Below are 288358 nucleotides of genomic sequence, written 5' to 3'. Positions count from 1 at the left end.
TCCCTCCCAACTCCAGGACCTGTAAGCACTTGGAGTCCCCCTTAACCCGAACATCTTTTGGTTACCAGACTTTGGGCAAGTCGGCTAACCTCTCTCCGTTCAGTTTCTTCATCTGCAAAACCACACCAAGGTGGGCCCTGCCCACCTCCCCGGGGTGGCTGGGAGAACCAAATGACACAGTGCACGTAAGTAAGTCGCTCAAGACCCACAGAAACTATTCCTGTAATTTCCCTCTATCAGAGCAAATGGGAATGGAAGGAGGTTTTGACTCTCTGGAATTGTGGGTGCTCCCTGAAGCTAGCAGCAGGCTTAGAGGAAAGCAGGACAGGGTTTTTATTGAAGAAAATGTTCTGACTGCCAAGATCATCAGACGTGAGGACCCTTTACTGAAAGGCTTCAGGACACAGCTTGACGCCAGACCGTCTCCTCATGTCTGGAAAGCAAGGACTCAAATCAGATGACTCCAACTTCTCTTTTAGGTCTCCATGGAAGAGCTAGACCGGGAAGACAGCTGCACGGATGACAGCCCTTCGGACTTAAACTGGACCATTTCCGATCTCTAAAGGCTTCCTCGAATCTGGGGGTGGCTTCTTGGAAGATGCTTCTAGAGCGTTAGTGCATAGCAGTGAGCTCCCAAGCAATAGATTGGGAGGATGGGCAGAATTCTGAGTGAACGCAGTGTAGAAGGAATATACAGGAGTCATTCAGTAGTTTCCAAGAAGGAGAGCTGAGTGAACAGGGATGGCTACTTTGAGAAAAGCCTTGTTTTTATAGGAAGTTCCATGTCATAGTTTCTCGAAAGGTCTAAGTTTGGGGGCGTCCAATGGGGTCCATAATAAGAAATCAAAGGGGTGGCTGGGTGGCTCAGTCCGTTGTGGGTCTGACTTCAGCTCAGCTCGTGATCTCAGGGTCCTGGGATCAAGCCCCCCATCGGGCTCCCTGCTCAGAGGGCAGTCTGCCTCTCCCTCTGCCCCTCCCCACTGTTCATGCTCTCTCTCTCTCAAATAAATAAATAAAATCTTTTTAAAAAAAAAATAAGAAGAAAGAAATTAAAGAGTGGTCAAGGTAAACCACTAAGCCAGACAGCAGTTGGATGTGGGCACCTGCAGAGGTCTGGGGGGCTCAGCCTTGGATCAGACCGTGTCAAGCCCATGGCACACAGCAGACACACATCACCTAGAAGCAGACAGATAGCAGGAGCTATTCCTAGAAGAGCTGCCGAGTGACAGGCCCGTGTACACACAAGCGCACGCTCCCACTCACACCAGATCTGATTGCTTAAGCTTGCCATCTCTGGATTGAGAGGATGAATAATAGATCTGCAGACCAGTGTGTTTCCCCAGACATGTCACAGGAAGGAAGGTCTGCAGGCTCCCTGTGAACCCTGGGCAGAGGGGGATTTCAGAAGGAAGCTTTCTGAAAAGCTCAGATCCCCATGGCTGTGATGTTGGATGTAGGAGGGGAAGTGAGGACTGACGGACCACACTGCAGAGAGCAGTGGGAAAGATGAGCCTAGGGAAAACCTGCGTACCTTGGGGGTTTGTGGCATGGCAAGGCACGAGAAATTCCTAGAGCTTCCTCCTGCTGCTGGTTCTGGGAAAAGCCACCAAGGCCTTCCTCCTTGAGTCAAGGATAAGACCACGATGGAACTCCTTCATGTCGTGAACTACTTTGTGGCCTTCATGTGTTTCAACCTCTCTGTAAGCCTCTTTGATCCTCTGCGAAGGAGGAAAAACACGGAGGAGTCTTCCCCATTTCACAGCGACAGAAACCCAGGCTCGCTGAAGTCGGAGGGCATCTCCACAGCCACACCGAGGAAAGACAAAACTGCCGCGGTCTCCTTCTCAGGGCCGCAGGTCTTCGCGGTCAGAGAATCTTCAACTCCCGTTAGCCAAAAAGAGCAAAATATTCCCACTGGGATACATTGTGTCTCCTCCATCCCCGGCACACGTGGAACATGGGCCCAGGTTCCCAGAATAAAATACACACGTACACACAGAGACAACACACACGTGAACAAACACAGGAAAGACGCTTCACAGCTCCAGGCAGTGCACACCAAGGATGGCCATGCACACTCACAGGTTGTTTTTTTTTTTAAAGCAAGAGTGTTCAGTGGGATGAGATTGGTAAAGAAAGGCTCACAGAGAAGGCGGCACGGCAGGACTCTGCTGGATGGAAGGGGACATTGTTCGAGGGGCGGCGGGCGGGGACGGGGATTGGTCCGGCCACTGTGGGTCCCTAAAGTCATGAGGTAAGGAGGCAAAGGAGTTGTGAGAGAACAGGGTATCAGGGTGTCTTCTGACCACAGGTTGAGAGCCCTCTTGCTTGGGCCGGAGACCTTGGGCAGAAAATCTTTGGGCCAGAAGGCTGCAGACATTTGGGACTATGAATGGGGAGCTCAGATGGCTGGATTCCGTTCTGAGCGTTCCAAACGACTTAAGGAATGCATTCTGTTCTCTGGCAGGCCGGGGTTGAAGGGAATGATGTGTGTAAAGAGTTAACTCGGGGGACGCATGGGTGGCTCAGTTGGTTAAGCAGCTGCCTTTGGCTCAGGTCATGATCCCAGCATCCTGGGATCGAGTCCCACATTGGGCTCCTTGCTCCGCAGGGAGCCTGCTTCTCCCTCTGATTCTGCCTTCCACTCTGTCTGCTTGTGCTCGCTCTCTCTTTGACAAATAAATAAATAAAATCTTTAAAAAAAAAAAAAAAAGAGTTAACTCGGTTGTTTTTAGAACCGTAATGTCAGTAAACCTTCTGGTGGCCTTTAGCTTGGCTGGAGGGGAAGTACAGGGGACCAAGGGTGGGGTCGATGTGAAGCACCCCTCACACCATTTCTGCAACCCCAGACCTCAGCTGCATTACCCCAGCGCCTCAACCCCAACTTTCCTGCCACGGTGGCCTCTACAGAACAATCTCTGGCTCTGTGTGGTCTCCTACGAGCACCCCAGGCCCTCCTCCTCATCCCCACTTTACTCAGAAGCCCTCTGACTTTACTTGAAATGAAACAGAAGCCCCAGCTGCGGTTATAGTGACCAGAAGCTCCCATGTCCTACTCTCCACCATCATCTACCCCCACCCCCGCCTAGGGGCCCTGCCCCTTTCATCCCTGGCACTCCCCCCACCCCTGACCCTACCCCCACCCCTGCAGGAAGGGCTTGTTGAGGATACTAGCTCTTCCTCCCCTTGCATCACCCTTTGGATGTTCAAAGTCATTTCAGGAGGCCCCAAAGGGAAAGGGAAATTGTGGTGGCATCGACAGTCATAGCTGTGCTGACATTAGTGGCCATGGTGGTTGTTGGAACGGTGGCATCGTGACAGAGCCCGCATCCTGGAGGCAGTGCATGGTCAGGTGAGCGTCATCGAGTAGCTCTATGTGCCAGGCACCATGACAAGCATTTGTCCCATTTTCCTCGCACATCCAGGAGATGGCTGTTCTTTTGACAGATATGATAGGGCTTCCTTGGTGGGAGCAACTGTAGGGTTCTGGATGCCGATGACAGAGCTATAATGACAACAGTCAGCCAGTGACATCCCACTGAGGGTGTCCTGTTACCCCTCTCCTTCCCCATCCCCAGGCCCAAGCCCCAGCAGCACCGTGCCCCCTCCCCCACAGAGGATCCTCACAGCTCCCTGGTCAGGTTCATGTTTGTTCACTGCCCTGCGCGTAGCTTTCAGCTTCTCTACAGATGTTTCAGTCACTTTTGTGGAACCTGGAACAAAATCTTTGGAGACACTCACTGTGTAAGTGTGGCTTTGATGTAGCCTACAACACAACTGGGTTATTCCATATAAATAAGACCCACTTCGGTTCAGGTTTTTGGGAGCTGGAGTCCTACACAATTTACAAAAGATAGTTTCTTTTTTTACTTGAAGTGTAATTGACATACAAGAGTATATTAGTTTCATGCTCACCACACAGGGCATCAACATTTGTATATGCTGAGAAATGGTCACCACAATAAATCTCATTCCCATGTGTAACCATAAAGGTTAATACAATATTATTGACCGTATGCCCCATGCCGTGTGTTATGTATATATTTGAATTACTTATTTTATAACTGGAAGTTTGTACATTTTCACCCCCTTCACCTGTTTCACCTGCCTCCCCATCCCCCATCATTGGCAACCACCAGTCTGTTCTCTGTATCTACAAGCTTGGGTCTAGGGGGGGGGGTGTTTTTGTTTGTATTCCACGTATAAGTGAGATGGTAAGGGTCTATCTCTGACTTCTTTCATTTGGCATAATGTCCTCAAGATCCATCCGTGTTGTCACAAATGGTGAGATTTCATCTTTTAAAGCCCAAATGTATATTTTCTTCATCCGTTCATCCATTCATCAATGGACACTGAACACTTGGGTTGTTTCCTTATCTTGGCTATTTAATGCCTCAGTGAATGTCAGGATGCAGATATCTTTTCAAGTCAGTTCCATTTTCTTCAGATAAATACCCAGAAACAGAATTGCTGGATCATATGCTAGTCCTATTTTTAGTTTTTTGAGGAACCTCCATACTGTTCTGCAGAGTAGCTGCGCCAGTTTGCATTCCCACCAACAGTACAGGGCGTTTCTTTTCCTCCACATCCTTGCCAACACTTGTTATATCTTGTCTTTTTGATACTAGCTATTCTGACAGGTGTTGAGGTACGAGCTCATGGTGGTCCTGATTTGCATTTCCTTGACAATGAGTGATGTGGAGTATCTTTTCATGTGCTCCCTTTCCATGAAAGGAGGATTCCATTCTCTTGCACTTGACCAGCTGTAGGCAACATTCAAAATAGACAAAATGATCTCAGGTCACCTTCTATCACACTGTACTCCCTCTCGCTAGGACCTCTCTCTGGGAGGTGTCTGTCCACTTTCCCCTCTGAGGGGACCCTCATTTGGCATCCCAGTCCTCTATTGAAACCCCTGACTTCTGCCTTGCTTGACCAAGAGCTCCCAGATGACCTGTTCACCTTCCTCCCTGTTCCCAGATCACCACCCCCTCCAGCCCTACAAAGAACTCGGCCTCTGGGTCAGCACACCTAAGAGGTTCTTGCCTTCTTCTTATTATTATTCTTTTTTTTAAATAGCTTCTTCCCTGCTTCTCTAAATCTGATCCACCCCCTTGCTTTTTCTCCTTTTCCCTGTGGGATACCGCCAAGGGGCTGAAGGACTCCACTCATTGCTTCAAAGCCTGTGGCAGATGGCACCCCCAGGGCTGAAGCAGCACTCTGACAGGCTTCACTGTGCTCGGCCAGGGGCATCCAGCACTGCATGGTCACATCCATCAAGAAGGTCTGTTACCTGAGACTCATGGCAAGAGCCAATGAACACTTCCCCCCACTCCCAGCCATGGCCCGCCTCACAGCAGATACCAGAATGACACAGACATTTTACTGCAAGGTGCAAATAATTTCTTGAGAACATGAAAGCCCTCTTGAAAGAGATGTGAAGAGATCTCTAGGGCTTTCCAGTAATATTCTTTCCTCCCAGAGACAGTCAATGTGAAAATCCACTTCCTGAAGGTGATCACCTCCCTCCCACGCCCCCGCCGCCCCCTACCGCCCCAGGCCTCGCTCTTGAGGAAAAGGCAGCATCACGTCCTCCCCGCCAAGCGGAGGCCCCTCTGCTTTCCACTGCTCTCAGCAGCCCTGACTCACAATGAAACTGCAACCTCAAGAACGCTGGGGGCCAGGATTGCGAGAAGGAAATACAGGTGAACACACGCAAAAGCTGCCCGAGAAGATTTTGTTTCTCTTACAGAGCGTTGCTTCCATGCCTGGGTAGAAGCTATGAACCGGAAGAAGGGGCCTGGCATCCAGCGGACCTAGTGGATGTGGCAGCGAGGCATCAGAAGTCCATGTTGCCAACAAGTTCCTGTCAGGAAGGACACGGAGGGGCGGGAGGAGTACCCTCAATTCTCGGATGTTAGGTTTGGAAAACACCTTAGAGAAACAACTCTGTCAGGGTCCCACTTATCGATACAAGGGATGAAAAAGGACGGGTCTAGGATGTCACGGTGGAGGACCAGGGTGGAGGCGGTTCTCCTGGACACTGGAGCCAGAGCTCTCTTCACTGGGCTTGACATTTCTGTACTGTCCTCAGAACACGAAGGTGGAGAATCTGTCCTGTTCGGAGGCATCCGGTCCACAAAGAGAGGTACCACGCTCTAGCCGCCGAGCATCCCCATAGAAAAACACCAACCACCACAACCCGGAAGACCCGCGGCGAGTTAGACGCTGGAAACTCTCGAAGCGCTTGCGCACATACACCATTCCCTTCAGTCCTACCAGCCCCTACAGTGCCGGCCTCCTGAGCCCCTATAGACACTGCCGCATAGGGAAGCGCAGCCACCTGCCTGAGGGCACACCGATATGGGACAGAGATGGGAGGCAAATTTTGTCTGACTCTAAGACCCACACTAAACCAACCACACTGTACTGCAGAAAACCAGCCCGCAGGCAGGGCGCGTCATGTGGTTTGCAGTAACCGACCACTTGGACCCACGGGTGGGGGGCGTGGCAAGGGGGGGTGTTCTGCTTCCAAAGATCCAGACTTTGCTGTCAGAAGAGATACATGACAGCATATACCTTGTAGGAGAGGCGTGGGTGCGCAATCCCCAGCCATCCCCGGAATCTTGAAACGTATCAATTACTTGATCCCAATTTATATCCAATTCCCTGCTTGAGACTCCTGACATTACTCCTCCAAACAGTCTGAGATCACCCCATAGCCAAGGCACGAACAAATTCTCCTTAATTTTTTGAAAGAACAATATTTTTTCAAAGTACTGATAAATTGCAAAAGCATTGATACATTGAAAGTATCAGAACCTTGTGGGACTTCCTTAAATACATTTTCTGTTTAGTGATATGTTATTTAGGACTATTTTTGAAGGTTGAGGCATCTTAGGGCCTTGTGAGTTCTTAGTCTAGCTCCATAAAAAAGAAAAAAATTCTGCTTCTGCTCATTCTACAAAGAGTCTCCCACAGTCAGGACAGCTAGGGATCAAGTTTTAATTTGAACCCACCATGTCTGACCCAGTTCCTAAAAGGGTGCCCACCTTGCCAAAGTGATTGCTAAACTAGGCAGATCAGTGAGAGCGCACTGACTGTGTGTGCCACTAAGTTTGCAGGGAGTGAAGAGAGAGTGGAGAACAAATTGTATTGTTTTGATTGGATAAATCCTGGCCATCAGACTGGAAAACATCTGTCGTTATTTTCAGGTTGTTCTGAAAACTGAGAAAGCACAAGCTAACCAAAGAGAAAGCAGAGAGAGCAAGAAAGAGAGAAAAGAATTAAAAGTGGAAATGGAAAGTGGAACCCCACATAAGGCTGCAGTGAATTCCCTCTACTAGCCTTGTGCCCCCTGACCGCACCCAGCCCCTATGACCTGGTCCGACGCCCAGGGCCCCCTTGGAGAAGGGGATTTACGGTAATCGGTAGAGCACTGCAAATCAGCGCCAAAACTCCCATGGGTTCTGACTTGAAACCACAAACACTGCGTGTGAAGCCTTTCAGCTTCCATGACATACGGTGATGCTCGCAGAAGCAGAGCTGCTGTGCTGAAGGACCATGCTGGCTATTTGGAAACTCTGAATAAGGAAGAAAGCCGTGAAGCTGTGGGCTTCTCCCTTCTCCATCCAGGCCCCTTTCCTGCTGGTATCTTCCCCACGCCTTCCTCTGAGACCAATCTTTGACCACCCTTTTCCCATTCATCCTCACTCAGAGATATTTGTTAAACACTCAAGCCAGTGGTTCTGAAAGGGTGCTCCAAGGACTCCTGAGCGGTCCTCCTCTTTCCAACTATACATCTATGGGAGGCTGGATTTTCTTCATACACTTCAAACTAAACAACAGATTGTAATAGATTCAATGTAGAAACAGATATAAGAATATGAGCTCTTCTATTAAACTGGATATTTGAAAAGATTTGGCATAAATGTCAAACAAGGACACTCTGCTCACCAAATGTGTTCTGATTTGGAAAAGGGAGTTATTTCTCACAAAAAGATGTTAACATGTGATTTTTGTTGTTACTTTAAAAGTCATACAGAGATCTTTTTAATATCTCAGTTTTCATTACTAATACAATAAAGATTAATGGATGGAATTCACCTAAGTAAAAGCTGTTTAGGATCTTCAACCATTTTGAAGAATGTAAAGGGGTTCTGAATGCAAACAGCTTGAGAACAGCTGACTTAGGGGACCTAGAGCACTCTCTTACTCCCTTCCGGAAAGAGTTTATGACCTAAGACTTCATGTAAATGACCCAGTCACAGCAGAAGTGGCATAAAACTGAGATGAAGGAAGCATTTGGCTCTCCACACATGTAATACAGATGTGCATCTAAAGAATACACGGAAATATGTGGAGTGTGGTTGAGGATTTAGAGTCAGGGAATGTTTTGGAGATAAAAATCAGAATAGGAAAGATGAAGGGAAATACTCAGTTCTCTGCTCTCTTGAATCAGGATTCTGCAGAAAGATGGTGCTTGAGGGTTCCTTGGTGAGAGGACATGCCAAACTATGCCTTTTAATACTACTGCAGTCATGTCTCTGAGATAAAATACAGTAAAAACCCCCTTCTGTCTGCAGATATTCTAAAGCTTTAAGTATTTCCCTAGGACAAAAATATCTAACCAACCCTTACCCCCATCGCCACTTCCCAAACACAGAGCCACATACCTCACAAGTACACTATAGATTCACAATTGTTTTATAAATGGAAACTTCCACAACTTTCAACTCCTCACCATTGCAATTCCACACACTGCTCGCATCTTAGCGCCCTCTAGTTGTTGGTGCCGGTCATAAGAATTCAGAGTGCTTTAATACTCCTCTGAGTCAAGGAATTAGGTGTTGATTTGAGAAGAATAACGCAAAGAAAATAGACTTCAGATTACATCTTTGCCATTAGCTATTTCTTGTGCCTGGGAAAATCAGTTTCTCCTCTGGGCCTCAGTTTGTCCAACTATAAAATGAGAGGTAAGGATTACATAACAGTTAAGTTCTCTCTTCTCCTGATACCCTATGACAGAGGATATTTTAAATACTCCAAGAACCATGAGGGACTTGGTTCGCACTTCCTTGAAGAGTGTTGACTGACACTGAGATTGATTAAAAAAAAAAAAATTAAATGGGAACAGGCATATAGTTTGTGAGGGGTGCTCTTTCCCCAGGTGAATTCATTCTCTACTTTCCATGGGATGGAAGACAAATGCAGCCAGTTATAGCCACAAAAAGTTTAGGAAGCACATACTCAGTCACTCGGTCAACAAATATTTAGCCAGGACCTTGGATGTGCCCAGAATCGTGCTAAGTATTAGGCAAACAATGATGATCAAAACCAGAGAGGGCCCTGCCCTGTGGAGGACAGTCTAATGGCAAGCCTGGAGCTCAATCAAATGGCCACAAAGCCACATGTATAATTATAATCGGGCACAAGTACTATAAAAGAAAGGAGCAAGGTGTCGTGAGAAGATATACCCGGAAGATCCAACTGGGAATAAGGAAAAGCTCATTTGAGAAAGTAACATCTGAGCTGAGAACTGAAGGATGATGAGAAGGGGAAGAACAATCCAGAAAGTGGAAACTACATGTGCAAAGGCCCTGTAGTAAGAGAGAAAGCATGGATTATTTGAAAACAAAAAAATGAAAAGAGGAAAGCCAATGAGGCTAGGGGCAGAGGGAAGTGGGGAGTGTAGAAAGTGGAGACAGAAGAGGGGTCAGATGAGCAAGGAGTTGTGGACAGTATGAAGGATAGGGGTCTTTATTTACCAAGAAAGAAAGTGGGAAACCATAGGCAGGTTCAAACAGGAGAACCGTGATCAGATTGTTGTTTGCAAATAATCACGCAGCCTGCAAAGTGCAGAACAGTTTGGAAAATAGATATTAGAAAATCAATTAGGCCTTAATTTTAGAGCCCAGGAGAGATGAGATGGTAGTTTGAATCAGACAGTTGTTGCTGATGGTGATGGAATTGGAGAAAAGTAAGTAGATTAGGAAGATGTTTGCAAAGAAAAATCAGGAGCACCCTGGGGATGCCTGGGTGGCTCAGCCAGTTAAGGGTCTGCCTTCAGCTCAAATCACGATCCCGGAGCCTCGGGATGGAGCCCGGGATCAAGCCCATGCTGGACTCCCTGCTCAGTGAGCAGTCTGCCTCTCCCTCTTCCTCTGCTTCTCCCCCAGCGTATGCTCTCTCTCTCTCTCTCTCTCTCACTCTGTCAAATAAATATAATCTTTCAAAAAATGAAGAAGAAAGAAAAGTCAGGAGCACCCGGTAATAGATGGGTCATGGTTGGCAAGGGAGAGGGAGGAACCAGAAAGCTATTTTCAGGTTTCTGTCTTATATGTTGGTTAGATGGTCACATCATTTACTGCATTGGGGAACACTAGGTGAAGGTGAGACCAGAGAATGGAGATGACTTCAGCCTCCTCTACAAAACCAACTGCATAAACTGGAGGCCCAGTACAAAATGAAAATGTGGGGCCACTTGTTTAACAATTACTAAGCATCTCAAGGCCAGAACAGCTGAGCAAGAGCCCTTCAAAGTGTGGGACCCTGTGCGACTACACAGCTATTCCACACCAGGACTGATAATAACAACGCTAGTACTATATTAACCACACTAGTTGTTCTAGAGAGTCATGCAGACAGCAGAAACAGCTGTGTCCTCTGGGTGGAAAAGGCTCCAACACCTGGTGTGTCCTGGCCCGTGTGGATGCCCAATTTCTCATGTGAGAAATCACAGATCACAGTGTCTGTCCCCTAAGGAAAATCCAAATTGCTTGATTTGGTGCCCCAGTTGCACAAAGGGGAATTCCACATTGGCTGTCCAAAGATCAGCCCTTCCGCTGTGGTTTGCAGCGTCTGCCGGCCACGATCCTAGGACGGGCGCCCAATCCAGTTTGCATAACCCTGGCTTGATTTGCCCCAGGGGTGGCCCCTCCTTGGGCTCTTTGAAACTTCTAATCCACCTGGCCCATATTTTGAAGCAGTCCAGCCACAACGCCAAAGTCAGAGAAGCCCAGAGGCAGACAGGGCCCTAGAGCCCTGTGCCCACCCAGCCGCACTTGGGATTGTGCTGCCAGACCCCATGCGGCTGACCAGGCCTGTTGCGGCATAGCGGCTGAGGAAGCTTCTGTCCAAGATGCTAAGGAAGGTTATTCAAGGGAATACTAGAAATTTCAAGCTGGGGAAAACATTGTAGATACTTGATGTCCCAAGTAAGAAGAAATGAAACTCCTGTTATCAGCCCTAAAATAACAACTTGCTAATGAGTGAGCAGAAGCCCAACCCCAAGGGAATTCTCCATCAGGACTGTCATTCCCCTGGCTCAGTTGGGCGCCATTCCACCTTTTCTACCCGTATCACTGACCTGCCTGCTCCCTCCTGAGAGGCCCTTGTTGCCAGGCAAGGTAGCTGAACCCTGAGTGTAGCAAGCCCCCATGCCTTAGCCTTCCATTTGCAGTTCCAGTGGAGCTCCACAGGACTGTTCCTCCCTCTTGGGTCTGAACTGTGGATCTGGGCAATGACACCAGGAAGACTGCCATTTTGCTGAGCATGAGGGTAGTTGGAAGTTTCCTAATGAGTTCTTAGGCCCTTAGATGGGACCCTCAAAATGTATTTACACAGCACACACACACTGTCTCTCTCTCACTCTCTCTCTCTCTCTCTCTCTCTCTCACACACACACACACACACACACACACACACACAACTGGCAGTGTTTATCTGCCTGGACCCCTCTGCATCTAAAGTAGCAAAACTCACGGAGGGGAGCTTTCTGGAAAGATTGTTAGGATCTCCTGGATTGACATGTCTTTGGAATTTGCCCGAGTCCCTTCTCCCTGGCATCTTGCAACAACGGAGAAGCAAACAGGAAGGCAAGAAAAAGCAGGTTCTAGATGACACGAGTGCTCTGCTTGACATGAGCCTCGGGCTGCCTGTCTCTGACTTCATGTTTAGCGAAAGCAAAAAATATAATCCTTTTCTTTTTTAAGGTATGATTAATCAGATTTTTTTTTTATTTGCTGCTGAATATAGAAATTTGGGAATATTCTGCAGCAGAGGTGGAAAGGAGGAGGTATTTCCTCTCCCACAACATTCCTCTGATTCCCCAGAGAGTCCTTACTGGAATAAGTCATTTAGGTTGAATGTAATGATAATTTCTTAGACCCTGCTATGCATCTGAACTTGAGGGAAAATTGGACTCGGGCAATTTGCCTTCATGGAGCTCACAGTGATCAGTGGCATTTGAGTCCTCTTGAAATCCGCAGAACCAAACGGCACCCAGACTGACACTCGATCGTCCATGGATACCCACTCTCTCACTTCCTCCCCTACAAGGGCTCTTCCCTTGTACAAAAACCCAAACTCAAACTTCCTATAACGTGCAGACTATTGACATTTATGCCTCAGACGGGACTATGAGTTTGAGACTTTTCCCAATGGATCGTAATGACTTTTCAAATGAACTTGAGAAATAAAACGATGCCTATTTTTCTTATTCTTGTTTTGTCAATATAATAGCAGATGCTCCTAACTTTTCCCAAAATCGTCATCCCTGTCTTCTTCTATCAGCTTGATGTCAATCCTATATGTTGACAGGAAAGATAGTGGTATCCCCCTTTGTTACTTAAGGAGTTCCATCAGAAAATTTGCTATGATTATCTTTGATCCTTTAGATTCTGAAATTTTGAAATGAGAGAGGACAGTGATTTCAAATCAGTAGGGGAAAAGATCAGTTATTCAACAAATGGCTTGAGGTAATTGCCTACATGTTCCAAAACACAGAAGTCAGAGTCCATACCTAACCCTACCTAATGGCTTATGGATTAAAGAAAGAAATGGCTTTTGCCCACCTCCTCTCTCCCTGCCATCTTGCACACGTGTCTATGTGTACGAGTATTTGTGCGTTTATGCACAGATCTCAAATTATAAGAAGAAAGTGTGAAAGATGCTGGTCTGCCTTCCTAGGTTGCTTCCCTATCCTTCTGAGTGCCTGCCTGTGCCCAGACCAGCCTCCTTCAGGTTACGTCCTCCAGCCCTGGTACATGCTCATCATGTACTCTGCTATGCCCATCCCAGCATGAAAAGAGAAAGCTGGGTAGCTGGCACCTTCTTCCACGGACCAAACTCTGTGCTTGGCACCAGGTACATGAAGGATAAGAAAATAACATCCTACTTCAGGGGCTCCAGCTGACAGGGGGAGGCAAGTTGTGTCCATAGATGACAACAATATCAGATTGTGGGTTTGGTAGTGGAGGCAAGTACAGGGCATGATGGCAGAGAAAGACAGGGGTCTGTGCTGCCTGGTCAGGGAGAAGGACCCAGAACCTTGCCTGTGGTTTGATACCTCTGGCCTGACTCTTTCATGTGGAGTCTGCACCCAGAAAACCCAACTCAGATAGGCGATCAGCTTTATGAGCTAAAGCAAGCACAGCCCAGGAAACCCAGGAGACAAGGGGGAAAGAGAAGGGTAGAAGGAATGGAAACTTCAGCTCTTTTCTCTGCTTCCTGGCAGCAAAATCCAGTCCTTCCAAGCCCGGGGTAAATCAGCAAGAGCAAATATTTCTGCCTTAGCTCCACTCTTGTTTCTAAAAGATTCTTTTCTTCCTTCGTGATCCTTAGGTTTTTGCATGACACTCCCCAAAGTACTGGAAGGGGAGGCCACAGTCCCCCAATCCTGACCCACAAGGTACACCCACAGGTTGGGGCTGTGACCTGTCATTTCTTGCCCCCACTCCCCCCAGACTCACTCCAGACCATCCAGGCCCCAGTATGTCTGCCCCATTTGCACTGGCACAGTGACCTTCTCCAATGGGGCAGGCTTAGGACCTAGGGCCATCTAAGGTATCCCAGTGCTGATGCGGGAGGACAACAAAATAACAGAAACACTAGAGATAATCCTATATCTGGGTCCACTTGATACTTCCTCAAGCCCCTCCCAGGTGAAGCCCAAAGGACCCTGGCAGGCAAGAGGGCAGGACTGTTGCCCTCTTGGGACAGATAAACTGTAGACAAAGGGAGGTCAAGTGACTTTCCCTGGGTTTAAAGACTGACAGAGCCAGGACAGAGACCAGGTCACTGCTTTTCCTAGTTACTGTCTTCACTGGGGAGGTAGGAAAAACCGCTATAGAAGGAGAAGGTCAAGGCACATCAAGGGACCCCCAGGGACTTTCCAGATATCTGAAGAGGTGATTTCACTCCCCCTGTCCTCTCCTTATTGGAAGTAGAGCACTATCTGGTTCCCGGACCCACCCACATTCAAACACACACACACCCATGTGTGCAAGTCCAAGACTTCTTCGGAAAGAAGGAAGGGGCAGGTAAGAGAAAAGAAAGGAGCCTTCTGTCCAGCCTTCATGGAATTCTGCTTTAATTTCCTTGTTATTCCTATTTCCTTCATACCCCATCTTTCAAGCACAAGTGTCCAACCACAGAAGTTCACAACTTAAAGAAATCATAAAGACTCTGCAATCCAACCTTACCATTCCACACACTTGGGACAGCGTGGAGGAGAAGATGGACTAAGGAGCATGACCGTGGTGTCTGGTAGGCCTGGGTGAAAAGTCTGACTCTCTCAGAGAAAGAGTCAGGTGGGCAGGTGGGCAGGTGACGTAAAGTTTACTCGCTATAAAATGGAGGTGATAAGGGTCACAGGGACGGGCAGGTGCCGAGCTATCAAAAGTGTGGATTACTCTTGCTAACTTCCCCCAAGTACTGGGACAGCTGAGGAGGTAAAGACATAGCTGCGAGAGTTGAAGCGATCTCAGGGCTGGAGAAGGAGCCTGGGAGCACGTCTTGTGTCCTTGCTTGTCCTGCAAGAAGCTGACCTCTGCATGAGGACATCTTGGAACATAAGATGAAAGAGCCGGAGGGATCTCTGGGCTAAATAGCCCACCCCGGGTTCTTATTTGAGGAAGGCTCTGAGGCTCTCCACAATTCAGCAAGGGAAAGCCTTGGGTGTTGAACCCAGGTTGGGGAGGGGATCCGATTATTTCTCAACTCCAGTGCATTCTGGAATGGCCAATTTGTCCACGTCACTGTGACCTAGGAACACGCGAATGGAACCCACAACTGTGGGCCCCTGTGCACAGAACAGCTGTTCACCCAGGAAACCAACATGTTTTTTGTTTAAAAGCTGGAAAGTTATTTTAAAACAAAGAGAGGTAGCTCATCCTAAAATAGCTGTAATGCAAAAGTTCATTGTTCAACAATCCCTTTTGCTTACAATGCAAAAAATTAACAACTTTTAGAAGTTCAACTAATGCAAAGTTGGAGAGGTCTAGGGGAAGGGAGGGGCTTTAATCAGAAGAAAACGTTTGCCAGGAAATCTGTGACTCTGTGGCTTTTTATGAATGGGGAGGCCTCACCGCACCCACATATAAAAGGGGGACCAGTAGGTGAAGGTCTACACACCAGGGGCTTGCTCTTGCAACACCAAACCACAAGACCGGCTCTTGGAAGACAGAGCTTCACCATGCCCAGCCCAGCGCTGCTGTGTTGCCTGGTCCTGCTGGCCGGGGTAGGAGCCAGCCGCCACCAGAGTGCCCTGTCTGAGGACAACTGCACCCACTTCCCAGCCAGCCTGCCCCACATGCTCCGAGAGCTCCGAGCAGCCTTCGGCAGGGTGAAGACTTTCTTTGTGAGTATGATGCCTTCCTGTCCTTCCTTGCTGGGATTGCCTCCACTAGGCATGGTGCTAGAGCTCTAAGAACCCTCCTCCGTCTTGTTCGCCTCCATCCCTAGCATCCATCTCCCTCAAACAAAAATTCTTTAAGAGTCCCAGGTCAAACCAGAGGTTCAGTGAGTTCACCTAAGCCCAGGGACGCAGCAAAGGTGCAGAAAAAGCCACCTTACAGGTCACTGCACTAGGAATCCTATGCTTAGCAACTTTTAATGAAGATTCCACCAGAGCTCAGTAGGCTGGTAGAAATCCCAAAGGGTCTGACTGAAGATGAAGATGTGTTCCCATCCCCTGTCGCAGGGAAACATAAGTGGCTTCAGCAGAGCAGGCTTCTGGAACCTGGAAGCCTGCTGGCTGGGGGAGGCGCCATGCAGGGGTGGAGGAAGCCTGCTTTAGGAGATGGTTCCCATTCCAGACAGCTTTCAGAACTGCAGCTGGAGGTCCGCAGCAGGGAGAAAGAAAAGCAAGGACCCCTGAAGACTGGGTGGGCATGGGTGGACCCTTCGAACCTGATTCATGTCTGCAAAAAGGAAACCAGGACCGGGTCAAGCTTCTGCCATGGCTTCAAAGCCTTGCAGAATTTTTTAAAAATCACTTGATCCTGAGGAAAAGGACCTGATTGAACTGAGGGTTCCAGCACTACTGAATGTCCTGTTTTGCAATTCTCCTTTCTGTTTTGGGTCCAGGCTGTTCTGATTAAAAGTCAGAAGCTCTATAAATAAGAGGGCATCAGAAAGACATTTCCTCAAACGTCAGGTTCATTCTCCTTTTGTTCTTCTTGCAGCAAATGAAGGACAAGCTGGGCAGCATATTGTTGACTGGGTCCTTGCTGGAGGACTTTAAGGTGAGAGCCCAAGGGGGTGTGTGGGAGGAGAGGGTGCAGCCTGACTCAGAGAAGAGTGGCCGCTGGGACCAGGGTCTGCTTCCTTTGCTTTGAAAAGGAGAAGTGGAAAGATCTTAACTCAGCACATAGCCAAAGGGCTGTCCTGGGGTGGGGGAGGGGGAGGTGGCTGGTTAAGAAAGGTCCCTGGGGACAAAGCTGTCCTCTCAAGCTAGGGCAGCAGCTCTTCCTCCCAGTCACCGCCCCTCCCCCTCCCGCCCCTGCCCTTAGGGTTACCTGGGTTGCCAAGCCCTGTCGGAGATGATCCAGTTTTACTTGGAGGAGGTGATGCCCCAGGCCGAGAACCACGACCCAGAAGTCAAGGAGCACGTGAACTCGCTGGGGGAAAAGCTGAAGACCCTGCGGCTGAGGCTGCGGCGCTGTGTGAGTCCGCACAGGTCTTTCCCTGGCGCTCTCGGGCGCCCTTCCTGAAACTCACGCACACCCAGAGGGACAGACAGACTGGCAGGAGCGCTCTCGGGAAAGCGCTCGAGTTCCATCTCGTGCTCATTTCTCTCTGAGCAAGGAGTGGGGGAGGCTGCTGGCATTTACATGTTTGCGAACAGCTTTCCTGTTATTTGTGAGTCATTTGTGGGTTATTAACTACTCCCGTCTCTCTTTATGAAAGGGGCCCGGAGCTTCCGTCTGGGCTCCCTCGTCCCTTTTGGACCTAGACCCCGGGGCCCAGCAAAATGGGCCAGGAGATAGGGTCCCTCGGAGAAGAAACCCCCTTACCTCTTATCCTCTACCTTTTGAAAGCAGAGCTCTGACGTGGGGCCCAACAGACTGACAGGACTTCCCTAAGCACTTTGGAAGGGCTCCAGGGAGCTACTCGCCCCCAAGCGAGTGTCTCTAAATAATTCCCCAGGATAAAAATGTTCTCCAACTGAAATGAGCCCCTCGCCGCGCGTTTCCTCTGTTTTGTCGCCCAGGGTCGGGGAGTCAGTCAGTTGGTCTCTATCTGTAGGATAGGACTAGGCAAAGGTTTCAGTACACGGCTGAGACTGTGTCTCTACTCCTCGGGGACTTAGAAATGGTCCCTGTGGCTGGAACTGAAGATGAGGGACAGGACAGGGAGGCAGGGAAGGACAGAACGGCTGGCTCAGCACGTGTCAGCACTGTGGCGTCCAGAGAGGAAGCACCAAGCTCCTCTGGGTTTTCATGCAAGCTTTGCAAATGTCTCCGGGTGGCTCCTGGAGAAGCACTTTTTTTTTTTTCCTAAAGATTTTATTTATTTATTTGACAGAGAGAGATCACAAGTAGGCAGAGAGGCAGGCAGAGGGAGAGGAGGAAGCAGGCTCCCTGCTGAGCAGAGAGCTGGATGCGGGACTCGATCCCAAGACCCTGAGATCATGACCTGAGCCGAAAGCAGCAGCTTAACCCACTGAGCCACCTAGGCACCCCCTGGAGAAGCACTTTTCATTCCCCAGGACTGTTTCTCCTCTGTCTAGTGGGCCAGGGGGAGGTGGAGCTCCGTTCTCCCAAAGGAGCTACAGGGCTTAGGTATCCAAGATGAGTCTGGCCGCTTCTTCATGCTACCGGCTCATCCCCCAAGTGCTGTGGACACAGGAGCTGGGATCCAGGAGCATTAACACTTTCTCTTTCCCTCCACAGCATCGATTTCTGCCCTGTGAGAATAAGAGCAAGGCGGTGGAGCAGGTGAAAAGCGCCTTCAGTAAGGTACGTGGACGGTGGCAGAAGGGGCTTGGAGACCGTGACCTCTACCCGCTCCCCAAGCTGGCAGGTGCTAAGCAGGCCCCGTCCTTCTCTTGAAGGGGGTGTGGGAACCCAACAGATGGTGTGACCTCCTCAGCCAGTGGGGAGCTGCTGTCTTGATTATATTTGTTTTCTGTGAAGTGTCTTCGGGGGTTTCTAAATGACTGTTCCCCGCCTTTGCAGGCCTGTGGGTTGAGCCAGTCAGCCAGCCTGTGAATGCAGTGAGCTAGATGCTGGGGAGAGTGACAAAGGAAACAGAAAGTAGCTTGTTGGGAATCTAGACTAAAGCCACACGTGCAGGAAGCCAACACGTGAACGTGCACACACAAACACACCCAGGGGTTCAGCCGGAACTCCCCAAAGCTCTGAGTAGGAAATTCTCGTTAATCTCGAGTCGGTCCTATACTCCCTTTCCAGCTGCCGCTCACACCTGCCAAGGTGCCTCACAATGTCAACTCTCAGATCACATGGGGTTTCGCACTTCAGCTGTCCGTGAACTCCTCAACCCCACTTCCCAGAAGCCATGTGGTCTCTGTCCTCTTTGTGGGAGGGTTCCAGTCTCGGGGGACATAGCCCCCTGACGGTAGGCCAGAGGAGCAGGGCAGGGCCTATTCAATCCATTGGTGGGAGGACATAAACTTTATAAAAGGGGTCCCTTTTCTCCTCTTACCAACTTGCTTTCGAAACGGTTCCTCTAATGTCTTCTCTCCAGATTCTGAATAAGAGTCATGTGAGTGCATGACTTTTAAAATTGTTAAGGCATCATTTTGTAGACTCTTCCTCTTGCTACTTGCCAGCCAGGCTTTAGACCCATGTGTAGCCTTTCCCAAGGCCCCGGGCATGCCCTCAGCATCCTAGGGTCTGTCCTTCACCTCCCGACCCAAGAGAGCAAGTGTGGCACCTGGGCCCCAAAGTCATACCCATCCAAGCCGGGAACCCATTTACTCACACAGATGGGGCTTTCACTAAACATTTCTTATCTTTCTACACAGCTCCAAGAGAGAGGTGTCTACAAAGCCATGAGTGAGTTTGACATCTTCATCAACTACATAGAAACCTACATGACCATGAGGATGAAGATCTGAAAACATCCAGGATAAGGACTCTTCTCAACTCTAGGACATAAGTTGGAGATCTGAAAATCCCATCCGGGATGTAGGAGAGCTGAACAACTCCTTGGAGAACCCTGTCGTATTTATTACCTCTGATACCTCAAATCCCATTATATTTATTTACTGAGCTTCTCTGTGAACTATTTAGAAAGAAGCCCAATATTGTAATCTTTTTCAATATTTATTTTTTTTTACCTGTGTGTAAGCTGTTTCCATAGGGTGATACCCTGTGGTACTTGAGTATTTTAAGAGAAACTGTAAGTTATATAAGGAAAAAAATATTTCTTGGGGAGACTAGTGAAGCTTCCATTTCAAGCTGACCATACTGGATAGCTGTTGAGCTATTTCCCTGACCTCCCTATAATTTCTCTTGTCCCTGGGCCTGGGGCACCTAGAGTGTTATAAAGACTCTTACCCTCTTAGGAAGAGAAACTAGGGAGGCCCTTTGATAATTAATATTCCAGTGGCTCAGAGGAATTCCCTTGACCTCATTCCCCAACCACTTCATTCTTGAAAGCTGTGGCCTGCTTGTTATTTATAACAACCTAAAGTTGGTTCTAATAGAACTCAGTTTTAACTAGAAGCCATTCAATTCCTCTGGGAATGTTACATTGTTTGTCTGTTTTCATAGCAGATTTTAATTTTTAATAAATAAAGAATCATTAAAATCATATTATGGTGTCAGTTGACTTCTGTTTGACTAAAAATTACTCCCTCAGGGATGCCTGGGTGGCTCAGTCAGTTAAGCGTCTGCTTTCAGCTCAGCGCATGATGCCAGGGTCTGGGGTTCGAGTCCCACATCAGACTCTTTGCTCAGCACAGAATCTGTTTCTTCCTCTGCCCCTCCCCCTGCTCATGTGCTCTCTCTCTCTCTCTCTCTAACAAATAAATAAAATCTTTAATAAATAAAAAAATAAAATAAAGTAATTCCTTCAATATTTTCAAGATAGGAGGGAGTAGATAAATGAATTCTGCATTCCAGAGAAAACAAGCCAGCTACCTTCTCCCAAAGAAGAAGTAAGTTCCAAATTTGATCAGGAAAAAAGCCTATTTTCCCTTCAAAAGCCAATAGCAAAAACTGCCATGATCTTCCTATAAACTCTGTCCTTTAAGAAATTATCCTTAAGCTCTTGAAGAGAATGCTGATTTTCAAGACTAAGGACAAGATTCTATAGATACCAAAACTGGAAAGATAGGCAGATGATTTTTTAGGTGTTTTTTGTCTTTGTTTTCTTGTGTGTGGGGGAGAGGGGAGAATGTTATTTGTTTGCTTGTTTTGTTCCGTATCGCTTGGTTTTGTTTCTTCAAGCCCCAAAGGTCTGGGTGAATACTAATCTATCTGGGTTGTCATGAAAATTCAGATAAAGAGCTAACATGACTCCTGGCACTAAGAGATGGCCCCCACACATACATTTGGTTGTTACTGGTCTGCAAAACCTACCAAATCCTCCTTGAGTTGAGATTAGAGGCCCACCCAAAAGAGTAGAATATAAGCAGATCAGCCCACTTGATAGACTACCCAAGGATTCTAAGCACGGCCATCCTTTCTGTTCCCTCCTTCAGCCACCGACGAATGTGAGATTGGCTTCTGATTGCGGTCTGTTGGGAGGGGCATGGTGGCGGGGGAAGCCCTACTCAAAGCCCCGTGACTTGGAGAAGAGAGAGAGAAACAATAGTCTGAGTAAACACTGATCACCCTCACAGTCTGCCTAAGCAGTCCTGGTCTGGGGGAGGATAGGGGCTAACTGGCTGTGGTCAGTTTTTCAGTAAGACCTGACTCACTTCAGTTAAAGTAACCATAGGAAGGAAGTGGGAAGCTTCAGAGTTGAAATTCTGAGATGAAAGGTTAAGGTTAAGAATGGAGGCTAACAGAAAACCAAGAGAGAGGAGAGAGGCTCTCTACACCAGGGCTGTCTGTCTACACTGAACTGGAGAAGCTGTGAGGTTTAGGCAGTCAGGGCTCTCTGGTGGGCAAGGTGCACCAACTTAAGGTTGAGGCTGGCACCTCATGTGAGGGAAGTGGGCATCTGAAACCAAGACACAGCAACTCACCTAGAGAAGCCACACAGCTGGTGAGATGTTGACAACAGTCACAATTACTCGAGCACTTAGTTTGAGCCAGTCAGGGCTGGTTATGTGCGTATCAGGCATGCCATGTGGGATTATTATTGTGATCTCCTGTGAGAGGAAACAGGTGCTCAGACATGCTGGTATGGCCTGGCCACAGGGGTTGTATGGAGAATGGAGAACTGAAAAAAGTATAAAATGTCTTTCCCTTTGTATTAATTACCTATTGATGTCTTTATTTATATATATTTTTTTTAATTTTTTATTTTTTATAAACATATATTTTTATCCCCAGGGGTACAGGTCTGTGAATTGCCAGGTTTACACACTTCACAGCACTCACCAAAGCACATACCCTCCCCAATGTCCATAACCCCACCCCCCTTCTCCTGACCCCCCTCCCCCCAGCAACCCTCAGTTTGTTTTGTGAGATTAAGAGTCACTTATGAGGAAGTGGTGATGCAACATGGGGGCTTAAGTGGGTAGGAGAAGAATAAATGAAACCAGATGGGATTGGGAGGGAGATCTATTGATGTCTTTAAAATTTAGCAGCTGGATACTGAGCTTAAAACAACACACGTATTTGTCTTTTCTTGTTGGTTGGGAATCTGAGAGAGAAAACTAGGGGTTCTGGTTCAGGATCTCTGAGGAGGTTGTGGGCAAAATGACAGCCAAGTCATCTGACGCCTGTTTGTGGTTGAGCAAATCCCATCCAAGATGGCACGTTTACATGGTTGTTGGCAGGTGGTCTTTGTTCCTTGCTACATGGGCCTTCCTCTAGGTCTTCTTGAATATCTTCACTGCATAGGGGCTGTCTTCCCCAGAGCCAGTGATATGAGAGACAGCAAGGAGGAAGTCACAGTGTCTTTTCGACCTAATCTCAGAAATCTCACACCACACTTCTGGCACATTCTCTTTGTTAGAAGTGAGTTGGTGAGTATAGCCCATATTGAAGGGGAGATAAATTAGAGTTCACCTTTTGAAGGGAGGAGTCTCAAAGAATTTGTGGACACGTTTCAAAAAATAAAAATTTTGTGGACAATTTCTAAATTCAAAGAATTTAGAAAAAAATAGCTCACGTGTGCTTGAATGGCACATCAGGCTCCTGGGTGGATGGCGGTAAGGAGATGAGGCGGGTAAGCATCAGGGTGCATGGAGAGGCCATCATGATGGACACTACCCTCTTCCAGTCCTCTCCCCTGTGGACTCAGTCTAATATATTTAGCTCTATGAGCCTCAGTTTCTCGTCTGGAAAACTAGCAGAAACTTTTTTCCCAGGTGTTATCTACTGAATATTTGTTCCCTCAAAATTCATATGTTGAAGTCCTAACCCTTACTGTGATGATATTTGGAGATGGGGCCTTTGGGAGGAAATTCGGGTTGGATGAAGTCATGAGTGTGGGGCCATCATGATAGGATTAGTGCCTTTATAAGAAGAGACACCAAAGAGCACGCTCTCTCTCTCTTTTTTCCACATCTGCACAATAAAAAGATCTTATTATACACATGCAGAAAGATGGCAGTTGTTACAAGCCAAGAGAAGAGGCCTCGGGATGAAACCTACCATGTTGGCACCTTAAATCTTGGACTTCCAGCCTCCAGAACTATGAGAAATAATTTTTTTAAAGATTTTATTTATTCATTTGATAGACAGAGATTACAAGTAGGCAGAGAGGAAGGCAGAGAGAGAGGAAGGGAAGCAGGCTCCCTGCTGAGCAGAGTCCGATGTGGGGCTTGAGCCCAGGACTCTGGGATCATGACCTGAGCCAAAGGCAGAGGCTTTAACCCACTGAGCCACCCAGGTGCCCCTAAATTTCTTTTTTTAAGCCATACAATTTATGGTATTTTGTCATGGCAGCCTGAGCTTACTAACAGGCCAGACTTGATATAAGGGTCCAATAGAATGTCAGGTATGAAGGTACCTATGTGTTTTGGATTGGAAATATAGAGACGAGGTTTAGATGGAATGGACTGACTGATTGATTGACTGACTGGCTGATTTTTGGCAACAAGACTTTATTCTGTAATAAGATCAACCATCTCATCTCCCATGTCCCTCTTTTCCTCGCGCCAGAGTTTGGATAGCAGTGAAGAATGAGAATCTCTGTTTGCGGTCCCAGCTGCTGAGGTGAGGAGGGTAGGACCGGTGAGAGAAGCTCCCGAAGTCTGTGATGATGTAGTCACCCTACCCAGCCACTAACAGAAATCAGACAGATCGAAAGGTTCAGGAAGACACCATCTGGAAGGAAGGGGGTGATACCAGAGATGTAAAGAAAGACAAAAGAGAATTGGCTTGAGAGCAGAAGCTACGCACTCGACAGCATGTTAACCCCTCAAAACGCTTATCGGGTGGATTTGATTGTGGAACGTGAGGACCAGCTTTGGACCTGGGGTGATTTAGGGAGAAGCAGCCATACCATCCAAGGAAATAGGAGCTGGATCATAAGAACAAACGCTCAGAATTTAAAATGGCAGAATGATCTTTGAACTTTCGTAAGTTGCAGAAGTTGCTGCAGAATGAACCAGTCAACTCACCTTGGAGTGGTTAGTGGGTCCAGGTGACATGCGTGTTCCATTATTTGCTCCTCCTTTTATACACTAACTCACTTGGTGACTTTGGAAATTTCATTTACCCTGTCTGAGCCTTAGTTTTTTCGAGAATAAAACAAAGCATTATGTCTGGGTCCGTGGTTTTCAACTGGGACCACTAGATGCATGCACATTCTGAAAGCACTCCTCATGGAGAGGCTGTCTTTGAACAATTTCCAAAACTTGAACAAGCCTAATGAAATTGTACATTTGCCAACCTCACCTTTCCTAAGTCTGCGCAGGCTCACTAAAAAGCAGTTCCAGGCACTTGACTAGAGTGATAGCCACTTTGTATGGAAAGACAGGTCGCCTCATGCTGGCCAGAAGCTCTGTTTGGAGTCATCTATTATATCTTTGACTAATAAAAAAAGAAAATGGGGTTATTTCTTGATTTTTTTTAACCAGATGAAATATTTTAAAATAGAGAGTCTCTGGGGAAAAATAATAGCTGCAGTCCTTTGTGGTCAAAAGCTTCAAAACCACTAAATGAGATGACCTCGAAGTGCCCTGTGAGCCCATACTTCCTAATTCCAGCATCTGATTCCTCCAGTCAGCCAGGCCTATTCCCACTTGAGCCCTCTTCTGGGACACATTCCTATCCACAGAGTCTGCACTGGTAATTTTCCAGACGGATTCCCAGTTGTTGGGAACTTCAACAGCCCCTCATCCCAGCAGGGTTGCCCCTCGGCTCCAAGCTGCGTGACCTTCAGACAACGCCTACCTCAGTGTCCTCTGTAACATGGAGAGAATAATCGTTCCTTCAAGGTGTTGTTTTCATAAGAAATAAAGGCATGGATACATGTAAAGCACAGAGGAAAGGCTTAGTAAAAGCGGCTCTTCCCTTGGACATTTGGAAAATGCTCACATGAGACCAGATGGTAAGATCGGTGCTAACACCATAAAAAACAGCTGGACACACTTTGTGTGCCCATCACTAAAAGTGAACCTTTCCTCATCCTATTTTCTGCCTCTGGACCCATCATTTCTGGATAGAAAGAGAAAATGGGCCAACCCTACTTGGGAAGGACACAAAGGAAATGACATTCTTTGAGTGCCTGAAGAAAATACATGGCTTGATGACATAATATATATATTTATGAATTATATAAATATGCATTATAGCCATGAGTGTTACATTAGTTCACTGAGCAGAGACTTAACAGAGGTCCCTAAGTATCACCCAGAGCAATAATAGTTACACATACTGTTAAGTAAATACTACGTTAACTATGTAGGAAGTTTTTATTGATTACAACACTGGATTTTATTCATACATGCTCATTATCTATCATTGCTACTTACCTGTTAGCAACCTAAAAAGTGAGACAGTTTAACATATTGCTTCTTCCCTTACCATTATTCAAGAAAAAAAATACATTTTTTTCCCAAAGTCAAGAAGTTGTTGTATAATAAACCCCAGAGTTCATCCAATATGCAACCCAGAATCTCATGCCTATTTGAAGAAGTCTTTCTGGATTATTTAGAGCGAGCAGATGTCCCCAGCAGAACCCTATCATACCTCTACCAGAGCCAAATTAGAAACTAAGACTAGTATGCAGCATAAATAACTAGTCATATGTCCTCTCAGAATAATCTCTATATTCATATCTAACAAGGGGGAGACTCAAATCCAAACAGAGGGAAATTAGCTTCTCCCTGGCCTCTGCCCGAAATCAGAGTTTTTATGAGATGCACATTTATTCATCCAGAACCTATTATGATCTAGGTACTATGTTGGGTGCTGGGGAGAAAACAGTGAATAAAGCAGACATAACACCTGCCCTCATGGGTTTAACAGCTAAATCCATAGAGGCAAAAAAAGTTAACTACACAATATTATTATAATTGTGAAATTACTAAATGAGAAGTGGGAAGTTTTAATGGAACAACAATTAACCCGGACTCTGAGGTGGGGGTGGGGGGGCCTTCCACAAGAAGGTGACGTTCAGGGGCCCACGGGTGGCTCAGTGGGTTAAAGCCTCTGCCTTCAGCTCAGGTCATGTTCCCAGGGTCCTGGTATCGAGTCTGCATCAGGCTCTCTGCTCAGCAGGTAGGAGCCTGCTTCCCCCTCTCTCTCTGCCTGCCTCTCTGCCTACTTGTGATCTCTGTCTATCAAATAAATAAATAAAATCTTAAAAAAAAAAAAGGTGATGTTCAGCCAGGTTTGAAGGATGAGTGGGAGTTGGCCAAATGAAGAGGGAGATTATAAGAACCTTTGGCAGAAAGAGCCACATATTTAAAGACCTCTTAGAACGGCAAAGCCTGAGGGGAGTAGATCTCTGAATCAAGAGTAGATCTATGCTGGTACTCAACATAACTGGACTCCGGGCCCTCTTCAGGACCCTCTGGCTTCTCCATCTCCTCTCCTATCCTGAATATCTGAAGTAGGAAGGGAGTTAAACTGTTTAAGGAAGTAAAAGATAACACACAGCAAGTGAGACATATTATACATGAGGGAGAGAGGTTTAACATGGACTGGAAGAAATGGGCAGAGGCAAAAAGTTTAGACTTTAAGGGCAAAGAAAAACAACGGAAGGCTACTAAGAAGAAAAATAGACATCTTCTGAATGAGACCCTAGAGGGTCCATTTGGTTTTAATTCAGATAAGAGGAAATTGTAGTACAGACTAAGGTGGTAATAAATGGGAATTGAGAGAAGTGTAAATTTTCAAATATTCAGCAACTACTTAGATGAGTGTGGTGACAGCAGTTGATGGCCCCAAAGCCCTCTGATCTGGCCTGAACAACTGGGTAGAGAAGAAGACGGTTTGGGAGGGAAGGTGATGCATTCTACACTGGCCCCACTCTGTTGGAGGTGCCTCCAAGTCTTGGAGTGAGTTTTTCTAGAATGGTTAGCTGGACATAGAGATGTAGTCTGAAGATAAATACATGGGTGTCCTTGCCATAGAGATGATGACTGTAATCGTGGGAGTGGAGAAAATCACCAAGAATAAGAGGGTTGAATGAGAAAAGAGCCCAGAACCAAGCTCTGGAGAACCCAGATATTTATAAGTCAGAACAAGAGAACCTGACAACGGAACTTGTAAAGGATGGCCTGAGTGGTAGAAAGAAATACCAGGAGAGAGTGGCATCCCTGAGAACAAGGAAAGCCACCATTTCAAGAAAGAGGGAATAGTCAACTAAGTCAAACTATTGGGAGGTCAAGTAAGATCAAGACAAAGAAGCTTCTACGGGATATAACAAGTGGGGGCACTGGTGACTTGATCAAGAAGAGTGCGAGTGGGGGACAAGAGAAGAGTGCAGGGGAGTGCCAGGGGAGTGGAGATTGGTGGGATTGCACAGTAAATGAGAAGTGGATGACAAGTGGGGATAACAGGACATTGGGCCAGCAGAGGAGAAAAAGAAGTTGAAGATAGATGAATGAGATAGAACTGATGAAGGCAGTTTCCTCAGAAGTCAGGTAGGGGGTAGGATGCAGGTAGAGGAGAGGATGACCTTTGAAATGAGGAGGAACACCTTCATTGAATAATAACAGGAAGGAAGTAGGGACAGTGGGTACAAAAGCAAGTTGGTTTGAAGATTTGTTCACAGGAAGTTGAGGTCGTTTCATCAGATGGTTTCTATTTTCTCTGAAAAGAGTGAATAAGAAAGAGAGAATGCAAGAAGGTTTGAGGAGAGAAACAAAGATTTGAAATGATACTTGCAGATATGTGGAAAGAAAATGACTCTAAAGAAACATTGCAGACTTCCAGGCAGTGTTGAGCCCAGTTGAGGTAGATAATCATGAATTATTGCACCCTTTTCCCCAGGATTCCCCTGGCAGCCTGGAGTGAACACGTAGTAAGCTGAATTGGTTTTGACCCATAAATATAACAAAAGAACAAGGGGGAGAGGAAGTTGAGAGTATAAATAAGAGCCTGACTGGAAAGATGGAACCAGGATTCAACATTGAATAATGATGGAAGTGCAGAAAAGAGCTCAATAAAAAGGGATAGTGTTGATAAGCCAGCGGACTGGAGGTTCTGATTTAGTCAGGGACCAGTTGTGGTGGTAAGAGCTGAATCAGAAGGGAGCAGGTGGGGGACCAGACAGGGAAAAGACTGAATGAAGAGATTTTGGAGGTGAGCAGTTTTGAGGGATGATAAATTCCAGGCTATAACCATTGGAGCCAATGGCTGAGTAAAGGCACAGATCATGGAATTGAAAAGCCACATTTTCAAGAAGTGGCTTGAAGGCAATGAAGGCAATGAAGTCCATCAGGCTTGTAGCAGTAGAAGGAAAGCCAGTGGAAGGCAGTGTAAAAAAGACTATGAGGTAAGTGCTCAAATAATTTGTGTATCAAAGGGAGAGGTAGATGTTTGAGCATCCCGGAGCTTCTGGTAGATTCTAATTCCCAGATATGTCAAGTTCTTGAAATTTTATACACTTAACAATTTGTCATTTTAAATTTCCTAAATCTTAGAGGAGTACAGATCTAAATTTCTTGGAAAGTTCCCTAATATGGACTGCTTGGAATTTCATAATAAATAGAAGGATCTATATAGTTGTAAATAGATCTTAAAAAGACTGAAGTCATTTTTACGTCAGGAAAACAACAAATGTCCAAGCATTAACCACACGCAACCCTAGAGTCACTCAAATCAAGAAGTTTATGATTTTTGCCAAGATGAATCATCATCTGCTGACACACACAAATGGTAACCTCCAGCAAATTTCCAAACAGATATTTCCTATGATATGCAGGTTCTTTATCCCCTGCGTGTCTTCTACTCCACATATCCCACTAATCCGCTGTTGTGCTTTCTGCGGTTTCAGTTACAAATGGCCAACCGTGGTGCCAGAACCAATGATCCTCCTTCTGACATATTGTCAGGAGGTCAGTAGCTGCCGAGCCCCCATCACAAGGCCCATGTTGTTCCTCTCACTTCACCTCGTCACAGCAGCATTTCATCATCTCACCTCATCACAAGAACAGTACAATAAGCTATTTTGAGAGAGACCACATCCATATAACTTTTATCACAGTATATTGTTATGTTTCATTTTATTATTAGTTATTGTTGTTTATCTTTTACTAAATGCAATTTATAATTTACATTTCTCAGGGTGCCTGGGTGGCTCAGTCGGTTAAGGGTCCAACTTTTGATTTCACTTCAAGTAATGGTCTCAGGGTCCTGAGATTGAGCCCCACAGGGGGCTCCACACTCAGCTGGGAGTCTGCTTGAGGATTCTCTACCTCTCTCTGCTGCTCCCCCTGCTCCAGGCCCTCTCTCTCTCAAATGAAAAATATTAGTCTTTTTAAAAATACACTTTTTCATATAGATCTTTATAGATAGATAGATAGATAGATAGATAGATATAGATAGATATAGATATAGATATAGATATAGATATAGATATAGATATATAGATACAGATACAGATACAGATATAGATATAGATATAGATATAGATATAGATATAGATATAGATATATCTGGCCAAGGTATATCTATCTAGATATCTAGATATATATGAAAAAACATAGGGTATATAGGGCTCAGTACTATCCACAGTTTCAGGTACTCACTGGGAGTCTCAGAAAGTAACCCCTGTAGATAAGGGGTGACCACTGCATTACTGTTGTCCTCAATCTCTTTGTTACTAAGCAGGAGGACAGAAAATCACCATCGAGAAAGTGTTACACCAAGTATAACAGACATCTGTTGGTGACAGTAGAGGTCCCCGGGGAAACAGCAGTGCCACCTAACTTTTTTCTGTGAAATTATAATTGAGCTGCCTCAATAATTATAATGAGTAATTCTCTCATCTTCCTCTCAGCTGAGGCATCCAAGCATCAAGTATCCTAAGTTGCCGTCTAGGGAGAAGGACGGGGGAGGAAAATCATCTAAATCAGTGCCTCTCGGTGTGACCTAAAGACCAGTGCTGGTCCACAAACTGTTCCAAGTCTGTGGCAAGAGCAGCACAAAAAGAAGTTTAAAACACTTTATAGCAATCTGATAGAGAATTTTTTTTGTTAGATCGAATGATTGAAAATAGTTTTTATACAAAGGGCTTGTATTCTGTATATTTTTACTTTTTTTTCCATTTTATTTTCCTAGTAATTATTTTTATTATATTTTATGAAAATGTGGATCCACAATGGATTGAAATTCTTTTTTTTTTTTTAATTTGGTTTATTTATTTGACACAGAGAGAGACACAGCCAGAAAGGGAACACAAGCAGGGGGAAGAACAGAAGAGGGAGGAGCAGGCTTCCCACTGGGCATGGAGCACGATGTGGGGCTCGATCCCAGGACCCTGGGATCATGACCTAAGCTAAAGGCAGATGCTTAACTGACTGAACCACCCAGGTGCCCCTGGAATTCCTTTTTTTTTTTTTTTTTTTTTTTATCTGGTCCTTCACCAAATATAGTTTGAGAAATACAGGTTTAAATTACACTCCCAGTCCTTATTCCCAGGCTCATGGAAGAAAGAGGTGGTGAGATACCTCTGGTAGAAACCATAGCCTTAGACCTACCTGATTTCAAATCCCCACTCTACCACTTACTGTTGACCTTGTCTAAGTGACTAAATTTCAATTCCTCCTAAAAAAAAGTAGAGATAACAGTCCTTGAGTTGCAGATTTGAGATGAGGATTACAGGAGATACCATGTTACTGGCCCAGCACAATTCCAGGCCCATAATGAGGACTATGAGTTGTGTTAAAGATCATTTGGTTGAACCCACAACCTACTGTTTCAGTGAGACTCTCAGGCCCCACTGATGAACCAACCACAGGTACCCTAGCACAGGCAACATGTCCTGACAAGGACCCCTGCTCGGGCAAGTCAGGTGGGATGGGCCAGGTCCTCTCTCCCCCATCTCTATCATACCTAAGGAATTTAGGATCCACTTTTGGCTGCCATTCTGCCCTTCTCTCATGAGAAAGAATCCTGATTTTCTTCAGATATCCCACATCCATGCCCCTCAGGGGAGCTTGGCCCCTCCCAAGGTAATTCCATTTCCCCATCTAGCAACTGATTTAGGAATGGGTTTGAGTTGTAACTGCACCTTTGAGATTAACAAGAGGTTGGCTGATGGGCTACCCAGAAATACTCTTCTTATTCTTAAAACCCAAGGAAACTGGGTATTTTTTCTGCCTCTGGATGTCCTCCACATTTGAATCCTGGCATTCCTGCAGACTTCTTGAGATTATGGGGGACTCAGCCTCAGGATGAATCAACAAATGGAAAATAATAAGTAGAATAATAGAAAGAAGAGAGTCCTTGATAACTTTGTCAAACCCATGAGTTAACTGATCTGAGGTGAGAACTATTTTAGAATTTCCAATATATAAGATAATTTTCCTTTTGACTAAGTCACTGTACATTGGGTTTCAGGTTACTTGCAGCCAAAAGTATGTACAAAAATATGCCTGAGCCCTTGGCCATAAACAGTCAAACAACTTTAATCCTGGGGTTTCCCCTACTCCCTTCCTCCTTTCGAGTGGCTAAGTCATGTCTGACTCATCCATTGAACCCCAAATATTTGCGGGAGCTCAGGATAGTGAAGGAGTTCATATCCTTTCACCACAGGACATGACTCCTGAGTTTCGACCAATTTTCAGGCCAGCCCCCATGCTACCTTCCTCATTGGTTTCATCTAAGGAAACCAGAGCTCTATAGAGCCGCATGCGTGCTGATGCACTGAGTGAAATGTGTGAGGAACACTTGCTTATGCATCCGGGCCACATCTGCCTTCCTCACAAGGCTCTATTCTCACCCCCTTCTCCTGAGGTGGACTTTCCTTTGCATCTTCTACTTCCCTTTTCAAATGTGTCCTCTCCTATGAGCCTCTCCATCATGGTGGGAGACCAGAGAAACGGTTATCTCCACCCAATGACCAAACCACTGGCCCACACATTTAGACAATGAATGATATTCTGGAAGGTTCTACTTTCTAATCATTTCCTATGAGCTTGACATTCTTATCAGGCTCAAATTTGCTTTGTTCTAACTTGCCTTCAGTTGTTTTGGTTATACTTTCTGGGATAGAAAAAATATGTTCCAATTTCATATAGATAGCCCTTCAAATATTGAAAGCAGCTATTATATCTATTCTAAGTCTTAATTTCTTCAAGCCAGCTACCTTCAGTTATTTAAATTATCATTTAAAATGTGTGGTTTCCAGGGATGCCTGGGTGGCTCAGTTGGTTAAGCGCCTGCCTTCACTTCAGCTCATGACCTTGGGGTCTGGGGATTAAGCCCCACATAGAGCTCTTTGCTCACCAGGGAGCCTGCTTCTCCCTCTGTGGGCTGCTCCCCCTGCTGCTGCTTTCTCTCTCTTCTCTCTCAGATGAATAAATAAACAAAATCTTTTTAAAACTAAAATAAGATGTATGGTTTCCAGAATCTTTTCCATTCCTGCACTTTTTTCATTATATGCGCTTATTAAGAGAGTCATTTCTCTCTTAAATTTCACTTATTAACTCAATATCGATTGTGTTCCTATTGTGTGCCAGGTGTACAACAGAGAATCAGATCTGGGGCTTGCAGCCCCATAAAGGAGACAACTAACCCCATGACAGTGAGGAACAAAAGGTTCCTGTTCACTGCATTGTGCAACTTCAGGGGCATTCTTCACACTCCATGTGCTACAAATGCTGCCCCTTGGAGTTGTGCAATGTGGTAAACTGGTAATGATAGGAGCAAGCACACTGGGTCAGGAGAGGCCTCCCTAGATGAAAAGAACATTTAAACTGAGACCTAACATATGAATAGCCATAAAATAGGCAAAGAGAGAAAGAACAGTGTGCTGGACTGAGGGAACAGCAGGCATAAAAATGTGGAAGAGAGGGGAGAGGGTATGAGAGTAAGAAGAGGGAATGGAGAGAATGTGGCATGAGAAGTAAACAGAGGTCAGGCCACCCAGTTTCTATCAGGCCATATTAGGGAGGTTGACTCATATCCTAAAGAGGGTGGGAATCCATCAAAGGGTTTCTTTCCTTTTCTTTTCTTTTCTCTTCTCTTCTTTTCTTTTTTTATTTTTTATTTTTATTTTTTATTTTTTTATTTATTTTATTTTTTTATTTGTTTCAGGGGTACAGGTCTGTAAGTCATCAGACTTACACAACACACAGGACTCACCACAACCCATACCCTCCTCAATATCCATCACCCAGCCATCCCATACCCCTACCCTCTTCTTTGAAGGGTTTTAAGCAGGGAAATAGCATGATTGTATTTGCATTCTGGCTGCTGTGTGCTAGCGGAGGATAAGACCAGAGACTGGAAGACCAATTCAGAATCTGTAGGAGCGGTCTAGGCCAACATAAAATAAAACAAAATACAACAACAACAACAACAAAATCAGACAGTGACTTGCACAAGGGAAGCAGCAGTGGAAATAAAAAGAAAATTATATAGACATATTTGTGTAGTAGTTCACATATAGTGTCCATTAGATGCGATGGTTGCCTGGACAAGGAGAGTGAGGCAAGGGATAAATCCAGAATATTAGACGAGTGGGCAGACGGTGAGGCTATGGGCTGAAACTGGACCCTGGATGGGCCCCGGGATGTTAGCAAAGGAGGGAGATGAAGAGCCCAGCGTTGGGCGTCTCCAGCTGTGTCACTCGGAGCTACCTAAGTGGGGATGGTTAATTGGATTTCAGGAGACGCCCCCAGCAGATTCTGGACTCATCGCTATATAAATGGTAACTGAAGTCACGAGAAAGGACACCAACTCACTCATTAAAAAAATATGGAGAAGAGAAGGTTTGAAACATGGAGGAATACGGTCATTTAATGGGTGAGTTGAGGAAGAGAGATCTCTGCCAAGGAGAACAAGGAGAAACTGCCAGAAAAATAAAAGGGAACACAGTGTGGTGCATGGAAGCCAAGGAGAGCTAGGGGAGGCAGGTGCTGCTGAGAATCCTCTAGAAGGGCTCCCCAGGCAAGTTAGTACAACTCACGCACCTTGCCCAGGATCACTCATCATGATACAGCCTCACCAACACCATGCGGAAGCTCGAGCAGCAGTGGTACCACACTGCTGGCCATACTGGGTGCTGCATGTTGAATTGTCTCTCGAAAGGTATGGAGTCCTAACTCTCCAGTATCTGCAAATGTGATCCTATTTGAAAACAGAGTCTTTGGAAATGTAATCTCATTAAGGTGAGATTCTACTGGAATAGGGTAGGCCCTAATCCAGGGACAAGGGTCCTTCTAACAAAAGGGAACTTTGGATACAAGGGCACAGACACGCAGGGAAGATGGCCGTGTGAAGGCAGAGGCAGAATTATAGCCACACTGCCACAGACCAACGAACAGCAAAGATGGCTGATGACAACCAGGAACAAGTAGAAGCCAAGCAGATGCTTCCCTTAAAGTCTTCAGAATGAGCATGGTATTATTGACAACTTGATTTTGGATTTCTAGCCTCTGAACGATGAGGGAATCTATTTCCACTGTTTTAAGCCCCCCAGTTTAGGGTGGTTTTTTACAGCAATTCTAGGAAACTAATACTCAGGGCCCAGCTAAAATTCTGAGTCCTTTTGACTTTAATAATTATCAAGTTACTTCACTCTCATTCTGTGTTGTACACTGAAGTTTTTAGAAATTAAATGCATGACTCATGCTTATTTCTGTCTGCTTTACTCTTAGATATTTGGAACAATTAATCTAGCTTCCGATAAACTTGGCTTCAATACCTTTGTCCAGGTTGATAGAACATTAAATGTGATGGGTCGAGGCCATAGCACTGTAGATTTCAGTTAAGGTCCTCCTTCTCCTAGCCAGAAATAATAGACAGTTACATCTTATCCACAGATCGATCACATGAAACTTTCTCAGATGCCTCCATGAAATCAAGACACACCAAATCTACCCGATATCTGAATCCGCCAGTGCAGCGATCATACAAAACAATTAGCTCGTTTAGATTAGAAAGACCTCTTCACTTAAGGCAGGCACTGCACAAACACTTCAGTTAATTTTCTTTTTCTTTTAAGATTTTTTTATTTTTATTTAACAGAGAGAGATCACAAGTAGGCAGAGAGGCAGGCAGAGAAAGAGGGGGAAGCCCTCTCCCTGCTGAGCAGAGAGCCCAATATGGAACTTGATCCCAGGACCCTGAGATCATGACCTGAGCCGAAGTCAGAGGCTTTAATCCACTGAGCCACCCAGGCGCCCCTTCAGGTAATTTTCTTGAGTGAAGTTGAATTTCTCTACCGTGAGCAATCTGGCCCACTGACTGTGCTACTTGTTCTGTTCTTGCCTCTGCCTTCAGAATCAAGGCACTTTGTCTCCAGGCATGACTTTAACAGTCCTCTAAAATCCAATTCTGCACCCCCATTGACAGACTCTGCCTGACGCAGGTGTCTCCTTAAACTGAGTCCTGACAAGTGGCTTCCAGAGCTTTGAGGGTGGGACCCAAACAGTGAATCTTGACTGGATCCTAGCAACTATCGCTTTCTTTTCTACTTGCTCACAAATCATGGGTTTCATAATCTGCTATTCTTTCCACTCCTAAGGTAAAGAGGAGTAGTGGGGAGCCTTGCACAGAGAAACTAAGGTGAGAACAATACTGAGAAAAGAAAGATGCACACATTTCAGGGTCAGCATGTGTCACAGAGGCCGAAGCTTTGTAAGTAGCAGACAGGACAAATGCAACTCCATGTTTATTGCCAGAAACCAAAGCTTGGGGTGAAATCTTGAATGCCTAGAAAGGAGGAAGGGTGGGGAAGTTCCTGACCTACATCTCCGTGGACTTTGGTGACCCCATGACTGGAATATGTTTATCTCATGGCTGATTTTGCTGTATTGGGTTCTTTCTTTCCTCCCCTTCTCCTTTTGTTTCATAACACATGATAACACTCTTCCCGCTCCTCTGTTTTCCATGGAAAAATACTAAGAATGAAGAAAAATCATTAATATTATGAAACAACGAAGTAATCCATCATTCTAGAATCATGACATCTTTATTCCTATATTCTAAATCAAATGGCCAGATAAAGAGTTGGCATCTTCTCTTGAGCCAGAATCTTCTCTTGAACCATCTTCTCCTTCTCTTTGGAGAGGGAGAGTGGGTGGGGAGGTGAGAGGGACAAGGAGAGAGGAAGAATCTTAAGCATCTTTTTTTTTTTTTTAAGATTTTTTTTGAAGACTTTATTTATTTATTTGACAGACAGAGATCACAAGTAGGCAGAGAGGCAGGCAGAGAAAGAGGGGGAAGCCCTCTCCTTGCTGAGCAGAGAGCCCAATATGGGACTTGATCCCAGGACCCTGGGATCATGACCTGAGCCGAAAGCAGAGGCTTTAACCCACTGAGCCACCCAAGCGCCCGAATCTTAAGCATCTTAAGCAGGGTCCACACCCAGCATGGACCCTGATTGGGCTCAATCTCACGACCCTGAGATCGTGACCCAAAATCATGAGTTGGATGCTTAACTGACTGAGCCACCCAGGTGCCTCCAATCTTTTTTTTTTTTTTTTTTTTTTAAGATTTCCCCAAATCTACTTAGGATATTGGAATTAGACAGCTTTATCATTGGGTATATTAGTTAAAATGACACTAGCTGCTGTAACAGATAAATCCTGAAATCTCAGTGGCTTTACAGAAGTTTATTTCTCGCTCACGGAAAGAATGGGTATGGAGGGACAACAGTGAGGTACAGGAGGCAAGAAGTCTGTCCCACTGTCCTTCGTGCTGAAGGAGGTTCTGTGTTATCATCACTCCTGAGACAGGATGGTTCCCCCTCACAACAAAGTGTGGCTTGGACATCAAGACTAATGATGCCACATGGGTGTATGCGCGCGCGCACACACACACACACACACACACACACACACACCCCACACCAGGAAGGCATGGAAAGGTTTATTACTCACATAGTGAGGCTTTCCTGGGAGGAGGAGGGTTGGTTCCAAAAATGGCTTATGAGAAAGCAGAGAGGGGCTACTGCCTTGGGGTTCGTTGGGTGATGGAGCTTGGGCACAGGCTGAGGCTTTCAACCTGTGGTTTGAACTTCCAGCCACTGCTGAAGTGGGGGAGCACTTAAGCTTTCGTGTCAGTGTTGAGGGGCAGAAAGAGAAAAGAGACTAGTGGGCTTGAAAGCTGGTAAGCAAACGTCAAAAATGGAGTCAAACTCTATTACACCTTGTTGCCTTCCACACGTGGCTTCCATTGTTGTCCTGGATGCAGCCAGAAGACAAGGGAAGGGGAAAAGGACTGTAGGTTTTAACACGTTCTTATAGATTTTAGTAGGTTTAAAAGGTTTGAAGAGGTCAGGCCAAGGAATGGTGGACATATCCTTTCTGCCACATTCTACTGATAAGACCCAGTCACAGAAGAGCCGGAAGTGTGACCCTGGCTGGATGGCCACTTCCCAGCAACAATGATGGCAATTGAAAGACCCTTTAGTGTATGGCTTGCATTTTCTGCCATAGTGGAACATGGGAAGCAATGGATCTAGGTTTGTGGGGCCCAAAGCCTCAATAATTTAAAGGCTGTCAGAAAAAATAAATTAGAGTTTACAGATCCCAAATGAGAAAAGTAGTTCGTGCACGTCAGGACTCAGAAGCTGAAGCTGCACCAGTTTCACTGTGTAAAGTTCTCTCGTTGCAAGTCATTCTGGAATGATTGCAAGGAGGCCATGACTTGCCCCTCTCCAGGGTCATCCTGAGGAGTGGAAAGGAAGGAGCGTGGTTTCTGGCCTAGGGCTGTGGTTACAGTGTTACACAGCTACCAACTCCTTCCCAGGAGGGGGTGCACCCCTCCACTGGTGACTCCAGCCACGGAGTTCAGAGAACTCCAGTCCAGAGCCTGGGAGAAGAATGCAAATGGGCCATGAAAACCAAGGAAAAGAATCCTGTTCAAAATTTGCTGTTAGTGAAAACTGATAAAATGTTACTTCTGGGTGACCACAATACCTTATGAAATTTCATCCCCTTGCATTTTGCTCTATATGCAGCTAATCAGTGGTTTGGGGCAGGGATACCTTTTTTTTTCTTTCTTTCCCCAAGATTTATTTATTTATTTGTGAGGGGGCAGGGAGAAGGGAGGGAGAGAGGGAGAGCATGAACAGGGGGAGGGGCAGAGGGAGAGAGAGAATCTTAGGCAGGCTCCACACCCAGCACAGAGCCCAGGGCAGGGTCAAGCTAAAATCAGGAGTCAGACGCACAACCGACTGAGCCACCCAAGTGCACCTAGAGCAGGCATACTATTTTAGCAAAAGATTTATAGGGGTGAAACATAAAAAAAATATGATTTGGTGTTCCATGATTGAACAAGTTTGAGAAATAGCCTTGTTCCTTGGCAGGCCTCCAGCCTGGAGATTCCAATTCAGAGATGGCCCTCGAACGTCCCTCACTCAGCCTGCTTTCTGGTTCGTCTGGGTGTGGGCATGGGCTAGAAACCAGAGAATAGCTAGGACCCAGTAAGAATCCTGACGTACCACTTCCCTTAAGGCCCCGTGAGTGAGAGACATGCCACCCACACCCATGAGAAGACTGGGGCCCAGCACTACACTCAAAGCTTTTCCCTACAGGCTGGTCACACAAGAGCTCAGCCGCACTGTGTAAGAGCTCTTGGGGCCATGCACACCTCTCCTTACTTTCTCATTTTTCTTTTCTTCTTTCTTTGATTTTCTCACATTTTTATTCAGCTCTGTTGTACCACGTTGAAAACAATTTCGGAAGCTTCTCTTTGGGGAAAAGTGGCCAAAAATAAAACACGAAACAGAAATAAAGAGTAAAGTGAAATAGCAAAAATTTGTTTTGATGAGGTCATCGCCAAGTCTAGACAGATGCTGGGTCACTAGAAGGACTTCTCAGGGCATCCTGTAGTCTTCCCTTCTCCCACCCACTCAGCCTTAGTTCCAGAAGCTCCTCCGTGTGTCGGCTTTCCGACAGGTGCTTGGGGCAGGGCCTCCCTGGGCTCGCCCTCCTCCAAGGGCACCGTGCCATCAGCTTGCCCCTCGGGGCTGCACACGGGCGCGGGCAATGTGTCTGGCGCAGGCCCTGCTCCGCCGGCTGGGACACTAGGCTGAGGAATGAGGTGGGTTGGAATGGTTAGTGCGGTTACTGCCACAGGACCCGCTGAGGGTAGATCAAGAGGAAATGGGTTGAAACAGCAACAGGAGGGATTGGGGTTTAACAGAGGGAAGGCTTCCTCTTTATCAGGGAAGGCGCCCCTGGCTCAGGTGACAGGAGAATTCCGAGCATCAGGGTGTCCATTCATGTCCTTCAGGAGGCCTTCCCCGGCTCTCAGACAACAGACTGGGGACGCTCCTGACCCAGAGCACGTGCCGCCCGTGTCGGCCACGCCCCCTGGCGCTTACTCATTCCGTGGCTGAGGCTGCTCTGCACAAAACCCTCAAGTCAGGGAGGCGGGGCTCAGTCTCGTGCTTCTTCCTCCTCTGTGAGCCGCTAGGGAGGCTGCGAGGCTCCAGCAGGCCAGGCATGGGGTGGGGATTGGGGGGAGCAGTGAACCAAACAGACACAAAACCTTGCCCTCGTGGACCTTGGATTCCACTCATGATAAGTAAGCTATACAGATTCTTAGACGTGATCAGCTCTTCGTGGGGAAAACATTAAGGAGGGTCACTTTGGGGATGTACATTATATTTCGGTAAAAACAATTTTTAAAAATAAAGCCTTGGGGGGAGGAGAGAGTGCCCAGAGTGAGGAGTCAGGGATAGGAGGAGAGAAGAGGGCAGTTTGAAGAAGAGCCGTAGGCATCGGTGACACGTGAACAAAGAGGAAATGCATGGTGCCCCCATCTGCAGGGGTCATGTTCCACCTTGGGGACTTGGGGGCGGGGAGGGACAGAGCCTATGCTGTGCGCTTCCAGTCCTTCCGGTCCGTGAATGCTGTTGGCCTCTAAATGTGGCCTGAGTTGCTTTCACTGCCTCTTTGCCTCTGGGAAGTGGTCCAACAGGCTCTATGAAGGTCTTGTACCGCAAGTGTTTGTTCACTAGGTACGTAAGCTGCGCCTCAGTTTACAAATCTATAAAATGGGGATAATGATACCACTACCCTATAGGGTTGTTGGAGGTCAGAGTTCAAAAGAAAACAGGTGGGACGATCATCAAGGGGACCAGGAGTCTCCAAACAGGGACGGGCGGTGTCTTCACTGGGCTTACGGCACTGGGTACTAGGAACCGGGCTGAGGGTTTACCACTGATTAGTTGTTTAATTCTCCCCAAAATGTAATGAGAAAGATGCTCTCCTGTCACGACCCACTAGCAGGAGACGGAGGCTTACAGAAGTTAGAGACCTCCAGCCAGCCCGGGGAAGAGGCAGAACGTGGTATGGAGCTGTCAGAGTCCAGGGTTCCTGCCTGCTCCACACCACGTGCCTGACCTGCCTCACCTAACCAGGCTATCTCCGCACACGTGAGCAGGGAGAACCACGTTCTGAAACCCAAGCTAGAGATAACAGCTCTCACGTTTCCTCCCAATCAGCCCTGATCTCTGCGGCCTCCTGTGCGGGGATATAACCCAGTTTTCTTTGCCAAATTCTTCTAAGAGAAGAGAGAAATACTGCTGAAATCGGGGCCTGATTAATTTTGACAACTGTGGGAGGGGAGGAAAGGGACACATTCTTAGAACCGAGGCGAGATTGGGCTGGCGGGCCCCACACTCAGCACATTCTAGATGCCATGGGCTTGGGGGTTTTGAGAGAAATCCTGTGAGTCACCCTAGCTTCCCATAGCCCCTGTTTTACTTGAAGGCATGCTGTCTTCCCATCATTCTCCCCTGGCCCCCCAACTCTGCTGGGCACTGACGCCCCCGTGCCGCACCCAGCACCACGTGAGTGGGGGTCCTCTCTGCTGGGCTCCCGAGCCATGAACCCAGTGGCTGGAACATGCCGGCAGCAGACACTGCGGTGGCCCCCTCTCTCAACCGAGGTCACACAGCATTCATCACCTCCACTCTCCTTTTTACTGCCATCAGTCCGCTCACACTGATAGAGTAACAGGATCCTACCTGTGATAAAGGACAGTGATGAGCGCTGACCATGTGCTAGGCAGCGTGCTCAAGCTTTTCCCTTTTCAGCCGTTCCTTGCAACAACTAGGAGGGAAGCAATACCATCGTTCACCTGGGTGCTCTGAAAAGCAGATGCCAAAACGGGATTGGGGAAATGTCTTTCTGAGAGAAAAGAGGGAGAGAGGCTGGTCGGTGGAGGGAGCCATCAGACTCCGTGGCACCCCATGGAGGAGTGAAAGAGAGAAGGTTGGGCACGAGTGTCCTGTACTACAGGACAGTCTGAAGAAGCTTCCACAGAGTAGCCAGGGAATCCTCAAACCCAAAACAGCCATCCCTGGAGACCTGCTGCCCCCGGGATCTGGTGTCCTTGGCCTTCCTACCCTGCCCAGTGGTTGCCTGGGGGCAGTCGGAGGGAAACATGGCATCAGTGCAGAAGCTACAGTGGATATCAGAGAACAGCCCCCGGGACCCTAGGATGCTGCTGCTGTAATTGGGGGTCTAGGAAGCACTTTCTCATAGTTAATATTTATAATTCTAAATATTGTTAATAATTTTTGCGGGGGGTCCCTGGGGGACACAGGTGGCTGAGCCCATAACTCTTGATTTTGGCTCAGATGGTGATCTCAGGGTCCTGGGATCGAGCCTCACATCGGGCTCCCCCCAGCCCACTTATGTCCCTCTCCCACTGCCCCCCGTCACTTGCACACAGGCACTTCCGCTCACTCTCTCCCTGAAACAAATCAATCTTAAAAGAAACTTTTGGGGAGTGCCACAATTATTACCCCCATGTACTAGTTGATAAACTGAAGCTCTGTAAAAAGTCACCTGCACAGACGTCCAGCGGCCCTGCAGAGCTCTCTCCTGCGGTGTGCACCTGGGCTATCGACCACATCGCAAGTCCGATTCCTCAGACTCCACACTCAGTAGAGGGCTGGGTACGCAATCAGTGTCCCATTGGGGTTTTGGGGTAACGTGATTGAGACCCCGCAGAGTAAGAAAAATGCCTGCAAGTTGCCTGTGTCCCCCATAACTCCTAGAACCCCGAGCCAGAGTCGCCTCTTTCAGCACCTGCCTTTCTTTCACGGTCTCCCCAGCCAGCGGGGAGCCCTCCCTCGTAAGCTCCCAGGGCACTCTGGGCCTTCTCACAGCACCTGCCAGTCGGCCTTAGGTCAAAGTCATTTGCACAATGTCATCCCCTTGGTGTTCCCACCAGGGGCGTCGCTGTCTGGGAAGCAGACCCAGGAACATGCTCAAGATCAAACAGCAGCAGAAAGCTGAGCAAGGCTGACCCTCAAACTTGTCTTTGAGCCATTCTGCCTACACACCCAAAATATATGCAAATAACTGTAATTGGGTGAGCAGAGCCACTGATACGGGGAGAAGCCGAAGTAATCCCCCTTGCCCTTCCACATCTGATTCTTCCAGTCGCCCACAGTGCTGCCCTGGGTAGGCCTCTGTGTTTTGGGAAGTTCTTTTGTCCCTCTATTCTCAGCTGACTTATTCTATCCCCAGACTGCCCCACTGCTGACAGTAAATCCACTCACAGACCTGTCATTCAGAAAGGCATTCATTCATACATTGATACTGTCTTTCTGGGAGTGCACACGAAAACATAAAGTGCACACAAGCCTTTTTATCTAACTTCCACTTTCTAGGAACCTGTCCTGCAAGAACCTGTCCTGTACATGTGCCCAGAGATATTGTTCAAGATGGTGGCAACATTAAATAAAAAAAAAAAAAAAAAAAAAAAATTAAAGTAAAAAAAAAAAAAGGAAACAAAATATCCATAGAAAGCAGAGAGTTAAATAAATTCTGGTGCATCAATGCCATGGAATAACCTGCAGCTGTTAAGAATAAGGTGGTTCTGGGGCACCTGGCTGGCTAAATGAGGAGAGTTTGTGACTCTTTATTATAGGGTTTTGAGTTTGAGCCCCACATTGGGTGTAGAGGATACTAAAAACAAACAAACAAAAAACCTTTAAAATACGGGGGGAAAAATTGATAGTTGAGTTCAGTCATGGACACTCACTAAGATATATTGAGTTTAAAAATGCAAGCTGCAGGGCGCCTGAGTGGCTCAGTGGGTTAAGCCTCTACCTTCAGCTCAGGTCATGATCTCAGGGTCCTGGGATGGAGCCCCACATGGGGAATCTCTGCTCAGCGGGGAGCCTGCTTCCCCTACTCTCTCTCTCTCTCTCTGCCTCTCTACTTGTGATCTCTGTCAAATAAATAAACAAAATCTTAAAAAAAAAAAAAAAAAAAAAGCAAGCTGCGTGTTGGTTAACGGGTACAGAAAAGTTCTGGAAATGGGTTGTGCAATGATGTGACTCTACTTCACACTGTTCAGCTCCACACTCAGGAATGGTTAAGATGGTAAAGTTTATGGTATGGGTGCTTCACCACAACTTTTATAGAAAAGCAAGTTGTCAAACCGTATGCCTAGTGATCGCACTTGTACTTGTTATAACCCTCAAAGAATTTTCTCACCTGTGTTCATAAGCAAATACATGTGTGGATAAAGTAATAGAAATGTTTGGAAGGCTGGATAAAATCAAAATCACACCAGGCTATTAAACAAATTTATTCCTGGAGAGGGAGCTGGCATGGGTGGGTGAGGAGAGAGACGTTGTAAAGAATTTGCACATGTCACCCTCAATGTGTGCACAATGATGTGTGGATGGTTTCTTTGCTGTTTGAATTACTGAAATTACTTGTGTTCTTTGTTTAGAAAACATTCACCCTCCAACAGATACTGAGCACTACAAGCGCTCAGTGACCCTTTTTAGAACTTGGAATAAGTGAGTCAGACTGGCTTTCTCATCTCTTTCTCTTCCTTGCAGGGTGGCTCAGAAGATGGCCTGACCCCGTCCCCTTCCCTTCTGCCTTCGTCCCCACCGCAGGTGGCTGTGGGTGCAGTGAGCAGGGTCAGAGTCTCACTATGAGGACAGTTCCTTAGAAAGGGTTTCTGACCAGAAAAAGAGACAGCTGAGTGCCAGAAAACCATAGGACTGTCTAGGTCTTACTGAAAATATGAGGTCTCCCTGGACCGCAGGCTCTAGGCACAGCTAACCAAGGTCTGGGGCTCAGACTGAGATGTGATGGTGGTTTCTTTGAAAAGTAAACCTCTGACTGATGAATTTGGAACCACAGGTCTCCAATCAGAGGGTAAAGACTGGGAGAACTCAGCTCATTGTGAAACTTGAGGCCTCATGGCCCCAGGAGCCTCTGGCTATTTGAGGATCAAGATGCCATGGGTGCCTGGACAGATAAAGAGCAGAAGGGACAGCGATCACATTTCACTTGGGCTCAGACAGCAGGGGCCTGAGCTGTCCACCAGTTTTGGACTTGGGCCACCGAGGCCAGGGACTCATTTGCATAACCTTTGTAGGTACTTTGCGTCTCTGGGCCCCAACCACGCTACACTCCTAGGATCAGAAAGGTTAAGACCAGCATTTGGTCACACGGGTCATAAGGGACAGAACAAAACCCAAGGAGGGAGGAGAAGGCTCATGAAGGGAGGGGCCTAGCAAAGGGGAAAAGCCAGTCCCAAAATTTCACTTGCAAATCCTGCAGCAGTGTCCCATGGAGTAGGAAACTTCACTGTCCTGTAGAGCAAGAAAGTTATGCAAACAGATGCATTTGCATGGCAGCCCTGGCCCCTAAAAATGACTTACCACACACAGGTTCCAGGCCTCTCAGTAGCCGATCACCCCTCAAGACCTCACAGCGGCAACTTCCTGGCCCCAGGCTCTGGGTAGTAATCCCCCTTACCCCACCCAGAGCAATAATGATGCCTCCAGCCCCCGGCCCCCGCCAGAGGGTGCATGGACATTCCAAGAGAAGCCTAGGTTTGAGATGTTTAAGTACAATGAGATATAAGAAATGAAAAGTGTGGAAGCTCAAGTACATTAAAAATTGTATCTGTCACGGGGGAGCTCTCAGGGGCCCTCATTTCCTATACTGACTGGCGGGGTGAGGTCCCGCGGTGAGGAGGTGAGAACAGCGGGCAGAGCTATGGTGTCTCAGTGACATCCCGGGGTGGGGAGCCGGGGGCACGGGAACCCTGGGCAAGCATTCAGCCCACTTTCCAAGAGCCCCTCAGCTACATGTAACATTATCCTGTGCCATAATGACTTGTAAAATGCATAACTGAATCTAAGCTTAAGGTTTGTTTAAAAATTAATGAATTGAAGATTAGAGGGGAAATCCCAGTCAGGCTCTGTTTCCAAATTTTGGTTTTGACGGGGAAGCAAATGCAGTTGAACGAGAGGAATGCAGGTTGGAGGGGCTAGAAAGAGAACAGAGGCAGAAAAACACCGAGGACGCCCCACTGAGGGGAGTAAATCATTTCCGTTGGAGGAACTGATGGAGGTCAAAGGTCAAGAAGCAAGGTGGTGGGGGTGGGGGTTGTGCAGACAGCAGTTCAGACAGAAGGGGGAACCTAGATTCAAGAGACAGAAGACAGGGGCACCTGGGTGGCTCAGTGGGTTAAGCCTCTGCCTTCAGCTCAGGTCATGATCACAGGGTCCTGGGATGGAGCCCCGCATCAGGCTCTCTGCTCAGCTGGGAGCCTGCTTCCCGCTCTCTCTCTGCCTGCCTCTCTGCCTACTTGTGATCTCTCTCTCTGTCAAATAAATAAATAAAATATTTTTAAAAAGAGAGAGAGACGGGAGACAGGAGTGGAACTCTGATGGAAGCATCTCCACCCTGTCGTTTCTCATTGTCTACTGTAAAGAATCTGCCTTGGGGGGCTCTTGGGGGGGCGCTCAGGGGGCTCTGCCAGGAGAGCTCCACTGTATGCACCAGCACCCGCTATTTCAGAAGTGCTGATTCTCCCTGCTTCCTGTTCTGTCACTGTCCACCGGCTCCTCTACACTGAACCCCATGAGGGCTAAACCCACGTCCAATTCATCCATGTCTCCCCCAAAGCCCTGAGCACTGGGTCTGACACCGAGTCAGTGCTGAAGCAGAATGTGGCTTTGAACTTTTGCCAGGGGCTGACTTCCTGGAGAAGTCCAAGAGCGGGTGAGCCAAAGAGGCCAAAGCACTGATCTCCTTCGCAGGGTGGCCTGTAGCTTGGGGGAGGGGCACCCTGGCTCACCCAGGAATAGTGCCCCCCGCTTCTCAAAGTCCTGGCATGGCCACATTTCATCTTCACACACCTGGATGGGGGTTAGCACGGATATTACGACGGCACGGACGTGAGGGCCTTGTCCAGAGGGCGAGGATCCAGGATGTGCTCTGTGTCCTCACTCATCCCTCCAGGATCAAAACCTTTAGGGTGCTCCAAGGCTGCCCCGGGCCACCTGGGCTCGGAGGACACAGCCTTCACTGTCTGGAGCAGTTCTGAACGCTGAGATTCAGACCATGGAGTAGGTGTGCAGGCCTGTGGAGGCAGAGGAGGGAAGAGACGAGGCCTCTGAAGGTTGCACACTGACCAGGAACTGGGTCTTACGCTTCGTTTTTCCCAAAGCGTAGTACATATTAGTAAGTGCCTGGGTATTCAGTGATTCGGGATTTGGGGTGGTTTCTTCACACTGGCCTAGTGCAGGGAGAGGAGAGTAGATGAATTTGCCAAGAGGCCCCCCAGAGCTGGAGCCTGGTGTCCCCGCCAAAGAGGAGCTACTTCCAAACCTGGCCAGACTCCCTCTGGGGTGGCATAGCCCCTAAATGTGGATGTCAAGGTACAAAGCTGGGGAGGGGCTGTATTCCTGGGGCCCCAGGGCGCAGAGACTGCCCCCCAAGGCTGCTCCCACGCAGGCTCCGGCCCACCTGAGGAGTGGACAGCAGGTCTGTTTATGTTTCCCGGGGTGGGTAGGACAGCCACTTTCCCCAGCCTCACCAACCCCATCCTCCTCCACCAAGTAACTGAATTTCCTTCACACCCTGGGCAGGCACTACCCACCTGCCCACTCGTCATTCACAGCCCCTCACAGGCGCTTCCTGTCTCCAACCAAGTCAAAGGAAAACCCCAAATTTACTGCTACTGTTTACCAAACCAACTGCCTCCTCAGCCCGAAGCACAAAGACAGGCCCTCCAAGGGAGGGCCGGACGGACGCACCCTGGACCACAGGGCCTGCTCCAAACCTAGGGTGCCCTGTGCCCTCTGGATGGTGGGACTTATAAAGGCCACCCAGCCCCTTAGAAAGGGGGTCAAAGCCATGACCTCACTGAATTCCTCACAGTAGCCACAGGGTGCAGGAACGTCCCCTCCATTCCATAAGGAAACAATTCGACTCAGTTGAGGAGAATCCAATCTGTCTCACTCTTGGCCCCCCCAACCCCTTCCTTACCAAGTACCCTTTGGCGTGTGTGTGTGTGTGTGTGTTTGTTTCCAAGTACCTCCACACTTGGAACCTGGAGCTCCAGGCGAGATTCACCTCTGCTTGGTTGTGAGACCTTGGAAGGGTCCTCTAACCTTCGTGAGGCTGCATTTCCACGTCAGTACATTGGAGATGTTAAGTCCTTAAGCTCTTTTCCCATCTTATGCCACTGAAGGGCGTTCAGGAATCACACTCCGTTGCCATGAAAGCCAGCATTTGCCTTTAGGTCCCGGTTCCCTTTCCCATCCCACCTGGGAATTTAGTGGATGGAGGTTAAGTGATGGAATCACAGAGCCAGCCATGAGGGCTCGGGGAATGGGGAGGAGTACAAACGCATGGCAAGACCCCAGGCGCCAACTGGGTCCCTTGTGGCCGCTCACCGCAGCCATCTTCCTGAACACCAGCTCCGGGCCAGACTGTCCCAGGCCACAAGTGTCTAGAGCCAGGCCGACCCAGACCCAGGAGGCGGCCAGCAACTGTCCGTGCGTGAGGCGAGAGGATGAGAGGCTGCACCAAAGGCCTGTGGCAGAGCAGGTGCCCCGCGGATGCCCACACCTGGATCCCTGGAGCAAGGCACACGGTCCCTTGGTCCCTCACGTGGCAAAAGGAACTGCTGATGGGATTAAGGTTAAGAGCCTCGTGATGGGGAGATTATCCTGGATTATCTTCGGAGGCTCAACCTAATCACCCAAGTCCTTGCAAGTGGAGAGACCTAGCTTCTGGCTGGGTCAGAGATGTGACCACAGGAGCATGAGAGACCCGTGATGGCGGCTGGCTTTGAAGATGGAGGAAGAGGGTCACAAGCCAAGGAATGCAGACTTTTGAAGCTGGAAAAGGCAAGGCAATGGAATCTTCTAGAGCCTCCAGAAAGGAATGCAACTCTGCTGAGATCTTGATTGTAACCCAGTGAGACCTTATCAGACCTCTGACCTGTGGGATTATCTTACATTTGTGCTGCTGGACGCCACGGGCTGTTAGGGCAGCAATAGAAATACGGCCTCCCACGACAGTGGACCCGGACGATGCCCTTCTGCCCCCTCACCCTGGCCCCCCTCCTACCAGCCCTTGCTCTATCCTCCTCCAAGTTTGTCCCTTCTCACACCTGTGTAAGTGCAGACAACGCAACTGGATTTCCCGGGGAGCAAAACCTCAGGCGGTTTATCTGAGCATCTCATTCTACATGGGTGAATGGAGTCTCGAGCTAGGACCCGAACTTGACAACCCACACAGGGTTGTAACAGGGAAGTCGGGAAGTCGGAGCCACCAGGGGTCACCCTGCCTGTGCCCCCCGGCCTGAGCAGGGGACCTGTGATACTGCTGACGACGGAGGGGATGAGCAGGCCTCTCCTGCAGGCAGGCCAGCTATGAGGAGAGAGAACACCCCAGACCTTTGGATCCTGAGTTCCAGTCCAAACCAATTAGCTGTGTGACCTCCAGTACACCCCTCTGCCCTCAGTCAGCCCCCTCACTCATGAAGTAGGGGTACACACTCTGCCTTGCCTTTCTCCTAGTCAGCTCTGAGGCCCAGGGAGAAAATGTGAACTTCCGCCTCCGCCGAGTGTACTACTCGTCCATCTGACCGAAAGGAAGAGCAGTGGGGTCAGTAGAACAATGTTTACCTTGGGCCCTACTGCAAACCAATCCATTGTGTGATCCCAAACATCCTACCTCTGGGCCTTGCTCTTTTCATCTATGAATGGGGGAGAACGGGTCACGTGGACACTGAGGACTCTTCCAGATCAAGGCAGAATATTTCGGTTTAAGCCTAACCCCTTGCGCCCCCTCCTGGAACTTTCAGGAACTACACCACCCAGCTCCCCTGGTCTCTTCTAGGACTTGAACCCAGAAACCCACGCCAGCAGGTCCCCTCAGGCTGAGAAGGCCAGTGCCTGGCTGTGGCTAAACAGGTCAAAGAATCATGTGCTGAGAAGCCGCCTGGCTCCCGATTCAGTATTTGACAAAAAAGCACGGGCTCCCCACCCCTTGTTGCCACCCTATGTGGCTCCAAAGGAGAGCGGCATTCCTGCCCCTACCCCAGACAAGTCCCAGCCAGACCCTGCGCAGGACAGGCACTCCCTCACCTGGGAGGCCCTGCCATCTTCTGCCCTCCCAGGACACCCAGCTGCTGCCCTCCCAACATACAAAACCATCCTCCACCGATGTGAGATGCAGAGGAGACATGGCGGGGTGGAAAGGCTGAGTCCCATGAAGGAAGAGCAAGAAAACCTTTCAACTATTAAATCTGTTTAGTAAAGACAATTTCGCTCATACAAAACAACAACAGTTTACAACAATCTGAGTGCTGGGCACACCATCAGAGACAGGGAGGCACTGTGGGCACTCGGAGCCCCTCCCCCACACCCAGAGAAGATCCTGGCTGTCCCTCCGGCAACCCATCCCAAGGGAGAGGAGGGCTGTAGTATTAGTGCCACCCCCAGCCCTGTAAAGACCCTGGCACGGAGAACTTCTCCGTGTGTTGTTCATAGTAGGGGAGGGGGAGGGGGAGGGAGGGGGAGGGCCCTCCCCGCCCCCGCCCCCCTCACTGGCCTGGACATGCAAAACTGAGTTGTCTGGGGTGGAGGTGAACAGGCTAATGGGGAAGGGGCAGAGTCGGGACATCTTTGGCGTGAAGACTCCCCCACCCACCCACTAGGCCACAGTGAAAATCTGCAGGACCACACGCGTGGTGTTGCCTTTGCCCACAACGGGGAGCGGGCCAGTGCCCCCAGAGCCCTGGAGAGACTGCGAAATGCAGAAGCTCCCTGTGTCAATTCTGAAGGGCCTGGGCTCCCCTGCATGAGCGGAGAGAAGGCCTGGTGGGAGTGGCTAAAAACGGAGGAAAAATCAACAAGAACCAGTTAATAATGGCAGGAGGAAGGAGGGAGGCTGCTCAGTGGATAAGCGCCTCAGAGGACTAGGACCAGCACTGAATGGGCAGTAGGGGGCTGGGGTGGGGATGGTCCAGTCTTCCTGATCGCTGGGCCAGTGCCTAAGTCACTCCTCTCTGCCTCCCAGAACCAGCCAGTTGCAGGCACGGGGGCCCGGCTGGGAATCTGGGCAGGCTTCTCAGGCACTTTGGCAGACCCGATATGGGCACGGCAGGCCCCAGGGTGGGTAAGGTTCTTGAGCCACAGCAGGGCCCCTCTCTCTGCAGCCCTGCCTGCCCCAGGCCCGTCAAATGCACAGTCCCAGACACAGGTGCGGGCACACATGCACACACAGACGCAAATGCACACACGCGCGATCACACTCGCCTGTCCGTCTAGCACACTGGTGACATCTGAGGGCTCCGGCAGAGGTGGGTGGCATCCTGGCCCCGGCCCCCCGCGGGGCCTGGAGGTCCCAGAATGCCTCGGCCAGCAGCGGCCTCGGGCTGTCGTGGGGAAAGAGAGAGCAGGTGTGACCACACAGGGACAGTCCCTAAAACAGTTTCCACAAATACCCTTGAACCAAGGCTGAACCCTTACACATCCACAGAGGAAGAGGTCTGGGTAAGAGGAGGCAGAGTGGGGAAAGAACAATAAAAGGTTTCATAAAAATTCTAAGTCAAATCACTGATAAAATTTCAAAATGAGCATAGGGTCAGGACATCCCGCTCCCGTCTCCCCTCGTGGCCGCCAGCCTCCGGCCTCCCAGCCGCTCCCTCTCCGAGGCAGCCGCAACCAAAGGTGGGTCGCGGCTCCTGACGGGGTTCCGGGATCCACGCCGCCAAGAAGGAGGCGAGGTGGAAGTGGACAGTTCTGTGTCTCTTCGCTTAAAAAATATATTCAGGTCGAGAGTTATTGCTTGTCCTCCATTGGAGCGGGATGGGCTCAGAGGCTCAGTGAGCGAGGGCCGCAGCCTCCAGGGCCCGAGCTTTCTTCCGCCTCTTCAGAAGGAGAGGATTGGATGCATCTTCAATCTTCTTTATCTTGATCTGCTCGTAGTCGACACGCATTGTGGCCAAGGCACTGGTCATCTCCTCCTGGGAAGGGGAAGGGTTCCACCAAGGGGAAGACGGGGGAGACGAGACACAGGAAGGGCAGGGTAAGGGCGACAGGGGGTCGAAGCCAGGAGAGAACAGGCTGGTCAGTGGGTCCAGAGCTGACAGCAGGGCCCCCCAGTGACCCCACTGGAAGCAGAAAGAGTACTGGATTGGGAGTCAGGGGACATGGGTTCTGGTCCACCACAGCTGTGACCTTGAGTCAGTCACCCCCCATCTCGGACTCAGTCTCCTCATCTGCAAAATGGGATGGTACCAGACCGCCTTCCAGGTTCCTCTGGAGAGCCAGTGGGCCGTGCGCTTATAAGGAATGGCCAAGGCTGCGTTCACACCGAGCACAGTCCCCAGCCCTGCCTGGGCAGGGAAGTGGCTCGCAGCCACTGCTCTTGCAATAGACCCCCTCTCCCCCCAGAGCAGCCAGTGCTTCCCTCACCTTGACGTCTTCCCACCGCTCCTTGTCCTCCTTCAGGACCCGGCTGGTGTGCAGTGGGGTTTGAGGGACCTTTGTTGATTGCTGGGGGTGCAGTGTAGGGGGAGAAAAGGAGGTCACGTGAAAGCCTGGCATGGAGCAGAGTCATGGCTGGACCCTCCCCCCAAGGGATAGTTTCCACGGACCCAGGTCTCTGCGGCCCAGCAGGCTCACCATGATCCAGGGGTGGTTCATAAACTCCGTGATGGTCATTCTCTGAGTGGGCTCTGTTTTCAGCAGGTTCCGGATAAGCATCTTCACTGCGGGGGTGGGACAGGGAGACAGAGCTCAGGGGCCATACTCTCCCCTCTGCTTCTTCCCCAAGTTTTCAGGGAAAAACCAGATGTGGGGGCGGGGGGTGGCCGCAGGGAGGCAGAGAGCCCAAGGAGCTAGCCCCGAGCCAGGCCCTCCGCACAGACAGCACGTGCCCAGCAGGGAGGGACACACGTACAGACCCACGCTGCGGGCTGGACGGCCACGGGCACGCGCACACACCGGCGCAGGTGGGGCCCTTACCTTCCTCTGACACCTCTGACCACTCTGGGTTGGGAAACTCATACTGGCCCATTCGGATGCGAGTCTTCATGCCCGGAGAGATGGCAAGACCGTGGTTGGAATAGAAGGGGGGATAGCCACACAGCCTGGACCGAGGAGCAGAAGAGGGGGGACAGTGCTGGAGTTATTAGGGGCCTCCCGCCAGGAACAGAGTGGGAAACGGGCTGGGAAACAGGCTTCCGGTAAAGGTCACAGAGAAACTACAACTCGTGGGGGTTTCAGGCACGATACATGAAGTGAGTAACAGGGCCCAGAAATCCAACACACCAAGGATCTAAACCACACATTTTCCTGTCTGTTAGCTAGTTTATACCCATCGCTTAGCTACAGAATCCAATGAACACTGTGAGAAGGGGACATGCAGGGCATTCCCAGGGAATACCCCGTCCAGAAGGGGATGCGAACCTTGGCTTCTTCCTCTTGTCACAGAGAGGTACAGCCTCTTTCCGCACCCTGCCCCAGCCCCGCCCGCCCCTGACACGCTCTCGGGATGTCCCCCTGCCCCAGCCCTGCCTCCCCCCAGGCCATCCCTGACACACTCACAAGATATACATGATGACACCCAAGGACCACATGTCACAGGACTTGTCGTACTTCTCAGGACCCAGCACTTCTGGAGCTGCAAACCAAAGGTCAGCGTGGGTGGGTCCGGCCCTTGAACACTGTGATACACCCGAGCTTCTCTTGGATCACGCTCTCCATCCCAACCCTTCATCCCATTGTGATGGTACTGTAGCTGGGGGCTGTGGGGCAGGGCAAGAGAGGGACAGCCATAACCTAGTGCTGGGCTTGGATCGGGGAGAACAGAAGATCCTCCCCCAGAAGGAACCCTGGGGCTGGAGTCTGAAGATGAAACAATTCCTGAACTGAAGAGCTTTTCCAACCCATGCTGCCCATTTAATCGGACACAGGAGTTTATTCTGTGCCAGTCAGCTGGGGCTCCAGAACCCCACCTGCGCCCCCGGACTCCACTGGGAATCTGAGCGCAATGACAGCTCTTCTTGGGGAAATTACAGGCGTGCACAAAATCCTGTCTATAATCTAAGATTAATCTCCCACAACGCCTTGATCCCAGCTTAACTCTGACGAGCCCTACTTCTGGGCAGGTCACATCCGCACCAGCTCCAGGAAGGGTCAGAAAACACGACAGGCCCCGTGGCCCGAGAGCTGGAGAGCGCGCCTGGGAACAGCTGTGGGGAGAGACCAGGCCTCCCCGCACTTACCCACATAGTACGGCGTATAACAAGGAGTGGTCAAAGAGTTGTGGCTGGTGGTTTCCTTGGCAAAGCCAAAATCTGTGAGTTTCAGGATGGCATTGGGCCTTTTGGAGGTGTATAGGAGATTCTCAGGCTACAGGGAGAGAGACAGACAGACAGCAATTCTGCTGAGCCTGGGAGGAGCCATGAGGATCAGAAGGTAAGGATTCCTGCCTTCCCTCATTCTTCCAACCATCATCTGCCCCCCTCGATGGGCACACCATAAGGAGCACCCCTGCCTTCTGGAGCTGACAGAGTCCTTGGAGACAAGAGACAAACACAGAGAACCACGAGTGAACACCACAGGGACATGGAAACCAAAGGCGTGACTGCGTGGGACCGACGAAGGACCACAGCGCTGGGCGTGCCACAGACACTTTGGCTACTGGGTCTGGGGGTGTGGCCAGAGAGGGCAGAGAATGGCACCCTGTGCTACTCCGCCCTCAGGAGCCAGGCGGCCAGGACACAGGGTCACCGCGGCCCCACAGCCGGGGGCCCCCCCACCACACCTCGGTTGGGGGGACGGGGCAGCAGTGAACCCCGGGGTACCTTGACATCCCGATGCGCAATGTTGATCGAGTGCAAGTACTGGATGGCCTCACCGATGCTCTTCATGATTTCTGACGCTTCTGGAGCCGTGAGGCAGGAGAAAGAAAGGCACAAGAGGCACCGTTCGGTTTGATGACTCACTGCACTCCGCCCCTCGCATGCAGCCGCGGGCTCCCTACTTCCCCCACCCGCCCCAGCAACGGAGAAACAAGGCACCGTCCTGTCTTAGCGGGGGACGGCACGCCTGGCAGTGGGCCTTGGCATCTCTGGCAGACAGCAGGCCCCAGAGCCCCCTTCCCACAGCCCCGCCTGCCACAGCCTGTCCCCACAACAGACCCTTTCTACCTCTTTCTGTGAACGCTTGGTCTCCTCGGTCCTGGATTCGGCTAAAGAGTTCTCCACCGTCCAAACTGAAACACAGCCACAGTCAGATCTGACGGGTTCAACACCCCACCAGCCCTCTCCATTCCCCGCTAAAAAAATGGAACATCACATTTCAAGTTCTGGAGTGCAGACCTGGGCAGTCCCCAGAGGGCGAGGGGCCTGAGTGGGCAGTGGGGACAGGCTGGGCAAGGAGAACAGGCCGGGCTGCTTACCACTCCATGACGATCAGCAGGCACTTCCTGCCCGCGTACAAGTTCTCGTAGACATCCACGATCCGCACAATGTGTGGGCACTGCGAGGCCCGCCAATGCAGCTCCACCTCCCGGCGGGCCTTGGGGCAGTCCTGAAGCATCTGCAAGCCAAAAGGCCTCCTTGGTAAGTGCACCATTTCTGCAGGTGGACAGCCGGCTGCCGCCCAGCATGGGTCTGTTCCAAGGTCTTGGCCCTGGTGCCCACTAACCTCTCCACTAGGGAACCATAAGCTCCATGCTACCACTGGCCTCTACCAGCTCCCTTGGCATTTCCTCTGGCCTCTCCTTACCCTTCCTGACTTAGAGTTTTGCAGCTCCCTTCTCTGCTCTAAAAGAAACCTTAAGATGACTCCCATGGGGCCTTGACAGCTTTACTGAAATCAGCCCTTGGACCATTCTGAATAGGGGGGCCCTTCCTAGCTAGGGGTGTAGAACAGAAGGCAGACAGCTGTTGGGGACTGGGAGACAGAGGCTAAAGGAGGCATTGAGGAGAAAGACACTGAGGAAAATGAATACCATTACAGAAAGGAGCCTAGAGAAAGGAGAGACTCAGAATCAGTAAGAAAAGGTACTTCCAAGATCCATCAAAGTCCACACACCAAATCCAGAGCAATGTGCTTTCTGCCTCTGTGATTTACGTCATTCATCCAGCTGGCAGCCTGATGGGATCTGAAAGCTGCTTATTAGGTTTTCCACCTTGAGCAAGTTCTTGAACTCACGAGCCTCATTCCTGTGCCTTCTTCCATGGACCAGGGGTCAGGGGCAATTGGAACCTGGATCCTTCACCTGGGTCCCTCACCAGCCTCTGGGGCTGAATCTTGACAAATTCAAGCCAGGTCCATGAATTCCTTTACTCAATGACTAACGTGGGAACAAGCCTGAGATCCAACACCGTTCAAGAACTTTGTAACAAATCTGCTAGAGGCCTCTTAAAGGGAGCACAAGGCAGCTGGAGCATCTTTCCCCCACCTGGCACCTGGAACTCCGGCAGTCACTTTAGCGCCATAAGGGAGACCAGGAGATTTGGCAGCTACCTGGGTCCTTGCTGACACCCACGAGCATCACTCAGGATTTGTTTTTGGCAAGACAATCATCTTTCCTTACTACTTAAACTGCTTTTAGCAGAGTTTTTTTTATTGCTCAGAGCCAAAGGCTGGACAGCCAAAGGTATATCCCTGTGTAAAATAGGGGATAGATCTATTGCAAGGATTAAATGAAACTTAATTCTGCAAAGCACCTAGCAGGGTGCCTGGCAGATGCCCAACAACCGGAGCTGTCACTTCCCTCACAGACTGTCTGCTTGAAGGCACAGCTCCAATGCCAGAAAAATTCAGACAAAGACCCTGAGAGACTTAGCATCTCTGTGAGCCATCAAGTTTAGCCCTACATGGCCCTACACAGCTGGGGAATGTGGCAGGAAATTCGGTCAGAAAGATCAGATGGCCAGGATGGAGCCAGACAGAGGGCACCGAAAGGCAAATACAGGAATTTCCAACAATAAAACTAGAATTAATCATGCTGCAGTCCGTGATATACTAGGCCCTTTCTAACTGTGCAACAGTCATCTTATGGGATGAGGAAACTGAGGCTCAGAGAAATAGTGTGTCCAGGGCTAAGTTCCTGGGGAAAGGCAAAGCCAGGGTTGAAATCTAAGCCTGGTGGATTCCAAAGCCCAGGCCTTTTCCATGACACTACAAAGCTTTACGAAAAGGGGTGCAGGCCAAGACTTGGGCCAAGACTTGTCAATTTCAGACAGCCAACTGCAGACTGGCCTTGCAGAGGTGATCCCCAAACAGGTGCCCTAGTTCTGTCTCCCCGGGAGCAAGCAGGAGGCAACGTCCCCATGGGGTTACACTGCCACCTAGTGGCCACATGGGGGCACTGCACAACTTTGGAGTTACACCACCAATTTTATTATGGACCAGGAAATAAGTTTATTTTCCTTTCTCGTGCTCTAAGAAACGCAGAACGAGGCACTGGCCAATTTCATTTGCATGTAATTCAACTCAGCAGACATTTATTGGGTCCCACATTGTCCTGGATGCCAAGACAAAATAGAAGAGTCCCAATCTGAGAATGCCAGGGTACTAGAGGAGGTAGATACTGAAAATACTTATAACCTGGTGAGATAATGTGCTATATGACTGATAAGTTCAAAGGGTTCAGAAGCAAGAGTTTCTGAACCACCACAGAAGAAAGCCGCCACATAAGAAAGATCTCTTTCGCCCCCTACAGGTACATCGATCATGATGAATTCAGGAGAGGAAGATTTAGGCAGAGGCAACCTGAGGTCACAGATTTACAATGGGGGAATCCGGCAGGGGTCTGGAATTTGTCACTATCTCCAGTGACCTTGGAGAGGTCATTACCCTCCTAAGCCTGTTTTGCATCTATAAGTTGGGGGGCGGGGTAATACCTACCTGGCCCCCTTCCTCACAGAGCCATTTTAAGCATCTAATGAAAGAGTACCTCTGAGTGCTTTGTGATTGGGGAGGTACTCATCACTAAAAGCCAGCAGCACGACTGCCATAGCACAGGACCATCACCTCTGAGCTGAGGCTGGAGCCCACTGAGAAGCCGGCACAAGTCGCCAGCAAGACTGTAGGCTGGGCTTATAAATGCAGCCCAGGGACCACAGCCTGGGTAGTCGCTCTAAGGTCTGACCGGCCAGAGCTGTGCTAAGTGAGGACATCCCAAGGCCCAAACCCAAGGGCCCCTTGGTCCCTCACGAACTCAGAGCTCACACTCCAACTTCTGATCTTTCTGCCTTAGACACGTTAGACCGTGTGGCAAAGGAGAATTTGCAGTCACAAGGCCTGGGTTCACATCCCACCTCCAGACTTAAACACAATTCTTCACCTGCCAGATGAGCCAGAGGGCCTCAGCACAACACACCTGGTCTTGGGAACCATGTACACCTCACTTCCCAGCTCTGTGCTTCCCAGCCTGGGTCAGGTAAGCCAACCTTCCTTTCTGAAAAGGGTTTCCTCATTTGTGAAACAGGATTAGATTTCATGAAATCAATAAGTTGGAAAGAGTAGTATTTTTGAATTCTAAAAGAAACATAATAATTTCCCATGAAGACTGGTGCTTGGCATCTAGGTACGTGTTTATCAGAAATCCCTGAACGGATATGAAGATCAGCTCAAGCCATGAAAGCAAGACCTTCAACTGCATCAGGCAGGCAAGCTGACTGATGTCACGGGGGAAGGCCTGAAGTGCCAAAAAGGCTTTGTAGACAGCTGTGGGGTACAGAAGGCCTGGAGGGAGCATATCAAGAATGTGCTAATCTGGAGTACAGAGCTAAGTAAAGAACCGCAATGGGCAGTGGGGAGTGGGGGAGGTGCCTGAGTTCCAAGCCAGAGGAGAAGGGGAACGAAACAGGATTCCTGAGGTGCTGTCGGGGCCACCAGAAGGTTCAACCAGAAGCCAACAGAGTCACCTAGGAAAGGTAGGAAGGGCTCACCTCTATGGCATGGACAAAGACAGTGGAGGCCAAACGGCCCAGGTCTATAGATCTCAGGGACCCAGACTGGAAGGAAGGAAGGAAAGGAGGGTCTTCCCACTGAGAAGCCACATGCCCTTAGACACAAAAAGCCTAGTAGGGTTCATGAAATATTCTGAAATATTCATGAAATATTCCACACAAAGCATGGAACAGATACTGTGACTTGTCTCCATCCCCTGTAGCTCACATCGGAAATTCTCTTGCACTGTAGAAAAGGTTAATTGTTGTATGTGCTGACTTGCAATGCAAGAGGCAAGACCACCTACCAAGTGTGGCAAGGGCCAGGGACCAGGCCACAGAACCACTGCCTGGGGAGGAACCTCCAGGATGACAATGGCAGTGAGGGAGACGGGGGAGCTCTCTCAGAAAACTGTTCCACGCCTCAATTTGCCGGCAACGGAAGGGAAGAGGAATGGGGCCCCCACTTTTGGTTCCTTATGGCCCCATTATCCCCACCACCAGCACCACATCTTCCACCATGGGGCCGCAGGAAAAGACTTGGTAGTCAGCATCCTAAACCCAGCTGAGCCAGAGAAATGGGAAGCAAGAGACCAGGGCCTGAAGCATGGCTCAGCAGCAACAACGAAAGGAGCACTGGGTGGGAAGGAATACGCTCCAGGCCCCATGAGATCATTCCTTTCACAAGCTCTCACTTTGCCCGGTGTGTGACCTTGTGGAAGTCTCTCACCCCTCTGTGCCTCAGCTTCCTATCTGGTTAGATAGGATAACAGTGCTTGCCTACACTAAACGAGGCACATCATTCAATAGAAGCACATCATGGGAATTACTAAGAGCAGCACAGGGCATGGAGTGAGAGCGCGTCAGTGTCTGCCCCCACTTCCCCACCGTGCTACTGCAGAGTCCACGGGGTGGGGAGCTGGGGTCCTGCTCATGCACACCTCATTTCAGGGGTTATGAATAGCTCCAGGCTCGGGGCAGAGGGGAAGCCAGAATACTGGAAAGGAGGCAGTCTCTGGTGCCCTAGCCCTGAGCTCTCCCTCTGCCTCTGAACACATCACAAACTGGACAGCTGGGGGCAGGGTGCACTCGCCATGGAGTGAAGGAAGCCGGTCCTTCCCGACACTGCCTGGGAGCCAAGAGTGATGGGAAAGTCTGAGTCAGGCGCTGGGTGTGCTGCCGGTGTGTGGTGTGTGGTTAAAGCAGACCTCTAGGGCGCTGGCGGCAGGAGGTCAGAGCAAAGGTCCGGTGTGTCCTGCCCCGGCCCCCAGCCCTCCCCGCTCTTCTGCTCCCCACCCCCCCACACCCTGAGCCCAGCCCTGCTCTGCAGGGTGGAGGGAAAGAGGAGGAGGATGTGGGCAGGAGGGCTGCTGCTGTGAGTCCCCCCGACTGCTCCAGCACAGCAGGATCCACGGGAGCAGGAGAAAGGGAGCCCCTCCTGGTAAGCTCTGTGCTGAGTGGGTGCTGGTGCTAAGTACTCTGCACCGAGAACCCCCACGCCCACCCTGGAGGGAGCATCCTGCTTTACAGATGACCAAGACTCGGGCTCAGAGAAGCTAAGCAATTAATTTGAAGCCTTCCAGTAGCTGCCAGGGGCAGGGCTGGAATTCGGTGCCTGTCCTCACTGCTCCCGAGGCTCCTTTTCCACCACCCACGGTAAGGCCAAGGCACAGGCACAGAATCTGCCATGACTATCCGTGATATCAATGCCAAAAACAAGAGCTGAAAGTACAAACCCTTTGATCCTGAAATTCCGCTTCTAGAATCTACCGTGAGCTTCTCTTCTAGATGGAGCTGACGGTAGGCACTTCCCAGCCCTGAGTCAGCTGCACCAGCCAGAAACCGGAGGCTCAACAGTAAGCAGTCGAGATTGCCTTCTTTAAAAGTGCACTTATCTACACAATCCAAAATCACGGAAGCGATGTTTGTACAGAACGTCGAACAGGGCATGGATTCCCGTGCCTGTCAGTTTCTGGGTCACGGCCGGCCGCGGTCAGTGGCGGCACTCACTCTGTTGTTTTCTTGGCAGCAAAAATCCCAATCTTAGTTTCCTTACATTGACTCATCAGAAAGTGTCTGATAGTAAGTGAAAAAGCCAATTTACAAAGCCTTATTGTGCAGAGCACAGCTCCCTATAAACAGATACCCACCTGGGCAGGCGGGTGTAAAAGGAAGGGCGTTGGTACTCAGTAAAATGCTAATCGGAATTCTATCTGAAAAGCAGGATGACAGTGACTTCCTTTTTTCTTCCTTAGATCTTTATTTTCTAGGTGATTTACAATTAGCATTTGTACTTTCTAAAGAGGCAAAGAAAGAAGCTCGGCTCTCCAAATGTACATCAGAGGCTGTCATCCACACGGCCAGGCCCACGGCTGGGGAGCAGAAGCTTGGGCTTCTCTCTGCCAGGCAGCTCGGGCTGGCAGGTGCAGGCTGCTCTGCGGACAGAGCGGACACGGAGAACTAGAGCACAACGTGTTCCCTCGTCCTCAGTCCTCTCCCGCTCGCCTCTGCCCTGACTTTACCCTCGGCTCCCCAGCCAGCGGGCCTCGGCGTCAGCTCAAGCATCTTTACACCTCTCCTCTCTGCCTGATGCTGGGCACCTGGACCTCACGGCCCTGAACTGGCGAAAAAGGGAAGTGTGAGGAGGTCACGAGGACGGGGGACCAGGACACACTGTCCCTACATCATGTGATCTCTGTCTGAGCCCTTCAAAGCCCCCATCCCTGGATCTGAAGCCAGGGAAGGAAACAGGGAAGAGACACACAGCACGGGGCTCACCCTCGCGGAATGCCGTCACTCAGGCGACATGGGGGACCCAGCACGCGCCACACACTGTTTTGGAGAGTGCTGGCACAGAACAGAGAGCACAGCAAGCATGGGCTGTGCCCCCATGGAACTTCCATGTGAATGCAGGATACAAAATGAAAAAGTAAAAAAAGAATTTCTTTTTTAAGTTCTACCTTATGATCTGCGTGTAAAGGAACTAACAAGGGTGCTGCCAGAAACCAGCAGTGGCGGTGAGGGAGACGCTCCCTCAGCCCCCCAAATTACAGAGAGCGGCCTCCAGCCGGGAGACACGGTCACTTGCCTCCTTACATCTATCTCAGCTCAGGAACATAAGAGATGACAAACGGATAACTCTTGGTTGAAATTATTTTACTCTACACCTAGGGGAGGGATGGGGAATGTCCCCTTGTAGAATTGCTGCAAAGCTCAGTGAGGAGCTACTGCCGGTCCTACCCTAGAAGATGATCTACGCAGAAATCTAACAGCGGAGTTCGTAGGTTACTAAAGTAAAAGATACACAGAAGTACCGCATTGGGGTCCCCAGCTGGTGCACACAATCCCAAATGTTTGGCTAGAGGTAAAAGTGGTTCTCTATTTACTACCGGCTTAGGTTACTGCGAAGGGGAAAAACCCCTACCCACAACAAAGCTTAAACCTACAGTGGGGAGTCCAGTCCTAAAAGCCTTGAGACAACCACACCACTGCCCAAAGACTAGCTGGATCTTCCTGCGGTTCCCACCATCTCTCTCCAGAACCTTCTCTGGGGCAGCCACAACCAACCAAGGTTCAACAAAAAGGCAAGAAGCTTAAAAGCCACACCATAAATGACAATTTAAAAAAAATATTTGCAACACATAATGGATAAAAGGCTAACTTAACTCTGGCAAATCAATTGTAAAAGATTAACAATCCAATATAAAAATGGTCAAAGAATAAGAACAGGCAGTTCAAAGAGAAAGGAACACAGATGGCCGAACGATTCTTGATGCAAGTCATTAAGAGAGAAATGCTTATGAAAACAATGATAGTAATTTCACCAGAATGGCAAAAATGTTTTAATGTTTGACCAAAAACAAAACAAAATAAAACTCTTGGGTTTCTGCCAAGACTTGAGAAGAAAGGGCACTCTCACAGACGCTCGCCAGGGACATGACCGAGTACGTTGTTTGAGGAATTTGGCCATATCTGTCAAAATTGTAAATGTCTGAACCCTGCACGAAGTCATTGCCCAGCTAGGAAATCAACCTACAAAAATGTTCCTAAAGTATTTTAATAGCCCCAAGCTGGAAAGGACCTACGGCCACCCCTCTGGAGCTGTGACAATGGTAGAGGATTTGGGGTGCGGGTGGAGAGGGAGAGAGGCAGGGCCGCAGCGGGCAGAGGGGGCCTGTAAATGGGAGAGCAGACAAAGGACAGGTGACCCTCTGGCTCGGTCATCACCATCCTAGTCTGCTTAGCGGACCTTTGTTGGCGTTACTTAATTAACTTTTAAAGTACATATTCCTAAAGGCAAGAAGCAAACACACCAAAAGGTTAATTAATGGTTCAGTGTAAATGGTGGTGAAATAGGTAATACAGATGTTTTCTTCTTTGGCGTGTTCTTTTAAATTTTGAAAAATAAAAAAACGTACTGAACAGAGTAGAAAACATGATACCGTTTAGGTGGTTCTGTGTCTTAAGGCAGAGAGGACAAGGTATATGGGCTTGTAGATGTTTGCAATTTTTCTGTATTTACCACCCCCCCCCCAACATTAAGAGTGTTGACCACCAGGGAGTAGGTTCTAGAGAGAAACTTGCGGGGTCTTTTTGTTTCCCCCCCTTTTCATTTCCACTTGGTATCTTCCTGTGCTATTGGGATCTTACCATCTACGTATGTTTCTTTTTAAAAATTAAGCCGAGGGGTTTAGAGTCTAGGATGTAGAAGGGCCCCAGTTCTCACCTGGCCCCTGACCTGAGACAGGGGATCCCACCCTGGCCATGGGAGGAAGCAGGACCTCATAGAACTCTAAGGATGGGGGCTACCAGCTGATGGAAAGGCCTCACATCGTCCCCAAGAAGACACCAAAATATGACAAAGACCAGACCGGGGCCCCAAACCACCAATGCTAACCACTTCTGACTTACATGGAAAGGAAGGCTGTGCACAGTGGGGGTGTCAAGTATTCTGCAGTCTTACATAGGAAACCAAAAGACTGGGGGACACAGATATGTCTCTTTCTTCCAGCAGATGATGAAGACTTTGAAAGAGAAAGAGGAATTTTCACATACAGCCACCGACCATCTGTCAGGTGCACTTTAGGTTTAGAAAATACGTGACACTTAAGCCTCCTCACAGCCCCATGGAAGAGGGGCCGTTGCTGACCCCATTTGCAGGGGTGGCACCTGAGGCCCAGTGACACGACCTGCCCAAGGACACACGGCCAGTCACTGCCCGCATGGAGAGGCAGACCCAGATAACAACTGTAACTTCCAGGTTCTTTTCTTCACTACAAAAGGGGCTTTGACAAACCAACCTTGAGCGGCTCCTATTAGTTTCCTATTGCCCTGGCTCCTGCCCACTGGTTCACAGCTCTGTCCCCGCTTATCTCTGCGTCGGTCTGGCCCCGCACAGAGCTTGTTGCAGAAGAAACCTAACATACGCTTACCGACTGAACGGCAGGCTGCGCATCAGAACAACCCTACAGCCTGTGGCTCACACCAGGGTACACGGCTTCTTTCCTGGGGACACATGGGAGACAGTGGTAGGGAGGAAACACGCGCAACTCTACCAGCTGGCTTGAACACAAAATCTTCAGAAAGAAAACACGCCATATTCTTTGAGGTATCTAGGTACAACTTTAAAGGATCCCGAGATGGACAAATTATCAAAAGAAATTAAGATGAGGGCCCCCGGGCGGCTCAGTTGGTTGAGCACTGGACTCTTCACTCTGGTTCAGATAGTGATCTCAGGGTGGTGAGATCGAGTCCCACATGGTGGGCTCTGTCCTCAGCACCCTCTGCTTGAAATCCTCTTCCTCGGACCCCCCCCTGGCTCACAGGTGCATGTATGCAAACACTCACATTCTCTCTCCCTCTCAAGTAAGTGAATAAATCTTAAAAGAAAAAAAGAAAAAAAGAGGCGTGCCTGGGTGGTTCAGTCGGTTAAGCATCTGCCTTCGGCTCAGGGTTCTGGGATCCAGCCCAGGGTCGGGCTCTCTGCTCAGCGGGGAATCTGCTCCTTCCTCAGTCCCTCCCCCTGCTGACGTCTGCTTTCTCTCTCTCTCATCTCTCTCTCAAATGAATAAATAAAAATCTTTACAAGAAAGAAGGAAGGGAAGGAAGAGGAGAAGAAAGAGAGAAATTAAGATAGAAGGAGGTCAGCAACTTTGCTTCCGGCCCACGCGGCCCCACAGCTTGACCCTGTACAAATGACAAAGCAAATTCAAATTCTTAATAGAAATGGTCAATGCCATGTCATCATCATTACTCCAATTTAGCGGGATGAGATTCATGGCATATATGCCTTCATCAATGGGTCTAATGGGAGGTGGCGAGAACTGAGAGACAGACAAAGCGGAAAAAGAGAAGGATCCTACAAACTGTGAGGGCAGAACATGTGCGCGCGTGCGCACACACACACACACACACACACACCACCCCTGACAACAACTCCACCATTCCACACGCCCAAGACGGGAGGACAGCAGAGCGTGGAGAAAAAGCAAAAGAACCAGGAGTGAAGTAATTGGTGTGGTCACCTAGGAGGGAATAGATGATAGAAGATAGATGAGCCACTCCTCCCTACAGTTAGCAGAAATGGTCCAGATGCAAGACAGAGCTCACGTCACCCAACATGAACACGAGGACATCTGACAGACATGCAAGATTTTTTTTTCCTTTTTTCCTGCTAAGACCATGTCACTTGATAAATTCTTGTCATGCTTTTCTAAAGAGTTTACCTATCACAAAGCCAGAGATGTGAGGAAGGGAAACACTGCTTGAACTCAGTTCTAACCAGGAAGCAAAGTCTAGTAAAATTACACAGGAAAAACAAAACACCTGTAGTTACCAGAAACAACAGCAACAAGGATACCACATTGGGAGGAAGTAACCTTGTATTTTGGAGTTCAAAGGAGGGATGAAGAAAAACCAGGGGACAAAAGCAATTGTTCACCCTGGAGAAAAACCAGTATTTAGACGTTGACACAACAGAACAGTAGCAGCAGAGATCCCACAGGGGAAGGCATTTTGCAAAATGAGGTCTGGTCTCTCTCAAGCAGATTCTGAGCATGTAAAGCACAATAATCCCTGAAAAAGAAAGCAGCGGGGAGAGGCATGGACAGTTAGGTCTACAGTGCAGGGAGCCCTGATGAGCTCAGACAATGAAGACAAGACAGACCCCGAGAGTGGCGTGAGTTCATTAAACAGAGCAGGCAGGGCTTGTGGAAATACAAGAACTACTCGAGGCTGTCTGCACCCTACACGCAAAGCCATGAGAAAAATCAGGGAGGGCGAGGCCCCTTTGTGGGGGCTGAGGCTCGAAGCTACAGAAATGACAATACAGGAAAGTTCATCTCCAGTATGTTCCATCCTTGTTATCAAGGAGGAAGTTCTTCAGATTGTAATAAGCTACATATCTACACACACTGAAGGGAAACCTCAAATGGAAGCTGGACCAAGAACCAACTAATAAGCCCCCAAGGATGAAGGAGTTACGTGAGTCGTAGAAGACTCAGATCCCAGGATGCAGAAAGCACCTGTGGGTAATCACACAGGAGGAGGAGTCAGCAGGGCCCTGCTTTTCGGCAGCATCCGGCCCCCAGCACCCACCTGCTCCAGGCGCCAGACTGAGCACTTGTAGGAGCTGACAGACTAGTCAAGGAAACAGATTTAAGGAGAAAGACACAATACGTAAACAGAATGGTTGTTAGAAGGACTGCTTAACTTCACCTCTGTCTCTGGCAAAGCTTAGAACAGATCACGACTCGCACCGTCACTGCCCAGCCTGGGTTCCCTGAGAAGCCACGGCACGTCCAAGCTCAATACCTTTTTCAGCAGAGTTACTAAATTATAGACCAAGGAATGCCAGATGAAAGAGGCCTTGGCTTCTACAGAGTCTAGGGACAGTCCCTTGCTGGACCTTTAGCATGACAAAGAAAGGAAGGGTGAGACCACAGAGCTCTGCCACAGTATTTGTGACTGTTACCGAGGACCGATAATGACGTGTTATTTAATGGATCTGGGGTGGGCAGAACACGCATCAGACTGAACTCAACGACCCCTCTGACTTGCTCCTTCTTCGGCCTCAGTAAATGACCATGACATCACATCCAGCCAGGCCCCAGAGGTAATACTTGAAGTAGCCATCCTCACCCCCTCCCCCGCCCCCACAGAACCAATCCGATTTTGTCTTGAAAGATCTCCAAAAACACTCGTCTTCTCTTGCAGTCTTGCTGCCACTTGCTTGGTTCCCGTTTGTCTTGTGCACCTTCTTTTTTTTTTTTTTTTTAAAGATTTTTTTTATTTATTTGTCAGAGAGAGAGAGGGAGAGAGCGAGCACAGGCAGACAGAATGGCAGGCAGAGGCAGAGGGAGAAGCAGGCTCCCTGCTGAGCAAGGAGCCAGATGCGGGACTCGATCCCAGGACGCTGGGATCATGACCTGAGCCGAAGGCAGCTGCTTAACCAACTGAGCCACCCAGGCGTCCCTCTTGTGCACCTTCTGACTGGTTTCTAGACGGTAGACTTTATCTGTTCCCACACATCCCATGCCAAGCCCTGAAAGGCGACTGAGAGCAGGACATGGCCTTCCTTAAAGATGTTCACTGGTGAAGAGGACTAAGCCCAAACTCCTCAGCCCGGTCTTTCCTGGCTCCCACACGTTATCTCGGCTCCCGATCCCCACACATTCCCCTGCTCGAGCTCCACTGACCTCACTGCCCTCACACACGTCATGCCTCCACATCCGTATCCCTCGAGCACCAACGCAGTGTCATCCACTCTGTGTAGCCCCCCTGATGACCTCCAGGCTAGGTCAGCGCCTCCTTCCTCTCTGTTCTCACAAGACTCTGGTTAAACTCCTACTTCTACACTCACTGGTGTGATTTACAAGACCATTCCTCCCCCTGTTGTATAGACCATGTGCCTCCTAGAGGCTGAGGCCGTATCTTATTCAGTTGGTTTTTTTGTTTTTTTGTATAGTTGACACAGAGGGTTCCCTTAGATCTTGTTCAACTGTAATTTCAGACCCTTGGCCCCATACACAGCATTATGGTCGCACTCAACAAACACCTGCTTGTGGACTAAGCCAAGAGAGCACATCCAGCAACTAATTAAGAAAGGCTGCCTGGAGGGGTGCCTGAGTGGCTCAGTGGGTTAAGTCTCTGCCTTTGGCTCAGGTCATGATCTCAGGGTCCTGGGATCAAGCCCCGCATCAGGCTCTCTGCTTGGCAGGGAGCCTGCTTCCCTTCCTCTCTCTCTGCCTGCTTCTCTGCCTACTTGTGATCTCTCTCTCTGTGTCAAATAAATAAAAAATCTAGAAGGAAGGAAGGAAGGAAAGAAAGAAAGAAAGAAAGAGAGAGAGAGAAAGAGAAAGAGAAAAAGAAAAAGAAAGGCTGCCTGGGGCTTTGCCGAGTATTCTACCAGCGGGCTGGCTGAAGACAAAGACTGGACAGCAAGCTCACCAGATCTGCAGATGACCCAAAGCTGGACATGTGCTAGGTAGCACGTTTCTAAAAGATAAGAGCAGATGAAAATATGGGCCAACACAAAATACTATGTTCAAAAAACGCAGCTACCACAGCACATGATAAAACAGACCTTTCTCTGATTAGATGCGTGTACCACGAGGAGCGAGGACAAAGGCCCCGAAACCGGGCTGCCCGAGGAGACCCTGGTTCCCGCACGGACGAGCCGTGGCCCCGGGGGTCTCCTAACCTTCCTCAGTGGCCTTCAGTGTAATACAGAGATAATAACAGTATCCGCCTCGTAGGGTTGTTGGTTGGGTAACAAGAATAACAATTCGTTTGCCTCGCTCGGTAAACTCTATTACTTTGTGCTGCTGCTGCTGCCATGGTTTGGAAGAGCTACTTCTAAGAAAGGAGAGGAGAAGCTGGTTAAAGCAAGGAACTAGAACTGAACGGTCCCCATTACAAATGACAGCTCCAAGCTCAGGCCCTGCCTGAACGTAGGCAGTCATTTCACTTTCCTTTTTGTTGTTTGTTTGTTTGTTTTGGGTTTTGTTTATTTTTTTTTTAAGATTTTGTTTTTAAGTAACCTCTACCCTCCACGTGGGGCTCGAACTCACAACCCCGAGATGAACAGTCGCACGCTCTTTTGACGGAGCCAGTGATCTGGTTCTTTCCTTTTCTCCCCTGTCTTCATCCATTCAATGGAGCTAGTGATGGTATCTGCCAGAGACCGCCACTTCAGTGTTCTTCCACGCGGAGGAGAAACAAAACAGCTAGAGAGAAACTAAATGTCCACTAACAGAAAAGTAGTCAAACAAATGATGGTTCACCCATATTGATACATAAAATACAATTACCACAAAGAATGAGGTGGATCTAGATATACTAAGATCAGAAGTTCTCCAAAAAAGATCTTCTTCCATGAAAAAAGCAAAATCTGTGAGAATAGATACATGCAGTCTGATGCTATTTTTGTAAAATGTCTTGAAAAAAAAAAACAAGATAAAAAGCAGAAGAAGTACGTGTATGTGTATTTACTCACACTTCTCTAAGTACAGACAGACTTGCTTTGCACAGTAATACAGAACCACACAAATGACCATGCAAAGCAATCTTAATCATCAATGGAAAAAACTTAAGATTATTCCATGACCTTCAGGAATTTTTGTCAAAAAAATTCAGTTACAAATGAATAGAGAAATGGAAAAAATAGTAAAACTTGTGTTTAAGTACACCATAATAAGAAATACTAGACACTGAGAATGAGTGAGCTATTTCGTTGTGAAAATATCCCGAGGAGTTGGGACAGCGCCTGCCCTCTCGCTGTTGGGCACACGCCATGGAGGGAGCACCTTTTCAGTGCCCCTGCAACCTGTCATACTCTGTTAGAAGTCTGGGACAGTTTAACATTTTATCCTTTGTGCTTTCAATGTTGCAAAATACCTCCAAGAGTGACTTCGATGTGAGGTTTTTTCCCCTGTGTCACTTCCTCTGGAACTTCTTCATCCTTTCGTCACCATCGCTCATGTCAGTAAGTTGGGCCTCCAGCGTTCCTCCCACTTCTTCTGTGGAGTCTTGAATGGTGGCAGTGTGGACATTCCCACAGTCAGCTAGTAATTCCCTCACTCCGTTACGTTCAGTGGCAACTCCACGTCCGGCATTACCACTTTTCAATTCTTTGTGAAAATTTCATCTTTGTGGGTCAATTCCCTCTTTTGATTATCCATGTCTGTAAGATGTCACATGAGTTTATCCCTAGGGGACAGGGGGGCAACACAACTGCACACTTTCCTCTCTGTGTGCGAACCCAACAACAGATGGGCGGTAAGTGACCACCACTGACAGACTCTGAAAGAAGGGATGTGACTGGTCACTGATCATAAAAAACATCTGTTATGTACATAGTGATCTGTGGGCTGGGGAGCTCGTAGCAAAGTTTGGACTCTGCAACTACTCAGAGTTAATACACCACGGCAAGGCGTGTACTGGGGGACTGGTGTTCTTCAGCTAAACCGTGCTAAGTGAAATCCATGCATCCTGGAACTGCGAAAAACGAAGACTGTCCTCCACAAAGGATATAATATGGAAATACACATACTGAAGAATAACACTGGTTACCCTTCCGGAAGAGCTCCATTATTGAAACTTTTGTCAATGACTAAATTCTCTGCCTTGAGAATGGGCTCAACCTGAGATGATTTTCCCCCTCAGGGGACACCTGAAAATACCTGGAGACATTTTTGATTGTTGCAGCTTGGGGAGAGTGAGCAAGGGCAGGACTGCAAGTGGGTAGAAGCGGGGGGTGTTGCTAATTCCTGGGAAGCATCAGACAATCCCCGTCTCCCCCGCCCCAGCAGAAAACTGCCTGGTCCGAAATGTCAACAGTACCAAAGCTGACAAACCCTGTTTTAACCTGATAGCTCTTATTAAGATATTTTTAGTGATACCTTTCTCAGAAGATTGTGGCAAAGAGTAAATGGGACGGTGCCAAGCAGAAAGTACATGGTGAATGCTATTAATATCAAAGGATCTAGATGACTTCGGATGGACTATCTCAATACCACCTGAGATTTGTGGTATTCCCTTACAAACATTCACCCATCTGGCTCCAATGCCAAGATGTGACTGCTAAGAAGTGAACATTGAAAAAAAAAAGTGAACGTCGCGTCAGCTCATGGGTGGATCTAGTACCTGGATCTAGACAGGGGTCCAGATCTAAGCACACTCTCCACTCTCCCCCTCACAGACTACATCTAGAATCCAGTGCTCACCTCTGGGCAACACATTTGAAAAAGAGGATTAAACTTCCAGAGGGTGATGACCAGGACATGAAACGTCTGAGAATCATGTCAGCTGAGGAGCAGGTGATTAAACTGACTTCTTCAGCTGAAGAAGAGAAACCCTGACAGAGCGGCTGAAGGACAAGACGGGATGGCGATCCTAAAATTCCATAGGACTGTCGCACAGAAGAGGCAGAAATTACTAAGGAGCAGTCTCATGAGAGTAGAGGCCTCAGGGGCACCTGGCGGGCTCAGTCGGTTAAGCCTCTGCCTTCGGCTCAGGTCATGATCCCAGGGTCCTGGGATGGAGCCCCGCATCGGGCTCTCTGCTCAGCAGGAAGTCTGCTTCTCCCTCTGCCCTGCGTGTGCTCTCTCTCCATCTCACCCTCTCAAATAAATCAATCAATAAATAGCTAAATAAAATCTTTGGGCAGGGGGAAGAAGAGTAGAGGCCTGTAAGGTACTAAGCTCTCCATCCTTGGAAACACTTCATGAGACACTATCAGGTGGGCTCTCGGGGAATTCTGACACTAAGAGAGCCATCTAGACAGCAATAAGGCACATTCCACTACTCCCAAACTTAAGTGCGGAACACAATGAGAGGGCAGGGCAGAGTCCAGAACAAGAAGTAACAACAGCCTCCTTTGACCCAGCAATCCCACTCCTAGGTATTGACCCAAGAGAAATCAAAACATTATGTCCACAAAAAGACTTGTGCAAGAACGTTCATAATCTTTATTCCTCAGAGCCCCAAAACTGGAAACACTCCAAATGTCCAGCAACAGGAGAATGGATAGGCAAATTATATGATATCCATACAAGGGAGTCCTACTGGTATAAAAAGAAACAAGCTACCCACACAGGTAGCCATGTGGATGAAACTTACATAAAAATGTTCATAACAGAGCGCCTGGGTGGCTCAGTGGTTAAGCCGCTGCCTTCGGCTCAGTTCATGATCTCGGGGTCCTGGGATGGAGCCCTGCATAGGGCTCTCTGCTCAGCAGGGAGCCTGCTTCCTCCTCTCTCTCTGCCTGCCTGTGATCTCTCTCTGTCAAATAAATAAATAAAATCTTTAAAAAAAAAATGTTCATACTAATAATTTCATTTCTGATGTTCCACAACAGGCAAAACTAGACTACGATGAAGGACCACCAGAACTGTGACTGTTAAGGAAGGATCCAAAGGAACTTAGTAAACATTTTTAAATGTTTGTCCTAGATCTTTTTTTTTTTTTAAGAGGTGGGGGAGGGGCAGATGGAGAGAGAATCTTAAGCTTGCTCCAACTCAGGAGCTCCAACTCAGGTCCCTGAGATCAGGACCTGAGCCGAAATCAAGAGTTAGTCACTTAACCAACTGAGCCACCCAGGAGCCCCATGTTTGTTCTCTACCTTGACGGAGGTTTGGAATTCACAGATGGAAGCATTTATCAAAACTCATCAAATTATATATTTAAATTTTGAGCATTTCACTGTTACACAAATCTCACAACTAAAATAAATAAATAAATAAATGTGTGAACAAACACCAAGCTCTAATTAATACCTACATATGCGGAAATGTTGAAGGTGTAGCGTACTGATGTCTACAACTTGCTATAAAATGCACCCCTGAAAAAGGCTGATAAATGGGCAAGAGAGGGAGAGATGGAGAAAGGCCTGAGAAAGCGATCGGAGTGGAATGCTCATGGTGGAACCTGGGGGGCTGGGGAGATGGGCGTTCGTTCACCGGACAATTCTTTCACGTTGGTTGCGTATCTACAGTGTTTCATAACAAAGAGTGGGGGAGGAGGGCAGGAAGTTAGAGCCAGGAGGGATCCCAAGGGAAAAAGAGGCGCTGGAGGGGCGGGGGGGGGGGGTTGTCAAGGGAAAGAAGAGGAACTGTTCTGGCCAACACCGGGTCCTCTCAAGTGCAGAATTGCAAAAGGCCCGCTGACCTGGGGACAGGCAATCATAGCCAAGATGGAACACATGTGAGATTGGTACTCAGACCTCTGCTGTCGCAAGTCCTTGTTCCCATGAGACCAGTTCCATCATGATCTGACGCTCTGGTCCCAGACAAGTCCTTGCCCTTCGCTGGCCGCTGTACCTGCCCCTGGACACTAAAGGGACCAGTTTGGAAGACAGTTAATGTGCTTTCCTGCTCTGGCAGCCTACTACTCATCGCATCTGCGCAAACCACGTTTCTAGACAGGAGCCAAAGAACACAGAGACGCGATGGCAGCTTCCACATGCTCTGGTCAGTGTCCTATAGGCCAAAGGTAGGGAGCTGGCTATCGTATCAGTATGTTCCCAAAGAAGGAGACTGGGTATAACCAGCTCTCAACTGTAGGCATGTGGATTAGCCACTCTGTCGGTTAGCCACGACAAACACTGAATCAAAGAGAGCACCCCGCCCCCCAACACACACCAGGTTTCTGGGACACAGAACATCACAGGAACCCTAGAGAATTAAGGAGATGCATTTGCTAGAGGGGGAAAAAAAAAGTCAGTATTTGAAAAAATCCAATTTCAATAATTTTAATATTATCTACTCTACTATCCTTCCCCTATTCCCAAGGGCATGGATGATTCACACCTGATACATACAAGACTGTCAGATTTTCTGCAGCATGTTTTCTCTCCTCTGTGCCTCTCTACCCACCTCAAGGACAAACACCCTGGAGTTTGCCAAGGGATAGAAGGATATGGCAGAAAGCTGACTGACCTGGTTCTAGCCCCAATTCTACAATTAACTGCGGAGTACTTACCTGTAGACGAGGCTCTTTTCCTCTGCCTTCTCTTATGAAATCTAAGACACACCCAGCCTCCCTGAGGTCTCAGGTTTCTGTAACTCTGTGTTCTTTGACATGATTCTCTCTTCCTAGGTGCATAACACAACCTTAAAATTTGTTTAATTTGTATATATTCCAAAGCCCTTCTGCGCATGAGGTCATGAGGTCACCTTTGAATCCATAATCCGGGGGAGTCAGCGTGCCCCTCATTTCAGGCACGTGGAAGCTAGGGTGCAGAGGGTTTGAGATATTTGCCAAGGCTCCCCTGCTGGTTGGGGACACAGGGAGGGCTACAACCCAGGGCCCTGAGTAGCCCAAGCAGACTTCCCGAAAAAGCACAGAGGGCCTGGGAGCCCCTCCCAGATTTCAGTACCTATAACCAGCCCCCTCTTTCTCGGCCTTGCCCACTCTGGTTTCCCTGGAAACCAGAGTCTAGTGCTTCTGGGCTCAGATCTTAAAGGGGAGGGTACATGTGTTTCTCAATCCAAAGACTGTTACCTCACAAACCAAAAAACAACTTCTGGCAGGACTTCCTTCCCGCCTTTCTCCTTGGGGTGGGGGTAGGGGAGGAATGGAAGAGCAGCCTGCCTAGAGACTGAGACTCGGAAATGGGAGCCAAGAGCCTGGAGGAAGTCTCTGGAGTGCCTGGGGGTGGGGGAAATCCCTCTCCCCCCTCAGAATAACTGTGGCCAATCACCTAGGGGAAGACTGGGGTCCTCATTATGCAGGACAACAGGACACCCTGTCTAGGTCCAGATGTGCCACAACTGTAAGTGGGTCCATGACAGGAGTGGAGACCCAGAAAGGAAGCCTAGGACCTGCGGGAAAGAGGAAGGCGAGGCCGTGGTGTCATCCTCTCCACCTCCATGCCCAAGACACATCATGCGACCGCCATGACGTCTGACCAGGTGAAGAAGGGACACACAAGAAGGGAGAATGGGGAGAGATCACAGGAATGGGGACTCAGACACTGCCCTGCCCTTTAGCCCTGAGGGGACAGCAGGTCAATGGCTTGGTCCCTGATGACCAGGACATCTGAAGTTCCTTCTGAACAAGTAAAGCCCCACCCTGGGGTAAGAAAGAATTTCCATAATGACCAATTTGTCTAGTGTGGCCTAAATGCATTCCCAGCAGTGGTGATGCATCCCCAGCTGATGGGGGAAGGAGGGAGTCATTCCCTACTCCTCTCCTACCACCCAGTCCTCCACTACCCTTACCCAACACCCACCTCCAGCTAGCTCAGAGGTTCCTGGCAAGGGCTCCCTCCCTGGGGATGGGAGCGAGTCCACGGGGGTCAGAGCTGCTGGTCCCTCCGGAGACACTGGAGCCTGGGAGTCTGCAAACACAACCCCAGTTGGCAGCAGCCACAAATGCTCCTGTTTCCCAAACCAAAGCCTGGCCCACCCAGACTTCCTGTGCAGGGGAACGGAGGGACAGCATCTGCCCTTTCTCCACTAACAAGAAGGACTGGGCTTGCTCCTCCCCCATCTGAAGGACTCTGAGCCTCTGTGGCTGTGACTGAGGGAAGGCAAGATATGGCCAGAGGAGCTGGGACATAAGGGGACACCTCATCCTAGTTCCTAAGGACAGACTAACTCCTCCGCCTTTGGGAGGAGGTCAAAGAGGAAAAGCTTAAGCTTAAAAAAATGTGTATTAATACATACGTCCATATAAACAGATAGGGAAATTCCGAGCCTGCCTTAATTACACAGACGTCGACCTGCAGCGGACATGTATGATCTCCAGGAAGATGACTGATTCCTACTCCCATTTTTTCCCAGTTGTCAATTTCCTCAGAAATCCTTTTCCTCCTAGCAAAGCTGCACAGGAAGGGCACTGAGGTCTGCTGGCCTCAGGAATTCCCTGGATCTGGGTTCGTTCCAGTGAGGAGCCAGGTAAGGCCTCCCAGACCTTCCTGAAGGAGCCAGCCATGCGCTCACCAGACATTCACACCCACCTCCTGTCACCAGGGGCCTAAAAGCAATTCTAGCTGGGACTCTTGACTTCTAAAGCACGGCAAACTTTACTAAACCCACGTCAAAATTCTGAATCCGTCCTTAAATTTAAACCAAAATGGCTTCATCTCCATCCCGCTGGGTACTGGACAGCTAAGTGCCTTTCCACCCTGGTCCGCCGTCCGGATGCCTTGTGGTTGGTGAAGGGGAGAAAATGGCCTGCCCACCTGCTTCCTCCCAGCTACCACCTCTAGGGTCAACACGCGCTCCCCCAGGGGACAAGGAGAACTCGGAGATAAGAGAGCTAAATCTTGTTCCCCTCCACTTCCAGGATTAGCAAGCAGCTGCCTCAGGATCACCAGCCCCTCCCTGCGCTCCGGAGGGACTCGCAGCAGCCTGGGCCTCAAGCAGGGGTGTCTGTTCACTGCTCCTTCACCCCCCACGCTGCAAACTGCCACTTCCCAGGCATGACAGATGTAGCTGCTATTCAGCATGTTCGGGCCAGGACAAAAGCCTTCTCCAGAAGCACAAAGCCAGCAGGGAGGCAGACAGAGCCAACTTCAATAGCAGCCACCTGCCGGGGGCCCTTCTCTGCCACACCCTACCCCCCACCGCCAGCACACACACACACACACACACATGCATGCACATATGTACACACACACACATACACACACCTCTCAAAGTGGTGTTGACCTAGAGTCAGGTGAATTTTTCTCAAATCACTGGGCAGCTCTCCCAGAGCAGGGAGACTGTACTGCCATTGCTCAAACAGTAGTCTGTAAGAACGTTCATAAGTAATAAGTAAAAAAGGGATCCTAGAAATGTCAGCAGCACTAGGGTTTACAAAGTCAAATAGATTCTTCTACCACAGAACTTCTCAGAGCCTTTAAAATGTTAATGTACATGCAGTGTTTCCCAGATTTATCTTCTCATAGAGCATCCCAGGATCGGCATTACCACCACCAAAGCAGTCCAGCACTGTCTGGTGCTTGGAGGATTGGGTGGCTCTTTCCTCCACATTCCCCCGTGACCCCCGAATGTAGCTCTCCTACCACTTGGAGGACTGTAAGAAAAATTTTTGCATCCATGTTTTCCCTTCAGTAAACTTCCAGTGAACAGACGGGTGAACAGATGAATGAGCAAACACACACTTGTGGAATCTTAACCATTCAGTTCAACTGGAGAAGTTTCTACAAGAACCATTAGAACTTGATTGGAGGGACCGAAGCTCTGCACAGGCCAAGCCAACACTGGCTGTAATCGTCGATGCTTATGTCACTGATGTCAACCAGTGGGTTTCATTCTTTTATCAAGTTTCCTCCTAAACCACCCCAAGTGTTTTGTGTTTGACTCTATGGGCAACATACACACCTGTGGTCAGTGAGAGGTCACCACAGTGTCACACATGGGCTGGGAGAGCTCAACCACCAAATACCACTAATCTCAACAGAGACTGAAAGGGATGGCAGGCAAGGGTTCTCACCCAACTCTCTTCCCACCATGGGCTAGATGCCAATGGAGAAGCCACAATGAGTGACAGACATTCAGACATGACATAAATCATGTAAACATTTCCCAGAGAGTCTAATATTTTTGTATTCAAACTATATACAGGGGTGCCTGGGTGGCTCAGTGGGTTAAAGCCTCTGCCTTCGGCTCAAGTCATGATCTCGGGGTCCTGGGATCGAGCCCCACATCAGGCTCCCTGGGAGCCTGCTTCCCCCACTCCTCTGCCTACTGTGATCTCTGTCTGTCAAATAAATAAATAACATCTTTTAAAAAACCACTATATACATATATATATATACATATGTATAGCTCGGATTGTCTCTGGATCTGATAGCAGTCTCTCCCAAACCCACTCCCTGAAAACGACGTTTGTCAGACAGCCCGCACCCCGGATGAGTTTGTGATAAAGACCCTCCGCGGGCTCTCTGGTTTCCCGAGGTGGGCTCTCTGCTTCACTCACGAGGAAGCAGACTGTGAAAGAGCGTCTCCCACTGACCTCAGCTGCTGCTGGGAGCCCCTGTCCTGGTGACAGGATGCAGGACACTCTCAAGGCCACCACCACCACCCCCCAACACACAGGAAGCCTCTGCCTCTTGAGCAGTTGCCTAGGTGCTGAAGCCACGGTCTGTTCCTGGTACACACATTTCTTAGAACAGTGGAGCTGGGGATTGTGGTTAGTATTTGGGCAGCAACAAGAGGCTGGGGAATTCCTCCTGCCCTGGTTCTGACCGAGGAAGAGGAGAGACCCGAATGTCAGCTCTTCCTCTCAACCCTAGATGAGAGCCCACCAGCGGGACTGAACCGTCTCTATCACTGGAGACAAAGCGTGCTTCTTCGCCTGAGAGAAGGCCCCCAGTTTAGTCCTACACAGTTTTTCCAAATTGCTCTTCTTGCCTACTGGGCAAAATAAGTCTAATCTATACAGACTGGGAATGAAAGGGAACACAGTCGGCCGCTCCTGAAGAAGCCCCCCGCGATTCCCCAGGCAGTCAGTCCTAGGCCCCGCAGCAGAGAGCAGAAACAGAACATTACCTTTCCAGCCCCCAATCCAGGCCGCGTCCCTCGGGAACCCCTTTGGGTTAGACAGAGCCCTTTGGTTCCACTCATGACTCCATTTATCTTACCTGAGCAGGCTTCTGTTTGGATGTAGCGATTTCTGAAACAGACACTTTAATTCTTGATTTCAGAAACTTTTATTGTTTAAGTATCAGTTTTGCCTCCAGGCAGCCAAAGCTCCATGCCCTGCTTGTTAATTATCAGCTGCTAAACAGCACTTTTCTCCCAGGAGCTGCTGGGGCCCCCACCACGGAGAGAAAGCGGTGCTGGGCGCTAGGAGAGGGGCTGTGGCTCCCCCGTGGCAGGTGCATCAGAACCCAAAAGACACACAGACAAGGAAATGGGCCCACGTCTGTGGGCACACACGACCCCTCAGCTAAGGACCTGGCACTGTGCTTTGCATGGAGGATTCCAAATACACGAGACACAGTCCCTGTGCTCAAGGAGCTGAGTCTAGCAGGGAAAGACCCACGAGTGGCTACCAAATTCGTAGCAGACTTACTGCGAGTGTGAACTGGTGGCGGGAAGAAAGTTTCTCCACCTGGAATTGGGACTGGGGAGCAGGTACAATGTGAGCTTCGAAGGCGAGCTAGAGCTCTACCAGGACATGAAAGGACAGACAAAAGGGAGGCCAGGCCCAACAGAAGATCTGGGAGCGTAAGAATGCACTCAGAGTGGGAAGCAGTCATTTCTGAAAGGGTGAGTGTATGTGTGTGAGGGGTGGGGGTGGGAAGGAAAGTCAAAGCCAGCTTGTTTGAGTATCATGTTAGGAGTCTCAGCATTACCCTGGAGGCAAGGGGAGGGTGCCCCTGAAGGTCTCCAAACAGAAGAGAGGTTTGTGGTCCTATCTGCCTGGCAATGCTGGCCAAGTGTCTCAATGCCTCTGAAGGAAAACAGATCAGTGCCTTCAAAGAGCAAGTGTTAGCCGTGCAGGAAAACAGGGACTCTTTCCTGGGGGGTGGTAGGCAGAGAGGCGGACGGTACATGTGGTCCATACCAACCCCCGGACTCTCCACAGACAGGGTCCACTGCGACGTGGACCTTTCCTCTACCTCTGAGCAAGGCCTGATGATGAATCGGAAGGATGCTGCAGTGAAGTCTCATCTCTGCGTCTCCCTCGAGCCCTTGGCAGATCAAGTACCCTGAAAACGTGCCATGACGCTGGGCCACAGGCTGTGTTCAAATATCTGCAGAAGACTGAGTACGGGAGATGGCACTGATGCATTCTGTTAGGCTCCAGAAAGGGCAACAAGCATTAGGGACTATTACAAGCTCAGGGAACCAAACTTTGAACTCAATAAACACAGAACTTTAACAACTTTTTTTTAACAAGCAATTTTTTTTTTTAATGGTAAGGTCTTCTTGAAAAGCGGTGAGCTCCCCCATCACTGGAGGAACTGAGAGCATCAGTTCAATACATCAGTGGTGGCCAAGCCCACATGATCATTAGAGAGAACGCACATTCCCGAATGCCAGCTCTGCAGTCTCGGACTCAATGAGCTACAAAGAGTGGGGCCCAGGAATCTGCATTTCAAATGTTACCCAGAGGTGATTCTGATAATTGACTTAGTTTGGGAGCCCCTGGGTAGTTGACCATTTGCGGGGATGTAGTCCTAAACAAGACAAACTAAATACTATTTAAGGTCCCCTTTTAAATTATTACCTTCTCTTTTCCCTCTTACCTGGGCCTTAAAACCTCTCCTTGTGCGTTTCCACAAATCCCTTGCCAGCTCAGATAATTCTTTACCAGGGCGTAGAACAATGACCTCAGAGGCCAGCACTGTCTGAGAGAAGGCTCTGTGGTGACAGAATGTTCTCTATCTGTGCTACCCAGTACAGTAGCCACTAGCTATAGAGACTACTGAACCTCTGAAACATGGCTAGTGCTACAGAGGAATTACTTTTTAATTGTATTTATTTAATTTAAATAGCCGCATGTGGCTAGGGGCTCTGCTATTGGCCAGAGCAGTGTCCTGTGGAAAGAGGGCTTCCGTATTCACTGTGGGATCCAGGTAAGCAAGCAAACTCCCTTCACCACCACCTCCCAGAGCCCACTTCCAGCCTGCAGCACCCTACTTGAGGACAGGGAGATTGAATTCAAAGAAAACAGCAGGAAAGGAGGAGCTCTATGTCAGCTGTACCAAAGACAACAGGTAGAGAGAACAAAGAGCCCAAACTAAAAGGCTCACCCCTAAGGCCTCTGCCCTTCTCTGCCCCCGAAAGCAATGAACAGCAACAGCACTGGTGTCCCAGCAGCCACCGCCCACCCCAGGCGGTGGGGCATTTCCCAGCTTCCTGAGAGCAAGCAGACCTCACTCTCAGGGATGACTTGGAACATCCCTTGGTTGACTAAAGCTGGAGTCCCAAAGGTTTGTAGGGCTGTTTTGGGGTGTAGAAATGTAAGAAAGAGAAAATGAATCACACAGAAAGAAAGAAAAGAAACACAACCCCAAACCCACTACTTTTCCAGACCTCAAAATTTTTCATCAGGAAAATCCATCATCTGCACACTTTCAAACATAACTGGATTCCTGCCCAGGTACAGTACAAAGGCCAAATTCAAACCTGACTGAGAACTCCAGATTAACACGGTGGCCTTCAGCCTTGATCCCCGCCTCCCACATTTCAGGCCCTTTTGCCCAGCATCTGCTTAGACACACGCTCTGAATCTACCACAAAGTGTGGTTACCTGAGCCGGGAAGTATTGCCTCAACCTTCTGGAATACCAAACGACCACAGACCAGTGCGGCAGCAGGAGAGGCCGGGCGGGTATCAGGAACCATCTGGCCTATTTAAACAGCTCTCACTGTCAAGGACAGGCCACCAAGCATCCCTCCAAGTAGCCAGCCTGATGCAGAGACGCAGTCCCTCAGAGGAAAGGACACTGACAGGGAAGAACGGGGGAGAAGGGATGAAAGCAAGATGGGCTACAAAATGCGTGGTGAGGGGGGAGTGAGGCGATGACCTTCTTCAAAGACTAGATACTGTTTCTGAAGTTTACTGGAAGATGGTTTTCCCCTTCTATAAAAAGAAAAAAAAAAAAAAAAGAAAGAAAGAAAGAAAGAAAAGAAAGGAAAGATCATGTTGCAACTTCCTTCACCACAGTACCGGCTCAGGAAAAAAAACCCAGACCTTGCTTCACTTAACCAGCTGCACTAACCGTCACCTCCATCCTGAGCCCTGAGTGCTGAGGCCTTGAGAGGCGGGAATCAAAGATGGCCAGAGCCTAGGGTCACACAGCCACCCCATCACCCTGCGAACCGCCTGCCCACACCTCCACCTGAGCAGCTGAACACAGGGCAGGATGAGATTCTTCAGAGCAAGACAGAAGTCCTGTGAGGGCCCAGAGGCCGACCAAAGTAGGCTCTGCCACAGGGTCAGCGTGGCCACCTCTTTTTATCACCCCTTTCCTCCCTGGCTCTGCTGGATGCTTGGCCAACTCCCAACCCCAAGCATTTCCTATTACAAGAAAGATCCCTGGAGGGAGATCCTCTCTCTCCCCGCAGCCGAACAGGAGACAGGAGTACCCAGTGCAATTCCTTAACAACCCACGCCCACTGGCCAAACTTTAATCTGCGTCCTCCCCTGGGTGTGTCCCAGGTGTGATTCCAGAATATGTCCTCTGCCTAGGCCAGGCAAAAGTGTCCCCGTCCCCTAACCCCTTCCATCCTGAGGAGCCCATCCCCTGTTTCCATGTCCTCTGGGGCCACCCTATTGCCCTGACCCCACCACTTACGCACCAGAACCTCCCTGAACCTCTTTCTCTATATGGAAACCCCAACATCAGACCACGTGGCCTCCTTGTGTCAGAAATTGTCAAATGGGAATATGTGTAAAAGGGCACAATCCAGATAGTGGGGTGCAGTCTTTTCATTCCTTACACACACACACACACACACACACACACACGCACACGTTCCCTGCCCTTCTGAATGGAAGGTTCCCAAAGGCAGTGCCCATTCCTTATCCTTGTAGCAATTTGCACAAAGTAAGTATCCCATAAATATTTGATGATACAACATAAATTGCCAGAGCAACTAAGTACTAAATTATAATGGATTCATGGAGGAACTACTGGAGAGGCAGTAGCACAAGCTGAATGAAGCCCAGGTTTTAGAGTAAGACACTCCCATCATTAGCAAGCCCAGGGCCTGGCACTTAACCCGCTGCCCCTCTGCCCTCCCAGCATTTCCAAGGTGCACTCCAACACCACCTTCCCAGTAAAGCCTTCCCTGAGCCACACACACATTCCCAGCATTCCTGGGCCTCCTGCCTCCTTTCTTTCTGCCACCATCTCTATCACCATCTGACAGGCGGTATCGTTTAATTGATTGCATTTTGTCAGTCTCCCCTTGCTAAAATGCAAGCTCCATGCAGACAAGATTTTGTTTTTGTTTTTGTTTCTTTGGTACACTTAATGTATCCCTGGGGCCTATAATAATTTATAGCAGTTAGCAGACACTCAGTAAATCATTGCTAATGAATGCATTGTTCTGCACATGTGACCACATTTCCTCTTCTGTAAAATGTAAGTATTCTGTAAATATTTTTACTTTGCTGTATTATTTTAGGGTTTAGTAAGATTAGTAAAAACCCAACACAATGCCTGACACAAATTATCTGCTCAATAAAGACTTGTTATTAATCTGGGAAACCTTGACAGTGTTGCTAAACCTTCAACAGTGATTCAGCTGTAGCATTCAGCTACAGAAGACTGAAGACTGTTTATGTATCAAAGCCAATCTGCTGTTCCCATCTATCCTTAGGGAGGCTGCAAAAGTCATTCTCAGCACTGCTAATTAATTTTCTTGAGTGGTAAGCTGCTTCGGGTCTCAGAGGGATAGAAGGCACCCTAAGGCAAATCCTGCTTAGAAAGGCAGGAGTCTAGTCTAAGCTGCTAGAAAGAATCAGCCCTCATTGTTCCAAATTCCTCTCATCTCATATAGCAGAGGTATTAAAGGGGTCTAAACCCAAAGGGATGACCCTGACTAGTCTCCCATTCGAGGCTAATCCTGCCATCTGGGCCTCCTGATGGCCCGTCAGCAGGAAAGACAGGAGGCAGGCATGGGAGAGAATACATGTTTATAAACAGTGGTTGAATGGCTGAGTGAATAAAAAACTACCACAGCCCGGGGAAGGCTGATGGAAGGCTGATGGACCACTGGCCTACACAAAGTGAGGGCAGAGAGGAATGGTCAATCCCCACTACCTGGAACGTGGGCTGCCCTCCCTCTTCCCAGTGTGGGGCTGTGTACCCAGCAGTGGGGTGACAGAAAGCCCTTTGTGAAGTGCAGGAGTCCTCTGAGATCAAGTCTGAGACCAAGCCGGAGCCCTGCAATTCACAAAGGAGCAAACGGAGTGAGGCCCAGACATGTTCTCAGACCTTCTGAGGGCCACACAAGCCGGTCTCTCGGACACCAGTCCTGGTCTGTGTCTCCTTCAAACCTGTGGCATGGAGTTAAGTTGCCCCACGAGATTCAAACCTCTGACCTCAGACCTGGCAACCTGGTACTCGACACTGGTCTTCTTGCAACACACAGGAGCAAGGCCAGCTGTCACATCACCTTGGACTGCATGTGTGTGTCTCGGCTTTGTCTGGCGCTAACCAGAAGATGCCAAGAGCTGGAAGAGAGGTGGTCAGTTCCACATCTGTCCCTCCCCCAGTTAAAATTCTCTGAGAGGCAGAAGGGTCATCCCTGTAGTGAAGCAGGAAAAGAAGGGGCTCTGGAACAGGGAGGAGACAGAGAAGAGGCATCAATGGGAAACTGTGGTCAGGATCCTTACAAGAATGAGAAATCCGTTAGCAGAAACAGAAGGTGTCAGCTTGAGTCAGCAGATCCGAATGTGTGGAGGGAAGAAATGCCCAGAAGACTGTTCCGCTATGAATGGCTTTTTAGCAGGCTGGAGGGAAGAACAGGGACAGACACTTTGGGGGCCTTTACTGTAGCCCTGGCTCAGTCTCAGAGAGCCCAGCCCCCAGGACTGTGCCATGCCCAGAGCCCTCCCCCCACTCACCCGAGGATCACCATTGGGACCTTATGTTTATGCAGGCAGCTCCCACTATTATTCAATTACCACACTTTTATTAGGCAGCTAGGTATAATGCGCAATGCCAAAATACTCCATGACTTTTTTTAAAGGAGGAAATAAGAGAATACAAAAAATAATGACATGAGTCTTCATGAACTTACAATGCAGCATTAGAAGGGTCCCTTGAACATGGGCAAACAGACTGAAAACAGAGGGAAGGGAAGAGTGTCTTGGCAGGTCTGACAGGGCAGGGTAGGGGAGAGCCACTTCTGGTGTGAAAGCTTTCATGAAAGTGGCAGCATTTGTACAGGGTGGAGTGGGGAGATACAGACAGGGGTGGGGCAGGGAGGCAAGGAAGATACAGATGGACAGATGGCATACATACCATGCATGGGCAAGGTGACGGGGTGGGGGGGGGGCAGTGCAGGGTTCTATTCAGGAAACAACAAACGTAAGCCACTTAAGCTGAAATGCAGCAGGTATTCAGGAAAAAAAAATAAAAATAAATAAAACCGGAAACCAAATTGGCGTCAGATCAGGGAAGGATCTGGAAATCTCCTGTATTCTATAGCCAAAGTGAACCCACTGAAGGGTTTGAGCTGGAGAGCTGTATAATCAGAGCTGGGCTTCAGACAAAGTAACCCCCCATGCGCTCCAAGACACTGAGGGGCCAAGACCTTCGTTCCCCAGTTGAGGTCCTCAGAGGGAGTTGTGTGTCCCTCCTGGCCCCTACCCCATCCCCCTGCTCTCCATTCCTTCTATATCAAACTCTAGTTTATGTTCTTTTTAAAAATCTAAGGCAAGGTAACCAAAACAAGTCCTTGAAACCAGAAGGGTCCAGACACAGGCGAAGGAGCGCTCATACACTTGTCCTCCCCACTAGGAGCCCAAGTGACTAGCACCTGCCAGGGGAGGGGAACACGAAGGTATGAAGTCCCGGAGAATCCCACAGGCTCCCGGGGAAAGGCTGTGATGCTTGGGAGCCTGGCAGTCAGAGGGAGTAACAAAACTTCAGCGTTTCTATAAACTAAACGTTCACAACGCAGGCGACCGTACACACTCATTCTGCCCTGGTATCCTTCTACCTTTCAGAGATCTGGGAGCCTGTGAGGACAGAGGCATTGCGAAGGGCACAAGATGACCCCTGCTACCGTCGCCAGCACAGGAGAGCCAACAGGGTGCTCCAAGTACCAAGGCCCATGTGGCCTCTCCACCAGTCCACCTGCATTCCTAGGATGCTCTACGTTCCACACGTGTGGCCTCCAAGGCCCAGGGCTCCCGCTCTACTTCCCTGCCCCCCGCAGGCCCCTGAGCTCCGCGGAAGTCGGGCCTGTCAAGCAATCCACAGATTCTCCACTTAGAGAGGCTTCCCTTGCCCAGTTCCGCTGACGCCGGGCCTGTGGAATCTACAAGCCTTCCTCTAAGAATGACAGAAGTCAGAGAGGGAGGCCCGGGACAGAGAAGCGGGAGGGTACGGTTACTCCAAGGACAGGGGCTCCTTCTGTCAGAGTTAAAAATAAACTCTTAGCAATTTACACCCAACTCCTCCCTCCAGAAGCCAATGGGCCTTGGCAGATAAATCTCTCCCTGCAGAGAAAATGAGGCCCCAGAGGGCCAGATGGGAGAAAGCAGCCCATACAGACATGGTCCGGTATGTGACTCTAGTTGAAGCCAGAGGTCCCCAAAGACCCACCTTGGCTCCTATAACTCTTCCTCACCTCCTCTCCCAAACATCCCCAAGTTCAGAAAAAAGACACAAAACCCTTGTTTGCATGGTTAGTACCACACCTGCCGAGGATTAGGTGAATCAGGAAGAAGAGAATGCCAAAGTCAAGCTAAAAGAAGTGCTTGCCCACTATTGCTCAGTTCTGCAACTACCTGAGCCTCCTCCCCTCGCCTGCACAGGACCCCCCGGCAGTAAGGGAAGAGGCTGCCTCAATGGGCTTCCGTGGGCTCAGATCAGCAGTAACCCTGCCTCCACCGTCAGGAGAGAGGAGAGACCCCTGTTCTCTGTGACATAGTGCAGGTGGCAAAGCTGGAAGGCCAGAGGGGCCCTGGCCTGACCCAGGAAGGAGGCCCTGAGGGTCAGGGCTCAGTGAGCCCTGGAAGCCAGCAGGATGAGGTCACACCCCTGCGCGTAACCTGAAGCCCCACACTGCAGAGGTGGAGAATTAGCGGGGCAACAGGGCAGGAGGCCCAGGGCAGGGAGGCGGCTCAGCCACAGGGCAGTCGGGGTGAGGGCCACGGACAGCCTCATGCGGGGCTCTCCTACTCACCCCCACACCCCTTCTGGCAGGGGGGGCCTGCTGGCCAGAGCAGCTTGGAGGAAGCCCAGGCAAAAATCTCATTGACTCCAATGAACTTGGGCGCCCTCCCCCTAAGCCTTCCCCTGATGGAGAAGCAAGGCAGCTCCACGGAGCCTTGGCACGCACTGCCCTCTTCTCACACAGCTGGGGCTAGGCAGGGGCTTGGGGGCAACTTGCTTTCCTGAGTGAGAGGAGTGGGACAAGCTACCTGGAGAAGCACCAGCCATGGCTCACTCCCAGCCACAGGAGAAGGGGGCAGCCAGGGAGACCAGGCGCAAGGAGAGAGATGCAGGTCTGCGGCGTGGCAGTTAGACCCGGGGCCGACGGCAGGGCTGGGTGGTGAGGGGAGACTGCAGCAGTAGTGAGCTTATTTTTAACTGTTGGTACAGAGGGGCTGAGTAGCAGTTCTAGGCCCTGGGCGGGAGGCCAGGTTGCAAATGTCCCGTGTGTGGGCTGGGAGCCCAGTGACACTACGGATCATCACAATGGCCACGAGGTGACTGACGCCATCACCTGCGGCAGAGGGGTGGGAGGCAAGGTTCCCAGAGGAGCAGGACAGCGGAGGAGCCGGCAGGGGCTTGTCAGCAGGTCCCCTTTCCCTTTGCTTTAGGTTCAAAAGACTCAATGGAGACGAGTGTAGCAGAGAAGGCATCAACAGCACAGGCCCCCGTGTTCCCCTCATGTTCTCTGAGACAGAAAAAGCCACACAGTTTCCGTCTTTAGCCACCACGCCTCACCTTCCAGATAAGTGCTGCATGGACACTGGCCACGGAGATGCCTGGGATGTCCCTCAAGAGTAAGATGCCCTTTCATATGACCCTTCTAGGCAGCTCAGGTTCCTAGCAGAATAAACACAGAGCTTGGCCGGTCTTAGAGGGGAGCAAGAGTTACAGATAGGGTTTGACCTTGGGGCCACGTCCCAGGCTCTCCCCCGGCCAGATAGCACACAGAGATGTTTACTGGATCAGAGAATAAAGATCCCAACACTGCACCACCAGAGGCTGTGTCCAACCTTATTCTGCTTTCCACTCTGTGTCTTCTTCGTCCAATCACGTATGATGGCCTGGCACCCAGGACCCCACACTCCAAATCTTCAGGGATGAAACTACTGCTCAGCACTAAGTGAGCAGGAAGAAGAGGAAAGAGAACAGCCAGCACCAGGTATCCATCTCTCCTCTTGCTTCTTTGGACTTCTGATATCCAGTCTTACACTGTCTTGGGGTGGGGTGGGGGGTGGTACTTGGATGTAAATCCTAATTTCCTCATCAGCTTTGGGAACAGTCCCCACCTCTCACCTCCGCACAGCTCCCAGCCCACACCGTATCTCTGGGTGAATGAGAAGACCCCTGTCTGGAGGAGCCCAGCCACAAGCCAACACAAAGCCTGCCTGGTGGACAACAGGTTAGGTCACAGCCCTCACCAGCCCCCTCGGCCAGGTGCCCCTGTGCCTGCACCGCCAATCACAGCGGCCATGTTTGGCCCCACACCTCAAATGGGAAACAAGTCTCTGATGGAGAACATAAAGAATTCCTCATCTCCACCGTGAGACACAACTATACTAAGATTCCTCTGACTTCAAGGGAAGACTAGATCCCCACGCCACCCCCACTCCCGAGGTACACAGCCCATCCTCTCTGCTGAGGCGCTAGCTGGAACACTCTCCCAGTCTTCACACGAGAGAGGGAGCAGCTGGTCAATGATGATTATTAATTAACTGGACACAGCCACCTCAGAGCCTAGCATCAAGCTTATCAAAAGGGCATCCACGCCGGCACAGGCGCTGCTGATGGTCAGACACGGGGAGGTCAGCAAGTCACCCTGCCGGCTCTCAGCCTCTTGCCCCCGGCACAGCCTTCCACCACCCCCCAATGCCAGTGCTCAGGAGTAATTTGTAGCCTGACCTCTGACGCATGCACCAAAGCCTGGAAAACCTAACTGACCTACTTAAGGTCACATGACCAGTTAGCAGGACACATAGACTGGGCCCCTTTTTTTGCTTTCTTCTCTTCTCTAGCACTTAACCAATAATTAAAAACTCATCTCTAAAAATTTGTATCCAAAGATATATCTTAAAATGCAAAATATCAGTATCCCTCTAATGATGAGAAAAGGTACAAAATTTGGGTTACATACTTGGTGTACATCAAGCTGCCCAGTGGCATGGTCCCTTCTCTTTACCAATGTCCCCATTTATGAGGTGACCTATATAGAAAAAGCCTAGTGACCAGTTAGTTGAGCTGAGAGTTGCACTGCAAGGGCCATCCCTCTAGCAACCAAAAAAACCAAAGGAACCCAGATGAAGAGGAGGTCCCAGGGAACTGCGTCCCTGATTAAGACACAGGGTAAGACCCTGGACATAGCGCTGACCCTTTCCTGACTGGCCTAACCACCCGCTCTGGTAAGATGGAAGCAGTCAAGAAAGATGACCAGGGAGTATCAACAGCTCTAAGGTGCAAAGGGATATGGTTGTCTTTACCACCCGAGCTTATATCAGTACCAAGAGCAACCGCAGCCCCTTCAAACACAAAGAACAACTCTGCCCGGCGTACCCACCTCCCTCCTAGAACACTGAAGCTCCTGGAAGGGTGCAGTCCAGGAAAGAGGGAAAAAGAGAACCCACGTGGCCCTTGGAAGGGCCTGAATCAGGACCTCAGACCACCAGGGACAGTCCTGAATCACAACACCGGAGGGCCTCGGGACTCATGGGAGGACTCCAGTGGGATGCCAATGCCCTGTCCTTCCCCACAGTGGGTGACGCTCCTCCTGGCACAGCCTCCATACATCCCTGGGATTTGCGGGTGACAGGAACTTTAGCCCCTCCTCCCACCCCAGGATCTGGCCGAGGATTAAGTCTGCAGTCCCAAAGCTTGGCTCCTCCAAGCCTCTCCCTGAGTCGCTACACCTGCTTCTCAAGTAGACTTGCCAACTGAAGATGGGTCAAGTCCTCCAGTCCCAACCAGTCAAAACCTCTTAATCATGGGCACCAACACCTTCTTCCTCCCGAAAAGGAGCTTCTTCATTTCCCAGGCACCCACCAATACCTGGTCCTGAGGCCTGGGGCTGCTTTTCTCCTCCCTTCTGTCAGTCCCTGATCCCAGATCTTAGCTGGAGATTATTTTCAAGCTCCATCAAAGCCCACAATTCACAAGTGAAAAAGGACCATGATCTGACCCAACTTAATCCTGCCTCAGTGGACGCCAAGAGTCTGACTGCAGTAAATAGGGGCCAAGGCCCCATGAGAAGGAGGGGGGTCTCTGAAACTAGAAACTTAGGACCTCCACGGTCCAAACCTCAATGATCTGTCAGCCTTCTGCCTGTGAGTTTACTTCATGCCCCTCAAATATTGTAACAACCACTTTTAATATAAAGCTAGGTTAAGGGCACCTGGGTGGCTCAGTGGGTTAAGCCTCTGCTTTTGGCTCAGGTTATGATCTCAGGGCCCTGGGATCGAGTCCTGAGTCGGGCTCTCTGCTCCACAGGGAGCCTGCTTCCCCCTCTCTCTTTGCCTCTCTGCCTACTTGTGAGCTCTCTGTCAAATAAATAAATAAAATCCTTTTAAAAATAAATAAATAAGTAAATAAAGCTAGGTTAGGTTCAATTCTGGGTCACCAACCCTACTTGGTCCTTGCCCACCTGATCTCCAGTTCTTCCCTCAGGGCCAGCATCACCAGCCACTCCTACAGACCTGCTCATACTTCAGAGGCCCAGCAATGAACTGTCCCTGGTTTCTAGAGTCCTCAGAGATTTCCCTTCCAAAACTCTTCTAGCCCCAACCACAGGATTTCACCTCTAGACCAGCACAATGCAGCAGAACTTTCTAATAGGAGGAGTATATGCTTCTGTGCTATCCAGTTCAGCAGCCAGTAGCCACATGTAGCCACTGGAGACTTGAAAGGTGGCTAGCTGATTTTCTATTTATTTTTTTTTAAGATTTTATTTATTTATTTGACAGAGAGAGATTACAAGTAGGCAGAGAGGCAGGCAGAGAGAGAAGAGGAAGCAGGCTCCCTGCAGAGCAGAGAGCCTGATGCAGGGCTCGATTCCAGGACCCTGGGATCATGACCTGAGCCGAAGGCAAAGGCTTTAACCCACTGAGCCACCAAGGGGTCCCTGATTTTCAACTTAATTTAGATTAATTAACATTAGTTTAAATAGCCATGCAAGGGTATTGGCTGCCATACAGGACAACACACACTGCATCTGTTAATGCCTTCTCCGAATCCGTTTCTTGACCCCTCAAGTTTTAAGGCACTTTATGTGACCAAGCATATAGCAGGATGCTCAGTGAACTGTTAACAACCTATAAGCAAAGGAGATATAAGAAGCTAATTTGGGGCACCTGGGTGGCTCAGTCAGTTTAAGTGTCCGACTTGATTTCAGCTCAGGTCACAATCTCAGAGCCGTGAGATCAAGCCCTACCTTGGACTCTGTGCTGGGTCTGGAACCTGATGGAGATTCTCTGTCTCCACCTCTGCCATTTGCCCCACCTCATGTTCTCTTCTTCTTCTTCTTTTTTTTCTTTTAAAGATTTTAGTTAGTTGACAGACAAGAGATCACAAGTAGGCAGAGAGGCAGGCAGAGAGAGGAGGAAACAGGCTCCCCACTGAGCAGAGAGCCTGATGTGGGACTCGATCCCAGGACCCCGGGATCATGACCTGAGCTGAAGGCAGAGGCTTTAACCCACTGAGCCACCCAGGCACCCCTCTCTTTTTCTTTAAAAGAGGCCATTTTAGTGAGTGAAACCTTCCTCACCATGCGATTTCATCTAGCAAACCCCATCTGGGAACAGGGCCCTCACATAGCCGTGCTACCCAGCGTGCTACCCAGGAGGTATCCGAGCATGAGGTGTGCCGGTGGGATGCTGCCTGTCCTTCGCGGCTGTGGGAGCTCCGTGCCTCCCTGTGTGTCCGGAACAAGCACATGAGGTTCCGATTATCTCCCCTTCAGAACACCAGAGGAAGCCCCACCACAGTGACACACAGTGACCTGGGGAGGGAGAACCACTGGAGAAAGGAAAGGAGAAGACATCACAGGACCTTGTTTTCTCTCTAATCCACGCAATGGAAAGATAAACAGAGGTAAGCTATGACAACATTCTATATTTTGTAAAGCAACAGCACCCTTCAACTAATCAGAGTCATGCAGCAGAGAGGGACAACAGTGCCAGCTTTAATTAAATTTGTTCAGCTAATACCCAAGAGTCACCATGACACAGTGAAGCAGGAAGCAGCTGAGGAACCCCAGGGGGCATACAACCAATTATTACACAAGTGGGTTGAGACTAGGTGTCCTTACCAAAGAAACAGTTAATATGGTTCCTACGTTCTTCTACAAAAAATAATAAGATTTCTTTCAAACACTCCCTAAAAGGTGTGGAGGTGGCATATATATATATATATATATATATATATATATATATTTTTTTTTTTTTTTTATTTTTTTTTTTTTTTTTTTAAAGCTGGTTACCTGATTTAAAACTCATGAAGCTGCTGAGTTGGTACATAAGCTGCCCCTCCAACTTCGGGGGTTACTGCTGGGGACGCAATAAATACCCACCCGGCACCCCTTTGCCCAACAGCCCAACAATAAATACCGAACAGTCAAGGGGGTCAGAGAGCAGCTCCTGAGGCCTGAGGAGCTCTGGAGCAGCAGCCAACCCCAGGTCTGGGCCTGTGGACGCCACTGCAGTTATGAAGTGGGAAGGGGCCTGAGACAGGGCGTCGGGCGTCCCAAGTTCTAATCCTGCCTCGGCCAAGTGCATGGCTCTATGACCTCAAGTGATTTCTGCTCTGGGTCCTGGTTTTTTCATCTGCAAGACAAGGGGGTTAGATGAGATGACCTCTGAAGTCCCTTCCGGCGCTGAGCAAGTGCGAGTATGGCTCAGAACGTAGCAACAGCAGCCAGGAGAGATGGCGAGGTGAGGTCACGGCACCCACTAAAAGCCCTGATATGTTAGCTCTGTGAGGTGGAGGTAGAAAAGCAGCAGCACAAGATGGGACTTTTTGGTTTTTTTTAAAGTACTGATTTCCCTCAAGAGGGCTAAGAGGTCACCAGACCTCTTAACCACAACCTCCCATCCACTCTCGGAGCCGTGAAGCAGCAGAGATCAGAACCCCATCCGAGACCGTGCCCCAGTCCTCCTACAGCTCCTGTCTCAAATCCCCAGGAACGACCTAACACACGTAGAGTAAAGGTCTGATCCCTTTTTCCTCAGTCACTTTCCCAATGGGGCAACCCATCCTAGCCCACAACATCCAGCCCCCTTGTTTTATAATCAAAACACTCCTGGTTTTGAAAACCATTCCACTGCTCAGCACCTAAGGTTAAGTTCATCAAGATTCAAGATCTAGAAATCTCTTTGGTGTATGTCTCAAACAGGATTCTTTGGACCAGATTCCCCCCACAAGCTGTAATTATGTCTTAGCCAATATTTGGATATGGAAGTGCTGTCGACACTGCTGTCGGTCTCGGAATGCCTCATACCTTCTTTCTTCCACTATTATTAAGTTTTTACACAAAGATGTGTGGGAATCTGCAATTTAACAGTTGAGTCAACTTATAAGATCTGGGTGCAGACTGCCTGTCAAAACAGACTGACTTCAATCTTCACCCACTTCTAACCTGAGAAAGATGAATTATGAGTGCTATTTAAAACACTGCCAGATTTTTCCTTTCAAAACTATTTACAGGAGGGGAATATCCAAATCTCTGTCCTATTCATAACAAGAACAGAAATCTAAATTACAACAGAAATCTAAATTACAACAGAAATCTGAATTGCCACTCTTAAACATTTTAGCGTGTGGTTTTCTGTGTCATTATATAGAATAAAAAGAAGTGGAGAGCTTTTGTTCTGAAGTCTTTATACAATATTTCAGCTATCCAAGGGAATGAACAGCCTTCGTCCCCAAACTGCTGATGGGTGAAGGCAGATGGCCTCTCAGAGGGATAGAAAACTCTCCCAGAAAGAACGGCTGTCACGTCCTCACCGGTACAGGTTAACTGTGGTCAGAGTCTTCACTCAACTCTACTCCCCAAGGTCAGAGCCACAGTTAAACCACCACTCCTCCTCCCGGTCCCCGCTTATGACTATGGAAAAAGTGGTCTAAGGCACAACCACCAAAAAGTCCACAGCAACAGCTTAGAGTAAAAGCCGAACAATCTGACAGTGCTGGGGCTAGCTGAAAGCTCTCCCCACCCAAGGAGGATGCAAGCATCAAGGAAATAATTTTAGAGGCCTTAAAATCTGGAAATCGGATCTGCTTGCTCTCTGCAACTGCAAAGTGCCAGAGTTTTATTACATTTTATTATATATTCCAACAGTTCCACCCATCACACCTATCTGAGTTTTGTATTAATAGCTGAAATACAGCTGGTTGGGGATGGGGGGGGCAGCCAGGGGGAGGAGAAAAATATAACACAGGAAGTATTTTTCTCCTCCTCCAATCATTAAGACGCCCCAGGGGAAACAGGCCTGTTTGTGTCACCTTTAGAGATGTGGTTTGATCTGAAACCTGTCTGAGGGGAAAACCTTTTTAGTGACCCTGAACACTGGCTCACACAGCACTGGGGACCCACCCATCTCAGCAGACCTCCAAGTCCATTCTGTTTAACTTCTGAAATAGGTATTCTCTCTTAAATCCTCATCCCCACCCCACCCCCAACCACCACACCCCCTTAAAAAAAAAAAAAAGAAAAAAGAAAAAAGAGGTTGGGTTTCCTCAGCTCAAGGATAACGCTCCCTCCTACTGTCCACCAATCGCCTATGTCCAGGGCTCAAGCGGCCATCCCCGATTTGCGGCATCAGCACCCGGCCCAGCCGCGGTTTAGAGACCGGGTTCACAATGATCAATGGAGCTATGGAAACAGCAGACATCGCGCCGGAGCCTGCTGGCCTCCCATCTGGAGCCTCACAGGCACTGAAGGTAGGAGGAGAGCCTGCTCTCGGATCAAAACAGTCCCTCCCCCGCGCCCGGGGGGCGGTGTCCCCGCGGAATCTCCAGCCTGGCACCTCCCGGGCCGGCGCGCCCCAAGGCGGCACGGCCGCGCTCGGGAGGCCCAGGGAAGTGAAATCACACATTCCGGCTCCCAAATAAGGAGCGAGGCTAAATAAACCTCAGCGATCCGACTTCTCCAAACTAACCGACCAACCAGCTCAATGAGTAATGGGCCTTTTGTGCCCGCAGAAAGAAAGAAAGGAGGGACGAGAGGATGGGGAACCACAACCCCCGAAAATCACTTCCTTGAGCCGGGGTGAAATTAGCAGAAGTGGTCCCGAAGCCAACCGTTGCGCCTCGGCTGGATCCCGCTCAAACCCCAAAATGGCAGAGTCCTCACGAGTCCTTTCGGGTCCCGCCACTCACACCCGGAGGTGACCGGAAACTCGGTCGGGCGCCGTGGTCCTCGCGGACCTGACCTTCCCCGCGGCCCGCCGGCCCCTTGCCGCGCACTTGGCTCCGCTCGGGCGCCGGGCCCGGCAGCGGAGCCGCCGCCACTCCTCGGCGACCGGGTCGGACTGACACGGGGTCCGGGGAGGGTCGGCGCGATCGCGCCCGGCGACTGTACGCTCCGGCCGCTCCGGAGCGCGGGGGCGGGGGTCGTCCCCGGGAGCCCCCCCCCCGTGCCCCTCCTCCCCTCCCCCGGCCCCCGAACTTACTTTTAGGGCGAATTTCTCCTGGGTCCTCTTATTGAAGATCTGCAAAACTTTCCCGTTGATGCCCAGTCCCAGGACCTGGGTGGTGACCTTGTAGTCGTCGATGATGGCGTTCTTCTTGATCTGCAGGCTCGACTTGACATGGAACTGGGGAAACTGCTGCGGGGGCAGCGGCGGCGGCTGGGCCGGGGGGTGAGGCTGGGCCGGGGCGGGGGGCTGCGGCGGCGGCGGCGGCGGCGGGTTGGGGAACAGCACCGGCGGGGTCTGGCCTTGGGAGTTGGACAGCATGGTGCCCGGAGACGCGGGAGCAGAGGGGGTAGGGCCCGCGGCTGCCCCCTCCTCCGGCTCCGGACGGGGTCCCCGCCACCCCCCGCCCGGCTGCGAAGTTTGCTCCGGGCTGGAGCCGGCTTCCCCGCCCCGGCCCGGCTCCAGGCTCGGCGGGTCGCGGGGCTCCGTGGGTCCCGCCGTGCGCCGCTGCCGCCCACCAGCCCTCCTCCCTCCCTCCCACCCTCCCCCCGGGGGCCTGGCGCTCGGGGGACCGCGGGACGGCGGGGGCCCGGCCCGGGGGGGAAGCGGCCGCGCGACAGTGTACCCAGCCCGGGGGCCGGCGGCCGCGTCACAGCTTCGTCTGCGTCCGGGGCCGATCCTTAAAGGGGAGGGTCGGAGAGGCTGGGCTTGGGGAGGCGGGGCGGGGCCGGGGAGGTGTGGGCGTGGGGGAGGGGCTGGCCTTAAAGGGGAGGACGCGAGGCATCCGGAGTGCGGAGGGCGGGGGCTGCGGGCTTGGGGCTGGGGGTGCTGAAGGGCAGGGAATGGGGGCTGAGAAAGCCAAGTTCGTAACGGATCCGGGCCGCGCAAAGGGAAGAGGGAGGTGTATGAAAGTGGCTGTATAATTCAGATGGAAGAGCCACTTTCTTCCAATTGTGCGTGTCTTTTAGACCGCAGCCGCCAATTGGGAGACGGGGTGTATTTTGAAGGCGAGGGGTAGCTGACTAGTGTTAGCCACTGGAGATCTCGGGGTGAGCAGGAGTGACCGAAAATTACCGAATTACCGAGGGCCTTCGTCCTCAACATGGGTGTGAGGCAAATATTAAATATTTTCCAGACCATTTTCCTCTGAGTGTTGCACTTTTCTCATACATTTGTTTTTCAGTTAAAGATTTATCACTGTGTAACTATGAAGAATGTAGCAATTATAACTTTGAACTTTTTTTCACGTAAATGAGCTTTAAAAAAAAGTAAAATGAAATGAAATAAAAAGGAAACTGAGTGGGAAAAGGCTAGACTGACCTTCAGACTTCCTGTGTGATCCTGACCCAGCCATTTCTCCTCTCCCTCAGTGGGAAGAATAGCAGTACCTTTCCACCAGGTGTGGAGAGAATTAGATAAGACAACGCAACAAAAAGGAAGGTCTGGGAGCTAGGTTCTGATCTGCAGCGTGGAGGAGTTAGTCCCTGAACTGGCACCATTAGGAGAAATGGGTATTTTTTTTTTAAGATTTTATTTATTTATTTGACAGACAGACATCACTAGTAGGTAGAGAGGCAGGCAGAGGTGGGGGGAGCAGGCTCCCTGCTGAGCACAGAGCCTGATGTGGGGCTTTATCCCAGGACCCTGAGATCATGACCTGAGCCGAAGGCTTTAGCTCACTGAGCCACCCAGGTGCCCCAGAAGTGGGTATTTTTAAGAAGTCGAGCTCTAGTCCAGATTAGCCCTATACCTCTGAGGAAGATACCAAGGATCTAGCTGGGCCTATAGCAGCCCAGGGCAGGTGACTGGGGACCCTCTGAATAGAGGCTGCTGTTGGGTGTGGGGGTGATCATCAAACACAAGCCTGCTGACCTCTTCCCGGCTCTGACTGGTAGAACAGTTGAGAAATAAGACAAAGGAACCAGACAGGTGAAGACAAAACTTCAGTGTGATTACTGATAACCCAAAATTTAAAATGGGGCTTGAGCTATGGCCACATGTGGTTCCTAATGTGTCCCCCAACACTCCAGAAGGAGTGAGAGGTGGAGCAAAAGGCAGGAGTTACCCTTCCAGAACAGTACAATTCTTTCCAGGCTGAGCAGCAGAGTTCATTTCATGGGGCTGGAAAGGAGACAAAGATAATTGGCTCTTTCGAAGCAGAGTGAATTTAGGGGACGAACTAACTGTGTACAAGGTGCCGTGCCCAGCCTCACAGGGGTAAGTGGTGTTAATTGATAGGGAAGAAAACAGGCAGGTATAATAAAACAATGTGGCGAAAGCGGCATAGACGCGGGTTGGGAGCTGGAGGTGGAGGGATTCGCCTCCCAGCTGCAGCAGCTGAGGGCAGATGTGGTTAGAGTCCCCCCCCCACCCCACCCCCCGACTCTTCAAAAACACAGAGACCACCTCAGGCCACAGAGTTTGGAGACCGCCTTCCCCTCTCAGGTCACCAAGGCACACATGGAAGATACCCAGGGACTGAGAGAGGGACAGAGGCAAGCATGGGGAAGTAGAAAGCTCCAGCTGCTCAGGCTCTTTCTCTGCTGATGAGAGGTTCCTGGTCTGGGGCTGCTCCCAGCTCTGAGTTGGTCTTTTTCTGTCCACAGAAGAGTGTCACTGGGGGCTTCCCAGTGCTTGGCATTGAGTTTTCACCTGCTTCTCTCCACATGGCTAGAAAGAAGATAAGCTCTTCACCCTTTCGGAGATAGAAAGGCACAGGGGAAAGAGAACAGAGTTTTAGAGACAAGTGACCTGAGTTCAAATCCATCCTCAAGTTGGATTACCATGAGTAAGCCGTTTAACCTCTCTTTGTATCTGAACAAATGAGAAAAACAATAACCTTGACTTTCAAGGCTGAGTGAGAATTTAATGAGCTCCTATTTAAGAGAACCCTTCATAAACTATAAATTATCAGGAAATATTATTATTATTATTATATTATATATTATGATATAATATATATTATATATAATATATTATATAATATTATCATTATTATATTATATATTATATATCCAATATTATTATTATTATCATTAAAGCATGGCTGGCTGGCTCCTCTGTTCTGTCCCCCTGCTTGGGGATCTATCCCTGATATCACAACTACCTTCCTAACTAGCTAGGACTCTGGGGAGATGCTGAAGCCCAGTGACCCAGGAATAACAAGCAACTGAAACCGCCGCTGGGGATCCCTCACTCAGTTACATGGGCCGTGCAGGCCTCAGGGCACACAAGGACTCCAAGGGCAGGTTCGTGTGCATGTGCATAGAAGTTACATAAGCTGCATACAAAACGCACACCTACATGAACACAAACCCATCAGCACAAGGTGCCTGGCATGGAGCACATGCATAATGGATGCATAGGAACCGCAGTGAGCGGGGATAAAGGGGGAAGCACTCGGCAAGAGATCCAGTCGTAAGTTCCCTTCCAGGCCAACTACTCATAACCTCACATAACCTGGAACCTCACATTCCCTTCCAGGCCAACTACTCATAACCTCTGGAGTCCCTTCCCCCGCTCAGTTCCTTCTCTCTCATCTGTGAAAAGCGACAACACATTTGTCCTGCCGACCTCATATAGCTACTATAAGAATAAAATAAATTATTTTCCCCTAGGACACAGAAGTCCGTAGTCCTATACGTACAATGCCACGCTCTCAATGATGTGTAAGGAACTTCCTAAGCAGTTTTTATGGATGTGTAGAAGCACTTTGAAAATTAGAAGTCTACGCAAATAAAAAGTATTATTTTTGTCTAGTATTGACATGCAGACACATAAGCCATATAATACTGTACCCACAAAGCCAATGAAAAGACCTCACGTGCATAGAGTCAGATTAATTTTAATCCTTGATTCACGACACAGCTTCATTATTGGTCCAGGTACCTCTACTTTGCTTTGGCTATCAGTTATTTTTAATAATGCAAGAGGCACCTATGAATCCCCTGCCCAAAATAAAGACTAGAGCTTTGACATGAAATAACTATGTGGTTCCTCCATCTCCACCCCAACCTACCTCTGTTTTCCCAGCCAAAAATAACCATTATCTTGAATCCTGTGTCCACCGTTCCCTTACTTTCCTTTTGCATTGTTTTATTTCATAAGGTATAGGTGTCTGACCTTCATAAAAGATGAAGCTGATAGGGTCTTAGAAGGGAGATGGATAAGAGTGACATTGTTAATGAGACAAGGTTAGAAGAAAGAGATCTGGTGATGGTTTCGAAGTACTCCCTCCATTCTCCTGGGGATGATGAAAATGATGATGGAGTGATATGGTGCTCAGTCTGTGCTCGGCCCTCCATTGGCCTCATCTCATTTAAATCTCACGAAGATCTGCGGCAGACTGCTAGTTATGTGGACCAATACCCATTTCCCCCTCTTTGATAGTAAAGAACTTCCATTATTTAGTTAAGCACATGACTGCCCTGAGGAAAAAATTACATTTCCAGCCTCCATTACAACTGGTTGTCAGACTAAGGTCCAGCCAATCACTTATAAATGGAAGGGGTCAAAGGGAAGGGGTAGGTCCTCCTCCTTCTCTTCCTCTTTTCTCTTCCCCAGTGGCTGGAATGAACACTTTAAGGGCTGTAGCTTGAGGAGCCATCTTGAATCATGAAGTAGAGGCCATAGGTTGAGGATAACAGAACACAAGGATAAAAGCAGCCTATGTCCTGGAGAGCACACATTCATCATATCATCCCTAAGCCACTGACCGACTTTTACATGAAGAGTAGTAAATGTCCTTCTTTTTTTTTTTTTAAAGATTTTATTTATTTGACAGAGAGAGATCACAAGTAGGCATAGAGGCAGGCAGAGAGAAAGGAGGAAGCAGGCTCCCTGCTGAGCAGAGAGCCCGACGCGGGACTCGATCCCAGGACCCCGAGATCACGACCTGAGCCGAAGGCAGCGGCTTAACCCACTGAGCCACCCAGGTGCCCAGTAAATGTCCTTCTTGTAACAGTAACGGATATATTAGGTTTTCGATCATTCACAACCAAACTTAACTATTAGTTATCCCAACTATTATACAGCCCTAGGGACTATGTACTGTTAGTCTAATTTATTTGTTTTATAGGAGAGGAAACTGAGTCCTAGAGAAATTAAGTAACTTTCCTAGGGTCACAGAGTTCACAAAGGACAGAAGCCAGGTCTTTCTGATCTGAAGTCCATGGTCATGCCCCTCAGTCTAAACCCTGAGCAAATTTATACCCACACATCCTTCTTGTTTTCAGAAATACAGAATCTGCCATTTCTGGGCAGGAATGGCCCAAAGAGTTATGGGCTACACTTTAGATAAACTTTAAATCTCCCACGTCTCAGTTTCCTTCGACCTTCTAGTATAGATCTGTGTTGCATAGCTGGGCTCTGTTATGGGATAAACCTTGACTCCATGACAATCTCTCTTCTTTGAGGTTCCCCCATCCTGCCTTCATAGCACTAGGGAGTAAGTGGCTCCTGTTTTACCATGATGTGGGATTCTGAATGGATGACAGAGGATAAGAATCTACAGAGGTGGATTTCTTGGAAATGTGCAGATGGCATGCTGCAGATGAGACAACATTCGTAGGCTGCGAGATACGCGTATGCACACAGATAAACCAGACCTTGGATCTAACCGGTATGGCAAAAAGCAGAATATCACAGAAGGAAGCATGATTCACAGGAAAAGATCTGTCCACTCAGAACTCACCCTTGAGAAGAAAAAAAGCTTGGGGCCTAGAGAGAGATAAGCAGTCTTCATGCCATAAGCTACTAATTCTTTGATAAAATGAGAAAGACTTCAACGTGAGGATAACATATGCGTAAGAGTCATTAGTGGCAAAAATTTCTGAAATCTCTGAATGTGCTAAGAGCCGATCCACGGAAAGAAATTCTACCTGAAGCAACAATGCCGTATTGAGGGCTTCCCAGAGGGGAAGAATGCTCTGCTACCCTATCCCCCAGTGCCCTTGCCTGTACCCCCAACGTTTGACAGTTCCATGCTACAGCAGGGAGCACCTACAGTGGAGGGGAAGAATGGGAATGGAAATAGAAAGAAGGAAGTATCCGAAGGGGGATGGAAACTTAGCCTCTGTGCCTCAACAGACAGAACATGGTCCAGAGGGACTACAAATGGGGCTAATTAGGACTACACGATACCTAATTATAACTCTGCAGCTTGGTATGGGAAATGAAAGGAAAAGAAGTAAATTTTCTGCCACATTCAAGACAGTCCAAGGCTGTTGTCTCTGTTTTAAAAACGTTGCCCCTCCAGTCTAACCTGCACTGGGCATGTCAGTTGCAAAGCCAATGCTTGTTCCGCCGGGGGGACTGAAATGGGGAAGGGAGAGAGGAAAACAGGATTTGCCATCCAGGAACACAACCAGTGTGTGTCCACCCAAAAGGTCATTTCAGCTTTGCCTGGTGATCCCGTGTCCCCAGATTTCTTCCCCCTCCCTCCCTCCCTGAAGATAAATAAACGGAAGGGGGAGGAAGGGAAAGGTGCAGAAGAGGTGTGTGCACGTGTGTGCACACGCAGAATGGGTAGTGATTTCGTGAAGGCATGATGATCCCAGCTTCACATGAGAACATAATTTTCAGGCGGCAGAGCATGGGGGAAACAAATTCTGAGTCCAAATCCCACCTCTACCACTTCCCACTTACCATATTCACTACACCTCAGCACTCAGGTTCTACAGTGAAAGGGGCCATGGTTCCCTAAATTAAATACTCGGGCAACATTTTGAACTGTTACTGGTGCATAGGGATCAGCCTTTATAAATGTGAGCTGTGATACTGCCGTAAATATTCTCGTGCCAATTATCCCCTTCAGTCCTCTCAACAAGGCTGTAAGTAGTATAATTTTTGCTATTTTGATCGCCAGAAACACTGACAGTCAAAACGTTAAGTAACAGGCCAGAGCCGTCACACTAGAGTGGGAAGAGCCAGACCTCAGACTCGTGCTGTTCCCACATATGGGCAGAGTCTGTGTTCCTAAACGTTCTTGTAAGTGGTCCAGCTACCTGACACCTGCCAGGTCACTCAGAAAGCCCTCCCAGCCTGTGTGCATGGCTTAGGAGAAAGAAACACACTCCACAACCTGCAGTTTACTCTCATTCCCAAAGACTATCCCTCTAAGCCAGGTAAAGTCGATGAATAAAGTCATGGAAGCCTGGAGGAGTTGGGGCTCTTAGCAGGTATAAGCTTTTGAAGAAGGACCTAAATACACGGGCTGTGTTTGATATTGATACTATGTTTTGTTTCGGTTTTGCTCCCTTCCTGACAGAAGTAGGAGCTCATTCCCCCCACACCCTGCCCCCACATATCTTGTTAGGTTGTGAAAGTTGTAATACTATAGAGATGAAAAGAACCTATGGCAATCACCTCATTGGTCTCCTTCCTCCAAAGACCACAAATACAACATCATAGAGGTAGGTAGGTGTGTGACTCTAAAAACTTGATACTCTCAGAACTTCCAGGGCCTCGTGGTAACATTGAGAACAAGTATTTCCTTTTGTGTGACCCACATAGCACATGCGGCAGGCAAGTCCCCATCATTCTTGGATGCTCTCTTACTGGGGCCGGCAAGGGGTCTCCCCACAGCCCCGGGGAGACAGCTGGAGGCCCCCTCCAGGGAAGCAGCAGGTACAGGGAAAGCTGGGATATGTTGCAAGAGATGAGTTGGCACGCGGTCCAGCCTGAGACCTGCCTGCAGGTGCCCCCACCGTCAACTTTATGCCCCCCCATATCAATAAACATGGATGGGGTACCAAGTTACTGTGCTGGGCATGGGAATGACCAGAGGCCCCTGACAGGCCTTGAGCCCCTTGAGAAATTATATATATATGAATATAAATATAAATATAAAATAAATATAAATATATTTTATATATATATACACGCACAAGCATGGTGATGGTTATGTACGCCATAACACAAAATGCATATTTTTAACCATTTTTAAGTGTACAGTTCAGAGGTATTAGGCACATTCACATTGTGCAACCATCCTCACCACCCATCTCCAGAGATTTCTGCCTTCCCATAAAACAATATACCCATTAGACAATAATTCCCAGCTCCCACCCGCCTCTCGGCCCCTGACAACCACCGTTCTACTTTCTGTCTTTATAGACTTGACTGCTCTGGGGAAGTCATACAAGTGGAATCAAACAGTCTTTGTTCTCTTGGGACTGGCTTATTTCCCTGAGCGTAATGTCTTCGAGGTTCATCCATGCGGTAGGCTGTGGGAGAATTTCCTTCGCTGAAGACTGTGGTGTAGGTCTACACCTCCGTACATACTTACCACCTTCTGTTTCTCCCTTCGTTCCATACTTTGGCCTTTGTGAATAACACTGCTGTGACCAGGTGTGTCCTAATGTCTGTGGAGCCGCTGCTTTCCATTCTTCGGGGTCTAGTCCCAGACGTGGAGTTGCTGGATCCTATGATGATTCTGTTTCATTCTTTTTAAGAACTGCTTCCTGCGCTGTTTCCACGGCAGCGGCATCTTTCCACATCCCCACCAGCACGGTCCTGGGGCTTTATTTCTCTCCAGGTAACCAGCGCTCCTTACTTTCTAGGGTTTGAGCGTTCGGTTTTGGTGTCGGTAACAGCCATCCTAACAGGTGCACCCTGGAGACGGTATAAAGTGTCGTTCTCCTGAGCTCATGAAAAGGACAGATTCATCCAGAAAGTCCTCACTGAACATGTGACATTTGACTTAGGCATCTAAAGATAGACAAGAACTCTTTCTGGGCAGAGGAGGAAAACCACATAGAAGAAAGAGGGACCCCTCTGAATGACAGAATGGAAAGAAACAAGAAATCACGTGGCCCATTTAGAAGCAGCAGGTGGCCGGGGCGCCTGGGTGGCTTAGTCTGTTAAGCATCTGACTCTTGATTTCCTCTCAGGTCTTGATCTCAGGGTCCTGAGTTCAAGCCCCATGAGTCCAAGCCCAGTGTGGAGTCTACTTAAGAAAAGGAAAGGAAAGAAAAGAAAAAGAAAAAGAAAAAAGCACAGCAGGTGGCCAACATGGGCTGGAATATGCGTACAGGAAAGTGTCAAGATGTGAGATGGGAGACAGATAAAAAGGTTAGGAATTCCACGAAGGCTTTGGACTTGGGGCAATAGGGAACCGTGTTAATGTATGTGAAAGTGCTATGCACATTTCAACACATGATATGAATGTAAGGATAGAGAACAAAAAGGAGAGAAATGTTTGTTTGTTTTTAAGATTTTATTTATTTGACAGAGAGAGACACAGTGAGAGAGGAAACACAAGCAGGGGGAGTGGGAGAGGGAGAAGCAGGCCTCCCGCTGAGCAGGAAGCCTGGACAGGGGTGGGAGGGGCAGGGGGATTGGGGATGAGGGTGGTGTACCAAGGTAAAAGCGGGACAAATGGCCCAATGGCCTGCCCCCTTGACCTTCCCAGGTGGCGGGGGGGGGGAGGGGGGGGGCGGGGGGGGGAAGGGGGAGGCTCCTCCTGTCCATTAGATGGGAGAGTCATGGCCTTCCAGGCCTGGAGGGATCACAGGAGGGCAGCAGGCACGTGACTCTCTCCTCCCGGGCCAGGGCACTCAGCAATGCCTTTCCTTCCAGTGCAACATTCCAAGTCATTCAGACACTCGGAAAATCTCAAAGCTAAGCAGCCACCTGTCTCTGACAGTCCCTTCTAAGCCTGGAGTCAGACTCCGATCAGGTCCCCCTGATGCCATTGTCTGACTCCGCATCCCTACCACCCCTTCTGCCACGGGGGGAGGCTCGAGGGACTCATCTCTATAACTCGACCTACGGGAGATTCACAAACTCAGTTTGTTTTGTTTTGTTTGTTTGTTTTTAAATTTCAGAACCTTTAATACATTCACATGGAACAAAATGCAAAAGCCCAAAAGGATATATATTAAACTGCTCCCTCCCATCCTAAGCCCTCAGCTACCCAGTTGTCTGTCCCCGTTTCCCGTGTAGCCCTTCTGGAGGTATTGAAGCCAGTCCAACCTTCTACCTAGGAACTAGCAGGGACTGTGTTTGGCCTCAATCCTGGCACAGCAGATCCCAAACTCCACAGTCACACCGTTCAGAGGAAAAGTGCTCGTCCAGCCACACCATCTGAAGTCAGAAGGCCCTGGCCCGCTTGTGGGCCAAGCCCAACCTCCACGACAACATTTATTCTCAGGTTCCTGGGATCAAGACATCCACCAGGACTGTGAGGCTTCTCCTGGTGTCAGTGAGGGACGAGCACAATTCTTCATGCAGGGGCCGGGGATGGGGGTGAGGGGGGACAGGGAATGACACCCAAGGGTGGAAAGTGGGTACAGGAGTAGGGGAGAGGGAGGGACAAATCGTGACTAAGGAGAGACAGGGACAGGTGCTCCCTGGATGTGGGTGTGACCAGGACACCAGAACCTCAGTCTGCAGAGCCATTGGATGTGAAGGTCCCTGTAATTCAGAGTAGGACTGCTAAGAAGGGCGTGTGAGCAGCCATCCCCGGGGCCTTCCCGAGACAGGTCAGGGCCAACCAGAGGTGTTTCTTTGCATCACACAGCTGCCTTACTGGGCCACAGAGCTCCTGCCCTCCTCACTCCCCAGGAATCTGGTTCTTGTTTACCATAAAGAAGTGTGGTTATTACAGAGCCTAGTGGCCCTCCTCCAGCTTCCCCAAAGTGTGTGGAGGAGCCCAGGGCCTGGGAAGGGAGAACTGCTGAGTAGAAAGACCAGCAGACTTCCTGTGGGGCTGCCCCTCCCAGGGCTCCCTCATCAGGACCCATCAGAAGAACCAGGCAGGACCCTGGGAGCCTTCCTTGGCTGAGACATCTGGGACCTACCCTCTGCAAAGTTGGAAAAGAAAGAGCAGGGAAGCAGAAGAAGTCAATGAAAGCAAACAGACAAGGCAGAGGGTCAAAGACCCAGGAAGAATCAGGGTCAATGTGATACCATCTATCATGTGTTCTACACTGTGCTAAAAAATAACAGAATCCTGGGGAGGAAGTGAAGCCTCAGGGGCGATTTAAGTTCTGCAAACGTTCCATCCCTAGTGACTTGCCCAGGGCATGTCACAGAATATGACATTGGTATTTTTTCTGGATGGATGGAATGGAAGGTGGCAGACAGTGCAAAGAGAAAGACAGAATCATGATAAAGGCTCCCATTTACTGAGTGCTAGTTATGCTCTTGATGGGGTTCTAAGTGCTTTCCTTGTGTTAATTCAATCAATTCCCACAAGTCTGGAAGGTGGGTATTACTAATACCCTTCCAGGGGCCTCGACGAGGAAATCGAGGTCCAGTGAATTTTAGTGACTTAAAGGAAGGACTGGAGTGGGGGTTTGAACACAGGAAACCAGGACCCGACACTGTCTTTTTGGGTCCCCTAGATGGAAAGGGACCCCCCAGAGTCACACAACTGTCACAGCTTAGGGTATAGAGCTCTATCCTAGAGTTTTCTTCTTCTATCAATTACCCTGCTGTGACCTCACTGCCGTCCCTAACCCTGGGTGGGCTCTACTGGGTCTTTATTAAATCTTCATGAGACTAAGAGGGTTAATGGTTTTCCCAAACCCAAATTCCAACAGTCTATTCATTTGGCTCAAGATCTTGTACAAAAGCCATAAAAAGACATGGGCCCGAGGAGAAGCACAAGAGCCCAGCATCCAGCTCTCGCTGGTCTGTTTCTGCTGCGTCTCCTCGACGCATTTTCCTCATCTGTCTCCTCTGCAGTTTTCAGAACATTGTCCAAATGAGAAGGTATTTCTGAAACACCCACTTGGTTCATTTCCTCCCCACATAGCTGTCTGCGCTCTTCTCCCTAGGAAGTTGCGCTAACAAGGTAGTAGGAAAATCAGGTCATTTACACTATTTTTCAGAGTTTCCAGAGCCCGTGGTGCTGCAAGTGGAAATGTCAGCGTGGGATAATTACATTAGCCCGGATGCCCTCGTTTCTGACTACCCTTTATCCACAATCGATTACTGAAGAAGACAAAGGGCGTGAATAATCAGCCAAGCAGATGGAGGGTCAGGTGGCCAGGCCAGAAGAGAAAGTGGGTAAGAGGGAAGAAAGGCCTCTGGCCCAGAGAGGGTCTGTGCGGGGGTGGGGGTGGGGTGGGGGGGGTGGAAGGGACTGGGACGAAACAGGCTGCAGGGAAAGGTGGAGGGCTCCTACCTGGCCTCAGCAGGCTAGGTGTATACAGAGGCACCAAATAATCGCTGGACTTGTCCTTGAACGTGTGCTGACAGCCTTGGGAAGCTCTCTCTAGGAAATGAGGAAGGAGGTAGTAAGAAAGGCCCCTGAGGAGATCAGCCTGAAGGAGGAAGCTTGAGCATTAGAATAAGTTTGAAAGATCCAGAGTCCTAGATCTTTAGAGACAATCCTTGTAACACACACACACACACACACACACACACACACACAGAGACTGTGGGCCTGACGGAGGCCCACAGTTTTCTTCATCTGGCTTCTTCTATGCCTTTAGGTCTGGTGGAGAGAATGCGGCCAGGCATTTCTCATTGGACATTTTAGTCAGTTTCACTTCCTGTGTCTCATACTGAAAGCATAATAATCATCATAATGATAATAATAATTCTGCAGACTTGCCTCTGCCTCCTATTTATCTAGGGCCTGCCAGAAGTGTGTATGTAAGTGGGGGAGGGAGAGTACAGCTTATCTGTTCCATCAATCAACCACTGGGAGTGGAGACAGGCATGGGGGTGAGGGTGGGGGATAGTAATTAGCAATGGAAATTATTAAATTCTTTTTTTTTTTTCCCCAGAAAGAGGAATCTAAGTGTTGCTCCCCAAATGGCTATTCTCACCATAGAGACATTTTAAATCTCTTCTCCCAAGGTCCTCCAAAAATAAATCCTCCAGAAAACTTTCCATTTTTCAATGTGCCCCAGTTAAGGAAATCCTTGTGTACTGAGGCCCAGAGTGTTTAAGCTGACCTCTACAGTCACACAGCAAGCAGGTCAGCAGGAAAGATAGGACAAGCCAGGCTTCTTCTGCATTAAGAGCTATCATCAAGAAGGGAATTTCCAGCTCTACAGGGAACTTGCAAAGTTGTTAGGAAAAACCACAACTATTTCAGCTAAGGAAAAAATGTGCTGTCCCCACAGGCTTGAAGTCCTAGAACAATAAGAGAGAGTGTGCTCTTACTGAGAACGTGTCGGGAACATCTGCGATTAGGAGGGGTAGGAGGAACAGCTTTCAGACTTTGGTCAGGAAAAGCATTCCTGGAATAAAGGTGTTGGGCCAGTGTTTTAATTTTTTACCTCGTCAAGAGCTGTACTCTAAGGACAAAGGTTGAACACTTCACAGGCTCTTCGGACTCAGATGGGAGTGGAGGGAATGAGGGAGGGAGCCATTATCTTGATGACCACAGTGACATAGTCTTCCTTTAGATCCTCCCCTTGCCCTGGGGATCTGAAGAGAGAGGGAGGGAGGCAGGAAGCCAGTGGTTCAAGAGTCATTTTTATAAGAACAACAAAAAAAGCAGGTAAAGGGAAAAAGAACAAGAGAACCCCTAATTAATTGAATTTTCAAAATCACCTCCTAGAGGGTACCCGGGTGGCTCAGTCAGTTAAGCGTCTCTGCCTTTGGCTTGGGTAGTGATCCCAGGGTCCTAAGATCCCTGCTTAGCAGCTCATGCTCTCTCTCTCTCTCTCTCTCAAATTAAAAAAAAAAAAAATTTTTTTTTTTTTAAGATTTTTATTTATTTATTTGACAGACAGAGATCACAAGTAGTCAGAGAGGCAGGCAGAGGGAGAGAGGAGGAAGCAGGCTCCCTTGCTGAGCAGAGAGCCCGATGCGGGGCTCGATCCCAGGACCCTGAGACCATGACCTGAGCCAAAGGCAGAGGCTTTAACCCACTGAGCCACCCAGGGGCCCCTAAATTAAAAAAATCTTAAAAAAAAAAAAATCACCTGGAGTGTGGATGGTTTATTTGGTTAAGTATCTGACTTTGGCTCAGGTCATGATCTCGGGGTCCTGGGGTGGAGCCCCGAGTTGGGCTCCATGATCAGTGGGGAGTCTGCTTCTCCCTCTCTCCCTTTCCCCTTCTCTCTCGGCCTCTTCCCCACCCCCATCCCCATGCCCACTTGTACACATACTCTCTCTCAAATACATAAAGTCTTTTTTAAAAATCCCCTTCCTGCTCAGACACCAGCAAAGACACACATGCCACACAGACAGTCTGAAGCATTAGTTACATTGAAGGTAAGAGGAGGTGATGTCACACATCCATTTATCATAATATTTATTGTTGTTGGATCCCCCCACCCCCACCGGCCCCGGGGACAGTCATCGGCCTGGGACTGGATGGTGAGTGACAGGTTAAAAATGTGAAAATGAAAAGTTAATTGTGACCCTGTACGTGATCGACCTCAGGCTGTCCGGTGTCACATCAGCGCAGAGAGGGAATTATAATAATATCCAGCACTTACATAGCAAGCGAGACGTGCCACACTCTGCTCTAAATCATTCACGTACGTTTGCTTGCTTATGTAACACTTGGCAGCAACGCTGTGAACCAGGCGATGGCTATTGTGACGTCACTATTCCTGTACATTTTGACCCTGGCTGTCTGGGCATCTCAGAGTGTGTAGAAGGCCCATGTTCTATAGCCCCTAACCACCGCCCCTCTTCCCAGTCACAAATACCATCGGCATTGGCTCAGGCCAGGCCACATGACCTACAGGACCCAGTGCAAAATGCAAATGCAGGGCTCCTTGTTCAGAACTTAATTAGGATTTTTCAGAAGAGCAGCCGCAGAGTGTTAGACCCAGCACAGGCTCCTCTGAGCCCAGGACCCCAAGCCACTGCGTGGGTCATGCACCCATGGACCCTCCCCGGTCCTGGCGCACAGGTGTGCTGCTGTCTTCTGTGATCCTACCCCGGGGGGGGGGGGGGGGGGGGGGGAGCCCGACTCTGGAAACAAGCCGAGGGAAAAGGAAACACGTCCTGCCCCCAAATGCAATGGGGGTCTGTGTATGACTTTGTTGAAGAAAATATCTACAACGGACAGATTTGGTTTTCGCACAGGATCTAGAGGATTTTTAAGGCCTCTGCTAGCACTGCACTAGGAGATCCGTCCTGCTTGCCCCTCTCCTCAGTCCCGCATCAAACAGGTTGGCAGTTTTCGCTGACTGAATCCCAGCAAGGCCTCCTGGATCCTGCCCCGCTTTTCCTTCTCCCTGGCTACCAGCCTGGTTTTCGCTCAGCTGGAATATTCCTTCGCTGCTAACAAGATCCCTTTCCTTCAAGCACCATTGTTCCCGGTCCTCTGCTTGTTACAGTTGGGGCTTTCTTCGTTCCGTTGTAGGACTTCCCGGAGGATGGACATTCCTCCAGGGTGGGTGCTCCTGTCCTAGAGAGCTGTGCCTTCCTCAGGAGCCCAGAGAAGAGCAGTCTGAGCCTTCTGGAGGTTCGTCCCCTGCCTCTTCTGCCCACACATCTCATTTCCCATCAGGCCCATGGTCCAGAACACAGCTCGGCCTCTCCACACCCTCAGGAGAGCGCAGATCTTTCCACAGGAAAGCAGGACATCCAAAGTCTTATCTTCTAGTACAATCAAAATGTGGCCAATTAGAAGGATTAGGAAGACCCGCCTCCCAGCTGGATCCTAAGGAGCAGTTAACCAGGAGGAGAAGCTAATGGGTGGTTTTGTTCTGTTCTGGTTTTTGTCTTTGTTTTTGTTTTTGCTTGAAACTGTACATGAAGACTTGTTTGGCCTGGTTTCAACCAGAAAGACAGAGAGACCTGACTTCCTTAATTTCATTACGCATCACAAAGTAACTGCAGCTTAGGATGGTTTTAAAGAGCGATGGCTTTCACTGCTACTTTAGGGAGGAAGCTCTAATCAAAGATGCTTTACTGCTCTATTTATAAAGTCTTACTGGTTCCCTGATCTCATTTAAAGACCAACGTAAATTACCCTGGGACCGGAATGTGGCACCCCACCCCCTCATGTCCGTGGGGACGCATTCAGCTGGGAAGGTAACCAGCAACAGCTTCATCTATAATAAGATAATAGTAACTTAATAAGACTGAGGGAAATGGTTTCAGGTTGTTCAGGAATTCCGCAAGTCGCACCAAGGATCCGGGTCTCCCCACCCTCTGGCTCTGCCACCCGTGCCCACATCCTCAGGGGACTGTCTACGGCCTCCAGCTCAGCGCGCTCGTCCCTCTCGCAAGGACACTGCAGTAGCTCTGAGCTTTGCATCCCTGGGCGACAGGCCGTCAACAGAGCAAGGAAAGGGGCAGGGGTAAAACAAAGAACCAACAAATAAATTTTAAAGGGCTCCCCCCCACCCAGGACTATGTTATCTCTCAAGGGAAAACATTTCCCAGAGAGCCTCTGCAGATCTCCCGTTCCATCTTACGGACGAGAAGGAGATGCCATGCCCAACGTAAGCCAAACACTGGACAAAGGACCTGGAATTCCCAGGATAGGAGGGCGCCTACCCACCCAGGAAGAGGGGGATGGTTTTGAGTAGTAACTGACAGCATCGCCCCACCCCTACTCAGCGGACCCCCCCCCCGCACCCCTCCTGTACCATGTGGAAATGCTCCCGGCCCTCACTCCCGCTTCACTGCTGCCCTGCCTACACCTGTCCCGTGTCCCCACCTCTCCCCTGCCCTTTCCTAGCAGACTCACTGCAGGAGCCACGGGGTGCCGTGGACAGCCACGGGGTGCCGTGCCTGGGTCCGCTTCCTCTCCCATGTCCTCAGCTCTCCCCAAGTCGTCTGGTGTCCATCTCCTCCTCGCCTGAGTTCACTCCCCCCCCCCCCGCCAAATCTATAATTCCATCCCAAATATTTTCCCTGGAATCCATACCCGTGGTGGACTTGATTAACTTAAATTCATCATCTACAACACTGATTTCATTATCTACACACACAGACGCGCGCGCGCGCACACACGAGCTCACACACACACACGCACATGTGCACACGCACACACGGCTTCATTCCAGGGCTCAGAGAATGCATCACAAGCCACTGGGTTGCCAAACGCTGAAGCAGGCTGCGCTCCCCATCTCTCATCGCGGACACTCAGTGACCACTTCCTGCTCATCCCACCTCTTCCCGACCAGTCTTCTTCCCCTCTGCTTCTGTGCCACTTCCCTGCCCTACATTCATCATCTTCTCTCTGGATCATGGCGCCCGCTTCCTAATGGGTTTCTGGTTTTCTCTTTCCAATCCATCCTCTCAACATATCCCCAATAATTTTTTTAAAATTTTTTGAAAAATATAAATCTGATCATATTATTCTAGAGCTTTCAAAAGCTCCCCAGAGCCTAGAGAAATGGACCAAACTCCCTAGTAGAGAAGACAGGGCTCTTCAGAGGCTTGGCCCCAACGTCACGAACACTGTTTTTAGCAGTTTAATCTGCAGGGGTTGTGTCCATTCAGTTGAAGAGAGGACAAAAGGTGACAGAGATTGGTGAAGACACTATTCTCAAATACCATTTTAAAATCTGTTACTAGATTTTCAAATTTTGTAAGGCCATGTTGCTCCTGGAATCCTTGAGTAAACACAATGCCCCCTGAATATCGAGTTAAAATGGAACTGTATTCATCTGGGTTTTAACTTTTCCAACCATTTAACAGGATAGACAGGGCCAGGCAGCCCACAGATGTTGGCTGGATCACTTTATTTCCACACTTGCACTTCCACACTGTGGCCTCATCTTAGAATTTGGAAGTGAGAAGAAAGATACCAAGTCAGTGGAATGAAGGGGTGAATGAAAGAAGCATTTTGGACAATGAATGATAGGACCTGGTTACTGTTTTTTAACAGTTTTTAACTGGGTGCCCATAGTAAGTTCTGTCCTCTGTCCCAGAGGAACACAGCCAAGTTCTTGGATTTGGAAATAGTAAAAGACATGACAGTTTAGTATAGAGGATGAGAGGAGTTGCCTCTATGGGTAATTGTTTATGGGGGTTGGGGGAGGAGAGAAAGAGAACACATGACATTAATAAATCACAACCACATTCAATAAAATTCAATTTCAGATAAAGGCAACTAATACTCCCTTTCCACATTTTCTTAGTATCAGAACCTTAGCTTTTTTTTTTTTTTAAAGATTTTATTTATTTATTTGAGAGAGAGTGAGAGAGAGCATGAGAGGGGAAGAGGTCAGAGGGAGAAGCAGACTTTCCATGGAGCTGGGAGCCCGATGCGAGACTTGATCCCTGAACTCCAGGATCGTGACCTGAGCCGAAGGCAGTCGCTTAACCAACTGAGCCACCCAGGCACCCCCAGAACCCTAGCTTTTAAAAGGCAAAAGTCAGAACTCAGACAACAGGGAAGCTTCTCTTTCTTAGGATCTGACAAAACAGAGCCAATGAGAAATGGAAGTGGGACTCAAAAAAGAGAAAGTCCTTTCCGGAGATGCACCTGTGAGATTCTCTAGCCAGTGGAAGGAAGACAAAAAGCATAACTGACCCTCTACTACTCAGTGGTAGTGTACCTCACATGCATGGCCTCATTCAAGCCTCATACTATAAGGTAAGAATGACTATTTCCATTTGTGGCTTAATAGAGAAAAAAATCTAGCCACATACTTAGTCTGGGACAAAGGGACAAAGATCTTTCTGACCCCAAAGCACATGCCTTGTCATCTCCCTAAGACCATGAGCTAGAAAGTCTCCCCTCCCAGGATAGTGGCTATCTTTCCAGATTCATGCATTCATTAAACAAGTCTTAACTGAGTGACCAGGCACGGAGGAAGGCTATGGAATAGATGTGGTTCTGCTTCGGGGAAGGAGAAGGTCCTTCTGGACGAGAAAGTTCTACAACTGTAGGAACCTGAGATGGTCGCCACCCCCTTCTCTGCTAATATCAGTATCTGAGTAATTCCCCCCCAGGGAAAGGGCCAGAACCCGGTAACCACAACTGGTCTGACCAGGCTAGGGAGAACAGAAGAGAAAGACACCGGAAGTCTGAGAGTTAAACTGGACCCTGGCAGGCTCCCCATGGTTGCAGTGTTAAAGACAGGCCCAGTAACGTTAAATGAATGATACACTTAAACATGGCTAACATGGCACATTTCATATTGTACACAGCTTGCCACAATAAAAGAGTTTAAAGGTCCACTTAGCAAAATAAACTCTTGAAAACAATTTTTTTAAGATTTTATTTTTATTTTTTAAAAAGATATTATTTATTTGACAGAGAAAGAGAGAGAGCGCGCGAGTGCACAAGCAGAGGGAGAAGCAGACAACCCGCTGAGCAGAGAGCCTGATGCGGGGCTCAGGGCTCGATCCCAGGACCCTGAGATCATGACCTGATCCGAAGACAGAGGCTTAACGAACTGAACCAGCCAGGCACCCCTGAGATTTTATTTTTAAGTAATCTCTCCACCCAACTTGGGGCTCGAACCTGCAACCCTGAGATCAAAAGCAGGGAGCTCAACAGACTGAGCCAGCCAGGCACGTCTTGAAAACAATTTTGAAACACACTATGCCACACTGCTCCTAATTGTACATTTATCTAAAACATTGACCATTCAGGCACCATTCAGTTTGTTTTTGTTTTAGGATATCAGCAGAAGAAAGGAAGGAAAGAAGGAAAGGAGGAAAAAACTGTAGCAAAAGCACCATTAATTTACCTGTGGAAACAGTCACAGCCATAGTCCAATTGTTTCCCTAAAAGCAACAATTGTCCTGGTTTGTTTCCTACCCATAGCATCCAGCATCTGATACCTGAAGCGTCGCGGTGCACATAAAAGGAAGGTTCGGTAAGGCACCTAAAAATAAATGTAAATCATAAAGCCTGTTAAGCAACGATAACAAAAGCAAAACAGGCCCAGGACCAAGTCTTTCCGGCCTGAGTGCCACAGTCACCAGGTCACTCTGACCTTCTCTGGCAGGCAGCCCCGGATGGCTGGGAAAGGTGACTTCCCCACCAGGACGGAAAGAGCCTGACAGCCACGAGGGGCTCAGCCCTGGGGGGTGTCTCAGGTCCAGGCATGAGCGACAGTGACAGCAGCTTCTGACAAGAGAGAGCACCCTGGCAGTAGGACTACTGGGGTCCTAGGACCGGGAAGCACCCCCTTTCCCACTCCACGTCAGGGACCGCCCAGCCACACAAACACCGTGGCAGGCAGTGGCCTTCCCGGGAGGCAGGCAGTACCTCTGTATCTGCACATAACAGATATGGAAAGAGCTAGGTTTGAATAAAAGATATGCAAACAGGTAGTTTCTATTCCTCTATGGGGCAAAAAGAAAAAGTGACTCACTCAATGCTGTCATTGGAGCGCCCATGCTTTTTCCACTGTAATGTGTCAGTCCAGAAAACTGAAAGAGGCTCCTGGCCGGGGACTGGGACTGCAGTCAGGAGAAAGAGAAGGAAGCTAGAGGGACTCGAGCCTGGACTCTCAGCCTCCTTCTCCTCCTCCTCCTATCTGTTGTTGTTGTTGTTGTTTTAGTTTGGGGGACACAAATTGCTAAGGACTAAAGTGAGGGATGAAGCCACCTGGGGGCCATGTCATACCTCTATTCACCACCAGAGGGGGCTGTTGCTCCACAGCGGTGGTCTCTGCTGGGCCGAGAAGAGACTTCCTAAACTGAGAGACCCCTAAGGCCCTAAGGGTCATTTTAACTCTCCCCCGCCCAAGTGTGGCCGGCATTGACTTAGCAAATGTCACCCCGTTTTCGATAAGGGAGGCATACACGGATCATCTTGTCCCAGGCAGCTGGCTGTGTTCCCCACCCTTAAAAGAATTCCAGAAATAAGAGTCCGGCACCTCGCTTGGCGGCTCTTGCAAGGCTGTCCGTTTCGGCTGCTGGCTACCCCAGCCCCTGTGACAGGAGCCCCGCCAGGGCAGGTAACCGCCGCTCTGGGTGACGGAGCTTTAGCCCCTGCAAAGGGAGCCGGGATTCCTTTCTCCTGCCCAGGAGACCCAGGCACCTTCTCCCATTCCTTTGGGCTCCTTTGGACTGTGAGCAACACTTAGACCCTTGGTCTGCAACCGAAATCCCAGAGCGCCTTTGTGCGCCTCTTCAGCTTCTTTCTCTAAGAAGCACCCTTTGTGGGGGTGAATTTGGGCTCCTGAGAAACCCCATTTAGAATCTACTCCCACCCCGCCTTGCCCCCAATGCATCTGTCTTCGCTTCATTCCATCTGCTGTCCTCAGAGGAATGGCTAATTAAATTGAAAAGAGCTGGCCTATTTTTGGTGTTTTTCAGCTAAGACCTGGAGGAATAGCCACAAAGTTTGGAAAGAACCCCAGGGAGACTGAAAAGCCCCGGAGTTGGCTGGTTATTCTAGGATTTCAGATCCTAAATCCCATGGGCTGTCTGCTCTAGTTAGGGCTCCGTCCCAGGCTCTGGGGCATCAAATTTGAGGGTGGAGGAAGGGGAAATACCCTCCTGGGTGGGTGGGTCTTGATCCCCCACATCCTAGAAGGGACAAGCTCCTTTATTTGGCTTTGTTTTTCCACTGCCAAGTCAGAACAGCAACGGAAAGAGTTTTGGGGAATAACACTTGTTCTCTCTAGAAAGGTGGCGGGGAGTTGGGGTGAGGGGTGAGCTGTGGAAGGGGGCAGGGCGGAAGCCGAGGTACAGATCCCCAGCTCGCGCTCCTTCACCTGCTTTTGTACAAATATTGTGTCCTTCCAGAAAATTACTTTCTACCCACAAAGAAAACCGGTCATGGTACTCCCTCCATGGAAACACCCTTGCTTCCTTATTTATCGGCTTGACTGATCAACTCTGGAACTGGACCCATAATATTCCTTTGAATCATCCCACACATTTCTCAACAGATTCAATTCCTGCCAGCCTGTGTTCTAGCTGCCCTGAGTGTTCACTTTCCTTTCTCTCTTCTTGCTGTTCCCACACATTTCCCAGGAGTTCCCTTTTCTGCCTCCCAAACTCTATTTACTGATGGACTCCAAGTGCACATGTTACCTCTCCTAAGCTTTTTTTTTTTTTTTTAACACTTCTAGAAATTAGCCACTGTCTCTGCTGTGACTCTCTAGAATTTTGATAATCCTTCCATCATACCTGCGACCAAACACATTACAGTGATTTTTGTACTTGTCTCTGTTCTGTGTAGAATATTTGCTTCTTGAGAGCCGGGAGTGTGTTTTCCCCATCCAGATAGCCTGGGTTCCAAGCATGGAGCCAAGTGAGTTTTAATTGATGAATTGCTTGATCAGTTAGGACCTCACCCTTGGAGGCAGAGGAAACCTGTCCTCTCAAGAAACCAGAGGGGAAGAGAGTTCATAAATTACAGGCGGGTAGTTCAGAAAATGATCCTTCCCAGGTTTGGTGAGAAGTACTGTGTGGAGTCAGACAAGTACAGTCCGATGGCTGTCTTTGTCCACGGCTGTTACAGAAAATCCCAGGTGTGGAAAGACCTGAAACTTGACCCCGGGTGGATCCAGTTGCGAAGCGGCATTCTGCTGCAGTGAATGAAAGTACTCCCAGCTCTTTGCTCACCTGTCTTTCAAGCCCCATCTCACATTCCCACTTCCTTCAAGAAGGCTTCCCTGAACACTCCTGGCCCCTGGTTTTCCAGTTAGAATATCAAGTTCTTTTTTTAAGATTTTATTTATGTATTTGAGAGAGAAAGAGAAAGGAGGGCCCAGTGGGAGGGACAGAGGGAGAGGGAGGAGAAGCAGACTCCCCACTGAGGAGGGTGCCCGTGGGGCTCAATCCTGGGGCTTGAGGATCATGACCTGAGCTGAAGGCAGAGGCTTAATTGACTGAGCCACCCAGGCGCCCCTAGAATACCAGGTTCTTGAGGTTCTATGCTCAGTGGACAACACAATGCTGGTGCATGTTTTGTGCCCCTAAATTGTTTATTGATACTGATGGAATTGCCTCTTAGGATCATAGAGACCGTGTTGTACGCACCTTATCCCTCTGGATCCACTCCCCATGCTCCCACCACACTCTGCGCTTGGGGACTTGGCTCTTTAGGGTCACACCAACCAGTCTCTTCTCCCCTGGTTTTCAGTTAGGTTTGGCCCATAAGAGGTTGTGGGAGTAAGAGGAGATGGCAGCCTGTTCAGCCTTCTTACTTCCTCCCTGCTGACTGGAGGTTGGCCCTGCCTGTCTTCCTCTACCAAAGGCAACCATACTCTGAAATTGCCTCAGCCGTCCCCTTGGCCGATGTGGCTAGCCCTTGGGTGCTTCACTGACCTTTGAGAGTTTCCTATAACCCTGCCCCAGTTTTATAAATAGCCTCTTATCAGACTCTCGCTGTTACTCCTCTCTGAGTGGGGATTAGACACGGTGGCCTTTTGACCCCCTTGCCTAGCTCTGCGCCTGTCAGCGTTCTCCAGATGGTGGCTCCACATCAGTGCTTGGGCCCTAAATAGGCTCAGAATCAAATTTATTAATTACATGCCAGGAATTTACATGCTTCTGCATATGTCCCACTCCCCACTGATTTCTTAAATTTTCAAGCCAAAGAAAATGAACCATTGTCCCGACCTCAGGAGTAATCTTCATGAAACTTAAAGTTCCACAATATTCCCTGAAATCACAAATAATCCTAATCCTTCCCTATATGCCCAGTGTTTTTCCGAACCAGTTAGATATGCAAATGTGCAGTGGTTTTTGTTTGTTTGTTTGTTTGTTTCTTGGTGGGATGGGGTCCCAATTTCTCCCTTGGAACAATCAACCATCCAGTCAATAATCTTTGGCACTGTTGTGTGTGCCCTTCCTCCATTCCCCTAGTTCAGGCTTCTTGAGTTCAGGTTTCTTGGGGCCAACAGCTCCTGCCGTCGGGACCTCGCCATTCCACAGGACCATGTCATCCTTCAGGGAGCAAGTTTTCTGACCCTTTGCAGTCCCCAAACAGCCATCCAGACACCCCCTGCAATGACAGGTGCACCTGGGTTCCACATTTTCCACCATGATACATGGGGCATTTTTCCCATCAGCAGGATCTGAGCAAACAGGTCTCCTGGCTCAAGGTTCCCCAACTTCTCAAAAGCTCAGATCTGAACAAGGAGGGCTTTAGCGTGCTGAACCATTTCACCTAGTTCCAGGACTTTGGTAAACCTCTTATCCCGGGAGCCTCTCTCTGTCTGCTGCCCTAGATCGCCCAGGGGGCCCTGAGAGCCAGATCCCAAACCGGCCACCTAAGGGAAACTGAGGTCTAGAGAAGGGAAGCAACCTTTGCCCTGAGTCCCGGAGTCTCAGGAGAAGGTGAGTGGGGGAAGGGAGAGCAGACAGGTGTACCGCTGAGGGTCATCAACTGTAGACATTCATCCTGGGAAGGTTGGAGTGGGGGCAGGAACGCACGCACACAGGATGTCAAACTCTGGGAAGAGAACACATGAGCTCTGTATGTGTGTGTGTGTGTGTGTGTGTGTGTGTGTGTGTGTTTGCACGCCCATGAACACCCACTGGAAGCAACAGCTTTGGCCAAATTAAGACTCGTGGCACTTTTGTCAACCTTTTTCTCCCTTCATCTCCTTTGCCTACACTGCCCGCCTGGGGGTTATCACCCTTTCCCAGTGCCAGGACCTGGGGACTGATAGCCTCGCCTGGGGTGAAGTCTGGCTGGCTGGCTCCCTCCCCGGCCTGAATTGCCCCTTCGCACTGCTTCCCCACAGCTCCTCCCCGTCCACCCAGGCCCCATAAAGAAGAGCTGGCATCCTTGCCCACACAGCTCCTCATGCCAGATTGAGACACTTGAGCTGGGAGATTACCGGAGCTCTCTTTTTAACCAGCTTGGGCTCATGTGACTGGCTTTGGTCCAGGCAGACAGATGCAGGCCAGCCCTCCAGGCTGGGCACACAGCACTATTTATTTCCTACTGGGTTCTCTGCAGGCGAAAGCTGGCGGGGTGGGGATTTCTCATTGCATTTAAGCCTCAACTGGCGCCACTGAATTGCCCCAGTCTCAATCCTGTAGGTAAAAATATCAGCCCCCCCTGTGGCCACCTCTGGGGAGCTGGTTGGGGGCAGAGGAAGAGAGTCACTGAGGATGCACCATAAACACTGCATGGGTGGAATGGGGGTTGAATCGGGCACCTTCTTTTGATAGCAGCAGAGGAGAGTCTGTCTCTAAACCATGGCTCAGTGACTAACCAAGGGGACCAGGGTGCTTGGTGTCTCCAGTATGGGGCTCAGTCTCTCTCACTTTGTGTGTTAGGAAGAGCCTGGGCACCATTCATTCAGGATCTCTCAGGCGGGAGGCATTGCGGAGGATGGGTGGTAGTGTGGGACAAGGTCATGACTAGTGACCGCGAGGGGCAGCCACCACGAAAACCCATCCCCACCTCTTCTCTTCCCTTCCTTTCTTTTTCTCTTTTCCTCCTTAGGGCACTAGTGCGTGTCTACAACATATATATCTACTTGAATCTCAACTCTGCCTGAGCTTTGTTTAACTTCCACCAAATTTTTAGAGCAAGAACTCATGTCTTCCTCACTTTTGAATTGCCCAGCCAGCGCCTGGGACCCAGAATGCAGGAGAGAAGAATGGAGAAGGCAGGAATAGAAAGGAGGGCCAGGCGTTGGGGGGGTGGGGGGGGGCTCTGCCGAGAGCTTAGCTGTCGGGGGAGGGAAGGACACTCCCGGGGCTCCGGGGGCCTGCTGTTGCTGCCTCCCCGGTTTCTGACTTTCCCGACCGCGACTCCTCGGTGGGAGAAACCCCAGCCTTGCCCTGTCCCCCAGTCTCAGCTCCACCCAGCCTCTCCGGGCTAAGGCTGTGCCTTTCTCCGGGGGGGTGGGGGGTGGGTGGGTAGCAGAATTCAGGGCTGGGAATAAAGAACGAACCAAGGGATTACTCTCTCTTTGAAATGCAGCGGCCTCGGTCCAGGTTGGGCTTGGAAAGGGTAGGATTGGGGGGGAGGGTGACGATGCGGATGGGAAACAGTTGTCCCTGCAGGAAGACGGGCCGCGGAAGCTCCCGACCCCTGTGATCCGGGCAGGGTGAAGGGGAAGCACCTGTGGTCCGCCCCTCTGCTTGGCGCCGCGGAGAAGTCGGAAGCCACCCCCGTCTCACTCACGCGGCTTTGCCTGGGCGATTCTTCTAGCATTTGGAAGCGGAGAGCGATTGGGGGATCCAAGGAGAAGAAAGGGGGCTCTTGAATGAAGACGGTTGACCGAGATGGGACTGCAGCTGATCAGAAACTGCAGAACATGATCTCAGGGAGGAAGTTTGAATCCATCCCAAACGTTCACCGGGGTCTCAGGCTCCGACAGAGTTTGAGGATGTTAGCTAAATAAACCATGTCGGTACAGCAACCGGAGAAAACAGCAAAGCTAGCCAGCGAGTTGGGAAGGAGTCGGGAGAGAGGGAAGAGTGGTAGGGGACTCTGGGGTCTGCTCCTTCCTCCTCCCCTGTGGGTGCCCGGGAGAGTTAATTCGGGATAGAATGGAGGTCTGAAGAATCAGCACCAGGAGGCAAAACCCTGACTAGAAATCATGCTAGGGAAACCCCGAGGGTGACCCCAATCGCATCGTCCAGGACAGGAATGGAGGGAGGGAGAGCTCTGGCAAAGTGGCTCTTTCACACCTCCCCTCCCCCATCTTTCTCCTCCGTCAGCTCAGGACACAAGCCGCACACCACCCACGGAGACTCCGAACGTTCTCTTCCAAATCCATCTCCCCTTCCTGCCCCATTCACTTACCGATTTTCATAAATTTAAAACCAGAACAGAGGGGCACCTGGGTGCTCAGTGGGTTAAAGACTCTGCCTTCAGCTCAGGTCATGATCCTAGGGTCCTGGGATCCAGTCCCGCATTGGGCTCTCTGCTCAGCAGGGAGCCTGCTCCCCCCTCTTTTCTGCCTGCCTCTCTGCCTACTTGTGATCTCTCTGTCAAATAAATAAATAAAATCTTTTTTTAAAAATAAAATAAAACCAGAACAGAGCAATGGTAACTTGGGAGTTCTCTCTGAGCTCACTGCCTGGCTTTTGAAAAACAACAAAACCTATGAACAACAGGCCAAGATGCTGTGGATACTCCCATCCCTGACAAAGGCCATTGGAGAGTTTCCCCGCCCCCCAGCCTCCCACAGTTGCTCAATAAATCAGTCAGTGTTGAAAGAATAAATGCACGAACAAAGGCCTGTATGGACGTGCTTCAGAAAGCAGAGACGTTTGGGCTAGAGCTCCACCCTGGGCATGGTATTAGTTCCGATTGGGTATCCTCGCGCATCAGGAGCCTGTCAGCCGCCAGATGCAGGGGCAGGGCTGGGCAACCTTTGCAAAACAAGGTCAAATTGTGGCCAGGCTCCGGCTATGGAAAGATCAAGATCAGACCTCAGCATTGTTACCGACAAGCAGTAGTCACTCAGGTTTCTGCCTCTGGACTGAAATGCCTTCCTGGGTAATGAAGAGCAACGTGCAACACACCAAGTGTTCCCAGTGCCATTCCATCGCCTTCTCTAAGCTCTGAGTTCTGAAGAGCCCCACGGCTGTCCTGGCTTGGGGTATACCAGATGGTGGGGGAATGTGGACAGCGTGCGGAGGAAGGCTGATAGAACTGTGCCCGGCTGTAGTTTCTCTGACCCTGCAGCTGCTTTCGTGGGAGCACGGGAGGCCCTTCTCCAGCTTCAGGCCAGGCTCCCAGAAAGCCTGTTCAAGAATCTAGGGGACGATTCAAGGACGGCAGAAGGCAGTCCTCCAGCTCGGTGGCCACTGGGCTCCTGTTGCCGGGGCATCATGGCCCAGAGCAAGATCAGCAGCAGACAGGAGCGAGACTGCCCAAGGGCCAGTAAGAACTTTGTTTCCCTTTCCTTCTATGCTCTCAGTTCTGTGAGGATTTAAGTTCTTGAGTGGTACAAGGCTTTGGCCCAAGACAAACACTGAAACTTCTGAAATAAAACTGTACTCCTTGAATCTGCTTGATAGGATTCACCCTTAAGGCTGGGCCCCTGAAGGCTAAATGTCAGTAATCCTGATGGGAGAGCGGATGTGTAGGGCCCCTGGGAACATGGCCAGCCCTACATGGCTTCCCATCTCCCTTTTCCACAAAGCCAGGGTGTATGTCCCCAGGCTCTGGGGAGCTACAAGAACTGTAGCTGTCTCTCATCCTACCCCTTTATTTCCTTTTTTGAGCATTTTCTTTATCATTGTCAGCGCTGAAAACCCATGACTGGTGCCCACTCGCATGCTGGGAACCTCTCAGGGTATAGCACCCAGGACCAGCTAGGGACGTCCTCAGACTTGGTTTTGAAACAATCAGGAGATGCTGAAAAAGTCTCAAAGCATTTCATCTTTATTTTTTTAAAAAACAAACACCCCCCACCCCAAAACAGAACAAAACAAAATCCATTGACTCATCCATGCCAAGCTACACTTCCCAGAGGAAGCGTGTCAGCAGATTCAAAGGAACAATGATAGAATCCCATGATACCAAAATGATTCAAACGTGATGCTTTAGAGGCTGACATCCTGAGCTGAAACAGTCACGGGTCACCATCTGGCCCGATTTGGGGCCCTTCTTTCTTTTTTAGCTTATTTGTGTGGTGGCAGAGGAGGGGAGACTCTCTCTAGTCAACAGGCAGGCAGGCTTCTCCTGTTATAGAAAAATGATGACAGTCTAGGCACGACTTAGCGGTTGGTGAGCTATATTAAGAATCATATTCTCTCCTTCAAAGTCTAGACGATGTATTTGTGGCTCTGGCTTATCTCAGGGGTTATGGATCTCAGGAGCCAAAGCTTTTAGTCCTTACATGGATGGGTTCATTGTGACGCTTACAAACTTACCTCACTGAAATTAGTGGGCATACTTGAATAGACACTTGGAAAGGGTTACCCCTAATCGCATTATAGTTGAAGGCCAGGTTTGGAGGTAAATTCCTTTAAATTCCTGGGATTCAGGAAATACAGTTTGAAGATGAAAGCGGGACATGTTCAACTGAGGGTATGAAGAATATTCTTGAAAACGGGGAGGCTGATCCTGGCAGAGGACAACTGTTCCTTGATGTGCTAGTTTCTCGTCTTATCTTGTCCCTCTCTTTATTTGGAGACTTGAGGTTGTTCATATCACAGATGACTGCAGTGGCTCTGCGTGTAGTTAAGTTACAGCACTCTACGGACCAGTCATCTCCAACATGATGGGAGACCTGGAGAAAAACATGTTCTGTCCGCCTGGCTCAAAAGTTCAGTACTTTTCCTTCATTCTCAAAGGAGAAAAAAGTATCCAGAGGCAGTCCAGAATGATCGTTGCCACTTTTCCAGCTTCCATGCTGAGGACAACCAACAACAGATGCATGAGAAATAATTAAAAGCTTTCCATGGTTCACTAAACCAATAGGAGCATTGTTAGGAAAGCTCAGCATTTATCAGCTGCTATTTAAAATTTAGCATTTAACTTTAATTATGCCTACTTAGGAATTAGGCAAAACAGTGTTTCAACACGACCAGCTGCTGCAGATCCAAACTGTTTCGTGGTTGAACTTTTTATTTAATCATTTGTTCTGTTGCTTTTTGATCATGCAACAAACCCCATTCTTAACAGATTAAAGGTCAAAAAAGTTAGGAGTATAATGACATTCGCCAGCTAACCCGTCTGTCCCAAACCCTCTTAAGACACCGAAAACTCAGGACACCTGGGTAGCTCAGTTGGTCAAACATCAGAGTCTTGATTTCAGCTCAGGTCATGATCTCAGGATTGTGAGATAGAGCCCCGCATCAGGCTTTAAGCTGGACATAAACCTGCTTAAGTTTCCCTCTGTCCCTCTACCCCTCTCCCCTCTCCCACTGCTCTCTCCCTCTAAAAAAACCCAAAAGTCAAAAACCAAAGCCAAGAAAACCCCCCACTGAGGACTAAAGCATGCTCCTATAGTCATACACTAAAGTCTTCTGGAGAAAAGCCATACTACACCCTCTCTTCCTTCAGAGTGTCTGAGGGACAGAAACAGAATCTTTTAAGTCACAGTTAAGGTTCTGGCTGTATTTTTCACTATTATCAAGGTGCCAAGTGCTAGACCAGATGTCCTCACATAATCCTCCTCTGATTACCCTTTCTCAAAAAGGAGAGATTAGAGATCATGTGGGTCTGGGGCACCTGGGTGGCTCAGTGGGTTAAAGCCTCTGCCTTCAGCTCGGGTCATATTCCCAGGGTCCTGGGATCGAGCCCCACATTGGGCTCTCTGCTCAGTGGTGAGCCTGCTTTCTCCTCTCTCTGATTGCCTCTCTGCCTACTTGTAATCTCTGTCTGTCAAATAAATAAATAAAATCTTTAAAAAAAGAAAAAAAAAAGAGATCATGTGGGTCAATTTAAAAGAAGACAAGACGTGAGCACCTTCCTAGTGCACGGAGGGAAGCGAACCCCGACCACCTGCACACGACTGACAGCGTTACAGCCGGTGCACTGAGCATCATGAGGACGTGGGCCCGCCCATTTGAAGCTGACATTCCAGTAAAGGAAACCATGATAGCCTGTGATGAATGAACAGATCAGTCACTGGGAGGTAGGAAAGAGTCTGATACGAGGAGCAGGTATTAGCTGGATTAGCCAATGTCCCATGTTGGGGGGCAAAAGAATGACTCTAGGAATAAGGTAAAACAAAACTTCCTACCCACTCTTTTCATGGTGGCAATAGCAATTCGGAAACTCCATTGATTCGTTCAACTTAAAAATCAGTAGAAGCCAACCCACTTGAGCTGTTTAATTGAAATGACCAGAAAAGGGGCGCCTGGGTGGCTCAGTGGGTTAAAGCCTCTGCCTTCGGCTCAGGTCATGATCCCAGGGTACTGGGATAGAGCCCCACATGGGGGGGGAGGGTCTCTGCTCAGCAGGTAGCCTGCTTCCCCCACCCCTCTGCCTACTGTGATCTCTGTCAAATAAATAAAATCTTAAAAAAAAAAAAAAAATGACCAGAAGAACAAAAATGGCTGCAGAGCCATTCAGTGACTGCTAGGGAGATAGCCTGAATCTCTGCACGAACTCTGATCCAGTTCAGTCACTCTGCTATGGGCAGGGATCCAAGTGACAATTTAACAGTGGCTGATAAAAGGGGGCACCGGGTAACAGCTTCTAAAAATGACAACTTGCCCTAAACTTGAAACCAATTCATCAACCTCCCCAGATCCATCTGGTACAACAGGCTCGTTTTAAAGCAGCCCACTCTCCCTAAACCTGACTCGGCTGCGGAAGACGGCGCCCCAGCCAGCCCGATGACTCTGCTCTGCGTCACTCTCCAGGTTGCCAAACCTAGGCAGAAACACATCTATCCGCCTTCCCAGAGCTTTCTAGAATTTGTATGGCGTCAGAGTTGTCTACAGCCTGTCCTCGGCCTGGTTCCAGGAACCTAAATCTATCTACTCAATGCACTGAAACGGACCACGTGACCACCGCAGCCACGGACTGCCTCCTCTCCCCGCGGCAGACGGCGTGGGCTGACCCAGGAGATTGCTTCCGACAAACACATCCCGGTTCTGGGCACGGCAGATGTGTCTGGGGCAGCCGTCTTTTTTAACGCTGTTTGCTTAAGAGCAGGTCTTCCACACTGATAACAACGGGCAAAACAACCCCGACACGTGCTCTGCCGAGATAACGTGGCGGCTGCTTGCGCTGCTTCTCTGTGGGGCCGCGGGCTCAGCAGGAGCTGGAGGGACGTGGAGTGTGGGTGTGTTCCCACTGCCTTCGGTAAACCCGGAGGGAAGGAAGTGATTCAAGTTTTAAAATGTGCCATTGCTCAGGCACCAGAAGCACCAGGATGTGCCCTTTTCAAGAGGCCAAGGCCTCAGTCTGAACCCTTATGCCCGCGGCCAAGGCCATGCTGTGGACATCGGGTCACTCTCCGTTTTCACAGCCCATGCTGTGGAGACCAGAGTACTTCTGAGGCAGGAGTTCCTTCAGTGATGTGCCCCTGGCATTTCTCGTCTTCTGGTTACGGTGTTGCCCGGCGATCTTATGATCTCTGACCTTAAGGAGCTCGCAGACTAAGTTCTAGAGTGAAAATGGAACTGGGCCATCCTGGGAATGGTGCTGAAGAAAGCAACGGTCTACCTCAGAGAGGCCGCTCTGAGGACCAAGCTCGGGCACACTCTTGGAGGAGGGTGGAAGCAGAGGGGAAGGACACAGTAGCACTGAGTTTTGAGTTACTGTGCCTTCTCCGCCCTTCCAAGGAAGACATCTGGCTAGCAGTCAGCTTTACTGTCAGCCCTCGCTGAAATCTTAGCAGAGAAAAAGAAAGGATGTTCAAGCGAAGGAAAAGGAAATGGTTGACAGCCAGCACCTGGATTGTCTTATAGCTGAAGTTCACTCAGCACCTAGGGGGCAGTCTTCGGCTTAAATGGCCGGTGGGGAGACTGTGGCATGCTGAAGCGGCAGAGGGCTGGGGAGAGAGGAGGGTGGGCTCTGGGCCATGGTTAGATTTCTCAGAGAGTGATCACTTTTATAGGGAAGAAGTCCATGGAAATGCAGCAAGTTGGCTGGTCTCCAGGGTTCCGAGAAACTCGGGAACTGAAGTTTACCTGCTGCTTCTCCCTTAACAGTCATCTGAGGCAAAGAAGCTGCTTTATGCTCCCTGGAGACAGGGGTGAGGTGGGGTTGTAAAGTGATACAGAGGACTTAAGTTTTAAAACCAGTGCTTGGTAAAGGGCTAGGATAGCTATAAAATGCCTTTCCCAGGAAACATATCAGAAGCAGAAAAATCATAAAAATAATAACAACATAAAATTAAAACAGCACACATCACAGGATTGAAAGAGAAATGAGTCATTGAGGAGCAGTGACACCACTTTTTCAAGTGACTAAGAACTTCCAGAACCTTCCCCTGCCTCATATTCTGCCGAGCTCTTTCACCTGGGATGAGCCCACAGAACAGCCTGCTGGGGCAAGAGGGCTAGCTTCGGCTCTCATCCAGAACCACGGCTGTGTCCCAAGCTACCCCTCTGGAACAGAGGCTGAGGGGGATGAGAAGTGACGAGTGGCCAGGATACACTTCCCGGGGCACCTTGTATCTTGAGAAAAAGGGACTTAAACCAGTAGCAGCATACGTAAGGTGATGTACATCTGACGACAATAACGAAGATGCACTGACCTATAAAAAGTCATTTAATGTACATTCCAGGATGGCCAACACAGGCTGGTTAGGTAATTAGCCCTTGAAGAGTTCTGTTACATCATATAAAAATGTTTTGCCTTGTTAAAAAAAAAAATCTAGTCTAACAAAAACATATCCGCCAATGGGCCTGTATTTTTTCCCCCATGTTCAGGTCTGCAAGATAATTAAAAATACAAACATATACATCTCTGAGCACAGCACTGTCCATTAGCTAATGAGTTTCGGCAGTACACTGCACAGAGGTATACCACCACTGGTTTCGGACATTAAGTTAGCTTTAAGCTTATTGGCTATTCCGACAACTGGAGGCAGCTTGGAACCCAGTCCCTGGAAAGCGTTTGCAGGATTTACCACCCGTTTGCCTGATACCTTTTCGATGGTGACAGGTCTGGGCACAGACTTACTAATCCAAGGATGTCTCAGTGCTTGAGCTGGGGTCAAACGGGCAGAGGGGTCCCACTGAAGGCACCTTTTCAAAAACTCTATAAACAAGTAGTCATCACATCCCTTCAGTGCTGTCACCCAGTCTTTGCTGCCTGGGGGGCCCCGCTTTTTCCCCCTACGTGAGCGACCCCCCACAAGCACGACCCTCCCATCTGCCTGAGTAGTCACAGAACAGTAGCGAGGTAGGCCCTTGGAGTTAATGAAGTACTTGGCACGTTTGGATTGCTCCAGAAGTTTCGGTGGTGGCATCCCGAGCAGCTCCATCATGCAGGCCAGCTGGTCTCCCTCATCCTCTCCCGGGAAGAGAGGCTGTCCTGTTAGAAGTTCTGCAAGGATGCAGCCAAAACTCCATATGTCTATAGGCGTGCTGTAGCGGCTCCCTAAGATGATCTCGGGAGCTCTGTAGAACCGAGACTGGATGTACGTGTAAAGCTTCTGGTATTCGAAACAGCTGGACCCGAAGTCAATGACCTTGGTCGCACTGCGCCCGTGGTGCTTTAGGAGAATGTTTTCTGGCTTCAGGTCACAGTGAATGATCTTATTTTTGTGGAGAGCATCCAAGGACTGCAAGATGGATTGGGCAAACTTGCGAACTAACTGGACGCTAAAACCCTGAAACTTGTTTTTTTTAATGAGCTCATAAAGGTCTATGCTCAGCAATTCGAAGGCCATGCAAACGTGGTTCCGGAAGGTGAAACTTTCCAGCATGTGGATGACATTCATGCTCCCAGTTTTGTCCTGCTTTTTAAGATGCTCCAGAATCCGGATCTCCTCAGCGGCTTGCCGATGGAAGCGCTTTTCATTGCGCACCATCTTCAGGGCCACGTACTGTCGAAGTTTGTGATCGTAGACCCGGGCCACCTGCCCAAAACTGCCCTTGCCGATAATCTTCAGCACCTCGTATCGATAAGCTAGATGGTCACGAGGCACGTGAATATAGGCCCCGTCTGCATCGTCATAGCCACCGTTATTGGGCCCGCCGATCACTCCGTGTCTTTTTTTGGCATTTGGGCCCACGAAGTAAATCTCGGGGTAGTTGACGATCTCCAGCTTCTCGTAGGCAGTCAGGTGGTGTTTGTACTGCTTCAGGGCTTGCTCGGGAGTCAGGGGCACTGCTTTGGATGTTTTGGCAGAACTGCTGGCTTTCATCGCATTGGAGCTATCTGAACTTTTACCCTGAGAGGCGGCAGGAGAGCACTTTTCAGAGTCGTTGATGCCATCTGTCTGAAGAGTATCAGATCTTCTGTTGCCAAATTCTTGAAACAGCTGTTCTACCTTCACCTCACCTCCGCTCAGAAAGCGCTGAGTATGATCTCTGGTTAACTGCTCGGTGGTGATCTATGGAAAAGAAACATGAATGTGATGGTGAAGCCACTAAAAATAGGGGAAGGATGAAAGAACCTGTCCCCGGCCGGAACCACACCAGAACTGTCCAGTCACATAGGTTACAATTACCCAAAAAGTGAGATGAGAGGCAGGAGTCAACAGAGACTTGTGTCATACCGATCTTCAGACCCCCGGAGTACAATTGGCCACCTCAACCCCCAGTATAGGCCTTGCTTTGTTTAAGAACAAACGGTCTTCTTACCAAACCCTAAACATGCTAAGTTCCTTCTAATAGGTCTGTCTTTCCAGTGAGAGTCCTCTTACCCAACCCCCCTCATCCTGCACTCCTTCAAGTTCCAACTCAAGTCCCCTCCCTTCCATCTGGAACTACTCCAAGCCCAGGCGAATTAACCTCGTATCTTAACTGTAGCTTTTCAAGTCTGTACCACGTGATCTGGCATTTGATTATACACAGACTGTCTCCTATTGTTTACTGTTTTGAGTATCTCACCAATTCTTAAGGGCATACATCAGAATATGCATATTAAAGTGTTCTGTTTAAAAAAAAAAAAGAAAAAAGAAAAAAAAAAGAGGAGAGAAAGAATCCACGAAGGACCAGGCACTATTTGAACCCAGGTCTTCTGTCAGTCCAGCACCCTTCCCACAGACACAACTTGGCACTGGGTTCTACCAGCACTTCTACTACTCTCCACTAGGGCTGAATCATGGCTGTGGCCTGGAATCAAGCAAAACCTCATTATCTACTCCCAGGCCCCCCTCAAAAATGACTGAATGCTTGCAGTTCAGCTCACTGAATCACAAGAGTTCTAAGCCTAAGAGAATTCCTGAGATCCTCTGGGCCAATTCTTTATGCATCTGATGAGTAACAGTGAGAATCCAAGGCCCCGGGAGGGGTGGGGGAAGTTCTGCTAAAACTTTCCTATAGAGATAGTGTCTCTCTTCTGCGTCTCTAACCTACACCTACACCCATTCTTCCAAGGAAAAGCCTATGTGATAAAGGCACTTTACTCTTTACACTTGAATTTGCTTAACATTCTCCTTCAAGAAACCATAACTCACTGAAGAAAGCTCTACTTATTCCTCTGAGATGAAATATAATTCTATGAAATTAGATGGAGGAAAAGAAAAGCAAAAAAGAGAAATACAAAAAAATTACACACACACACTAAGGAAAATTCAAGATGGTGCTAGAAGGAAAGAAGAAAACAAATGAAAAGGTCATGATCCAAAGTGGCCATATCCTTAAAAAACAGAATTTTAATATAACCTAAGAAAACAGCACAAAGCCTATTATCTAAATAACAATATAAAAGAGAAAACATAAATAGCAGCAAAAAAAAAGAAGAAACAATTTAAGTGTTGGCCAATTTTATATACAGCTGTAGTTTTTAAGAGCCGGACATTCACTCCTGCCTGCTCCTTTCAGGTCATTTCTATCAATTTGAACATTTAGGGAGTCCTGTAGTTACAAAAACCGGGTGGTACCTGATAGCACACAAAAGTGAGGCAAGCGATAAAACTGTAGCCACACTTTGGCAAGCAGTGTTTGAGTAAAGAGATGATATATGCACCGAGAAAAATCTCTGATACCATAATGGAGAACTATCACTGGTCAAGAAAATAAAACAGGCCTGCAGACAGAACCTAAATACCTTGCTAAGTAGTAAATATTACACAACATGTTTCTTATCAGTAAGAAGTCAAATGACTCTTTCTGTCCTCAGGGCTGAAAAAACAGAAGAGGGTCCCATCCGTCTCTCTGGTCACAGGAACCCTCACTGTTCACTATTACAAGTGCTTTAAAAAAAAAAAAAACCCACAAATAAACAAGAAACAAGGGTTCTCAAGGAACTATAATCCAGGAGGCGATGGGTTTGGCAGAATGAGGGAATTAAAATTCTTTGGTTTTAGGGAGATTTACATAATAAAAGCGAAACTCCGCTTGCATCCCAGACGGTTTTCCTTAAAATTTTTACACCTAACTTCAGTGCTTCTACATATTTACTGTGAGTCACGTGCTGAAGAAGAGAGAGGTCTATGGGAGTCCTGGCTATCCTGCTTAAAAGCTTTAAGTCCCTGGGCAGGTTGCTTGACCTTTCGCCCAGTTTCTTAGCCTTAGTTTCTTTATATATAAAATGTGCATAATAATACCAATTTGCAGGATGCTGTGTGAACCAAATTATAATTAATAATATATGTGAATGACCCTTACAAGCTATAAAAGATTTTACAAACACTGGTAATAATTTGGCAAAATTCTCAATATATCAAGGCTTAAACTATGTGCCTTCTCTTTGCCCTTTCAGTTTCTCTCTTCTCTCTGTGGGACCTCCTTCCATATCTCCAGTCCCCCTCCAGCAGACATCTGGCACTAAATAGGTCTCCCGTCTCCTGCAGCATGATAGCCCCCACAACAGGCCTTCCTTTAGGGTGCACGGAAATCCCACACCCACTTTCTCTCCCAGCAAGAAACCTGCTTTCAACTTGCTCTACAATTTAAGGTGTCACCTCTTCAAGTTACTAGAACTTTAACAGATCAATGCCTTAACCCAAAGGAATGACCCTCCAGAACCGAGGTCACCAATGACAAGCTGGTAGGAAAGGGATTTGAGGGTCCATCCCTGGGTATTTTACCAACTCTGCCTACATGTAAGGCTGTGCCGGCTCTGGAGGTCTTCATTTCTGTTTGTGATAAAGAGAGGGTCTCAGGCACAGAACATTAATATAAGAACAGAAATTTAATTTGCATCGAACTACTACAATAAAATTAGGGATGTTGTTTGGATTTCCTGACTCTGGTTTTTCCTTGAAGTGAGCCTAAATCTCACTCCGTGTAAACTGAGTCTCAGTTTGCCCTCTGGAACTACACAGAAGTGTCCAAATTTCATGTAAAAGTCCTTCACATCCTTGAAGGGGGCTGTCCCACCCCCACCATTTTTCCCTGGGCTCATCAACCCACCACATCCTCTCCCTTACAGGGTTGCTTGGTTGCTTCCTATCCTATTCACACTCTCAACGTGGGCTGCACTGCATGTCTCTCTGGAAGTGTGGCTCCCAGGAAGAAAACCATGCTCCAGGTACAGTCCACTCTGGATTTTCAAGGTCTGAGTCTCCAGTGAATCTGAAGAATTACAGGAAGGAGTTTTTCCACACAGGGAGGGGTTCTCTTCTTAGGTTTCTTTCCTTTCCTGTACATAACTCAAATACTGGCCTGAATCAATCATGTATCAAGACTATTGTGCTATAAATAAAATCTTCCTTTCATTGTTCTAGGAGAATCTACAATGTGCATGCATGTTAAAGTATAATAGTTATAAAATACTACATATTTCTAGTCTTTAGTTATAATCACAATAACTGAGCAATACAGATTATATACTAATTATTTTTATAATTATGTAATTATCCCACAGGGACAGATAATGCCAGATTAATCATGTTTTGTTTAAGAATGCTTCACATATGCTGTTAACTTGAAGGGCTCTTGACATTTCAAATAGAATCCTCAGCTGTGTTAATAGAGTCTTGAAGATCTTGTTGAGAAATTCTGAGAAGGCATATACTTCTCATCCAGACAGGAAACACTCCATTCTCTTTCCCTAGCTCTTGACCCTAAATCTGCAACACAAAACTTAACCCAATAAAAGCCTATATGCAGATGGTTTATGGTATACAATGAGAACATAAGAACATCTTGGATAAACAATGAAGCCTAAAGGCTTTGTGAAAACAGCAACAGGGTCTGGGGATGGAGTCATGTCAGAAAGGTCTTTCCATGTCAACAGAGGTCAAAGAGCCTATATTTCAGCAAAGTATGCAGAGACACCATTACCTTCGAATGAAAGTCCTATGTCCTCAAAATGGTTACTCTGTATATTATACATTAAGAAATTCATTTTGACCCTGAAACATACCATTTAATTGACCTGCTGGGAGATGATTAGCATTGGCTAACTCTAAATTGAAGTTAAAATGAACTTTTAAGTCACATGTTAATGAACCAGCCCAACTGCAAAAAGTTTCCCACAGAGACATGCTAATGGGCAGCCAGTAACCAAGAAAACTGATGGTCAGATGGACATTGCGGAGGGGATGTGCTATGGTGAGTGCTGTGAACTGTTTAAGACTGATGATTCATGGACCTGTACCCCTGAAACAAATAATACATAATACATTATATGTTAATTAGAAAAACAAAACAAAATAAAAAACCAAACTGAGGTCAACCAGAGGAGTATGAGATTCTGGAGCTCTGAGAAGTTTTTCACATATTAAAGAAACAAGCTTGCTGAGAATGGAAAGGAAACTTACTGTACTCCAGAGAACAGGTTAAAAATAGGGTGACCAGCCTTCTAAATATATTTAGCCAATACTCTGTAATATTATTAGCCTCAGAACTAGTGAAAAGATTGACTTTAATAGCAAAAGCTGACAAAAAGTTGGGGAGGGCTATGAAAAATGCATGCAATATTTTTTGGAATATAGAAACAATTTGAGGTCTTAGATGCAGAAATGTGAAGGAGAAATTACAAATTAGTATATTCAGTTATTCAATTCGTTCATTAGATGATATATACAGCAAATGTTAAAGTCACGGGATAGCTTTTCCCTATCCTGGAACTTGTCCAAACCCTGTTCTCCCTACTACTCTGTGTACCCTGAGGGAATATGAATTAATTTTTTTATTACCTTAAGTAAAACAGTGTCAAAAGCTAAATGTCTGCAAGCTCCAGAATGATTAAATTCATCAAAAACCAAACTGTACTGTTCAAGTTTTATTTATGGTCCATAAAGTGATTCTCTGTAGCATACTAATAAGCTAGGACTGCATTTCTCTCTTGCAGGGGAAAATAGGTACGGATCTATGAATTCAGGGGTATTTTCGATTTCTGGTTTTTGTTAAAATGAGTTTTTACAACACACAGCCTATATCCTTCTATAACAAAACAAACATTCCCTCGATAAAAGAATGTTTATAGCAGCAATGTCCACAATAGCCAAACTATGGAAAGAACCTAGATGTCCATCAACAGATGAATGGATCAAGAAGATGTGGTATATATACACAATGGAATACTATGCAGCCATCAAAAGAAATGAAATCTTGCCATTTGCGACAACATGGATGGAACTAGAGCGTATCACGCTTAGCGATATAAGTCAAGCAGAGAAAGACAACTATCATATGATCTCCCTGATATGAGGAAGTGGTGATGCAACATGGGGGCTTAAGTGGGTACGAGAAGAATAAATGAAAGAATCTGGGATTGGAAGGGAGACAAACCATAAGTGACTCTTAATCTCACAAAACAAACTGAGGGTTGCTGGGGGGAGGGGGTTTGGGAGAAGGGAGTGGGATTATGGACATTGGGGAGGGTATGTGCTTTGGTGAGTGCTGTGAAGTGTGTAAACCTGGTGATTCACAGACCTGTACCCCTGGGGATAAAAATATATGTTTATAAAAAATAAAAAATTATATAAAAAAAGTAGCTTATTATTTTTTTGCTAATGCCATATATTTATCCCCGTGATTGAAAGGAATAAGTGCAGCTCCAAATAAAAATCATTCTATAAAGCTAAAGTGGGAACATAGCAATTGTTATTTCAAAGTCAAGAGAAACCAAAAGGAAACAAAAGAGTCTGGGTTGCCAGCGAGATGAAACTGTACCTTGGGCATTAAGTAGCACTTCCTTCTTTTCAAGACAACTAGAGAGCAAAGAACAACTTCATTTACTTACATTTAGTCTTCTGGGCAGAGGCGGTTCAGAAGGATTGCAGAGTACATTGGAACAGGGTGGGCATTTGGTTTCATCTATCATCATGAAGGTATCATAGACACCATCCCCCAATCTAGTTGAAAGGATTACAGATAAATCCATCAGTAACTTAAGTATATAAACTTGTATTTTCAAAACATTCTGTGTCTTTATTGCCTCACATCTGCCACAAAAAACTAATACAAATAAATGTCTACACTGCATGTTGGCATTGAATACAAACAACTGGGGTATTTGGCAAAAGAACAGAGGAAGCCCAATTTTCCTTTTTTCTTTTTTTTTTTTTAAAGGGAAGCATTTCTAGGTTTTTATTTTGAAATAGTTAAAACAAGTCTGTCTTTGTGAATGTTCTTAAAAAAAAAAAAGGGGGACTCTCAGGGTGCCTGGCTGGCTCAGATGATAGAGCATGTGACTTTTGATCTTGGGGTTGTGAGTTCAAGTCATATATTGGGTGTAGAGATTAATTAAAATTGGAATATTTAAAAAAATTAAAATAGGGACTATCAAAAGGATCTCATTTAACTTACTACTTGCAACTAGAGGCTAGTTGAAATCTGAAGCCTAAAAGCTAACAGAACAGGAAAAGAAAGAGGGAAAAAAAAAAAGGCAGAGGTAACTATATTTTAAAAATCAGAGACTTGGATTCTAATCTCAGCTCTACCACTGGCTGTATTAACTTCTTCCCTGACCTTGTTTTCCATACGTTATATGGGAAGAATAGTTTCAGTCTACAAGAAATGAAAGGTCTTAGGGCTTTCTTATTTTTATTGTTTATTTACGTACCTACTTAACATCTACCTAATTTGTAGAAACATACAGGGAAAAGCACAACAAATACTAAAGGGATTCTCTAAATTACAAAATGTACTGAATTTCACTTCTATATCCACTTCATTTTCTGGTGGATGGTGGAAGCTAAATGCTAAACGATTAAGGAGCACCTCTGTTCTTTAGCACTGTGTCTCCACAACTGAAGAGGGAGAGGGTTTATTTTATTTAATCCACAGGGTGGTCCTAGATAATGTATTTCATCTACCACTAAGAATATGAATTTCCCAGTTATACACATCAGTCTTTCAGTGTATCATTTTTACATAATACACCACAAATTCAATAATAATGACCAGGAAGAATTTTTAAAAATCTTTTAAAATATGCTGAAATATTTATTTCAGTTTTTTAATTTCAATATTTAAAGTTGCCTTTAGAAACTGCTTTGTAAAATTGCTTCTAGAGCTTTCTTCATTGATGTGTTATAGAAACACAAAGAATAATTTAAAAAGTCCAGTACAAATATTTTTGGAATATTCTTTTTAAAAACTAGCTCACATTCTGATAGCATTATTTATATCTTTACTGGAAACTGCTTCTCTGACAACCCAAAATTCGGGATGTGACTGAGTCTTTGCCAACAGCATGAATATAATAAATAAAATGGAAGAGGCGTCCACCTTTATAGAGAAAAAGACACTGAAGACCTGCAAGTATTCCTATAAATAGGCAGAGGAAATCACCCGAAGGAAGTCTGCATGCAAACGAAGCGCAGGGCCGGGGGCGGGGGGGGTGTCCCTAGTCTCCTTTTAGGCGTAAAATACAATGCAAGGTGGAGAATCTCTCAAAATAGGATCCCCAGAAAGCCCTACTCAGCACAACCCTTCACCTGCATATCCGAAGCCGACCGCACCCCTCACGGCAAAACCCCAAGAGTTCAGCCCTTGGTTATCTGCTCTGAGCAACAGGGCTTCCGTGAAAGGTAGTGCTCCCTACCTCCACAGTTTGCTAAAAAAGCCCCACACAACGTCCCAGGTTCTTAAGAGTTCCTTACCATATCCCCGATCTAGGGCTGCTTCTCGTAACTCCGCTCCAGCCCCCTCCCCCGATCGCGGTGGGCTTGCGGGGGAGGGGAGCTGACGGAGGGGAAGAGGGTGGATCCGTCCCCCGGAGGCGGTCAGAACCCTTCCCTCGTCCTTCTGCTAGCGGCTCACTCCAACCTCAGTCCAGGCCTCCCCCGTCCCGCCCCCCGACCTCGCCAGCCTGCTCCAGCCGCCCACTCGGACGCCCCCAGCCCGTTACCCTGCGGCGCCGTTACCTCCGCTGCTGGGGCGGGAGTCCGACTCCGGGCGGCCCCGCATCCTTCTGCCCCGGCCCGCGAGCCGTGCCTCCCATCCGCTAGCTCGGGACCCCCGGGGGGAGGGGCGGCGGTTGGAGGGTTCGAAGTGCAGGGTCCACCTGCGCTGGGGCGGCTGCCGCCGGGACCGCGACGCTTCCCGAGGGAATCTCGTCCAGACACTGCAGATCCGCGCGCCTTCGCTCGCGACTCGCTGGGCCGGGAGTGGGGAGAAGAGCAGCAGGGGTGGGAGGGGGAGCGGTGTGGTCGCCTAGCAACCGCGGCACGCCCCGGGAAACGCCTCTGCGCCGCTACGCGGTGACGCAGGGGGGCGGGGCCCGAGGCCTCGCCCCACCGCGCGGCGGTGGCCTGGGCCACTCGCGAGGGCTCCGGGAGGTTCCGGGCGGGACGTCAGTCGCGGGTGCGGCGGGTGTTCTCTGGCGGCGAGTGAGCGGCGGGGAGCCGCTGCCGCTGGGGGGAGAAAGGCCCGGACGGAGGATTTGTGGAAGTAGCCGTGAAACCCGCAATTTCTGCCTCAGAAGTACGGCCCGCCCCTCACTGTCTATTGTCCTTCAGCACGTTGTAGCCTGAACTTCTAAAACCTCCCTTGAAGATGTGTGAAACAATGAATGAAAAAACGTGTCATTTCCATAGGTTTTCCCACCGAGGGGCTTCTCCCCCCGCGCCCCCGCCGGAGGGCAATGAAAGCTATAATAAAAACGTAGGAAGCTACGTTTAGTGACACTTCGGTGACACCGGGCCAGCGCTCCCGAACATCGTTTTGTTCCTGTCAGCGACCACACCGTAGGACATCCCCCTTGGACGGATTTAAGTAGGATCCAGAATTTAAGCGGACATCGGACTCCCCCGCCACAGGACGCCGCGGATGGTAGGGCGCCAAGAGCCATTTTTCCGAAGAGGAAACTGAGGCCACGGGATCCCTGCTTCTCCAGGATCTTCGAGGAAGTCCAACCTCCCAGCCTGCCTTTGGCTTGCAGTAGGCCCCCCGGAAGGCTCTGGGTTGGTTTTTTTTTTTTTTTCCTAGGAATATTTAGGGAGTTCGTTTCTTCCTTTTCTGAAAAAGTGAAGAAACCTCAGTAAACCCTAATGTTACATGGATTTCGATCCTTGGAACGAAGTGAGACGGAAGGAGGTTAAAATAGAAGAACGCAAATGCGGTTCTCTTGTGCGTGGCATCTAATCGGAGTTCCTGGAACCCACGAAACCCCGAGGCCCAAAGAGAGAGAAACAAACGTTCTCAAAATGCCGAACAGGGGCACCACCTAGTGGGGCCTGGAGACTCATTGTCCCAAACCAGCGTAGCATAGTCTCTAAATCTGAAAATTTCCATCCGAGGCTCATTTCCGTGTGACTAAAAGTCATATTCCCTGTTCTCATGCCTCCAAGTAAAATGTCCTTAAAGAGTCAAAGGATTTTCACTTTGTAAACTAAGAATGTGTCTGTTTGGGGAACTTTTAGCGTTGCGACCAATGTTGCTTGAGCTGCTCAATGACATCAATAAAACTTCCCCCGGCTCTTAAAGTTATTCTAATTTCATAAATAAGCTTCTGTGGGTTTTTTTGACCCTCCAAGCCGCACCCCAGCAATCCTGCTTTCATATGGGTTTGTGTTAGGGCTCCTGCGGAAGCTTTTGTTTGAAGAGAGTTCCATGGCAACAAAAGTTTGGACTAGATTGCTACTGAGGTCCCTTCCAGCTCCATGATTGCAAAATTCTACTGAATAATCCCTGTTCTTAGTACTTATGTGGACACCCTAGACCACTTTACTGCCCTGAACATTCAAATGGGACTTGCCCCCACAAGTTTTCTTGCCTCATTCTGAATCACTGCTTTGAGAGGAACACATCTCTGGTTTCAGACATACATACCTCTGTGAGCCAGCCTGAAGCATTCCTGCTTCCCTTCCTGCTCCTGAGGGGGGAAACAGAAGCTTCCTTTATCTTTAGCCTATTGTTCCCATGGTCAAGGAAGGAAGGGTTCCTTGGAGGTGCTGAAGCTTCATGGATCTCTGACTGTAGTGTTTTAAACACTTTCCAGTATTTCTGCAAAGAGCCCCTGTTTCATAACAGTCTGGCTGGGTTAAACAATGGGGTAGGTTAAAGTCCAATAAAGGATCTAACAGGAGCTTCCTCACCCTTTCTGAGCTGATATCTTGTGCCCTCTTGAGCAGCTTGAGCAGCTCCCATATGATTCATGTCCTTCCTTCCCCTCTAAAGCCCTGCTCAAAAGTAGTTCAAAATAGCCCTTATCTTTCTCCACATAGCTAAAGCCAGATTTAGCTAACATGGATTAGCCAAATATATAAGATGCCTGCCTGACCTTTGAAGCTGGTTCCAATGTATCTGCAAAATCAGGAAACTAACAAAGAAAAAAATGGCGCTATTCCAGGGACTTCAGAAATCAATGGGACATTCAGAATGTGATCTCAGCTGTTTCAAATGCATAGAGTAAGAAAATATCCCTGTGGCCATATTCACCTTCAATTTTGTGACGAGATAGCTGTCGGTAGGTTAAATTTAAAATAGTTTCATTGCTATGAATTATTCTTCATAGCACGCTCTGCCAATACATAATATGACATATGAATCAAAAAATTGGAAAGCATTTAAAAAAAATCATTTGGAGGCACGCCTGGGTGGCTCAGACTGTTAAGCGTCTGCCTTCTGCTCAGGTCATGATCCCGATGTTCTGGGATGGAGCAATGCATCAGTCTCCTTGATTGGCAAGAAAGCCTACTTCTCCCTTTCCCTCCACCTGCCGCTCCCCCCTGTTTGTGCTCTCTTTCTGTCAAATAAATAAATAAAATCTTTAAAAAATCATTTGGAAAGGAACTGTGAAGCTTTCCCTTTTCCCCCAACTGCATTGACCTCAAATTTACCTGAGCTCCAGAAAATGCACCTGCTATTTTTTTTTTCAGAAACACAGAAATCTAGCTCATTGAAACACTAAAACCATGTCTTATTTTTCTGAAACCCTACCAGTCTGCCTGACCAGACCCTGGAAAGGCAGTTCAGTTTTTTCCAGCTCTGCATTCAGGGGACATTTGAGGAGGTTAGGGCTTGGAATTGGGCAGATGCCTCGTACCCTTAACTATCCACTCCCATTACACAGGTCCCCTGACACCTGCCCTTGAATAGGTCTCTGGTTACCCTGACCTTCAAGGCCCATACATGCACAGTACACCACTTAAGCTGCCCTTAGGCAGCGGGCACCCTACAGGGTAGGGTAGAAAAATAGACCCATCCCTAATCATTGGCATTGCCTCAAGAGTAAGAGAGAGTACACCCCCAAATTCCCCCGGGACCTGCTCCCCGTAGGGGTCCCCCGTTCTTGCTACAATCAAGCCTTCCAAGTATGTGTTATTGGAAGATACCCTGGCCAGGCTGCCGAGCCTTGCCTTAGCAAGGCAGTCCATATTGCCCCAGCTCTGCTTTGAGCAGGAATATGCACATTGTGTAGATTAAGACTTGGAGTTAGGTAATGCTAGATATTCCCAGCAGCCCACTCTTATGACCCAGACTTGCCTAACATTGTGCTTTTCCCTGTCCCTCACTCCCTGACCTGTGCTACCAGGGCTTCTGTGATCCACACCCATCAGCAGGGCTTCAGCAGCCTACGGAGCTCAGGCCAGATGCAAAGGACCTAAATGTGCACAAAGGCACCTGAATAGCTTCTAGGATGGAGGGTGGCCACCACTTGAAAACTGTTGCTAGCTTTAAATTAGCAACAGTCTGTCCCCTTGTAGACTCACTCTCTGCTGGAGTTCTGGGCATCTGCAGCCATCATGGATCCCAGGTGGCCCGTTTGGCCTTGCTCCTGCGGCAGTGCCCCAGTACAGGGTGTAGACTGTGCAGGCATAAAGGGAGTCTGGAACAGGGCAAGTGTCCTAAGAGTCCACGAGAGTGGACTCTTGTGTTTTTAAGGCATCTGCCAAATTCCAAGCCCTAACCTAAACAAATATGCTTATTCCCCCTGGAAGCAGAGCAGGAGGAATTGGACCGTCTTGTTTAGGATGGGTACAGGGATGTGGCCGGATATCCTCCAATAACAGATACTTGGGAGCCTTGATGGCTGCAGGAGCCCGAACACCAGCGGAAAGTAAGTTCAGGTGAAGACTACTGCCATTCCAGTGGGCACCTCAGAACAATTTTCGGTGTTGGGCTACCTCCACCTTTGCACCTACGAAGGTGGTTGCCGATAGGTACCTGGAGAGCTTCGCCAACCCAAAGGTGGCTGCTGGAACTCATATGGTGCGTGCACAGGACGTGAAGGCCAGGGGTGCCGGCGACTAGGCCCAGGGCAAGGGTTGGGAAGGGCCGGATGACAGGAGGAGCCCTAGGAGGTAGAGCACATCAGCCCAATTAAAGATCTACCTTCCATTATGGATGATTCACCCCAAGCAGAGAGCTGGAGGTTTTTCAGCTCCCTTGACAGGGTGTGGCCTGGTGGCAGGCAGGACAGGGTGTCCTCTATTAGGAGATGTCTAGGAGTCTTTGATTCTGGTGAAGCCCAGTACCTAGCAGGCAGCAAGCAGGTCCATATGGACTGAGGGCTGCCCATTTGCAGCTGCCACCTCAGAGCCATTACCAGAAGGCTACACTGCTGGTGGCTATGCTGGTAGCTGGGTGGGGCCTGACCAGAGTTCCATATGGTTGAGGGCCACGCCCACTCCAGCCCGGCTTGGGTGGGGGGTATGTCCTGCGCATGTGCAGGCAGCACTGCTCAGGGTGGAGGGAGCGCCTGACCCCGGTCAGCGTCTGGAAACAATTGGTTACTGGAGCAGGCTCTTGGGGTTACAAGGTAGCTGCCTAATTCCGAGCCCTAACCTACCCTATTGCACATATTGCCACCGAAGGCAGAGCTGGAGTATCTGAACGGCCTTGCCAGGGCTAGATCATGGAGGCCTGTCAGGGCATCGTCCAAGAAGAGGCACCTGGGAGTCTTGATGGCCGTGGAAGCCCGGGACCCCAGCAGATAGGAGGTTCGCTTGGGGACTGATGGTTCTTCTTTTTAGGGACTGACTCAGACCAGTTTTCAGGAGGGTGGGTTCCCTCTAACCGTGAGGCTAGGCAGGGGGTTGACGAGGGGCTCTAACTTTAGAGGCTGTCAGGCCTGGCTGCCTGAAGGTGGCTGATGGTATTCAGAACGTATATGAGCCAGTGGCACAGAGGGTGGTATCAGGCACCCCAACAGGACAAGCATGGGAGCGGCTGGGTCACAAAAACAGTTATTGGAAGTACCTGACATCTGCCCGATTCCAAGCCTTAATGGGCACAAAGGCACACATTCCCGCTGAAGGCAGCGCTGGAGGAATCTGGACTGCCTTTCCAGATCCACCCAGGAGGGCTAGCTGGCGTTTCCTCCAATAGCAGATGCCTGGGAGCCTGATGGCTGGAGAAGCCCAGGACTTTATAGGCACCGACTGTGGTCAGTTTAATGGTGCCACCCCAGAAGATTTTTCAGGGGGTGGGTTCCCTCAAACCTGAAGGAAATTCATGTAGTTGGCCTCCCACCCAATTACCCAATTTCTAAAGGCCTGGAGGGCCTTAGCAGCCAAAGGCCTGCTGCTAGGTTGAGGACCAGGTAATGTGGGGTATGGCCAGGCCACAGGAGGGGGCTATTTGGAGTATCTGACTGACATTCGCTTAATTGCAAGCCTTGACCTATGCAAATGCACGTATTTCTGCTGAAGGCAAAGCTGGAGTAGATGGACAGGGCAGGTGGCTGACTGGAGTCAGATACCTGGGAGCCTTAATTACTGGGGGAGCTTGACACCATTACTGCCATTCAGCTTATTGGGTTCATGTTGGAGTTCCAGAGGGCCTGGACTGTCCCCAGCAGCCCACAGGTAGCTGCCAGGGTGAAGACTGGGCGTGTCTGGGATGCAGAGGTCAAGGTCGCTAGATACCTGCACCACGTCGATGTTAGGCCACAGGAGGGAGATATTGGGGGTATAAGGTGCAAGCCCAAAGTGCAAAGCCCATATACCCATTGTGAACCTTTCTCCCAAAGGCGGAGCTAGAGATTTTGTGTGTGTGTGTACACATATATGTGTGTATGTGTGTGTATATATATATATATATATATATATATATATATTAGATTTTATTTATTTGGGAGAGTGAGCAAGAGAGGTGGGAAGGGGCAGAGGGAGAGGGAGAAGCAGACTCCCCTGCTATGGGAACCCCGACTTGGGGCTGATCCTAGGACCCTGGGATCATGACCAGAGCCAAAGGCAGATGCTGAACTGACTGAGCCTCCTTACATGGATGGGTTCACTGTCCCACTTTCATCTTCAATCTGTATTTACTAAATCCAAGGAATTTAAAAGAGCTAGAGATTTTTTAACTGCCTTGCCAGAAGGAGCCTGGCTGTTCATACAGGCTTTCCTCTGTTTGGAGACACATGGGGGTCCTGGTTCCTAGAGAAGGTGCGACACCATCAGGCAGCAAGTTCACATGCAGAACAACTGTGCCCTTTTGTGGCTTTCAGCTCAGAGTGCTCTATGAAAGGTGGGCTCCCTCCACAATGGTGGCTATGCAAGTGGTTGGGGCCTGGCTGGACTATCATGAACTTGAAAACCTGGGTCTGCCCAAGGTTGATATATGGGATGGTTACTGCTCAGGTGTGGGTTGCACAGGTTTGGGTAGCCCAGGACCTGGGAGAGGGCAAGTGTCAGGAGAGGCCGGGCCACAGGAGAGGACTATTGGGTGCACCTGGCATCTGCTTAATACCAAGGCTGAAGCTCCAAGAAGGTGCATATTCCTCCTAACAGCGGACTTGAAAGACTCTGCGCTGCTTTGCCAGGGTGAGTCTGGGTGGGTTTCTGGAGGTAGCCACTAAATAAGAGACCCCTGGGTGTCCTGATCGCTGGAGAAGCACGGGACTCCACAGGCAGCCAGTCCATATGGGGGCCGACTGCCATCCTTTTGCAGCTGCCTGCCCCCCTGCCCTCCCTAGTGATTTTCAGAAGATGGGTTCCCTCTGCACCAGCAGCTTTGCACATGCTCGGGGCCTGGCCAGACTTCCACAGGTTTGGAGGGCCTTCTGGGTCTTAAGGGGTGATCTGTGCATGCACAGGCAGGCAGGTCAGGGTAGCCAAGGATGTCAGCAGGGCAAGTGTCGGGAGAGGCCAGGTCAATGGGGAGGGCTCTGGGGATTACAGGGCTTCGGCATAATTCCAAACCTAACCTATGCAATGCACATATTCCTTGGGAAGGCCTAACTGGAGTCATCTGGCCCGTCTTGCCAGGCCTGGGTTGTGCGGGCTGGCTAGGGTAGCCTCCAACAGGAGACACCTGTGAGCGGGGATTGTGGCAGAAGCCTGGAACCCCAGGAAAAGGCGAGTACGCATGGGCACTGACTGTGGCCAGTTAAAAGCTGCCACCTTAGAAAGATTTTCAAGGGGAAGGCCCGGCGGCCAATCAAGTGCTCGGGATCCAGCGGGAGTTCCACGGACCTGGAGCGCCCCCTGCAGGCCAAAGCCAGCTGATCCAGGGCGGACTGCACATGCGCGAATCGCGCAGGTCAGGGCCGCCAGGCACCTGGAGTAGGGCAGTATCAGGATAGGCCTTACGGTAACAGGACGCTGCCGTTGGGAGTACCTAGTGTTTACCTAATTCCAAGACTTAAACTACACAAATGTGTATGTTCTCCCTGAAGGCGGAGCTGGAGGCATCTGGACTGACTTGACAGAGTTGGATTGTGCAGGCTGGCAAGGGTCGCCTGCAGTAGAAACACGTGGGAGCTCGCTGGCGCAGAAGCCCTGGACCCAGCCGAGAGTAAGTGCACTCGGGGACTGTCACCCATTTGGCATCCCCTGAGACCCGTGTCCGGGGGGAGTGGTCCCCCTCCATTTTGAGGCTCTGCAGGTGGTTCCAGACGGGCACCAGCTTCACAGGTCGGGGGGCCCCAGTGCCCAAGTGTGACTGATGGGGTACAGATTGTACACGCATAGGATGGTCACGTCAAGGTTGCCAAGGACCTGAAACAGGGCAAGTACTGGGAGAGGCTGCGTCCCAAGACTGGTTTTTGGAAGTACCCGACATCTACCAAATTCCAAGCCTTAACCTGCACAAAGGTGCCAATTCATGCTGAAGGCAGAGCTGGAGGAATCTGGGCTGCCTTGCCAGAGTGGGGCACGCTTCACTGCTGGAGACAATAAGGGACACCTGGGGGCCCCGATTACTGGAGAAGTCCGGGACTCCACCAGGCAGCCAGTCCAGATGGTCTGTCATCAGATTAATGCTGCTGCCTCAGAATGATGATCTGGGGGGTGGTCCCTCTTCACCCTGGAGGCTTACAGGGGTTTGGGGAACAGCCTGTGCTCCCCAGGCCTGGAGGGTACCATCCGCTGAGGGCCGCTGACCGTGTGCTCTGCCGGCCCAGCTCAGTCGCAGAGGTCAGCATAGCCAGGGAACTGAGTCAGGGCAAGCTTCAGGAGAGTCTGAGTCAAATAGCAGGCTATCAGGGTACGTGGCATCTGCATAACTTCAAGGCTTACCTTACACAGATGTGCATATTCCTGCTGAAAGTAAAGTTGGAGTAAGATGGAGGGTCTGGCTGGCTGGTGGGGGTACCGTCTGATCAGAGACACCTGGGAGCCTTGATTGTTGCTGAAGTCTGAAATACCAACATATGGTATGTCTATGCAGGGACTGACTGTTGCCCATTTTAACAGCAGTCTCGATCAGTTTTTTTTTTTTTTTTTAAAGATTTATTTATTTATTTATTTATTTGACAGAGATCACAAGTAGGCAGAGAGGCAGGCAGAGAGAAAGAGAGAGAAGGAAGCAAGCTCCCGCTGAGCAGAGAGCCTGATGCGGGGCTCGATAACAGGACCCTGAGATCATGACCTGAGCCGAAGGCAGAGGCTTTAACCCACTGAGCCACCCAGGAGCCCCTCTCTGATCAGTTTTGGGGGAATGGGCTCCTTTACACTTGAGGCTGTGCAATTGATAGGGAATGGGCCGTGGCTCTGTAGGGGCAGATAGCCCTGTTCACCCAAGAGTGGCTTTTGGAATATGTACAGTGCAGGTGTGGGCCGTGCAGGTTAGGGTAGCCAGGACCTTGTACTCAGGGAGACAGGGCAAGTGTATGGAGAGGCCAAATCATGGGTTGGGGATAGTAATGGTATCTGGCATATGCCTAATTCCAAGGCTTAACATTCATAAAGATGAATATTTCTGCAGAGGCCAATTTGGGGAAATTTGGACTGCCCTGTCAGCAGGGGCCAGGTGGGATGGCCAGAGTACCCTCCGATGAGAGACACCCCGGGGCTTTGATTGCTGAAGCCCAGGACCTCGTTAGAAAAGTCTCCCAGCTGGTCTGAATGGAGATTGACCATCACCAGGTTCAGCAGGAACCTCAGATTTTCAGGCGGTGGGCTCTCTCCACAGTGGAAGCTAGCAGTCTTTCAGGACCGGTCTGAGTCCCAGGGGCTTGTGGGTGGGGGGTCTGCCTGAGGCCAGCTTACAAGGTGTGGACGACACATGTGTGGGGCTCCCAGATCGGGGTGGCTGAGGATCCAGAGCACACCAAGTATCTGGAGAAGCTGGCTCACTGGAGCAGGCTCCTGGGGCTACAAGGCATCCTCCTTATTCCAAGCCCTAATTTATCCCACTGATGGCCGACCTGGAGGAAGATGGAGGGGATGGGCTGGCTAACCGCGGTACGCTCCAGTAAGAGACATCTGGGACGCTTGATGTTGCTCAAGTCCAAAAGAGCAGCACACACGGGGAATGACTACTATCGCTTTCTTTTTCTTTTCTTTCTTTCTTTCTTCTTCTTTTTTTTTTTTTTATTTAAATTCATTTAGCCAACATATACGGGAGATGAGGAGGAATGGTTCCCTCCCCCCAGAGGCCATTGAGGTGGTTGGGTTCCGGCTGGAATTCCACAGGCCTGGAGCGCCCCCTGTAGCCCAGGAGAGTCTCTGCAGATCAGGGTAGCCGGACCTAGGAAGGGGCAATTCCAGGCAAGACGGAGCCACAGGAGGGGGCTGTTAAGGATAGAAAGCCATGGCCAAGACACAGGACCTACCTACTCGTAGTTTTCTCTCGGAAGGCTAAGCAGGAGATTTTCCAACTGCTTTGCCAACAGGGGCTGGGCCAACAGGTTGGGGTATCCTCCATCAGAGATGTGGGGGTCCTGGTTCCTAGAGAAGCTGGGACCCCCTCACCTAGTAAGTTCACACGGGGCTGGTTATTGCCCATTTGCAGCTTTCAGCCCAGAGAAGTTTTGGGAACGTGGGCTCCCTCCATGCCTGTGGTTATGCCAGTGGTTGGCGCCTAGCCAGAATTTCACAAGCTTGGTGGACTGTAATTCCAAACCTTAAGCTATACAAATGAACATTCACCCGATGAAGGTAGAACTGAAAAAATCTGGACCACCTTGCCAGGGCAGAGCTGGGTGAGATGGCTGTGATACTGTCCAGTAAGTGACCGCTCAAAGCTGTGGTTGCTGGAGAAGCCCAGGACTGAGTTAGGCAACCAGTCCAAGCGGGGGCAGTCTTTCACCAGTTTAAAGCTGCCCCAGAAAGATTTTCTGGGGGTAGACTCCTTCTACCCTGATACCTTAAGGTGGATGAATTCAAGCCAGAGTTCCCCAAGCCTGGAGTGTTCTCTGCAACCCAAGGCGGGATGACAGAGGGAGTATTGCTCACGTGCAGGTCGGGCTAGCCAGGGACCCAGAACAAGACAAAGTTGGGTGAGCTGGGTCACAGGAGGAGGCTCTGGGCATACCTGGCATATTCCTCACCCCAAGCCCTAACTTACACATGATCCATATTCCCCTTGAAGGCAGAGCTGGAGGAATCTGGAATGCCTTACAAGGGTTGGACTGGGCAGACAGCTTCTAGTAAGAGATGCCTGGGAGCCTTGATGGCTACGGAAAGCTAGGACCTCAGCAAATAATAAGTACACATGGGGATTGTCACCCATTTCCGTGGATCCCTCAGAACAGGTTTTGGGAGGTAGGCTCCTTCCAACCTTGAGGCAATGCAGGAAGTTAGGGACGAGCCCTAGCTCTGTAGGCCTAGAGTAACCTGGCTAGGCAAGACCAAGGCTAGGCTGGCCGGGTGCAGGCTGCTTACGTCAGGAGGCGCAGGTCAGAGGAGTCAGGGACCTGGTGCAGGGCAATGTCAGCAAGGCTGCGTCACGGGAACAGGCTATTGGAGGTAGCTGGCATGTGCCTAGTTCCAAACTTTAACCTGCACAAATGCACGTATTCCGCATGAAGGCTGTATTGTTTTGGGAGGCAAATAATGCTCAAAGACTAATTTTGTTTGCCAACAATGTATTTAACAAAGGTTCCCTGTGCGAATTGCCCAAGCCAGTAGCATATAAGAGAATGTCTTTTCATTAGATAATATGAAAATCACAGACTCCAAACCAGTGTTAGATTGATCACACGATTGTTCCAGGCAAGGAGAGATGAAAAGAATGAAACCCTAACATAGCTGAGGTGTGTCCTTATCAGAGTTGGTGCTCAGAAGATACCACTTTGTCAACCCAGAGCTGAAGCCCAGCTGCTAGTGCAAAAGGGAAAGTCTCGTGTTGCTAGAACACATAGCTAGGGAACGAGGATCTGGGATCAATGGATAATGTGATTTTTGCAGGGATGCTAGATGGCTTTTGCCCCTGCCTGTGAAAGAGTCCTTTTTACAGAGGCAGGAACTCATTGCCCCCAAGGTCTTCAGGAGTCCTTTTAGACCAGCCACGTATAGCCTTGCCCAGACCATACACTCTCATAGTTCTCACGGACTCTCAGTGTTGATAGTCTAACGTCCCCTTGCTGTAGCTGCTGCTTCATATGTTTTCTATTTATTTATCTTTTATGTATTATTTTTTTTTAAATTACATATAATGTATTATTTGCTTCAGGGGTACAGGTTTGTGATTCATCAGTCTTACACACCTCACAGCACTCACCATAGCACATACCCTCCCCAATGTCCATAACCCAGCCACCCTTTCTCTACGCCCCCACCCCCCAGTAACCCTCAGTTTGTTTCGTGAAATTAAGAGTTTCTTATGGTTTGTCTCCCTCCCCGGTCCCATCTTGTTTCATTTTTTTCCTTCCTTCTCCCCATGCCCCCGGCCCTGCCTCTCAAATTCCTCATATCAGAGAGACCATATAATAATTGTCTTTCTCTGACTTATTTCACTTAGCATAATACCCTCTTGTTCTATCCTCGTTGTAGCAAATGGCAAGATTTCAGGGTTTTGATGGCTGCATAGTATTCCATTGTGTATATATACACCACTTCTTTATCCATTCGTCTGTTGATGGACATCTGGGCTCTTTCCATAGTTTGGCTATTGTGGACATTGCTGCTGTAAACATTCAGGTGCACGTGCCCCTTCAGATCCCTATATTTGTATTTTTAGGGTAAATACCCAGTAATGTGATTGCTGAGTCATAGGTTAGCTCTATTTTCAACTTTTTGAGGAAGCTCCATACTGTTTTCCAGAGTGGCTGCACCAGCTTGCATTCCCACCAGCAGTGTAGGAGGGTTCCCCTTTCTCTGCATCCTCTCCAACATCCGTTGTTTACTGACTTGTTAATTTTAGCCATTCTGACTGGTGTGAGGTGGTATCTCATTGTGGTTTTTATTTGTATTTCCCTGATGCCAAGTGATGTGGAGCACTTTTTCATGTGTCTGCTTCAATGTGTGTGTTTTTTTTAATGTTTTATTTTTTTAAAAAATTTCTTTCGAGTGTTCCAGAATTCATTGTTTATATACCACACTGCTTCATATGTTTTTAAGGTAAGCCTCCAGGGGGCCCCTCAGCACCTGAGCTACTCCGTTCTTATGGGTGAGAACAGACAAGACGATGACATCCAACAACTTCACACAAAAGCAACATTCAAGACCAACTTTATTTTTGTCTTTGTCATCAACAAGTGGATTTGAAATCCTGTCAAACCAACAAACCAGAGTCTTCCCTGTGCTTTCAAATTACTCACACACTAACTAATACTAAGGGCCTAATGTCCTGTACAAATCCAAATGCATAAAAATATCCATTTACTCTGTGATTCTTCGTCACTTACAGTGTTAATCACAAGCAGTCCTATTCAGAGAGCATTTTTCCTTCGACATTCTTTCACACATAGTTGAATGGCCAGTTTAAACAATGATATTACTAGTGTGATCAATTTAAGCATAACAAATAACTCTTTAACATGGTACCACACTTAATCTCCAAACAACCAAAAGTTAAGTTATCTGAACCACTCAGTTTAACGTCCTTGACAAATACGTTTCCAAGTGAAGATCATCTTTATAAGGCTCCAGAGGATGCGAACTTGCATGGTACTATCAAGCAGGTGTTCAGTTGTCGTAACTCCAGCATTCAACACTGCCATTGTGTTAGGGAATACATGTGTTCATTCTCTTTTTAATTCCTGCAAAGTTATTTTGATTTTTCTTAATCTTCCAAATGTGCCTTGACTTAGGTTTTCTTTTTTTTTTTTTAGCATCTTAATTTAATTTTATTTTTTTCAGTGTTCCAAAATTCATTGTTTATGCACCACACCCAGTGCTGCATGCAATACGTGCCCTCCTTAAACCCACCACCGGGATCACCCATTTCCCCACCCCCCTCCCTTCCAAAACCCTCAGTTTGTTTCTCAGAGTCCACAGTCTCTCATGGTTTGCTCCCCCTCCAATTTCCCCCAATTCACTTTTCCTTTCCTTCTCCTAATGTCCTCCATGTTATTCCTTATGCTCCACAAGTAAGTGAAACCATATGATAATTGACTTTGTCTGCTTGACTTATTTCACTCAGAATAATCTCCTCCAGTCCTATCCATGTTGATGCAAAAGTTGGGTGTTCATCCTTTTTGATGGAGGCATAATACTCCATTGTGTATATGGACCATATCTTCTTTATCCTTTCATCTGTTGAAGGGCATCTTGGCTCTTTCCACAGTTTGGCAATTCTGGCCATTGCTGCTATGAACATTGGGGTGCATATGGCCCTTCTTTTCACTACATCTGTATCTTTGGGGTAAATACCCAGTAGTGCAATTGCAAGGTCATAGGGTGGCTCTATTTTAAATTTTTTGAGGACTCTTCACACTGGTTTCCAGAGTGGCTGCACCACCTTGCATTCCTACCAGCAGTGTAAGAGGGTTCCTCTTTCTCCACAACCTCTCCAACACTTGTTTGCTGTCCTGTTGATTTTGGCCATTCAAACTGGTGTAAGGTGGTATCTCAGTGTGGGGTTTTTTTTTTTAATTTATTTATTTGACAGAGAGAAATCACAAGTAGACAGAGAGGCAGCCAGAGAGAGAGAGAGAGGGAAGCAGGCTCCCCGCTGAGCAGAGAGCCCGATGCGGGACTCGATCCCAGGACCCTGAGATCATGACCTGAGCCGAAGGCAGCGGCTTAATCCACTGAGCCACCCAGGCGCCCCCTCAGTGTGGTTTTGATATGAATTTCCCTGATGGCTAGTGATAATTAACATTTTTTCATGTGTCTGTTAACCATTTGTATGTATTCTTTGGAGAAGTGTCTGTTCATGTCTTCTGCCCATTTTTTGACATGATTATCTGTTTTTGGAGTGTTGTTGAGGAGTTTGGGATATTGTTTGAAGAGTTCTTTATAGATCTTGGATATCAGCCCTTTATCTGTAGTGTCATTTGTGAATATCTTCTCCCATTCCTTGGGTTGACTCTTTGTTTTGTTGACTGTTTCCTTTGCTGTACAGAAGCTTTTTATCTTGATGAAGTCCTAAAAGTTCACTTTTGCTTTTGTTTCCTTTGCCTTTGGACACCTGTCTTGAGAAGCTGCTGTGGCTGAACATACTGCCTATGTTCTCCTCTAGCATTTTGATAGATTCCTGCCTCACGTTGAAGCCTTTCATCCATTTTGAGTTTATCTTTGTATATGGTGTGAGAGAATGCTCAAGTTTCATTCTTCCATACATAGCTGTCCCATTTTCCCAGCACCATTTATTGAAGAGGCTGTCTTTTTTCCACGGATATTTTTTCCTGCTTTGTCAAAGATTATTTGACCATAGAGTTGAGGGTCCATATCTGGACTTTCTACTCTGTTCCATTGGTCTATGTGTCTGTTTTTGTGCCGGTACCATGCTGTCTTGGTGATCACAGCTTTGTAGTAAAGCTTGAAATCAGGCAACAGTATGATGCCCCCAGCTTTGTTTCTCTTTTTGAACATTTTCTTAGAGATTTGGGGTCTTTTATGGTTCCATACAAATTTTAGGATTGTTTTTTCCAGCACTTTGGAATTTTAACTGGGATGGCATTGAAAGTATAGATTGCTCTGGCAGTATAGACATTTTAATAATGTTTATTCTTCCAATCGATGAGCATGGAATGCTTTTCCATCTTTTTGTGTCTTCCTCAATTTCCTTCATGAGTGTTTTGTAGTTCTTCGAGTATAGATCCTTTACCTCTTTGGTTAGGTTTATTCCAAGGTATCTTATGGTTCTTGGTGATATAGTAAATGGGATCAATTTTCTAATTTCCCTTTCTATATTTTCATTGCTAGTGTATAAGAAAGCAACTGATTTCTGTGCATTGATTTTGTATCTTGCCACATTACTGAATTGCTGTATGAGTTCTTGTAACTGGGGAGTGGAGTCTTTTGGGCTTTCCATATAAAGTATCATGTCATCTGGGAAGAGAGAGAGTTTGACTTCTTCTTTGCCAGTTTGAATACTTTTTATTTATTTTTGTTGTCTGATTGCTGTTCCTAGGACTTCTGGTACTATGTTGAACAACAGTGGCGAGAGTGGTCATCCTTGTTGTGTTCCTGATCTCATTGGGAAGGCTGTTAATTTTTCCCCATTGAGAATGATATTCACTGTGTGTTTTTCATAGAAAGATTTTATGAGTTGAGGAATGTTCCCTCTATCCCTATATTTTGAAGAGTTTTGGTCAGGAACAGATGCTGTATTTTGTCAAATGCTTTTTCTGCATCAATTGAGAGGACCATGTGGTTCTTCTCTCTTCTCTTATTGATTTGTTCTATCACATTGATTAATTTGCAAATGTTGAACCACCCTTGCATCCCAGGAATAAATCCCACCTGGTCATGGTGGATAATCTTTTTAATGTACTGTTGGTTCCTATTAATTGGGATCTTGTTGAGAACCTTGGCATCCATATTCATCAGGGATATTGATCTGAAATTTTCCTCTTTGATGGGGTCTTTGCCTGGTTTGGGGATCAAGGTAATGCTGGCTGTATAGAAAGAGGCTGGAAGTTTTCCCTCTGTTTCTATTTTTTGAAAGAGCTTCAGGAGAATAGGTGTTATTTCTTTTTTGAATGTTTGGTAGAATTCCCCAGGGAATTCTTCCTTCAGGTCCTGGACTCTTGTTTTTTGGGATGTTTTTGATCACTGCTTCAGTCTTGTTACTTGATATTGGTCTATTCAGGTTGTCAGTTTCTTCCTGTTTCAGTCTTGGAAGTTTATAGGTTTCCAGGAATGTATCCATTTCTTCTAGGTTGCTTAGTTTATTGGCATATAACTGTTGATAATAATTTCTGATGATTGTTTCTATTTCCTTGGTGTTAGTCATGCTCTCCCCCCTTTCATTCATAATTTTATTAATCTGGGTCCTCTCTCCTTTCTTTTGGATTAGTTTGGCCAGTGGTTTATCCATCTGATTGATTCTTTCAAAAAACCAGCTTCTAGTTTTGTTGATGTGTTCTACTATATTCTAACTCCTTGATCTCTGCTCTAATCTAATTATTTCTCTTCTTGTGTGTACGGTTGGCTTAATTTGTTGTTGATTTTCCAGTTTTTTAAGGTGTAAACAGAGTTGGTGTTTTTGGAATTTTTATTTTATTTATTTATTTATTTATTTTTTAGTGAGGCTTGGATGGCTATGTATTTCCCCCTTAAGACTGCCTTTGCCATATCCCATAAGTTTTGGATCAATGTGTCTTCATTCTCATTGGTTTCCATGAATTGTTTAAGTTCTTATTTGATTTCCTGGTTGATCCAAACATTCTTGAGCAGGATGGTCTTTAGCTTCCAAGTGTTTGAATTCCTTCTAAACTTTTTCTTGTGGTTGAGTTCCAGTTTTAAAGCATTGTGGTCTGAGAATATGCAGGGAATAATCTCAATCTTTTGGTGTTGGTTAAGCCCTGATTTGTGACCCAGTATGTGGTCTCTTCTGGAAAAAGTTCCATGTGCACTCAAGAAGAATGAATATTCTATTGTTTTAGGGTGGAATGTTCTGTATATATTTATGTGGGCCATCTGGTCCAATGTGCCACTCAAAGCTCTTGTTTCTTTGTTGATTTTCTGCTTAGGTGATCTGTCTGTTGTTGAGAGTGGTGCATTCAGATCCCCTGCAATTAATGTATTCATATCATTATGACTTTTTATTTTGCTTAACAGTTGGCTTACATAATTGGCTGCTCCCATGTTGGGGGTATGAATATTTACAATTGTTAGATCTTCTTGGTGGATAAACCCTTTAAGGATGATGTAGTGTCCTTCTGTATCTCTGACTACAGTCTTTAGTTTAAAATCTATTTTATCTGATATGAGGATTGTGATCCCAGCTTTCTTTTGAGGCCCATTTGCATGAAAGATGGTTCTCCACCCCTTCACTTTCAGTCTGGATGTGTCTTTAGGTTCAAAATGTGTCTCTTGTAGATAGCATATGAATGGGTCCTGTCATTTTATCCAGTTTGCAACCCTGTGCCTTTTTATGGAAGCATTTAGGCATTTAAGCATTGAGAATTGTTGAAAGGTAAGTTTTTATTGACATCATATTGCCTGAGAAGTCCTTGTTTCTATACATTGTCTCTGTAACTTTCTGTTCCATGTCACTCTTGGGTTCTTTCTTCTTTTATAGAACCCCCCCTTAGTATTTCTTGTAGTGCTGGCTTGGTGGTCAGACAATCTTTTAGACCTTGCCCATCTTGGAAGCTCTTTATCTCTCCATCCATTTTGAATGTCAGCCTTGCTCGATAAAGTATTCTTGGCTGCATGTTCTTCTCATTTAGTGCCCTGAATATGTCTTGCCATCCCTTTCTGGTTTGCTAGATTTCTGTGGACAGGTCTGATGTTTTTCTGATGGTCCTTCCTCTGTACGTAAGGAATCTCTTCCCCCTACCTGGCCTTATGACCTCTTGTCTGAAATTATGATTCATGAATTTCACAATCAAGTGTCTGGATGTCTTTCTAGACTCATTGATCTTGGGGGGTGTCCTTTCTGCTTCTAGGACTCCATTCCCCAGATTAGGAAAGTTTTCATCTGGTATTTGTTCAACTATATCTTCTAGTCTTCTCTCTTTCTCCACCCTCTCAGGAATTTCAATAATTGTGACATTGGAACATTTCATGGGGTATTTATTTCCCTAATTCTGTTTTCATGGCCTCTAAATTGTTTGTTCCAGGCCTCCTCCTGGTCTTGCTTTTCTATCAATCTTCTAGATTTCTGTCTATCTTCTAGATCACTAATTTGATCTTCTGCCTCGGTTACCCTAGCTGTTACAGTATTTAGATTAGATTGGATCTAGTTAATAGTATTTTTTACATCTGCCAGATCAACTTTCACTTCCACCCCTAGAGAATCTATGTTGCCACTAATTGTTTTCTCCAACTTAGCCATTGCCTGGAGTTACCCTGAATTCCATATCCAATATTGTATATATCCATATCTAATCGTTCTGTGGCAGAGGTCTCAGTCTCTGAATTTTTCCTCTGTTCTGTGTTCCTTCTCCTAGTCATTTTAGTGAGAGGTGGTTGAGGGGATGTATAGCTGAATATATCAACCATGATCCAGTCAAGGTGCCCCTCTGCACAGATGATCTCCTGCCCCTGTGGAGATCCAGAAGTGTATAATCTTAAATTTTAGGCTTATGTCATGGGTGTTCAGAGTGCTCTGGTAGATACTTAGCTCATCTTAGGGGACTGGTTGAAACAGGGTTTCCTACTTCTCCACCATCTTGCCTTCCCCTCTTGTCTTAGGTTTTCTAATGTATGATTTATATTTATCAGGTCACTTTGAGGAGGTTCAATGTGGATTTTTTTTCTGGTTATTTTAATGGTTCTTGATCTTTTATTGACCTTGAATAACATCCTTTCCCTTCTATTAATACTTTCTTACCTGTTGTATTTTTACACATCACATCATGTTGTGTTCCTTATTTTCCCTTGGACTCCATTAGGTTAGGATGGAGTTTGGCTTAGAGTATGCTATCGGAGTTCAAGTTCCCATGTTATAGATAATGGGTTGGGGAGGCATCAAAGCCATAGTCATAGATACTTTTATGGTACTTTTACCATAAGATATATCCAGAAGTCTGGCAGTCATAAAGGTATTTTGGTTCCATTCCAGCAATATACCCTCAGGAACACATTTTCCTTCTATCATAAAGGGTCTTTCTATGGCCAGTGGGCTCCACTTTCCTGTTTGATATTGGGAAACTGCATATGTGGGTAACCCAATGTCTTATTTCCTCTTTTAAACACTGATATTCTAATTTTACATTTGCCCAAGGAATTAGAGCTGTTAGGATGTGTGATATCTACTTCTGGCTGAGCAGTTATCTCAGGCGACCATTATTGCCTTGAGATCATAGCTGTTCTAAGATTACCACACATACCAACCATTCCTAACTATAACATTGACAATCAACAGAGAAACATGTCTCATGCTGTTGTTTAGTATTATTTTTAGTGTTTTCTCCAGCTGCTTTATGCCAAGCTTCCATTGCTCTGTATACTTTTGTGTGACATTTATGTTCTGTAATATGTTGTGAAGATTTCCATCTGTGTACCTAATGATGACAAAGGTACAATTGCCTGGGTGTTAAATTGAGATTGGTTTCAAAAAGTTGAACATTTAATATGATTTGATGGATTGGGAATTGAGAAAAACATTGGCTTGCCATTGTTACTCCAGTTACACCTGTCAGTCCAACAAGGAACTGTAAGGGTTTCCTTCCTTTTGGTGAGTCTGTCTTTGGCATGCATTGTAAATTGAGCATAAATGAGGATGGATAAAACAACACCATTAGGGTATCTGTATCTGTCTAGAAAGTCCTAGGGGTTAAATTTCAGGGAGTAGGCCACTCTTGTAGGGTATGACTGGGAGTGGTTTCATTAACATAGATTGCCACATTCTTAGGGTAGAAATCTGTAGTGTGATAAAGAAGCCTGATATATACCACAAAGGATAATGATATATGCTATGTTTCCTATGTCTCCTCTACATACTTTACAAAGTGTCCCTGTTCTTTTAAAGTCTGGACATAATATCCACGGATCTATTGTTCACATTGTTCATTCATACCTATTTTCTAATAGGTGAATATAGACTAAATAGTGTAAATTGGGAGTGTAGTAAATGATCAGTTTTTTGGATTATTTCTATTTAAAGATATAATTCCACATTCTGTGTATTCAGTACCTGTTCTTTTCTAATAAAATGCTAGCACACAAATCAGGAACTAAATCTGGGTTATTTTAAGAGTCTCTGTCATGTGGCCAATGCTGCCCTCAATTCAGTAAGATAAAAGTACAAAATTTAGCACCTGGTTGCCTTGGTATATGCTGGTTATAATACCAAGAGCCGGTTAGTAGTTTGTAGTAGTTAGTAGTAACCAATCTTCATCTGTGTCAGTGTCTGACACAGTATCTGATAGAGTTGTTATTCAATCCTTGGTGAAGTTAAACTTCCTTTTATGAAGTTTAAAATGGAGGTATCCACTGCTTCATCAGCTTCTCTAAATATTTAGTGGCTCTATTGATTGAGGTTTCCCAGTGGGTAGATGGTGACAGTGACAGTAGATGGTGACAGTGAAGGATGGGGTGGAGAGGTTGGCTTTGGTGATGCTGGTGATGTCGATGAGTCCTCTGTTGCGATAAGATGACCGGGATAGTGATCCTTGGAGAAAGTAGTAGATGTCACAGCCAGTGGCGTTGTTCTGGGCCAAAAGGTGGCATTCCATTTCAGAACTCTGCTATTGCTGGAGCTGTCAGAGGGGTATCCGTAGCTGCAGTGAGCATGGTGTCTAATAGTGAGCAACAGGCAACAGAGTATAGCCAGCCGGCAGCATGTTCCACTGACCCGCTTAGTAATCTTGATAGAGTTAAAAATGCATTATGGGGGGCGCCTGGGTGGCTCAGTGGGTTAAAGCCCCTGCCTTCGGCTCAGGTCATGATCCCAGGATTCTGGGATCAAGCCCCACATCGGGCTTTCTGCTCAGCAGGGGGCCTGCTTACTCCTCTCTCTCTGCCTGCCTCTCTGCCCACTTGTGATCTCTCTCTGTCAAATAAATAAATAAAATCTTTTAAAAAATGCATTATGGATTTCTGCCTGCAAAATAAGGATAGTATCCTAGACACTTTTAATTCTTTCTTGTTGTTCTAAGGATAGAACACAATAGATAGGATAGATAGACCATAATAGATGATAATAGGTAATAGATAATAACAAGGATATTTAGGATTATGTCCATTCTTGCCAACATTTCCCCAAGCATAGTCACCTTGCATCATACTAGGCTAAATATTAGGCATCTGGGGTTAATACAATGAAGATGGTATTCTTCATGGCTGACGTTTTTACAGAACCATCACATTATCATCTTTAATTTGATATAATATGGTTTTTTTCTTTAGTCATCCAGTAGGATATATTGGTGGCAGGTGCTATAATTTCACCAGTACTGTATATATATGTCATTATTATTTCTTTTAATGAATATTTTTCCTTCTAATTTAGAATCTGGGGTATTGTTAGTACTCTTATCTGTTTGGGTACTTGCAATGTTAATTCATAGGTGTTTCATTCTTTCTATATTTATGATTTAGAGATCTTGCCACCTCCCAGATTGCTTTAGTCCAAGCTTTTATATCAGGATTAGTATGTTTCTGCTTGAGTAAGCCATTACACCCTTTCATTTGACCCAAATGTGGTTGGCTTCTAGGTTTAAGTGGAGGTTCCACATTATGCTTTGCCCATTTTTTTTTTTTTTAAGATTTTATTTATTTATTCAACAGAGATCACAAGTAGGCAGAGAGGCAGGCGGGGGGGGGAGCAGGCTCCCCACTGAGCAGAGAGCCCGATGTGGGACTCGATCCCAGGACACTGGGATCATGACCCGAGCCGAAGGCAGAGGCTTTAACCCACTGAGCCACCCAGGCGCCTCCTTAGCCCATTCTTACATTTGCTTTTCTTTGAAGTGGGTGCCCTGATCTGATTCTATGATGGCTGGGATACCATAGCAAGCAATCCAAATTTCTAATGCTCTGCTGGTGGATTTTTGTTAATTCTTCCTGGAAAGATAAGCGCAATCCCTATTCTGGATCATGAGTCCACAATGGTGCATGCAAACAGTTGATTCTCTGATATAGACAAGGGTTCTATATGACCCTTTGTATCATCTGGAAGTGTCTGTCAGCTTTGACCTTCCATGGAGTATTCATTAGTGACCTCCAACCCTTAAACTTTCAGCAATTCCCACTTTTCTTAATTTGAAATTGGAGGTATTTGGTGTGTGTAAATATGTGTTTCTTGGCCATGTTCTAGTGCTTTTTGTGCCAACATGACCTATTTAGTGAAATACACCCATGCAGTGATCCAATCATTTGGCATATCTTTGTGCTCAGCTTTTATGTTCCACTGTCCTTTTTGTTGATCTGGGGTTGTATTTTGAGTTGGTTTCCTCATTAATCACGAATAGTTGTGGTTTTTTTAAATTTCAGGAATTTTATATATTTTTTGTAGTGAGTCTATCTATCTGATCATTAAGTTTTCTTACTCAAGAGTTGTCTTTCTGATGTGCAGAGACCTGTGTGATGAACATGGAGGTATCAGCCAGTGCCATTTGCTGTCCCATGTCCTTATGTTCTTATGAACTCCATATGTTTATATTTCCCATTTTCCAGGCATTTCCCCACCATGTTCCTGACCAAAGAGCTATTTCATTAGCTGTTGCCCATGAGTCCGAGAAAAGATGAATGTCATTCTAATTTTCCTTAACAGATTGTCCAATCACCAATTTTATGGCTATTAACTCAGCATATTGTGCTGATTTTCTCAAGCCCATTTCCGACAGGGCTGGACCATCATTAGTCCTCAAGGATGCTGCCTGCCAGCATTTTCCAGATGGTGTGATGGAGGCTGATCCATCTATAAACCAGGCATTGTTGAATGCCACAGACCATGGCAGTCCCCACTGCCCAACTGCTGGAGCTTGGATAGGCTCACCCCTCAGGAATTCTGGCAAGTCCACTATTGGCATATTGGAGATTTTCTCAGTTCATACAGAAGTTGACCTTCAATCCATTTGCCTTGCTTGGAAATATACCATTTCCATGTTAAGACTTTATGGTCAGGAGTAGTTTCTGTTTGTCAGAGGCTTGCTTACCCCACTCCAGTATAGGCTGTAGGAGTTTAAGTATAATTAGCTTATTTTCTATCAGTGGCTCTGTATTTTGTAGGGCTTATAGAGTACCTAGGCGAGCCTTTAACTGGTTCAAAAGGAATTTCATTTTTTTTTTAAGATTTATTTTTTTTGAAAGTGAGAGAGAGACAGAGACAGCATGAGCAGAGGGGGAGGGGCAAAGGAAGAGGGAGAAGCAGATTTCCCACTGAGTAGTGAACCTGATGAGGGGCTCGATCCCAGGACTCTGAGATTATGACCTGAGCCCAAAGGCAGATGTTCAACTGACTGAGCCACTCAGGTGCCCCAGAACATAGGAATTTCTTAGTCCAAAATACAGTTGGGTAATATTTGGGGTCCTGTGATGTTTTAGACCACAGAGACCACATTGCAAAACCTTGTGATTGCAGGCATTCTGATTTATCTCTAGAGTCCTCATTAGCCGATGCCAGTGAATTACAAGTTCTGACAGCATTTGTGAAATAAGTAAAGGCTGCTTCTTGAATCTCTGTCCATCTAAACTCCTTACTCTTCCTAGTTATTTCATAAATGTTTGTAATATCCTCATGTGTGGTATGTGCTGTTTCCAATATTCAAACAGTTTGATCAGTTTTAGAGCTGCTGTTTTTGCAGTACCAATGGAATGCAATCTAGCTTGTCTGGGTCTGGGTCTGGTATTTTTTTGCCTTCAGAAGACCTAGAAATTTTATTGGTTGTTACTTGGGTCAGTGGTTCATTCTCTGAGTGTAAGGAATTAAATTAATTCTGCTGTGACTCTAGTCTGTTCTTCCCAGTTATCCCCATAAGTATGTCATCAATACAGGAAATGCTGGTTTGTCTATGTGTTGTTTTCTTTAAAGGCCTCGATGTTTTGTGTTAGAAAGTTGTGGGCTATTATGGGACTGTTGTGATATTCATGTGGTAACATAGTGAACTGATATTGTCTGCCTTCCCATATGAGAGGAGTCATGGGTTGGCTCTCTTATCAGCTGGAATAGCAACAATATGTCAGATAAGTCTATCACCAAGTAGTAAGTTCCTGATCCAGTGGTGATATTGTTTATGATAACACCTATATCTAGGAGTGCTCCCGCAATTGGGGGAGAGTATTTAACTTCCCGTAACTACTGTAAATCTATATTACCCATCTGATTTTAACAAGGCTAGACTGGATTATTGAATGGTGAAATAGTAGGGCCATTCTTTTGTTCCTTTAGGTGTTCTTGAATTTTTTATTTGTATGTGTCTTATTACTTCTATTCCAAGAACATTTTCTAAATCGAGACCAATAATGAATTTAGCCTTAATATGTGGTTGTTTGTTTAGAACCTCCTCCTCAGGAGCTTCCCAAGTGAAATCTGAGATTGGACCTTGTATATGTAGGGCAGAGAGAGAGAAAGAGAGAAAAGAAAGAGTCAGGCCACTCAGGTTGGTAGGTGGCAGTTTTCGTAAGCAAAGGAAATGTACATGGCTTGTCTTAGGCAATAGCAAGGTGACGGGATTCCCCCATACCTGCCTGCCAAATCCAAATTTATATAGAAGCCTTCACTGGGTTCAGTCTTGTATGCTGGGTGGGTGCTCTTGATACCACATCACTATCTCAAGCCTATGTCTTTGGAGAAGCCTTAGGAGCTGGAAAGGCAAGTAGAATATACATTCCAAGGAGAGGGATGGGGGTGAAGAGCTTCTGAGTGCCTGGGTCCAGCTCATGGGGTGACTGGCAGTTGCATCTTTTTTGATGACCTTTAGAAACAGTGGTCTATCATCAATTATTAGGAACCTTTGTACTCATGTCCCTGGGCTAATTTTACTCTTAATCCTTCAACTAATCCCTTTTGTTGTTAAAATTTTTTAAATTAGTTGGATATCCTTGTACCATTATTACTTGGGACCCTGTATGTGATAATGCAGTGGTATGTGTTGTATTTTTTTGAAATTTATTAATTTTTAAATTTCTTTTTATTTTTTAATTGAAATATAGTTGACACACAGTGTTACATTAGTTTCAGGTGTATAAAAGAGCAATCTGACAATGTTGTATGTCACATCATGCTCAGCATAAGTGTAGCTACCATCCATCTCCATGCAACACTATTACAATACCACTGAGTTTATTCCCTGTGCTGTACCTTTTATCCTCAGGACTTATTTAGTAGTCTGTACCTCCCACTCCCCTTCACCCATTTTTGTGCATCCTTCTACCCCCTCCCTCTGGCAACTCTGTTCTTTATATTTATGGGTCTTTCTGCTTTTGTTTGCATGTTTTTAGATTCCACATGTAAGTGAAATCATCCAGTATTTGTCTTTTTCTGAGTTATTTCACTTAGCAGAATACACTCTAGGTCCATCCGTGTTGTCAAAAAGGCAAGATTGTACTGCCTTTTTTTTTTTTTTAAAATAACTGAGTAATATTAAGTTATATATGTATACATAGTCATGTCTATATCCATTGATGGACACTTAGATTGTTTCCCTGTCTTTGTAAATCATGTTGCAATAAACATAGGGGTGCGGGTATCTTTTTGAATTAGTGTTTTGTTTTATGTAGGTAAATATCCATTCGTGGAATTACTGGATCATATGGTATTTCTTTCTTTTTTTTTTTTTTCATGTAGAGGTTTTGTTTGAACATAGACTTTCATTTCTCTTGAATAAATGTCCAAGAATTACATGTTTATTTTTTGTTTTTAAAATTTAAGTATAGTTCACACAATGTTAATCAGTTTCAGGGGTACATGACTGGACTAGTTTATATATTACGCTGTATTCACTCCAAGTGTAGCAACTATCTGTCCTGTTAGGTCACTATTACAGTATCATTGACTGTATTCTTACACTATGCCTTTTATTCCCCTGACTTATTCATCCCATGCTGGGTGCACGTATCTTTTCAAGTTAGTAGGTTTTGTTTTGTTTTCACAGTCTTGAGGTTTTTTGTTTTTGTTTTTGTTTTTAACACTTATCATGCCATGAATGCCCAGGGAATGGGTTTCAGCAGCTCAGGCTCCTTTCTCACAATGTGTGTCCATACTGATTTCTCCAGTAATTGCACCAGTTTATATTCCCACCAATAGTACATGAGGGTTTTCCTTTCGTCCACATCCTCTCAAATACGTGTTGCTTCTTGTTTTTTGTTTTTTGTTCTGTTTTTGTTTGTTTGTTTGTTTTGCCATTCTGACAGGTATAAGGTGGTATCTTATTATGGTTTTCATTTGTATTTCCCTGATGATTAGTGATGTTGAGCATTTTTCATGTGTCTGTTGGCTACTTGTATATCTTCTTTGGAGAAATATCTGTCCATAACTTCTGCCTGTTTTTAATTGTTTATTTGATCTCTGGCATTGAGTTGTGTAAGAGTTCTTGATATATTTTGGATATAAATCCCTTTTCAAATATACCATTTGCAAATATATTCTCCCATTCAGTAGGCTGTCTTTCTTGTTTTCTTGATGATTTCTTGACTGTGCAAAACCTTTTTGTTTTGATGTAGTCCACAATAGTTTATTTTTACTTTTGTTTCCCTTGCCTCAGGAGACGTCTAGAAAAATATTGCTATGGCTGATGTCAGAGAAATTACTGCCTGTGTTCTTTTCTAGGATTTTTATGATTTCAGTTCTCATATTTAGGTGTTTAATCCATTTTGAGTGTCTTTTAGTGTATGGTGTAGGAAAGTAGTCCAGTTCATTCTTTTGGAGGAAGCTGTCCAGTTTTTCCAGCACTGCTTATTGAAGAGACTGTCTTTCCCCCATTGTATATGCTTGCCTTCTTTGTTATTGATCAATTGACCATTTAAATGTGGGTTTATTTCTGGGCTCTCTATTCTGTCCCATTGATTTATGTTTCTATTTTTATGCTAGTACCATACCGTTTTGATTACTATAGCTTTGTAGTATATCTTGAAATCTGGAATTGGACATCTCCATCTTTGTTCTTTCTCAGGATTTCTTTGGCCATTCAGGGTCTTCTGTGGTTTCATACAAATTTTAGGATTATGTGTTCTAGTTTTGTGAAAAATGCTGTTGGTGTGTGTGTGTGTGTGTGTGTGTATGTGTGTGTGTATATATATATATATATATATATATTTATTTATTTATTTTAAGGATGCTTGCAACCCAAATCCTTTTTTTTCCTTTTCTTTTTTAAGATTTTATTTATTTGACAGAGAGAGAGATCACAAGTAGGCAGAGAGGCAAGCAGAGATAGAGGGGGAAGCACATTCCCTGCTGAGCAGACAGCCTGATGTGGGGCTCGGTCCCAGGACCCTGAGACCATGACCTGAGCTAAAGGCAGAGGCTTAACCCACTAAGCCACACAGGTGCCCCAGTATTTTTTTTTTTTTTTTAAGATTTATTTATTTATCTTGAGAGTAAGAAAGAGAGCAGAGGGGAGGGACAGAATCCTCAAGCAAATTTCCTGCTAAGTATGGAGCCCCATGTGGGGCTTGATCTCATGACTCATGAGATAATGACCTGAGCTGAAACCGAGAGTTGCATACTTAACCAACTGAACCATCCAGGCACCCCCAAAATGCTGTTAGTATTTTAATGGGGACCACATTGAATCTGTAGATTACTTTGGATAATATGGACATTTTAACAATATTAATTCTTCCAACCCATGAGCATGAAATATCTTTCCATTTCTTTGTGTCATCTTTGATTTCTTTCATCAGTATTTAATAGTTTATGGAATACAGATCTTTTACTTCTTTATTTAAGTTCATTCCTAGGTATTTTATTATTTCTGGTGCAATTATAAATATTTTTAATTTCTCTTTCTGTCACTTTGTTGTTACTGTATAGAAAAACTACCAAATTTCTGGGTATTTAATTTTGTATCTTGTTACTTTACTGAATTTATTATTTCTGATAGTTTTTTGATAATCTTTAAAATTTTCTATTTACAGATCATGTTGTCTGTGAATAAGGACAGTTTAACTTCTTTACCAATATGGATGCCTCTTATTTCTTTTTCTTGTCTGATTGCTGTGGCTAGGGCTTCTGGTACTATGCTGAATAAAAGTGGTGAGAGTAGATATTCTTGTTCCTGACCTTAGATGGAAAGCTCTGAGTCTATCATCACTGAGAATGTTGTTAGTTCTGGGTTTTTTACAGATGGCCTTTATTATATTGAGGTATGTTTCCTCTAACCCCATTTTGTTGACAGATTTTACTTTTTTAAAAGACTTTAATTTAAATTCAATTAGTTAACATATAATATATTGTTGGTTTCAAAGGTACAGGTGTGTGATTCATCAGTCTTCTGTAATACCCAGTGCTCATTACATCATATGCTTTCCTTAATGTCCATCACCCAGTTATCCCATCCCTCCACTTCCTTCCCCTCCAGCAACCCTCAGTATGTTTCCTCTGACTAAGCGTCTCTTATGGTTTGTCTCCCTCTTTGGTTTCATCTTGTTTTATTTTGTTGACAGTTTTTAATCATGAATGGCTGTTGAATCTTGTCAGATTTTTTCACATCTATTGATGTGATCATAGCCTTTTTATCCTTCATTTTGTTGAGGTATGTCCTTCTATTGCACTGATTGGTATACAAACATTGAATCATCCTTGTATCCCCAGAACAAATCCCACCTGATGAAGGTGAATGAATGATGTTTTTAGTTTGTTGTTATATGCAGTTTGCTAATATTTTCTTGAGAACTTTTGTATTTATGTTCATGAGGGATATTGGCCTGTAGTTCTCTCTCTCTCTCTCTTTTTTTTTTTTTTTTTTTTTTTTTGGTGTCTTTGTTTGGCTTTGGTTTCAGGGTAATACTGGCCTCATAGAATGTATTTGGAAGCTTTCTTTCCTCACCTATTTTTTGGAATAGCTTGAGGAGAACAGATATTAACTGTTCTTTAAATGTTTGGTAGAACTCCTCTGTGAATCCATCTGGTCCTGAACTTTCATTTTTTGGTAGTGTTTTGATTACTAGTTCAATTTCATTGCTTGTAATTGGTTTGTTCAGATTTTCTATCTCTTCCTGGTTCAGTTTTGGGAGATTGTATTTCTAGGAATATATTTCTTTTAGCTTGTATAGTTTGTTGGCATAAATTTTTTGGTAGTATTTTCTTATAATCTTTTGTATTCCTGTGGTGCCACTTATTATACATCCTCTATCATTTCTGATTTTATGTTGGTCCTTTCTCTTTTTTCTTGATGAACCTGGCTAAGGGTTTTTCAATTGTGTTTATCTTTTCAAAGAAACATCTCTTAGTTTCATTTATTTCTCTCTCTGTGTCTCTCTGTTTCTCTTTCTCTCTCTCTCTCTTTTTTTTTAGTCTTTATGTTATTTATTTCTTCTCTGAACTTTATCATTTTCTTTCTTCTATTCACCTTGGGGTTTGTTCTTCTTTTTTCATTTCCTTTAGGTGTTAGATTAAATTGTTTATTTGAGCCTTTTCTTGTTTCTTGAGGTAGGACTGTTTTGAGATATACCTCCCTCAAAGAACTGCTTTTGCTGTGTCCCTTTGATGTGGGACCATTGTTTTCATTTTCATTTTTCACCATGTATTTTTTTTCAAGTTTCTTTTTTGATTGCTACATTGACCCACTGGTTGTTTAGTAACATGTTTAGTGTTCACATGTTTGTGTTTCTTCAGTGTTTTTCTTGTGACTTATTTCTAGTTTCATAATGTGGTTGGAAAAGGTTCATGATATGATTCCAGTCTCCTTCAATTTATTGAGACTTGCTTTATGGCCTAAAATGTAATCTATTCTGGAGACTGATCCACCTGCATTTCACAAGAAGGTGAATTCTGTTATTTTTTGATGAATTGTCCTGTATATATCTGTTATGCCTGTCTGGTCCATTCTGTCATTCAAAGACCTTATTTCCTCACTGATTACCTGAATGATCTATCCATTGATCTAAGTAGGCTGTGAAGGTCCCTTACTATTACTGCATTACCATCAATTTCTCTCTTTTTTAAAAAAAGATTTTGTTTATTTATAGAGCATGAGTGGAGGGAAAGGCAGAGGGGGAAAGAGAATCTCAAGCAGACCTGCACTGAGCGGGGAGCCTGACATGGGGCTTGATCCCATGATCCTGAGATCATTACTTGAGCCAAAATCAAGAGTCATATGCTTAACCTCTGAGCTACCCAGGCACCCCATCAATTTTTCTTTATATCCATTAATATTTGCTTTGTATATTTAAGTGCTCCAGTGTTGTATGCTTGGATATTTATAATTCTTATATTCTCTTGTTTGATTGATCCTTTTATCATTATGTAACACTCTTCTGTGTCTCTCTCTCTAGTCTCTGTTTTAAAATCTATTTCTTTGGGCACCTGGGTGGCTCAGTGGGTTAACCCTCTGCCTTTGGCTCAGGTCATGATTTCCGAGTCCTGGGATGGAGCCCTCCATCAGGCTCTGCTCAGTGGGAAGCCTGCTTCCCCCTCTCTCTCTGCCTGCCTCTCTGCCTACTTTTGATCTCTGCCTGTCAAATAAATAAATAAAATCCTTTTTTAAAAAAAAAGTCTATTTCTTTCTGATGTAAGTATTGCTATTCCAGGATTTTATTTTATTTTTTTTCTGCTTCCTTTTACATGGTGAATGTTCTTCCATCTCTTCGCTTTCAGTCTGTATGTATCTTTAGGTCTGAGGTGAATCTCTTGTAGGTCTTGCTTTTTTATCCTTTGTGCTACTCTATCTTTTGTTTGGAGCATTTAGGCCATTTATAGTTAAGGTAATTATTGGTAGATACATACTTATTACCCTTCTAAAATTTGCTTTCTTGTTGTTTTTGTAATTATTTTTGTTCTGTAATTCTTTTTTCTTCTTTTGCTCTCATTTTTGCAGTCAAGTTTTTAATAGTGTTATTTGTGGCTTGCTTTCAGTTTTTTGTGTACCTAAGTTTTGGGTTTGTGGTTCCCATTAGGTTCACATATAACATCCTAAGTAAATAGCAGTCTATATTAATTTGATAGTCATTTAAGTGCAAATACATTTAAAAACAAAACAAAACAAAAAATTTTCCCCTTCTCTACCATTTTTACTCCCTTCTCCATATTTTAAGTGCACATGGCCATATTTTACCTCTTTTTGTTCATAGTTTCTTATGTCTTATGGCCATTTCTTTTCCATTTAATGAAGTCCCTTTAACATTCCTTGTAAGGGTGCTTTAGTGGTGATAAACTCCTTTATCTTTTGTTTGGGGAAACTCTTTATCTCTCTTTCAAATCTTGAGGATAACCTTGCTAAGTAGAGTACTCTTGGCTGTAGATTTTTTCCTTTCAGCACTTTGATTATGCTGTTTCCTTCTGACTTACAAAGTTTGTGCTGAAAAATAAGCTGAAAGTCTTATAGTTTTTTCCCCAGTATGTAACTTTTTCCCCCTTCTCTGGATACGTTTAAGATTCTCTCTTTATCTTTAATCTTTGTTTAATTATTACCTTCTATGTGTGGTGTGGATCTTCTTTGGTTCATCTTATTTGAGGCTCTGTGATTCTTGAAATTGGATGTCAAGTTTTCAGTTACTATTTCTTTAAATAAATTTTTATACTTTTGTCTCTCTTCTTCTGGGATCCTTATAATGTGACTGTTTGTCCATTTGATGTTGTCCACGAGGTCTCTTGCTCTGTCCTCATCATTTAAAATTATTTTCTTTTTGTTGTTCAGCTTCTGTGCTTTCTGTCAACGTCTTCCAGTCACTACATTCTTCTAACCTGTCAATTCCCTGTAGTGTGTTTATTTCAATTATTCTATTCTCTAGGTCTCATTGGTTCTTTTAAATATTTTCTATCTATTGAAGGTCTCACTGAGTTCTTCCATTCTTTCTTCTTGGCCAGTGAATATCTTTATAATTACTTTAAAGTCTTTTATCAGGTATATTGCTTATTTCTCTTTTTAAATTTTTAATTATTCATTTAAATTCAATTTAGTTAACATTAACTGTATTATTAGTTTCAGGGCAGAATTTAGTGATTCATCAGTTGCATATTAAAACTCAATGCTCCTTACAAGTGCCCTCCTTAAGGGCTCATCACTCAGTTACCACATTCCCTCACCCACGTGCCCTCCAGCAACCCTCGGTTTATTTCCTATAGCTATAAGTTTCTTATGGTTTGTTCCCTTTCTGTTTTTATCTTATTTTTCCTTCCCTTCCCCTGTGTTCATCTTCCCCTGTGTTCATCATTTAAAAAATTCCACATGTGAATGAAATCATATAGTATTTGTCTTTCTCTGACTTATTTCACGTAACATAATACTCTCTAGTTCCATCCACATCATTGCAAATGGTAAGATTTCATTTTTTTTCTTCTCATTTTTTTTATTATGTTAAGTTAGCCCCCATGCAGTACATCAATAGTTTTTCATATAGTGTTCAAACAAGATTTCATTTCAATAGTGGTGAGAGTTGACATCCCTGTTGTATTCCTGACCTTAGGGAAAAAGCTCTGTTTATTCCCGTTGAGGATAATATTCACTGTGGGTCTTTTTTATGTCCTCTCTATCCCCATGTAGTGGAAAATTTTTATCAAGAAAGGATGCTATATTTTGTCAAATGCTTTTTCTGCATCTGTTGAGAGGCTTATTTCTTTTCTTTTCTTTTAAAGATTTTGTTTATTTACTTGGCAGAAATCACAAATAGGCAGAGAGGCAGGCAGAGGGATAGGTGGGGGAAGCAGGCTCCCTACTGAGCAGAGAGCCTGATGTGGGGTCAAATAAATAAATAAAATCTTAAAAAAAAAAAAAAAGGTAATGCTGATCTCATAGAATGAATTTGGAAGTGCTTTCCATTGCTATTTTTTGGAACCGTTTCAGAAGAATAGGTATTAATTCTTCTTTAAAAGATGGATAGATTTCCCCTGGGAAGCCATCCAGCCCTAGACACTTGTTTGTTGGGAGATTTTTGATTAGTGATTAAATTTCTTTGGTGGTTATGGGTCTGTTCAGGTTTCCTATTTCTTCCTGCTTTGGTTTTGTTTGTTTATATGTTTCTAGGAATTTATCCATTTCTTCCAGATTGCCTAATTTGTTGGCATATAATTGCTCATAATATTCTCTTATAATTGTATTTCTTTGATGTCAGTTTTCATCTTTTGTTCATGGTTTTATTTATTTGGATCCTTTCTCTTTTCTTTTTGATAAGTCTGGCTAAGGGTTAATCAATCTTATTAATTCTTTCAAAGAAAGAACCAGGTCCTAGTTTCTTGTGCTCTATCTTTCTCTCTGTGTGTCAAATAAATAAAATCTTAAAAAACCAAAATAGGGACACCTGGTTGGCTCAGTCATCAGGTGTCTGCCTTTGGCTCAGGTCGTGATCTCAGGGTCCTGGGATGGAACCCTGCATTGGGTTCCTTGATCTGCAGGGAGCTTGCTTCTCCCTCTGCCTGCTGCTCCCCCTGCCTGTGCACATGTGCGCTCTCTCTGTCAAATAAATAAATCTTTAAAGAAATCCCAAAACTAGATCTCCAAATAAGAAAAATATATAAACAATGCAAAATAAAATACAATGAAAGGTACCAAAAATTTAAAAAAATATATAAAGTATATGTAAAAAATTAAAAAATAAATGAAAAATAAAAAATAACAACAAAAAATAAAAGACTAAAGAATAAAAATACAAAGAATACTACTGTTTTCCACTATTGTGGAATATTTGCACCCCTGGATAATTAGTAATCTTGTGGGAGGGAATTATTTGTGCTGGTCTTCTGGGGGAGGGGCAGATTCTCAGGTGGACTTGTCCTAGTGGACAAGCGCCTCCAGGGTGCAGGAAGGCAGGGCTTGGTGTAAGCAGCTCCAGACTCCACTAGGTGGTGCTGTTTTGCCCTTGGAGACTTTCAGCACCTAGAGTAGGAATGAATATGGTAGTTTCTAGCCCTGGAGTTAAAAATTTGCTCCCCCCCACTGTTCATTGAGCCCTCACAGAAAAGCAGTCAATCACTCCTGTATCTCCAGTGTCCGTCAAAACTTTGTGTTCACCCAGCCTGTGACCCAGTGTTTTTATCTCAGGCATGTGACTAAGATACAAAACTGCGCATTTTAGGGGCCCGAGCTACTCCTGGGGAAAGAGGGATGTCTCACCAGGGTTCTGTGTCTTGCTGGACCCCTCCCTGGAAAGTGGTCACAGGACTTTCCAGCAGCTTGCAGTTGATGACAGCACAGAGCAAAAAGGCTGTATGGAGACTCCCTGTTCTCAGCAGGCTTCCCCACTCCTATGCCTGGGAACTCGCCTGCACCTAGACACCACCCTTTCTTCTTGTGATCCAGGGGATTCTCAGATCACGCTGTCACAGCTTGGATTCCACCCAGCTTCACCATCTGAGCACATTCAAGCCAGGCACACCCCGCACTGTAGTGGACTGCTAAACATTCTGATTTTGCACTCTGCTGCTGATACCACTTTGCAGTAGCCTGCTTAAGCAGGCTCCCTCCCCCGCCCACGGGTTCAAGTCTCCTGGACTTCCAAATGGTGGTCACTTCTCTACTTGCAGATGCACAGTATTTGTTTTGTCAGACCTCTGACTGGTTTCTTGGATGTTGAATGATTTGATAACTGTCTAGTTGTATTCAAGGGACGAGACAAACCAAAGCTCCCCTACCCCTCTGCCATCTTCTTTTTCTCCTTATCTCTGTTTTATTCTTTTTCTGAGTGTTTTCTTCTTTCTTTTGGAGTATATTACTCCGTCTCCCCATTTTGTTTGACTGTGTGTTTTTTCTTCCTATGTATTATGTAAAACAGCTACTTCTCCTAAAGTTGAAGGAGTGGTCTTGTGTATGGTGACGTCTATGCAGATGGTGTGTGCTTGTGACTTTGCTGACCGGCTGGAGCTGTGGCTGCAATGCTAGTTACTCTTTTCAACCGTGGCTTTTTATGGAGATAATGAAGAAAAAATAATAATTACATAAACAAGAAAGAAAAACAAGAAATGAAGAAAAAAAGAAGAACAAGAAAGAACAAAACCTGGGTGCCTGGGGTGGCTGTCTGTTGGGCCACCTGCCTTCGGCTTGCGTCATGATCCCAGGGTGCCGCACTGGACTCCTTGCTCAACAGGGAGTCTGCTTCTCCCTCTCCCTCGGCCCTACCTGCTGCTCACTCTCACTTGCTCTTTCTCTCTCAAACGAATAAATAAAAAATCTTTTTAAAAAAAGAACAGAACCAAAAAGAAAAATAAAATAAAAGCAGAACGAGACAAATTTTAAAGAGTAGAAAATAAAATAGTAAAAATTAAAAGAAATACAAAACCATAGCTTCTTTTCTTGCCTCAACAGCACAGGGTGACGTGTGTAGGCTTGTGGACCCTGGGGTCACCGATGTTGGAAGCGCATCTTAGCCAGCCTGAGTAGGCTAGCTGGGAGAGAGGTGGGCAGAGAGAGTATATTCCTGCAGTTCCTCAGCCCTCTTAAATACAGATTTTTTCTTCTGTGCCGCAACACACCCAGAGCTGGTGTGGGCTTCAGGACCCTGGGCTTGCTGAAGTTGCAGGCTCCCAGTGATAATCTGACCTTTCAGTTAGGTCATCAGGACCCTCCAGTTATGGCATCTGAACCAGCCCCTTATGTTGGCCAGACCCTGCTCTGGTCTGGGCTTTTGAGGCCAAGGTGGAGAGAATTCCTACAATTCTTCAGCCATTTTAAACCACAGGTCTTTTTTCCTATGTCCCTGCATCTAGGGCTGGTAAGGGCCCATGGACACTGGGCTGGCTCAAGTTGTAAACTCCCTGAGATGATGGGACCTGCCATTGTGGTGTCCGGACCCTCCTCTTGTCTAGGCTCTGAAGGGGGAGTGGGAGCATAAACCCTAAGGTTCTCCATTTCCTCTGACCTGGAGAGCATTCCTGCAGGTCCTCTGCCACTCCTCAGAGGTCTAGCGTTGTCTCCTTAATATGCTAGTTGCTCTTTTAAGCTGCCTGTTTTTTTCTGTGCCCAAGCAAAGAGTGATCTGTTCCCAGTCCCTCAGTACCATTCCTTCTCCCCACGGTTTTGCCACACTGGAGGTGTGGGTTCCCTTCGTTACTACGTCTCTGTCTTTCTAGCTGTTCTGTCTGTGGTTGGTCCTTAGCTGTACAGTCAGCCCTCAGTTCTTCAGGATACACTGTTTTATTAATATGTATAATTTGGTACAGAGGATGTGAGTCCACAGTCTTCCTACATCACCATCTTGAACCCCAGAAGTCCCCAGATTGAACTCTAATAGCCTCTTGAGGCTTAGAAGCCAAGCCAAGTACTTGCTATCAGACTTCACTTGCAATACCTATAGATTTGGGTTACTTAATCTCTTCTTGAGGTCCTAAAAACATCCTGAGGTTCCAGCACCTGCGAGGGAGTAATCTTTGCTTTCCTGTGAAGAATCCTGTAAGCAAGGTATCAGGCTGATTTTTCAAGAGGCTCTTTATTGGTTCCATTAGGTTAATCTTAGTTCCTTAAAGGTGCCTGTTCATATCATTTTTCTCTCAAATATGACATTCTAGTCATAGCCTTGGTAATACAGCAATGTTTGCAATGGTGTCCTGTTACAAGGACACCAGATTCTTACCAAACTTACACAAATAAATATATTGCTAAGAAAACATGAGCTTACTCACTGAGAATTCTGTAGGGATCAGGTAGGGATAAAAAGATAATATTTCAATTCTGTTTACAAAGGTATAACTTACAAATTGCTGGGAGTCACAGCTTAAAAGGTCCTCTTATAACTGGAAAATAAAATAAGGAACCAGCAATATGTCAGACAAAATGTCATGAAATTACAATCATCTTCCTTAGTTTATTCACCCCCATGTAATTAATACTTGAAATTAATCTTTTAAAAATACTTTATGAGGCTATCAGTTTCTCCAGTAGACTTCTGTAAATTCTTGGTTCAATAGTATGATATTAAAATTATTAGAGAGCTTTATTCTAGAGGGCTTGTTGGTCTTTCCTCTGAATCTCCTTGAAGATGAAACATTTTGCAAAAGTATCAGTAAAACTATAACTATAAATGACAGAAAGTCTTAAAAGTGATAATAGCAAAAATCTGATTAGTTTATTACAATGCAACTGACAAGGACATTTGGTTATTTCTGGGACACACTATAGTTCAAGACAATAACTAAAATCACAACTGATAACATACCAGTACATAGCAGATTTCTAAGAGTTTCATATAATTTCTAGACCACTTACCGTAATATATATTATACAAACATAATCTAAGAAGGCGTAGCATCTCTTACTTGACAATGTACCAAATATGTCTAAATTTAACATCTCTCTTTTATGAAGACAGTCTTGGAAATTTTCCAGGGACCCTCTGGAAATTGCAAATTTAGTTTAGGATCAAAAGACTTCATTTTAAAATGTGACTTGGGGGACACCTGGGTGGCTCAATTGGTTAAGTGGCTGCCTTAGACTCAGGTCATGATCCCAGTGTCCTGGGATTGAGGCCCACATTGGGCTCCTTGCTCAGCAGGGAGCCTGCTTCTCCCTCCGCCTGCCACTCTGCCTGCCTGTGCACTTTGTCCCTCTCTCTTTCAAACAGATAAATAAATCCAAATAAATAAATAAATAAATAAATAAATAAATAAATGTGACTTGGGGAACTTTGTAAAAAACAAGTGTTTGGACATCGAATCAAATAGCATCGCAGATCATTATAAAACAGCATTTAGTTATCCATTTAAATGGTAGCAATTAAAGACTTTGCAGGCAAATACAGAAAGTTAAATTGTAAAAAGCCTTAGCCCCCTTTTAAAATTGAAGTATAGCTAATATACAATATTACATTAGTTTCAGATGCACAACATAATGGTTGGGCAACTCTGTATGTTGTGCTCACAAGTGTAGCCATCATCTGTCACCACACAACACTGTTGCCACTGACTGTATTCCCTGTGCTCTACTTTTCGTTCCCATGACTTATTTTATAACTGGAAACCTGTACTACCCACTCTCCTTCACTGGTTTTGCCCGAGCCAGAATTCCTCTGGCATCCATCAGTTTGTTCTTTGTATTCATGGGTCTGTGTCTGCTTTTGTTTCTTCTTCTTTTTTTTTTTTTTTTTTTTAATTTCATATGGTATTTGTCCTCCTTTGATTTACTTCCCTTAACGTAATACCCTCTAGGTCCATCCATGTTGCTGCAAATGGCAAGATCTCATTGTTTCTTATGGGGAGTAATATCCCAGGGCATGTATATGCCACATCTTCTTTATCCGTTGGTCTATCCATAGACAATAGGGCTGCTTCCAGTCTTGGCTATTACAAATAATGCTGCAATAAACATAGCGGTGCATATATCTTTTTAAATTAGTGTTTTTGTATTCCTTGGGTAAATACCCAGTAATTACTAGATCATAGGGTATTTCTATTTTTTAGGAAAGTCCATACTGTTTATCATTATTGGCTGTACCAATTTTTCTCCACATCCTCAATGACACTTACTTTCTGTTTTTTATTCTAGCCATTCTGGTGGAAGGTGATAGCTCATATGGTTTTGATTTGCATTTCTCTGATGATTAGTGATGTTGAACATCTTTTCATGTGCCTGTATGCCATCTTTATATTTTTTATATCTTCAGAAAAACAGCTATTTGGGTCCTCTGCCCATTTTAAAATCAGATTTTTTTCTTCATTGGTGTTATATAAGTTCTTCATGTATTTTCAAGATATTAACTTTTATCAGATATATCATTTGCAAACATCTTCTCCCAGTCAGTAGGCTGCTTTTTCATTTTGTTGATGCTTTCTTTTGCTGTGCAAAAGATTTTTGTTTTGGTATACATTTGTTTCTGCTTTTTTGCCCTTGCCTCAGGAGATATATCTAGAAAAATGTTGCCAAGGCCAAAGTCAAGGAGATTACTGCCCATGTTTTCTTCTAGGAGTTATGATTTCAGGTCTCACATTTAGGTCTTTAATCCATTTTATGTTAATTTTTGGGTATGGTGTAAGAAAGTGGTCCGGTTTCATTCTTTTGCAGATAGTTCCCCCAGTTTCCCCAGCACCATATATTGAAGAAACTGTCCTTACTCCATTGTATATTCTTGCCTCCTCTGTTGTAGATTAATTCACCACGTAAATATGGGTTTACTTCTGGGGTCTCTGTTCTATTGATCTACGTGTCAATATTTGTTTCAATACTACTTCGACTACTACAGCTTTGTAGTTTATCTTGAAATCTGGGATTTTAATACCTCCTACTTAGTACTTTTTTCTCAAGATTGCTGTGGCTATTTGGGATCTTTGTGGCTCCATATACAACTTAGTATTTTTTCTAGTCCTGTGAAAAATGCTGTTAGTATTTTGATAGGATTTACACAGAGTCTGTAGACCACTTTGGGTAGTATGGACATTATGATAGTGTTATTTCTTCCAATCCAAGAGTATGGAATATCTTTCCATTAGTCTTATCTTCAATTTCTTTTACCAATGCTTTGTAGTTTTCAGAGTACAAGTCTTTCACCTCCTTTGTTATGTTTATTCCTAGGTATTTTCTTTTTGGTGCAATTGTAAATAGAAATGTCTTCTTAGTTTCTCCTTTTACTTCCTATAAGTGTATAGAAACAACTAATTTCTGTGTATTCATTTTGTATCCTGCAACTTTACTGAATTTATTTTTACTTCTAATAGGTTCTGGTGGAGTCTTCAGGATTTTTTTATGTATAGTGTATGGCATCTGCAAATTGTGACAGTTTGACTTCTTTCTTACCAGTTTGGATGCTTTTTCTTATCTGATTACTGTGGCTTAGACATCCAGTACTATGTTCAATAAAAGTGGTGAGCATGGACATCTTTATCTTGTTCCTGATCTTAGATGAAAATTTATCCTACTGAGTATGACATTAGCTGTGGCTTTTTCACATATGGCCTCTATTACATGCAAGTCTATTCCCTCTAAGCCCACTTTGAGAGTTTTTATCATGAAATCATGTTGAATTTTGTTTATTGCTTTTTTTGCATCTACTGAGGTGATCATAAGAGATTTATTCTCTGTTTTGTTGATGTGATGTATCATTTATGATATTGAACCATCTTTGAATCCCTGGAATAAATCCCACTAGGTCATGGTAAATGATCTTTTTAATGGATTGTTGAATGCAGTTTGCTGATAATTTGTTGAGGATTTTTTCACATCTATGTTCATCAGGGACAATGGCTTGTAGTTTTCTTTTTTTTTTGTATGCTGCCTTTGCCTGGTTTTGGTATGAGGGTAATGCTGATCTTGTAGTATGTATTCAGAAGCTTTCTTTCCTTTTACATTTTTTCAAATAGTTTGAGGAGAATAGATGTTAACTCTTCTTTACATGCTTCATTGATTTTACCTATGAGTCCATATGGTCCTGGACTTCTGTTTGTTGGGAGTTTTTGATTACTGACTCAATTTTTTAAAAAATATTTTATTTATTTATTTGACAGTAGGCAGAGAGGTAGGCAGGGAGTGGGGAACAGGCTCCCTGCTGAACAGAGAGCTTGATGTGGGGCCCATCCCAGAATCCTGGGATCATGACCTGAGCCGAAGGCAGAGGCTTTAACCCACCCAGTTGCCCCAATTACTGATTCAATTTTGTTACTAGAAATTGGTCTGTTTAGATTTTCTATTTTGTCTTGATACAGTTTTAGAAGATTTCATGTTTCCATTTATTTCTTCTAGTTAGCCAAATTTATTAACATATAATTTTTTAGTATTTTATAATCCTTTGTATTTTTCTGGTGTTCTTCACTTTTGCTTCTGATTTTGTGTTCTCTTTCTTGCTGAGTCTGTCTAAAGGTTTATCAGTTTTATCTCTTCAAAAAAATTGTTTACTTTTCAAAGAACCAGCTCTTGGTTTCATTGATCTTTTTGTATTGTATGTGTATGTGTATATTTTATTTTCTATTTCATTTCTACTGATATTATTTTTCTAGGTCTTATATGTAATGTTAAATTGTTTGAGATTTTTGTTTTTTTGAGGTAGGCCTGTAATCCTATGAATTTCCTTCTTAGAACTGCATTTGCTGTGTCCCAAACATTTTCAACTGTGTGTTTTCCCTTTCATTTCTCTCCAGTGTTTTTTGATTCCCTCTTGGATTTCTTCACTGACCTATTGGCTCTTTAGTATCATGTTGTTTAGCCTGCAGGTGTTTTGTGTTTTTAACAATCTTTCTTCTTGTTATTGATTTTTAGTTCATATTGTTGCCCTTGGAAAAGATGCAAGATATGCTTTCAATATTTTTTAACTTACTGAGACTTGTTTTGTTGTCTAACATGTGATCTATCCTGGAGAATGTTCATATGCACTTGAAAAGCATGTGTATTCTGTTGTTTTTGGATAGAGAGTTTTTTGTTTTTTTTTTTAGAGATTTTTAAACTTATTTTAGAGAGAGAGGAAGAGGGAGTACAAGTAGGGGAAGGAGCGGAGGGGAATGGAGAGGGACAAGCAGACTCCATGCTAAGCACAGAGCTCCCCATCAGACTCAATCCTGTGACCCTGAGATCATGACCTGAGCCAAAACCAAGACTCAGGTGCTCAACTCATGAGCCACCCAGGCACCCTTGGATAGAGTGTTTTGTATATATCTGTTAAGTCCATCTGATCTAATCTATGTATTCATTGGTATATATGGGGTGTTAAAGTCCCCTACTATTCTTTTACTGTCAATTTCTCCCTTTATATCTATTAATGTTTACTTTCTGTATTTAGATGTTCCAATGTTGGGTTCACAGATATTTACAACTGTTGCCTACTCTTGTTGCCTTGACCCTTTTATTATTACATAATGTACTTCTTTGTCTTTTTTTAAGTCTCTTTGTCCTAAGTATGGCTACCCTGGCTGGTTTTTTCTGCCTCTATTTGCATGGAATATCTTTTTCCATTCTGTCATTTTCTGTATGTGTCTTTAGGTCTGAAGTGAGTCTCTTGTAGGCAACATATAGATAGGTCTTATTTCCTTATCCATTCTGCTATTGTATGTTTTTTTGATAGGAGCACTTAAATCATTTATACTTAACATAATTATTGATAGGTATGTATTTGTTGATATTTTGTTCATCGTTTTCTACTTGTTATTGTAGTTCTTCTCTGTTCATTTCTTCCCCTATGATTGATGACTTTCTGTAATGTTATCCTTGGCTTTATTTCTTTGTGTGTGTATCTATTATAAGTTATAGATTTGTGGTTATGAGGAGGTTTATATATAACATCTTAAGTATATAGGAATCTGTATTAAGTTGACAGTTACTTAAGTTTGAATACATTCTAAAAGAACTTTCTTTTACTTTCTCCCTCTACATTTTACCTATTTTATATTTTTTATTCATAGTTTTCTTCTAATTATGGCCTTTAATTTCCACTTAAAGAAGTACTTTTTTTTTAAGATTTTATTTATTTATTTGACTGAGATCATAAGTAGGCAGAGGCAGGCAGAGAGAGAGGGGGAAGCAGGCTCCCCGCTGAGCAGAGAGCCCAATGTGGGACTTGATCCCAGAACCCTGAGATCATGACCTGAGCCGAAGGCAGAGGCTCTAACCCACTGAGCCACCCAGGCGCTCCATTAAAGAGGTACATTTATTGTAAGGCCAGTTTTGTGGTGATGAACTCCTTTAACTATTGTTTATCTGGGAAACTCTTTATCTCTCTTTTCGTTATGAAAGATAACCTTCCCATGTAGAGTGTTCTTGGTTGTTTTTTGTTCCCCTTTCAGTTCCTTAAATATTTCTTACTGCTTCCCTCTGGCCTGCCAAATTTCTGCTTTAAAATGAGGTGATATCCGTATGAGTTTTCCCTTATATGTAATTTTTACTTCTATCTTATTGCTTTTTTTTTTTTTAAGATTGTTATTTATTTGACACAGAGAGAGATCACTAGTAAGCAGATAGGCAGGCAGAGAGAAAGGGGGAAGCAGGCTCCCCTCTGAGCAGAGAGCCTGATGTGGGGCTCGATCCCAGGACCCTGAGCTCATGACCCGAGCCAAAGGCAGAGATTTTAACCCACTGAGCCAGCCAGGTGCCCCTGTCTTATTGCTTTTAAAATGTTCTTTATCTTTAACCTTTGATATTTTAATTATTATATGTCATAGTTTGGACCTCTTTGGGTCATCTTTCTTGGAGCTCTCTGTGCTCCCTGACAGTATGTCTGTTTCCTTTCCCAGGTTAGGAAGGTTTTCAGCTATTTCTTCAAATATGTTTTTTGTCTCTCTTCTCCTTCTGGGACCCTAATAATGTAAATATTTTTTTTCACTTGATATTGCCCAAGATATCCCTCATTTAAAATTTTTTGTTTGTTTGCTTCACTGTTCAGCTTGGATGCTTTCCATTACCCGGTCTTCCAGATTTGATCTGTTCTTTTGCATCTGCTAATCTATCCTTGATTCCCTCTATTGCATTTTTCATTTCAGTTGTTGTATTCTTTATCTCTTATTGGTTTTTTTTTAATATTTTCTATCTTTTTGTTGAAGTTCTTCCACTCTTCTCTGCCATCCAGTGAACATCTTTATTATATTATGTTTTATTTAGTTCTTTTTGTTGAGAGATATGCTTGTTGTGTCTCCCCATTTTACTTGACTTTGTTTCTGTGAATTAGGTGGAACAATTACTCTTCCTAAACTTGAAGAAATAGTCTTGTGTATGGTTGCCCCCTGTGAAGACTTTGTATGTCTGGTGACTTTGGCTGGCTGAAGCTGTGGTTGACACGAGCTGGAGTTCAGGGGGCACTCCATACTGGCGCTTCCCTGGGAGGATGGCTGGAGCTGAAGGAGGTGTGTTCTAGGGTGGTTCCAAGGCTCTCTGTGTAGAGGGTGTCCTGGCAGAGCTGACAATGAGGTGGGTGAATGCCAGGGTGGTCTCTATGCTCTCCTGCAGAGGACTCCCTGGCAAGATAGTTGAAGTAGGTATGGGCTGAAGGATTCTGGGTTGTTCCACACAGTAGGCACCCTGGCAGGACAGCTATATGAAATGGACATGGGCTGAGGTGCCACTGCATTCTCAGTGCAGGGTCTATGTTGGCAGGGTGACTGGAGCCAAAGCTAACATGGGCCAGCACAACCCAGGGCAGTCTGCATGGGGACATCCCAGTGGGGTGGCTGGAGCTGAAGCAGGCATGATCCAGGAGGTCCCAGAGAACTCTGCACTAGCAGTGCCCTAGTGGCTGCCTGGAGTGTTATTGGGTGCTGTGTGCCTATGTCACCTTAGTGTGATGGCAGGAGCTGTGGTTAGCTCTGATCCAGGTGTCTTGGTATGCACTGTGCTGGGCTTCCCTGGTGGCATGGCTAGGGCTGGTAACAGCTAGGGTCCTGGGGCTCACTGAGATGGTAGGCTGGTAAAGGCATCTGAACCTTGATCTTGTTGATGCTATCAAAGTGGAGAAGGACCATAAACTATTGGGCTCACAAACTCCTTTGACATGGAGAAAAAAAAATAATGAAACATTAATTTCTAGACATAGGTTTATCTTATTTGGAAACATAGATATTCAATGTATTTAACAACTCATCACTTAACCTAGCAAAACTTTAAAGTTTTAGATGAGCAAAAAAGTTTGCAGGGGGCAGCTAGGTGGTTTAATTGGTTAAGAATCCAAGTCTTGGTTTTGGCTCAGGTCGTGATCTCATGGTTGTGAGATGGAGTCCTGCAATGCTCTGAGCTCTCAGTGTGGAAACTGCTTGAGTTCTCCCTCCCTCTCGCTCCACTTAATCTCATTCACTCTATCTTTCTAAAAGTAAACAAATCTTTAAAATTGTTTACCTAAAACACTTTTATTTATACCTATTCAATTTACTTCTTAACAGTTATGTTTAGATTATCCAGAAAAACTCCATCGTTTCAGACAAACCCAGTCATTCTCCTAAGTTAGTTTTTTTTTTTAAATTTTTTATTTTTTATAAACATATGTTTTTATCCCCAGGGGTACAGGTCTGTGAATCACCAGGTTTACACACTTCATAGCACTCAGCAAAGCACATACCCTCCCCAATGTCCATAATCCCACCCCCTTCTCCCAAACCCCTCCCCCCAGCAACCCTCAGTTTGTTTTGTGAGATTAAGAGTCACTTATGGTTTGTCTCCCTCCCAATCCCATCTTGTTTCATTTATTCTTCTCCTAACCACTTAAGCCCCCAAGTTGCATCACCACTTCCTCATATCAGGGAGATCATATGATAGTTGTCTTTCTCTGCTTGACTTATTTTGCTAAGCATGATACGCTCTAGTTCCATCCATGTTGTCGTAAGTTAGTTTTTTTGTCATTGAAAATTTTGAAATCTAGATATAACATGAACATATTTTACTTTCAGAATAGGTAGGATAAAAGTTTTTATTGCTGATAACTATAAAGGCATGTGTATTGAACCAACAACCTTAAAATAGCTTTAATGTTGAATATTTTCCCAGATCACATGAAACTGAAGTTCATTTGGATTAAGTTTCTATTTAATTTAGAATTTTATGAACATTTAATTTTTATAAGCTCTTAATTTTCTTTGAACCAATGAAAGAGCTCTTTTACAAATTAATTCTGACAGTACCATCCAGAGGTAGAAAAATAGTATATCTCTATATACCCTTATATACATATAGATAAATACAAAGTTCTTATAGCTTCTGTTTTAAAACAATATAAAACTCACTAGTTCATACATAACAGTTTGAAGAAATTAAGTTTACTTACTTAGCTAAAGCCTTTTACTATTTTTAGAGAGGAATTTTTTAAAAAGATTTACTTATTTATTTGACAGAAAGAGATCACAAGTAGCCAGAAAGGCAGGCAGAGAGAGGAAGGGAAGCAGGCTCCCTGCCGAGCAGAGAGCCGGATGAGGGGCTCGAGGTGGGGCTGGATCCAGGGCTGGATCCCGGGCTGGATCCCAGGACCTTGGAGTCATGACCTGAGCCGAAGGCAGAGGCTTTAACCCACTGAGCCACCCAGGCACCCCTTTAGAGAATAATTTCTTTTTTTCTTTTTTAAAAATTTCTTTTCAGCATAACAGTATTCATTGTTTTTGCACCATACCCAGTGCTCCATGCAATCCGTGCCCTCTCTAATACCCACCATCTGGTTCTCCCAACATCCCACACCACCTGCTTCCAGTTTTGAGGGGTGGGTTAGAGAAGAATTTCTATTGGTCCTTGGAAATAATTATAAGGAGGCTGTGCTAGAGTTTGGACATAAGGGCCCTTTTAATAGTTTGTATCTTAAAAAAGCCTCTTCCCTCCTTTTTTCCTTCAGTCTTTGGTGATTGTAGGCTATGTTTACACTTCAAAGACAATATGCTTCATAGCTTTTGAGGGACAGAGAAAGAATATAAGTTTTTATCTCTAAGACTTTTGGGGTAATTGTTACTGAATCAGAATGGTCCTATACTTTTAAAAAGGCAAATATTCTGATCTTTTGTACTATCTGTAAGCATTTTGAGAGGAAAAAGTGAGAATTAGGCATTGGTAAAGGTAGATGGGCTTTAATTTGTTTGTAAAGTTGCATTTCTGGCTTTGTGGACATTTGCAAGTCAATTATTATTTTTAATTCCCCAGAGCTGAGTTACAGCCTGAATATTAAGGGGCCGAACTGCTTTTTAAATTAAAAGACTTTAAGAAAGTCCCTGATAGAACTTGATTAAGCATTTTAACAAAGGCGTTCTGAGTAAGTGATTCTGAGTTCATGATTCAGCGCTGGCTTCTGTTAGTCCCTGAATGTCAGCCGATCATTTGTAGGAGCGCCTAGGAGAAAATTTGGTCATCTGTTTTTCCTGTGAGAGGGGTGTTGTAAATGGTTACTAATCTTTCTAATTCCTCTCTAAATTTGGTAGGATCTTGTGAAAGGGGAGATAAAAGGGCTTTGTAACTTAAAAGATTATGTTGCTGTTCAAGAAACAGGTTTTTTTCTTTTGTTTTTTTTTTTGTTTCTGTTTTTGTTTTTGGTGGTGGGGGTCTAGAATACATCTCAAAGGACATTGTATAAGAATGCCTAAAGCTGGGCACCTGGGTGGCTCAGTTGGTTAAGCCACTGCCTTTTGTTCAGGTCATGACCCTGGAATCCGCTTCTCCTTCTGACCTTCTTCCCTTTCATTCTCTCTTTCAAATAAATAAATAAAATCTTTAAAAAAAAAAAAAAAAGAAAAAGAATGCCTAAAGCTGGCGGAGCCTGATTATAAAGTCCAATTAAGTAAAGTGAACCTTAATGCTAGTTTTAAGAGCTTGTGTTAAATGCTGAAAGCTAGGAAATGAATTTATATTTGTGACCTGTATACTTTGAACCAAAAAAGAGTGCTTTCTATAAATCTTGTAGGGAAAAGGAAGTTAGGCAGATGGGGCCAGATTTTGATAAGGAGAATTTAGCTTGGATGTGGACATTAATTTTTGTCTAAAGTCTAGTGTCTGTTCTCTCATCTTGTCAAAGAGAGTCCCTGAGGCTAGCTGTTATACTAATGAAACAATTAACCCTGTGCAAGAAATTTTTTTCTTTCAAACATAGCCAACTTCAAGGATCCATTATCTGGCCACTGATGATAAGGATCCTCTTAATAGTGACTCAAACCAATAAGCCATTTTATGGGAAGACTGGAGACAACTTTCCATGTTTAGACCATGAACACAAGAAGCATCCCTAGAGAGGGCATGGATGATGTAGCTCCCCATGATCCAAAAGTGTACTCCCAGTTATAGTCTAAGAAAGCAAAAGCCTTTCACTGGTGGTAAGGATGGTATAGTGAAAAGAAGTCTGGTCTCCCATAAAAACAGGAGATGCCTCCAGTCCTAGACCTGCTAATCTGTGTCATCAGGCAGAATGGAACTTTTCCAGTACTAATGAGCAAAGATGTTTAGGATGAAAGGTCACTGCCCATAAGGGACTTTTGTTATGACAACCGTCCCTGAGATCTGCCATGGCTGGACAAGGAGAAAGCTACTTGTACCTGTGGATCTTGGAACCCCACTCTATTTTGCCGAAGAGGGTATACTTACCTGGGTGGCCGAGACCAGAGAGGATATTCTCACTGATTATAAAGCCAAGCTCTTAGAACATAGACTAAGACAAACAAAACTTTATTTGGATTTTATACAGGGGACCTATAGCAAAGTTTGTTCAAGTAGATGACAGTCTGAGGAGAACTGTGAAATCACCAGTCTGTGAGGCTCGCTTGAACAGCAGGCTTAAGATTGCATTATGTCCTATGGTAATTCCTTTTTATGACAAATGCCAGAGAGAGAGAGAAAGGTAAACAGTGACCATCTCTGGAAGGAAATGAAACGGTCAAACCAAGAGTATTCTGCCAAATTTTCCAGAGTCCCGAAGCTCAAGAAACTAGTTCCACAAATATTTTCTCCTGCTAATCCAAGTTACAAATAAAGATTTCTCACCATTCTCACATATATTAGACCCTACAGGCAGAGTACTAGGGGTTGATGGGCTTGTCAGATGTCTCAGGATTTCTCAGCTGCAGCAGTGTCCAGCTAGAGTTTATCCTGCAGATGATGTCATCTGTGGGGCAGGAAAAACTTTCTTGTAGCCTTCAAGGCCCTTCTAGCTGCCCTGAGAATTAAATTAACATGGGCAGATTAACAGGAGAAAAAAAAGTTTGTTTGCACAAAACCCAATATTAAAATCAAGACCCAAAGACAAGACTGAAGCATGCAGCTTTTCTTTATGGGGCTCCTGTTAGTACAGAATTTGGCCTGGGATAGTAAGTTTGTAAAAGTAACAAGGTTTTGTTACTATTGGTTTCTTCTGTTTGGGATCCCTTGTCTCTGACTCTAGGGATGTCTGTTTCTTGGTACAAGAGGGTGACTTTCACATGGGAGATTTATTGACGGTTTTCTGGAAACAAAGGAGGGTCACTGTGTTCTTCCTGCACGGGACATTTCTTAAGTAACTTTAATTCAAAATAATTAATATGCAGAACATTCTGGGTGGCCCTGATCCCCTATACCGATAAACCTAGTACTCCGTCAGGCAGCCAGGCCAAATGGGCTCTGTCACCATTTAGAAGCTGCTGCCTCAGATTTTCAGGGGTGGGATTCCTTCATCCTGAAGGCTGTGTAGGTGCCTGGGGATCAGCCCTAGCTCCACAGCTCTGGAGGGCCCTGGCCACCCACACCTGGCTGTTGGGGTGAACACTGGCCGTGCTCTCACCACACAGGTCAGAGATGCAAATGACCTGGAACTGGACTGTGTTGAGAGAATCCAGGTCTCAAGAGTGAGCTCTTGGGGGTCCGTGGCATCTGCCTCCTTCCAAGCCCCAGTGTAAACAAAAGTACGTATTTCCCCTGAAGTCATGCTGGAGGAAACTAGACTATCTTGCCAGAATAGGATCCATAATCAAGCCTCCCAGTTCTCTCTTTTTTGGAGGATAGCCTGTCAGTCTTCCAGGCCTCATCCTGACAGTGTAGTCCAGTTTCCTACAGGTCTGCCTTCAGGGAGAATATACACAGTTATGTAGGTTAGGCCTTGGAACTGAACCTCCAACAGCCCTTTTCAATGACCTGGCCTGTCAGGACCCTGCCCTGTTCAAGTTTCCTGTGTACCCTGAACTGAACTGTATGTGCGTGCTCAGGATATACCTTGTCATGGGTTGGGCAGGGAGAATTTTAATTTATCCTTCAAGGTTCTTCTAGCTGACCTGAGAATTAAATTAACACTGAACAGATTAATAGGAGGCGGGGAAAAAGCTGGTCTTGGGAGGCTGAGGTCCTACAGGCCTGGTTCCTAGCCACAAGCACAGTCTTCAGGGTGAAGAAAGCCCAACCCCTTGTAAATCTTTCAGAGGAGCCCGTAGTTTTTAAATTGGTAACAGTCAGTCCACTTATTAGGTTGGTTTCCTGTTCAGGGCCTGGGTTTACCAGGAATCAAAGATGCCCTGGCCAGTCCGCCTGGCCCCTCCTGGCAGGAGAGTCCAGATTCCTTCTGCTTTTATCTTTGGTGTGTATTAATTTGATGTGATTTCAAATCCATTTATAACAAAGATAAAAAAAAAATTCTGGAAGTTGTTTTGATGTAAGAATGAAGTACATTGGGGCACCTGGGTGGCTCAGTGGGTTAAAATCTCTGCCTTCGGCTCAGGTCATGATCCCAGGGTCCTGGGATCGAGCCCTACGTCGGGCTCTCTGCCTACTTGTGATCTCTATCAAATAAATAAATAAAATCTTAAAAAAAAAAAAAGAATGAAGTACATTGTGTCAGGATATCATCATTTCATCTGTTCTCATCCATGAGAACTTAATATCTCAGTGACTGGGGGTCCTGGCCATAGGCTTGTCAATAAAAACATACGAAAAAGCATGACAAGGGGACATTAGGTTATAAATACTGAGAGTTTATGAGGACTAATCCTGAGAGTGTTTGGTTTGGGCAAGACTACGCTTTGCTAATCTAAAATGACTCTTAAAGACCTAGAGGCAGTCGGCTCCTACCAAGGTTAAGATGACTCTTTACAGGCAATGGAGAAAGCCATGCAGGGTCCCTGCAAAGATCATCTGCCCTTGTTCCCTAGCAACAGCTCTAGCCAACACGAGACTTTTGCACTAACAGCTGGACTTCAGCTCCAGGTTGGCTAAATGGTCCCTTCTGGGTACCAACTCCTATAAATGTTAAATAAGTCCAAAATGGAGTCCTTTGTTCCTCACACCAACAAAACAAGACTTAATTACCGTTTCAACCTACTCCACCGAAGTGACCTTTCAAAAGTCAATCCGAAATTTACTGATCAGCAATAGTGAGGTAATCTTCATGATTTAAAAAAAAAAATCTTTTCATCCCTTCACCCCTAAAAACCAACAAACAAAAAGGATATCCTGGACTGAAACAATTTTTTTTTTTTAAGATTTTATTTATTTGACAGAGACACAGTGAGAAGGGGAACACAAGCAGGGGGAGTTGGAGAGGGAGAAGCAGCTTCCCACTGAGCAGAGAGCCTGACGCGGGGCTCAATCCCCGGACCTTAGGATCATGACCTGAGCCGAGGGCAGACACTTAACGACTGAGCCACCCAGGTGCCCCTGAACAATTCTTTCTTCTATTAAGTTCCTTGCCCCACCCGTTCTTCCTATAAAAACCTTCCATTTTGCATAACTCCTGGGAGCATCTCTCTACTTGCTGGATTGGGGGTTGCTCGATTCATAAATCATTAATAAGCCAAGCACATCTTCACATTAATGCACTAGAATTTTGTGGTTTTTTTTAAACAAAAGGTACACCTTAAGTAAATTTGGACTTTATCCCTTTCACCTTCCCTTGCCTGGAACAAGTGTGATTAATCTATCGTTGTGATAGTGGAGAGAACATGGAACTAAGAGGGTCATTTGAAATGGAGCCGGGGGGACATGGAGGAAGTGGGACTATTCATCTTTTGTCTAAATTTCTCAGCTAAAATCAAGATATCTGCTGCATGTTTAAATGGAAGTAAATGGACTTGCCATCTAATACGAGCTCTAGTAAACCATCCCAAATAGATTAGTGTAACTGTGGCTATACCAGCACCAATCAGTTTAACCTACCATTAAGGACTATTTACAAAAAGATTTCATTGTTCCCTGTACTAGTTTCTGTAACACCCCTATCTTCCCTGTCTGTAAACCACATGGGAGAGGATGGAAGTTTGCACAGGACCTCAGGCGATCAATATTAATATTCCTCAGCACCCTATAGGATCCAGCCTTCACACTTGTTCATATCCATTTCCCTAATAGCAGTACCTCTACTATTATAGACCTTTGCAATGCCTTCTTTAACCTACCTGTTGATCCTGAAAGTCGGTTCTTATCTGCCTTCATCTGGGGGGGACAATAGTATGCATGGACTGTCATGCCATAGAGCTATACTGAAAGCCCCAGTTCTCACGATTCATCATACTCAATCTTTATCCTCTAGCAGATCAAATTTTTATGGTCTTCCTCTCTCTCACCCCCAAGTGTTACTGTCACGTGCCGTAATTTCTTAAATTCTGCTACTCTACTGCCTTTACCCTCTGATGAAACTCATGACTGTATCTAACAGACTTCTCATAGCACTTCACAATGCAAACTTAGTCTGGTCTACCAGTGGTTCGTATCTTAAAGATAAAACAAAAAACTATCAAGCTGGCTATGTGGTTGTCTCCTTAACAGAAAACACTGAAGCAGGACCAATCACTGCAGCCCTCTTAGCTCAAGAAGCAGAACTGTTTGCCTTAATCAGAGCCTGATTTTGGCAGAAGGACGAACCATTAATATTTACACCAGAAGTTGCTGTGTTGTTGGTATAGCACATGATTTTGATATGTTCTGGTAACAAAGAGGGTTTGAACCTCTATTGGACAACAGATTGAAAATAGTCCTTAGGTCCTTGTATAGCATCTGATAGTTCCAAGGTGTAAGTCTTTAGCCATTATCAAAATCCTGGCCATTCAATGGCCAACACCAAGGAAACAAAGGGAATCATTCGGCTGATGCAGCTGCCAAAGAGGCTGCTTTTAAAAATTATAAACCACTTTTTGAATCCCCACTTGTACCTTCTGACTTTACCAAAAATCTTAAAGATTAAAAGAAACTTGGTCTGATCAAGGCTGCCAATTTGACTGTCAATGAAATCTTTGGTATATGTCAAATGACAGACCAGTCCTCTCTGTTTATGTCCAGAAACAATTTTCTTTTTTGTAAGTTATTTTTATTAACATATAATATATTATTTGCCCCAGGGGTACAGGTCTGTGAATTATCAGGCTTACACATTTCACAGCAGTCACCATAGCACATACCCTCCCCAATGTCCATAATCCAACAACCCTCTCCCTAATTATCACCCCACCCAGGCCAGCAACCCTCAGTGTGTTTCCTGGGATTAAGAGTCTGTCACGGTTTGTCTCCCTCCTGACCCCATCTTGTTTCATTTTTCTCTCTTTACCCCCCAGAACCCCCCCACCCTGCCTCTCAAATTCCTCATATCAGGAGATCATATGATAATTATCTTTCTCTGATTGACTAATTTCACTCAGCATAGTACCCTCTAGTTCTATCCATGTCATTGCAAGTGACAAGATTTCATTTCTTTTGATGGCTGCATAGTATTCCATTGTGTGTGTATGTATGTATGTAAGTATCTATCTATATCTATATATATATCACATCTTCTTCATAGAAACAATTTTTTTAAAATTTTTTATTTTTTATAAACATATTTTTATCCCCAGGGGTACAAGTCTGTGAATCACCAGGTTTACACACTTCACAGCACTCACTAAAGCACATACCCTCCCCAATGTCCATAATCCCACCCCCTTCTCCCAACCCCCCTCCCTCCAACAACCCTCAGTTTGTAGAAACAAATTTTTAATTGTATTCATGAACTTACCCATTGGAATGCTGACAAGATGGTCCTACAGGGAAACAATACTTTTGGAAACCATCTCCAAAAATATCCTCAAATTTATGAAAAATGTCAGATTTGCCTTAAACATAACCCTCGAAAACCTCTTCATACTTCAAAAGAAAAATTTCCCTTCTGGGCCCTTTGAGATATAGCATTTGGATTTTATCCAGCTGTCACCATCTTTATATTATTTTCTCCCTAGGGAGAAGCCTCTCCTTGCCACAGAGCTATGGCCTTAGCAGTAGAAAAATTTCATTAGAAAAGATTATTTCATAGTCACCAAACTGTGGAAAGAACGAAGATGCCCTTCAATGGACAAATGGATAAAGAAGATATGGCCCATATATACTATGGAGTATTATGCCTCCCTCAGAAAGGAAGAATAACCAACATTTGTATCAACATGGATGGGACTGGAGGAGATTATGCTGAGTGAAATAAGTCAAGCAGAGAAAGTCAATTATCATATGGTTTCACTTATTTGTGGAGTATAAGGAATAGCACGGAGGACATGGGGAGATGGAGATAAGAAGGGAGTTGGGGGAAATTGGAAGGGAAGATGAATCATGAAAGACTGTGGACTCTGAACACACTGAGGGTTTTCAAGGGGAGGGGGGTGGGGGTTTGGGTGAGCCTGGTGGTGGGTATTAAGGTATTAAGGTATTATTGCATGGAACACTGGGTGTAGTGCATAAACAGTGAATTCTGGAACACTGAAAAGAAATTTAAAGAAAAATAAATAGAAATTTTTTAAAAAAGAAAAGATTATTCCAAATTGGGGAATGCCCTCAGAACTTCATAGTGACTGAGGGACCCATTTCACTGGATATTATACGGTCACTTGCCACATTTGGCCAATGATATAACATTTCCACTGTGCCTATCATCCTCAATCATCTAGCCTTGTAGAATGTATCAATGACATTTTTAAAACCTAGTTGGAAAATTTATGGAATTTTTCTTCTTGCCATGACCAAGAGCTCTTCCCTGGCACTATGGAATCTTTGACCCATTCCTTCTGGGAGACTAAGCTCTTACTCTTTGAAATAACTGGAAAACCAATGAGAATAGATCAAGGTACATATGAACTCAGCTTACTGAAAGATAAGTTGATGACTCACTATAAAGGAACTAATTCAGGCCCTTTTTAGCAGGGAAATGAACACCTCAAACATCATGGCCTTTAACCCAGAGACATGGTTTATTGGAAAGGACACCTGCATCAAGATTCCTTCCAGGAGGGTATGGAGGATCATAATAATACCAGGTACTATTGAAATCCTTGTGCTGCTAAATTAGAAGGCATAGACTCAGGGGTTTATGCTTCCTATTTTAAAAAATCTTCAACATAGACAACTATCATATGATCTCCCTGATATGAGGAAGTGGAGATGCAACATGGGGGTTAAGGGGGTAGAAGAAGAATCAATGAAACAAGATGGGATTGGGAGGGAGACAAACCATAACTGACTCTTATTCTCACAAAGCAAACTGAGGGTTCCTGGGGGGAGGGGGGTTGGGGTTATGGACATTGGGGAGGGTATGTTCTATGGTGAGTGCTGTGAAGTGTGTAAACCTGGCGATTCACAGGCCTGTACCCCTGGGGATAAAAATGTATGTTTATAAAAAATTAAAAATTTTTTAAAAAATCTCCAACATCTAACTGAACTACCAGACCAACAAGAGACCTTAAAGGGAGAAAAAGCAGATGACATCTGTATAGACTATTCTCCCAGGACTCAGGACCAGGCCAGTATGATGTTTTCAAGAGTCATCGCACCAATATTCGGCTTATGAGTTTATTAATATTTCTATTCGCCCTCATTACTGCTTTCAATTGGAAGAACAGTGCCATAATTTAGATGTCTCAATCCCTTGCTACTTCTAAAAAATTTTCTGACTGTATATCTACAGGATAGTTTACTGATAATGACCCCATATGTTATTTATATGCAACTTCGCCATGGTGCCAAATACTTCCATTAGTGCAAAACAGCCCCCTCTAACACTGATTCTGTCAGATATTGCCTCAAGAAAAGCCTCCGTGTTTTATGCTTATTTCCCCCTAAATTAGAGACTACCTCGAATGCAAACTGGTACAGTCTGAAGGTTCCTCAGAAAGTTAAAAAGATAGAACTTCCTATGATCCTGCAGTCACACTGCAGGGTAAAGCACTTGTCACGATAAGCACTGGGTGATGTATGGAGTTGCTGACTTACTATAATGTACACCTGAAACTAATATAACAGCATGTTAACTAATGAACTAAAATAAAAACTTAGAAAAAATTAGAGACCACGTCCTATGTTAACAGAACTTTAATTAGCAAAATATCGAAACCTACTCCCTCCTTCTCCTAGAATTACCTTTATACAAATTGTATATCTTTTACCCGTTCCAATAGAATTTTTTCCAACTGTCCGTTTCCATTAGGCCAAACTCGTTACATATCTCTTTTTGAAAGTACTGACTCATTATGCACCATGCCTTCTGGTACTATCCTTTGACAACTCAAGATTGCCCTTTTATGAGGACTATGTTTAACCAAACCACTGGACTCCCAAGGCCCTCTGGTTCCTTAGCTAGATATTATCCTCCTTCTCTTTTCTCGAAATGAACGTTTAAACAACCAAAAATTATGTGGCATTTTATGCACCCCTAAAAGATACATCTTTGCACACGTTACCACACCTGAGGCATTTGATTGTTTAGATCGCTGAATTACTGGTCAGTGCCTCTGGGGCTGCCTTCCTTCCCCCTCAGCATTCTTAGAGCCCAGTTAACCTCCTGTCAAGAAAAGAGCCTTGTTCATAAGAGAATTATCCTGAGAATCTTTGTGAAGCTAATAGCTATGTACATTCCAAAGGATGTGATCTGTCTGTGGGCTTTTCTGGTGAGATCAGTAATGATCTCTTCCAAGTTTTATTTTCCTGGCTGGGGGTTGGTACCCTCCAATGTAACATGTTACAAAATTTAACCAGAACAGTTAGTCAAATTACTTGCTTGATGGCCTGAGCTATTAAGGTTCAAGAAAAATCTTTAGATTCCCTAGAATAGCATCAGATTATTTACTTGCAGTCCAACTAGGGGTTTGTGCCATAGCTAAAACCTCATGTTGTACTTAAACACTTCCCAACAAGTGAAATTGGAGCTCACTAAACTACTTAAATTAGCTAAATCTTTAAAGAGAAATTCAAGCTTTGTACTAGAATGGTTTGCTTTTAAAGTCTCATCTTTTTAATTGGCTTCTCTCAGGACTCAGGACTCTCGCATTTTGAGTATACAAATTATATTATTATTGTTTTAAGTTGTATTTATTATTTTGCTACTAGTTGCTTAAAGACTTAAAAATATTCATCAAACTTACCCACTGACAACCAAAAAGTGAAACTTCAACTGACATAGTCTAAGGTCCACTTCCTTAAACCTCCTTGTTTCCCAAATGTGGCCTTAAGACTCTTGCACAGCAAGCCTGTTAAGCATGATGAATATTGGCTAACCATGAGACTGTCCACTTAGGTACTTGGTGGGCCTGGAGCAGGTTGTTGGCCACTTCAGGCAATGAGATTACAAAACCAAAGGTTGATCACTGATGCTTTCTGTATGCAAATATCTCAGTCAAAAGGGAGTAATGATAATGGAGAGACTCAAAGAAAACATTGCTAAGAGGGTTATTTAAAATGGAGCTCAGAGGATACTGAGGAAGTGGGGCTCATGTACATATTCTGCCTCAAATTCCCGGAGTTCTGGAACTCACCTAAAAATCATTCGCTGCACGTTAAAGTGGACATAAATGGATTTTCCAATTAACACTAGTCCTAGCAACTGATCACATATAGATTAGTGTTATAGTAGCTATACCAGCACCAATTACATTTAATTTGAAATAACTTACTTAAATTCCCTCTTTCCTCTTTATAAGCTCTAATTTGGTGTTATATGTAACTAATGAATCATTGAACACTACATCAAAAACTAATGAAGCTATGTTGGTTAATTGAGCATAAGGGAAAAAACCTCTAATTTCCTTTATCTCTCCTCCAGAGCACAATTTTGATTTTGGTTGAATCTGTATCTCCCAGATTGCAATCCCTAACACTCCAACTAAATGCATGTATTTTATTTTGCATCTTGCAGTTTTGTCTTTTGTTGGTCAACAGTTGATTTAGAGTATGTTATTTCTTTATTGGCTTATTAAAGATATGCTCCTGTATGCTATTGAGTTGTAAAATCCCACAGTGAAACTGTGTGAAGCAGACTGTTGCCAAACTGAGTATAGGGGGTATAGTTCAGGGGTAGAGCATTTGACTGCAAACTGAGTATTTATGTGTCTCCCCCACCAAAATAATTGGGTAGCCTACAATCCAAAGCAAAGTAGTAATAAGTAATGTTGGTCAGTAGTCTGGGATATATCCTACTCCATGCCAAATTTGAAAATAGGTTGATACATTATATTAATTTTATAATTGATTAAAATCTGGTTAGGCCCATTTTCAGATTGAGAAATTTTAAACTTAATATACTATTTACATTTGTAACAGCCTACTGAAATTATAAACAGCCTTTGAATGGACAAAACTGACAGCTGATATAATTTGGTACTACATTGGCACAATAATTACTTGTGATGCTTTACCATACTATAGACACTTAATAGAGCATTTCAAATAGTTTTATATGATAAGGATTTTTTTTTATTATGTTAGCCACCATGCAGTACATCATTAGTGTTTGATGAAGTGTTCAGTGATTCATTAGTTGCATTTTGAACACAGTTGTATAAGACAGGAGGAAAAGAGCAAATATGCCTTGGTAGCTAACTCTATTAAAATTACTCAGCAGGTGGTTTAAGGGCCAAATAGGTTTTATATTAACTTCTGAGGATTCCTGGAGACCTACTGAGGACTTAGTTTGGATAATACTTAAAGTTAAGGAAACTCCAGATTTTGGCTTGATCAACTCAGTTTGTTATATCTTGTGTTAAAAAGAATAACTGAGAGAGGGGATGCCTGGCTAGCTCAGTCAGTAGAGCACGAGGCTCTTGGTCTTGGGGTTATGTGTTTGAGCCCCACATAGGGTAGAGAGATTCTTTAAGGGTTAAGGGAAGATGGCAGCAGAGTAGGAGGACCTAGGCTTGCCTTGTCCCATGAATACAACTGGAAAACTATCAAATCATGCCAGATACCCCAGAAATCAACCTGAAGCCTGGCAGAACAAACGCCACAACTAAAGGTAGAGAAGAGGCCACACTGAAGAAGGTACGAAATGTGGAGACACAGTTTGGGAGAGTAACATTGATCATGGTTGCTGCAGTGGGGAGGAAGGTGATTCCAGAGAAGGGTGAGAAATAATGTAGCAGACAAGGGACCCCACACGGAGAAGACAAATTCTCATAGCAGTTGGCTTGGAAAGCAAGATGGATTGAATTTCATGAATTCTTGCAACTATCAGGACTTCGGGAATTTTTAAGATCAGCAGGCTTGCCTTGGAAAAAAACCCAGATGGTACTGGGGGTGTTTTTGGAGAGAAGGCAGGTATGTTCCCATGAACATACAGTGTGGAAACCGTGATATGAAGAGTTCCTGGGGCACACAGTGGGGAGGTTATTTGCTCAGTTCCGAGCATGTCCCAGAGAGGCAGCATTCGTGGAGAGACCAGAACAAAGGAACTGGCAGGCCCCATGTCCCTCCCCTCTGCCCTTCACCTAAGCACAGGGCCACCTGTGGGTACCAGCACAGCACCAACATTCACTACCTACCTTAGACCAAACAACATTCCCCATGTCTGGTGGAACCACCCTTCCTAGTCATGCTTGCCTCAGTCCCAGTGCTGCCCTCCTGCACCCCTAAGAAGATTAGCCTAACACCCTGCCAACACTTCATCTCCCAACCTAGGAGTTTTGCAGGGCCTCATTTCTGGTGGCAGTGGTGACAGGTCTCATCTTACAAGCAGACCAGAGCACATCTAGTTAAAACCTGTCTCACTTAGGTCAGGGACCAAACATGGCCCACAACAGGCAAAGAGAGGCTTTCCAGACGACTGGCCTGAAGGATAAAGTGGCCAGGACACAACAGCAGAGTACAGGCAGCACTCATTGCAGACATTCCCAGAATTGCTAGGCCCTGGGAAAGAGGAGACACTACACAGCAGGGCACTATAGGACCTCTTCTTCATAAGGCCATTATACTTAAGAACAGGACATATAGCTGACTTTCCTAACACACAGAGCCTTAGAGAAAAGAACACCAAGGAATTTTGCCTTAAATGAAGGAACAGAACAATGCCACAGTCAGTTTTTAAGTGAAACATAGGGGTAACATGCCTGATGGAGAATTTAAAGTAATGATCATAAAGATACTCACTAAACTTGAGAGAAGAGTGGAAGACATCAGTCAGACCTTTAATACAGAGATATCTGCTATATTACTAGCAGAGAGAAAGTTTCAATAAATCAAATGAGAAACATGCTGATGTAATGAACAGCAGCCTGGAAGAAGCAGAACAAATTAATGACCTAGAAGATAGAGTAATGGAAAGTAATCAAGTTGAACAAAAGAGAGAAAAAGAATTATGCAAAATGAGATTAGACCTAGAGAACTCAGTGATTCCATCAAACATAATAAGACTCATAGTGAGAAAAAGGAGGAGAGAACATATTTGAAGAAATAATAGCCCCAAACGTCCCTGATCTGGGGAAGGAGATGAATAATCAGAATGAGGGGACATAGAGTCCCCCCTCCCAAGCAAAATCAACAAATGCATATCCATACTAAGATATATTGTAATTAAAATGGCAAAATGTAGTGTTAAAACTATTTAAAAGCAGCAAGACAAAAAAAAGACAAGTACATACAAGAGAAACCCCATAAAGCTATTAGTGGATTTTTCAGCAGAAACTTTGCAAACCAGAAGGGAATGGCATGGTATTTGAAGTGCCATTTAGAAAAAACTTGCACCCAAGAATATCATATCCAGGAAGGCTGTCATTCAGAATAGAGAGATAAAGAGTTTCTCAGACAAAAACTAAAGCCGTCATGACCACTAACCAGCCCTGCAAGAATTATTAAAGAGGACTGTTTGAGTGCAAAGATAAGACCAAAAGTGACAATATGAAAGTGGGAAACACAAAAATAGAAAGATGAATATTTCTTTTAAAACAATCAGCCAAGGAACTCACAAAACAAAAGGATGTAAAATATGACACCTAAAGTGTGGGGAGGAGAGGATTAAAGAATGAGTTCAGATGATGCTGAGTGAAATCAGTCAAGCAGAGAGAGTCAATTATCGTACAGTTTCACTTATTTGTGGAGCATAACAAATAGCATGGAGGACATGGGGAGATAGGAGAAGGGAGTTGGGGGAAATTGGAAGGGGAGGTGACCCATGAGAGACTATGGACTCTGAAAAACAATCTGAGGGGTTTGAAGGGGCGGCGGGTGGGAGGTTGGGGGAACCAGGTGGTGGGTATTAGAGCACGGATTGCATGGAGCACTGGGTGTGGTGCAAAAACAATGAATACTGTTATGCTGAAAATACATAAAAAATAAATTTAAAAAAAAGAAACAAAAAAAACCCATCAACTTAATATAGACTGTTATGCAGAAGATGTTACATGCAAATCTAATGGTAATCACATCAAAAATTCCAATACAGAGCTAAGAATAAAGAGAAAGAAGTCCAGGGGCCTGGGTAGCTCAGTTGGTTAACCATCTACCTTCAGCTTAGGTCATGATCCCAGGGTTCCTGGGATCAAGTCCTGCATTAGGCTCCCTGCTCATCAGGGAGCCTGCTTCTCTTTCTGCCCCTCCCCTCTGTTCATGTGTGCATCTCTTCCTCATGGGCACACGCATCTGTGCATGTGCAAAAATAAAAATACTTTTAAAAAATCCAAATATATCACTAAAACAAATGAGCAAACTATGAAAGAGAAAAAGACAAGGATCAAGAAAAACTTTAGAAACAACCACAAAACAAGTAGTAAAATGGCAATAAATACATATCAATAAATACTTTGAATTTAAATGGACTAAATGCCCCAATTAAAACACTTAGGGTTACAGAATGGATATAAAAATGAGACCCATCTCTGTGCTGTCTACAGGAAACTAATTTTAGACCTAAAGACACCTGCAAATTGAAAGTGAAGGGATGGAAAACTTCTATCATGCAAATGGATTTCAAAAGAAAGCTAGAGTGGCAATACTTACGTCAGACAAAATAGACTTTAAAACAAAGACTGTAGGGGCGCCTGGATGACTCCTTCGGTTAAGTGGCTGCCTTCAGCTCAGGTCATGATCCCAGAGTCCTGGGATCGAGCCCTGCACTCTGCTCAGCAGAGAGACTGTCTGTCTCTCTCTCTCTGCCTGCCACTCTGCCTATTCCTGCTTGTGTGCATGCGCTCTCTCTCTCTCTCTCTCTCTCTGTGTCAAATAATTGAAAAAATCCTTGAAAAAAATGCTATAAAACAAAGACTAACAAGAGACAATGAAGGACACTATATAATCATAAACAGGACAATTCAATGAGAAGATATAATTGTAAATACTTATGCATCTAAATACATAAAACAGTAACAAACATAAATGAACTGATCAATAGTAATACAGTAACAGTAGAGAACTTGAACACCCCACTTATATCAATAGACAGATCATCCAATCAGAAAATCAGTAAGGAAACAATGGCTTGGAATGACACACTGTACCAGATGGATTTAGAAGATATATTTAGAACATTCCATCCTAAAACAGTAGATTACACAGTCTTTTCAGGTGCACATGAAATGTTCTCCAAAATAGATCATATATTAACAAGTCTCAACTAATTCAAAAAGATTTTTTCTGACCAACATTATGAAACTGGAAGTCAAACACAAGAAAAAATCTGGAAAGACACAAATACTTGAAGGTTAAGTAATATGCTACTAAACAATGAATGGGTTAACCACGAAATCAAAGAAGAAATCCCAAAGTACATGGAATCAAATGAAAATGAAAACAATGTTCTAAAACCCTTCCCTTCTAAGAGGGAAAGTTTACAGCAATACATGCGTACCTCAAGAGGTAAGAAAAATCTCAAACAACCTAACCTTACACCTAAAGGAGCTAGAAAAAGAACAGACAAAACCTAAAACTGGCGGGAGGAAGGAGATAATGGTGAAAGCAGCAGTATATGATAGAGATACTAAAAAATCAGAAAAGATAAATGAAACCAGTAGCTGGTTCTTTGAAAAGATAAAATTCGTAAACCTCTAGCCAGACTTATTAAGAGAGAAAGAATTCAGACAAAATTACAAATGGAAGAGGAGAAATAGCAACCAACATCATAAAAATACAAATAATTCTAAGAGGAATATTGTGAAAAACTGTATGCCAACAAATTGGACAACTTAAAAGGATAAATTCCTAGAAACATATAGCTTACCAAAACTGAACCAGGAAGAAATAGAAAATTTGACTAGAACAATTACCAGCAAGGAGATTAAGTCAATAATCAAAAAACTCCCAAAAACCAAAAGTCCAGGGCCACACAGCTTCACAGGTGAATTCTTTCAAATATTTATTTTTTTAAATTTTTATTTATTTATTTGACAGTCAGAGGTCACAAGTAAGCAGAGAGGCAGGCTGAGAGAGAGGGGGAAGCAGGCTCCCGCTGAGCAGAGAGCCTGATGCGGGGCTCGATCCCAGGACCCTGAGATCATGACCTGAGCCGAAGGCAGAGGCTTAACCCACTGAGCTACCCAGGCACCTCTCTACCAAATATTTAAAGGAGGAGAGTTAATACCTATTCCCAAACTATTCTAAAAAATAGAAGAGGAAGGAAGGCTTCCAAATTCATTCTATGAGGTTATCCTTACTCTAAAAACAAAACCATATTAAGACACTACAAAAAAAGAAAACTATAGTCCAATATCTCTGACAACAAATACTAGTGAAGAGAACCAACAATACATTAAAAAAATCATTCACCTCCATCAAGTTGGATTTATCCCTGGGATACAAGAGTGGCTCAATATTTGCAAGTCAGTCAGCATGTTATATTGCATCAATTAAAGAAAAGATAAAAACCATAAAATCATCTCAGTAGATGCAGAAAGGGCATTTGACAAAAATACAACATCCATTCATGATAAAAGACCTTAACAAAGTAGGTTTAGAGGGAATATACCTCAACATTATAAAGGTCATCTGTGGAAAACCCACAGTGAACATCACACTCAATGGGGAAAAAATTAAGACCTTTTCCCGTAAGGGTCAGGAACAAGAAGACAGGGATGTTCATTCTTCCTACTTTTATTCAGTATAGTAATGGAAGTCCTAGCCATAGCAATTACACAACAAAAGGAAATAAAATGCATATAAATTGGTAAGGAAGAAGTAAAACTTCTACTTTTTGCAGATGATACTATATTTAAAAAACCCAAAAGACTACACCAAAAAACCACTAGAATAAATGATCCCATTAAGTCACAGGATACAAAATCAATGTGCAGGAATCTTTTGTATTTTTTAAATTTTTTGAAAGATTTTTATTTATTTATTTGACAGACAGAGGTCACAGGAGGCAGAGAGGAAGGGAAGCAGGCTCGCCACTGAGCAGAGAGCCCAAAGCAAGGCTCGATCCCAGGATCCTGGAATGTTAAGGCAGAGGCTTTAACCGACTGAGCCACCCAGGCGCCCCTCTTTTGTATTTCTATACACTAATAATGAAACAGCAGAAAGAAATCAATAGAAAAAAAAATCCCATTTACAATTGCAACAAAAATAGTAAAATACATAAGAATAAACCCAACCAAAGATGTGAAAGACCTATACTCTAAACTATAAAACAGTGATGAAAGAAATTGAAGATGATACAAAGAAATGGAAAGACATTCCATGCTCATGGCAGAGAAGAACAAATATTGTTAAAATGTCCATACTAGCGGCACCTGGGTGGCTCAGTTGGTTAAGCCACTGCCTTTGGCTCAGGTCATGATCCCAGAGTCCTGGGATGGAGTCCCACATCAGACTCCAGCACCCTGGGGAGTCTGCTTCTTCCTCTGACCTTCTCCCATCTCATGTTCTCTCTCTCTCTCAAATAAATAAATAAAATCTTCAAAAAAAATAATGTCTATACAACCCAAAGCAATTTAATGCAATGTCTATCAAAATACCAACAGAACTAGGACAAACAATCCTAAAATGTATATGGAACCATAAAAGTTCCAAATTGCCAAATCAATTTTGAAAAAGAAATGCAAAGCTGGAGGTATCATAATTTCAGACTTCAAGTTCTATTACAAAGCTGTAGTAATCAAAACAGGGTGGTACTGGCACAAAAATAGACACATAGATCAATGGAACAGACTAGAAAACCTGGAAATAAACCCACAATTATATGGTCAATTAATCTTTGACAATATGGGATGAATCAGAGTCACTGAAGAGAGCTTTACTAGACTAAATATGACAAAATAGAATAGAATTCCAACAAACTCATTTGGACACAGAAACCCAGTGACTATTAGATTCATGGACCAAAAGAAAACAAAACTTTACCCTCACAGGAGGAGAGATTGTGCAGTTTGGGCCCATTACCACTGATGCTAACACAAATTGACGCCTTTGATTATTTGGAGAAAATAATACTAATTTATAAAGATCTTTGAATAGCAACAACCTGGAGATTAAGATGGTATCTACCTAACCTATTATTCTTTGAAATATATCCATTGAGAACAGCAGGAGGAGCAGGGGAAGCAGGATTCATACTAATATGAACTTAGAACTATTAATTGTGATTCATGATAAGGGACATCCTCACGGCTATATGTGGAAGCAACAGAACAAATTGAAAAGGTCAGTCTAAAAGCTGAGCCCCCATAGAAGAGAAAAGCATTATTTATAGTATTTTCAGGTGCCAGAAACACAGGACAACTGATTGATTTGATAAAAACAGCTGGAGAACTAAGTCTAGAAAAAGACTATAGATTTAACTCTTAAGTATATTGACAAAACAGGCCTACACCAAATGTAAATACCTAATCAAAATAGGCCATTTAGAACTAAGTATGCAAGATCCATTTGGCCACCTAAACCATTTAAACTAGCACCCTTTGTAACAAATTATAAAAATAGAAACCCCAGAAATTACATATGTTCAATGTCAGAGAAATGGAAACCAGCTCTTAGAGTAAATAGACCTAAGAAAAATAAACTCACATATAGACCCACTGACCCATCATTGTAAATACTCCTTTTTAAAGCTTAATCCCATTAATAGACAAGCCACTGGTAGCTAAAGGAGAGCAAATCCCACAGGGACTGGCAGTCTCTGTCTCTTGGCCCAGGCTGGAGAAAATCACCCGGTAACCTGGCCATATCAGTAGAAACCACCTTTATATGTAAAAATGCTACATGTATCATTATGTTGCTAGATATATGGTCCTAGGTAACAATTACACTAGGTTATCCTACTAATTTAGAAAACTTTAACAATAAAAAAGGAATTAGTTGAAGTATTAAAATGAAAATTAACCCTGGGACAAGGTATATAGATTCCTAACAGTTGGTGATCACTCATTAAGGATAAAAGCCTTATTGGTTCCAATTTAGAAAACATTCTTGGATAGATGTAATAGGACATACAAAATTTAAGGGAAACATTCAGGAACTTCTAAAGGAAAAAATTACTGTCCTTACTATTTTACCATGTAACAACCCAGTCAGGCCTCTTAAAAAGCCAGATGGGTCATATAGACTCACAATAGATAATAAGAAGTTAAACAAATACTCTCTCAAAATTGAGGGAGCACTCTCAGATATGGGCATTATAATCAATATTACTACTAGATCAGCATCTTATTACATACGGATAGACATATCTGACGTGTTCATTGCTGTTCCCATTGATGAGGAGAGCCAACCCATACCTGCCCTCATATGGGAAGGCAGAAAATATCAGTTCACTGATCGTATACATCAGTAAGAGCCCACAACTTTCTAACACAAAACACCCAAGCCTTTCAAGAAAACAACACATACACAAATAAGCATTTCCTGTATTGATGACATACTATTTATGGTGATAACTGGGAAGAACAGAGAGTTAATTGAATTTCTTACACCCAGAGAATGAACCATTGACCCAAGTAACATCCAAGGACCTTATACTACAATAAAATTTCTAGGTTTTCTGAAGGCAAAAAAATTCCAGACCCAGTCACAGAAAAGCTAGGTTGCATTACATTTGTACCACAAAAGTAGCATCTCTGAAACTGATCAGACTGTTTGGATATTGGCAACAGCACATACCACACATGAGGATCATATTAAAACGTGTTTATGAAATAAGTAGGAAGAGTAAGGGGTTTAGATGGACAGAGACTCAAGAGTCTGCCTTTACTTATTTCACTACCGCTGTCAGAACTTGTAATTCAGTGGCATCAGCTAATGAGGACTCTAGAGATAAGCCAGAATGCTTACACTCAACAGGGTTTGCAGTGTGGGCTCTGCAGTCTAAAACACCACAGGACCCCAAATATTACCCAACTATATTTTGGATTAAGAGGTTCCCATGGCCCCAGAACAGAAACAACCCAATTAAAGGTTCACCTGGGCACTTTATAAGCCCTACAAAATGCAGAGAAACTAACAGAAAATAAACTAATTATACTTAAACTCCAAGATCCTATACTGGAGTGGGATAAGTAGGGCCCTGTCAAACTGAAAGAAACTAGTCCTGGCCATAAAGTCCTAACATGGAAATGGTATATTTTCAAGCAGGAAAAATAGATTGAGATTCAACTTTCTGTGTGAACTGAGAAAATCTCCAACACGCCAACAGTGGACTTGCCAGAATTCCTGAGGGGTGAGCCTATCCAAGCTTCAGCAGTTGGGCAGTGGGGACTGCCATGGTCTGTGGCATTCAACAATGCCTGGTTTATAGATGGATCAGCCTCCGTGACACCATCTGGAAAATGCTGGCAGGCAGCATCCTTGAGGACTAATGATGGTCCAGCCCTGTCAGAATCAGGGTCCAGAAAATCAGCACAATATGCTGAGTTAATAGCCATAAAATTGGCGATTGGACAATCTGTTAAGGAAAATCAGAATGACATATATCTTATCTCAGACTCATGGGCAATAGCCACTGGAATAGCTTTTGGTCAGCAACATGGTGGGAAAAATGACTGGAAAGGGAAATATGAACATATGGAGTAAGGATATATGAGAGAAAATGGCACTGGCTGATAGCTCCATGTTTATCACACATGTCTCTGCACATCAGAAAGACAACGCTGAGTAATGAAACTTAATGACCATATAGACAGCCTCATTAGGAAAGCACGCCCAAATTCCTGAAATTTAACAAAAACCACAATGATTCATGACTAATGAGGAAAGCAATTCAAAACAAAACCATATGTAAACAAGGACAATGCCAATTGATTAGATCATTGCATGGGCACCTATTATCAATCATGCTGAGACACAAAGCACTAGAACATGGATAGGAAAGAAACACATAACAATCAACAGAACTAAAAGATGACCTACAGAATGGGAGGAGATATTTGCCAGTGACATCTGATAGAGGGTTAGTATCCAAAGTCTATAAAGAACTAATTAAACTCAATACCCCCAAAATAATCCAGTTAAGAAAAGGGCAGAAAACATGAACATTTTTCCAAAGAAGACATACACGTGGTTAACAGACACATGAAAAGATCCTGGACATCACTCATCATCAGGGAAATACATATCAAAAGCACAATGAAATGCCACTTCATACTTGTCAGAATGGCTAGAATTAACAACACAGAAAACAACAGATGTTGGTGAGGATGTGGAGGAAGTGGAGGCCTCTTACACTGTATGTGGGAATGCAAACTGGTGCAGCCACTCTGGAAAATAGTTTGGAGGCTCCTCAAGTTGTTAAAAATAGACTTACCCTATGACCCAGCAATTGTACTCCTAGATCTTTACCCAAAGGATACAAAGATACTGATTCAAGGGAGCACATGCACCCCAATGTTTACAGCAGCATATCAACAATAGCCAAATTATGGAAAGAACCTGTATGTCCATTGACTGATGAATGGGTAAAGAAGATGTGGTGTATATATACAATGAAATATTACTTAGCCATCAAAAAGAATGAAATCTTGCAATTTGCAATGATGCAGATGGAGCTACAGTATATTATGCTAAGCAAAATAAAAGTCAGAGAAAGACAAGTACCGTTATGGTTTCACTGATATGTGGAATTTAAGAAACAAAACAGATGAACATATGGGAAAGGGGCAAAAAGAGAGAGAGAGGAGAGAAACAAACTGAAAGAGACTCTTAATGATAGAGAACAGAGTGAGGGTGGATGGAAGGAGGTGGGTAGGGGATAGGCTAAATGGGTGATGGGTACTAAGGAGGGCACTTATATATAACACTACGTGTTCATCACAAGTGATGAATCACTTAATTCTAAGTGAAACCAATTTTACTGTATATGTTAACTAGAACTTAAATAAAAACTTGAAATAAAAAAGAAACACATATATACCTACCAAATACCTCCAATTCAAATTAAGGAATGTGGGAATTGCTGAAAGTTTAAAGGTTAGAGGCCACTAGTGAATACTCCATGGAAGGTCAAAGCTGACAGACACTTCCAGATGATGCAAATGATTATATAGTACAAGCCTTTCTCAAGAAACAAGAAAGGTCTCGGGTGCCTGGGTGGCTCAGTGGGTTAAGCCACTGCCTTCGGCTCAGGTCATGATCTCAGGGTCCTGGGATCGAGTCCCACATCAGGCTGTCTGCTCAGCAGGGAGCCTGCTTCCCTCTCTCTCTCTCTCTGCCTGCCTCTCTGCCTACTTGTGATCTCTCTCTGTCAAATAAATAAATGAAATCTTTTTTAAAAAAAGAAAAAAGGTCTCAAATACACAAGTATTTGTGTATACAAGTATACACATAATACTAGAAGTACACAACCTCACCCTACACCTAAAGAAGCTGAAGAAAGAAACAGCAAAGAAAACCTAAACCCAGCAGGAGAAGAGAAATAATAAAGATCAGAGCAGAAATCAATGAAATAGAAACAAACAAAAAAACAGTAGAACAAATCAATGAAATTGGGAGCTGGTTCTTTGAAAGAATTAATAAGATTGATAAAACCATGGCCAGACTTATCAGAAAGAAAAGAGAAAGGACCCAAATTAATAAAATCATGAATGAAAGAGGAGAGATCACAACCAACACCAAAGCGATGCAAACAATTATAAGAACATATTATAAGCAACTATATGCCAGCAAATTTGACAATCTGGAAGAAATGGATGCATTCCTAGAGACATATATACTACCACAACTGAACCAGGAAGAAATAGAAAACCTAAACAGACCCATAACCAGTAAGGAGATTGAAGTAGACATCAAAATCTTCCAACAAATGAGCCCAGGGCTGGACGGCTTCCCACAGAAATTCTACCAAACATTTAAAGAAGAATTAATTCCTATTCTCCTGAAACCGTTCCAAAAAAATAGAAATAGAAAGACTTCCAGACTCATTTTATGAGGCCAGCATCACCTTAATCCCAAAACCAAAGACCCCACCAAAAAAAAAGAATTACAGACCAATATCCTTGATGAACACAGATGCGAAAATTCTCACCAAAATACTAGCCAATAGGATCCAACAGTACATTAAAAGGATTACTCATCACGACCAAGTGCGACTTACTCTAGGGCTGCAAGGTTGGTTCAACATCCACAAATCAATCAATGTGATACAATACATTAATAAAAGAAAGAACAAGAATGGTACAGTACTCTCAATAGATGCTGAAAAAGCATTTGACAAAGTACAGCATCCTTTCTTGAACAAAACTCTCCAAAGTGTAGGGATAGAGGGTACATACCTCAATATCATCAAAGACATCTATGAAAAACCCACAGCGAATATCATTCTCAATGGAGAAAAACTGAAAGCTTTACCACTAAGGTCAGGAACATGGCAGGGATGTCCATCATCACCACTGCTATTCAACATAGTATTAGAAGTCCTAGCCTCAGCAATCAGTTGATAAAATGAAATTAAAGGCATCCAAATTTGTTCTTTGGGTGTTGAGTTTGCTAAGTTCTTTATAGATTCTGGACACTAGTCCTTTATCTGATATGTCGTTTGCAAATATCTTCTCCCATTCTGTCAGTTGTCTTTTGATTTTGTTAACTGTTTCCTTTGCTGTGCAAAACTTTTGATCTTGATGAAATCCCAGTAGTTCATTTTTTCCCTTGCTTCCCTTGCCTTTGGCGTTGTTCCTAGGAAGATGTTGCTGCGGCAGAGGTCGAAGAGGTTGCTGCCCGTGTTCTCCTCCTTTGATGGATTCCTTTCGTACATTGAGGTCCTTCATCCATTTTGAGTCTATTTTTGTGTGTGGTGTAAGGAAATGGTCCAATTTCATTTTTCTGCATGTGGCTGTCCAATTTTCCCAGCACCATTTATTGAAAAGGCTGTCTTTTTTCCATTGGACATTCTTTCCTGCTTTGTCGAAGATTAGTTGACCATAGATTTGAGGGTCTATTTCTGGGCTCTCTATTCTGTTCCATTGATCTATGTGTCTGTTTTTGTGCCAGTACCATGCTGTCTTGATGATGACAGCTTTGTAATAGAGCTTGAAGTCCGGAATTGTGATGCCACCAACGTTGGCTTTCTTTTTCAATATCCCTTTGGCTATTCGAGGTCTTTTCTGGTTCCATATAAATTTTAGAATTATTTGTTCCATTTCTTTGAAAAAGATGGATGGTACTTTGATAGGAATTGCATTAAATGTGTAGATTGCTTTAGGTAGCATAGACATTTTCACAATATTTATTCTTCCAATCCAGGAGCATGGAACATTTTTCCATTTCTTTGTGTCTTCCTCAATTTCTTTCATGAGTACTTTATAGTTTTCTGAGTATAGATTCTGTGTCTCTTTGGTTAGGTTTATTCCTAGGTATCTTATGGTTTTGGATGCAATTGTAAATGGGATTGACTCCTTAATATCTCTTTCTTCTGTCTTGCTGTTGGTGTAGAGAAATGCAACTGATTTCTGTGCATTGATTTTATATCCTGACACTTTACTGAATTCCTGTATAAGTTCTAGCAGTTTTGGAGTGGAGTCTTTTGGGTTTTCCACATATAGTATCATATCATCTGCGAAGAGTGATAATTTGACTTCTTCTTTGCCGATTTGGATGCCTTTAATTTCCTTTTGTTGTCTGATTGCTGAGGCTAGGACCTCTAGTACGATGTTGAATAGCAGTGGTGATAATGGACATCCCTGCCGTGTTCCTGACCTTAGCGGAAAAGCTTTCAGTTTTTCTCCATTGAGAATGATATTTGCGGTGGGTTTTTCATAGATGGCTTTGATGATATTGAGGTATGTGCCCTCTATCCCTACACTTTGAAGAGTTTTGATCAGGAAGGGATGTTGTACTTTGTCAAATGCTTTTTCAGCATCTATTGAGAGTATCATATGGTTCTTGTTCTTTCTTTTATTTATGTGTTGTATCACATTGACTGATTTGCGGATGTTGAACCAACCTTGCAGCCCTGGAATAAATCCCACTTGGTCGTGGTGAATAATCTTTTTAATGTACTGTTGAATCCTATTGGCTAGTATTTTGTTGAGTATTTTCGCATCTGTGTTCATCAAGGATATCGGTCTATAGCTCTCTTTTTTGGTGGGATCCTTGTCTGGTTTTGGGATCAAGGTGATGCTGGCCTCATAAAATGAGTTTGGAAGTTTTCCTTCCATTTCTATTTTTTGGAACAGTTTCAGGAGAATAGGAATTAGTTCTTCTTTAAATGTTTGGTAGAATTCCCCCGGGAAGCCGTCTGGCCCTGGGCTTTTGTTTGCAAACTCAACACCCAAAGAACAAATAATCCAATCAAGAAATGGGCAGAAGACATGAACAGACATTTCTGCAAAGAAGACATCCAGATGGCCAACAGACACATGAAAAAGTGCTCCATATCACTCGGCATCAGGGAAATACAAATCAAAACCACAATGAGATATCACCTCACACCAGTCAGAATGGCTAAAATCAACAGTCAGGAAATGACAGATGCTGGCGAGGATGCGGAGAAAGGGGAACCCTCCTACACTGTTGGTGGGAATGCAAGCTGGTGCAGCCACTCTGGAAAACAGCATGGAGGTTCCTCAAAATGTTGAAAATAGAACTGCCCTATGACCCAGCAATTGCACTATTGGGTATTTACCCTAAAGATACAAACGTAGTGATCCAAAGGGACACATGCACCCAAATGTTTATAGCAGCAATGTCCACAATAGCCAAACTATGGAAAGAACCTAGATGTCCATCAACAGATGAATGGATCAAGAAGATGTGGTATATATACACAATGGAATACTATGCAGCCATCAAAAGAAATGAAATCTTGCCATTTGCAACAACATGGATGGAACTAGAGCGTATCATGCTTAGCGAAATAAGTCAAGCAGAGAAAGACAACTATCATATGATCTCCCTGATATGAGGAAGTGGTGATGCAACATGGAGGCTTAAGTGGGTAGAAGAAGAATAAATGAAACAAGATGGGATTGGGAGGGAGACAAACCATAAGTGACTCTTAATCTCACAAAACAAACTGAGGGTTGCCGGGGGGAGGGGGTTTGGGAGAAGGGGGTGGGATTATGGACATTGGGGAGGGTATGTGATTTGGTGAGTGCTGTGAAGTGTGTAAACCTGGTGATTCACAGACCTGTACCCCTGGGGATAAAAATATATGTTTATAAAAAATAAAAAATTTAAAAAAAAAATAAAGGCATCCAAATCGGCAAAGAAGAAGTCAAACTATCAGTTTTTGCAGAGGACATGATATTTTATGTGGAAAATCCAAAAGACTCCACTCCAAATCCACTAGAACTTGTACCATAAAGTGTCAGGATATAAAATCAATGCACAGAAATCAGTTGCATTTCTATACACCAACAATAAGAAGAAAGAGAAATTAAGGAGTCAATCCCATTTATAATTGCTCCCCAAACCATAAGAACCTAGGAATAAACCTAACCAAAGAGACAAAGTATCTGTACTCAGAAAACTATAAAGTACTCAAGAAAGAAACTGAGGAAGACCCGAAGAAATGGAAAAATGTTCCATGCTCATGGATTGGAAGAACAAATACTGTGAAAATGTCTATACTACCTAAAGCACTCTACATGCTTAACACAATCCTTATCAAAATACCATCAATTTTCTTCAAAGAAATGGAAGAAATAATCCTAAAATTTATATGGAACCAGAAAAGACCCCAAATAGCAAGAGGAATGTTGAAAAAGAAAACCAAAGTTGGTGGCATCACAGTTCCAGACTTCAAGCTCTGTTACAAAGTTGTCATCAAGACAATATGGTACTGGTACAAAAACAGACACATAGATCAGTGGAACAGAATAGAGAGCCCAGAAATAGACCCTCAACTCTATCATCAACTAATCTTTGGCAAAGCAGGAAAGAACGTCCAATGGAAAAAACAGTCTCTTCAACAAATGGTTCTGGGAAAATTGGACAGCCACTTGCAGGAAAATGAAACTGGACCATTTCCTTATACCACACAGAAAAATAGACTCCAAATGGATGAAAGACCTCAATGTGAGAAAGGAATCCATAAAAATCCTTGAGGAGAACACAGGCAGCAACCTCTTTGACAGCCACAGCAACTTCTTCCTAGAAATATTGCCAAAGGCAAGGGAAGGAAGGGCAAAAATGAACTATCGGACTTCATCAAGATCAAGAGCCTTTGTGGAATGCCTGGGTGGCTCAGTGGGTTAAGCCTCTGCCTTCAGCTCAGGTCATGGTCTCAGGGTCCTGGGACTGAGCCCCTCATTGGACTCTTTGCTCAGCAGGGAGCCTGCTTCCCCCATCTCTGCTTGTGATCTCTGCTTTGCCTACTTGTGATCTCTCTCTCTGTGTGTCAAATAAATAAATAAAATCTTAAAAAAAAAAAAAAGATTAAGAGCTTTTGCACAACAAAGTAAACAGTCAACAAAACCAAAAGATGACTGACAGAGTGGGAGAAGAAGCCTGACTATTCACAGACCTGTACCCCTGGGGTTAATAATACATTATATGTTAATAAAAACCAAAACCAAACCAAAACAAAATGATCAAATAGAACCCTTGCCCATGTCAGAGAATCAACTATGTACATGCACCATTGTAGATTCATGGTCTGGAATAGGATTACTCTTATCTTTTGCAGAAAAAATTATCAAAAATCCACCATCAGAGTATTAGAAATCTGGATTGCTTGCTGTGGTATCCCAACCATCAGATAAGGGCACACACTTCAAAGAAAAACAAATATTAGAATGGGCTGAGGAACAAAGCAGAATGTGGAACCTCCACTTTAACCTACAAGCCAACCACATCTGGGTCAAATGAAAGGTTTAATGGCTTAAGCAGAAGCTCACTAATAATCCTGATTTGAAAACTTAGACTAAAACAGCCCGAGCAATTACAAGATCTCTAAACTGTATATAGAAGGAATTGGACAACTCCGATTGAATTAATATTGCAAGCACCCACAGAGGTAAGAGTACTAACAATACCCCAGAGTCTAAAATAGTAGGAAAAGTATTAATTAAAATAGAAAGTGATCTATATACAGTACTGGGGAAGTTATCACACCTACTGCTAACAAAACCTATTGGGTGACTGAAGAAGAAAACATGTTACATCACATTAAAGAAAATAATATGATGCCTCTATAAAAATGGCAGGCTGAAAACTACTTTTATTGTATTAACACAAGATGTCTAATATTTAGCCTAGTATGATACAGGGTGACCAAGCTTACAGAGATGCTGGAAAAAATGGACATAGTAATGATAGATATCCTTAAATGGCAAGGACTACAAGAAACAATTGAAAATGTCTAGGTTACTATCCTTTTCCTGCAGGCAGGAATCCATCATGCATCTTTATTTAACCCTGTCAAACTTACTAAGCAGGCCAGTGCAACATGCTGCCTGCTGGATCAAATGAAAGGTGTAATGGCGTAAGCAGAAGCTCACTAATAATCCTGATTTGAAAACTTAGACTAAAACAGCCTGTTTGTCTGTTTCTCACTATTGGACACCATTCTCATTGCAGCAATGGATACTCTTCTGACCCCTCAAGCAATAGCAGTTGTGCCAGTATTCTGAATTGGAATGTCGCCTTCTGGTCCAATACAACTCCACTGGTTGTGACATCCACTACTTTCTCCAGGGATCATTATCCTGGTCACCTTATAGCAATGGAAGTCCCATCAATATCACCAGCATCATCACACCCAACGTCTTCACCCCACCGTTTGCTGTCAGCACCATCTACTCAACTAGGAAAGTTTCAATCAATAGGGAACCCAATGAAGCAGTGGAAACCTCCACTTTAATTTCCATAAGAAGCAGCAAGGATTCTGAACAACAGCAACTCCTATTAGACACTGACTTCAAAGATGAAGATTGGTCTGAACCAATCTGGTTCTTGGTATTATAACCCAGCATATATGCTAATGCATCCAGGTACTGAATTTTGTTCTTTTCCATTATCTTCCTGGATTGAGTACAGCTTGGGACACATGACAGACTCTATGCGAATAATCCCGATTTAATTCCCGATTTGGGTGCTAGCACTTTATTATAAAAGAACAGCTGCTGAATATGCAGAATCAGTAATTATATCTTTAAATATATTAGGCCAAAAATTGATCATTTACTGTACTCCCAACTTATACTTTTTAATCCATATTCACCTACTAGAAAATGAGCACTAGGTCTATGGAAATTATGTCCAGACTTTAAAACAACAGGGATATCAAGTATGATGTATAGAGAACACCTAGGAAACCTAGCATATAACACATATCATTATCCTTAGTAGTATACCTCAGGCTTCTAGCTCATATCACAGATTTCTACCCAAAGAATATAGGAATCCATTTTAATAAATCCATGCCAGTCATATTGCAAGTTATAATTGTAACCTATACATTAAAATTTAATACATAGAACTTTCTACTTTCTAAGTAAGTACAGACCCCCAAATTATGCTTGGGTTATCCATTTCATTTATACCCAGTTTACAACATACGCCAAAAACAGATTTGCTCAAGGGAAGGAAAATCTTAAAGTTCCTTGTTGGACTGGTAGGGGGTTTAACTGGAGGAACAATGGCAGTCACTTTTTCCTCAATTCCAAATCAAGTCACATTAAATTTTAAAATCTTGAAATAAAAAAGCTCAATTTAATACACATAAAATGATACCTTTATCATCATTGTGTACACAGATGGAAAAAATTAGCATTATATTACAAAAATTCCGCATGATGGTAAAAATTTAAATAAATCAGCTGAAGGAAATGCTGAAAAATAACAAAATATCAAAAAAACCAAAAATACTTCTCTGGCTGTAGCTTATCATTGTACACTTGGTTGATATGTGGAGTTCTCTTAAGATAGCTATAATCTTAGTTTTCTTGACTGTTTCCATTGCTGTGCAGAAGCTTTTGATCTTGATGAAGTCCCAAAAGTTTATTTTCGCTTTTGTTTCCTTTGCCTTTGGAGACATATCTTGAAAGAAGTTGCTGTGGCTGATATCAAAGAGATTACTGCCTATGTTCTCCTCTAGGATTCTGATGGATTCCTGTCTCACAGTGAGGTCTTTTATCCATTTTGAGTTTATCTTTGTGTACGGTGTAAGAGAATGGTCAAATTTCATTCTTCTACATATAGCTGTCCAGTTTTCCCAGCACCATTTATTGAAGAGACTGTCTTTTTTCCACTGTATATTTTTTCCTGTTTTGTCGGAGATTATTTGCCCATAGAGTTGAGGGTCCATATCTGGGCTCTCTACTCTGTTCCACTGGTCTATGTGTCTGTTTTTATGCCAGTACCATGCTGTCTTGGTGATCACAGCTTTGTAGTAAAGCTTGAAATCAGATAACATGATGCCCCCAGTTTTATTTTTGTTTTTCAACATTTCCTTAGCGATTCGGGGTCTCTTCTGATTCCATACAAACTTTTGGATTATTTGCTCCAGCTCTTTGAAGAATACCGGTGGAATTTTGACTGGAATGGCATTAAAAGTATAGATTGCTCTAGCCAATATAGACATTTTAACAATGTTTATTCTTCTGATCCAAGAGCATGGAATGGTCTTCCATCTTTTTGTGTCTTCTTCAATTTCTTTCATGAGTGTTCTGTAGTTCCTCGAGTACAGATCCTTTACCTCCTCTTTGGTTAGGTTTATTCCCAGGTATCTTATGGTTCTTGGTGTTATAGTAAATGGAATTGATTCTCTAATTTCCCTTTCTGTATTTTCATTGTTAGTGTATAAGAAAGCCACTGATTTCTGTACATTGACTTTGTATCCTGCCACGTTGCTGAATTGCTGTATGAGTTCTAGTAGTTTGGGGGCACAAAAGCTTCTGCACAGCAAAGGAAATAGTCAAGAAAACAAAGAAGCAACCCACAGAATGGGAGAAGATATTTGCAAATGACAGTACAAAAGGTTGATATCCAGGATCTATAAAGAACTCCTCAAACTCAACACACACAAAACAGACAATCATATCAAAAAATGGGCAGAAGATATGAATAGAGACTTCTCCAATGAAGACATACAAACGGCTATCAGACACATGAAAAAATGTTCATCATCACTAGCCCTCAGGGAGATTCAAATTAAAACCACATTGAGATATCACCTTACACCAGTTAGAATGGCCAAAATTAGCAAGACGAAACAACATGTGTTGGAGGGGATGTGGAGAAAGGGGAATTCTCTTACACTGTTGGTGGGAATGCAAGTTGGTGCAGCCTCTTTGGAGAACAGTATGGAGATTCCTCAAGAAATTAAAAATAGAACTTCCCTATAACCCTGCCATTGCACTCCTGGGTATTTACCCCAAAGACACAGATGTAGTGAAAAGAAGGGCCATCTGTATCCCAATGTTTTATAGCAGCAATGACCATGGTCGCCAAACTGTGGAAAGAACCAAGATGCCTTTCAATGGACGAATGGATAAGGAAGATGTGGTCCATATACACTATCGAGTATTATACCTCCATCAGAAAAGATGAATACCCAACTTTTGTAGCAACATGGACGGGACTGGAAGAGATTATGCTGAGTGAAATAAGTCAAGCAGAAAGAGTCAATTATCATATGGTTTCACTTATTTGTGGAGCATAACAAATAGCATGGAAGACATGGGGAGATAGAGAGGAGAAGGGAGTTGGGGGAAATTGGAAGGGGAGGTGAATCATGAGAGTCTATGGACTCTGAAAAACAATCTGAGGGGTTTGAAGTGTCGGGGGATGGGAGGTTGGGGTACCAGGTGGTCAGTATTATAGAGGGCATGGATTGCATGGAGCACTGGGTGTGGTGCAAAAATAATGAATACTGTTATGCTGAAAATAAATAAAAAATAAATTTAAAAAAATAGCTATAATCTTAGGTCAAACCTGGTCACCTGAGACAATAGACAGCAGAAGCAGAAGTAGGTACAACATATCCTAATGGCTGTAATTCCTTAGGCATCTGTGAAATTAGAACATTGGCACTTAAGGAAGGAAACAGAATCTTGGGTTACCACCTTTTTGTTGGAACTCCCATGAGAGCTGACTCTTCCTATGGAAGGATTTACCATACCCTCTTAGTTTTCAAACTATGGTCAATCACCATTGATGAATTATGACTAACATTTGTTTAAATAGAAAACACACACATTACATCTATACAGATCAATGAGTAATATAGATCTTCAATTTTATCTATTATTCATAAACTTTATTAGATTCATTTATTATCTATAAATAAAACAGGATAATTTCATAAAATGCAAAATAGGAAATACATGTCAGTTGATTAAAATTTTACTTATATGTTTTTATATATTTAGGGTTCTTTTTTTAAGGCTTTATTTATATGACACAGAAAGAGAGGCCATAAATATGCAGAGTGGCAGGCAGAGGGGGAGGGAGAAGCATACTCTCCACTGAACTGACACAAGGCTTGATCCCAGGACCCCAGGATCATGACCCAAGCTGAAGGCAGACACATATTTCTTGCTGGGGATGACCCATGTGTTTGAAAGACATTCATAGATCACAATAGCTGAGCAACAAAAGGCAGTACAGGAATGACCATTTCTGTCTTGTATATATACAGTGATAACTCCTCAATGGCAAACTGGAGTTTTTGTTTTTGTTTTTGTTTTTAGCAGACTCACACTTTGTTGCTTGTCTTTTCAGACTTGTAGCCAGACAACAACAAATAGATATAACATTTGCTTGCTTGTTTTTACTTATTTTTAAGTTTTTATTTAAATTCCAGTTAGTTAGGGGCACCTGGGTGGCTCAGTGGGTTAAAGCCTCTGCCTTCGGCTCAGGTCATGATCCCAGGGTCCTTGGATCGAGCCCCGCATCAGGCTCTCTGCTCAGCAGGGAGCCTGCTTGCTCCTCTCTCTCTCTCTGCCTGCCTCTCTGCCTACTTGTAATCTCTGTCAAATAAATAAATAAAATTTTTTAAAAAAATTCCAGTTAGTTAAAACTAACATTAGTGCTCATCACAAGTGCCTTCCTTAATCCCCATCACCTATTTAACAAACATATATTTTAACGAAGAACCAAAGATGTTACTTGAAGGACTGTTTATAATGTAGTGTCAATGAGTTAACCATGGGGATATTCCCATTTGCTTTTACATGTAAGTTTACCTTTTATTAAAAAAGGTTATTTAAAAGATGGTATAAACTGTATAATCAGTCTTTCAAGTAACAGTAACATCTTTCAAGTAATGAACTTCTTTCATTAAGATGTAGGTATTTGCGGGGTGCCTGGGTGACTCAGTGGGTTAAGCCTCTGCCTTCAGCTTAGGTCATGATCCCAGGGTCCTGGGATTAAGCCCTGCATTGGGCTCTCTGCTCAGCAGGGAGCCTGCTTCCCCCCCTCTCTCTGCCTGCCTCTCTGCCTACTTGTGCTCTCTGTGTCAAATAAATAAAATCTTAAAAAAAAGTAGGTATTTGCAAACATAAATGTAGAAAATGGGAATAATTTTGTGCTTATTAACTCACTGAAACAACAATACTTAATATTAATGATATTAATATTAATATTAATTTAATATTAATATTTAAGAATTTTCCCCAATGTAATGCATAAGCAATTATGTTATCTTCTAAGGGTAAATCTATCATTATCCTGTAATGTATCCTGTATCATTTCTTTTCTAGATAAGCTTTATACATTTTTGAAATTGAAAAAAAAAGACATTTGAACTGATGAAATTGTTAGCATTTTTAAAATGAAACTACTAGAAACAGTGAGAGAGAAAATGACTATATATGAGCAATAGGTTAAAAAATAGAATTCTTTTTATAAGAAAAGGTATGATGGACTTTATAAGGAAAATTAATTTTGTTCTAAAGCAAAATCATTGTTCCTGAATTTTTTTTTTTAAGATTTTATTTATTTATTTTACAGAGAGAGATCACAAGTAGACAGAGAGGCAGGCAGAGAGAGAGAGGGAAGCAGGCTCCCTGCTGAGCAGAGAACCCGATGTAGGACTCCATCCCAGGACCCCAGATCATGATCTGAGCCGAAGGCAGCAGCTTAACCCACTGAGCCACCCAGGCACCCTGTTCCTGAATTTTTAAAATTAGACAAACCCTACACAGATCTTTAAAGTTGTAGGTTTATGGAAAAGGACTATTAAGAAAGGAATTTTATCACCACTTCCTCATATCAGGGAGATCATATGATAGTTGTCTTTCTCTGCTTGACTTATTTCGCTAAGCATGATACGCTCTAGTTCCATCCATGTTGTTGCAAATGGCAAGATTTCATTTCTTTTGATGGCTGCATAGTATTCCATTGTGTATATATACCACATCTTCTTGATCCATTCATCTGTTGATGGACATCTAGGTTCTTTCCATAGTTTGGCTATTGTGGACATTGCTGCTATAAACATTCGGGTGCATGTGTCCCTTTGGATCACTACATTTGTATCTTTAGGGTAAATACCCAATAGTGCAATTGCTGGGTCATAGGGCAGTTCTATTTTCAACATTTTGAGGAACCTCCATGCTGTTTTCCAGAGTGGCTGCACCAGCTTGCATTCCCACCAACAGTGTAGGAGGGTTCCCCTTTCTCCGCATCCTCGCCAGCATCTGTCATTTCCTGACTTGTTGATTTTAGCCATTCTGACTGGTGTGAGGTGATATCTCATTGTGGTTTTGATTTGTATTTCCCTGATGCCGAGTGATATGGAGCACTTTTTCATGTGTCTGTTCGCCATCTGGATGTCTTCTTTGCAGAAATGTCTGTTCATGTCTTCTGCCCATTTCTTGATTGGATTATTTGTTCTTTGGGTGTTGAGTTTGCTAAGTTCTTTATAGATTCTGGACACTAGTCCTTTATCTGATATGTCGTTTGCAAATATCTTCTCCCATTCTGTCAGTTGTCTTTTGATTTTGTTAACTGTTTCCTTTGCTGTGCAAAAGCTTTTGATCTTGATGAAATCCCAGTAGTTCATTTTTTCCCTTGCTTCCCTTGCCTTTTGCGTTGTTCCTAGGAAGATATTGCTGCGGCAGAGGTCGAAGAGGTTGCTGCCCGTGTTCTCCTCAAGGATTTTGATGGATTCCTTTCGTACATTGAGGTCCTTCATCCATTTTGAGTCTATTTTTGTGTGGGTAGAAGAAGAATAAATGAAACAAGATGGGATTGGGAGGGAGACAAACCATAAGTGACTCTTAATCTCACAAAACAAACTGAGGGTTGCCGGGGGGAGGGGGTTTGGGAGAAGGGGGTGGGATTATGGACATTGGGGAGGGTATGTGCTTTGGTGAGTGCTGTGAAGTGTGTAAACCTGATGATTCACAGACCTGTAGCCCTGGGGATAAAAATATATGTTTATAAAAAATAAAAAAATTAAAAAAAAAAAAAAAAAAAAAAAAAAGAAAGGAATTTTATAAGTAGTCAAGATTAGGTTTAGGTTTTTTAAAAAGGTAATTTTAAGATAAAAATTACATTGGTATATAATTAGAATTTGGTTTTCTGTTAATACTAAACTTTATTTACATTGGTCCACTCTCAGTAAGAAGTTGTAAACAAAGGTTTTTCTTTGCCTTTAATATAATCTGCCTAGTAAACAACATTTCTGTGGCTGGTCTTCATCAGCTTCTTGATTACTCAAGTAAACGGAGGTCTTCTGTGTATTAAAAGAGGTAAGTTTTGCTTGTAAGTATGTGACCATTATATTTGCCTTTGAAATCTTTTATTGTCATTTTGATCAAATAGATAATTAAATATCACTTTATAATGGTCTATGATTATATTCAATCAAGTGTTTAAGACATTTTCATATATTTGAGATCTAGTTTTTTTTTTTTTTTTTGAGAGAACGCGAATATGAGCAGGGGGAGGAGCAGAGGGAGACAGAATCTCAAGCAGACTGTACTGACTACAGAGCTTGGCATGGGGCTTGATCTCATGACCCTGAGATCACGATCCAAGCCAAAATCAAGAGTCAGTCCAACTGACTGAGCCACCCAGGTACTATAAAAAAAAAAAAAAAATGGACATTTTTGACAAACTTTTTCAAATCAAATTTTAAGTCAAGTTTTTTTGACCTAAAAGTAACAGAACTTCCAGAGACCCTCTGGAAAGTCTCATGTTTGTTCCCTCTTCTTGTAAAAAGGGAGCCGTTATGCTAATTTAAGCTTATTTGGTATATAGGAAGCATTGTCAAGTAATTGATGCTAAAATTCGTTTGATTTGTATAGATATTTATATGGATACTGTTAAAATAGGTGTTCTAGAAATGGTATGAAACTCCTAGAAATCTGATATGTCCTGGTTAATACCAGGTTAATATCTAATACCTGGTTAATATCTTGAAGTGTTATCTACTATTAAATAACCCAATTTCCTTGTCAATTACATCATAATGAACTCTCCTCAGATCTCTAGTCATTCTTATTTTTATGTCTTTGTCATTTATGGGAAGTTATTGTTTAAGTACTTCATCTTCCAAGAGATTCGTGACAAAGACTTGACAAGCACCGTAGATCACAGGTTTTGATAAATTTAAGATCATAACACTGAACTTGGTAGAATTTCTAAAACTCAAATGGAAAACTGATTGCTTTAATATGTTTTTCCAGATTTAATAGACTCTTTTATCTCTTTAAACAATCTATGACTTAACAGCAATTTGGTCAAGTACAATCTTTACAACAAAGGTTAAAGCATTTATCCTTTTCTATCTGATCCCTCCAGAATTCTGAAACTCTTATTAAATATTCTTAGGTTTCATTACAATATATTTGCACAAATTCAGTAAGAATCTGTTCTCTTTGTAACAGGACACTCAATATCCCTGACCCCTGCTTCTTTGACTCAGTTTATAAAAGGAGCTATACTTCAAATTGTAAAGAACTAATGGTCTCTCTTAAAAATAACCACACTTTGTATAGCAGTCTTTTCACAGTGTACTCCCAAGGGATGAAGACCTTGAACATCATACCTTATGACATGGGGGATTCATCTATTGAAAAAGGCATCTCCAGAAAGACTCTCTCCAACCCCATGAGAAAAACCCAAATCAAGTAGTGTTAACCAATCCTTGTACTGTCAGACTCCAAGGAATAGATTCTTAGATTCACATTTATATAACTAAAGAAACCACCAAACCCTGACTGGACCTGCACCCCAACTTGACATAAAGATTTCCAGGACTTGAAGCTTTCCCAAGATGACTGGATTAGGCCTGTATGTGATTTTGTCCCTGCTGCTTCTTACCTTGCTGTTTTTTCCTCTTTCACTTAGAGAAACCACACTCTTATCTGCTGCATTCCTCTGTCTATGGCAAAAGGGGGGAACCTCTCTGCTGGATCTGACACCAGAAACTCTAATATGTTCACAATATTGGAGACTTTTGGTCTTACCTGGACCTAACTTTAGTCCCAAGTACTGCTGTCACTTATACCTGCCAGTCCATGGATATTACCTTTTGAGCTGTTACGACCAGGGTTACTGTACCTTGCTTCAGCCTTTCCCCGGTCATTACCTACTGGCTCAACATCTCCACCTTTGTCAATGCACAACCTTTGCTCCTGCACATTCTTTTCCTTACCACCCATTTCTTTGCACCAAATAGATTTATACCTCTTTGTAAGGATTTTAGACAAGACTCCTTTAAGAAGAGATAGCCTTTCATATAATGTCATTCCAACTGCTTGATTCATGGATTGAATGGGTCAATCAAAATACCGGCTACCAAATCTGTCAATAATTATACCTTAGCTGGAGTCCTCTACACTCTACCTAGTCATTTTTCTTTGAAATGGACAGATTTCCCATGGACAAATGAATGTTTAGATGGTGGATAGATCAGAAGCCAATGCTTATTGGGACATTTAACTATTTCTGTTAAAATCCATCAAGGGGACCTGGGTAGCTCAGGCAGTTAAGCATCCAACTCCTGATTTCAGCTCAGGTCTTGATCTCAGGGTCAGGTGTTCAAGTCCAGCATTGGGCTTCACATGGGGTGTAGAGCCTCTTAAAAAAATCTGTAACAAGTCATAAGCCTCCCACCTGTCCACCCCATTAAGCCTCCATGGCTGCCTTAAATAGGAGCATCCAGGAGGCCCACATGATTCTGGGTTTGCCTCCCTAGGGGGAGATTTCTCCCATGGATTAAAGTACATGCCAATAAGCTTGTGATGAAAAATCTCTAATGTTAGGAGAACTGGCTGACTCCACAACTCATACAGTGATCACGTAATTCATTGGATAATTGCAGAGTTCTTGTTTATCTATGTTTATCTACTCACTGAACAAAAAGGCATTTGCATCTGTTGCACGTGGATAAATTTCTCTGGGAAATGTGCACATTTGTGTAGGTTAGCACTTGGAATTAAGTAGATGCCATGGACCCTCAAGACCCTGTTCCCATGATCTGGCCTTGATGTTTGACCTGTGCCAGGTCTCTGCCTAACCTGGCCTATGTAGCCCATAATGTGCAGTGTATACCCCATTTGCTGGCCTTGGGGAGCTGGGGTCTTCCAAGCCTGTGGAATTCAAGCCTGTCCACAACCACCTGCACAGATGTCAGGCTCAAAGAGCATCTTCAAAGAGGGAAGGCAGGCAATGGCAGTCAGACCGATTTTCCTGATTTGTAGCTTGAGTGTCTCGAGTTATATTTTTGAGTGGCCCATAGAGACAGGTATGAAGACTGTCTATATATGAGCTATTAGGATTATTTCCCTGAAGCTTACATAATGTCATTCCTGTTCAGTTTGTAGGACTTCAAGAAAAAGGATGTTTGACTTCTTAGTGATTCTAAGTCAATTAGGTGGGAGAAAATTAGAAACATTATTATGGAGAGTTGTAGCCAGACTTTGGAAGGAAGTAGAAGAATTCAGGATTTAGTCTAGTTTATAGGTAGGAAACAAAACCTCAAAAACAATGAACAGGGGGCACCTGGGTGGCTCAGTGGGTTAAAGCCTCTGCCTTCGGCCCAGGTCATGATCCCAGTGTCCTGGGATGGAGCCCCACATCAGGCTCTCTGCTCAGCAGGGAGCCTGCTTCCTCCTCTCTCTCTCTGCCTGCCTTTCTGCCTACTTGTGATCTCTCTCTGTCAAATAAATTAATAAAATCTTAAAAAAAAAAAAGAATTCTTAGATTTGAATTTTTAACAACCTCTCAAGGCTAAGAAGCCAACCCAAATACTTGCCCTCAGACTCTGCCTGCAATACCTATAGGTTTGGGTTACTTCTCAAGGTCCTCAAAATAGCCTGAGGGGTTCTGGCACTTTCCAGGAAGTAACTTTTTTTTTTTTTTTTAACGTAACTGGTAAGGCTTTTGGGAACCCTGTAAGCAGAGTATGAGGCTGATTTTCCAAGAGTCTTTATTGGCTCTATAAAGTCAATCTTACTTCCTTGAGGATGTTTGGTTATATCTAAGTCTATGCATTTTTCTCTCAAATATGACATTATAGTCAAAGCCTTGGTAATATTGCCTATATTTCCAATTGTGTTCTGTTACAAGGAGAACATTCTTATTGAACTTATGCAAATAAGTCTATTGCCAAGAAGATAAAAGAATGCTTACTGGGTTTCTGAATTCTGGAGGGATCAGTTAGGGAGAAAAAGATAAATATTTTAGTTCTGCTTAAAAAGGTGTAATTTGCCACAAATCAGTTAGCTTAAGAGAAAAGGTTTCCTTAAATATGGAACAAAACCTTAAAAAATAAGCAATATTTCTAAAAACCAGTCATACTATAATAATCATCTTCCTCAATATTCAGTCCCATGTAATTAATTCTTGGTTTGCTTAAATCTGGTTTTTCCATTAGTCTTGGAAATTGCTTACCCAGTTCAGTTTTTGATCTTAAAGTTACAAGAAACTTGTGTTCTAGAGTCATTTTCATGAATGTTTTTGAGGAAGAGTTTTTTCAGAAACACTTATAAAAACCATCTGAGAGAAAGTATAATTACCTGTAAATGATAAAAGACTTAAAAATGGCAATGGGTAAGGATCTGATTAGGGTTTATTACAACACAATTAAGAAGTTTGGTTATAACTGTGACACACATTTTAAGATAATAAATACAACTGTAACTGGTTATAGTTGCCTATCAGATTTTTAGGAATTTCATATAATTTCTAAAACACTTATTATAACAACATATCTATACAAGTATAATCAAAGAGGGTATCACTTATTTGACAATGATTCTCATGTTATTTAGCACACCGAATACACCTAATACACCTAATTAGTTTAATGTCTCTATTATGTTAGAAGAACAAATCCTTCCAGATGTTCCAGGGATCCTCTAGACAGTTTGTGGTCAAAAGACTTCATGTTAGAGTTTGATATTGGGACCTTTGTCAAAGAATGTAAAAAGGTTTGAACATTTGATTAAGATCACAAATCATTATGAAACAACAATTCTGTTTAAACAAAGTGACAATGAAAGATTTCAAAGGCAAATGCAGAAGGTGACATAGTTGTGAGCAAAACACTTAATATTGAGAAGATTCAGTTTCATTAAGTAATCAAAAATCTGATGATAAAGATACCATAAAACACAGACTTTGATAAAACATAAAACCCTCTTTTCTAAGCAGAAAAGCCGAGGCCTTTTATATCTCTTACCAAGAACAAACCAACAGTTCAAGTTTGCCTAAGTGAAAGCCTAATTTTAATTTTCTACCAGTGTACTTTTGATGAAAGTTCATTTATGTAATTTAATTACTTTATTTGAATCTTAGGCAGTCCTAACTTCACATACAATTCCTTCTCAAAGATTCCTTTTCCATAAATCTTTACACTTTTTTTTCCCCTTTACATTCAGATTTTGTCCTATGTTTTTCCTCCTTTCCAGCCTCTCTTTAGGACAAAATTACTTTCTTTTCCCTCAAAAAAATGCATTTCTGTTTCTCATACTTTCTTTTACTGAAGGCATATAATCTACTTTGCTTACATATGAAAATGTTTTTATTTGTAGTCACTTTAACCACATAAGAGTTAGAATTCTCAGCCCATAGAAACCTAAATTTCTAGTGAAATATTAGTAAGCAATTGTGAACTGTTGTTACACCAGCATTTTTGTTTAGATTTGTAACACATTTTATAATTTCTAGAAACACAGTTCCTCGTAGCGCAGTGTTTCAACAAAGCATGAAACATGTTTACTAACCAGCAGTTAGTAAACAAACACGTTTACTAACCAAACTTTATCTTTAGTTTGTTTGAAATAGGGAAGTCAAAAGTAAATAAACCTATGTTCAGCAATGAATATTTCATTCTTTCGTCCTATTTGGAAATGATTTAAAGGTTTCAGGTTACCAAAAACATTTTGGGAGTTGTTTTTAAATATGCATGCTATAAAATATAACTGTTGCTAAAAAGTTTATGTACAAATTCTTATTCCTCTTACATATATGTAAATCATTTGCTCCCAACAGTTATGTTTAAATCACCAATGAATAATTTATGATATAAGTCAGTTATCATTCTAAGTTATTTTTGTTGACTAATTTTGTAACAGGGTTAACATGAAGTTATGTGATTAGTGAACTCGTGTAAGATAACTGTATTATATTGAATGCCATTAACTCTAAATTCATGTCTATTTTAATTAACCAATCACCTTAAATTAGCTCTAATACTGTGAAAATTAATAAAGGGAAACCTCACTAAAATGGAATTTGTAGGTTCAGCAGGAGATGCTCTCATGACATACCACTTCTTATAAATTGCAAATCCAACAGGAAGAGAGGGACCTTGCACATGGATACCACGTAACTACTCCACCAGGAGGAAGAAAGGCTTTCTTCTTCCCCTGCCCCACAGTCCAGCCAATGAGATACAGTCACAACGTAGCCAATGAGAAGCCACTATCCTTCAAACTCCCAGTTTACTCCAGTAGACTTCTTTTTGTTTTGTATGTCTTTTTTGTTTGTTTTTAAAAGATTTTATTTATTTATTTGACAGAGAGAGAGAGATCACAAATAGAGAGGCAGGCAGAAAGAGAGGGGGAAGCAGGCTCCCTGCTGAGCAGAGAGAGCCCAATGTGGGACTCAATCCCAGACCCTGAGATCATGATCTGAGCCAAAAGCAGAGGTTTTAACCCACTGAGCCACCCAGGTGCCCCTCCAATAGACTTTTTGTTTAAAAAGGCCTTCTGGGGGCACCTGGGTGGCTCAGTGGGTTAAGCCACTGCCTTCAGCTCAGGTCATGATGCCAGGGTCCTGGGATCGAGTCCCGCATCGGGCTCTCTGCTCAGCAGGGAGCCTGCTCCCCCCCCACCCCCCGCCTGCCCCTCTGCCTGCTTGTGATCTCTCTCTCTCTGTCAAATAAATAAATAAAATCTTTAAATAAAAATAAAATAAAAAGGCCTTCTGCACTTCCCCTCTCCTCTATAAAAGAGCATACCCCACCTTTGTTTTCCAGACCTGCCTATGGTTTTGCCTGAGCTTGCTTATCCTGGATTGCAATTCTTTGCTATCCGCCCCCCTACTTTTAAAGATTTTAATTATTTATTTGACAGGGACAGACACAGTGAAAGAGAGAACACAAGCAGTTGGAGTGGGAAAGGGTGAAGCAGACTTCCTGATGAGCAGGGAGCCCTATGCGGGGCTTGATCCCATCATGACTTGAGCTGATGGCAGGTGCTTAACAACTGAGCCACCCAGGTGCTCCCTCTGCTATTCCTAATTAACCTATATTTGGCTGGAAAAATGACTAGCAGCTTAATTTTTACATTACTTGGTGATCAGAAGTGGGATCTAGAAAAGAACCCCCTTCCCAAGAACTCCAAGGCTAGTGAGCAAACAGGTGCTGGTACACACAGAGCTGACTGGGCTTACCACTTTCTCCCTGACCTTAGAGTTTGAGGGTAAGTTTTCTCCTAGGTTTTGAGCTCTCCAAATTGTGTTCAGTCTCTCCAGGCTTTATTTGGGGTAAGTTTTAAGCACTGCCTCCCCCTTTTAAAAACATCTCCGAGAGCAGTCTTTTGGCCTTTGGTCCAGCTCTGTTTTGGAACTGGACTGCTACTAATGGAAATGCGCTGACCTTTGGTCTGACTTCTGTTTGCAACCAGGCTGTTCTTACTGGAACTGTGCTGGCCTTTGTTCCAATTCTTTCTGAAACCAGGCTGTTCCTGTCAAAACAGTGCTCTTTAGAAATTTTCTTTTTGCCCTAGAGAAAAACAGAACAAAACCTCTAAGAAATGGGATCCTAGTCCTCAAAAGGCTTTGAAGGTGCCCGCCCCAACTTGTCGGACTTTGGTCAGTTTTAGGTTTAAAAACTATCATCCCTCTGCATGGACATTTGTATCTAAGTGGACTGATTGAACCAAAAGTAATCTAGAACTTCAGTAGGCAGAACTTCCAATCTCCCCAAACTTAACTGTCCCCAAACTGAGTTGGGCAGCCATGACCTAAAATTGATAAAACTGAATGAGCTTCCCATCTTAACTGGGATTTTGAAACTTCCAAACCTCATCATTTGGAATTCAAATTGGACAAGGAATCCAAAATCAGTTCTGCAAAATACAATCTATTATTGAAGGCAAAAATTTAAAAGAGAGAGAAAGAGAGAGAGAGAGAGAGAGAAGGCAGAAAGTCTTCTGAGGCTTCTTCTTTCCCGCTCTTTCATCTTTTTGACACAACAGCTGTCTTATGCTCAGGCCCCATCTCTAGCATCACGTTCCTCTATTCTCTCTGCACCTTTCCCATCTCCTCTGTACCCTCTGATCCCTTATTCTAATCTTTTTGCTAAATTTCTGTTTTCCTCTGAAACTTCCTCCACCTCTTCCTCTCCCAAACCTGTTAAAATCTGCCCCTTTAAAGTTAAGTCTTCTGAGGATCTAAATAAATCCCAAGTTTCTTTTGTTCCTGGGCTAAGGCTGAATTGTGAGCCATAAAGAGATTCCTATAGTGACTGAGGACCCTCATAAGTTTGCTGAAGAATTTAACATAGGTTTTCAAACTTGCCAACCTGATTTCTCAGATTTATATTAATTAGTCCACATGCTTGTTGATGAGAATCAGTCCAAATGTTAGATGAAACTAGCCTGATGGGAACATCTTGAACAGGATTTAGAGAAACAGAGCCCTAACTTTTGGCAAGATGCTAGAACACTTGCTGGAGATCTCCACTGAAGAATTATAGTAGCTTAAAAAAAAAAAAAAGATTTTACTTATTTAGAAGAGAAAGAGACCACAAGCAGGGGAGCAGAAGGTAGATGGAGTAGGGAAAGCAGGCTCTCCACTGAGCAGGGAGCCCAGATGCTGGGCTCCATTCCAGGACCCCAGGATCATGCCCTGACTGAGCCACCCAGACACCCCTATAGTAGCTTTTTTAGAAAGCCTGTCGATTGGAAAAAAATTCAGGCTTGAACACAAAAGCCTGATGAATCTGTTCATGATTATTACCCTTGATTCCAAACTATCTTAAAAAAAAAAAAAATTCTGGTCTTATCTTAGATGTTGAATCCCCTTAGGTAGCATTTAACACTTTATTAATGGGCAGATCTGAGATCTTTCCCTTTTAGTTAAAAAGGCCATGATGTAATGGGAAATCATATCCGCTCCAGATTTAGTTAATTTAGCAAACCAGCTCACTTGCACCCTAGATGAATTATTTAAAGGAAAGAGTATTCAAATTTTCAGTGTTCAACTCCAGGGAATTAAGACCTTTAAACAAAACTGGAAACTTAGTTTCTGCTCTTATTGCAAAGACCAAGGGCATTGGAAAGTGCTCCAGATGCCTTCGACCCTCTGGCCAACCTTTTTAATGTCCTCCTAATTACCACTGATGGGGCTCCAAGGAGCTAAGGGGCTCTTCCCAGTCTTCTCTCTCAATCAGATCAGAGGAACCATTCTTCAGAATGGGAATGAAAGCTCTTCCTTCTCCTACTAACACCAGAGCTTCATTCTTGGAGATCAACCCCATTGCTATAAAGCAGTCCCTGCCTTGGAGTACTAAACCAGTTCCAACAGTAGTGGGCTCTAATAAACCCCAACAAGTTCCTGTCTCTGAATCTATTCCCTTTTGTCTAGGCTCTTTGAGAGATACACAATTCCTTTCTCTTTAGTTCCTCCACCTGTATTTATTTCAAGATTTCTTAGAAAAATACCATGCAGGCGTTTCTTTCTACCAAAAGGGGGAAATAATTCTAGAATTTGACAGTAATAACTAAAATAGTCGAGCAAGGAAAATAAATGATGCTTTGGCATCTTTTCTATACTTGGTCTCTAATGGTGCTAGAGCAGAGTCCGAGGACATTGGATCATTTGCTCCCATTAGATCAACCACCGTCCTCTTTATGGGAAAGCCTTCAGTGATATCCACAGAGTCCACAGTGTACCTCCCATCAGAATTCAAATGGACCACGCAAAACTTCTCCCTGGTATTAATTCCCTATAAATGGAGAATCCCTTCAGTGTATCAAGCCCATTACAGGAGATTACAAGGCTCAGGGTCTCATTCTCTGCTACACTAGTCCCTGTAACACTCCATTTTTGCCTATGGAAAACCATAGGTTAGGCTGAGGATGGAAATTTGCACCTTTTGACTCCCTGTGACAGTTTATAGAAAACCCCTCTAGCCAACCCTACTACCAATGCATTTTCATAGTTTACTGATGGTTACTAATTAAAGGATAAAAATGGTAAATATGATGCCAAGCATTTCTATTGCAACTCCTTTTGAAGTCACTGAGACAGCACCTTTATCTTTGGCTACTGCAGCCCAACAGGCTGAGTTATATGCCCTTACCTGAGTGTGTACTTTGACCAAGGGTAAAACTAAACATTTATACTGATGCCTCTGGGGTTGCCCATAATTTTGGAATGTTATGGTAACAATAAGGTCTTACCTCCAATGGGAATACATTTAAAAATGGTTCCTATGTCCAAAATGTATTACAAACCATACTTTTGCCAGGGGCTATAGCTGTTATTAAGCTTCTCAGACATTCCAGACCTGACTCCCAGCATGTTAAAGGAAACTACCTTGCTGATATTTCCACATATGCAGCTCTCACGGAGACCAATAGTTAAACCACTGTTATGTTTCAAAGGGATAGTCTCTCAAATAACGATTGAGAAAAACTGATGAGAGATGTCCAAAAATTGGCTCCAGAAAAGAAGGAACAATATAAAAAATGTAATCATTGTTGGTTTGATAAAAAGAACTTTAGTTTGGACGAAATAACTATCCAGTCCTAGCAGGAATTCTAAAATTCCCACTACTTACAACTGAATATGCATTAAACTACTGTTCTACTGATAAAATGGTAGTGTTCATGAACCAATATTGGTAGGGAAATGTTAACCACCCCACAAAAACTGCCTACCTTGGTTGTTCCTTTTGTCCAAATTACAATATTGGAAAACCTCTCCCTACTGGCCCTGGGCATATTAAATTGCCAAATGAACAATTTGAGGTTTGGCAAATGGATTTCATACAGCTCCCTCCATCTCGAGAATAAAGTGTTTTAGTAATGGTTTGTATGTTTTCTCACTGGACTGAAGCTTTCCAATGCCTCTTCTGTGGCTAAAATTGTGTTAGAAAAGATTATCCCTACTTGGGTTACCTCTCTCAAACTTCATAGTGATTAAGAGACCCATTGTACTGGTCAGGTGCTTTGACGCATCTGTGCTGTTTGGCTGATTTTACAACACTTTCGTTGTGAACACCATCCTCAATCCTTGGAGTTGATTGAATGCACTGACAACACTATTAAGACTAAACTGAACAAAAAAGACTTTAAAACAAAGACTATCACAAGAGACAAAGAATGACACCATATAATCATAAAAGGAATATTCCAACAAGAAATATAACACATGTAAATATGTACCCAAGATGGGAGTACCCTAATACATAAAGCAGCTACTAACGAATATGGAAGCAATTGATAGTAATACAATAATAGTAGGGGGTTTTAACATCCCACTGACCTCAATGGATAGATCACCCAGACTAAAAGTCAACAAGGGAACAGTGACTTTGTGTGACATATTGGATCAGCTCCATCTAAAAAATATATTGAGAACATTCCACACTAGAAGAGAAGCATACCCATTCTTTTCAAGTGCACATGGAACATTCTCCAGAATAGATCACATATGTATCCACAAAATAAGTCTTGACAAAAAAAAAAAAGAAATTCAAAAATACCAAATTCCTACCATGTATCTTTTCTGACCACACTGCTATGAAATTAGAACTCAATCACAAGAAAAAAATCTGGAAAGAATGCAATTATATGTAGATTAAATAACATGATCAAATAAAAATAATAATATTTTATTTTATATATAATATTTATTAAAAAATTATATAACAGTGAATGGGTCAACCAAGAAATCAAAGAGGAAATAAATGGAGACAAATGAAAGCATAGTCATCCAAAAATCTTTGGAATGCAGCAAAAGCTATTTGAAGACGGAAATTTATAGCAGTACAGATGTACCTCAAGAAGCAAGAAAAAGGAAGATGGCGCCGAAAGCTAAGAAGGAAGCCCCTGCCCCTCCCAAAGCCAAAGCCAAAGCCAAAGCAAAGGCTTTGAAAACCAAGAAAGCGGTGCTGAAAGGCATCCACAGTCACAAAAAAAAAAAAAGATCCGCACATCACCTATGTTCCGAGGACCCAAGACTCTGCGTCTCCGAAGGCAACCCAAATACCCTCGAAAGAGCGCCCCCAGGAGAAACAAGCTAGACCACTATGCCATCATCAAGTTCCCCCCCCTGACTACTGAGTCAGCCAGGAAGAAAATAGAAGACAACAACACACTTGTGTTCATTGTGGATGTCAAGGCCAACAAGCACCAGATCAAACAGGCTGTGAAGAAGCTCTATGACATGGATGTAGCCAAGGTCAACACCTTAATCAGGCCTGATGGAGAGAAGAAGGCATACGTTCGGCTGGCCCCTGACTATGATGCTTTGGATGTTGCCAACAAAATTGGGATCATCTAAACTGAGTCCAGCTGGCTAAATCTAAATACAGTTTTTTCAGGATAAAAAAAAAAAAGCAAGAAAAATCTCAAACAACATAACCTTACACCTGAAGGAGCTAGAAAAAGAACAAACAACCTAAAGCCAGCAGAAATAAGGAAAAAAATAAAGATCAGAGCAGAAGTAAACAAAATAGAAACTAAAAAAAACAGTAAAATAGATTAATGAAACCAGGAGTTGGTTGAAAGAATCAACAAAATAGACAAACCTCTAGCCAGACTCCTAAAAAAACAGGTCTTGAATAAACAAAATCACCAATGAAAGAGGAGAAATACCAACATCACAGGAACAAATAATTGTCATAAAATATTATAAAAAACTATATGCCAACAAACTAGACAACCCAGAAGAAATGGATGAGTTCCTAGAAACACATAAATAGCCAAAACTGCAGCAGGAAGAAATAAAAAATTTGAACAGACTAATTACCAGCAAGGAGATTGAATTGTAATAATAAAAAAAAAAACTCGCAATAAGCAAAAGTCCAGGACCAAACAGTTCTATGGCAAATTCTACCAAACATATAAAGAAGACTTAACACTTATTGTACTCAAACTGTCCTGCAAAATAGAAGGAAACTTCAAAATTCATTCTGAGGTCGGTGTTACTTGATACCAAAACCCATTAAAGACCCCACAAAAAAGAACAATAGGCCAATATCTCTGATGAACATAGAGGCAAAAATCCCCAACAAAACACTAGCAAGTAGAATCCAACAATACATTAAAAAAAAAAAATCAGTCACCATGATAAAATGTATTTATTCCTGGAATATAAGGGTGGTTCAATATTTGCAAATCAATGTGATACATCGCATCAGTAAGAGAAAGGATAAAAACCAATATGATCATTTCAATAGATGCAGAAGAAGCATTTGATAAAATACAACATCCATTCATGATAAAAGTTCTTGACAAAGTGAGTTTAGAGGGAACACACCCCCAACATAAGAAAGGTCATCTGTGAAAAACCTACAATGAACATCATAATGGGGAAAAATTGAGAGCTTACCCCCTAAGGTCAGGAACAAGACAAGGATGATCTAACCACTTTTATTCAACATAGTACCAGAAGTCCTAGTTATACCAATCAAGTAAGAAATAAGATATATATAAATTGGTAAAGAAGAAGTAGAACTTTGATTTGCAGATGACATGATACTATATAGAGAAAACCTAGAAGACTCCATCAAAATCTGCAGGAACTAATAAATGAATTCTGTGAAGTCACAGGATCTTTTGTGTTTCTATACACTAATAATGAAGCAGCATAAAGAGAAATTAAGGAAAAAATCCCATTTACAATTGCACCAAAAATAAGAAGATACCTAGGAATAAACCTAACCAAAGGGGTAAAACTCTGAACTATATGACATTGGTGAAAGAACCCTCTTGCACTGTTGGTGGGAAAGCAAACTGGTGCAGCTACTGTGGAAAACAGTATGGAGGTTCCTCAAAAAGTTAAAAATAAAACTACCCTATGATCCAGTAATCACACAACAGGGTACTTACACAAAGAATATGAAAACACTAATTTGAAGGGGCCTATGCACCCCTATTTTATTGCAGCATTATTTACGTAGCCAAGATATAGAGGCAGCCCAAGTGTCCATCGATAGATGTATCGATAAAGAAGCTGTACACACACACACACACACAATGGATTATTATCCAGCCATAAAAGGATGAAATCTTGCTATTTGCAACAACATGGAAGGATCTAGAGAGTATTATGCTAAATGAGCTAAGTCAGAGAAAGACCAATACCATATGATTTCACTCCTATATGGAATTTAAGAAACAAAACAAATGAACAAAGAAAAAAAAAGAAGCCAAAACCTAGACTCTTAATCATAGAGAACAAACAGATAGTTACCAAAGGGGAGGTGGGCTGGGGGATGGGTGAAACTGGTGAGGGGATTTAAAGTGCACTGACCTTGAAGGGCACTGAGTAATATGTGGAGCTTTCGAATCACTATTTTGTAATTAAAATTTTAATTGATTAAAAAAATACTGGGGAACACTCTCCAGGTTTAGACCATGGACACAAGTGTCCTCAGAGAGAGCCTAGATAACACAGCCCCTGTGATCCAAAACTTTACTCCCCAAAATAGTCTAAGAAAGCAAAGGTCTTCATTCCACAGGTAGTGAAACCAAAACATTGAATTAAATGCTTCACTGTTCTACCCTAAGGAAACTCTGGTTAACCTGACTGACTTATGAGCTTGTTTTGCAGAAGTTGACGGACCACCAGCAAGACTGGCTGAGCCTGGAACAAACCAAAAAGAATTCTTGCAGTTGCACAGACAGGACCAGGAGTAAACGAAAGTAACTTCTGTGATGACACATTCTGAGCTCTCCCCCATCTTCATGCTACCCTGACATTTAATGGATATGTGTCCCATGAAAAGATAGGGTTCCTGAATTTCCATACCCAGAAAGGAGAACACTTCTCTTTTCCCCTATATCCAATCAACATAGTCCTTTGGGGGTTTATCCCCCTGTTGGACCATAATCTTCCCCTATATCCATTCAACCTACATACCTATGACATCCTGCCCCCTTGTTCTTTTTTTTTTTTTTTAAGATTTTATTTATTTATTTGACAGAGAGTGATCACAAGTAGGCAGAGAGGCAGGCAGAGAGAGAGGAAGGGAAGCAGGCTCCCTGCTGAGCAGAGAGCCCGATGAGGGACTTGATCCCAGGACCCGGAGATCATGACCCGAGCTGAAGGCAGTGGCCTAACCCACTGAGCCACCCAGGCGTGCCCCCCCACCCCCTTGTTCTTAAATACACCTAACTGCAACCCTTTGTGGAGGCAGATTTGAGAAATTTTCTCCCATTTCCTTGTTTGGTGCCCTGCAATAAAACCCTTTTCTCTACCACAAAACCAGCATCAGTGTTGGACTTGCTGGGCACTAGGCAATGGACCCGTGTTCAGTAACAAAATTGATGACCATGAAGGGACCCTAAGTCCTCTCTGGACACTTGTCTATTGTTCACTGCCCCTTGCTCGCCCAGGATTCTGTGAAGGGTCCAGCAGCTGCCAGGACCATTGATCCAGGAAGGCGTAGGGGTCCCTGCATTGTGGGATGATGCGAACCTTCACATTTTAGTTTCTTTTTTGTGGTAGAAAAACAGGACTTGATTTGGAAAAAGTCTGTTCTTGAATACTTCATGTGCGACAGCATGGGACAAGTTTTTCTTCTCTTTGAGCCTCTTCTGGGGGTCAACTTGATAGAGTTCCACAAGGAAGCTCTGACTTCTGAAAGGAAGCCTTCGCTGGGGGAAATGCTGACATCAAGGAAGAGTTAGGGACCCTACCCATAGAAGTCCTCTGGTTTTCTTACTTCTTGAATTTTTTGATAATGTGCATCTAGTTTTGCTAGCATTATATTAGGCAATATCTTGGTTAGGATAAAAGAAGTAAGTTAAAGCCAAAGCATGGGTAATAGTAATTTGATCTCTTCATGCAGCCCTTTGGTATGCATACTTAAAATCTCAGCAGCTTGTAGTTATGATCCCATGAAAAACAAGACAACATTTTTCCTTAATATTGCTGGGCCACAGTGCTCCCTGGACTCCTGAGAAATGTAACTTGAAAATGGGCCTTTGGATTATACTGCTATTCTCCAGTTAGAATTGTTCTGTAAAAGAGAGGAGAAATGAGATGAAGATATTCTGTCTGTACAATCTTTCGTGTTGTTGTAGCAAAACAAGCTGGTACAGAAGAAATGTAAGATTATGGTCCAACAGGGGGATAAACCCCCAAAGGGCAGTGTTACCAGAATCTAATAAGCGACAGGATGACCCCTTAATTAATGCAGCTGAATTTACCAAAGGTCCAGGTCGACCTCCATAGGGTGGTGCAGCAGGGGCTCCAGCTACGCAAACGTCCAAGCCCTGGGCTCTAGGGTCCCAGGCTCGTGAGGAGTCAGAACAAAAAGGAATAGTCTTGCCTCATACTTAACAGGGAAGGGAGCAAACTTTGGCCAGGGAGTCACTCAAATTGAGGCAGGGCAATTCCCTTTAAGGCAAGTGACCATTGAGGAAACAATGGTGACCAATCGGTTGAAATGATTTGTGTACCTTTGCTTTTTCTCTACTTCCAACTTGTTTAACTGGAAAAATAATAAGCCAACATATAGATATGGCTCCAAAAGGAATAGAAAATTTGTTCTCTCCAATCTCGCCACCCATAACCTCATCTGGGCAAAGGTACAGAGTTTAGTAATCACTCTCCGTATGTCGGAAGAGTGGAGAATGGTGTTAGAAGAAGCTGATAAGCTCCTGGCTGGGGCTCTAGCCAATCTGGTAAGGACTGCAGCTGCCATGGTGGTGCTGGTGGCTGACCCCAACTGAGATACAAATGCTATGGGAAATTATGCTAGGGTCCTAGATATTCAAAAGAAATGACGGACGTTGGAAGGGCCATAGAAAGGTCTATGTCACAACTGGGAGAAATTGCCTTTGAGGTCTTTAACAGTAGAGATCACAAACAGGAGAAAAAGAAGCAATGCAAGATGAAACAGGTGACCTAGCTTGCTACTGCCCTTACACGGGAAGGACAAAGAGGTGACAAACCCAAGGTAAGAACTCCTGGCAAGCAGAATCAGAAGGGGCACACTATAATGGGGCCTTGGCAATGTGCCTACTATAAACAGGAAAGCCATTGGAAGAAAGAAATGCCCCAATATTAAATAAAGCTCCTGGAGAAAAAGGGAAGCAAGATCACATTACTCTTGAAATGTCCCAGCTTACTGAGACTGATCAAAAGTGATGAAGCCTTCACTCTATTACAACCCACAGGCTCCATTAACCTTTCTCACAAGGAGCCCTGGCACAACTGAAAGTGGGAAGGTGGATGACAGTTTTTGATCGACACAGGCACCACCTGTTCTGTGTTAATTATTTGATTAATAAAATTATCCTCCATGAAATTAACAGGAGTATCAGGAGAACCTTTGCAAAGATGGTTCTTCCAACCCCTAGGTTGTCAAGTTGGAAAAACTTATCTGCAGCATAGTTTTTTGTATAAGCCTCAGTGTCCCACTCCACTATTCAGAAGGGACCTGCTGAATGAGCTCAATACTCACATCACTTTTTTGTCTGCATGAAGAGATAACAAAGTACTACCAGAGCAATGTGAGCATTCCAGGCAATATTACAGTAAGGACAGGAACAGCCAATGGTCGTGTCAGAAGAGATTCTACGAAAGGTAAACCCCAATGCAGGCAGATGGGATGACTGGAGGGGCAAAAACCGTAGCACGCATTCAGGTGAGGTTTTGCCTAAGGCAAAGATTCCAAACCTAAAACAGTGTTCCCTAAGAGAACATCTTACGTGAGATTTGTAGACTCTGGTGATTGCCTTTTTAAAACAGGACTAATTCAGTCCTGTCCCTTACTTCTAACACTGCAATCTTGCTGGTTTAGAAGACCGCACAAAAGAATATTACTTTGCCCAAGACCTCAGAGCAATTAGACAAATAATGGAAAATGGTCACCTGGTGGTACCTAACCCTTGCACCTTGCTCATCACCTTGTCTGGAGTTCTTCACTGGTTCACTGGATTCTTAAAGGAGGTGTTTCTCTGTGTGCCTCGAAGTCCAGAATCTCAAGAACTATTGACCTTTGAATGGGAAGACTTGAACATGAGGTTAAGCAGCAGTAATGCTGAACTGTACTCCCCCAAGGATTTAAGAATGTCCTTCTTTTGGTGAGGTTCTGGCTAAAGATCTCTGAGAACTTCTGCTCAGAGAGGGTACCTTGCTTCAATAGGTGGCTGACATTTTGATAGCCAGTAGGACCAGAGACTAAAGATGATTTGACTCACAACTTTTTAGCTGACTGGGGATGAAATATCTAAAAAAGGGGGGCAAATTTCTCAACTCTCTGTGAAATATTTGTTGTTTGAATGGTCTTCTCAGGGGCATAGAAGTTTCCTTCCTGATAGGGGAAGAGTTATTAGCCAGGACTGTGTTACCCACTATCCAGAGACAACTGTGGAGATTTTTAGATACTTCCATATCTAGATTTTCTACTTTGGCTTCACAGCGAAGCCCTTCTATGAAGCCATCAACTGAAGAAACAATGAACTCTGTAATTGGACAGGATAATGTCACCAGGCATTCCACATCATTAAAAATTTTTGTTAAAGGCACCAGCATTGGGACTTCCAGACCTAAGAAAGCTCTTTGACTTGTCCATTCATGAAAGACTTGGTAACTTTACATGAGAACAAGTTGCGTATTTTTAAAAAATGGATATGGTGACAGGGGAATTCTGGGCTCAGACTGGTTTTCAGGCTTATTTTCACAGATTCTCTCAGGCATTAATTAAAGTGGATATATTAAAGGACTAATTAAGTGGATATACCCATATGCATCATACCAGTTATTAGATCTGGAATGACAAATTGTGCATGGTGTTGTTTCAAGGTGGTCAAACAAAGAACTAATATCCTAGTTATGCTAAATGAACATGCAGAACCAGGAACAAGAATATACTTCCAAGTTAAGTAAAAAATAATTTCATTCCTCAAGCCCTAAACTGTGCCCCTAAAATCAGCAGGAAGTAGCCAGAGTGGTCGTCTTCCCAATCCCTCAAGACTGGAAAATGATCAAATGATAGAGGGGACTAAAACCAATATGCTGAGTTAAAGAACGCGTGGCTGTTCCACCCTAAGGAAACTCTGGATAACCTGATTGATTTATGAGTTTGTTTTGCAGAAGTTGACTGACCACCAGTAAGACTAGCTAAGACTAGAGCAAACTGGGAAGAATTCTTGCAGCTGTACAGACGGGTTCAAGAGTGAATGAAATTAACTTTTGTGATGACACACTCTGAGATCTCCCCCATCATCATGCTTACTCTAACATTTAATGAACATGTGTCCCATGAAAAGACAGGATTCCTAGATTCCCATAACCAGAAAGGAGGAGGCCTCCCTTTTCCCATATAACCAATTAACATATTCCAATCAACCTACACACATCCTCATCCCTTATACTTAAATACACCTAATTTCCACCCTTTGGGGAGGCAGATTTGAGAAATTTTCTCCCATCTTCTTGCTTGGCACCCTGCAATAAAACCCTTTTTCTCTACCACAAAACCAGCATCAGTGTTTGGCTTCATGTACATTGAGAAATGGGCCCTTGTCCAGTAACAAAAACGATGGTGTAGCGAAGACCATGTCTGTGGTCTCCCATGAAAATATAAGAGGTCTCCAGTCTCTGACCCCCTAAGCTATTTCACCAGGCAGGCACTACTAGAATGGGACTTTTCCAGGGCTAAGGAGCAACAAAGTTAAGATGACAAAGGTCCCCTTTGGGCAGCAACCTCTTGTGACAACTCCCTTGGCATTGGTGGACAGAGTGCTGCTTACAACCTCTTGCTTCAGAACCCCGGTCTATTCAACTGACCAGCAAGGTATATCCAAGTAAGTGAACTCTCTGAATGGTGGAGACAAACAGAATGTTCTCGCTGGTCACAGAATCAAGCTCTTGGGACATAGAACAAGATGAAAGGAAAAACTTCATCTGTTTTTTTCGTTGTTGTTTTGTTTTGTTTTTTACAAGGGGAACCCACATCAAAGTTTGTCCAAACAGACCCCAGTTGGAGAAGAATCGTGAACACACCAGTCTATGAGCCCGACTTGAACAGCAGGCTGGTAAGGCCCAGGGTGACATTCTTTCCCCTTAGTGACTCCTATTTATGACAGATGATACGAGATAAGGGAAAGCATTGACCACCTCAGGAAGGACATGATTAGTCAAACCAAGACTATTCTACCAAATTTACTAGATTTTCCAAGTCCAAGCAACCGATTCCACAAATATTTTCTCCAGCTGATCTAAATTTAGAAAGAGAAAAAGGACTCTCACCACTTGCAGGTACATTAGTTACCCCCCCACCCCCCACCCCCTCTCTGCTGCACTTCTGTTCAGCCAGGGACGTTCACCCTGCCCATCACACCAAGTTTTGCAGAGGCAAAATATTTCTGTACTCTTCAACATTCTCCTAGTGGCCTAAGAGTTAAATTGCCGTAAGATAGATTAACAGGAGAAAGAAGCAGAATTTTGTGTGTACAGAGGCCAGATACTAAAAGTGAGACTCAAATGACTAACACAGGCTGCTGAGAGTCCACACCCTGACACCACCTCTCCTGCACTCGCCCTGTTACAGGGTCCTGGCTAACCTGACCTGTCCTCTCGCCAGTGCAGTGCGTGTGTGGTCAGCTCCACTCCAGCCCCTCGGGGTTTGCCGGGGCCCTGCAGCTCTGGGGAGCCATGGCCCACTCCTAGACACCCGCATGGGTTTAGTGGGGATGGGACCAGCCCCAAACATCACCCTGAGGTAGCAGCTACAATCTGGGGACAGTCCCTTCACATTTGAACTTGCTGTCCGAGTGGATCCAAGGCTTTTCCTTCCCTCAAGGCTCTCAACAGTCTCTTGTTAGATGATACCTGGAAAGCACTCCTGGCCCTGTACTGCAGCAGTCCAGTGACCTCAAGCTCTGCCTCGGAGGGGACAGTGCCTGTGGGGAAGGATAGGGATTGCAAGTACCCACATATCTTGTTCTTAAGAGCCACTCTTCTAATCGAGCCTCCCAAGACCAGCACTCTGTTGCAGGTCCCTGGCTACACGTGCGGTTCATACCCCCGAGGCAGGTGAGGACCTCCAAGGAAAGGAAGTGGTACCAGACACCAGTACCTGCCTAGGCTACAGGTACTGTGTGCCCACCACGAAATATCACCCTGGGGCCGCAGCAGCAAACTGGCCACCATCACTCTCCATTTGCACTTCCTGCCTGCAGGGGTTCTGGGCTGCTCCAGCCACCAGGATTCCCAGGTGCCTCTTATTAGGTAACACCCCTTGAGAAAGCCCCGCCCCACCCAGGCAAGGCAGACAGGTATCCTCCAGCTTGGTCTTCAAAGGAAGCCTGATATTTGCTTAAGTTACAGTCTGAATTGAGGCACATGCCTTTGTCCACTCCATCCTATTCCTTGAGATGGCCCACCTGGATCCATACCCTACCCCAGGTTCCTGGCTACCTTGAACTACTTTGACCTTGTGCAGGCAGTTCATGTCCCCTCAGATGGCCTGAAGCAGCTGGGGCCCCTCCAGACTAATGGCGCAGGGCCCAGCCCCCAAATCACGAGGAAGCAGAAGCTGCAGATTGGCCACCATCAGTCTTGATTTGAACTTGCTGCCTGTAAGGGTTCCAGGGTTTGCCAACAACCAGGACTCCCAGGTATCTCTTATTCGATGATAGTTACCCAAGCTAGCCTGCTCAGCCTTGCCCTAAGACAGGAGGGCAGTATCCTCGGATACTGGCTCCTGAAGCTGGGTCCAGTATCCAACCACCTGCATAGCCTCAGGGACAAAGGAGCCCAACTCTGAAAATCTTTCCAAGACAGTAGCTTTAAATTGCTCCAAGTTGCCCTCAAATTGATCTGAAACAGCCATAGAAAGGGGCAAAAGTCCATCCTCATGTTGACTCGCTGCATGCTGAAGTCCTGGGCTTCTGTGTCCATCAAAGTTACCAGGAGTCTCTTATGGTAGGATAACCCTGCCAGCCCATTGATCTAGCCGTGCAAGGGACTCCAGACTCCTCAAAGTCTGACTTCACCGGAATATGCATGTTCATCTCAATTACAATCGTGTAGGTTGGGGCTTGGAATTAGGCAGATGACTTGTAACCCCAAGAGCCTGTTCCTATGAACCCTACTACTTACAAGACTTGCTCTGGTCCTGGTCTCTGGCTACCTTGACCTGCACGGACCACACATACACAGCACATACCCTGTAAGCTGGCCGCTGGCAGACCTGATACTCCAAGCCTGTGAAAATCCAGCCAGGCCCCAACCACCTGCAGAGCCTCCGGCATGGACGGAGCCCACCTTTCAAAAAAAAAAAAAATCACACTGAGCCCATAGCTACAATGGTTGACAAACACCCCCATGTGGCCTTGCTGCCTGAGGGGTCCCAGGTTTAACCAGCAAATATTTCCAGGTGTCTTTTATTGGAGGGGACCCTGGCCCTGCTGCTGCCATCCCCCCCCCCCCCCGGCAAGGCAGTTCAGACATAGCCTGTCCCTGTGACCTGGCCTCACAGGGCAGTTGTATTTTTCCAGATCCCTGACTGCCCTGGCCTGTGCACGTGCAGTACATACCCCATCAGCTGCCCTTTGGCCGCTGGGCCCTCCTGGCCCGTGGAGCAAATGTCCAGAGCCAGCCACTGGCATAGCCTCAAAAATGGAGAGAGCCAGCTCCCCCCAAATCAAAAATCACTCTGAGCTGCTGAAATGAGAGACAGTCCTTTGTGGCCTTACTGTCTCCTGAGGTCCGAGTTTCTGCCTCCACCACCGTTCCCCGGTGTCTCTCATTGGGGGGGTACTCCAGATCTCTCAAGGACTGCCTTTGGTGAGAATACGAACAATGCCGTAGGGCAGGGTTTGGAATTAGGCAGATGCTTTGTAATTTTAAGAACCTGCTCCCCTGACCTGACATCTCCAGATGCTCGCCCTGTTCCAGGTCTCCAGCTTCCCTGACCTACACCCGCAGCCACACACACATCCCGTAAGCCAATCTTGGGCAGACCCAGTCCTCAGAGCCTGTGAAACGCTGGCCAGGCCCCCACCACTTACATAGTGACCGGCGAAAAGGGAGCTCACCTTATGAAAATTGCTTCTAGTGGACCCCTACTAATGGGAGACAGTTCCCGTGTGGACGTGACTCCGGATGGGGTCTTGAGCTTCTTTAGGAACCAGGATCCCCCGATGTCTCCAAATGGAAGACAACCCGTCCTATGGGTCTGGTTTTTCCCAAGCGAGGCTGTTGAAAAACCTCCAAGTCTTCCCTGGTCTAGATCCCAGGCCAATTTAACCTGGGAGGGAGAACCGCGCATGCGCTTTTGGCACGCCACAGTTGGCCTTGGGCTGCAGGGGGCACTCCAGGCCTATGGAACCCCAGCCTGAATTCAGGCACTTGAATGACCTCAGGATGGAGGGAGCCCCACCCCCTGATAATCCTTGTGAGGAAGCAATCTGCATTGCTTCCATTTGCATTGGCTTCCTGATGGGTTTGCCAACAATCAAGACTCCCAGGTATCTCTTATTAGATGATAGGATACCCAGGCTGGCCTACTCAGCCTTGCCCTAAGACAGGAGGGCAGTATCCAACCACCTACATAGCCTCCAGGACAAAGGAGGCCAACCCTGAAAATCTTTCTAAGGCAGCAGCCTTAGATACCCTGATGAGATGTCAAGCTTCTCAACCATCGTGGCTTCTCAGGTGTTTCTTGGGGGTCTTCCGGTCATCTAACCTAGCCCTGCCCAGGCAAGGCCGATCTTATTTCTGCAGCTCCGCCTTCAGGGGGAATATATGCATTTGTGGAGCTTAAACCTTGGAATTAGGCAGATGCCAGGTTCCCTAATGACCGCCTCCTGTGACTGGCCTCACCGGACATTACTCAGGTCAAGGTCCCTGACCGCCCTGACCTGCATGGCCCACATATATGTGGTCTACACCATGTCAGCCAGCCCTTGGCTTTTGGGGCCCTCAGAGGCCTGCAGAGCTCAAGCCGGTCCTCAAATACCTCCTAGCTGCCGGGGTGTGGAGAGCCTGAAATCCTTCCTGAGGCTTCAGCTTGACCTGTTGACAGCTCATTCCCATTGGAAGCAGCTGCCCAGTGGCTTCTCCAGAATCAAGGATCCCAGGTGTCTCTTATTACACATTTCTCAGCCACCCCTTCCTGCCCCACTGAGGCAAGGCACTATGGATTCTTCCAGCTCTTCCTTCAGGGAGAATATATGCCATTTTGTCTGTTAAGCCTTGATATACCAGATGCTCGGGAACCCAGCTGCCCCGTCCTATGACCCAGCTTCAGCCAACATCGCCCAGTTCCAGGTCCCTGGTTACACTGGCTACTCGGACTCACGGGGCCTGTGCTTCCATGGTCCATATTCTGTCAGTTGGCTTCCGGCTGTCACGGCCTTCTATGCCTGTGGAGGTCAGGTGGGGGTCCCCATATGCCTGCTGGCTTGCAGGGTGGACAAAGCCCACCCCCCTACTAAAATCATGCTGGGGCTCCAGCTTCAACGAGAGGCAGCAAGGCCCATTTGGACCAGCTGCCTGTTGGGTGTTTGGCTTCTCCAGCAACCAGGGGGCGTCTCTTACTGGAGGAAGCACAGCCTCTGTACGACCCACGCAGGGCAAGGCAATCAGGACGACTCTAGCTAGGCCTGCAGAGGGAATATTTACATTTGCATAGGTTGGGGCTTAGAATTAGATTTTTTGCACCCCAAGAGCATGTTCCTGGGACCAGGTATCTCTGGATGCTTGTTCTCCTTTTCCAGGTCTCTGGCTTACCCTTACCTCGGGGGAGTGCACACGGACAGTATGTACCCCAAAAGTCGGCTTTGGATAGACCTTGCCCTCCAAGCTTGTGAAATTTAGGCCTCCACTGCCAGCATCACCCCTGGTGGAGAGCGAGCCCATAGGTGTGAAAGGGTGACAGGTGGTCATCATGCAGACTTGCTGCCTGTGGGCTCCAGGCCTTCTGGGGGAATCAGGACTCCCCTGGGTCTCCATACTGCAGGCCACTTCCTAGTAAGGCAGTTGAAAAACCTCCAGCTCCGCTCCTGGGGGCATATTCCATAATGTAGGTAGGCCTTGTCCATTAGGCCGATACCCCGTACCCCCACTAGCTCTTCTCTGTGATGCTCATCAACTGCGGTGGCCCTGTTGCAAGTCTCCTTTTGGCCTCAACTGCCAGACCTGCTCACGCAGACTCTGTACCCTGCCACCCGGCCTTGGGTGGCAGGGGCACCCCAATGACCTCAATGTCCTCTGGGTAGAAGGAGCCCACCCCTGGGAAGTCTTTCTGAGGCCATAACTTTAACCTGGCAACAGGGTCTGAAAGACCCCTCTCCCCTTGCTAAAGGCTTGTCTAAGTAACCTATTATTCCCATAGCCGGATGGCAACACATATCCTGCACAAACAGGATGTCTGTGATCACCCGGTCTGTCAAAAGAAAAGACAAATGAGAAGTAGAATGTAACTGGGACTTTCCAGAGTGCTGACCCAAGGAACCACCAGAACGCCCTGACCCCAACGCCCAATCGTGCTTGATTCAAATTAATCAATCAGACTCCTGTAACCATGCATACCTGCTTCTGTAAGATCGCTTCCCGCTACCGCTTCCCACCACCCCAACCCTTGCCTTATATAATCTGTTCCCCAACCTAGCCCGGCGCGCTCAGTCCACAAAGGCTGATGCGTCCGCAGGCGCCTGTGTAACCAATAAACCTCTTGCAACTTGCATCCAGTGGAGGCTTGGTGTCTGCTTCTTGGGTGCGGATCGAGGGTCTTTCAGGTCCTCATGTGGACCGACTGTCTGATGGGGTCTTGATCTTTATCAACAACCGGGGGCCCCCAGGTATCTCCTATTCAAGACTGCCCTGGTCAGCACTCCTGGTCCTACTCTGCCAATGCAGTGCAGATTCCCCCAGCTCTGCCCCTAATGTGCACATTTGTGTCGATCAGGCCTTGGAATTGGATGTCATTGCTCAGGTTTTATTTCTTTTTATTTTTTAGTCTAACTTCCTAGGAGTCATTCCTGAGTCAGCATAACTTAATTACATCAACCCAAAATGGGTCAGAGGTCATCCTTAAACACATCGACCCGCTAAACATCCCATGTTTTGTCTCTGAAACTCTGTGTGGTTTAGGAAGTGCTTTCAACATTCAGGGAGTGTGCAAGTCTGCTCCATGTTCAGCCAGGGACAAGCAGCTCCCAGGACCCTCTCTGATTTCTCTGGGCACAACTCTTGTATGTCAAGGGACTTCTGGACCACCAGCAGGAAGTATTATCTTAGTGGGGTCCTTTTGGTCTTTTTCCTCCAAATTTCCCTGTTAAATTTCCGGCCAGGCTGCCATTTTGTTTCTTGCCCCAACAGTATCCTGTAGAGACTTAGCCTTCCTGGATTGTTTCCCACTGTAATCTCTATTGTGTTCACCAGTGTCATTGGCTGTGGATGTTTTCCAAGATCATCTTTAATGTCATTCTACTCGAGCAGGACAGCAGAGCTGCTGGTCATAATGCCTGCCTACTCACGTGACCCACAGAGCGGGGCAGAGGTCAGAGAAGGAAGGGTGAGACTTACGGAGATTTCCTTTCATAAGCATTTCTTGACAGTATGTTCTTTGGCCAAATTACAGAAACTATAAATAGTTTTGGTTTTTCAAAATAATTTTGTCCAGCATTATTTCTGTCTTTTGAAGAGGGGATCTACCACAACCCTGTCCTAGCCATTCTTGCCAGTCCCACGTAAAGGAGTTTGAAATACACTTTGTTCAAAATTTCAGGAAGCATTATTTGACATAATTATTCTTGACTACACTTAAAAAATATCTACAAACCTATAATAACTATTAAGAGGGAACCTAATTCTTAGTGCCAGTTTGAAGAGGAATTTATAATAACTAAAGCTGGACATGGCTTTAGAATGAGGACGGACGAGCTACACTTGGTTGCCTTCTGAAACAGTTGACCTCCTGGCTATCGAGGAGAGAGACAAGAGCTTCATTTCTCCTCCCCAGGGGTCCATTTCTGAATGCTTCAAATTCAGAAACTTTGTGACGGCAGCAAGGAAGTTGCAAACCTATTATCCTGCTCAAATAAATATCAATAGGGGAATTTAGAGTCTTGATGTGAGAACACGAATAAGACACTATTTAGTTTTTTTCACATGACCCTCTGTGAACTTTGGTATTTACCAAAGCTATTTCATTACAACAGCTTCCTGGCAGTGCCCTGAAATTCAAAAGTCATGCATGTCACCCCAAATGAAAGCAGGACTTGGAGCAACACCACTGCTGTTGGGCCATTTCTAAACATATGTGCTTGGGATAATCTGCCATGCTGCTTTTAATTAATGTCATTCTAATCTTCTGGATTTCTACTGCTGGGGTGCAAGGTAAGTTGAATACATGAGAGCAGATCTGAATATTTAGTTCCTCTTTCATATGTTGGGTGTGTGTATGTGTGTGTATATGTGTGTGTGTAAATATGTTTTAAAATGAATAAATAGGGGCACCTGGGTGGCTCAGTGGGTTAAAGCCTCTGCCTTCGGCTTAGGTCATGATCCCAGGGTCCTGGGATGGAACCCTGTATCAGGTTCTCTGCTCGGCAGGGAGCCTGCTTCCTCCTCTCTCTCTGCCTGCCTCTGCCTGCTTGTGATCTCTGTCTGTCAAATAAATAAATAAAATCTTAAAAAAAATAAAATGGATAAATAGGTAAGAACATTTTGAATAAAGTCTTATGATTTCTTTTTTTGGTCTTATGATTTATTTTATCAAAATGTTTTCTAATATGAAATTAAGAGAAAATAGAATGAAATTATTTTCTCTGTCCTCTAAGTTCCCAAGTGTGAAAGCCACCAAATACAACATTTGGAGAGGAATTACAGGATGAAAAAGCTACATATAATGATGTCCAAAGGGTCCAGTACCAGTGTATTTCTCCATAAATTCTGCAATGCCACTGGCCAGGAAAAGGATCCCAAGAAAATCTGGAAATTTTTGCATTTTCATAGATTTGCTAATTTTAAGTATTATTAAACTAGGAACATCCTTTTTCAATCTAACTGTCATTTAACAAAGGGAAATCTCTTTTAGTAAAACAGTACAGTATATTCTAATTTTTGTGAATAATAAACCAGTGAGATGTTAGTAAGTTTTTTTTTTTTGTTGTTGTTGTTATTTGCTTTTTCTGAGCTCTTCAGTAAAGGTCAAAAGTGAAAAGAAATTGTCCATCCTTTGTTTATTAAAACTAGAAACCACATCTTACAATATTTTAAAAACTGTCTCATCTTATTTCATGTTGAGATAAAAATCATCATATCCAAATAATGGAAAACAAACCTCTAACAAGATCCAGGATGGCTGATTAGACCACAGGTAGAAGTGAAATTTCAGTCCTGCCTTTTATTGTTTGATTTCCAGAAGGGGTGTATTTTGCTATTTTGTTACTTGCTAATTTTTACATCTAATAGACATTCTTTGGGGGAAGTTTCTCTTTAATCCTAACATGAGAGAAAAATAGGAACAATACAAATGCTTTACTTTTAAGAGCCACCCTCATAAAAGTTATAAAACCTCCTTTCTATGGACTTGAAACTCCTTTTGTTTGATACTACTTTTAGCATTGAGATAGACTCACAGGAGAGCAATTAGCAGATAGGGATAAAAGTCCAACAGGCATTGCTTCGTCTCAATCAGAAATACCAAATTCTCTGGTTAGACTGGACGACCGTCTCACTGAAGAACTGTCTGGATGGGTGGATAGGTGTATTTGATTTTTTTTTTTAATCTGTGTATCTGGTATAGATTGTTTTAAACATCTGTTAGCAATGACATTAAGAGAGGATTTTGAAATGGGCAAAAAGCAGAGGAAAATAAGTATAAAAGTTGAGAATGATAAGTAGACTTTTTCCAACCCCTGACCTAGAAAAAGATACTCAAACTTCACACTCATCTCCCGGAGAACCGTCAAGTGAAGATCCATCCAGAAGTTGTGTAGATATTAAATGACCTCCAAGTCTGTGTTGGACTAATAAGGCTTAGAGTCCTGTGAACAACTGGCCCCAGAGCAAAAACAGCATGTTATATAAAAACCCTGTTTGCTTGCCATGGTGAAATACTGATTGAGCACTGGATTAGGCTGTATCCTGCAGCAAGGAAGCTCAAAAAAAAAAAAAAAAGAAAAGAAAAGAAAAGAAAAGAAAAAAAGAAAAGAAAACTCTGTGCTCCACCATAGCTTTGAGTGTCGTTGGAGGAAAGCAAAATGTGTTAATAAGTAAACAGATTGCAAGACTATGTGTCCATGTACATTTGTTGTGGGGTGTGTGTGTGTGTGTGTGTGTGTGTGTATGTGTGTAGAAGGGTATGGCTCTATTTCATAGGAAAGGTAGTCATGAGCTTTTATCAGAATGTAGAGACGGGAGTCATCATCTCTTCCTTTTGGAGGGGGTGACTGGCTAAAGGAGGTCTGCCAAAAGAGGTTAAGGTTGAAAGCTAGCCCATTGCTGTGCACACAATGAATATCTTTGCTCAATGTGACAGAATGAGCATTGAAGGATAGGTAGAAGAGGGACAATCGGAGAATGGAAGGGATATTTTTCTGGATAACAAAGTGAGGTAGAAATGGATGGAAATCAAAGGCTGTAATTTGAGGGGAGGGCAAGGCTTATCTGGAAAAAAGAATTATGGGAGGTGCGACTCTCAATGTTATAAGGGTCTTTTTTTCCTGCACGTTCTCCAAAACTACCACGGGTCAAATTGTAAACAGATAAGTTAGCTCAGGTTTTGCAGGTTAAATGTCATGGGAATCACTTTTGTGCCACATGCAAAGTCACCTCTAGACAAATGCACGAGAGAATTTCCCGAGGTAATTGGTGAGCTGAATTTTTGGAAGTTGTTTTCTTTACTCACATAAGGAGAAAACAAAACTTCTTCATCCTCACGGCACCAGGAAAAACCAGACAGCACTGAGACTGAATCAGAACAGAGAAAGGAAAGGCCCCAGGGAGCCCACACGATGCTGTTCCTACCTGGCAGCCCGTAGTGTGGACCCAAGCCCGCCGCTGCCTGCTCCCTTCTGCCGATGCTCATAGATAGATGGTTGTGTGGGATTTTCTTCTCAAAGTTACTGCGGAAAAGATTTTTATTCCACGTGACTCCAAACATAAATTTCATGTTCATTGACAATGGCTTTTCAAATACTCTCGTACTCTTAATTCGAGATCGTTTTTTTGTTCTTGATGATGAGTACACTGGAAGGCATGTAGAGTAGAGGAAACTGAGCTGCATGGCAGAAAAAAAAATCAAAAAGGTGATTAAAATATGACTTAATGATTCACTGATGTGGGTTAATTCTTCAGTTTTGTTTCATTTTTCCCAGCCTCTTCCTACTGTAATTACCCAAAAATAAACCACGGAATTATATATGGTAGAGAGCGCTCAGAGGAACATTCCCTGGTTCCTGTTGGGGAAATTTATTATTATTCTTGTGAATATAATTTTGCATCTCCTTCACGATCCTTTTGGACTCGCATCATCTGCACAGAGGAAGGATGGTCACCAACACCCAGGTGTCTCGGTGAGTAAATATCTTGCACAGCAGATGTGGCTGAACCATTCGGTAGTTAGACGCGGCCGAGATATCTCGGCAGACGGTCCCAGGGATCAGGATTAGCCAGCGAAGATGAGAAACGCAGTCCTTTCTTGAGAGGCCTTTTCTGAAAAGCAAATGAAGAATAAATATGTGAAGTTTCTTGTGTTACCTAGAAGTGCTTTATGTATTTTAATTTTAAAAACTGAAGATTTATATATTTGACATTAATATGTATTTCCTAATATTTGTTTGGTATCAGCCTGGGCATATTTTTCCTTTAAAACAAATCTTTTTGCATTCTATTTTGAAACTTGCCATTCTTTTGAATATTGCAAAGATCGTATGAGTGTAAATATTTTCACTTTCATATTTTCCATAAAACACGTCTTTTGTTCTTACAGTGATCTCTCTATTAATCCTTTAGTGAATGTGAAGATCAGACTCAGGAGGGACTGGGTATATTAACCAAAAAGCAGTGGGGGGAGGGCGTCTGGTGCTCAGTCTGTTAAGCACCTGATGCTTAAATTTGGCTCAGGTCATGATCTCAGGGTCATGAGACACAGCCCGGGCTGGGCTCTGAGCTCATGGAGGAGTCCGCTGGTCCCTCTCCCTCCGCCCTCTCCTCCCACCCCCACCCCCTGCTCCGTCTCTCTCAAATAAATAAGTAAAATCTTAAAAAAAAAAGAAAAAAGAAGAAAAACAATGGGAGGCAGAAAATACGTGCCAACAAAGGAGACAGTAATGGTCTTTCTTGTTCTGTAAGCAACATTTATGAGAAGAGAGAAATGGATATATTAAAATCTAATTTTGTACCTCGAGAAGTTTATAGAAACAAAATATTTTTTTGTAAAAACCATAAAACGGAATGAAATGTCAATTTACATTTCATACATGGAAGTAATGTATCTATAGGAGCATGATCAGAATTCTTTAGAAATTTTGTTTTCATACCTGATTTCAGTTTTGTTGTTGTTGTTTTTAAATCAGTTGTTGTTGTTGTTTTTAAATCAGTTGTTGCTGTTGTTTTTAAATCAGTTCCATCTTGTACATTAAACAATCTTTGGTCCTTAGGACAGTGTTTCTTTCCTTCTGTGGAAAATGGTCATTCTGCATCTTCAGGAAAAACACACCTGGAAGGTGACAGCGTACAAATTGTCTGTGATGTTGGCTACAGCCTTCCTCATAATAGTGACACCATTTCATGTTTGCAAGACGGCTGGTCTTTTCCTCCCAAATGCAGTACCACCAGTAAGTAAAATGCTGCCCTGTCACATCCTGACATATGATGTGATTTAAAAAAATATATATCTGTTGTCAGGAGCTATGTGTAGGTTTCATTGCTGGCTTTTATGCTTATGCATTTGTTTTTCAGTTCCAGTTGAGTCTGATGGATATACAAAAATCATACTTTGCCTGTCTACACAAATCCAGTGCATGCAATACATAGAAATGTTAGATAATACAAAGGTTTTGAAGGCAGTCCCTTTATGTTAAAGGAACACCCATTTATTGCTTACAGGAAAATTATCATGTTAGTTGGAAATAAACTTTACTTAAAACTGGAGTGTCAAACTGAAAAGAGACTTTTTAAGTGACCATAAGTCCAATCGTAGTTAAAATGTCTTATGACCAAGAGAGTTTTATACAGTTCTTTTATGGGTGCGTGTTAAATGTACAGGCTTAATTCAGTAAGCACTCAGTTTCTTTGTTTAAAATATTTTGTACCTGTGAGTGTTATGTTTATTTGTCTGTGGCTTAGAATGTGGAAAACTACTCCTTAAGAAACTGTACAAGACGATGGCCTCTCCTAGGCCTGTGTGAACGCTTGGGATTCTTCATCTTTGCAACTCGCTGGCAATCATTCTTAAGGCAGTTTCGTGGAGTTCCAGCCGAGGCTTGCAGAGTTTAGTACTCAACCAAAGACACAAGAACACTCTTAAGAAAACTTCTCTGGCTCTACCTCCTCCTAGTACCCTCTTTGTTACTCTGCCCTGTAAATTCTAGCCGTTCTAACCACCATGGTCCCCCATACTATCATCTTCCTTGCTCTTCTCAGTTCAGGAAGAACCCTGGACCCTCTGTGGCTTCTCCCTGCCCCCCTCTACCCCCCAAATACAGTCTGGAAATTACTCTCCTAGTAAAAAGCTGAAACAGTCATAGACTGTTATTTGGGGTTTGGGTGGGTGTCCCCCCCCCCTTTTTTTTTATCATCACAGACTTGCACTGGGCAATTTCCAGTTTTTTAGAGCTGTTTTGTACAGTCTTCTAACATTTTTTTCTGATAGAAATGTATGCTGAGGGCGCCTGGGTGGCTCAGTGGTTAAGCCGCTGCCTTCGGCTCAGGTCATGATCTCAGGGTCCTGGGATCGAGTCCCGCATCGGGCTCTCTGCTCAGCAGGGAGCCTGCTTCCTCCTCTCTCTCTCTCTGCCTGCCTCTCTGCCTACTAGTGATTTCTCTCTGTCAAATAAATAAATAAAATCTTAAAAAAAAAAAAAGAAATATATGCTGATACCAGCTAAACTATCTTATCAGGAAATGAAGTCTTCTGATATGCTTTTTTTTTTTTTTTAAAGATTTTATTTATTTATTTGACAGACAGAGATCACAAGTAGGCAGAGAGGCAGGCAGAGAGAGAGGAGGAAGCAGGCTCCCTGCTGAGCAGAGAGCCTGATGCGGGGCTCGATCCCAGGACCCTGGGATCATGACCTGAGCCGAAGGCAGAGGCTTTAACCCAATAAGCCACCCAGGTGCCCCATTTCTGATAAGCTTTTTGAAATAATTGATTCCAGAACTCATTATTTAAATTTAAACTTCTAGAAAATAGAGTCTTTTTAAAGCAATGAATTAAAATACTCAGTTCCCAGTTGGGCCACAATCTCTTTCAATTACAAGGGGCTTACACATGACCAATACTTGCAGAAGAATAATAAAAGAAGACATTTAGTGACTTCCGACCTGAAATGTCCCGTGGTTGAACAGGTCTCGTAATTTTTAAGGCTTTAGTTATGCTATAACCATTTCATTGTCATCTTCATCTCGAGAATCATCTCTCTTCATTTTGTGGGATAATGGCAGTTGTCAGACCACCAATTGTATTGTAGCGACCTGACAACTCAGTTTGACCAGTGGTAACGCACACAAGCTGTCTCCTGTGTATATTTTGTGAGACTCTATTAGCCCTTGAGAAATTCTGTGTATCCAAAGTTGGGTGTTGGTTGAAGAACACCACAGAAAGTCAATGACATTTCAGGGCAACTGGAATCTAGCACAGGTTCTGAGGAAAGTCACCTCTGTGACCATGAGTACATGATCACCCTTTTGAGCTAAGTTTACTGATCCACAACATGAGTATGTTAAACTTTCTAGGTAACAATGATTAAAATACAACCATTTTTCTTTAAATCCCTAAATTGTTTTTACCTGTGGTGGAAGCTCTTATTTTCTGCCAACTGTGTTAGATTTATGGACAAATATTTAGTGAGAAATGGCTTTTAACAAGAATTAGAGTATCAAGGGAAGAGATAAGGACTGGATAACAAAATGGTAGAGATTCCAAAAAATGAAAAAACAGGAGGAATACAGGAAAAGAATAGAGAAAAAATAAATATCTAGAACAAGAGTTCTAAATTTTTTCTGAAGCTTGCACACCTTTTGTTCCCCAAAATAAGCTGTGGGAAAACTGATAAAATCATTAATCACTTCATTAAATCAATCATGATATACACATACATTTGAATTTTGTGGCAATGTTAATGACATTGTAAATCACGCGTCTTAAAAAATGTATTGGCTTTATTCTTAATGCTTAATTCTTAATGTCTTAAAAAGAAAACCATCCATACTGTTCATATTTAAGCAGCTTCAAGTCTTTAGGAAAGTAATATGCAAGTAAATTAAATTTTCAATTTTAGTAATTTATGTATATGTATATATTTACAGGTATACATAGACATATATATTTATGTAGTAGAATACTTAAGTATATCTAAAAATAGTTTCATTTATTTAGGATTATCATTTATATATAAGGAAAATGTACATAAAATCAATTTTTACTAAATTATTAATAATATTTTCTAATGTACATAAAATCAATTTTTAGTAAATTATTCATAATATTTTCTAAAAGATAATTTGTGAATTGGTGCGTAATGATTAAAGGTTTTTGTCCACTTGTTGTGTGCTTGGGATAACATTAGGAATAAGACCCTGATTTTAAATATGCCTTCAAGTCTTAAGATGTGTCAGTACTAGCACATGCCAGAAATAAAGGTAAGAGCATATGGTTTAACCTCAGTGATGAGTTGGACTATGAATGCCATGATGGATATAAAACAGAGATGGGAGCACCCCGCGTCTATAGGATGAGGTGACAATGGCTGGTCCCATGTTGCCCACAGGCTACGGTAAGTACTGTTTCTTCTAGGAAACGAAAGCAATTCTGAATGTATTTTTTTTTAGTAGACTCTATTGAAAGATGTTTCCTAATGAACAATCATCAAAATTTAAGGTGTCCCCAAACAGCTTTAAGAGACCAATGTTAAATAATGATTTAATAACAGATCTTTGAAAAGCTACTTAGCTCATCCAAAATAATGTTGTTTATATGCCACATGCATTGTAATATTTACAAACAAGGTGAACGCTGTTTTAAAGGTACCTTGAATGCATGCTGCCAAATAATTCAAAACTAAGCAAACTCACCAAAGTTATAGTTTGCTATGCCTGCTACAGCAACTTTAGATATTATGCTCCTGGATTTTCATCCTTTTCCTTGTCATTTGATTATAAATTCACAATTTATGGTCAGAGACTTGAGGCACCTGGATGGCTCAGTCAATAAAGCATCTGCCTTCAGCTCAGGTCTTGATCTCAGGATCCTGGGATCGAGTCCCATGATGGGCTCCCTGTTCAGCAGGGTGTCTGCTTCTCCTTTTACCTCTGTGCGTGTGCTCTCTCTCTTTCTCAAATAAATAAAACTTAGAAAGAAATTTATAGTCAGAAACTTGTATCCCATTTGTTTATTTTAGAGCAGTTTGGGATTTCATGGCACAACTGAGGGGGAGTGACAGAGATGTATCCCTTGGCCCATACATGCAATACAGTCTGTCCCAATATCAACTTGACCGACCAGCCATATTTGTACAATTGACGAACAGTCTGACACATCGTAATCACCCAAAGTCTATAGTTTACATTACAGTCCATTCTTGGTGTTGCACAGTCTTTGACATAAACGCTGCACAGATGCCTTCAAGTTATGCCAAATCATACCCTTCCTTAAATATGACTGTACATTTTCCCCCATATATATTAGTTTTCTGCCGCTACTGTAACAAATTACCACAAACGTAATTGCTTAAAACAGTGCACACTTATTATCTTACAGTTCTGGAGGTCAAAAGTCCTAAAATCAAGATGTTGAATTACAGTTCCTTCTGGAGGTTCTAGGAAAGAATCTGTCTCTGCCTTTTATAGCTTCTCAAAGCCCTTTGCGTTTCTCGACTCACCGCCCTCCCTTACACCGCTTCAACCTCTGCTTCTGTGGTCATACGTCCTACTTTGATCCTGATACCTCTGCTCCCTTTTGTAAGAACCCTTGTGATTATACTGGGTCCACTCCCATACAAATAATTTAAATTAATCTCTCCATCTCAAGGTCTTTAACTTAATTGGAACTACAAAGTCTGTTTTTCCAAGGAAGGTAACATATTTGCGTGTTTCATGGATTAGGATGTGGATATTTTGGGGAGGCCATTGTTCTATCTCTAATACCATGTAATAACCATACTTGAATAAATCAGTTGGAAAATCCTACATCAGCCAAGATTGATCCTTTTCTTTCTTTTTTTTTTTCAAGATCAATTATTTTTAAAAGAGCTTTTATTTTTTTTTTTTGCAGTTGGATTAGAAAGGGAATATAAATAACAAATAAAGAATTGTCATGCAAAACTACTGGAAAAAAATACAGAGATACAGGTGTGCAGCTCTTCCTAAAGCTGAGTGAGTCACATTTCAAGGGGATATGTAAAAACTGTTATTAAACTATTAAATTGTCAGTAACAATGCATAAAACTGGCTAGTTTAAATAATATTTCTGAGATTTAGTTAGAAATATTTCATCATATTTTAGTGATATATGCTTGGTTTATTCAGAGTATTTGTCTCGCATGTCATTTATATTTTCTTTTTTTAAAATAGATTTTATTTATTTATTTGAGAGGGAGAGAATGAGCAGGGGGGAGGGACAGAGAGAGAGAGGAAGAAGCAGACTTCTCACTGTGGAGGGGGGAGCCCAATGTGGGTTTCCATCCCAGGACCTGAGATCATGACCTGAACCGAAGGCAGATGCTTTATTTACTGAGCCACCAGGTGCCCCTGTCATTCATATTTTCACATGTGAATTTCAATATCAAATTTTATAAATGAACCACAAATAACAGATTAAATGAGAAAAATACACCTATATATTTATATAGGTATCCATTTTTACTTAAATCAGAAGGTATTCATACTGCATTGGTTTTTAGAAAAATATTAGAGATGAGGTTGGGTATAATGGAAAGATTTCGAACACCCAGAAGGCAGCTTGGCCACGTGTTTCTGAAAAAGTCCACATACTAAATACAGTTCCCCTAGTAAAATTAGGAATTATTTGCTTTTTAATGTTCCCTCCTACTTAAAATGTACTAGACATAATTCTTATTTGGACCATTTCAGTTACTCACTTTTTAAACATACCTATTATTTAATTAAATATGTTGCATTTTAATTGTTATTACTTGAAAAACTGATTTTCACATGATCTGTGAAAACTGTTCATATGCTGTTTTATGGACAAATAAAAGTTATTAAACTTATATGGTTAAATAAATAAATAAAATAATTTCCTTGATAAGTGATTGCTCGGGACTTACTTATTACAATACCGAGGAGATTGTCATACAAAATTTTACCTTTCTGTTCAACCCTAATTTCTCTAAAGGGGCTTACACTTATTTGTTGGGTGTACGTAATTAGAGGTTTTTTTTTTTTTTTTTTTTTTTTTTTTTAAGGTGAGATTATACATGCTCCTGTGTATGAAGCCCCCTGCTACTTAATAGCATATATTAAATTTAATATTACAATGATTATTTCAACATACTTATTTTTATTTCATTTTAGATATAGAATGCCTTCTTCCAGTTTTAAAACCAAATATAGATGTTTACCCAAAAAAAGCAATATACAATGCTGGAGATGTCTTGGAATTTTCCTGTGAAGGAGGACTTAGAAGAGTTGGACCAGATTCAATTCAATGCTATCACTTTGGATGGTCACCTAATTTTCCAACATGCAAAGGTCAACATTTATTTTAGAACTGATGAAACAACTTATATCAATTTATATTAATGTCTATATATTATTTTATTGGTCTTTATATATATAATCTGACAAACTGTAAAAACATGGTAATGATATTTTAACTGAGATGGAGAAGAGGTGCTGGGCCATCAATTAGTTATGTTTCCTTTAACAAGGGAGTAATTCTACCTCTGTTATGATATATGTAATGGAGTTTTACAGATAAAAATTTAGGTGCCAGAATGGGGAAGTGTTAGGAATTTTTCCCCAAACTCAATAAAAAAATTATGCTTTAAAAAATATTGCATGGGCTTTCTTATATTTTATTAAGTAATCAAGAAGTAATCAAATAAAAATATGAATTATTCAGTATAAACCAATGATTTGTTACTTGCTTCAGATGACCTTACTTTTAAAAAATATTTGATAAAATTATTTTATATATATGTATAGATATTAATTAATAAAACAATATGCAATAACATACTTTATATTTATTTATCTATATTTATATTATACCATATATTTGATAAGTACTTACTTCTATATGATATCCAGATTATCGAACTACTTTAAAATCCTTAGGGCACAATTAATATCCTGGTTATAATAACCTGTAAAATATTGGGGGTTGGGGCAATCAGTATATTTACATATAGAAAAAATATAGGATGGCATTAAAAATTATTGTTAATTTAAAGAAATACAATAAGGTGTTTCGTATATGCAGGTCAATACCCTATTTCTTAGATAGGTATTCTGAAAAATTTTTATGTCTATCATTTACTTTAAATTATTTTGGGGGCACCTGGGTGGCTCAGTTGGGGTAAGTGTCTGTCTTCCATTCAGGTCATGATCCCAGTGGGATCCAGCATAGTGTCAGGCTCCTCATTCAATGGCGTGTCTGTTTCTCCCTCTGCCCCTCCTCCTAATTGTGCCCCTCCTCATTTTGTGCACATGCTCTCTCTCTCAAATAAATAAGTAAAATCTTAAATAAATAAATAAATAACTTCACAAAAAAGGTAAGTAATTTGGGCAACATGTAACATTCATATATATCTAGGTGGTCAGTATATGTATCCATTTTTCTTTAATTTGTTCAGAATTGTTTATAATAAAAAGCCTACATTTGAGAAAAAAGAGTACTCAGGACACTATGCACACTGTAAAAAGAAAACCTGAAGAAAAAAAGGAACGTAGCATTAATGTAATTTAGTTCTAGGTCAACCAGAACAGTAATATTATATTTTGTCAGAGTCCTAAGATTCTTTAAGCATTACTTAAATAGTTTCTTTATGATAGGGCAAGTACAGTCATGCGGCCAACCTCCTCAGGTCCTGAATAGTAAAATAAAGGGGATAAGGAAAGCCGTATATGAACACGGCGAGACGGTGGAATATGAATGCCCTCCCTACTTTCTACTGACGGGGCCTGCGAAAATACAGTGCATCGATGGAGAATGGACAAATGTACCCACTTGCGTTGGTAAATAGATGCTAATATTTAAGCAGAATGGTTTAAACTTCGCACTTATATATAAATACGTACATAAAAAATATTTAAAATATTTTATTTATTTCTTTAATTTTATTTTTTCAGTTTTCCAAGATTCGTTGTTTATGCACCACACCCAGTGCTCCATGCAATACGTGCCCTCCTTAATACCCACCACCAGGCTCACCCAACCTGCCATCCCTCTCCCCTCCAAAACCCTCAGTTTGTTTCTCAGAGTCCACAGTCTCTCATGGTTTGTCTTCCCCTCCGATTTCCCCCAATTCATTTTCCTTTCCTTCTCCTGATGTCCTCCATGTTATTCCTTATGCTCCGCAAGTAAGTGAAACCATATGATAACTGACTCTCTCTGATTGACTTGTTTCACTCAGCATAACATGGATTTAAATATTTTTAAAAGTAAGCATATCTTTTATTACATTCTCTTAGGACAAGTTAAAGCATGTGGCCCTGTACCTCACCTTGAGAATGGCTATGCCCAGTTCTCTATTCTTCCCTTCCAACATGGTGTTTCTGTGGAGCTGAATTGCAGAGATACATATACAATGATTGGAAATAATGTAATTACCTGTATTGATGGAACGTGGACTGAACTTCCTACGTGTGTTGGTGAGAATACGTTTCCTACTTGTGTATTTGATTGTTTACAATTTTTAAAATCAATAGATATGTTTAGAACAGCACATGCCAATCCCATCATCTATTAAATATTTAGGATATAAGACCCTAAATTCTTCACCCCTAATTACTTAAGAAACTGAATTGTTAAAGATTTCCTTTGATCTCTGTACACTGTGCAAGACTGTAGAGATGCTAAGGGCTCTGTGAACCAAGAGAGTCTGGGACTTCTACTTCAGAGTAACAGTGGATGCTGTTCTCCTATGTGCTATGTCCAGCAATCCCAATATAGTCAAGTCTTTAATTTTAAGCTTTAACGACTAGCAGATTCTTTGCTGCTATTCTTCAAGACTCTAAAGTAGAAAATTCAAAACCACTCTTTTCCATCATATCTTAGATTTTTGGATTATCAGCTAGCTTCCCCACTCCTGGGGATGACAACTGTAGCTGTGGCAGATACCCGGTCACTGCCCACTCATGATGACCTGCAGGGAAGGAATATGTTGCATCCTCAAGAGCCTGGACTTAGTTATAAAAAGGTGTAAATTATATACGTTCGTGGCCAACAGCTTTTATATAAGGAGAACACAGATATCCAATCACTAGGATCACATAGTGTAAATTTATAAATAGGGATTATTGGAGAAAAACACATAAAGGGAGAGAGGTAGCAGAGCAGTCTATGTCTTGTTATCACATCCTTTGACACCCTCAGGAAAGGTTCCGCAATGATCTATATATGTATGGACAATTGGGAAGAATTATAACAATAAAATCTACTTAGACTAGCAAATGGCCCATTGCAAATTATTGTCTGACTGTTGTATCAGGGTGTTCTTCCTTTGAGCCTACTCTGACTTATTGAGTCAGAGTCTTAACTAAGCTTCTGAAATGTGGGAGTAATTGAACCTCAAGAGACGTCCAGATTTTCCTCTCTTAAGACTGTACTTCCCACAGACTTAGTCATGCATCACCTCTTTTTATTATTGAAATGCTTTGACAACATTTATTTAACATAATTTAGTGGAAAACAATCACATGTGTATGTCTCTTTGTGCCTTTCAAAATTAGGCTGAATGACGTTTCATAAGGACTTCCTCGAGTCAAGACCCTGGACCAGATTAACCCCTCTTGCTCTTCCATTTCCCAAAAGACTTCATCATGTTTTTCTGTCATTAAAAATGGAATACAGATTTTTGTTTCCTTTTCCCTTTTTCAGCATAGTCTGTGCAATGAAATTAAGACTAGCTTTGTGCGATATTGCTTGAAGTCATCCAACATAATTTAATTACGCCATTAATATGTCAGAAGTTTTATTGAAATAATTGCTAGTTTCTGCTCAATATTCTTATCATGTATGAATATTTTTCTTTTTTATAGAAACAGACCAACTTAAAGGGTGTAGCAGACCAAAATTTCATCTAGGAATACGGATAAGACCAACTCTGAGTCAATATAATCATAGTACCAGATTATATTACAATTGTCTTCCGAGGTTCAAACGCATGCAATCAATCTGCATCAATGGGAAATGGTATCCTGAACCAAACTGCATAGGTAAGGTTTGTTTTAAAAACTCTGTAGATGGGGTACCTGGGTGGCTCCGTGGGTTGGGCCTCTGCCTTTGGCTTGGGTCATGGTCTCAGGGTCCTGGGATTGAGCCCCGCGTCGGGCTCTCTGCTCGGCGGGGAGCCTGCTTCCCCCTCTTTCTCTGCCAGCCTCTCTGCCTGCTTGTGCTCTCTCTCTCTGTCAAATAAATAAATAAATTCTTTAAAAAAAATTTTGTTGACCTCATTATATCTTTATCAGAAAATTTCTCTTGTGATTAGTATGTTTTTATTTTTTGTTTTTTTAAATTTTATTTATATATTAGAGAGAGAGAGAGAGAGAGACAGAGTGCGTGTGAACAAGAAAGCACAAGCAGGGGGAGCAGGAAAGGGGGAGGAAGAAGCAGACTTCCCACTGAGCAGGGAACCTGGTGTGGGGCTTGATCTCAGGACCCTGAGATCATGACCTGAGCAGAAGGCAGAGGCTTAACCCCCTGTGTCACCCAGGTGCCCCAATTAGTATGTTTTTAAATTATTTATTGTGATGTGTAACTTTTAAAAAAGATTTTATTTATTTATTTGAGAGAGAGAGCACAAGTAGGAAGGAGAGGCAGAGGGAGAAGGAGAAGCAGACTCCCTGCCGAGCAGGGAGATTGATGCGGGGCTCTCTCCCAGGACCCCGAGATCATGACCTGAACTGAAGGCAGACACTCAAACTAATGAGCTACCCATATGCCCCATTATGTAATTTTTAAGTTGATGGTGAAGTTTGACACTCAGAACACTATTTTCAGACAAATATTATCATTTAAAAACCCTGGCCTGATGGAGTAAGCCCATTTTAACTCTATTACAATTTCTAGAAATCATAAAAGAAAAAAGAGAACTGTAAAAACAGAACAAAAACTTAGTCTTCAGTGACATTAGGAAGAAACTAAAACCCAAATGACATCGTGAAGGATAACTAACAAATACTATAAATTCTGGACCAAAAGTAGAAAGTAGGGAAGAAAATTATCTGATTAAGAAATTATTGGGACACCTGGGTGGCTCAGTTGGTTAAGCCGCTGCCTTTGGCTCAGGTCATGATCCCAGTGCCCTGGGATTGAGTCCCACATCGGGCTCCTTGCTCCGCAGGGTGCCTGCTTCTCCCTCTGACTGCCTGCCACTCTGTCTGCCTGTGCTCACTCTCGCTCTCTCTCTCTGACAAATAAATAAATAAAATCTTAAAAAAAAAAAAAAAGAAATTATTTTCCTGGGGCGCCTGGGTGGCTCAGTGGGTTAAAGCCTCTGCCTTCAGCTTAGGTCACGATCCCAGGACCCTGGGATCAATCCCCACATTGGGCTCTCTGCTCAGCAGGGAGCCTGCTTCCTCTCCTCTCTGACTGCCTCTCTGCCTACTTGTGATCTCTGTCTGTCAAATAAATAAAATCTTAAAAAAAAAAAAAAAAAAGAAATTATTTTCCTAAGATTAAATCTCACATTCCTCAAAGGTTTATTTTCAAATTATTTGAGAAACAGGACTATAAATTAGAAACATTTATAAAATGGGCACCATTTTAAATTAAAATAAACCAGATATAGAACTTACAGAGAAATCAAAATAAAATAGAGAAAATAGAGTAGACTTCAGACTTCTCACCAACAATATAAGAAGTAAGAATAAACACAGTAATATCTCCAAAGGGCTTAAAGGAAATAATTGGCAACCAATTGTTCTCTATACCAAAATTCCTTATTATTACATATGATTATGATGATTACAAAATAAAGAAATTTTTAAACATAGAAAAGACCAAGAGAATTTACCACTCAAAATCATCCTTTGATAGGATGAAACAATCCCACCTTGTTTCATAAAATGAAACAAGGTGGGATTGGGAGGGAGACAAACCATAAGAGACTCTTAATCTCTCAGAACGAACTGAGGCTTGCAAGGGGGTGGGGTAGGGAGAGGGTGGTTGGGTTATGGACACTGGGGAAGGTATGTTCTATGGTGAGTGCTGTGAAGTGTAAACCTGGAGATTCACAGACTTGTATCCCTGGGTCTAATAATACATTATATGTTAATTAAAAAAAAAAAAGAGCGACCTTAAAAAAAAAATCATCCTTTGAAAGAAGTCATATAAAATATATACCAATCAGCAAGATGAAGTATTAGTTCTTAATTAATACTTAATTAATTAGGAATTGTGAGTAAAACATAGAAAATGTTAAATTTAAGTAAACAATAATTTCAAGAAGGTAAGGTAGCTAATTTTTAAAAAGTAAGTAAAATGTTTTTATTTTTATTAAATTTCTTTATTCAATATAATTTTATTCTTATATAAGGAAAAAATATTGTTCTGAGAATTTCAAGAATTATAAAGCCTGGGACGCCTGGGTGGCTCAGTTGGTTAAGCAGCTGCCTTCGGCTCAGGTCATGATCCCAGCATCCTGGGATCAAGTCCCACATCGGGCTCCTTGCTCGGCGGGGAGCCTGCTTCTCCCTCTGCCTCTGCCTGCCATTCTGTCTGCCTGTGCTCGCTCTCTACCCCCCCTCTGATAGATGAATAAAATCTTAAAAAAAAAAAAAAAATTATAAAGCCTTTTCCATGCCCATGGAATGTTTACTTAAATTACTTACTGTGCATTAAATAATTCTTACAAGTTTCAAATACTAATACCTATTGATCACTTTCTATAACCACAGAGAAATAATATTTAAAATAATAACATTTATCTACTCCCCTACCCTTCATTTTGTGAAATAGTTCTCTTCCAAATGACTTGATAAATAGTAAAAACTACATAATAATTGTAAGAACATGTGGTAAAACCTATGAAATGCAACCTAAAATTTGGAGTGACATTCATAGTCTTAAAAAAATAAGCTTGGAGATATCTATCTATCTATCTCCCCAAAAGCTAAGAAAAGTAAACTCCAAATAGTAGGAGGTAAATAATAAAAGTCAAAGCAGTGTGAATGAAATAGAATATTTTACTTATGGCTGATCCATGAAATAATACTAATTTTGGAAAAGATTAATAAGCAGATCTTCTAATCAATTCTACTCTAGTCAAGAAGAATAGTGGGCAGGTCCAAATAGACATTTCTATAACCAAAAAGCAGACAAAAATACAAATATAGGAAAAATAATATAAGAATACAATTTTGAAAATAAAGAAATTAAAAACATAATTGAAAAGGAAAACACTATGAAAAGGGCATTTACAGATCTTGGGAGAATGCTGTTTCTGGAGATTACCCTTATCCAGGGATTGGCCTTGACAAAGGATGTTGCCTTGACAAAACTCTACCAGCCCTCAATTTGGAGTCCATTTCTCCATTAGAGTTATTTCACTCCCCACAGTTGACTTTTCTGGGAGAGCCCTTTTAAGGCAACCCACAGCTAGCTTTTTCCCATGGGTTCAATTCTAGCCACTAAGATTTGGAAATGGAGAGAATCACCAGTGCAGCTATGTCTTTTAGGCGTTTTATCAGACAGACCACTTCAGTTAATCTTAAATTTTACCTGGGTCAGAGACTATTCCCTGGACCATTAATTCCATGGAAAAAACAGATGTTTAGAAGCTTCCTGTTTTTACTTGGCTTAAGTTGAATGGGAGTTCCCCCTTCTCTCTCCTGTGATGTAACATGCAGACAGCACTTTTTAAAGAAACCTTCACTACTGGCTCCTTAAAACTCATTTCTTTTGCATCTCAAGAATATCTGTAATACTATTTTAAAGATGACAGAGTATATTTTATAATCTCTTGGCATGTGTTATAAAAGTTTCTATCATCTCACTTTTTTATTTTATATTTTATTTTATCTTGTTTTATTTTTTGGTGGGGGGGAGAGCACAGCTGGCATAGAGTAGGGGGAGGGGCAGAGGGAGAGAGAGAATCCCATGCAGACTCCGTGCTGAGCACGGAGCCTGACCTGGGGCTCCATTTCAGGATGCTGATCAGGATAATGACCTGAGCTGTAATCAAGAGTCAGCCACCCAACTGACCGAGCTGCCTGGGTGCCTCTATTATCTTACTTTACATCTTGCTATAATTGAATTTGGAAGACCAGGCAAAGGAAATAAGAGTATTCTTTTAATGCTCTGTGTTGTATATGCAAACATATATGGTCTCAAAACATCATAGTCCATGAAAAAAGCAAGTTGCCTTACAATATGCTATAGCATAGCCCTTATAAATGCTAAAAAAATAAATTCACAGACACTAATAATATATTAAATATAGATTCATATGTATGTGTTGAGAGTAGAAAATAAAAACTGGAAATTAAACACATTTGGTAGGGTAGAAGGAAAAATGATGAAATAAGCAGGGTTATAAAAGTAACTTTATACATCTGTAGAATTTAGTTTCTTTTATTAAGAAAAGGAAGAAGATAACGTTACTTATACTCTGAAAATGAGAAAAAATCAAGATAAACTATAAAATTATAGTTTAAACAAAAAGTCTATCAGAGAGCTAAGAAAAAAATTAGTGAAATTCCAGAAATTTCTCTCCAAGGAAAAAAGAAAGTCACGTTGCTGCTTTCATCCTTCCTGGAATGGTGAGAGGGTGAGAAACCTACAAGAAAAATAAACATAAATAAAATAGTAGAGTTTTTAAAGAATATTATAAGTGGAATGAAGGCTAGCATGACTTAAAATTTCTAAGAGATCAGAAACAAACAAACAAACAAACATGTGTCAGTCTTTTCCAAGTATCCTGATAACATCTGATGTTAAGGCAAGAAAATCGAAATAAAGCATCCAGAAAGTCTGTCTCTCCCCAGTCTTAATGCTGAGATAACTTCAGATTGCTCACCTGTCTTCCCCTTGAGTTCTCTTTGGAGTCCCGAGTTCCCTTTCCAAACCATATTTCTTGATCAGTTTTTCATCTTGGCAAAATCTACACAAAAAAGTCTTGGGAGAAAGAGAATGTGATTATTGTTTTATTGCTACTTAAAAATCCCAGAATTTTTTGTGTAATTTTTTTTTCACTTCCTGACAGGTCCTTTCTCCTTTTGAGTCTACTCATACCTTTATCTCCATTTGGGGAGAAAAGGTATTTTCTGCCAAATGACAAAAAAATATGCTGCCACTCTCATTCCCTATGATGCTTTATGTTTGTCTGAGAGAGCTACTCAAGTGACTTTGGGAAAAACATACTTGCCTATGTGGAGAAGCAGCAGCTTTTAAAATTATACCTCAGTGGCCTTTCATTCATTAGCCTTATTATCATATCTTTTACATTAATAAATATTCTTCATGGTTGATTTAACATTAGAGCCTAAATATGTTTTTATATTAGATAAGGCAGTATGTAATGTTCCATTATGTACTGTACATAATGTTCCATTGCCTGTTGCCAGATTACTGATAGTTTTTAATACTAAAAACACTATATAAAATTTATAGAACACATTAGCAGTGGTATTTAGAATCCCCCAATTACACAATATGAGTTAGATAAAAATAATAAAAAATTTGATTTATTGTATCAACTTGATTTTCTTTTTTTTAAATTTATTTTTTATTTAATTTCGACATGACAGTATTCATTATTTTTTCACCACACCCAGTGCTCCATGCAATCCGTGCCCTCTATAATATCCACCACCTGGTACCCCGACCTCCCCCCTCCCCCGCCAATTCAAACCCCTCAGATTGTTTTTTAGAGTCCATAGTCTACATAGTAAAGCCCCATCCATCTGCTGAATGTGCCTGGTCTTCTTTTCATGTGCTTCCCATAGCTTGTCCTCTAGCCTGTGAATCAGACTTTATTAACTGAAAATTTACAATAACAGTAATACCAGGCTAATCTTTTTAAAAAAAAATTACACATTTATTTTAGAGAGAGAGCACAAGTGGGAGGGGCAGAGGGAAATGGAGAGAAGATCCCAGGCCAACTCTGTGTTGAGTTTGGAGCCTGATGTGGGGCTTGATCTCAGGACCCTGAGATCATGACCTAAATCAAAATCGAAGTGCCTTCACTCACCCTGTAAGGGCCTATTCAGCCAGAGCAGCATCACCCCAGTTGAACTGCCATTTTGTTGTAAAACTTAAATTGACCTTGCCCTCCCCTCCCCCAGGGGAACTTATTTAAAAGCAAGTCTGGGAAACCAGTCCCACCTAACAAAGTCCAAATACAAGGGTGGATCAGGCCAGGTGGAGGTATTCAATCAGTGGGGCGCATACTGTCTCCTACCAAGGAGTATGGGCCCCAGCCTTTGGGCACCTCTTGGGCACCAATTCTTAACTAGGTGATAGGCTGATTCAAATGTCTACTAGGGTAAATTGTAATTCAATTGGTCACCTAGCAACACTGTGGAGTTTCCTGTGTGTGTTACAATCTCATCGGCCACCTGTGTGTGGCCAGGCCCAACCACATGGCCTTTGCTCTATAAAAGTTAGTTTGGAAAGCAGGGAAGGGTCATCCTCTCTATAAGGGGTGGCCCCGACCGGTCTCTTTGATGGTCGGTCTGATTCCTGATGCTTGGTATGAAATAAAGCTTTGCTTGACCTTCGCTTTGTATCAGTCTCGCTCCTTTAATCAGGGACCCATTATTGGGGTACCCAATTTTGGGGGGACCCAACAACCCCAAGGTCAGGCTAAAATGTCAGGCTAATCTTCATTTTCTTTTGAAGGGTGAGTTATTAAGCCAAAACAGTTCATGAAAGACCAGCCTTATTAAAGGTTGACTGGAATAATGATGCCACTGGAATTAAATTCTTTTATGTCACATATTTCTCAAACCAACAAATAAATAGGGCAAGTCATATAGAACATAGGCATGAGTTGTCCCACCTCCCAGACACCCCTCTAGTTTTTCACAGAAATAATTTTTGCTTAGAGGATTTGCAGCATATAATTCTAGTGTGTACATCTTCCCTTGAAAAAAATAAACAACAACTAATGAAAATTCAGGTTTCAGAGACTATGTGTGTATTTTGGCTGAATTTAGATCTTAGATTCTATTTTAAGATAATTTTTGAAATTTTTACTCTATTGTCATATTTTTAAATGTAATTAAACAAAAGATACTAGCTCATTCTTCTATCTTGGTTTTAAAAGAAAACAGTATAGTGGGAATTTAAAACTATCTAACAACTTATTTTTAATTATTTTGAAGGGAATTGCCACTAGACAGCAACACCTATTCTGGAAAAAAAAAAACGAGCTGAAGGAGAACACTTTATCAGCCTAGGTCAGGAGGTGGGATGTGGCTCAGATAATGAAATTTTAGCGCCAAATTGGCCATTTAAAAATTTTTCCCTTAGAATAAACTAAACCATCAAAATGAAGTTCATTCCTACTCAAACAGAGGTGTTCTAATTACATCAATTGCCAGTCATTGTCATGTTTAGAACAAAAGGCAAATCATGAAAATCTTTCATTGAGGTCAAGGGTTAGGTTATTAGGGGAAGTCTTCATTGGTTTTATCATTACTATTACCATTTTAATTTTTTGGTTTTAACTTGTTTGAATCACACATACATAACTTTTAAATCATATGAGTTAGCTAGAAAAAATGTAAAAAGGTTAATTTGAAAATTATATAAGAGTACTGATGGAATAATGAATAGGAAATAGAAGGGAATACCAGAGAAATTTTAATCCAGTGGTTATAGCACAAAAGTGCTTTACAAACCATAAACTATGTTAAGATAAAGTATATTTGGGGCACCTGGGTGGCTCAGTGGGTTAAGCCTTTGCCTTCAGATTAGGTCATGATCTCAAGGTCCTGGGATGGAGCCCCACATCCGGCTCTCTGCTCATTGGGGAGCCAGCTTCCCCTCTCTCTACTTTTCTGCCTACTTGTGATCTCTGTCTGTCAAATAAATAAATAAATCTTTTAAAAAAGATAAAGTATATTCGTTACTATAGCATCATATGTATACACACACACACACACACACATCCCGAGGGAGTTACTAGTTATTGGATGTTCCACTATACTGAAATATTATCTTGTTGAGATGTTTTCCTTAGCTTTTGTTAGTGAAATAATTAAATTCCAAACTTTTTTAGGAAAATGGAGAGAATTGTGCCCACCTCCACCTCAGATACCTAATGCTCAGAAAATGCTAACCACAGTGAATTATCGGAATAAAGCAAAAGTAGCCATTCTCTGCAAAGAAAATTATCTACTTCATGGACCAAGAGAAATTGTGTGTATAGATGGACAATGGCAGTCCTTACCACAATGTATTGGTTAGTAGTTCATTTCTAATGCTACTTAAAAAGTGTTTTCTAATCTCCTTTGTTTTATCTAAAGAACAGGAAAAAGAACTTGTGATTTATTTATTGCACTTATTATTCTAAAGCATTAAATTGTCATCTAGTTATCCAGTTCTGTGACTTTCAAAAACTGTTCCTCTATGAAGTACTTGCAACAGTGGCCACAGAAGAAACAAGTTTGAGATCTCTACTGGATACCCACTTCTATTAAGTACATTTACTTGACAGGTGTATAATGGACAATACAGAAATGGTCAGGGCTAAGATGTAAATTTGGCAACCGTAAGTATATAGAATATCTAAAGCTATAGGACTGGATGGGACCACATAGAGAATTCAAATGACTAAATAAGAGAGACGGTCAAAGTGACAGCCTTGGCGACTCTCCATTATTAGGGATCTGGGAAATGAGAAGCAGCCAGATAGAGTTGTGGAAGAGAAACAAGGGAAGGCTGATAAAATGATTCTAGGACACAATTACATTGTGTGTGTGTGTGTGTGTGTGTGTGTGTGTGTGTGTGTGTGTGTAGGGGATTCCCCCACATCCAACAAGCAAGTCTTGGACACCTGTTGGGTGTCCTTACAATTTACCTAAGTTCTGACACTGTCTTATCCACCCAGAGACAGCTTCAGATATGACAGGTTAAAAAATGCCCTCTTAGAAGACTACTTCTTATACCCCCACTTCAGAGGCCAGTTCCATGTCTAGGCTGCCATCTGTGTCTTTGACTGACTGGCTATATACATCAGAGGTTCCCACAACCCCTCTCCGCGAGTTTGATTAATTTGCTAAAGTGACTCACAGAACTCAGAGAAATGTTTTACTTACTAGATTATGGGTTTATTATAAAAAGACGTAACTCAGGAACAGCCAGATGGAAGAGATGTATAAGGCAAGGTATGGGGAAAAAGCAAGAACTTCCATGCTCTCTCCAGCCCACACTTTCCCCCCACATTTCCACAAGATCACCACCCCAGAAACATCAGAACCACGTCCTTTTGGAGTTTTATGGAGGTTTCATTACATAGGCAGATTGATTAAAACTTTAGCCATTGGTGATTGATTCAAACCTCCAGTCCCTCCAGAAAGTTCCACCTTCTAATCACATGGTTAGTTCTCCTCACAACCACCCTATCCTCGGGTTACCTTTGAGTTTTCCAAAATTCATCTCATTGACATAACAAAAGACACATGTACTGCTCTCATCACTTGGGCAATCCCGAGGGCTTTAGGACCTCTGGGCCAGCAATGGGGAGAAAAACCAAATATTTATCATAAATTACATTACCAGAGCTGGTGTCCTAGAAGCAATGCCAAGGAATATCATTCAACAGGACAGTGAACATGTCAGAGACTACCTAGAATGAGACAAATTGACTGATGGCTGAACAATGAATTTAGCTACCTAAAGTAATTGGTAACTTTGCTTAGTTACTTCAGTAGGGGGGAATACTTATTTGCAGTGTGTTCAGGAGAGGATGTGAGGTGATTAAGTCAGACCAGGGAGGCTAGGAAACAAGTAGTTTTGCTCTCATAGGCATAGGGAAATGAGGCAGTAACTAGATGGGGTTGGGGGGGTAGGTATGGATAAAAGGAAATTTTACCTTACTCAGTGTGACATTTTCAGCATGTTTGTATATTGGTGAATGATTTGACAGGTAAGGAGAAATTGATAATACAGACAAAAGGGGACAATTCATGGAGTAGGGTCTTTGCTGAATTTAAAGGGGAAGGAATCTAATGCTCACATGAAAGAGTTAGTCTAAGAAAAATGCAGAACTAGTAACTCAGTGAAACAAGAGGTAGAAGAAATTTGGGATAAGAGTATTTATTTGGCCATTTTTTATCTATATCTTTGGTGATGTATGGGAAGAGAAATCAGTACAATGGAATGTATCCCCGCCATTCCTTTTTTTCTTTTTTTTTTTTTTTAAGATTTATTTATTTATTTGAGAGAGAGAGAGAGTGAGCAGAGGAAGGTGCAGAGGGAGAGGGAGAGAGAATCTTCAGCAGACTCCTCACAGAGCGTGGGGCCCAGTGTGGGGCTCAATCTCACAACCCTGAAATCATGACCTAAGCAGAAATCAAGAGTCAGGTTAACCAATTGAACCACCCAATTGCTCCTGTTCCCCAGCCATTCTTTTTAAAAAAGATTTTATTTATTTACTTGAAAGAGAGAGAAATGAGAGAGAGCACGAGAGTGGGGTGAGGGGCAGAAGGAGAAGCAGACACCCCGCTGAGCAGGGAGCCTGATGTGGGACTCGATCCCTGGACTCTGGCATCATGACCTGGGCTGAAGGCAGACACCTGACTGACTCAGCCACACAGGTGCCCCATCCCAGCTACTCTTAAAATGAAATTCAAACATTTATTGACAGAGAAAGATGCTGTGTTATTATTTGGAATCAGAAAACAAATGGAAAATAGTATGTCAATAATTTATTTCAGTAGAACTATGAATTTATGATTATGTACTGATCATAAAATATTTGCATAAAATAACAGTAGTCCCAGAGAATAGAAGTGGAAAGGGAGTTTTTTATTTTTACCTTTCTTGTTTAAATAAATTTTTTATGAAGATGATGGACAGTAGACCAGATAAGATTTACTTATCTGTTCCTTTTGCTTTAAATAAAAACTATTTTTAATACTTATACTTGCATGTCCTTATAATACATATATATTTAATACTTCAGTATATTTTACTTTAGGGTAAAAAGAACCACTATAATAGTTTTGGCTATCAGGTTGTATTATCAAAATTATATAATCAGATACTTGAGCTCTCAGACATCATATAAGACATGGAAGATAGAATATAAGGAGATTTATTTGTACTATTTTAAACTACATGTTGGTTTTCTCTCAACCCATAAATGTTGTTTACTTTCCAGAGGCCACACTATATTGCGGTCCCCCTCCACTTGTTAGCAATGGAGACATCACCTCATTCCCATTATCAGTATATCCTCCAGGATCAACAGTCCAGTACCGTTGTCAGTCTTTCTATGAGCTTCAGGGCTCCATAGAGGTAGCATGCAGAAATGGACAGTGGTCAGAACCACCAAGATGCCTAGGTGAGTTCTTCATGTTCTCCTGGAATCTGATATTTGTTATTCATAGTAAACTTTTCATGGACTAATTTCATAGGATGACTTCTACTTCAATTGAATTGAGCTGAAAACCTGCCTGACATTGATCAAGCCATTTGGCAAGTATTTGGAGGAGTTAGGACCAGCATCCTGGTCCCAAATTTCATGTATTCAAGCCTGATGCTTTGGTGGCTTCTCATTTCATGTCTACAGAAAAGTAAGGGAGGAAAAAAAGTCAGCCTCTCCTTAACAGTACAAGGACTGGTCTGTCACATGTCATCAACAAAATACTTGGTAATGTATCTTACAATCTCCTGGGCTTTGGCAAATCTAGGGAAGTTCCTTATGGTTGCCACTGCCTCGGATGGCTCCTCCCATTTGACCTTGGACTTACTTCACCAACTCTGAACAAGTCCCATATCAGAGATGATGGGCTATGGAGAACACGCTGCTAGTAGGGACAGGGTGTACTATTTACTCAGGGGGATGCTACCTCCAAGAACGCTGAATTTAAAAAAGTAGTGGACTCTGATCATGGGGGAAAGTAACACTTCTCTTTTACAGAAATCAAGGTTTCATAAAAGTCACGAACCATCAATAATTAGTTTGTGGAGAAAGAATGCTAAATAAATAATATAATAGCTCATTGATAGTTACCTTCAAGAATATACTAAGTGAATACTTAAAGAGATGACTGGTTTTTATATATATTGTTGCTTTCTTCAGCCAACTTTCTGTACTGTAGATGGAAATAAACTTATTTTTACTAATAAGATGTTAATATATTCATGTGCTCACACTGTGCACATTTTGGAAACAATGTAAAAGAGAATCCTGAGTTGGGAAAGGAGGGTGAATGAATAACATTGACCCTAATAGAACATTTTAATTTAATCCTATTGGTATGTGGCATTTAGGTATATAATGCATAAGAATTAAGAGCACAAGGTCTGAAGTCAAACTGCCAGTTTCCATATTCTGACTCAAAACACTCACTCAGTTGCATGACCTTGGAAAACTTATTCAACCTTTCTGAGCCCCTTTCCCTCTTATGTAGCCCAGGGGAAGGATATGTAGTATTTAGAGAAAATGCATACAAAATACTGAGAACAGTATCTGGCAAACTCAATAAACAGTCGTTTTAATATTCATTCATAATTTTATTTAATTCTTGGAAAGGAAAATTTATATTATTAAGAATTTATTTTTATTATTTCTTCTTTCAGATGCCTGTATAATTTCTGAAGTTAACATGAACAAAAATAATATACAGTTAAGATGGAAAGACATCAGAAAACTTTATGTGAAAACAGGTGATTTTGTTGAATTTGACTGTAAATGGCCGTTTAAAGCAAAGACATCAAATGAATCTTTTCGGATTGTCTGTCAGGAAGGGAAATTTGAATACCCCATGTGTGAATGAACCCAGCGTAGTTCCGTTGAATATAATTTTAAAAGGTAGTTGTACATGGGGCGCTTGGGCAACTCAGTGGGTTAAACGTCTGCTTTCCGCTCAGGTCATGATTTCAGTGTCCTGGGATCGAGTCCCGCATCAGGCTCTCTGCTCAGCGGGGAGTCTGCTTCTCCCTCTGCCCTTCATCCTGCTTGTGCTCCTTCTCTCTCTCTCTCAAATAAACAAATAAAATCTTAAAAAAGGTAATCCTACATGTATACGTATGCATTCTTTTCTATACTTTATTCTTTCAAGTGTTGTTTATCTCCGTCTTACTTTGAACTTGGATTTTCAGAGGTTCATAAGTTTAGAAGCTGAGAGCAGTGCTTCGGGTATTAGGAGGACTACATTATACCTGGGTAAATCTTAGCACTGGGTCCCCTGTTTGTGCAGTACCCACAAAAAGTGAGCATGGGCCTCAATTCAGTTAATTCCCTCTAACCTCTTCCAACTGTCTAAAATTTATAAGATAACTTCAATGCTTTCTGAGCCTACTTCTTCTGAAATAAAGTTGTTAATGTACTATCTATCTTCCTAACATCATAAAAATACAAAAACTATCACCGCTTATGCTTGTAGCAAGCATTAGCAAATATTAATAAGTCCTCTAATGGGAGACTAATTATTCATCAAGTACTAAATAATCCCTAAAGGCACAAATACATAATCTTCCACAAGTGAGTACAAGACTGAAATATTTACAAATCCTAGTACAGCACTTCCAGTATAGTCAAGAGGTGATAAAACATACACAAAGGTAACCCTAGTTATAAGCAAAAATTATGATGTTACAATACTACACTTCTAAGATTACCTAGACATATTTAAATACTTAGAGATAATAAGGAAGAAATACAAAGTATGGCTGTAACAATTCAATGTAGTTTGAGGTTATTAGGTTAAGAAATTAAATACTTGCAAATTTTTATATTTCCTATATTTTATAATTTTTCATTTTGAATTATATTACTATTACAATTAGATGAAAGTTATCAAGAACTGTGATTAGAGACCAAGAAAGTAGATGAGAGTGTAAAGACCCTGTAGGTCATGAAGCTGATCTCAGGAAAAAAACTCCATTATTTTTTGATGTACTATAGTTCAGGGAAATACTGAACAGGAGCTTTTAAAAATATACTTTGCATGTTCCTGTATTTTAGGTAGCATTTCATAGTTAAAATATTTTTTGGTCATCAGATTTCTTTTTTTTTTCTTAAGTATCTATGAATATGCTGACAATAAATACAGGTAAAAATTAAGGCTTAAAATCTTCACAACTATGGATATAGCAATAGATTCTTCAATATGACATCAAAACATAAGCAAGCAAGAAAAAATAGACAAATTGAACTTCATCAAGATTACAAACCTTTATGCTTTAGACAATACTGATAAGAAAATGAAAGCACAATAGATATAATAAAAGAGTTGCAAATTATATATCTGATAAGGGACTCATATCTAGAATTAAAGAACTCACCACTCAAAATAGAATGACAATCCAATTTTAAAATGAGCAAAAGATCTAAATAGACATATCTCCAAAAAATATGTATGAATGGCCAGTAAGCACATGATAAGATACTTACCTTTATGAATCATGAAGCAAATGCAAATAAAAATCACCATGAGATACTACTTTCCACCCACTAGAATGGCTATAATCAGTCAGATAGTAACAAGTGTTGTTAAGAATATGGACAAATTGGAACCCATATACACTGCTGATGAGAATGTAAAGAGGTACACTCAATTTGGAAAACAATCTGGAAGTTGTTTGAAAGGCCAAACATAGAGTTATCATAGAGTCAGTAATCTAATTCTAGATATATACCAAAAGAAATAAAAACATGTTCACAGAAGCATTGGACATGAGTGTTCATACCAGAATTATTCATAATAATCAAAAGTAGAAACAACCAAGATACTTAGCAAAATACACAAACATATATCTTATGTAATATTTAGTTATTATTAACATTATTTAGTTATTTGTGTTTAGTTATTAATATTATTTAGGTATTATTTACAAACACATATCTTATATGTGTTATTATTTAGTTATTATTAATATTGTTTAGTTATTATTTATGTAATATTATTTAGTTATAACAAAGGATAAAATACTATTACGTGCCACAACAGGGATGAACCTCAGAAACTTTAGGTTTAGTGAGAAAAGCTAGTCAAAAACGACTACATATTATGTGATTCCATTTACAGGATATGTCCAGAATAGACAAATATAGAGGGACAGAAAGTAAATCTGTGTTTGCTTAGTGTTGGAGTGGGGAAGCAGGGGCTGATAGCTAACAGCAGTAAATGTTCTAAAATTAATTGTGGTGGTGATTATACAACTTTGTGATTATACCAAAAAACATTGAACACACAATCCATTTTAAATGAGTGAATTGTAGGATATGTGAATTATAGCTCAATAAAGTAATTCAAGAAAATAGTGGCCAACTTTTTAAAATCATGACAAATACTGGAAATTAAAAAATAAAATGAAAAAATTAAGACGTATTAGAATTTATAATGAATTTATACCAACTCAAAGATTGATGGCGTTGAATAAAAAAGTAAAAACTTGTAACTCACACTGGCTATCTCTTAAAGCAGCTAATAGGAGGAAGGCAGGTAGAAGTTTCATTTCTCCTCCTCAATTCTGAGGGGGAAATCTTGAAAGGAAACTGTTTTCTTTCATTCTCAAACTATTTGTGGCACACATTTCTAAACAAGTTGCTTGAGCAGCAGTGTCGTATTTGAGTAGTTTTGCTGTCCTTAGCTTTCTACTCTCCTCCAAGATGTAACGAAAAAAAAAAAAAAGGAGGCGTAGGATTGGAATGGAAATTGCAGAAAGCATTTCTTATAGGTAGTTGTCAGGTGAGCAAATGACGTGATATACAAATAACTAGAAGAACATGATCCAGACCCATTCTCAAGAGAAAGATAATCAAGAGGTGCCTGGGTGACTCTGTTGTTAAGTGTCTGACTTCGGCTCAGGTCATGATCCCAGGGTCCTGGGATGGAGATCCACATCGGGCTTGTAGGAAACCTGCTTCTCCCTCTCCCACTCCCCCTGCTTGTGTTTCCTCTCTAGCTCTTTCTCTCTCTGCCAAATAAATAAAGTCTTGGAAAAAAAAAAAGAGAGAGAAAGACAATCAACATACTGAGTGCGAGATGATCCAGATATTGGAATGGACAAGTATTTTATACAAGATTTATAGTTATTCTAAAGAACATTATAAAAAAAATGCTCTCAATGAATAAAAATATAAGACATTAATAGAAAAAGAGAAACCATAAAAGTGAAAGAAATTCTAGAACTTATAGTTCAATATCTGAAAAAAAAATCTTCACTGGGGAGACTTACGACAGATGGAATTGACAAAAGACCATGAGCCTAAAAATAAATGGAAATAATGGAAATAAACAATAGAAATAATCCAATTTAAATTAAAAAAAGAAAAATAATTATAAAATGAGTTTGTGGGAATGGCTGCACAATAGAAAAAGGAAATGTGTACATGGAGTCTGAGAATGAAAAGAGAAAGAATATGGAAGAAAAATTACTTGAAGAAACAAGACCATCAACTCCTCAAATTTGATGACTGAGATAACTATATAGGATCTAGAAAATTAATAAAGTCCATGTCCGATAAATACGAAGAAAATATAATATATACAAACTACCAATAGCGAAAGATAATGAGATTCTTGAAAACAGCCATTTAAAAAAAGATGCATTTCATACAATGGAATTGTATTGTCTTATTGGCAGATATGGAAGCTGGAAGAGAATGAAAAACAGTTTTTAGGGGCGCCTGGGTGGCTCAGTGGGTTAAAGCCTCTGCCTTCAGCTCAGGTCATGATCCCAGGGTCCTGGGATCAAGCCCCGCATCGGGCTCTCTGCTTGCTGAGGAGACTGCTTCCTCCTCTCTCTCTCTCTCTGCCTGCCTCTCTGCCTACTTGTGATCTCTGTCTGTCAAATAAATAAATAAAACCTTTAAAAAAAAAAAAAAAGAAAAACAGTTTTTAAGTAGGAAAATAAAACATTTTGAACCCAAAATAATGTCTAGTGAAAAAAAAATCCAAGAAAAACAAAGCAAAATAAGCACATTTTCAGAAATAAGACAAGTAAAATAATTAACTAGGGCAAGTCCTTGCCAGGAGACCTGCACTATCAGGAAAAAACAAACAAACAAACACACGCATGGGGAGTTAGGAGGGCAGAGAAAGAAGTTAGGGAACCCTAAGATTTTCTCGTTCCTCGAATGCAACTGGATAGTTACCAAATCATTCTGAACCCCCGAGGAAGCAATCAAATATCTGAGAAAACAAATACTGCAATTCTACAAGTGGAAAATGACCACTGTCTGGAAGATAGGAGGTGCAGAGACTAGAAGCTAGGTAGAGCCCAGGGTAGGCGAGGGGAGGGAGCCTGCTTGCCGGGGGGGTGGGGGGCACCCTTGGGGGGAGCACCCTAAGGTAGTATAAGCAGCGGAGTGCAAAATCATAACTTTTAGAAATCTGCTACAGTGGGGGACGTGCCTGGCTTAAATGTGCTCAGAAGCGGGGTGGAATGCCAGGTGTGACAGTGTGGTCTGAGGATCCCTGGGGTCACCAGAAGATCAGGTGCTGCCCGAGCGCGAAGGAGTTCCCAGGCCTCAAGAGCCCGGAAACTGGCTGAGAACAGTGAACTGTAGGCGCCGGCTTTCTGCTCTGTGCTGCCATGAAACTTTGAACCATTGCCTGCTCCTGAGACCGCTTTCCTGGAAGGGGCCCAGCAAAATGCAGAAAGGGGGGCAAGACCCTCCCCGAGAGGAACAGCAGGAGTCCTTAAAATTTGAAAATTTGAAACTCAGTTGCATGCCTGAGATAAAAATGCTCTGCCAAATTCTGGGTGAACACCGAGTTCTTACGGAAACTGGGGAGACAGATTCATTGCTCTTCTGTGAAAGCTCAGTGAAGAGTGGAGGGTGCCTATTTTCAGCTTCCGAACTAGGGCACTGCCGTATTCATACCCATCAGCGCTGAAAGCCTTCAGGGAGCAAAACAGCACCACCTAGTGGAGCCCAGCGGCGCTTACACTGAGCCCTGCCTCCCTGCGCCCTCCTGTCCACTAGGGCAAGTCCACCTGAGAATGGCCGCAACAGACCCTTCCCTCAGAAGACAAGATCAAAGAAATCCTTCACACTAAGTTTACTGATCGTGAAGGGCTCCAGAGCTTAAGCTCTTGGGGGAAACAGTATATAGCATTCTTTGTATTTTTATTTAGTCTTTTAGTGTTATTTTTTCAGTTATTTTCTTATTTTTTCAATTCTTTTTAATTCCTTTTAAATTTTATTTTTACATATTTTTGTGTATTTATTCTTATTTTTGTTTCCTTTCATTGTATTTTATTTATATATAATTTGTATAATTATATATAATTATAATATATAATATATTACATATGTTATATAGATAATATACATAATACATACATATATAAATATCTATATATACATATACATCTAATATACATATATGTATATATAATACATAATATATTTATTATATATATTTATAATATATAAAATATAAAATATGTAATATGTGCATATATATGGTTATATGTAATTATAATACATAATTATATATAATTATAATATATAGTACATAGTGCATATATAATACATACATAATCACATACATACATTAATATATAATATTATGTATATTATATATTTATGTAATATATATATCTTTTTTTCTTTAGGGATCTAGTCTCTTTTTTAACAAGCCGACCAAAACATATCCCAGAACTAGTTTATTGTTGTTATTGTTTTTGTTGGTTTTTTCCTTTTTCTTTCTTCTTTCGAGTGGAAAGAGAAACCAAAAGTAACACAGACCAGAAAGGAACAGAAACAATCTATAGAAACAGTGACTGTTCAGATAATACAATGGCACTGAATTTATATCTTTCAATAATTACTCTGAACGTAAAAAAACTAAATGCTCCAATCAAAGTACGTAGGGTAGGGGCGCCTGAGTGGCTCAGTGGGTTAAAGCCTCTGCCTTCAGCTCAGGTCATGATCCCAGAGTCCCAGATCCCTCTGGGATCAGGTCAAGATCCCAGAGATTGCAGGATTGAGCCCCACATTGGGCTCTATGCTCAGCAGGGAGTCTGCTTCCTCCTCCTCTCTCTGACTGACTCTCTGCCTACTTGTAATCTCTGTCAAATAAATAAATAAAATCTTTAAAAAAAATGTAGGGTATCAGAATGGATTAAAAAAAAAAAAAAGACCCATCTATATGCTGCTTACAAGAGATACATTTTAGACTCAAAGACATCTCCATGTTGAAAGTGAGGGGGTGGAAACCATGCATCATGCTAATGGACATCAAAAGAAAGCTGGAGTAGCCATCCTTATATCAAGCAAACTAGATTTAAAACCAAAGACTGTAGAGACAAACAAGGACACTATATCATAATAAAAGGGATCTATCCAACAAGAAGATCTAACAATTGTAAATATTTATACTCCTAACTTGGGAGCAGCCAAATACATAAATCAATTAATAACTAATTAAAAGAAATCCATTGATAATAATACAATAATAGTAGGGGACTTTAACACTCTTTCACAGTAATGGACAGATCATCCAAGCAGAAGATCAACAAGGATAGAAGGCACACTGGACCAGATGGAACATTTAATCAGAACATTTAATCCTAAAGCAGCAGAATACACATTCTTTTCAGGTGCACATAGGACTTTCTCTAGCATAGATCACATACTGGGTCACAAATCAGGACTCAAGTGGTACAAAAAGATTGAGAACATACCATACATATTTTTTTTTTTTACCACAATGCTATAAAACTTGAAGTCTAGCACAAGAAAAAATTTGGGAGGATGACAAATACATAGAGGTTTAAAGAACATCTTACTAAAGAATGAATGGCTCAACCAGGAAATTAAAGAAGAAATTAAAAAATACATTGAAGCAAATGAAAATGAAAACATGACAGTTCAAAACCGTTGGAATGCAGCAAAGGCAGTCCTAGGAGGGAAGTATATAGCAATACAGGCATACAAGAAGCAAGTAAAGTCTCAAATACACAACCTAAACTTACACCTAAAGGAGTTGGAAAAAGAATAGAAAATAAAGCCTAAATCCAGCAGGAGAAGATAAATAATAAAGATTAGAGCAGAAATCAATGATATAGAATTTTTTTTTAAGAAGTAGAATAGATCAATAAAACTAGGAGCTGGTTCTTTAAAAAGAATGAACAACATTGACAAACCCATGCCCAGATTTATCAAAAACAAAAGAGAAAAGACCCAATAAATAAAATCATGAATGAAAGAGGAAAGATCACAACTAACACCAAAGAAATACAAACAATTATAAGAGAATATTATGAGCAATTATATGTCAACAAATTAGGCAATCTGGAAGAAATAGAAAAATCCCTAAAGACATATAAACTACCAAAACTGAAGTAATAAAATAATAGAAAATCTGATCGGACCCATAACCAGCAAAGAAATTGAATCATTAATCAAAAATCTCCCAACAAATAAGAGTCCAGGGCCAGATGGCTTCCCAGGTGAATTCTACCAAATGTTCAAAGAATTAATACCTATTCTTCTGAAACTCTTCCAAAAAATAGGAATAGAAGGAAAACTTCTAAACTCATTCAATGAGACTAGCATTACCTTGATCTCCAAACCAGACAAAGACCCTAATAAAAAAGGAGAACCACAGACTAATATCTCTGATGAACATGGATGCAAAAATTCTCACCAAGATACTAGCTAATAGAATCTAACAGTACCTTAAAAGAATTATTCATCATGAACAAGGGGTTTTATTTCTGGGCTGTGGAGGTAGCTCAGCATCTACAAATCAATCAACAACAACATACCACATTAATAATAGAATAATAACAATATGATCCTCTCAATAGAAGCAGAGATAGCATTTGAAAAATATAGCATCCTTTCTTGATAAAAACCTTCCACAGTGTGGGGATAAAGGGAACATACCTCAACATCATAAAGGCCATATACAAAAGACCTACAGAAGATATCATCCTCAATGGGGATAAACTGAGAGCTTTTTCCCTAAGGTCAGGAACATGACAGGGATATCCATTCTCATTGCTATTGTTCAACACAATACTGGAAGTCTTAGCTTTAGCAATCAGACAACAAAATGAAATAAAAGGCATCCAAGTCAGCAAAGAAGTCAAAACTTTCGCTCTTCACAGATGACATGACACTTTATGTAGAAAATCCAAAGGACTCCACCCCAAAATTGCTAGAACTCATATAGGAATTCAGCAAAGTCACGGGATTAAAATCATCATACAGAAGTCTGTCACATTTCTATGCACTAACAAAGAAGCAGCAGAACGAGAAATCAAGAAATCTATCTCACTTACAATTGCATCGAAATCACAAGATACCTAGGAACAAATCTAACCAAAGGGGTAAAAGAACTGTAGAATGGTTATGAAAGAAATTATGGAAAACACAAAGAAATAGAAAAACATTCCATGCTCATGGATAGGAAGAACAGATATTGTTAAAATGTCTATGCTACCCAAAGCAATCTATACATTCAATGTAATCTCTATCAAAATGTCACCAGCATTTTTCACAGAGCTGGGACAAGACATATCATTCTAAAATTTTACAGAACTAGAAAAGACCCCAAAAAGCCAAAGTAATTTTGAAAAAGAAAATCAAATTTGAGGTATCACTATTCCAGACTTCAAGCTCTATTACTAAGCTGTAATCATCAAGACAGTATGTTACTAGTACAAAAACAGACACATAGATCAATGGAACAGAATAGAGAGCCCAGAAATGGACTCTCAACTCTATGGTCAACTAATCCCTGACAAAGCAAGAAAAGGAAAGAACGTTCAATGGAAAAAAGACGCTCTCTTCAACAAAAGATGCTGGGAAAATTGGACAGTTATGTGCAAAAGAATGAAACTGGACCATTTCCTTAAACCACACACAAAAGGAGACTAAAAATGGATGCAAGACCTAAATATGAGACAAGAATCCATTAAAATCCTAGAGGTGAACATAGGCAGCAACTTCTTTGACCCTGACTGCAGCAACTTCTTGTAGAATCATCTCCAGAGTCAAGGAAACAAAAGCAAAAATGCACTATTGGGACTTCATTGGGATAAAAAGCTTTTGCACAACAAAGTTAACAAGAAATAAAACTAAAAGGCAGCCTACAGAATAGGAGAAGATATTCACAAACAACATATCAGATAAAGGGTGAGTATCTAAAATGTTAAAGAACTTATCAAATCCAATTCCCAAAAAACAAAAGTCCAGTTAAGAAATGGGCAGAAGACATGAACAGATATTTCTTTAAAGAAGACATACAAATGGCCAACAAACACATGAAAAAATGTTCAACATCACTTGGCATCAGGGAAATACAAATCAAAGCCAAAATGAGATACCATCACACACCTGTCAAAATGGCTAAAATTAACAACTCAGGAAGACAACAGATCTTGGTGAGGATGCAGAGAAAGGGGAATACTCTTATGCTATTGGTGGGAATACAACCGGGTCCAGCCATTCTAGGAAACGTATGGAGTTTCCTCAAAAAGTTAAAGAATAGAACTGCCCTCTGACCCAGCAATTGTACTATTAGGTATTTATCCAAGGGATGCAAACAGTGAATCAAGGGGCACATGCACCCCAATGTTACAACAGCAATATCTGTGATAGCCAGAATATGGAAAGAGCCCAGATATCCATTGACAGATGAATGGATAAAGAAGTTTTTATATATACAGATATATATAGATACAGATATAGATATAGATATCAGCCATCAAAAGAACGAAATCTTGCCAATTACAACAAGGATGAATGAGAGGGTATTATGCTAAGTGAAATCTGTGACAAAAATACCATACGATTTCACTCATATGTGAAATTTAAGAAACAAAATCAATGAATACAGGGGAAGGGAAGGAAAACTAAAATAAGATAAAAATAAAGAGGGGGGCAAGCCATAAAGGATGCTAAACTCTTGGAAACAAACTGAGGGGTGCTGGTGGGGGTGAGATGGGGTAGTTCGGTGATGGGCATGGATGAGGGAATTGATGTGTTGAGCACTGGGTGTCATATGCAACTAATGAGTCACTAAATTCTACCTCTGAAACTAATAATACACTATATGTTAACTAAATTCTTAATTTTAAACAGAAATTTTTTAAAAAAAGAAATATGTATGGGGCGCCTGGGTGGCTCAGTGGGTTTAGCCGCTGCCTTCGGCTCAGGTCATGATCTCAGGGTCCTGGGATCGAGTCACGCATCGGGCTCTCTGCTCAGCAGGGAGCCTGCTTCCCTCTCTCTCTCTCTCTCTGCCTGCCTCTCTGTCTACTTGTGGTTTCTCTCTGTCAAATAAATAAATAAAATCTTAAAAAAAAAAAGAAATATGTATGAATCTAACATGAATTTTTAGCTATAATCGCTTCCTTCTCAGGGTTTTTCCTGGTAACTATCCTTCAGTCACCTAGTTTGAGAAGGAAAATGTAAGCCACTCTTGCAAACCAGTAGCTCTTCTCAGGTATCCCAAAACCTGTCAGTCCTATTATTTACTGTTGGTTCTTCTCACTTGAAATACATTTAAGAAGATGAAAATCATATCAGGCAACTTTTCTGACCACAACAATATCATACTCAATAAGGTATTATTAGTAAGCCACATTGAACAATGCATTAAAAAGACCATTCACCACGATCAGGTGAGATTTATTCTCGGGATGCAAGGATGGTTAAGTATTGGCAAATCAGTGTGATATACCATATCAATAAGACTAGAAATCAATCATAAGAAAGGAACTTGGAAAAAACACAAACATGTGGAGTCTAAACAAGATGCTACTAAACAGCCAATAAGTCAATGAAGAAATCAAAGAGGAAATGAAAAAAAACCATGGAGACCAATGAAAATGAAAACACAACAGTCCAAAATCTTTGGGATGCAGCAGAAGCAGTTCTAAAAGGGAAATCCTTAGCACTACAGGCCTGTCTCAAGAAACAAGAAAAACTGGGGCGCCTGGGTGGCTCAGTGGGTTAAACCTCTGCCTTCAGCTCAGGTCATGATCCCAGGGTCCTGGGATCGAGCCCCACATTGGGCTCTCTGCTCAGCGGGGAGCCTGCTTCCTCCTCTCTCTCTGCCTGCCTCTTTGCCTGGTTGTGATCTCTGTCTGTCAAATAAATAAAAACAATCTTAAAAAAAAATAATTAAAAAAAAAAAGAAACAAGAAAAATCTACTAAACCATCTAAACTTACACCTAAAGGAACTAGAAATAGAACAACAAAGCCCAAGGTTAGCCGAAGGAAGGAAATAATAAAGATCAAAGTAGAAACAAATGAAATAAAAACTAAAATCAAACAAACAAAATAAAAATAATAGGAAAGATCATTGAAACTGAGAATTGGTTCTTTGGAAAGATAAGCAAAATCAATCAATGTTTAGCCACAGATAGCAAGAACAAAAAAAAGGACAAAAGTGAATAAAATCAGAAACAAAAGAAGAAAAGAAAGACAAAAGAAATAGAAATGATTTTAAGATATGACTATGGAGAATTATATGCCAGCAAATTGGATAAAGAAATGAATAAATTCTTAGAAATGTACAATCTTCCAAAAGCGAATCAGGAAGAAATGAGGAATCTGAGCAGACCAATTATTAGTAACAACAACAAAAAAATCAGTAATCAAAAAAACACAAAAACAACACCTCCCAACAGACAAAAACTCAGGACCAGATAGATTTATAGATGAATTCTACCAAAGAAAAAGAAGAGTTCATAGGTAAAATACCTGTTCTCCTCAAAGTAGTCCAAAAAATGAAAGAGGAAGAAAAACTTGCAACCACATTTTATGAGGCCATCAACACCCAGATACCAAAACCAAAGACACTACAAAAGGAGAAAATTACAGGCCAATATCCCACATTATACAGTAATTCCAATAGTGAATTTTTGCCCAAACAAACAAACATACACTCATTTGGAAAGATACATACATTGTTAGGTTTATTGCAGCATTATTTTCAATACCCAAGATATGGAAACAACCCGCATGTCCATTGATAGGTGAACGGCTAAAGAAGATACCGTGTATATATATCCCTCTCTTGTGTACTTCTGGGGCCTAGAGGGAATCATGCTAAGTGAAACTAGTCAGAAAAAGACAAATGCCCTATGATTTCACTTATATGCGGAGTCTAAAAAAAATCAAAGAAACAAAAAGCAGAAACAAATTCTCAAATACAGGAAGCAAACTGGTGGTTGCCAGAGGGGAAGATGGTGGGTGGGGGCTGGGCAAAATGGGGAATAGGAGGTATAGGCTACCAGTCATGGAATGCATAAATCATGGGAATAAAAGACACAGCGTAGGTAATATAATCAATGGTAATGTAAGAGCATTGTGTGGTGACTGATGGTGGATAGGCTTGTGGTGAACACAACGTAATTTATAAATTTCTTGAATCACTGTGTTGTACACCTGGAACTAATATAACAGTGTGTGTCAACAATACTTCAACTACAAAAACATTAAGGCTGAAATGCACCTATGTTCCCTGAATTTTCCATAATAGAATAACCTGAATAATGGAACAAGAAGCCAATTTGCAGTGAGTTGAGGAGCTATTACTCCGCACCATTTCTTGTAATTTGTATTTGTGCTGTATGGTATCTTTATTCATTTTTCTATTTTTCTGTCCTTTTTTAGGTCAATTTTTATTTTCTTACTGTCCGTATGTTTTCCATTTTATTAAGGTTTCTGTTTATTTGGCTTCATTTCTTCCTTTTTTAAAAAAAGATTTTATTTATTTATCCAGGAAAGAGAGAGAGGCGGAGGAAGAGGGAGAAGCAAGCAGCCTCCCCACAGAGCGGGGATGTCTATGCGGGACTCCATTCCCAGGATCCCGGGAACACAACCTGATCCGAAGGCAGACACTCAACAGGCTGAGCCACCCAGGTGTCCAATTTCTTCGTGGGTTTTTTTTTTTTTTTCTGTTTTACTTACATTCTTTCTCCAACTATTAGATTTGGTTGTTCAATACATTTTTTTCCAAGATTTTTATTTATTTATTTGACAGGTCACACGTAGACAAGAGGCAGGCAGAGAGAGAGGGGGAAGCAGGCTCCCTGCTGAGCAGAGAGCCCAATGTGGGGCTCAGATTCCAGGACCCTGAGATCATGACCGAAGCCAAAGGCAGAGGCTTTAACCCATTGAGCCACCCAGGCACCCCTGTTCAATACATTTTTAAGAACATTAACTGATATATTTTTTAAGCTAATATTTTCTCTGAGCACTATTTTATTTATGGTCCATGAAGTCCATGAAGAAATCCTGCAATTTTAGTTCATATTTCCATTTCAACCCAACTTGTCTAATAAAAAGTTTGTACATTTTTAGAATAGTTTTTTTTGTTTTGCTTAAGTTGTAAATGCATATAATCAGAGAATTTTACTTATATTAATCTATTTGGAATTTAATTGGATTTTTTAATGGCTGAATATATACAGACAGTTTTCATGACTGCTTCATGCCCACTGTTATTTGGGTACAAAATTAACATAAATTTGTAAGATATATGTTATTGACTACTTGTTGGAATGTCCTATATCCTTTATCTGTTTTTTGTTCACATGAAGTATTTTAGACTGAAAAAGTTACTCGCCTTATTACCTGTCTGATGTAGTTCCTGCTTTATATAATTTATTCCCACAAGCTTCAGGCAATGTCTATTTGTCCCCATGAGAAACAATAAA

The 288358-nt window shown here is 44.0% G+C and overlaps 4 protein-coding genes, 1 long non-coding RNA gene and 1 pseudogene across 9 annotated transcripts; 4 read left to right on the top strand and 2 right to left on the bottom strand.

Annotated features, from left to right (window-relative positions):
- Positions 1–15291: 15291 nt before the first annotated feature.
- On the top strand, positions 15292–20063 carry IL10 (interleukin 10). Its single transcript, XM_004756192.3, has 5 exons — positions 15292–15640; positions 16467–16526; positions 16794–16946; positions 18177–18242; positions 19271–20063. The coding sequence occupies exons 1-5, from the start codon at positions 15350–15352 to the stop codon at positions 19361–19363; spliced, it is 663 nt and encodes a 220-aa protein (XP_004756249.2). The 5' UTR covers positions 15292–15349; the 3' UTR covers positions 19364–20063.
- A 29466-nt stretch (positions 20064–49529) lies between these two features.
- MAPKAPK2 (MAPK activated protein kinase 2) lies at positions 49530–95369 on the bottom strand. 3 transcript variants are annotated; one of them, XM_045086996.1, is made up of 10 exons: positions 94733–95369; positions 54710–54849; positions 54450–54523; positions 54114–54193; positions 53532–53658; positions 52852–52927; positions 52270–52394; positions 51900–52013; positions 51718–51798; positions 49530–51266 (listed from the first exon to the last, which is right to left on the bottom strand). In XM_045086996.1, the coding sequence occupies exons 1-10, from the start codon at positions 95015–95017 to the stop codon at positions 51199–51201; spliced, it is 1170 nt and encodes a 389-aa protein (XP_044942931.1). In that variant the 5' UTR covers positions 95018–95369; the 3' UTR covers positions 49530–51198. The 3 variants fall into 3 exon arrangements, with proteins under 3 accessions (XP_044942931.1, XP_044942929.1, XP_044942930.1); XM_045086994.1 differs by having other exon boundaries at positions 51928–52013; positions 94733–95367; XM_045086995.1 differs by having other exon boundaries at positions 51928–52013; positions 54459–54523; positions 94733–95366.
- A 27462-nt stretch (positions 95370–122831) lies between these two features.
- DYRK3 (dual specificity tyrosine phosphorylation regulated kinase 3) lies at positions 122832–137590 on the bottom strand. 2 transcript variants are annotated; one of them, XM_004756194.3, is made up of 3 exons: positions 137311–137590; positions 135183–135294; positions 122832–129435 (listed from the first exon to the last, which is right to left on the bottom strand). In XM_004756194.3, exons 1-3 carry the CDS (start codon positions 137385–137387, stop codon positions 127861–127863), a joined length of 1764 nt encoding a protein of 587 aa, XP_004756251.1. In that variant the 5' UTR covers positions 137388–137590; the 3' UTR covers positions 122832–127860. The 2 variants fall into 2 exon arrangements, with proteins under 2 accessions (XP_004756251.1, XP_012913557.1); XM_013058103.2 differs by lacking the exon at positions 137311–137590 and adding an exon at positions 137047–137286.
- Positions 137591–144866: 7276 nt separating this feature from the next.
- Positions 144867–245881, top strand: LOC101673289. 2 transcript variants are annotated; one of them, XR_001180077.2, is made up of 4 exons: positions 144867–145129; positions 192120–192235; positions 240129–240220; positions 244910–245881. It is a non-coding gene; the product is annotated as an uncharacterized LOC101673289 (long non-coding RNA). The 2 variants fall into 2 exon arrangements; XR_199708.3 differs by lacking the exons at positions 240129–240220; positions 244910–245881 and adding an exon at positions 213111–214545.
- On the top strand, positions 231849–232508 carry LOC101673000 (annotated as a pseudogene).
- Positions 245882–247353: 1472 nt separating the features above from the next.
- Positions 247354–274690, top strand: CFHR5 (complement factor H related 5). The gene is made up of 10 exons (XM_004756195.3): positions 247354–247532; positions 250517–250714; positions 251801–251977; positions 257895–258071; positions 259377–259559; positions 260016–260195; positions 261585–261761; positions 269771–269953; positions 272876–273058; positions 274300–274690. Exons 1-10 carry the CDS (start codon positions 247475–247477, stop codon positions 274494–274496), a joined length of 1713 nt encoding a protein of 570 aa, XP_004756252.1. The 5' UTR covers positions 247354–247474; the 3' UTR covers positions 274497–274690.
- The last annotated feature ends 13668 nt before the right edge of the window (positions 274691–288358 follow it).

The sequence above is a fragment of the Mustela putorius genome, unplaced genomic scaffold (assembly GCF_011764305.1).
Source record: "Mustela putorius furo isolate JIRA1106 unplaced genomic scaffold, ASM1176430v1.1 tig00001012_pilon_pilon_pilon, whole genome shotgun sequence".
NCBI classification, from domain to species: domain Eukaryota; kingdom Metazoa; phylum Chordata; class Mammalia; order Carnivora; family Mustelidae; genus Mustela; species Mustela putorius.
The sequence above is the reverse complement of the archived record's forward strand: the minus strand, read 5'-3'. Positions and strand labels throughout refer to the sequence as shown.

Excerpts from the sequence above, each read along its gene's own strand:
- IL10 (XM_004756192.3), top strand. The coding sequence starts at position 15,350 with ATGAATGGGGAGGCCTCACCGCACCCACATATAAAAGGGGGACCAGTA. Across the intron at positions 16,527-16,793 it reads CCTTGCTGGAGGACTTTAAG|GGTTACCTGGGTTGCCAAGC; the intron begins GTGAGAGCCCAA and ends CCCTGCCCTTAG. Across the intron at positions 18,243-19,270 it reads TGAAAAGCGCCTTCAGTAAG|CTCCAAGAGAGAGGTGTCTA; the intron begins GTACGTGGACGG and ends CTTTCTACACAG.
- MAPKAPK2 (XM_045086994.1), bottom strand. The coding sequence starts at position 95,017 with ATGCTGTCCAACTCCCAAGGCCAGACCCCGCCGGTGCTGTTCCCCAAC. Across the intron at positions 54,524-54,709 it reads CTGCTGATCGTCATGGAGTG|TTTGGACGGTGGAGAACTCT; the intron begins GTAAGCAGCCCG and ends GCTGTGTTTCAG. Across the intron at positions 52,014-52,269 it reads GTCAGAGGTGTCAGAGGAAG|TGAAGATGCTTATCCGGAAC; the intron begins GTAAGGGCCCCA and ends CCACCCCCGCAG.
- DYRK3 (XM_004756194.3), bottom strand. The coding sequence starts at position 137,387 with ATGGGAGGCACGGCTCGCGGGCCGGGGCAGAAGGATGCGGGGCCGCCC. Across the intron at positions 135,295-137,310 it reads CTCCCGCCCCAGCAGCGGAG|ATTGGGGGATGGTGTCTATG; the intron begins GTAACGGCGCCG and ends CCTTTCAACTAG. Across the intron at positions 129,436-135,182 it reads CTCTGCCCAGAAGACTAAAT|ATCACCACCGAGCAGTTAAC; the intron begins GTAAGTAAATGA and ends TCTTTTCCATAG.
- CFHR5 (XM_004756195.3), top strand. The coding sequence starts at position 247,475 with ATGCTGCTTTTAATTAATGTCATTCTAATCTTCTGGATTTCTACTGCT. Across the intron at positions 258,072-259,376 it reads TAATTTTCCAACATGCAAAG|GGCAAGTACAGTCATGCGGC; the intron begins GTCAACATTTAT and ends TCTTTATGATAG. Across the intron at positions 260,196-261,584 it reads TGAACTTCCTACGTGTGTTG|AAACAGACCAACTTAAAGGG; the intron begins GTGAGAATACGT and ends TCTTTTTTATAG.